Source organism: Alligator mississippiensis, chromosome 4 (genome assembly GCF_030867095.1).
Source record: "Alligator mississippiensis isolate rAllMis1 chromosome 4, rAllMis1, whole genome shotgun sequence".
NCBI lineage: Eukaryota > Metazoa > Chordata > Crocodylia > Alligatoridae > Alligator > Alligator mississippiensis.
In genome coordinates, this window is record NC_081827.1 from 129,739,329 (window position 1) to 130,027,686 (window position 288,358).

The 288,358-nt window shown below is 45.4% G+C and overlaps 4 protein-coding genes and 1 long non-coding RNA gene across 14 annotated transcripts; 2 read left to right on the forward strand and 3 right to left on the reverse strand.

Annotated features, from left to right (window-relative positions):
- The first annotated feature begins 3,048 nt into the window (after nucleotides 1–3,048).
- PPFIBP1 (PPFIA binding protein 1) lies at nucleotides 3,049–188,715 on the forward strand. 10 transcript variants are annotated; one of them, XM_059726613.1, is made up of 30 exons: nucleotides 3,052–3,157; nucleotides 21,345–21,563; nucleotides 55,878–55,953; nucleotides 91,316–91,414; nucleotides 95,201–95,406; nucleotides 104,295–104,381; nucleotides 106,577–106,690; nucleotides 107,520–107,651; nucleotides 124,174–124,266; nucleotides 127,329–127,443; nucleotides 137,530–137,562; nucleotides 139,850–139,911; nucleotides 143,104–143,188; nucleotides 148,698–148,855; nucleotides 149,429–149,559; nucleotides 154,740–154,800; nucleotides 160,282–160,311; nucleotides 161,802–161,973; nucleotides 164,173–164,205; nucleotides 166,983–167,124; nucleotides 167,556–167,684; nucleotides 168,455–168,605; nucleotides 170,007–170,118; nucleotides 170,303–170,391; nucleotides 175,862–175,984; nucleotides 177,650–177,775; nucleotides 184,311–184,499; nucleotides 185,724–185,903; nucleotides 186,254–186,319; nucleotides 187,057–188,715. In XM_059726613.1, the coding sequence occupies exons 2-30, from the start codon at nucleotides 21,387–21,389 to the stop codon at nucleotides 187,141–187,143; spliced, it is 3,258 nt and encodes a 1,085-aa protein (XP_059582596.1). In that variant the 5' UTR covers nucleotides 3,052–3,157; nucleotides 21,345–21,386; the 3' UTR covers nucleotides 187,144–188,715. The 10 variants fall into 10 exon arrangements, with proteins under 10 accessions (XP_014462814.1, XP_059582596.1, XP_059582597.1 ...); XM_059726614.1 differs by having other exon boundaries at nucleotides 143,104–143,179; XM_014607328.3 differs by lacking the exon at nucleotides 21,345–21,563 and having other exon boundaries at nucleotides 3,049–3,157.
- LOC109285898 (uncharacterized) lies at nucleotides 58,036–71,241 on the reverse strand. The gene is made up of 3 exons (XR_002093794.2): nucleotides 71,171–71,241; nucleotides 70,969–71,073; nucleotides 58,036–58,238 (listed from the first exon to the last, which is right to left on the reverse strand). It is a non-coding gene; the product is annotated as an uncharacterized LOC109285898 (long non-coding RNA).
- A 107-nt stretch (nucleotides 188,716–188,822) lies between the features above and the next one.
- Nucleotides 188,823–194,323, forward strand: REP15 (RAB15 effector protein). Its single transcript, XM_019498363.2, is given in 5 exon segments — nucleotides 188,823–191,112; nucleotides 191,115–191,208; nucleotides 191,210–191,275; nucleotides 191,277–191,593; nucleotides 191,596–194,323. Coding segments are annotated over 5 exon segments (708 nt in total). The 5' UTR covers nucleotides 188,823–190,997; the 3' UTR covers nucleotides 191,712–194,323.
- On the reverse strand, nucleotides 193,155–225,096 carry LOC102568029 (NADH-cytochrome b5 reductase 3). The gene is made up of 9 exons (XM_019498362.2): nucleotides 224,990–225,096; nucleotides 218,948–219,079; nucleotides 208,074–208,146; nucleotides 204,659–204,765; nucleotides 202,441–202,570; nucleotides 200,875–200,958; nucleotides 200,693–200,778; nucleotides 196,824–196,923; nucleotides 193,155–195,310 (listed from the first exon to the last, which is right to left on the reverse strand). Exons 1-9 carry the CDS (start codon nucleotides 225,008–225,010, stop codon nucleotides 195,138–195,140), a joined length of 906 nt encoding a protein of 301 aa, XP_019353907.1. The 5' UTR covers nucleotides 225,011–225,096; the 3' UTR covers nucleotides 193,155–195,137.
- A 42,970-nt stretch (nucleotides 225,097–268,066) lies between these two features.
- Nucleotides 268,067–269,276, reverse strand: A4GALT (alpha 1,4-galactosyltransferase (P blood group)). Its single transcript, XM_006271870.3, has one exon. The coding sequence runs from the start codon at nucleotides 269,232–269,234 to the stop codon at nucleotides 268,167–268,169; it is 1,068 nt and encodes a 355-aa protein (XP_006271932.1). The 5' UTR covers nucleotides 269,235–269,276; the 3' UTR covers nucleotides 268,067–268,166.
- Between the last annotated feature and the right edge of the window lie 19,082 nt (nucleotides 269,277–288,358).

Here is a 288,358-nt window from a genome sequence, read left to right on the forward strand (position 1 = left end):
TTAGTCCCAGCCTTGGTCAGCGACACCGTGGAAAACACTCACAATATTCCCCAGGTTTCTATATTCCTTAATCTAGACTTTTCCTTTTACTCTTTTAATTGTAAACCAGTTTCATACAAACCCTTTAGAGTGTCTGACAAGTTTGTATTTCAAAAGTTCGGATGGTGTAAGCTCGAACTGGTTTCTCCGACCTGTACGGGCAGTCCTCCACCAAAAACCCCCTTAGAGATTTCAAAAGGTCTCTTAACTTGATTTGGCACCTGGGGTTTCAGAGGGGAACGGTCCACAAGCCTGTCGGTACTCACAGCTGGGCGTTGCCACCCGAGTCACGGCACCAAGAATTGTGGAAGAAACAGGGTTCACTCTATTGTTTGGTCACGAAGTTGTCAGAGACCTTTATTTACAAGCAGCTGCTGGGGAGACCACCGGACAGACAGAACTTCCTCTTATCAGTCCCGTGTGCCACCCAGACAATTGAAGCAAGCCTTTTATGTGTTTCAATTCAGGTCACATGACACAAGATATACCAAGTCAAAGAAAAACTGGTTTGAACCAGAAACTTGCAAGAGAGTATAGACTGTGACCTCATAGGTCTACTCAGCTCAACAAGGGAAAAAGGGCGGGAGAAAGAGCAGATTGCAAAATAGACGAGGAAAAAGCAATCATTAGCAAATAGTGCACTAACTCAACAAGTCAGTAGAAATTAAGGCCTGGGGTTTTCTTCTTCCACGCTATCCAGCTTTAATTTGCACATGTAGCAAGGTCTCCCCTGCAGCTGAGGGCATTTGTACACATGCTCTGGGATGTACTGGGTGCTTTAATTAGCGAGCTGTGCTAATTAAAAGCGCCCATGTGTCATGTATCAGCATCTCTGCACTGCAAAAATAAGCAGCATGGCACTTTGAACTAATGCTCATTGAATGTGTTTTATTTCCAAGCATCCTGCTGTCAGTTTTTCAGCGCAGGGACACTGATGCACGTGATGCAGAAAGCAGCCAGAGCACATCAATTTCCATGGCCCAGCAGAATTGTCTCTGATGTGCTGGATTTCCATTGCTTTGGAAAAGGCTCCCCACATGTCTATAGGAGCTCTGAGAGCCCTGTCAGCTCTCAGCTACAGGGGTGCAACACGCCCAGTGCAGGGGTTTGCAACCCCTTGCATGTGTGCCAGAGCATGGCATGTGAGGCGATTTTGCTAGGCACACCACAGCTAGCCTGGACTCTGGGCAGTTGCCACCAGCCATAGAGCCCAGGCTACTGGCTGCAGGCAGCCTGGAGACAGCAAGCCCTGCTGCCAGCAGCTTTGGCTTTGTGGCTGGCAGCAGCTGTCCAGAGCCAGGCTGGCTGCAGCCAGGAGGGTGCAACCAGCTGCACTAGGCTTTGGTGTCCTGGCTGTAGGTGCACTAGGCTTTGGTGTCCCTATGGCAGCAGTGGCTGCATGCACACCTGCGAGCAGTGCAACCCTGGCCCCTCCCCTGCAATCCTGCTGGAGGTGTGCATGCATCTACCACCAGCAGTGGTAGATGCATGCACACCACCCTTATAGCTCCCCCGTGGTCATCCCCTGGCACTCCAAGTCCAAGTGGGGAAGGTGATGGGTCAGGGTTGGGGTGTTTTTGGCACTCTGGCCAAAAACATTGCCGAACCCTGGCTCAGCGTGAAACTCCCAAGCCTGGAGGATCGCAGTAGTTGTGATCCCCCAGGCTGGGGGTTTCACCCCCAGGCATGGGGATTGTTGCTGGCATGATCCCACAGCACTGGGGGGGGGGGTGTCCTCTGGCTGGGAGCCCCTCAGACTGGGGCGTGTAGGGCTCTCAGCCACAGGAGCCTGCTTCTTGCCCCGATCCTAGGTAATAAGGTGCGATGAGATCTAATGTGTGATCCCACAATCATGCCTCCTGCTATGCACATGGCATGGCAGGAGGCACGATTGTCTTGATTGCGCATTAGATTCCATTGCACTTTTGTCCGCATGTGTAGTGGGAGCTTTAGATCCTCAGGCTGAACATAGCAATTAGTCATGATTTCAGTAAGGGATCTACCAGGAACAGCAAGGGGACTCATGAAACAACACCAGAGACTTCAGAATGAAGCAAGAGGCAAGGATTTATTCAGGTAATACCTTTTAATAGGACCAGCTGCATAGTTGGAATGGAGTTAGATAAGCTTTGGAGGGCAAGACGCTCATTGCTGGCACTGAGCAGCATTAGGATCAGAAGTGGAGCCATTCTCCCACAGGCAGTGAAGTAGCTAGTTTAATTGATCTTCCAGAGGAGCTCTGACTAGAAGTGGGCAAACTGTGGGCTGAATAGTGAATAGGCTGCAGATGTAGTTTGGAATCAACTTGAACTCTTCATACATGCTGCTAGAGATGGTGAACGGTGTTAGCCAGAAACATCCTCCCCCCTTTAGGGGAGGAAACTGATCTGTGCCTAGTACGTGTTTTGTGTCCGAGCGGGCAGGGCTGCCGGGAGAGAGCTGCTGCCAGCCTCCTTGATAATAACTGCGCCACTGGGGAGGCCCATAGGGATAAGATGAGGGGACAGAGCACGGCCCAAGCCCCTCATAGCCCTTTCCAAAGGTGCCTTGTGTGGAGGCACCTTCTTGCAGGGCACCGGGGTCTGTCTGGAGCAACAGAGGTGGGGGAAGTGGGGAAGTTGATGCCGTCGGGTCCGGGGAGGTGGTAGCTTATGATCTGCGTGTGTGTATGTGTGGCCGGGGGAGGAAGTGCTGCCGTGTGTGTGCGTGCAAGTTGATGCTGTGTATGGGGGGGGGGGGGGAGATGTGCCCCGTGTGTGCAAGTTGATACTGCGTGTGGGGGGGAGGTGTAGGGGGAAGCTGCGGCTTCGCGTGTGGCGGTTGCCGGCTGCCCCACCGTCCCCGCTCCCCCAACGCTGAGGCTGCAGCTGGCCGCAAGCTCACCCCAGCCACAGCTACCGGGACGAAGCCCCAGGCTCTGTCCCCCGCCCTGAGAGACTCCCGCCCAATCCGCGAGAACCCTGCCCCCCGTGAGGGAGGTACTTGGGCCGAGGCCTGACGTCAGCGCCCGCCCTGTGCCTGCCTGGCTCTCGGGCGCGGCGCGGACGCCAGGGCTGGGCGGCGGCGGCAGCGGCAGATAGAAGTAAAAGTAGAAGTTCCGCCGCAGCTCCGCGCGCAGGTAAGCGGCTCTGGGGGGTGCCCCCTTCCCAGCCTGCGGGCCCCAGCTGCGCCCGCCCCCTCGGTGCAAAGTGTCCCCCGCACCTCCAGCCCGGGCTTTGTCTCCCTGGGGTTTAAAAACCTTAAGGGCTGCAGATCCCGACTACTCGGTTTCCATATACGCCCAGGAGGTGCTGAGGAGAGCTGTACTTCCCCCTCCCCCCCCGGTAGCGGAGCCAGCTCCTCTCCTGCCGGAGAAATTTTTCCTGCCTCCGACTTCCTCCGCGGCTCCTTCTTGCACTGAGTCCCCCGCGCCTGGTAGCCCGGAGGGGGCTGCTTGTCCTTGGCCTGGGGCGGGAGGGGATGGCAGCAGCGCAGATAGCTCTCAGGACGGTGGCTACTGCTTAGTGGTGGAAGCGGGGAGGCTCCACCCTCTGACACCACCCCCCAAAAATGGGGATGTGGTTTTTCTGCCTGGTGCAGGCTGGCGGGGAGTGAGCCTTTTCCAGCCTTGTGAAACACCTGCACATATTCCTCTGGGCTTGGCTTTTACCTCTTTGGAGATGGATCCTCTTGGAGATTTACCTGTTTGGAGGTGGTGAAGTCCTAGAGAAGCAGGGCTAGCAGGGACCTCCAGGGATGTTGAGGGGGATGAAGCAAGTGCTGGTGTGTTGGGAGTGTGAGGGCCGGATGGCTAGTTATAGAGTGGTCTGTGGCAATAAGACCGTGGGCGCCTGAAGGTAAGGATGTTCATAGCTTGAGCACTGCTGCTGCAGCCAGTGTCATTGGAAAGGCCCCAAGAGCACAGGTTTGCCTTAAATTGTCTAACGCTCATTCTGAGATGGCTAAGAAACATCCAGGCCCTGCCTGGAGGTCACCTAGGGCAGTGGTTCTCGACCTCTTTTGTAGCAGGACCCATTTGTAAACATCTATGGCCAGTTCTGACCCAGTGCCCCTCACTCCTGACCCGCTGCTCCCAGGCCCCAGCTCCCCAGTGTGTGGGGCAGGTGGGGGCCCCAAGCAACCCCTCACAGGCTGGAACTCTGCCAGCCTGAAAGGAATACCCACAGTTTCCCACATTTTCCTCCTTTAAAGGAAAATCCATTTTTAAAGTTTCTTGGCGACCCTTTCATATATTCTTGTGACCCACTTTTGGGTTGCTACCCACAGGTTGAGAAATGCTGATCTAGTGCAACCCTGTGCCTGAGGCAGGATCAGCCCTATCCAAAATGTCTCATACAATCCGTAACAAGACTACTGTCAACCCTGGTACAATGTAGATCAAACACCCTAACCAGACACAGGTAAAGCAGAGGGAACATGGCAGCCCATGTCCTGCTTCTATTAAATGTTGGTTTCAGTATACACTCAACAGGCACAGCTATGCCCCCTGCTACAGAGGAAGGCAAGAACCCCCCAGTCTGTAGTAATCTGGCCATGGAGGTAAAATTCCTTTCTGACTCCAGATGTGGCAGTCAGTCTGACCCTGAGCAGAGGCAAGACCCTCTAGCTAGAACCTCTGGCTTCAGTCCCAGCAGGAGTATTACACCCCAGGCAAAGTTCCCAGACTTGGTTGTAGCCAACACCCAATGCCTCTGGGAAGGCTTAAAAACACCCTGACACATTAAACAGTCAGTTTTTGTGAAAGGCTGTTGTATGTGTATTTGCAGGCCATTCCTTCCCCATCAGCCTTAGTTTGAGCACAGTTCCATGAATTACATTTCCAATGCCAGTTGCTTGTTCTTAAAGGAAAGTAACTCCCTATTGTCTCTGCTTCTGCCAGTTCCATGAGGGAGCTGGAATCTGTTTTGCCATGAATAAGTCCCGAGTTGGCCCCCAGATTCCTGGCACCAATGTGGTGTATATAGAATGGTTCCTTCCCTAGCAGTCAGGAATGAAAATGAGATGCGATTTATTTTCAGTTCAGCATGCTCCGGATGAGCAGGGGAGGAAGGCAAACAGGTGATGACAACATTTAGATGTCGCCAACTCTGTTTGCTAACTGACTGCTTCTTTTAATAGGCTTTAAGTCTGAAGTTGATTAGAAAGGGCTAATTATAAGTGTGCCATACATCTTTTGCTAGAAGATGATTAACTGCCTTATGACTGGAGGGATGAGTGTGGATCTGTATTTAAAAGACTGCCAGGCTGTGGGCACCAGCATGTATTTTTAGAAAGTCACAAGCTGGGGTATTGCACAGCTTTTAGGAAGGGGGTGGGAAGTCAGCTTGGGTTAAGCTCTCTTGTATTTTCAGGATTCAGTAGGACTCCCCAAGTTAGAGGCATCATGAAATTAAAATATTCAGTGCCCCTTGAGTTGTTTCTTTATGATCATGTTTGCACTGGCATAGTTAATTTGGTAATTTGGCTCTATTTATTTTTTTTCTGAAATAGTTTTACTAGTGTGTATGCTTGCCCAGGGTATACACAGTATAGTTCAAATGGTACAGCTCTTGTGCAAAGGCACATATCTGTGTTCAAGAGTCATGGCCCAGTTATCTAGGGAGCCTTCAAAGATTTTGCTGGTTCTTTTTGTTTTATACCAAATCATGATTTCAGAAGTAAAACGTGAATTATCTGTCATGGCATGCACTGAACTGGCAGCAGGGTTGAGCAAAACAAGTGCCTGCATTCCGAAAAAAACGAAACAATAAAAATGGGTCATTCCAAGTGTAAAATTTTTCATGCTTAAATGATCAGATAGCTGACAGTAAGATGTCTTGGTGTGCCAGACCCAGATTTATTGCTTCTATTACAGGCAACAGTCATAGCTTAAGGATGTACGTTTTGGAAGGACAAATAACACTTCTATTTTATTTATTTTTTGGTAACATCATGGGTGTAGAGTTCAGCAAAACCAACACATGCAATGAGGCAGCACTGGATTTGGAACCAGGAGAGCTGGGTTCTCTTTCCTGCTCCTGACTTGACTTAAACTCACTGCCTCCTTTCTCTGTCTCTGGACTGTAGATGATAATGCTTCATGTGCGTGTCGCAGGGCTCAGTCTCTATAGAAATATGCTTAAACATACTTTTCTAAAAAAGCTCTATAGCAAGGGTGACATTATCAGTTAATCAGCTTAATAAAAAAAAATGGGTTCATTTAGCTCGGGGATGGGCAAAATACGGCCCACAGTCTGGACCTGGTCTGCTGACTGATGGGATCTAGGGCTGTGTGAAGTTTTGGTCCCTGATTTGATTTGGCAGAGATTTGGTCCAATTTGGTGGCGATTCTTTGAATCCGAATCGAATCGGAGGGCCCTTTAATCTCTCTGAATTGAATCAATTCAGAGGGTTCTGATTCGGAGATTCGGACATAGACACAGCTTTAAAATGTTTTTTCTACATACCTCTAGGTAACAGGGACTCGTGAGTGCTGTGATGGTGGGGTGCACTCGGCAGCAGACCTGGAAGTGGACCAGAAGCACTTCCGATCCACTTCCAGATCCTTCGGAGAGTACATGGGAGTGCCCTCCCAGCTTGGTGACTGGTGCCTACTGGGTCTGGGGGGGCACCCGGGGTCCCTCTGCGGCTGATTGCTGAGCTGGAGGGGGCGGGCAGCGTGCTCCCTGGCAGCCCCAGAAGTGGACTAGAATTACTTCAAGTCCACTTCTGGGTTTGTCGCTGAGCAAGCTCTTGCATCTAGTGGCTCCTCCTCTTCCTGCCCCTGCTGTCCAGCTCTAGGCAGCAGGTAGTGCAGAGAAGCTGTGGGGACAGGCACTGGGCAGCAGATGCCCAGCCAGGTGGAGGAGAAACTGCAGCTGGGTGACTCCCGTTCCAGCATGTGGGGCTCCAGCTGCAGCTCCCAGCTGCCTTTCATGCAATTCACCTTACTGGTGTGATGAGCAGCCATCTGCAGGCAGTTGAGTGGGTGGAAGGTATCTGGGAGCTGAAGCCCCATGTGCTGGAGCAGGAGCTGCCTTGCTGCAGCTTCCTTACTTGTCTGGCTGGGCATCTGCTGCCTGGTGCGCCTCCCCATGGCTTCCCTCTGTTGCGCTGGAGGCTGGGGGACCTGAGTAGTACCTGGGTGACTGCGGCAGTAGTCCTGCCAGGAAGCTGTGCATGCTGACCGGGGCCAGGACAGGAGCATGGCTCAAGCCATCCCAAGTGGCAGTGGATAGGGCTCTACTCCAAAAGGAATGCTGTGGGGTGCAGCCACAGGCTGGGGCAGAACATATCTGCACCTTGGCCAGACAAGCTCTGCTGCATGTTCCCCTGCCCCTCCTTCCTCCCTTCCTTTGCCAGCTCCCAGGACCTAGCACATGCATAGCCCCCAGACACACATGCACCCCTCCCCCTATCACCACAATACATAAGAGTAAGACTTCCATTTTGAGCTATTATGCAGTTGCCTCTATCATTGGCGACGCATAGGAGGTGCATGTGCACACCCTGAGGTTGGCGGTGCACCCCTGAGAAAAGCACTGCTGATGCTGCCGGCGGTGCCTGCGGATGATTGCTGCTGGCTGCTGCTGATGCTGCCAGTGGCGTCTGCGGGTGGTTGCCGACTGCGAGTTGGCGCTCGCCACCCCGCCCCTGCTGCTGACACCATTGTGGCTGCCTGTGGGAGCTCCCCACTTGCTGCCACCATGTCCGTGCCGCTGCCACCTGCAGGTGGTCGCTGTGCCCTGCCAGCCTCTGGGGGCATGCGTTGTTCATGACCTCTATACATACACTACTCAAACCCCCCCCCCCCCCCCAAAAAAAAAAAAAAAACAACACAAAAAACCCCCAAAAAACCCAACCAAAATCAGGATAATCTTTTTTTAAAAATAAAAATATATTATAGTAGACATTTGATTTTTTGGTATGTAATTTGTTTTTTTTAATCTATAAATTTATTAAAATGGTATCTTCTGTAAGATTGTGTATGTGGCCCTCAACAGCTCACTAAAACTCATTAAGTGGCCCGCCAACCAAAATATTTGCCCACTCCTGAGTTAATTGGCTGTGCATGGTATTGCTCATCAACAGGGATCCTGGCTTTCTGTGATTAAAAAAAAAAAATGCAAATTCTCTCATTAAAACTCCCCAAATCTGTGATTAAAATTAAAGGGCCCTCGCAGCCCCCCCCCCAGCCCTGCTGGTGCCCCTCACTTCCCCCCCACAGCTTCCCCAGCCCTACTGGTGCCTCTCTTTGCCCCCACAACAGCCCCCTTGCTCCCAGAGGGGGCCCCAGCTGCCAGGGCTATGGGACCAGGGACCCAGGTCCACAACTCCCTGCTTTCAACAGAAGGCAGCTGCAGCAGGAGCATGCAGCTGGCTCCCCCATTGCTGCTGCCTGCTGCTGTCTGGGCCAGGGCTGGCTCCCAGCGGCTGTGCTCACTCCTGGGGAGCAGGGGGGACCTGTGCCCCCAGATCTGTGTGGGGGGCAGGCTGTGGGCTTGAGGTCCCTCCCTGCTTTCCTCCCATGGGGCCACAGTAGCTCCACAGGCAAGAACTGGCAAGGCTGGGAACAGCGGGACTGCGCCAGGATCTCCTTGCCCCCCTGCCGCTCCTCCTGTGCCTGCAACTGCTTTGAGTGGTGGAGCCCTGTGCTGCTTCCCTCAGTGCAGCCCCACGTGCAGGAGGCATATCACCTGGGGCAGCACGGAGCAAGCAGCCACTAGGAGGTCCCCATGTGGCTCGTCTGTCCCCAGCCACACCAGATAGCATGGAGGGGAGCAGGGCAGCAGGGATCTGCCAGCAGGGATCTTTCATTGATTCTCTAGTTTCAATGACATTGCTTCAGCTTTAGAAGCATTCTTCCTGTGAAGAAGGCAGTTTTATGCATTAACTCTCATAGGAATGTCAGAGCCACAGCGGTAGAATCCAGAGCCGAACACTTTCCCAATTTTGATGCATGTCCATCTGGGTTTGTGTTTTGTTGCCATTGCTAACAATCATTGAACTTCAGTTCTGCTTAAAACTCTTGAACGTCCATTACCTGCTGACCCTCAGGAGTTTAAACAAATGTTTTGCAGATAACCCATCTCAGATTTAACATGGAGACCCCAAGTTCTTTGTGGCATGAACTGTATCCCATTAGGTGACCTTCATTGCAGAGCTGGGTCAGAAGAACTGAGCTTGTCTGCAAGCATCCACCCTGCAGAACTGCACTTATGCAAGTAATTGTGTCCACACTAGTACTGCTGTTATTTAGGTGAGATGCTGGAAGTTTTGGAGACTTTTCTCATGGTTCTTTCTCCCTTGCAAAACTGAACCACTCTAGAAATAGTTTCCTGGTGTATTGTGGGACAGCGTGTCTTCCCCCTTCCAACTCCTTTTGTGGAAGTGCCCTTAACCCCCTGACAGCAAACTAAAGCATTTCTGGCTATAAAACATGCTGCACACTTCTGCCCTTTTCAGTCGCTATCAACCTTGGATCTGGCATGGCACAGTGACTTTTTTTTTTTTTGCTTTTGGCTGCACCATTACTGCAACAGAGTGCAGTTATGAGACATGATGGAGGACATGTGTTGGCAGCACTTTGCAGCTCTTAAAAGGCAGGAGTGGTAGGTGGTGGTCAGATTGGAGGCTGGCTGGTCAGTGGCACAGGGGAGAAGGGTAATGCTTATTGTGATAGGTGCAGATTCCAACCAATGTTGACCAGTGCAGGTCCAAAAGCATGAAGTGATGGGGTCATGTGTAGGCAGGTCATGTGCAAGGTGACCAGGAGTGACTCGGGGATTTTTACCACCACCTTCAGGGAGCAGTCTGAGAAACTGGCCTCAGCCCTCCATTGCTATGGCACATTGTTGAGAGAGGCTACCCAAGTTCTGGAATGGGTTGCTGTTGTCATCTGGAAACTGGCTAGCCCAGAGCGCTTTGGTCTTTGCCTAACCCATTTAGTGTTGACAAGTCAGGTGTTGGCATGGTGGTGGTTGTGTGCCACACATGGGTAAACTATGACAACCATTGTTAATGTTCTGAAAGCAACCTGGCTTTGAGAGGGGGGTAAGGGCTAAGGGTTTTTTCTAGGAATGTGGTCAAGAGCAAGCCTGCTATGAGGCTGAAGTTGGTTCCTTATTCCCGGTTCCTTATTCCTCATTCCTGGTTCCCGGTTCCTTTTTTCAAAGCTAATTGTGACCCAATAAAAACTTATTAACAAATTGCACATCCTAAAGAGACAGAATGTACTAACTAATATGTAAAATAATATCCCACACCAAGTACAGAGCCCTAAATGAAGGCCAGATTAGGATGGGATTATGGGACAAAATAATTCTTGGGCCACCCCAAATTTTGTGGTGATGCCACTGGGGGATGGTCCTAAGGACTGTGGCTGTCCCTGACCACAGTCCTGCCCAGCCGAAAGCATGGTTTGGCCGTGCCAGGCCGCCAACTGACAGCACCCAAGCCACTGTGCTAAGTACATGGACCTGAATAAGGGACTGGATTTTGGGCTGGGATTACAGCCACAAATCCTTCTTGGGCCGCCCCATGCCATGCTTCTGTGGCAGACTGTCCTGGACATTTCTGACAAGAGACTTGCCCAGTCCAAAGTGCGGTTTTGCTGTTCCAGGCTGGCAACAGGCAGCACCCCAGCCACTATGCCAAGTATCTGGACTCAAATAAGGAACTGGATTTTGGGCTGGTATTATACTCACAAATCCTTCTTGGGCCACCCAAGACCACATCTCTGAACAGAGACATGCCTGGCCCAAAGTGCGGTTTGGCCGTACCAGGCTGCCATACAACAGTACCCAAGCCACTGTGATAGCTCTTCCAGCAACTGTACTGAGGACAGTGACTTGAATAGGGAACTCTTTTTGGCCTGGGATTAGAAATGGAAATCCTTCTTGGCCACCCCACACTTTCACTCTGTGGCACCGGTGCACTTCCCTGGACATCCCTGACCAGAGTTCCTTATTGGGGTCCATACACTTAGCACAGTGGCTGGGGTGTTGTCTGTTGGCAGCCTGGCATGGCCAAGCTGCACTTTGGGCCAGGCAAGTCTCTGGTTACAGATGTCCAGGACAGTCCCTCGGTGGCACAGAGGTATTCTGATGGTTGGCCCAAGGAGAATTTCTAGCCATAATCACAGCCCGAAAGCCAATTTCTTATTCAAGCCATTATACTTAATATAGTGGCATGGGGGCTGTTAGCTGGCACCCTGGAACGGCCAAACTGTGCTTTGGGCCAGGTGGAATTGTGGTCAGGGTTCTTTGGGGCAGTCCCCCAGTGGCATCGCCATGAAATTTGGGGTGGCCCAAGAAGTATTTTGCCCCATAATCCCATCCTAATCCCATTTAGGTCCCATTTAGGGCTGTGTACTTGATGTGGGATATTATTCTACATATTAATTCATACATATGCACAGCTAATGAAATTCTCTCTCTTTAGGATGTGCACTTCATTAATAACAAATTTTTATTGGGTCTAGATTAGCTTTGAAAAAGGAACTGGGAATAAGGAATAGGGAACCAGGAATAAGAAACCAATTTCACCCTCATAAACCTGCTTCAGGCAACCAAAGTACATCGCTGACTCTGCAGACCAAGACCCAAGAGAAACAAAGGAAAATAAGCATCTAGTGTAGTGAGCCCACAGTCGTGTTTGGGACATGGGGTTGTTCTCACAAAAGCAGTAGTGATAGTCAGGTTGTGACAGGCTGTGTAATGGCTAACTGGACACCCTGTGAAAACTCACGTGGCTTGGACACAGTAAAGCTGCCAGCTATGTGCCTCCCTACTGAGTCTTCGTGCTTTTAGTTTAAAAAGCTCCCTGTAACCAGGGCCACAGCACATAGATCTCCTGACAGTGGTATGCATATCAGCAGGATAGTATATTCAAGACAACTTCAAAAGTTTTGACTGACTGCTACAATTACAGTGTTTCCATGTGGGAGAATTTCCAGGAGAGACTTGATTATATTGTAGTCTCGTAAATACAAACTGACAAAAACCCCTGGTAACTTTACATACTTCAGCTGAACACTGATCTACCTAAATAGCAGGAACTCGCTACTACTAGTTACTTCAAAAGTGGGCTTGCTCTGGAGTTGGTTGTGACACTTCAGCAAGATAGCGCTCCCTTGTCTTGAAGTGCTAACAGTCTATGGCCCACAGGGCCATTCTATCTGGCCCATGGCGGCGCTGGCGAGGAGTTGCGGCAGCGGAGCGGCGGGGCAGTGGCGAGGCGGGCAGGGCTGGCCCGCGGGCCCCAGGCGGTGGGGAGGGGAGCTGTTTACCCCTGTGGGGCCCAGCTCTTCAGTGAGCCGGGTCCTGCTGCCCTGAGGGTTGTGCAAAGTGCGGCTGCCCCAGCCGTGCCTGATTGGACGAGCTGGGGATGGGTTCCGCCCCTTGCCCCCGGCACATGGCCGGGGGACCTGTAGCATAGCCTGTGCCCTGCCCGCATGCGTGGTGGACGGAGGCACGGGGTCAGTTCCTGTGCGGAGCTGGGGGTTCCTCGGGGCCAGGTTGGGGCTGCGTGTGTGCGTGCGTGCGTGTATGTGCATGTGTGTGTGCTTCCCAGCACATCCCAATAGCTGCTTTTGCTCTGTCTGCTGCAACACGTGTGCACGTTTCCAGACGCATTTCATTGTCACTTCCTGCAACTTCATTGGTGTCAAAGGTCACGTGACATTGCTTCCTGATGTGATGTCACTTCCTCTGAGGTCTTTGAATATGGCTCGCCGGCCCACTGGGTGATTAAAAAGTTTGTGATCCAGCCCCACGTTCAAAAAGGACACCCCTGGTCTATGGAGAGATTTTTCAAAGGCCAAATCAGAGTTAGATGTCTAATTAAGTGAGTAAGGAAGTGTCATCCCATCTGTTTTTTTTCTTAATCTATTTTGTAGAGCTGGCTAATGCTACTGGTTATGTTGCATCATCCCTTTTTCACAACATTTTTGATCCCTGTGCTCCTTCCACATCAGCTGATTTGTCAGTAGGTGATCACATAACCATTGCTAACTCTGTTGACCTTAGTGGAAATTGGGAATAAGTCCCCTGGGTGAGTTGTGAATTAGACTCCACTGATATGAAACCACTAAGCAAGACTTGAAAACAGAGACGAACCTGCTTAGAGATGGCCAAAGGCAATTTCAGAAATTGGTGTTAATATATAGAATTTATACTGCACTTCTATTTTTAATCTTAGTATACCAGGAGAGGTAAAATATTATCCCTGAAAGATCATGTCTCTTGCCCAGTGTTCCAGAGAAGGTCAATATCAAAATCAAAATGAGGGCGTGGTCCTTCTTTTAGATCAGTGGTTCCCAAACTGGGTTGCAACCCCAAATAGGGTTGCAACATCAGTGGATGGCACTCTTTCCCATGCCAGGTCAGGGAAGGGCAGCAGGGCAGGGAGCCCCAAGCTCACAGTGGGCAACCCACATTTCCACACCGCCCCTCTCTCTTCCATGGGCTCCACTTTGGCTGTGCCACCTGCAGGGTGGGTGAGGAGCAGGACTCCTGTGTTCTGGCCTCAGCAGCTGCTGCCTCCTGCAGGCGGCAGCTGGTGCTCAGGTGCTGCTGAGGTGGGGGGCAGGGGGCTGCAGGGCTTGGCCCTGGGACATCTGGGGAGAATGGAGGGCTGTGGGTCAGGAGTGAGGGGCACCTGGGAGGCATGGGGGGCTGCAAGTTGGGAGTGAGGGGCCATGCTGAGGAAATTGGGTCATAAATGGGGTCGTGCTGAGGAAGAGTTTGGGAAGCACTGTTTTAGATCATATAAGCATTTCTCTGTCCTCTAGGTTACCCACAACTGTGACTCCCTAATGACTGTTGCATATGTCTGTATGGCTAAGTACAGACAGCCTGAGGTTGAATTGATTCAATCTTTGCAGGTTAGTCTAAGCTGCATAGACTGAACCAAGAAGCAGGTGAACAGACATTCACTTTTGATTTGGGAAATGTAGCCACATGCCTGCGGTAGCCCATGCCAGAAGCCGGGAGTCGCTAAAGCATGCCTCCCATTTTGGCTAGATCAGACAGTTTGGGCCAGGGCTAGCCTGCCCACCCTGTGAGGGAGGGTGTGGGAGGGGCACAGATTTATGGCAGAGGTGCAAAGCATCCTGGGATGCTGTGAGTCAACTTGAATCTGGAGGGGATCTGGGGCAGTTCAGTAAACCGATATAACCTAAATCAGTTCAGTCTGATACTATATCCATCCAGGTTGATCTTAAATCAGTTTAATCCATTTTGAAAGCAGTTTGTGCACTGAAATTCTGTTGTGTTACAGATTTGAACTAATTTCCAATCACTCTTACTGGTTTATGTGTAATTTACACATCCCTAGCCGATGTGTCTAACTCCAGAGTTTTTGCACAGTTAGGTGTTCAAAAGACGGGTACTTCAGATGAGGAAGCATAATAATTATTTCAGTGGGATTTTGTTCATTCAGTTGTTTTTCCTGGAGGTTGGGCTCATCTGATTGTTAATAAACAAACATCCAGCAAAGGGATTCAGCTCTGAACACATTTAAGGGTGCTGTGAATTATGCAGGGTGTTTTCTGACTGAACTGTATTTTGGTTCAGATCAAGCTAAGGATAGTGGTTTTCTGTTATTTTTCTAATTGTAGGGAACAAAGTGTTCCTTGCCAGCATAGTGTTTTTATTTTTGTTAAAGGTTGGATTTTTCCATTAATAATTCAGTCATCAAAGTAGATGATTGTTGCTTGACCATGATGTGTATTGTCCTTGCTGCGGGCATGTATGATTGCTCTCTGTTTGTAGCTTTCAGAATATGTTATTCCTTTGTAACTTTGAAGATAAGAAAAGTTTGGTGGCTAAAAGCTTATTTTCCATAAAACGCCATCTTGCATTTGTCCAAATGCCAAGCTAAACCAACACTGAAGTAAAGTTGATTGTGCTGAATGAAAATGTTTAAGTAATACACTTAAAACAAATGATAGCTCCTCTCTTTCCTAGTTCTTCTTACCCTTTCCCTGCTGCATGAAAAAAATTGTGAAGGAACATTTACCAAAAACTTAGATGGGATTTCTGGGTTCTGGTAAGGTCAGAGGCCAAGCTGCATAGATTCTTAAACTGTTGGGAAATTGTGACTCAGGTGCGAGAGAGTTTCAGAAAATGTGCTCCTTCTCTATGCTTGTCTCATGGGGGAGGTGTACCTTTGCAATGGCAAAGAACTCTGGCCTTGTATACCATCCTGCTGTTGGGCACAACTCTAAGCTCATTTCTGTGAAAAGGAAATTCAGTTCCTAAATATTTTTCTAGACTTACAGTAGAAAAATGACTTATGTGAAAAATGCCTAGTTTTCTAGGCAGCTCTTTCATTGTTATCTTTCATAAACCATAGAAGTAAAATCTAAAACGCATGCATTTATGGTCATTATTTTAATGACAAGTGTAAAGGGTGGCACATTTTGTTGATCTTCTGACAGCTTTACACATAGCAGCTGATGTGTTCTCTGCTATGTGCAAAGTCATATGAATTTTAATTCTGTCTTGATTAAATGATTCAGCTACTGTTGGGCTAAATGACTGTAATCTATCCCAGTGTTAATAGCAGGGGAATTCAACACAGGTTCCAGAATTCAGATGGAATGCTGACTTTGCTCCCTTAATTCATTCTGATATTCCCTTTTTTCCTCCCTGCAAAGGAAACCCATTCAACAACATGCATTGGAGATGCTGGAGCAGTTCTGTCTTTGTTTACACCCATGAAAGCAGCAGAATTTGGCAGAAACTTCTGAGCCGGATCCCATCCCTGAAATAGGAAGGAGAAGTTGAAGTCCATGAGCATTTTAAGCATTTTTGCTTCAGGGATGACTTGACCTTTTATTTATTTGTGTTAAAGCAGCAGTTGGAAACCTCAACAGGTGAGGTGCAGCACAAACATACTGGCTGTAGCTTTAAAAACAATGACTCTAAGACAAGACTGTAGACAGTGGATGAGTGGGAAAAGAGGGACTGTGAGGCAAAGTCACACAGATGTCAGGGGCCGAGCAGAGAGCAGATTAAGAGCAAAACTATTTAGATTCTTCGGGGTAGGCAAAATTGACAAGTAAAGATATTATTAGGGCTAAATTAAGATCCCACAATGTATTGTGGGATCAAAAACAGGATGCTAGTAATGATGTTCACACTTCCCCTAAGGAGTCTTCATTGTTTGGAACACAGAGCAAAACTTCCAACTGGAGATATGTTTAACTAGGGGTGTCAAACTTGTCCTGGGCGAGATCCAGACCATGGGGCTCCTCCTGGGCTGGATCCTCAGGGCACAGCAGCTGCAATGGTGGCCGAAGTCTGTGAGTGGTGAGGCCAAGTGGCAGCTGGTTTGTATCACAGCCCTGGGCTCAATCCCCTGCTGCTGGTGGTTGTGTCCAGTGGGGCCCTGGACCCTGAATTCTATGGCACACCATGCCCCTGATGTCTGATAGCTCACTGGGAGCCCCTGGGCTAGATGGAACAGCTCTGTGAGCTGGAGCTGGCCTACTGGCCATGTCTGACACCCCTGCATTAAACTGAAGAGAAGCGTCTCATGGCAGGAAACACTGAAAATCATGTTAGTCAAAGCACTGTGCCCGTGGAATAAAGCCTGAGAGCGTAATATAGAGCTTCATTGGCTTAGTCTTTAAAGTCCAACTGGGCTTCTGTAGAAGTGACTCAAACAGCTCATGGGGTTCAGCAGAGAATTCCTTTCCTGTTACACAATTTTGTAGGCAGGTATCAAGCGTTCAGGAGAAAGGTGGTTATTCCGTATTAAATGCAGTCGGGAGAAATTTTTCATAAATGTCGCTGCAGAAAACAAATGTACATTGGCAGGTTTCCCCAAGGTGTGTGTTCGGGGTGCCAGTGGTCGGCTTAGAGTTTTTAGTTTTAATCACTTTATGGAAGTCTGATCCTTCACATCTCAGCCTTCTCCACCAGGTAAAAGTATCTCCTCTGAACAGAGTTATGACACTGGCACAGGGAAGCTCTGTTGTAGCTGAATTTGTGACTGTCATTAACCTTGCTATCTGGATGTTTCATGATCTTTGCTGCATTCATCCTCATAACATTCCTGAGAAGCTGGAAAGCACCATTGTCCTTGCTGTCCCCAGATGTATTGGGTTCAGGGAGCTGATCCCAGGTTACCATCCTAATGGCAGGATTATTTCCTGAGTAAAGCTAAAGAAAAGCAGATGTGTTCACTCTCTGTGCAGGAATCCTGTCCAGTATGAACAGCTGTGCAAGTTGGCTGCTCAGCTGCTGTGGTGAGAAATGAACTGTAAGACCCTGAATAGAAAACAACAGGGTGGCTGAAGCACTGTGGTAGTTTCTTGTCTTCCTTTCTGTTGCTGTGCCTAGTCATGGCAAGGGACTGTTGAGTCAGAGGTCAGTGTACGAGAAGCTTGCATTTAATGTGCAGGAAGGTGGAATGCTACCTAGAAAAGCCCTTTTCTGATGTAGTTCGATCCTAGCTTCACTTAGTCAGTCTTTGGCTCATTTTGAAACTGGGATGAAGGAATCTTTTTGAACTCTTAAATTTAAGTCTCTGGGATGCCAGTTTTGATTTTCATCAAGCCCTGAGAAGCCTGCCACTTGAATTTCAAAACCCTGCAGCAGTTCTCTCATTCAACTGAAATTTGTTTAACTTGTCACAATGCTTTAATTTATGTATTTTTTTTTTTTTTTTTAAAGAAATGTCAAGGAAGGTTCAGAAATGCATGTTTTTGTTCCTTGGCTAAGCCTCAGAAGCTTTTAGGAGTGTGTCTCAATTAAATATTTCAGTAAGGGGGCATTGGTCATCCTGTGCAAGTCTTTCTTGTTGTGTCCAAGGCCAAAAGAGACATTTCCTGCTGAGTATGTCCTAGAGCAGCAGTAGGCAGCTCCCAGCACATGTGCTAGAGCATGGCACATGAAGACATTTTGCTTGGCATGTGCACCTCAGGGTAGATGGCAGGGGAGCCATGAAGGGACTGATCCCTGTGGCAGTGCAGCCCTGGCCCCTTCCCTGCTGTCTGCTGTGAGGCATGTTTGCACCTGCTGCCAAGCAACAAGCTGGGCTGGGGCTCTGCAGACCCTGGTGAAGCTGCTTGCAGCCTCCTTGCCTCATGCTGTGAACAGCCTGGGCCCTGTGACAGGCAACAGGGGCCTGCCCAGACCCTGGGCCAGCTGTGGCAGGAAGCCAGGATGCTTCAGACAGCTGCACCAGGGTCCACAGAGCCCTGACCTGGCTCATTGTTGGCAGTGGGTGCACACATGCCTCGAGGTGGCTGGTGGGGAAGGGGCCTGGGCTGCACTGCTGCAACAAGGATCAGGCCCCTCGCAGCTCCCCTGCTGTCCACCCCTGACACACCAACATATTACAGGTCAAGGTTGCAGGTGTTTTTGGCGCTCTGCCCTAAAACATTGTCTACCCTTGTTTTAGAGGCAGGAACTTAAGTGGCAGGGGGAGAGGTCTTGCCATCTCTACTTCTTGATGACATTTTTTCTTTGGATCTATATCTCCTTTGGTCATTACATGCACAGCACTATAGCTTTTAGTTAAAGCATCCTCTGGGATTACATATGCATTGGTCATATTAGCAAGAGAAGCTATAATGAAATTGTTTCTGAAACTGTTCCATGTAATTTTGTTCTCAGCACAGTGATAAAAATGTGTGCGTCTTGTCCACACAAGAGCCTCATCAGTGACTAGTTCTGTGCCTGGCATGTCATAGCCTGAACATGCACTAAGGCTCTAATGCTCTGCCAGGCCATGTGCTAGGGCAGCTTAAGACTGATCCTGTCTCCCTTCTGAGCCTAGATGAAATAACATTGATTTTCAAGGTTTTCAAGATTGTTTCTGTTATGCAAAAAAAAGTGCTTTATAAGTCAGTTTGTACCTTCATAATGCAAAAGTTTGTGCAAAAGTAATGTCTTGTTCACTAGTCCATTGTCAGTAGACTGCTTGGCTTTGCTTTAGATGGTTCATTCATGTGAGCTGACATGAGACTTGTCATGGGACTTAGAAATAAGAACAGCATAATTTTGTTTTGGGGTGGTCCTGGTAAACTTCCTAGTTGTTTAAGTGATTTGTACAACAGAATTCTGCAGCATTGGTCCGGTTGTGATTCGTGGATCTAAAGTAACTTTTAAAAAATGTTTTGTTAAAAGGGCAGTCTATGGCTGCTTTTATTTTTGAAAAACTAAATTTCTAGCCTTTTTGTGTGTGTGTGTTCCTACTTTAGTATCTGGGTGCTCTGAATCCCAGAGTGTTTGCATAGCTCTGTCCTTGTGGTATGCTATTTTACATGTCCATAATTTTATAATTGCTTGTCATGCTGATTGGCTTCAAAAGCTTTAAAACAAGTGTTTGATCATAAAGATATACATGTGGCAAGAGACGGTCTTCCAGGGGGATTTCAAACAACACTGTAAAATGGATAGCTGAAGGTCAGTGTGGCATAGTCTGGTTAAAAAAAAACAACAAAAAACTACAATTCTGCTGTTCAAAAGGAGGGTTAAGTACAGTCACTTGGCTTAGCTGATAATCCCTCATTAAGCAGGAACACATGGCAAAATGAGAGATGATTTGAGGGGAAATCTTACCTGGCATACTAAGGTGCATGAACCTGTCACTATTTTCAAGATTATGATCTTAACCATTTGGAGACCATTATGCAATTCACAGGGAGCCTGTTTGCTCTAGGCCAGTGGTTTTCAACCTTTTCTCATTTGTGGACCCCTAAAAAAATGTTGAATGGAGGTGTGGACCCCTTTGAATTGTAAGTATGGGTATTCACATACTCTTGGTTGATCATAGTCATCTTTTGTGGACCTGGCTTAGACATAGTCTGCAGACACCCAGGGGTCTGCAGACCACAGGTTGAAAACCACTGCTCTAGGCCAGTGGTTCTCGAACTTTTTGTATCAGGTCCATGGGCGACTGGTACCTCCTGAGTCTTGTGGGGGCTCAGCACATGTGGGGGGGGTGGGGCTGCACACAGCATACCACTACCCCCCCAGTGCCCCTCCCTGTGCCACCTCCTTGCAAGAGCCCCAGGCTTACCTTTCTCCCAGCAGCAGGAACAGCTCCTCTGCTGGGGGATGGGAGCATGCTCTTTACAGGTAGGGAGGGGGAGGGAGGCGGGGCAGTGCTCTGATTGGCCGGAGTGCTCTTTGATGCTCCAGGCTCCAAAGCGCTGTCAGGGAGGGCGGAGCTGGATAGAGAAGCAGTTTGTGGTCCTTAGCCATACAGTTGGGCCAGTGAGAATCCACTCTGCGCCTGGCCCCGTCCTGAGCAGTGCTGAGTTGGGATGCATCAACAGGCTCCCCAGCAATTTCAGAGGCCAATCTCAGGGTGGGGGGGAGATGCATGTACCCCGCCCCCAGTGCCCCCTACCAGTTGCCTGTGCCAGGACCCATTTCTAAACATTGGTGATCAGTCCCAACCCAGTGCCTCTCACTCCTGACCCACTGCCCCCAGGCCCCTGTCCCCCAGTGTGTGGCACAGGGCGTGGATGTGTGGGGGGCATGGGGGACCCCAAGCAGCCCCTTGCAGTGTGTGAGGGGAAAAGCCCCAGTTTCCTACATTTTCTCCCTTTAAAGGAGAATGCATTTGGAAAGTTTGTTGATCCATTTTTAAAGTTTGTTTGCAACCTTTTCCAATATTCTTGTGATCCACTTTTGGGTGGTGACCCATGGGTTGAGAAACACTGTTCTCGGCAGTAGTCTTTGTAGTGGGAAATCACAGAAAGCTGCTTTGGTGCCTTGTTTTCTGTGCATTCAGACATCAAATGGATTTTTCTTCCTAGCTCTAAGTTCTTAGCACTGTAAGTTGCTTAGGCTAGGGACAGAAGCTGAACATAAATTGGTTTAAGTGATTAGAAACCTGGTTTAAACATGTAACAGAACAGAAGCTTAAGTGCACATAAACCATTTTCAAAATGGTTGAAACTGGTTTAAGATAAACCTGGTTGAATGTAGCATCAGACTTAACTGATTTGGGTCAAACCAGTTTATGAAACTTTTGTCCCTTGAACCTTCCTGGTTTGAGTTAAATCATAGTCTCCCAATATCCCAGCATGTTTTGCAGCTCTGGGCTGGGCTGTGCTGTCTGCCCCTGAGAACAGGGCTGGCTCCACCCCTCTTCTCCTTAGCCAGAGCAATGACAGCTGATTGACAAGTGGGTGTGGGGCCAAGCCTGGCTGGGGATGTAGCTCAGTCTGCAGGGAGGATGGGGACTGCTCCCCTCCCCCCCACCCCTTGCAACCCTGGTTGGGGTCTGGAGTGAGAGGTGGGGGTGGGGGGTTAAACTCCCCTTCCACCTCTCAAACTTACTGCTGGCTGTGACTGTAGACTACAAATCCCAGAGGTGTCTGGAAGCAGGAAGAGGAAGTGATGAGCAACCCTGCAGAGTCCTGCTGCTGTAATTCTGGACTGCAAATCCCAGAGACCTTGGGGCCAGCAAGAAGAAGCAGCAAACACGGCCCATGTTGGCTACGTGCCAGAGAGCTGTCCTTGGCTTCTGGTTTGAGCCACTACAGACATGCATTGGCTGCATTTCCTGAATCACAGGTAAATGTCTCTTCACTTCTGTTTCAATTTAATTGCTGCAGTTTAGACTAACCTGCAAATAATGAATTGATTCAGCGTTGGGGTTTTGACTGTCTGTACTTAACCTTAGTGTATTAAAAGTGACCATAACAATTGGAGTTCCATTATAACAGCTCTTGCAAAGAGCATACTGATCCCCAGAGAACCTCCAATCAGAACTGTGCCTTGACTTCTAAAGTGGCTGGCCTCTGCTCTGTGGACATCCTCTCTTCCTGTACAAGGGCTATGGCACCTAGAAGGATTTTATTCTAGGTACTGTTTGGAAGGCTGGCCCTATTCTGTCTTCGTGTTATACTGTGGTAAGGTTGGGTACAGTCTACATGCCTTGGAGGAGATGAAAGGTGTCTGTACTAGCACCTTAATTGTGTTGATGTGGGAATAGTAGTAGCAGGCTGAGCTGCAGGCTTGCTGCTCCTATGGTTATAAACCCAGCCAAATATATTATGCAAGGGTTTCCCAAGGTACGCGGGTTAGCACCCTGCTGTATAGCAAGATTGGTCTCATGCCCCATCCTACCTTAGTTGCCATCATTGATTTCCCCTTGCTGCTGATTTTCCCCCCAGCGGCCAACTTCCTACCTACCCCAACTGCCTCCAATTTGCTGCCGATTCCAAGGTGGTAACTGGCAGCATGCAAGTAGGTGGGCATGATTTGTGTGCCTGCTCCCTCCTTGCCTTGGGCCTTATGTGCTTCCCCAGGGAGGCTCACCTCATGTTTTGGGAAACACTATATTATGCCATGATCCTTTCATCCACTGCTTGTGGGACTCCCGTTTACTTTCTTCCTAAGTTGTTTGGAAATAAATTAGTTATTCTGTGTAGTTGGGTCCATATTGTTTGCATAGTTGTATAAGAAAGGATTCTAAAATACCATCAATAATTCCATGCATTACTTTACTACAGATTTGAAATTATTTGCATTAGTTAAGCAGTTTTTGCAATTCTGTACAATGAGATACATTCAGTTACTGTAGTAACTTTTGTCCCTTTAACCTAGTAATTCAGAAACATGCCTTGTTACAGATAATGGGTTAATTAATCTGAATTCTTGAGAGATGAACTGTGCCTAATAGATGAAATGGAGATGGATCAATGTGACAGTCTGACATTTCAGCCAGTCTCTGAAAAAAACAGAGCTCTCCATTGTGTCCTTTAACGCGTATAGCCAGGTCCCAGCTAATTTTGCTGTAAACTGATTGAATTATTCCTATTTGAACAGTTCATAGCATGTGAGCTTTAGTACTCTTTAACATGTACCTCATATCATTTGTGTTATTCCCTCCAAGCTGTTCTGAGATGTAAATAAATTCTAAATCAAAACCTCATGCGGATATAAAAAGTTAAGTTGTTCACACTGATTTGTGATTAAATCACCTCAACAGCATACCAAGCCATTAAATTGTGATGGGCACATTTTGAAAATATCCCCCCAAAAATGCATGTGATCCTAATTGGGGCTAATATTTCACTGTTTTGGCCAGCTGTTGCACTCTGAGAAGTCCCTGTGCTTTCAGGGAAATACAGTTCTGAGGTGCAAATGCAAGGCTGACAAAACACAAACTTGGCCTATATTTTGCCCACTTGTGCCTCTGTTTCACTTGGGTTGCATCAGTGCATGGATCCAACTCTTAACTCTGTTTAACATGGAGAGAAGTCCACATTATTGTCAGGTTTGCACAGATTGAAAGAATATATGAGAGAAGGTCTTGGGGAATTCATTTATATTCATTCCTTGTTTATAAGCCACTTTTTTTTAACTGAAGATCAGTGTTCACCAAGTGTAGAAGCTCCTGGCCTTGCCAAATGTCCACGGTGTAGGAAGACTTTGACATTTGGAAAAATTACTAGTTATTGTATAGCTCTGAAACTAGCAAATTACAGAACTGTAGTTTGAAAACCTGTTCCTCTCATGTCTAACCATAAAAGGCTCTACACTACACCCTTGCCGGACACAGTGACACTTCTGCCTACCTCTTTGCCATAGGTTTTTACAGTTCTTCACCAACGAGCTGCTGCAACCTCCTGCAGTAACCCTCACTCCCAAGGTCCTGGGGATCTGACTCTTGTATTTGAACTTTTGAGATTGATAATACCATCTCATTTCACAATACTTTAATCTCAGTTTCTGTACAATGTAAAATATTTTTCAAACCCATGTCATGAGTGTGAAAGAAATGTGTGGCCCAACCCAACTAATTTATTGCCTCTTTTGATATTATAGTCTACATTAGATGCAAAACTACGAAGCAGAGGCTTTCTCTGCCATATCTGCAGTTTCATATTTGCTCATGCCACTGTATAAATATTAAAATGAATAGGCAGGGAGAGGTTCTCCAAGTTCTAGTAAACTGATAGAAACCACTCATTAACTTAATCCAAGCTCCATTATTTATTTCATGACAGATACAAGCACAGGCTCACCACATTGCATAATGTACATGAAAAATGAAGAAGTAGTAATCCTCTTCCAGAAGTTTTGCCAAGTCTGATTAGCCTGGACCAAGTTTTGACACAAGCCAGCTATCTGTGTTTACTGTGTAGGCGTCCTGAGAAAGGAGATCATGTGAGCTGCTTTGCTTCAACTACCTCAGCAACAAAGCAATCCCCTCCTTCTTGTACCCGATTCACTGCTTGAATAAAGTGTTATATAATGTAGGCCTGAACAAAATCCCTGGATGTGAGCACTTCAGCTCCCCCACCCCAAGTTGGTGTAAGTTCAAATTCTGACTTGAACTGAAGGGCTGAATTTGGGTTTAAATGGGCCAAAATAGTAGAGCAGGTCTGCACAAGAGTTCTTCTAATACAGGGCAAATTGAAACTTTTGTAGTCTAAATGTAACCTGTTGGTAGGTGAACCACAGAGCATGTGACTACCATCTAGGACATTATTCCTCTCTTTATGGGCTAGGGTGTTGGAGAATGAGGAAGGACTATGAAAATCAGGATGAGGCTGGGTCCTAGAGAAGTTAGGTGAGAGTCTTGTGCTGTAACTTCTGTTTTAATGCTCAGCAGAGCAAAAAAGGCTGGGTTCTGCCTGTAAGTGGCCAAGAAAGCTGGCTTTTATGCCTCCTTCCTTTCCAGTTGCGGCATTGGGAGCGGGAGTGAGAGTATGCCGGAATTCATATGGGTGTTGCAGATTTGGGCAACCTCAAGGCCAGTCTACTCTCCAACAACTTGTGGCCATTATTCCTTGTTATCCCGGGGGGTGCTAGGGGAAACAAGGTCTCCCCCAAACCCTTCTGGTTCCCCCTAGTGAGTTTATAGATGGTCACAAGGTCCCCCCTCCAGCCTTCTCTTGTGAAGGCTGAACAGGTTCAGGTCCCGTAGCCTCTCATTTTAGGGTCTGCTCTGGTGTCCCCAGATCATACGGGTGGCCCTCCTCTGGACCCTCAATGTTGTCCACATCCCTCTTGAATTGGGGTGCCCAGAACTGGACACAGTACTCCAGCTGTGGCCTGACCAGTGTCACATAGAGGGGGAGGATCACCTCCTTGGCCCCACTTGAGATGCACCTGTGGATGCACGATAGGGTCCGGTTAGCCCTGCCGACCGTGACCTCGCATTGTTGGCCCATGTTCATCTTGGAGTCGATGATGACTCCAAGATCCCTTTCTGCCTCCGTGCTCTCAAGAAGGGAGTTTCCCATCTTATGTGTGTGCTGCCGGTTACTACTGCCCAAGTGCAGCACCCTGCACTTGTCCGTATTGAAACGCATCCTGTTTTTGTTAGCCTACCCTTGCAACCTATCCAGGTCTTTCTGCAGTCTTTCCCTCCCTACTAGTATGCCCACCTCACCCCAAATTTTGGTATCATCAGAAAATTTGAACAGGTTGCTTTACACCCCGTCGTCCAAATCGCTGATAAAGAAATTGAACAGTGCGGGCCCAAGGACCGAGCCCTGGGGGACTCTGCTGCTCACTTCCCCCTAGGTTGAACATGACCCGTCCACCACCACCCTCTGAGTACGACCCTTCAGCCAATTAGCAATCCATTATTAATTGCTTATCTTTTTAAACTACAGAAAATAAACTGCCCCAAAACTTTCTAGTGTAACTCACATCTGTGATGTCAAATACAGATGTACTATGTCAGGCTGTACTGTATGTGATGATGAATGTAGTTCTACTGAATGTATAGAGAGAGAGAGCATGATATTTTGGCTTCTGCAGAGATGGCTTACTAAAAATAGTCAGGAGTACATGAATATTTCAGTTATGAGTGCAGAAGTGGTTGTCTGTAAGTTGTGTCGTGGCTTGTGGCAAATTAGTGCTTTTATTGTTGAAGGAATGTTTATCTAGATATATGCTGCAAAAGTATTTATTTTAATGCCCTTTTAATAACAAACTGTCTACAGTCACGTGAAATAATTTCACTTTGTAGACAGCTCCACAGGTGGACAGAGCCGGGGCTTGATTCCTGCCTCTTCCACTAACTTGATAGAAGACATGGACTTCTTGAGCTGAATTGTGCCATTTAGTATTGAATCATTTGGATTGTGCTGCTGTATATTGTGACAATTTTTGTCTCTGCATAGTAGACCAGATAGGCCACCTTTTCCAAGCCCACCTCAGTTTTCTGCTCCAGGTTCTCTCTTGGAATGTTGCCTAGATAGGCCACATCCCACAACTGGAGTAGTGACATATCGTGGTCCTACGTTCCTTGTCGTTAAAAGTAAACAGGCCTGCTGTAAACTTTTTTTCCTGGGTCTAGGCTGGTGTTTCATGAGACTGTAGAGTCTCTTTGTCATTGATCACTGGACTCTTTTCACATCTGGTATTATAACATGTATGTACTCAGCTAAGCATTTATGACAGCTCCTTTGCTTTCTTTGGATGTCTCTCTCTAGGCATGAAGCTTGTCTTTATTTTTATGATGCCGTCTCCTAAACCAGGGAATCCTCTCTGTGGGACTGTTCGTTTTTCGTGAGTCGCTCTGAGCCTTTTTGGATAAGGTGGGACATAAATCAAACAAGCATGCTAATCTCACTTTACACATGCACTTTGCCCATCACCTGATGGTAGTGAGTAATATATAGTGCTTTTTTCCTTGCAGGGCAATCAGTCATGGAGTAAAAATTATTTTTCTGTCTGTAGCATTCTTCCTGCTGGTGGCTTTCCTGGATTGCCTGCAGTCTCTCTTTGGCTGTGCACAAGTAATGTAGCACTTGATAAACCCAACTCTTGCTCCATAGGGTATATGTGCTGTACTGGGGAAGGAGTGTCCTGCTTAGTGCATCTGAACTTGCTGGTTAGTATCTTATTTTCACCCCAAACTCCTGAACTCCCAATAAAGTGCATAAAGTCACTTTGGTGCACTTGGCAGTGGCTGCTTTCCAGTGCTTTTTAATGCCTTGTGAGCAGATCTATCTGATGCCCGGGGGTGGTGATTGGGATCGCTCAATTCCACTGAGTTTCTGTCTTGGTCTTGGCACTGATTCCTTCGTGTCTCACACTACAGCTCTGTCTGCTCTGTATAGTGGTAGTGCTTTAGGATGGTGCCAGACTTCAAATTTTCTTTATGCTTTCAAAGGCCTGTTCTTGGGTCTCTGACCATTTCCACTCAGCAACACTTGTATGTTAACTATTTCAAGGGTTCACAGACTTCTGAAAGGTGTTTGCTGAATCAGGAAAGATAGCTGGCCATTTTAATAAAGCATACGGCTCTTTTCACATTATTTTATCTGGATGTTTCGCTAATAGCTCTCTGTGTCTGAAGTCAAGAGGCTCCAAACACCTATTTAGAAGGTGGATCACTGTTCCTTGACATTTTTCTTTTACTATCAGGATGTTGTGGGCTATTGCCTTGATGCCTGGGAGTTGCTGTAGTGCAGGTCTGGGCAAAACGGTGGACCTAGCTGGCTGCTGGCCTCCATTTCCCAGAAGCTCCTGCCTGTGTCACTCCAGACAGTCTCTGTGGAGACCCTAGGAGTGACAGGGTCATGACAGCGCAGGGCCACGTTCTCCATGGAGACTGGCCTGAGTGGCGTTGGCAGGGTGTGTGGCTGGGTGGTGGATCGAGGCTCTGCCCTGGCTATCACCGCTGCAAGATCTCAGCCCCAGCCTTGGCCTCAGAGCAGCTCCCTGCCCAGCCACATGCCCTGCCAGTGCTGTTTGTGCTGGTCTCCAGGGAGACTTTGGGAGTGTGGGGAAGTTAGGGCACTGCCACTCATTCCTTTGGGGGGTCTCATTCCTTTGGGGATCACAGTACTCAATGGATATTTTTTTGCCTGTGCAATCTCATTCTTTTCTCATTTGCTTTGTTTTCCTGTTAGTTACACTCCCTTGGTGTCTTGAGTCACACTCCCTGGAACCTCATGCCTAGGTAACAAGAGAAGGACTCTATATTTGTAGTTAGCAGTATAGCTAGGTGTATACAAACTGGCTTTCTGGTGCATTCTCTGAGATCCTCCATCCTGCAGTTTTATAGTTTCATGGTTGGAAGGGGCCTGAGCGGATCATCAAGTCTAACCCCCTGCCATGGGCAGGAAAGAATGCTGGGGTCAAATGACTCCAGCTAGGTGATTGTCTATTCCCCCTTTGGAGATCCCCAGGGTAGGAGCAAGCACCACTTCCTTTGGAAGATGGTTCCAGATCCTAGCCACCCCTAGCCTGAACCTACTCTCAGTCAACTTGTGGCTGTTACTCTTAGTTACTCCTGGTAGTGCTCGGGGAAACAGGGACTCTCTCATTCCCTGCTGGTCCCTCCTGGTAAGTTTATAGATGGACACCAGATCCCCCCTCCGCCTTCTCTTGTGGAGGCTGGACAGGTTCAGGTCCCATAGCCTCTCCTCATATGGCCTGCCCTGCTGCCCCCTGGCCATGTGAGTGGCCCTACCTTTGGACCCTCTCAATGCTGTCTACATCTCTCTTGAAGTGTGGTGCCCAGAACTGGATACAGTACTCTAACTGCGGCCTGACCAATGTCAACTCCTTGGATTTGCTCGCGATGCATCTGTGGACGCATGATAAGGTGCGGTTAGCCTTACTGACCTCGTCCTCACATTGGCGGTCCACATTCATCTTGGAATCAGTAGTGGCTCCAAGATCCTTTTCTGCCTCTGTGCTGACGAGAAGGGAGTTCCCCAACCTGTAGGTATGCTGCTGGTTCTTCCTCCCCAGGTTCAGTGCCTTGCACTTGTCAGTATTGAAACCCATCCTATTCTCATCCACCCACCCTTGTAACCTGTAGAGGTCTAGCTGTAGCCTGTGCCCACCTCTCCCCATATCTTAGTGTCATCTGTGAATTTGAACAACACACTTGTCACCTCCTCGTCCAAGTCGCTGATGAAGATTTTGAACAGTGTGGGCCCGAGGAATGAGCCCTGGGGGACCCCACTGCCCATGTCCCTCCAGGTTGAAAATGACCCAACCACCACCACCACTCTCTGGTTAGGACTCTCCAGCCAATTTGTGACCCATCTGACTGTGTAGGCCTAATTTTTTTATGAGAATGGAGTGAAACACAGTGTTGAAGGCCTTCCTAAAGTCCAAAAAGGCTACGTCCACCGCGACACCTGCATCTAAGGATTTTGTGACCTGGTCGTAGAAGGCAGCCAAGTTGGTCTGACAAGACCTGCCCCTAATGAACCCATGTTGGTTGCCCCTAAGCATAACCTCCCCTGCTGGTCCCTTGCAGATGTGCTCCTGGATAATTTTCTCAAAGAGCTTCCCCAGGACCAAGGTAAGACTAAGGGGCCTATAGTTTTCTGGGTCCTCCTTCCTCCCCTTTTTGAAAATGGGGAGCACACTGGCCCTTTTCCAGTCTTCTGGCACCTCTCCAGAGCACCATGAGCGCTCGTAAAGCCATGCCAGGGGTCCTGCAATGACCTCTGCCAATTCCCTCAGCACCCTGGTGTGGAGATCATCTGGACCTGCTGATTTGAACGTGTTCAGCCCCACCAGAAGTTCCCTAACTAGGTCCTCTCTGACCCTAGGCCTGGCTGCCTCTCCTGAGTCCGTTCAGAATCCTAGTTGCGGGGGATGTCCTGGTCCCTGCGCAGAAAAATGGAGACAAAGAATTTTTAAAGAGGTCAGCTTTATCGTCTGGTGCAACCACCAGATTGCCTAGTGTGTCCTGCAGGGGCCCCACCTTACCCAGTGCTTTCTTTTTACTCCATATGTATTTAAAAAAGGACTTCTTGTTATCTTTGATCCTGGTTGCAAGTCCTAGTTCTGTCTCCGCCTTAGCCTTCCTAACAGCCCCACTATAGTCTCGAGCAATGGAGCTATAATCCTCCTTGGGGATGGCCCCTCCCTTCCATTGGGTGTATGCCTCCTTTTTAGCTTCAGACATTCCTGAATGCCTTTGGTGAGCCATGGGGGCTTTTGAGCACTCTTGCCCGCTTTGACTCGCATTGGGACTGTCACCCTTTTGAGCTCAGAGGATCGTCTCCTTAAGGAACGACAACTCTTCTTGGACTTCCAACTTCCCTACCCTCCAGGACCTCAGTGCCTCCCTGACTAATCGCCTTAACTCATTGAAATCGTCCCTCCTGAAGTCTAGGGCTGCTGCCTTGCTGCAGGCCTTTGACGCCCTGCGCTGGATGGTGAATTCCAGTAGGCGATGATGGCTATCGCGCAGGTGGTCGAGAAGCCACAGTCCCCTCACCAGGTTGTTGCCTGTGGCCAGGACCAGGTCCAGCAAGGCATTTCCCCTGGTGGGACTGTGCACCTCCTGGGTTAGGTGGAGGTACTGTATCTCAGTCAGGAACCTACGTGAGCAGTCACATGTGGCTGACTGCTCCTCCCAGCAGATGTCCAGGTAGTTTAGGTTACCCATGATGACCACGTCCCTTGACTTAACTGCCTCCGCGAGCTGACCCGAGAATTTCCGGTCCAGCTCTTCCCCCTGGTTGGATGGTTGATAATAGACACCCACCGTTAAGTTCCTTTCCCCCTTATCCCCTTGTATTCTGACCCAGAGCACTTCAGTCTGCCCCTCCTCTGACCCTGTGCTGTTTGTTGAGGACGCGTATCGTTCTTTGACGTAGAACACCCCAACCTTTCCTCCCTGTTCTATCCCACCTGAACAGTCTGTAGTCCTTGATGTTTACCATTCAATCATGGGTTGAATTCCACCAGGTTTCAGTGAGCCCTACTACATGAGCCCCACAGTGTCTGCTTCTAACTCCAGATTTCATTCAAACATGCTACAATATGTAAACATGTAGGAAAAGTATAATAAAAATGCTGTTTCTCAAGCCATTTGTTCATTTCTGTACTTGTTTAATTAAAGTAGTTATTTGGTCATCTCCCTCACTGGCAATATGAGACCCTGGTTAGGCTAGCTGCTGTTCCTACCTATTGGTATTTATTGAAATCAGTGGGACTCAATGCAGGCAAAGTTAAAATGTGGTCCTTAGCTACTACAGTAAGGGTGAAGTTGCACATTACACTTAGATCATACTAAGGGCACTTAAAATGTGAGTGTCAGCATGTTAAAGCTTCTTGTTCCGAGTGCTCTCTGAGTGTCTGTTATGCCACTTCAGGAAAGGGTTAACTCTGGGCTGTGCTACCTAGATCATGTTAGGGCAACTTTAGTGTGTTCCACAGAGATAAAATGAGCAATTTGTAGTTCTTCCACATCCCAGAATGCATTCATATCCCCTCCCTTCCTCCTTTCTCCCCACCCCCCACATCCTGGCTCCTAGCCCTGCCGCTGCTCTCCAGCCTATTAGTTCCAAGTCAGAGCTATGCAGGCAAGCAGCTGTATTAACACTATGTGAGAGCTCACAGCATGTTTTAACTTTAATACCACTTAGCATTCCACAGATTTACTGTGCTTTTTAAGTGTAATGTGTAACTTCACCCTTAAGTGTATTTGTGTTATCCAGGGGTTCTGACTAAATTCCAGCTCGAGCAATGTCATTACAAAGTTGTTTCAAAGAGTAGTAACGTGAGCTAGCCTGGGTCAGGTAAGAGTGGCCATGCTAAAACAAAAACATAAATATTTTAAATCTGGCTGGGTATTGGGTCATAAGCTGCTAAGCCTGAGGGATGTATTCTATTTTAGTTCTATAGAAGGCTGAGCTGCTCTCTAAATCTTTTTACAAAGGATTGTGAGAGAATTTCTGTCCTTTCTGAGTTCTTGGGACAAGAATTGTGGGAAGGCATTGGAGGACTAGCACTGCTTGAGTGCTATTAGTTTATATTCAAATTACAAAGAGGATAGCATCTGTGCATATTCAGACTTGGTTTGTTATCCCTTTTGGACTTGTCAACTCAAGGTAAACGTGCCAGGTCCAGTGGAAGGGTTTTTTGTGCGGATGGGACTTAAATTCGGTTCAGTGCTTGACATAACTTTGCAGTGAAGACTAATGCTCAGCTAATGGGCCTGTTTAACACGTTTATCGTTCCATACTTGCTATTATCCTATTGTGTTGATAAAGCTAACCTCTTTAACAAATTTTTTGCCTCCCATATTTCTGAGCAGTGACCGGGACATCCATATCTTCCCCCCCCCCCCCCCCCCCCCCCCGAAATCCTGGATGAACTCAGGAAGGGCACAGCCGGGCCCAGGGTCAGAGAGGACCTGGTCAGGGAACTTCTGGTGGGACTGGATGTCTTCAAATTGGTGGGTCCAGATGATCACCTGAGGGTGCTGAGGGAATTGGCAGAGGACATTGCAGGACCCCTGGCACAGGTCTATAAGCACTCGTGGTGCTCTGGAGAGGTGCGAGAGGATTGGAAAAGGGCCAATGTGGTCCCCATTTTCAAAAAAGGGAGAAAGGAGGACCCAGGAAACCATAGGCCCATTAGTCTTACCTTGGTTCTGGGGAAGCTCTTTGAGAAAATTATCCAGAAGCACATTTGCGAGGGACCAGCAGGAGAGGTTATGCTTAGGGGCAACCAACATGGGTTCATTAGAGGCAGATCCTGTCAGACCAACCTGGTTGCCTTCTACGACCAGGTCACAAAATCAGTGGATGCAGGTGTCACGGTGGACATAGTCTTTCTGGACTTTAGGAAGGCCTTCGACACCTGTCTCTCACCCATTCTCAAAAAAAATATTAGGCGACTGTATCGTCAACGCCTACACAGTCAGATGGGTCTCAAATTGGCTGGAGGGCCTCACCCAGAGAGTGGTGGTGGTTGGGTCATTTTCAACCTGGAGGGACGTGGGCAGTGGGGTCCCCCAGGGCTCGGTCCTCGGGCCCCCACTGTTCAACATCTTCATCAGTGACTTGGATGAGAGGGCGACAAGCATGTTGTTCAAATTCACAGATGACACTAAGATGTGGGGAGAGGTGGGCACTCTCGAAGGGAGGGACAGGCTACAGCTAGACCTGGGCAGGTTACAAGGGTGGGTAGATGAGAATAGGATGGGTTTTAATACTGACAAGTGCAAGGTACGGAACCTGGGGAGGAAGAACCAGTAGCATACCTATAGGCTGGGGGAACTCCCTTCTTGTCAACACAGAGGCAGAAAAGGATCTTGGAGTCATTATTGACTCCAAGATGAACATGGGCTGACAATGTGAGGACGCTGTCAGTAAGGCTAACCGTACCTTGTCATGCATTCATAGATGCATCACAAGCAGGTCCAAGGAGGTGATCCTCCCCCTCTATGCGACATTGGTCAGGCTGCAGTTCTGGGTGCTGCACTTCAGGAGGGATGTGGACAGCATTGAGAGGGTCCAAAGGAGGGCCACTCACATGATCAGGGGGCAGCAGGGCAGACCCTATGAGGAGAGGCTACAGGACCTGAACCTCTTCATCCTCCACAAGAGAAGGCTGAGAGGGGATCTGGTGTCCGTTTATAAATTTACCAAGGGGGACAATCAGGAAACGGGAGAGACCCTGTTCCCCCGAGCACTACCAGGAGTAACTAGGAATAATAGCCATAAGTTGACTGAGAGTAGATTCAGGGTGGATATCAGGAAGCACTACATCACAGTCAGGGCGGCTAGGATCTGGAACCAACTTCCAAGGGAAGTGGTGCTTGCTCCTACCCTGGGGGTCTTCAAAAGGAGGCTAGATAATCACCTTGCCGGGGTCGTTTGATCCCAGCATTCTTTCCTGCCCGTGGCAAGGGGTCAGACTTGATGATCTGCTCAGGTCCCTTCCGACCCTACCAACTATGAAACTATGAAACTGTTTTGCTGTATGCTGTTATAATCTTCCATTCCACTCAAAAGTTTGCTGCATTACAATAAATATAGTGATTTGCGTTCCCTCCTTTCCCCTGTGACACTCACTAGCTTTTCAGGGGTACCCAACCCTTTTTTGCTTTGTGGGCTAGATGGGCAGTACCAGGTCTCTACCTGGGTTTGGATTGCTGGTGAGCTCAATTCTGGTGCATGGGACAGGTGCAGAGGGGGGCTGATCTGGTTGGGTGGCAATTTCCCAGGCCTAATCTGGCTACATGGGACTTAGAAATTTGGCAGTGGGGGAAGCAGCGGAAGTATGAATAGCTACTCCACCACCAAATATCCCAACCCGTAGGAAGCCCTGTTGGGCCAGATGCTGTGGGTCGGTAGGCTGGATTTGGCCTGAGGGTTGAGCACCCTTTGTTTGTTTTAAAATGTCTTCTATCTATAGCTTCTTTTATCATTTAGAAGCACCTTCTGTCCTGAATATGCTAGAATAGTGCTTTCCAAACTGAAGGTCACAATGTTACATGGTGTTGCAGTAGTTCAGAGTGAGGTTGGGAGTCCCTTATGGAGTCCCCAATACTTGCCTTGTGTGGTTGAAATTAACTTCCTTGTCTCATCTGCTCTGTGGTAGTTTTGCCTTGCCTTCAAATACCATGTTTTCTCTCATACAACATGTCCTTTCCCCCCAAAATTGGGGCATGTGCATGAAGTAGGGAAGATTGATTTTTTTTCAGCCTGGGATACCTACCCTGCTTTGATTCCTGCTCTGTAGTACATTAGCTGTGGTATTACTATTCAGGCAGCTAAAGGAGTCCGTGGACCTAATGGATTATAAAAAGGGATTATTTCTCCTTTTTAAGTCTAGTATTACATTAACGTTTCTTAAGATAGTTCTGCTGTCGGCTGTCTGTTTTGGGTCTCTCTTCTATTTCACAGCCCTGAAGACACTTTAGCTCTTTTCACCCACGGAGACCAGTCTTCAGCTGTAACTGGTGCTTCAGCATTAACTAAACAGGAATGGGAGATTGAGTCTGTTGACAATTAGGCTGTGCCCCTGCTCTGTGCAACTATAACTCTGGAAAAATCTTTTTTTTTGTTGTTCTACTTTTCAAAAAACAATGTGCGTTTTATATTCTGGGGTATGTAGTACGTGAGAAAATACAGTATCTCGTGACAAATGAGACATCTTACCCACAGTAAGAATGGTCTCTGCACCTGAAATTAACAGTGGTTGGAAATTTTTTAATTATTTCAGCACCTCCTTTGTAATTGTTTCTGATTCTGTCATCTTTTGCCTGTGATGAGCAAAAGCTGTTTGAGCTGCCCTGGTTTAGCTCTTACTTTAGGGTACTTGCAGACATGGATCAATCTGCTGTGGTACAGAAAGCCCCTGCCCCTTGTTAATTGCTGGCTTACAAACAGCAGTAACGAATAGATGAAGTTCTTATCTGAATGCAAGTGGGATCACCACTGGAAAAAAGTTTGGGAACTGTTGTACTAGAACGTGACTTGTTTTACTGTAAACTTAATTTCCTACACAGAAATATCTAAGAATACTGTATGAAGAAGAGTGAAAGCAAGACCTGCAGAATCTCATTAGTTTTCTTTTTACTTGAGGCTATATAAATATTCCCTCCCTTCTTTTCTATCCCTCTGTCCCTTCCTCCATTCCATACCTGGCTAGTTTGCTCTGCAGTAACTTGCTTGCAAAGATGGTATGCATCATGCTTCCACATAGAGGTTTGATTTTCCTGCCTTGTGCTGACACTGCTTTGCTGATTAGTGGCACTTCACAGTCCCACGACTAGTCATTCAAATGAGATCTTTCAGCCTCTCAGTTGATTCACATGAAATGCATTTCCAAATTCAGTACTCTGGTTCTACTATGCTGCTTACAAAGAATGTGGGTAGAACAAGCTATTCAGATTCAAAGACTTTTTATTTTTTAAACACCCAATGCTATAGGTCACAGGAAGTACAACTCTAGTGCTTGGTGTTTCCTAAATTATTTGAAAATAGCTCCTGGGAATACAGTTGCTCAATGACCCTTTTCTTCTTTGTTTTCTGTTCCCTGTACTAATAATTTTGGCTCCTTGTTCATTTTCTTTTCCCTTTTAAAAGAGACTAGGAAAACAATGATTTCTTTTTTGCATTAAGTTTGCCACAGTATCTTCTAGGACAAGGAAGTCTCACTTTGATTTTTCTTGGCATAGAAGGGTCCTTCATTTGAGGGAAACCATAAGTCTTAAAAAAGAAAAAAAAGGTCAACCTGTAATTTTCTTTTTCTTAGATGGGAAAAAGGGTGATGTGATGAAATGGCTGCCAGAGAATGCTTGTGAGACAAACTGTACTATTTGAGGCCTTTTATTTGTCAGATATACTTATATATCTGACAAATAAAATGTATATCTGTAAAGTCATTTACTTGACTTGAATGTTGCATGTAACATGGTTAACTTTTTTACTTATGGTATAAATAAGTGATTTAATTGACTTTATTCTCAACAAGCCAAAGGAGATGGGAGTGTGTTACAACCCTTAGACTGTGTGCCCAGTAGCCCTGGGAACTGCTCTAACTTCTTCCAGCTGGCTGCCCTTTCTAAGGGGCTAGCTACCAGCTCTGTGTATCTGGGATGCAGCACACTCTTGCTGTAGTGGCTTGGGCAGATTTGTGCATGAGGAGCTGGAATCTGGCTAGGAAAATCTGGCTGCTTTCTGCCTTTTTATGATATCTGTGGGTTACAAGAAGAGCGGAGTGGAGGAGAGAATCTCTTGGTTTCCCATGTTGATTGGAGATGGCCTTTCATCTCTAAAACGGGTATCTATTATTTATATGATTTTGCTTCTATCTGTTTTTGGGCAGGGGTCCTGCTCTGTTCCTCTCCCCACAGTTCTAACTGTTCCTGCTGGAAGTATGAAATCTCTGCTGGTTGAGTGAGGGTTTCCTGTTACTGAATCCTGCAAGTATTTGGGTTGCACTAATGACCCATCATATGACTGCCTCTGCATAGTTCCTGCCATAGAGGGCTGGGGCTGACCTTAAAGATTTCAGAGAAATTTTTCAGGTGGAGGTAGCACAGCCTTGCACCTTCTCTCCGTGTTTCCAGGCAAATGGTACTGGCAGAGTCTGATCTTCTGGGGCTAATTCTGACCTTGATCAGCCGACATAAGCTCATAAATTACAAGGCAGTGAAAACTGGTCAGAAATCAGAATCTGGTCCTTCTACGTTTGAGGCGAAAACATTGTTATTGGCCCTGGTTGGCTGCCTTTCCTATTTCTCTGTTTTGATACTTTATTTTGCTTTCTTGTATTCCTACATCATGGACTTTATTTCCTTGTTGTTCAGTGTGCTTCAAGGCATGCTGTTGCTAGATGCAAAAAGGCAAGCCTCCATCCCTGGTTTGGTGGAAGTCTGGCAAAATACTTTGTTTTAGCTGGGCATGTACATTGTGGGGGTTGATTCAGTTTTGGATTCGGTTGTTTTGGAGGACAGTGATTTGTTTCGGTGTTCTGACCTGGCCCCGCAGGGAGCAGAGATGGGTGCTGGGGTCTCCTTCCTGCTGCTGCCTGCCCCGTGCAGCCCTGGACCTCTGCTCTTTGTGGAGCCAGGTTGTGCGGCAGGGACCAGCACTGCCTTGCTGCTCAACTTGGCTCCGCAGGGAGCAGAGATCTGCGCCGGGGTCTCCTCACCACTGCTGCCTACCCCGTGCAGCCCCACGTCACTGGGGCAGTAGGGGCAGGCAGCAGCGACGAAGACAGACCCCTGGCACAGATTTCTGCTCCCTGCAGGGCAGCATTGTACACCTATTTCCCTGCAAGCCCGGCTCCAAAATTCCGAAATTTTCTGAAACATTTCCAAAAGGTTTCGGATGCTTTGTTTTGTTTTGGAGATGTTTCTGAGCCTTCCACTTTGATTCAGATTCGGTGTTTAGGTCACCAAAATGGCCCGAAACACCTCCGAAATGAAAGAGCTGCTGAAATTTTGCACAGCCCTAATGTATAAACCTGACATCGTGTCTAGGAGCAGAAGAGAATTAGAGAAACAGACAAAGGACCATTTTGTTGGGTTCTGATGTTAGATTATGCTAAATTCACTCTTCCAAAATAGTTCTAGTTTTCACATGTGGTGTTGGTTTTAGTTTCCTTGTTTTAACTGTATATCTGACATGTTTTAAGACTACCTCTACCTGAAAGGTGTATATTAAAACTCATCGCTCATGCTTGGTATATCTATCTTGGGACTAAATAAGAGTATGTAGGCTCTTACTGAGAAGTCATCCTTTGCATATGGAATCAGTATGTTTGGTTGGCCAAGAAACTTTCTGCAACTGTGTAAGCTGCTTGAATAGAACCTTACAATTCAGAAGCCTGCTTCTTAACTTGCTTTTTTGTGTTGCCTGGGGCTTGCAATTGCTACCTGTTCCTTTTTTGTGGGATAAATGGTTGTACACAGTCATGTGACATGTATGTAATTATGTGCATCATGTGCTCCAGGAAAGGGATGAAAGCTTCTTGCTCATGCATATAGACCTTTAGCTGAAAGGGAAGAGTTAGGTCCAAATCATAACCTTCTATTTTGAACACTGCTGACCAGTGGAAAAGAGCTACGTTCTTTGCAGTGGTATGAGAGCATTGTGACTGGAAATCTTCTTGAGTCAAAGCCAGTCCCTTGCCTTGTAGGTAGGTAAAACACATTATAGTGAAGTCCTAGAACTGGAATTATGGGCACCTCCAGGTCCTTTATTTCAACTCTTGCACAGATGCTGGGCATGTTGTTCTTAAATTCCTGTTTGGGTACTCCTAAGCAGTGACACTGCCCACCAGTATTTATTTACTGAGAATACTGTTGAGTAACTTTTGGTTTCCTAATGATCTTGCACTTAAGCATCTCATTTTTGTCATTGGGGAACCTGAGGCAAAATGGTGAAGTGATTTTTCCCAAGTTTGCTGAGTGTGTTTAGTGGCAGAGCTGAGGTTAGAAACCAAGAGTTTGTGGACCCAAGCTTGAATGCAGCACTCTAGTGCACTGCAGGCTAAATACCAGTTAATATCTCAGTGACTCAGAGTTTGAGTGAGCTGGATAAATTGTTTTGCTGTGTGTGGCTACAATCCTATGTAAGAACGGGATTTACAATAGGTCTCACTCTTTTCTTTGTTAGGCCAGTTTTACAGAGTTATACTTTATTTCAGTGAAATTATGCTTGATTTACCACTGGGGCAAGTGGAAAGTTGGCCCTGGTGATGCTCTTTTGTCCAGCTTGTGCCTTGTCTTTTAAGCTTATATATGTGTGGAAAAAATGTAGCTCTAAGTAAAATCAAGGGTGGAAACCTTCCCAAATGATTTTAGTCATTTTTTCCACAAGACTCGCTTCATAAAATATTAACTTTTTACAAGACCTCCTTTTATAATGACCCACTTTATCTGGCTTCACAAAGTGGCATTTTTTTGGAGTTATGGAATAAATTGCTAACAAAACAGTTTTGTTTCTGAGCATTTTCTTGTCTAAGCATATTGTCATGGAAGTGTGTGTGTGTGTGATACTTGTGCCTTAGGCAGAGAACAGAAATATATTCTGACAAACACCATTGCTTCAGTATCTCTGAGGATTGCTATCTTTTAAGGAGCAAGACAATATCCATGATATGTTACATCTTGCATTTCTTGGCTGTTCTCCTCTCCCTCCCTCCACCCTGAAACAACAGATGGTTTAATAGTTTGCAGATTCCCAGCTCCTTTGGAACACTGACTCTGGGGGAAAACCCCCCCCCTCCAAAGTAGTGCACGTTGGCAACTGCTCTCGTAAGAAGAAAACAGCTCTGTTCAGGAAGACAGTAGCAGCTAAAATGGGGTGGCTTTGCAGTCATCAAAGGTTGTTTGAAACAGCTGACTCTGTTTGCAAACCATACATGGATTTGTTCCATTCCACTCAGTCGGTCTCGGTCTGTTCTTACACTCTTATTCACATGGCTCCTTCAGTTTCTCTTTGTGCTGTGCCAGCTGACCGTCTCTCCCTTCTTAAATCTTCACGTTGTGTCCACCATATTCCTTAGGGCTAACTTCAGCTAGGTTTGTTGTTCAAAATGCTGAGCCCCCTCCCTATTGGCTCACCTGGACCAGACACAAACACCATTTTCCCTCCATGTAGGGCACAGTATAGCTGGGTAATACATGAAGAGGTGCTGGGGCTGGAGGGGCACTCTCCTGTTTGGAGCCAAATGGGGATGTGAGGTGGGAGTTTGGTGCTTGTGGAGCTGTCTTGGATGAGATATAACATGGTGTTTCTCATATTGATAAATGTGTCGCAAGACCACTTAATGGAAATTCTAGGCCTTGTGGTTATTTTCAAAAAGGTAATGTTATTCTCTTTGAAATAAAGAAGGAATTTCAGTTCGCTGGGACCAGCAGTCTTTCTTTGCTGTCCAGAGCAGTTTCACGTTGTCACCATTCTCTGTTTTTACTAACTGCATTTTAGTACCAGAATGAAGTCGTTTATATAACTTCTCTGTGCAGACCTACACATTTGGAAGTGGGTGGCCTTTCAGCATGAGAGGAATTATACAACATAAAAGTAAGCACTCATCTGAAAACGTTTCTTCTTTTCTTGGGATCATGACTGGTACAGTCCTTAGTGTTTGGTAGGGCATTGCATTAAAAGTAATTAGATCGGGGTGTCCAACCTTTTTGAATGTGGGGCCAGATCATCATATTCAAAGACCTTGCAGGAAGCAGTATCACATCAGGAAGTGATATCATGTGACCTTTGACATCAATGAAGTTGCAGGAAGTGACAATGAAATGGGTCTAACCAGTTCAAAACTCTCCCTCTATAGCATCCACCTCTGCCACTGTTCAGGACAGGATACTGAGCTAGATGGACCGTTGGGCTGAGCAAGCATGGCACTTTTTATGCTCTTATATTCTTTGGCTGAGCTTCCAAACTATGGCTGAGATTTGCAAAAAGGGGTAGATGGGCATGTTACAAAGTTGTCATAAAAGATTTGGAGCCCTCTAAAGCCCATTCATTTTAATGGAAGTTGGCCTTTTGTCTCAGCTTTGAAAATCTCAGCCCAAGGTGCCAACCAAATAAGTCAAAATATATTTTGCATTTCTATGCAATGCATCTATGTGGGGCTCTCCAAGCATTTTACAAACATGAAATGAACCTCAGGATATCCCTGCTATTCAGAAGAAATGTGGTGGTGAGGACATTCTGGGAACATCTCTCACTCCCTGGGTGTGACCTGCTTGTACTGTCCTTGGACCACTGCCTCATTTCCAGTTCAGAGCAGTTAAAGTGTAAGTGGGTAGGAAGGGCATTTTTTTTGGCAGCAGGTTTCAGTAGCTTGAAGCTAGTGAAGATGTACCCACAATTAGCCACTGACCAGAGTGGGAACACAGTTGTCCTCACTTATTAACATGGCTCCAAGGCCCAGCACTGTCTCTGCCTACGTGTTGCTGTCATGTCCTCTTGCTTTCCTAAATCTCATGAGAGTAGAGGATTCTCATCATGCCTACTGGACTGCCGTCACCAGATAGCTGTCCTGGTTCTAATTTTGTGCTTCTGACTCTTTCATGGCCTCTTTTAGGGTGCACACTTAGAACTCTGGCTTTTCTTTCCCACCCATTTTGCTGAATTGTGATTATTCCCATGGGGCATGAATTTAGTTCAGTGGCTATGATTCTGCTTTCTCATACAGAGGCAATGACTCTCACAAAGTATGGCGTATTTTAGTAGAATAAAAACATTTTGAAGGGCATGCAAAGCAATAAGCAGTTTTTACTCGCATGAGCTTACCGGGTATCAACCACCTGCTACTTGGGTTCCTGGCAGGTACAGACACAAGTTTATTAGCACATTGTTCCAGAGTGAGTCTCTGTGTCATAGCCTACGTCAGGTCTCAGATCTAGGGAGCCTGACCCCTCCCCAGCCATAGGCTTGTCACGTTATACTAATTTGCTGGCCGGTGTAGACCCAGCTGTGCTCCTCCCATCCCCAGAAGCATCTGGGAAGCCAGCTTCAGCTGCATGCCACTTTTACTGGCCGGTGCTGACCTGGCTGGGTCTGTCCCATCCGGAGCAGCATGCAGCTGAATCCAGCTTTTCACGAGTTGCTGGGGATGGGAGGAGGTGGGCTGGAGCGGCAGGGGCTGAGCTGCACTTTCCCCTTACCTGCGCCAGTCAGTCCCGAGTGGCACATGGCTCCACCGCCGCTTCTGCTGGCCGGTGCCGACCTGGCTGGACTTCTGTCCCCAGCAGCACATGGGAATCTGGCTTCAACCGCATGCTGCTCCGGATGGGACAGACCCACCCGGGTCGGCTCCAGCCAGTGAAGCAGCGGCAGAGCCATGTGCCGCTTGGGACTGACAGGCACAGGTAGGGGGAAAGTGCAGCTGAGCCCCTGCTGCTCCGGCTGGGTGCATCCTGTCCTGAGCGACACACCGTGTCGGCAACGTCAAGCTGATGTAGTGCATGTGGGAACCTTGTCCCTTCCCCAGCCCTTCAGCAGCCATTAGGAGTTGGCTGAGGGGGGGGACAAGGGGTGGGAACGAAAGTAAACAGTGTTTACTTTCATTTCCCATTGCAGCACCTAGGGCCTCAGAAAACGGCTTGACATGTTGGACAAGCCTGAATTAGATTGTGCTATAATAAAGGCATTTCCTGCTGCATGAAGTGGGATGGGCCAGGATTAGGGCAGCCTGTTTTCTTCTGCTGCTCCCACCCTGGCTCATAGATCCAGCTGGGTGCAAAGCAGCATGCACCCCCTAGACCTGTGTGGAGGAAGTAAGACCCGTAATCCCTGAGTGCCTTGGGTTTGACTGTAACTGGTCTTTCTATAACAGTGATTCTCAACCTTGATAATTCTTAAAGCACCCCTTGATAGTCTTGAGGCACCCTTGGAAGATGCTAGTTCTCAGCTTTCACTCATTTTTTTTACTACAGAAAAATACTACAGCTGTGGTGCTCAACCTTTCTCCCTGGAGGACTGGATGGGCAGTGCCTGGTCTAACAATGAGTGGTTCTGGTCCAGCACCCAGGGCCAGTGCAGTGGCCACTATCTGGTCACATAGAGTGGGTTAGGGGGCAGCCTGGCCTGAGCCTAACCCTTCAGGGGGAAAGAGGCTTGACCCAGCCCCATGGGGGGGAAAAGGGGGCATGGCCCAGCTTCATGGCTGGGGTGGGGGGAGTAGTTTAGCCTTGCTGGGGGAAGGAGGCATGACCCAGTTCCAACCCAGCCCTGTTGGGACAAGGGGGCGCAGCCTGGCTCTGACCGGGCACATGGGGCTTAGGGTTTGGGAATTTGTTAGGGTGGCTGTATTAATGGCTACCATCTTCCCCATTGCCAACTCTCCTGACCCATGGGGAGCCTTGTAGGCCAGATGCTATGGCTCTGTGGTCCATTTGGTCTGTGGGCTGGAAGTTGAGCACCCCTGGCCTAGAGCAATTCTTCTGTTGCAAAGAACTCAGAAAGATCACAACAGGTCAGAATGGTTTTGATACTGTGGATTCCTATTTGAAATCTCTGGGTGTATCATGTTTGCACACATAATAGTACTAATGTTGTGTGGCAGCCCATGGCACCATTGAAAGGATCTCAGGGCACCTCAAAATGCCATGGCACCTTGGTTGAGAAGCACTACTTTATAATAAGGTGTAAAAGTTCCTTGTACTCTTCCATTTGTAGAAAAGCAAATCAAAATATGGCCCTCAATAGGGATTTTTCCATTAAATTAATTCAATATTCAAGTAGAAACAAAAGTGGCAGGTTTATTCCTACTTAAACACAATCCATTTATTTTTTAACTAGCAAGATAACATCTTTGTTTAGCTGAACTCACCAGGTTTTAGGTCCCTGATCTAATAATAAATCTTGGCCATCTTCATTTAGGAGCCACAGTATTTAATAATAGCTAGTAAGAATTTGAGCACTTACTTTCCCCTCTGGCTGCATAGGAAAAGCGACACTTCTAAATGAAAATAGTATAATTATCATGTACCCTTAGTAGGTATGCCATGTTTACTGGCCTCTGGGATCCAGCAAAATATGTCTGTGTGTGTAAGGGGAGGAGGGGGTTGAGGTTTAGGTTTAGTTTAGGTTTAGCTGTAAAAGACTATATAGTATTCAGTAAATGAGTTTCTAATTAGCTACTGTATCTTGGTTTGGTTTGCTTGCTTTTTCATGAGTTGGAAAACTTGGCAGACGATACAAAAGAATTAATTGAACTAACCTCCTTGCAAGCTTCATAAATAAATGTACAGTTTTTGTTGTCAACTAGTGGCACCGTTCTGTTTGTTTCAGCTGGAATACATTGATCATTCATGGTGAAAGCACTTGAGCAGTTTGGGCCTGGTGGCTCATCTTTTAATTGACTTGTTATTTTAGCTTTTGTGACTTTGTCTCTTTTTTTCCTTTGCTCCCCCCTGCCTGTCTTGCCCTAAACAACTTGCAGTCTTTTCATTTATATGTTTGTACAGTACTTGGCATGATGCAGTCCCAGCTTCTAGATGCTGTCGTAATACTAATAACGTTCTTAGTAATTGTGATGAGGACCAGACTGGCATCTCTGGAGAGAGTCTCTATCTGCAGGACAGGTCTGGCATAGGCAGCAGTAATTCAGGCTTCCCTCTGTTGCCTTGCCATTGTCAGCTGATTCTTATAGTCTAATCATAGGCTACTTTTTCTCCAGACAACATTTTTTTGGTTTGAAACGTTTTGGTTTTTACACACAGTGTGTCATTGGTATTGTCCCCTAGAGAAAAAACAAAATCCTGTGTTGCAAGAGGCTGACCTGTTTAAAGAATATAGATCATCTGAAAGCTAACAAAGTTTTTTTTTTTTTCTTTAAGAATAATGCACTCTAATTGTCAGTGAAACTGGGGTATTCGGTGCTACTGGCTGCACTTTTACTTACTGCTTCAGTAGAATGTTGTAATGGGTATAAGGAAAGTTCTTGGGTAAAATCAAATAGACTAAAAGGTTTGTAGGAGCTGATAGGAAGGCTTTCCTTGTGAAGCTGCTTATTTATAAAGTAATCCCAGATAAAACTCAGCGCTGTTTTATCTGCTAGCTGTAAATATAGACCTTCCTCAGCCTGGTAGCTGTCTATATGAGTAGTATAGTCTAGGGACTGGAATGAGAGAGTGTAGGTTTGACTCTGCTCCTTCTTATGATTTGACTGGGCCTGATTCTGCAAGGTGCTGTGTTTTCAAGCCCCTGCTTTTCCCCACAGTCCTTCACCCACTCCTTGGCACCTCCCCCCACAAACTGTCAAAGCTTCTTTGGAGGAGAGGGTGTTGCTGCTTAAAAAGCACACTGCCCCTTTCACTTTTTGGGAACAGTGGGGGGCGACTGGTGCTTCCAGAGTCTGGGGGGGCACAAGCAGCCGATCACTGATTTGGGTGGGGTCCCAGCAGCCGATCACAACGCCAGTGGCAAAACCAGAAGTGCTGTCAGCAAAACTAGAAGTGCCACTGGCACTTTTTCTCAGTGCTGGTCAGCACCAATCTCGGGGAGCACTGGCCGTGGCTTCACTTGGTGCCCCCACTCCATGGCCAGTGAGGGCCAATCTCGGGGGGGGTGTAGGGGACATGTCTACATGTGTATTTACACGCACCTAAACTTAATGCACCTTAAACAAAGGCACATTTAGGCAATTTAGGCGTGCATCTACACATGGACGTGCTAAGGTGCATTAAACCTAGGCATGAATAGCTAAATCGCATTAGCCATGTGCACAGGCACTAATACAATATGTATCCATTGACGCTTACCGCGTTAAAATGCATTAGTGTGTCTACACATACCCTAATGAGACTTAGCTATTTGTGCCTAAATTTGATATCTGCTTTATGCAGGTATCAAATTTAGGCTCACATAGCCTTAAATCACCGTTTTAAGGTGCATTAAGAGTGTGCATATGTAGGCACGCACCCTTAATGTGCCTTAAAAATGGCGATTTTAGGCTAAGCCTGCATAAGAGGCACCTGTAGACACTCCTACAGTGGTGGAGTATTTGACTACCCCTATCACCTGAGGGGCTGGATGAGGTGGACTCCCTTTAGTCCACAGCCCTTGGCTGTGTCCATGCTACTGCTGCTGCCTTTCCTAGCTATGTCCATATCATATTGGCGCTGATAAAAGGATAATTTATTAACAGCATTTGACTTTTTTTTGGCTGATGTGCCCGATGTCACAGATAAATACCTCATCCAGGCACACAGCTGCAGTATGCACGTGACCAGAAATGCAGCCAGGCAGCTTGGAGAACAGGGTCTGGCTGGTAAGTCTGGTGGGGAAAGGGGTGTGGGGGAGGGAAGGTGTGTGGGGGAGGCAGATCAAGGCCCCCACAGTGAGGTAGAGGGTGGGGTTGGAGCAGGGGCTGGGGCAGGCACTGTCCAGCCAAGGCAGGGCAAAGGATGGAGCCAAAGGTTCCTGCTGCTGCGTGGTCCCCTGCAATAGGCATGGAGGGCATGTGCCCCCTGGATTTATGCAGGGAGTGAGGATGGCCTTGAGGCTGGGGGCTGTGCTGGCCTCTTCCCAGCAGGGTGGGCTGCACTTGGGGCAGGGCAGGTGGTGGTGCTGGAAGGGGGGCTATGGGGTGGCTACAGTGAATTTTGGGGTGATTGTGGCCCACCCATAACCTTCCCAGCCCCACCACCCCTCACCCTGCCCTTGCCTACCTGCCCTGAGCACAGCCCTGGCCCAGCCCCCCCACTGGGAAGAGGCCACTGGGCAGCCCACCCTCACCTTGTGCACAGGGCCAGGGGGCACATGCTCCACATACCTCCCCTGGAGTATGTGCAGCGCCAGGAGCTCACCCCCTCTCTGCCCCTTCCCCTTCCCCTATCCCAGGTGAGCTTCCCATGGCTCTGTCTTGTATCCTGCCCTTCCCAGGCTGTGCAGTGCCTGCCCTTGTCCCTGCCCCAGCCCCACTCCCTTCCTTACCATGGGGGCCTCGATCTGCGCCCTCCCCCCTTCGCAGACTTACTGGCCGGGCGCTGCTCTTCAGGCTGCCCGGCTGCATATCGGCAATCGGATCAGTATCAGCAAATATGGCTGGTTAATAATTAGCCGTCGGTATAGGCCAAAAAAATCTTTATTGGTTCACCCTTAGATGTTACACTCAAAATTACTTGTGGGTGCAAAATGAACTTAAAAAAAACTCTAGTTACTTTGGAATGAGATATTGTGTATATGAATCCAACATACTTTGCTGTTTTTTATGTTGTTAACTGCCAGGGTTTCCCCCATATGCTGCAAACTTGCTCCTTTTAATAACAACAACGATAACAAATGTTTCCCAACAAGTGCTTTGATGCTGCATTCAAGGAGGTGGAGTATTATCTCACTTATGTTTCCTACAGCTAAAAATGCGGTATTAATTTCTTGGCCATATGTATATTAGGCCTTCCATTAACTCATTTTAGTATGGTGAATTTGAAATGCACTGCAAGAATTTACAATAATGGAAACAAGCTCTTTTCAATCTGGAGCATATATGGCAAAAGTACGATCCTTTAGACTGGAAAAGTACAAAATTTTATTGCAGTGTCTGGAACAGTGAGGGCCAACCTTTTTGGTAGGTGCGCCACAAATTAGCCTCACACTCTTCCTTAGTGCCACCCTAATCCTTTTCACCTGCATGCTCTGTTGCTCTGCTTTATGCTTCCTGCCCTATCTAACATCGTGATGCCTGTGTACTCTCTCCAGCTGGCTTCGTGCCATGTTCACAGGCTGTCCATGCCACATATTGAGCATCCCTGATGTAGAATATCCATCAGTGTTGGGGAAAAATGGGTATATTATCTTGAAACTGTTAATGAGTGTCCCAAACCTAATATCCCCTTTCCCTTCCACTTCCCCCTTTAAATGAAGGTATTTGTGTAGCTTTTGCAAATAAGAAAGGTAATTTACGTAGCATATCTGGCCTTTGGATCTACCTGGAGGAAGCATAAAGTAGCAGAGTAGAAGTCCTTAAAGATGTTATTTTGGCTGTTGTTTCCTAGTACTGAAAAATAATGTTCCATTGTGATCCCTAAAGTTATCTGAGAACAACCTCCATCCAAGGATCTTCTGTGGATTAAGTTCACATGGTGAAAACATGCAGGAGGCCGTTCTCAGTAATACCTCTGCTCTAGAACTCCCTCCTCTTTTCAGGGCTGCCAGAGACTGATCCTGGTCATAATTTCCACACATTGTTAAAACCTTTTTATTTAGGCAGGCACAAGCAAGGTTAACCTTAACAAGCAAGGTTAAGGTGAGGTATTGTTTGGAGTGTTTTTCTTATATAACTTATTTTATCTGCTCTCTCATAGGGGTGCTTCAAGACTATCTGCTCTTTTATAAATTATTTTCTAATTTCTTGTAAGCTGCCTTGAGCCTTTTTTGGAAAGGACAGCGCACACATCTAATCAATAAATAAAAGGCATGAGGGCATTCAGGAAGCTGGTGGATCATCTCTGTATCGGGGATGAATTCAGCCCAATAGGCCCCCAAGTAACAGACAAAAAAAGAATGAAGAGTGATTCTTCTTAAATTTGTAACATTTGTAAAAAGAATGAGCTCAAACTGGAGTCAGAAGGGATAAGATTTGCATGGTTGCATCCTCATATCAGTATGGCAGTTCCTTTTCTTTGGTACAGTAATCATCATGGGGCTTGATCATAATAGAGGTTAATTGTGTAGTTCTTTTTTTAAAAGAAAATCCCCATTAGCACTCTAGTAGATTGGAGATCAGGTAAGATTTTAATAGGCCCCTGGAATTAAAACCAGGACAGGAATGACTTGCTGTGCGTATTACTGTCTATTCTGCAGGCCTTGACATGCATCTTACTTGTCATATGATTAACTATGTCTGTATATTTAGATGAAATGATACCAGCTAACATGGCTAAACTGAGAGGCAGACAAGGCAAATGGTTTTCAGTTTTTTAGCGTAATGCATACTAGAGAGGAAGGTCTTTTTGTGTAGAAAGGAGATGGAGTTCTTTTGGATATCTAATTTGACAAGACTAATTATCACTTTATTTCTATTAGCAAAAGAGACTGGAGACATGAGATTTTTTTAGTCAACTTTATGCTGACCTTTTCAGTGGGATGGACATTTGAAGGATTTTAATTTTAATAATCTCTCACCCATCATTCATTCTTCATTACCAGAAAAAGCATTATGAGCTAAAGCTAAGCAGCCTGACTTGGCATTTATGTTGTAAAATGAAGTGAAAACAATTTTTACTTGGGATCACAGTTTTTTTTGTAATTCTGGATTTCAGTAAGGTCTAACAGAATTTGTACAGAATAAGCTTTAATTTTAAGGCTGATTCAATCAATGATTAATATAGAAATTAGTCATAGATCCAGAATTTTTCCCTGGATAGATCATGTCTGGTTTCTGTTGTAAATTACAAACAAACAGTCAGTAATGTAACTTTATTTAAAGTCTGCAATTATCATTTAATACTAATGTTTATACCAGACAAAACAATTCACGCTATAGCAGTATTTTGAATCGGCCAGAAAAAATGATTTGTAAAAGGTCAATTAGTATATTTTATGCAGTTTTCTTAGGTTAATATCCAAAAATGATGTTATGAATTGAGGACAACAAATTCACTATTTTTCATATAGATAAAAAATGCAAAATGAACAAAAAACCACCCAATGCTAGTAAAGATGGGTAGAAGGGAAGTTGGAACTAGGATCACATTTTGCATCCTTAAACAAATGGATCTACAATTCGTTGTCTGCATTTCATCATCTGTAAAGTATGGATAATACCTCCTATATCATAAAGGAGGCTTTATGATATAAAGGCTTGGTTAGCTTTGGTGAGGTGCTAGGAGATCATTTTATAAAGTTCTTGATGCACTAATCTGTAGGTTTCTTGGCTCTTAGTTTTAAGGGGAGTTCTGTGTTGTGTAAGAGTATTTTAAAGGTGGAGTTTCAGCTATAATCAAACTGTTTTGATGTTCTCCATTTGGTTTTGCAATTTATATTTTTTTTAAATTTTCTGTAGGTTGCATGTGACTTGTACTGTAACCAGTTATTGAACAAAATGGTGCATTGAATGGCAGGGAGCCAAATATGAATGTAATTGATATTTTTTTTAAATGTACACAACATATTTCCTTGGAATCATTTGCAGAAGCAGTCAGACATGTTGTCTGTATCCCACAATATGAACATGTGACTTTAACGCCTGGGTTACTTTTGTATTTTAGTTTAAACTCAGAATTTGTAGTGCTAGGTAGTAGTACATGAAATACCAGTAATTTTGGTTTCGGGGATTCATGCATGCATGATATGAGGAAAGGGTGACAGGTATATGTAGTGGGATTTCGTTTTGATAATGGAAAAATGTGGATTTTGGCTTACTTTTTTTAATCTGAAAATTGGGTGTTTTTTTGTTTTGTTTTGTTTTTTAATCGGAGAAAACCAGGATCCCTGGTGACTACCTCAGGGAGCACAAGGCCTTTCACTGGCTCTTTTAAAACTCTTTTCCAGGCCCTCATTTGGGCAGACCTCAGAGCTCCAGCTTCTCTTTCTGAAGTCACAGCAGGTTGTGTTTCTTCCCTCACTTTCTTCCTTACTTTTGGAGTGGGGGAGGAACGGGCCTCTTCGATGCAGACCTTGCAGCAATACAGGGGTCCTATTTCCCTTGTCAGACCTGGGCACTGCATTTTTCCTTCCCTTCTTGAATGTCATCAGTAGTAGGACAGTGCCAGGTTTGCAATCTGCCTTCAAGGGCCAGAACACCCTCTTAAATTTAAAATGTAGTAGTTGCCTCCATATTGTCATTCTCTGCCAAGTCATTGCCTTGAAAACAGTGGGATGGTTATTTTTTTTTCTTACTTGTTACTTCTGTGTTATGAAATTTACCTTATTTACCCATAAATTGTGTGACTGCTTGCAGTTTAAGGCTCTAGACTTCATAGGTTCTTTGGGAAGTTCTTGTCATGGTAGGGGGTCAGCTAACTCCTGTGTTGGAGGGGGAAAAGTGGTGCTCAAGGGTTCTCCCTTGGGGCCCTCTCATTATGTGGTCAATCCATATTGGCTTGATAAAGACCAAGATTTGGAAACATGCAGGGACAGTCTTCAAATTTTGGATTTTGAGGCTTAAACCTAAAAAAAAACAGCTGCAAAAGGTGATGTAAGAGGTCATTTTCTAAAACCACTGGTCCTAAGACTAGAAGTTTTTAGGAATATGGAGAAGTTCATTAGTAAAATTGAACATGCGCTTAAACAAGAAGCTATTTTGAAGATCACTTCAGGCAAATCATACAACAGCTGTGTGAAATAAAGCTGAAATGCTTTTCTTACTCTGTGGTAACATCCCCTGAAGTAGTGTTTATTGTACTCAGCTTCTTTCAGTGGGATACACTTTTAGTTTTTTTCCCAGCTCTCTAAAGTAAGGATGATCATTGTGGTTGCTAGAGGTGTGGACTTCATAGGCATAACTGTGATTCTTGTGGAGAAGAAATGACTAAAGCCTCTTGTTTTCTGTCAAATCAAAGTAACAAAGAAAATGACTCAAAAGTAACTCTTTTTAAATGGGTGGTGCATGCACTCTACTGTTAGAAGCAGAAATTAATCAAAGGTCTATGTTTAGGGTCAGGGCAGATTTCCTTTTTAAAATGAAATAAATACAGTATACACAGAAAAAAACCCCTTCAGTCTAAAGAGCTGATGTACGCTTCTTGTGGTGATACATTTTATTATTCTTTCCCTTAAAGACAGGTCTCCATTAAAGTTTGCATGAGATGAGGGGCAGGCTGGGTTTGGTCTAGTTAGTATTAGTCAAGCTGAAGTTGTGGCTGAGAGTGGGGGGGGGGGGGGGGGTGATTGGCAGCACCCAGACAAGCAGTGCTTATCCCTATTTACCTCATATAGCAGGGAAAAATCCTTCTTTCTGGGCTACTCCTTCCTCTCTTTCCCCGGCTCTGATTCTTTTCCCCCAGCCTCTTCCCATTAGCCCCAACCCCTGAACAGTTGTCTTCCTCCCACAGCTGAATCTTTGATCTCCCTGCCAAAAGAGACTGTCTAGCTCAGGCTTGTTCAACATGCGGCCCGCCAAGGCATTTTCTGTGGCCTGCGGTGCTGCGACAGGAAACAGTTCCCACCCCTTGTCCCTCCCCCAGCCCCTCAGCAGCTTCCTAATGGCTGCTGAAGGGCTTGGGAAGGGACAAAGTTCCCACATGCACTGCATCAGCTTGATGTTGCTGATGCGGTGCGTGTGGGAAGAGGAGTAGCTACGTGCCGCTCAGGACAGGATGAGCCCAGCCAGAGCAGGAGGGGCTCAGCTGCACTTTCCCCCTACCTGCGCTGGTCAGTCCCCGAGCGGCACACGGATCAACTGCCGCCTCTGCTGGCTGGTGTCGACCCAGGTGGATCTGTCTTATCTGGAGCACCATGCAGCTGAAGCCAGATTCCCACGTGCTGCTGGGGATGGGAGGAGGTCAGCCAGGTCGGCACCAGCCAGCAGAAGCGGCAGCGGAGCCATGTGCCGCTCGGGACTGACCGGTGCAGGCAGGGGGAAAATCCAGCTGAGCCCCTGCCGCTCCGGCCGGGCTCGTCCCGTCCTGAGCGGCGTGTGACTCTGCTGCCGCTTCTGCTGGCCAGTGCAGACCTGGTCCGCCTCCTCTCATCCCCAGCAGCACGTGGGAAGCCGGCTTCAGCCGAATGCTGCTTCAGATGGGACGGACCCAGGTGGGTCAGCACCGGCCAGGAAAAGTGGCATGCAGCTGAAGCCAGCTTCCCACATGCAGGAGAAGCAGCGGCAGAGCCATGTGCCACTCAGGACTGCCAGCCAGGTGCAGGCAGGGGGAAATGCAGCTAAGCCCCTGCTGCTCTGGCTGGGCTCGTCCTGTCCCGAGCGGCACACGGCTCCGCCGCTGCTTCTGCTGGCAGGCGTAGACCCGGCCGGGCTCCTCCTTTGTGCAGGATTGGGGGTTCAACTTATTAAAGATGTGTTACTAACAAGTTATTAATTCAATAAAAGTAAATCTTCTTGAAGATTATTCTAAAAAATGCCCACATTTTGTTGCTTTGATTAGTTTCCACTCTGGCTGATACCTTTTCCACATTTGATCTGTCGACTTGCATTATGTTTCTTTCATTCATTGACAAATGAGTAGAAGCGAAAGCGTTTATTTTAGTCAAGTGTTTGGTATTATTTCAGTCTTGCTTTTGTATTGTTTTTATTTTGGATTTTAAACCACGTTTCCAGACCCATTGCATTGTTACTTCCTCCAACTTCATTGGTGTCAAAAGTCACATGACATCACTTTGTGATGTGATACCGCTACCTGTGAGGTCTTTGATGGCTCGCCGGCCCACTGGGTGATAAAAAGCTCATGATCCGGCCCCACATTCAAAAAGGCTGGACACCCCTGGTCTAGCTGCATCTTTGGCACTATTCTGCAGCACACATAAATCATTGCCTATTTCTGCACACTCTGTTTTGCTGCCATGTCTGGATCTCCTCAGACTTTGGAGCCTGAATCCTGCCAATTAGCAAGTCTTGAACAACATATATGGGTAGGGACAAAAATTACGCATAAACTGGTATAAGTGATTGGAAACTGGTTTAAATCTACAGCATAACAGAAGTTCAGTGCACATAAACCACTTTCAAAATAGCCAAAACTGGTTTAAGATAAACCTGGATGGATATATTATCAGATTAAATCAGTTTATTGAACTTCTGTCCCAGATCCCCTTCAGAGCAGGGAGGCATGCTCTAGCATCCCTTGGTTTCTGGCCTGGACTATTGCAGGCATGTGGCTGCATTTCTAGAATCAAAAGTGAATGTCTGTTCACTTGCTTCTCGGTTCAATCTACACGGGTTAAACAACCTGCGAAGATTTGAATCGATTCAGCCTTGAGCTTTTTTAACTGCCTATACTTAGCCTATGAGGCTTAATCTGTAGGCAGAAGACGAAAGAAAAAGTGGAACTCCTTTTTTATTATATGTTTTCCATTTGAGCCCCTTGTATTATACTAGTCAATTTTAAAATAACTCTATCCAGCAACTTTTTCTCTGACTCTGTGGCTTTGTATGCTACGTTCACTACCTTGTTTAGAAACTTCAAATATTTTTTCCTGCCTACCAGGTTTTGTCCTTTTTCCATGTGGCAAACGATTTTTCCCTGAATGTGTTGAATAGAGCTCACAACACAATTACTTATTCAGTAACTCCCCCCTTCCCCCCCACTACATTCTTGCTGAAGGATCTTGAAGAAACCTTTGTGCCCATGTAAAACCTGCTCAGTTGACCATAAGGGGACGTAGGTATGACCCTCTGCAAGTTTGGGGCCTGAGTCTGCGTTACATTCTTGATAACCTGTTGGTAACAGCCTTCATGGCTACTGGAACTCCAAAGTTGAGCTACAGAGCAGTAGAACATGAACAATACATGCCCCTGGAGGCTGGGGGGGGGGCACAGTGGATGACCACCTGCAGGCAGCAACGGTGGGGGTGGGGGCGTGGTGATGGCAAACTGGAAGAGAGCAAATTTAGATTAGACATCAGGAAAAAATTCTTTACAGTGGGGGTTGCTAAAATATGGAATAGGCTTCCAAGGGAGGGTTGTGCTGTCCCCTTCCTTGGAGGTGTTTAAAAGGAGATTGGACAAATGCCTGGCAGGGGGGTTGGACTCAATGACCTGATAGGTCCCTTCCAACCCTAACAACTATGAAACTATGGCGAGTGGGGAGCTCCCGCAGACGGCCGCGGCGGTGTTGGCAGCAGGTGGGGGGTGGGGTGGTGAGCACTGACTGGTGGTAGGTGACCACCTGCAGATGCTGCCAGCGGTATTAGCGGCAAGGGGGGAGTGGTGAGCAGCAACTGCCTGCAAGCGTCCCCAGCAGCACTTCTTTCAGGGGGTGCACCACCAATCTCCCTATGCATCGCCAATGCAGTAGAACATGTGTTCTCTTCAGATGTGGGGGAGTAGATTCATTAGCTGACTCTTGAACACACAGGTGCTGCTTTTATTTTATTGAAAAAAAAAAATTGATTTGTGTGTATGTAATAGCATTCTTGCCTTCAAGTTATCAAAAACAGAGAGGGCTAGCTTGGAAAAGACACTGAGGGTTTTCAGTCTCCGCACTTGCCAAAGCAGGATTTCTTCCTCCAAGTATGTTCTTGGCAAGTTTGTCCAGGCAAGTTTTAACAGAACATGTTTTAGCACCAACAAACTTTCACCACTCACCTTGGGAGACTATTCCACAGTCCGCATGTCACTGTCCATTTTTCTTTGCTGTTCAGTCTAAGTCTCCCTTCTTCAACTTTAATATACCCTTTGTTTGCACTTCCATATTTTCCATTATAGTTTTTCTCTCTCCCTGATGGTTATTTCCTTTGAACCCTGATATGCTGTTTGTCATTTTATCCTTGGGCATTACTAAGTCAGTCGAGCTGTGAATATTTAATGCTTGTAATTTTCTTTCCGAAGGTATGGTTTTGACAGTCATTTATAGAAGGATAATTTATTACAGCCCAGATGGCATGAACCTTTTTAGTAGCCATATCTTACTGCAAATTCGTGTGCAAGTTACTGTTTCCTGCGTTACATTTTTGTGGAACTTGTGCAATTTATTTTTATCTGTCTAGATTCTTATCTCCCTGAATTTGGCTTTTTATGTTTCTGAAAGGCAGCATTTAAAAAAAAAAAAAAATTGGATGGAATTTACCAGATTTTTTTGGCTTTCACTTTGATCCCAACAGGTTGTGATGGGCCGGGGTGAGAGTTGTAATGTTGGATTAAGCAACATTTTACCTGCCGTTTGGTGCTGTAGGAGTGTACTGCCAGCTTGCTTTCACCTTCTCACCTCTGGCTTCCTAACTTTATGTGCAAGCACCCAGGTTTAGAGGAAGGCCATTTGCAAAGCTTCCTATGGCATCTCCAACTTAATTCTATGTGCTGTTGATTATCACGGGAAACAGAGACGTAGCAGCATGCAGCAGAAGTATCGGGAACTAACTGTATCAGGAATAGTTGAAACTTGTTTGCAGCCTGCATTTCCTGCCTCTCTACTTGTCCCTTTTGATGCCCTGTATTCCTAATATTCACTGGTTGTCCTTCATCCTGCATCATTTTATGATGAAGTTTCTGTGAGCTGCTATTAATGCAAGTCATCTCATTTTGTGCTGATTAATAACTTAGATTTTTTTTTTATTTTAGTGTCAAAAGTTTATATGGCTTAGTTGCACAGTTTCGAGAGCTTCAGTGAAAATCTGCATAAAGACTCCTTTCCAGTGTAAGTAATTTCAGTTCTCTGATTCTTTCTTCATTATTGACATCTTTGATCACTGCAATCTTTGTTGTCTTCATAGCTTAAAACCTTTCTTATATGCTTCCAAAACAAAGGAAAGATTCACTCTATCCAGCTCATGAAAGAGACTGTAAATTAATGTTTGCTTTAGTACTAATGCCCATTCCTTTGAATAACTTTGGCACATCCTTTTGTTTGTTGTTTTTGGAGGGTCAGATCCCTTGTAACTTACTCAAGCAAAACTTCCACCCACATTGGTAGAGGTTTTCCTTATTTTAAGAGTGTAGGATGAGGACCAGGATGTCTTGTGACTTACTGCTAAGCTGTATATTTTGCAGCAGACTTCTACATGCATGTTTCCAAAGACTAAATCTAAAAGCCCACGAGCTCTTCTATTCTGGTAGAAACCCAGATGGAAAAAAATAATTAGGCAATAGAATATCTATCTTCTATTTGTAATTGCATGCAAAAATGTAGATTTTACAGGTATTTGAACTGGACCACTTTTTGGCTAGACCCTGAATAACTGAGTTTCAGAGTTTGCAGTCTGGCTTTGAGAACCATTAACCTTTATCTGAATCATTTCATGTACTTGCTTGACATGTAATAACATGGAAAGACTCTGTTTCTAAATCTAAACTGGCCCTTTAGAAATCTCTCTAGAGAACCTTTCCTTCCTGCATCATGGGCATTTCCACGCAAATTTTGAGGAGGTTGCCACGTCTATCCTTCCAACAAATGTTATTGTTGCTGCATGTTTTGTGCAAGCATTTGCTGGCTTGCTGGCTGGAGCTGCAGGCTGGTATATAGCCCCTCTAGTACATATCCTGTGTAACCCTTCTGCTGGGACCTGGTGGCAAAACAAGGGCTAAGTCCAAATTTGGGGAGTTTTGGCTTGAACCCCTCACCCAGAAACCTGGGACAATTTCATCTTTTACTGAGGGTCCTAAAAGAGCATCTTTCCCGCTTGCAAGCAGTGCAGATACCAACAATATATATAAGTTTATTAATAGGAAAGAAAATAACTAGACTGTATCGAACAGAACAACTATGGAAAGCCCCAACTATTAAATACTCCCAAAATACGAAATAACTCCCCAGACAAATAACATCCCAAACAACAGAAGAAAATCTGCAAATAACAAACAGCTCCAAAGAACAAGCCCCTTGGGTCTTCTGGTGCACCTCTCTCCTTGAGAACTTTTTCCACCTGGGAGGTTACCACCTCACCCAGCAAAAAGGAGTAGAAGAGCTGCTCCTTAGTTCACTGGGGAAGATCATCCCAACCCGCCAGCCTGTGCTTGAGATTGCCGCTGCTGGGACTGGTGCTGAAGTGTGCTGCAGCAAGCCCAGAGGTGTGCTGCCTTATGCTGCTGCTCTGGGGAGCACTGCAACATTCTGCCTACCACCTTTTGGAGTCACTGCTCTGCTGCTGCTTGCCATCCAGTTCCTCTTGCTGTTCTCTCAGCACTGCTGTGGGCAGCTGAGGTATGCTGCCTGCTGCTCATGGTCACTGCTGGTGATATTTACTTTTGGGTTCGTGCTTTCTGTTTCTCACCAGTGAGGGCCTACCAGCCTCTGTGAGGATGCTAACAAAGGGGCATGCCATTCTGGAGTCCCGTTGGGCTCTCCAGTCATAGGTCTGAAGGTTTTTTCCTTGGCCCCGCTCCCAGTTGTCATGCAGCTGTTCCAGAACTGTCTCGCCCTGCATATCAAATGAGAGCATGCAAATCCAGTGGAGCAGAGCCCTAGTATATGATCAAAAACATCTTTTTTATTTATGCAAATTAAGCAGTCACAACTGTTGGACTACATGGTCTTTCAAGGGTGCTGATTTTTGAGTCAGTCTCCCACTTCTAGTGACCTGTTATTGCTTTTTCCTTTGTTCCCCTGGGTGATGTGTTGTAGGTACTCTGTACTGTTCATACTCCTCATTTCTCTTGACTTTCTGTCTTCAGGCTGGCTAATGGTTGAAGCTTTTCCTGTCCTTCTGTCTTGTGTATGGCCATGTATGGCTGGATGTGCAGGCTTTTGGCTGCCACTTTGCACCCATGTTTGTTTTTAGTCCATTTCTTTAGCTACCTCATGACCTTGTTGCAGGCTGGATTTCTTATTTTTGTATTTTGCCATTGCTTTGCATGGCTGCTCAATGGTTGGTTCCCCTCTCCACATGAAGTCTCCAACTCCTTTTTTTGTGGACTGCCTGTGTGAGGCTTGGTTTTCTCTCTTCTGCTTTTGTGCCCCAGTCGTCATTTCTCCAGCAGACTGCCCTGCATGATAGGAAGCAGTGTCTTTGTATTATTTTTTTCCTTACGCAATAATTGCTATGCCAGGCTGCTTTCTAGTTTTGGGGAGGATTGTTGACACCCCAGGAGGATTTGGGGAACCACAAAAGGTTCAAAGAGCCAGTGGCACCAAAATTAAATACTCACAAACATAAATGTAGATAAAGTTTAACAGCAAATCTTAATAATGAAATACAGATGAAATATAATTGACCAAACAGCATAATTAAGGTATATCAAGCAAGTGATCAAAATTTGTATAAATCTAAAAAAAATACCAATCTTGTTAATATTTGAGAGAATTTAAAATTACTTTCCCAAGTCCTAAAGTCTTAAGCCTCTAACAAGTGGCCAGCTGGTTAGGGAAAAGGACTTCTCACCTAGGTTTCAGATTAAGTTTTAAAAGAATGCTAAGCTTGGTTTATCTGCAGATAGGCTATTTTTTAGCAAGAATCATAGTCCAAGGCTGAAGAGCAAAAAGTCTGAGATGAACCTAGATTTTGCACTAAATAAGGCTGCTTTTTTAATGTTCCGAATAGGTTCTACTCTAATCATATGCCTATTTTTATTCCCCATTTAAGCCATCTGTCTTAAACTAGATCGAACTGGCATAAAACCACGAAATCTACTCTAAGCAACCTTTAGTCTACTTCTGTTAACCCGTCTTGCCTACTCCGACATTCTTTTGCTTACTTATTACCCAATCTTTGGTCAAACAAATGCTATTCTATGTTGCTATTAAGCAGTTTAGGGCCTACTATAGTCTATAGCAGGTGTGTTCAAACCCTGGTCCATTGGTCAGATCCAGCCCATGAAGCTGTCATCTGGCCTGCAGGGCTTCCCATTGGTCTAAATTTGGCTGTGGGGGAACAGTGGTTGCTCCCCTAGCTGCCAAATGTCTGGACCTGTGGGAGAGCCTTGAAGGCAGATTGCATGGCCAGGTGTGTGGGACAGTATGGCACGGGGCCCAATTCAGGCAGTGCAGGATCCAGCCCATGGACCAGCCCCATGCCAGTCACCTGGCCCATGGAACTGAAAGGTTGAGTGCCACTGGTCTGTAGGATGAAGCATAGTGGTCCAAAATTGCCTTGCAGGGATCCCTTCCTCTCTGTTTTGACTTATCAGTTTCTTGGCTGTCTGTACTGTCAACACTTGCTTTCCTTGATGTCTCCTTCTCTGATCAGCATGTCATCGACTGTAGTCTCAATACCTGGGAGCCCCTCCAGTACCTTGTGCAGCATGCATTTGAACAGCTCTGGGGCTGGGCTGATGCTGGTCATCATTCAACTGGCATGTGTGTAAACTTGGGTTATGCTTGTCTGATAACTGGACTGCTGCTCTAGCTCAATATGCCAGAACTCATCTTTGATGTGTGATATCAGTGAACACTTTTTTCCTTGGGTAAATTATTTAGCATGTGCTTATTCACTTGTAAAAAGTAGCAACTTCTTTTCAATGTCCTGTGCAGGAGGTTGTAGTCAGTGCACTTCCTCAGTTTACCTGCATTCTTTTACTTCCACAATGAGGCTTTTAACTAATGCTTGCTTCCTTATTTAACTTAAGGAAGCCACCTCTTTCCAGGCTTGCCTGTTCTTTCTTCAGTGGTTCTGCCAGGGCCAAGAGAGTTTTGGTAGTCTCACTGGATGCATAATTGTAAATTTGACAGTGAAATAGCTGGTTAGCCTCCTTCTGCAGTGCATGTGTATATTGAGAGTTTTTGGACCTGTTAATGTCACGCTTCTAATGTTTATAGGAAGATTGTATATCATCAATTCATACATGCATTGGTACTTTTGTCTTTCTAAGTTTGCAGCAGCATAATGGCAAAGGGAACTTGTTTCTTGCACTGCTGCCCTTAGGATGGGCATATTTCTTCTGCTTCTTGTGTTTCCCACAGAGTGTACCATGGTTTTTACTTCCATCCCTATTTCTTGGCTCTTTCAGTTTGAGGACTGTGTTCTTGTTTTTCTGGAGAATTCTTGCTATGTGGAGGTGTTTTGCTAGCAATAGATCTGTTTTTTCTCAAGCTTTCCTGTAAGCTGAAATCTATTCCTGCTGCTGCTTGTAGAAAAAAAGTGTTGTATGCATTCTACTTTCATAAATGAACTATGAAACATGTCAAAGAGCCAAGGTTAATTTGGTAAATAAGCATCATATTAAATATTGGATCATGGATGTATGAAACAAATTACAAATCTAAAGTTAGCTGGTATACCTTTTTGTGTGTATTTCATGCAAAGAGGAGAAAATGGCTCATTGTCTTTTCTATTGAGCCATAGAACTGGTAGTTTGGGCAATCTTGACTCAATTTTCTGGAGTTTCTGACATCCTGTTTTTAGTCTCCAATGTTTTCAAGAAGTCATTCAAACCACTGGAGGGAAGGGAGTCTATCACCTTCTCCCTAACTAAAGTTGTTAATTAAGTTTTAAGGGTTTAGACGGACATACTAAGGTTTGCGGGAATATAATATTTTAAGAAAATGTGTGCGTGTATGTATGTATGCATATTTGTGCGTGCAGAAGAACTTTTTGTGCCCATGGATGGGCATCAATTCTACTGAAATAGAAAAAAAGGTTTAGTGATACAGAAAACACTGTTCAGGCAAAACAATTGTGTGTTAAATGCTATAGTGGTTACTAATCAAAGAGGATCATGGTTGGATTTGGTTCACTTTTCTCAATTCAGTGAGACCATAATTTCAATAATTTCACAGTCAATAAGACCATATAATTTTTTTCTCATGCCTAGTTTTGCTTGGATAAATCCTAACAGATGCATTGCTAAATAGATTTGTCATATTATGAATTAATTCAGCTTTTGAATTTGAAAGAATGAGGAAGAGGAATGGTTAAGTTCAAAGAAGATTCAAAAGCATTGTGAGTTTGCTGCCAATTCCACAGAGGCAAAATTCCAGCACATCTTGTAAAGAAGAGTCTCACTTCTGTACAGCCTTGATTATGTGCAACTAGAGCATAGTAGACTCATTTAAGAGTGGTAGTGTGGTCCTGCCCAGTCATGTGCACTGTTTCATTCATGTGCACTCTTCCATTCTTTTCTTACTGATGGCAAAGGGGATGACAGGATATAGAAAGTATTTATTTTTTTTTATATTGGAATTTGGTGTTTTTTAAGGAAGGAAAGCTACTGTTTGTTCAACAAATGGTGCATTCTGTTTTTTTTTAACACAAAAATGTCTGTTGTGGACCAGGGCATAGAAATGCTTTGCTTTGTACTCTATTCACCCAAAATGCTGACTGGGAGTGCATAAATATTTAGTGCACTGCCCTGTTTATCCAGTAGGTAACCTGTCTACTTTTATTTTTTTTAGGAAATTTTTTCTTTTCCTCTCCAGTCGTTTTTATTTAGTTGACTTCTACTGTCCTGTAAGTCGCTTTACATTTAGAAATTTTAAATTCAACACAAGTTTTCACTAATGATTTCCTTTTTTCCCCACTTCTTTGATATTTTTTTTTTCTCTCTAAGACTGAGGGAGACTTTTGTGATTATTTAGACAAGCTTAATCTGTCAGCAGAAACCCAGTCGAGTGATATTGTTCTTCTCTTGAATGCATAAGCCAGTAAGGTTTATGTGCTTGGAATAATCTTTCTGAGCTGGAAAAAGATTGTGCAGTCTGTTTTTAAAATGCCCCACTTTTTGAAAATCATCTCATTTCTATTAGAAATATGGTAGTCTGTGTAGAGCTCCTGAAATAATTTGAGGGAACAAAAATATTATTGCATCATCTAGTAGTAATACTTGGCACTTTTATGTGGCTCTGAGCATCTTCAAAGATTAATAAGCTGTTACAAGAAAATTGGGTAGTCATTTCTAATAATAATTATTTGCCCTGCCTTACAGATGGGGAAACTGAGTGAGATGAGGTTAAACGACTTCCCTGGGCTGTGAGGTGGGTTGGGAGGTAAGGAGAGTGGCATCATTGTCCAAATGAAATCAGGGTTTGACGGTTATGTGCTCTCAATTCTGTATTAGGACTGGGCCCTTTCTTAAATTTCAGATATTCTTTCCTAAAGAAAAGCTTATTTTAAAGAAAGATCAGATTTCCCTTTTAAGATCTGTCACAATCTTGCTTCTGTTCACTTGCATAGTAAAAAGTAGGGGTGCACTGATTAGAGATTTTGGGGGCTAATAGCCGATTTTGAAGGAAGCATATTGGCTGATCTGATCTGATTACTGATGCAGCTGCCTCCAGCTCGTAAGTCTGTTATGGTGGATGGGGAGGGGGGAGGGAACAGGTGTGGGGGGCCAGATCAAGGCCCCTGCAGTTAGGGAGGAGTGTGGCACTGGTTGGGGCAGGCACTGCCCAGCCAGGGCGGGGAGGGCGCAGGATGGAGGTACAATTTGCCCAGGGGGCATGGGGGTTCCTGCCACTGAGTGCATTCCAAGAGGGCACAGGGGGGCGGGGGGCATGTGCCCTTGGATCTGCATGGGTGGGAGGGGGGACTGCAGCTGCGGACGGAGCCGGGGCCACGCTGGGCTCTTCCTTACACGTGGGGGAAGGGGTTGGGCCAGGGCTGAGCTCATGTTTGGGTAGCAGTAGTGCTGGGAGGGGGCTGCAGTGGGGGGCTGCAGCCACCCCAGATTTTGCTGTAGCCCTCCTCCCAGTGCTGCCACAGCCCTCACGTGCTGGGAACACAGCCCCAAATATGGCCTTGCAGCCCTGAGTGCATCCCCCCACACACCAGGAAGAGCCCAGCACAGCCCCGGCCTCAGCTGCAGCCCCTTCCTGCCCCCCGCCCCCCATGCAGATCTGGGGGCAACCCCCATTCCCTCCCAGGGTGTGTGCAACAGCACCCCTTGGACAAGCTGCAGCTCTGTTCTGTGCCTTGTCCTGCCCTGGCTGTGCAATGCTAGCCCCAGCCCCACTCCCTCCCTCGCTGCAGAGGGCATTGATCTGCTCCCCATGCCCCTTCCCTCCCCGCTCCCCTTCTACCACAACAGACTTAGCAGCTGCATGCAGCTTTCCAAGCTGCCAGGCTGTGCTTTTCACTGCCTTCATGCATGTTGCAGCTGTGCACGTGCACGAGCATTTATTGGCCACATTATCAGTCATACCAGGCCAATTTCTGATGCAATCAATTTTCTTTATATCAGTGCCAATCTGATATCAGACCAACGTATCGGTGCGCCTCTAGTGAAAAGTTTTTTACAGGTTATGGAAAGCTGGCCCCTGCTGCAAGAAGCTAACAACTTGGGGCCACTGTTCTGCATTTGTATCGAGGGCTCCACTTGTTGTGCATCTCGCTGCATTCGGATCAGATTTAAAGGAATCTAAGTCTATGAAGACCACCTATGCATGAGGTGGTATGAGGTGTTGTTGAGGCAAGTGATCACACAGTGAAAAGTTGTAGCTGCACAAGGTGATAAAATAATCATAGAATCATAGATACTAGGACTGAAAGGCGGACATTGCTGGGTGTCCTGGACACTGACCAGCTATGAAATATCTAAGGGGCAGAGGGTTGTTAAGTCTCCTCAGACAGCCAGGGCCTTTGGTGTGTTATCTCTGTTAGGGGTGGATTTTGGGGTCATGGATATACATAGAGCTACACCCCGCTCTTATACTGTATAAATACACAGAGACTCCAATGAAGTTCAAAAGAATATTATAAACTCACAATCACAGGAAAAACAAGATTAACGTTAGGAAACATACGTAACACCAAGCATTAACTATATACACTGGTTAACTACAATACACCATAAACAGACAGCGAAGTGCAGCATCAGGGCCTTCACAGGCCCACTGAGCTGGAGTGACAGTCGGGCCCTCAGTCTTTTTCCTCAAAGGGTACTCAGACCGAGAGTGAGGGAAGGGTGATAATTACTAATCCAATGAATGATCAAGGTCCCGATCCAGTAACGCTTTTACAGGTAAGTATCCAATTATAATCCAGTCCAATAGGTCACCCCTTTCTCACTGCTACAGTCACTGCTCATATGCCTCAGACACGCAGGTATATGGTCACCAACCAAGTAAGCTTGCACATCATTCAAACCTCAAGTACTCTCAAGCATCCATATTCCATGGAATATTGAATCCTGTCAAAGCAGGTTTTCACGAGCCTTAAAATTAGCACAAATATGTCAGAAAATGCTACACTATATCATGGTATGCTTCCTCTTATAACTGATCCCTAGGTTTAAAAAATATGGATGATGTTTAAGTAGTTCAGTCTTGCCACTGTTTTTTCTAGCTTTTCTTTCAACTGCAATAGTTTTAAATGCAAAGGTTTCAAAAAATCATTCTGCTTTTTCTCAAAGCTTGTAATTAGTTGACATTATGTACAATATTTTGCACAGCAATGTAGCCTTCATTTCTTATAGCATCATATTTTTCCTAAAGCAAATTTAAAAAGAAATTTTTTTTTTAAAAATCCTACCAAACTGGCTGCACAAAGACACGTCAAGAGTGCTAAATCATATTTCCTCTGAAAGCTACTCTAAGATTATCTTGTTAAAAAGGCAAATTTTGCCTTCAATTTTATTAAGAGACTGCATGATGACTGAATGCACTTCTCATTTATTAAATTTCTGAGAGAAACAGAAGTTTGCTAATTGGAACTGTCAAAATTATTTCTTAAAAAAACCTCTTGATTTAGAAATAAATCATTCAAAGTTCAAAATCTTGGCAGTAACTATTATGAGATGTGTTCCCTTTTTATCTTTTTTCTAGGGGGAATAGTAGCATTTTGCAAAATGCATTTTTTTTTTTTTTTTTTTCCAAACCTGGATATTATGATTATGATCTTCAGCATGTAAACTGGTATGTAGAAAACCTGCTAGAGTGGTTGCTGCTACTTTTTTTTTATTAGATTTATCTGCAAGTTCTTTAAAAGGCATTACAGGAAACCATGCAAGGCTCGGAAACTCTCAGCATTTTTCACAAACGTCAGTAGTATTGATATTGGGCATTGAACTCTTTTGATTTTGGGTTTCTTTGTGGTTAGGCTTTTTAAGGAGGTGTGTTGTTAGTGTGTTGTTTTGTTTTGTATTTTTAAGTGAGTTTGGCCTTTTATAGACTTCCTTTTTTCCCCTGACTAGTAGAATTGGGCTTTTGGAGAGGTTTCTTTTTACTTGTCTTTAAGAAATGCAGATCCAATAATAAATCCATAATATTACATGGGAACAGCTAATAAATTCCAGTTGTATATGCAAGTAAACATGTAACTTAAAATTACTTGCGGTACTTGGTGAATTTAACATTTTGATTAGTATTTCCTTTCTGGTTATATTGTAATAATTCCTACATTGAGAAAATAGAGAAAAAGACCACACTTTGTATTACAATTCTTAAGTTGCTTAATAGTTAATTTTTAATATAAAGCTTTGAATGTAAAATACTCAAAATATATTCATAACTGAACATGCAATTAAAATACTGTATAGAATATTTGGAATGGGTCCAGCTGACTCCTAAAAACATTGACTTTGCACTGTGTTCCATGCAGGACCATCCACATCATCTCTGTGGTATCCCATTAGCTGTGTTGGATCAAAACTCTGGTGCTCACAGATCTAATTGCAGGATCTGGTGTGAGTTTTTTGTGGGCATTTCAAGAGCAGATAAAAAAGAGATTTCATAGATGTAAAACTTGTGACTTGTGATTATGTCTGCAACACTAATAAAATTTTGTCCCTGAGGATTTCATATGTTAATGCTTGTTTTAAAAGTGAATGTAAAGGGCCTCATGGGTCATTTAGTCCAGCCCTGTGCTATGGTAGGCAGCACATCATAATATTCATTCAATAAATGTATCAATATCCAGAGTAACTCTGATGTTTTGCTTGTTGTCTACAAAATCCATTACCTCCCCCAAGAAAGATGAGTTAGTTTGGTAAGAACTACTTTGGGGAAATCTAGGTGGCATTTCATCTCATTTTACATTATTTCCAGGTCCTGAATTATTCTTTCTTTCAAATTTGTTCCAAAGCCTTATTTGTTGTTGAGGTTAGTCTAAGTGGTCTGTTGCTGCTTAAATTATTTTTCCCTTCTTCAGTATAGATACTGCTTTTGCTGTTCTCTAATTGTATAACACCATGCCAGATTTAATATATTTTTTAGAAATACTTGCTAGTGGGTTTGCAATTTCATACATCAGTTCTTTCTGCTTTCTGGGCTAGAGATTTATCTGTTCTGACCCAGAACTGAGTTATTTATTGATTTATTTATTTATTTATTTTTATTTATTTCTCCTACCTTGGTTGTGGTAACTTCCTTTCCCATACCTTCCCTTGTATTAGCCATCATTGTCCCCATAGCCAACATCATAATTCTTAACGAAACTTTGAGGAAAATAATTCACTTAGGTCTTGGGTTACACCTAAATTATTGTTAATCCCCATCCTCACCCTATAGTGGCTCCACTTCTGATTCTCTCTGTATATGGCTGAAGAGCCTTTTGCCATTTGCTTTAACTTCCTCCGTGAAGTCTAGCTCATCTCAGCCTTTGACAATTCTCACTTTAGACTGTGGCTCCTTGCTCCCTACAATATAGCTTTTCTTGTTTAGCAGTCTTTTTTTTTCAGTTTGCATAGGTGATCTCCTTATTTCCAATATCTTTGAGATGTTTGTTTTTCCAGTTAAGTCTGAACCCACTTCCTGAGTTTTAACGGTTTCAATACAGAGAAAACCCTTGACCAAATGTAGTTAAATCTACAAGCAAACAAGCAAAATTTTAAGCATAAATCAGACCTACATACACTTTGAGCCAGATGCTGTCAACTATATTCATGCGTAATGTTACTTTTATGTAGAATAAGGCTTACTCTACAGTAGCCTGCTTAACACCATTGATAATTATCATTAGCTTGTAAGTTAATTTAAAGGCATAATTTGGAAGAGCTCTGTCATTTCAGAATGTAAAGCATCAGTTCATTTGTAATGGATAAAAGGCAAGGATTTTTAGGGTGAAATTTTTATTAGACTGACTGCATAGTTGGGATAGAGTTAGACAAGCTTTTGAATGCAAGACCTTCTTTATCAGGTCCGTTTGTAATGGACAGAAATTCTGACCTCATCCAGAATATATTTAGAGAAAACGTACGTGCATTTGATGGAGGTTCAAACTTTTGCTTGTATTGACAGACAAGGTTCCTTGGGTGAATTTGATATCTTTTATTAGACCAACCCAAATGGTTGGAGAATGGTTATTAAGCAAGCTTTCGGGTTCAAAAACCCTTCATCAGGCTAAGGAAGCTTCAGCAGTTGGTGTGTGTGCTCTTCCTGGATGGAATGAAAAGTAAGCAAGCCAGGGGCTGGGCTGGGGAGTCAGTTGTCAGGCAGATTATAATGTATCAAAAATCCAATGTCTATGTTTAGTCCATGATCTCTAGTATCCAGCAGGTTGATGAAATGGAGCTCATAGGCTTATCTCTGGGAAGTGTTGTGTAAGTTTCCCTTGAGGATCAGGACTGAGAGATTGGAGAGAGAGTGGCCCTCCTGTGAGAAATGTGCCCCCACTGGTAATTGAGTGTTTCTGTCTTTGATAGATTTCCGGTGTGCATTCATTCTGGTGCGCAGTTCTTGTTTGGTCTCTCCTACATATCTTCCATCAGGGCATTTGGTACATTGGATGAGGTATATTACATTTCTGGAGGTGCAGCTGTAAGATCCAGGGATGCTGCTGGCTCTGTTGTGGGGTGTAGTAATAGTGGGGGTGGTGGAGATGTGTTGGCAGGTTTTGCATTTCTTGTCATGGCACAGTCTGGATCCTTTTGGTGTGTTCTGGCCTTGAGGAAGTTTGCTTCTGGTGACGAGGTTGGCGAGGTTCGGTGCTTGTTTGAAGGCTAGGATGGGTGGCTCTGGGAAGATCTTTTTAAGAATAGGGTCTCTTTCTAATATGGGTTGCAATTTTTTGAAGATTTTCCGTACAGGTTCAAGGGATGGGTGATACGTCATAACCAGCGGTGTGCGATTTGTGGGTGTTTTTCTTCTGTACTGCAGCAGTTCTTCACGTGGTATCCAGGTGGCTCTTTCAAACATGCGATCTACCTCTCTGGAGGAGTGGCCTTGCTGGGTGAAAGCCTTTTTAAGATTGGTGAGGTGGCGATCCCGGGTGTTCTCTTCAGTACAAATGCGGTGGTATCTGAGGGCTTGGCTGTATATCACAGCTTTTTTGGTGTGTTTAGGGTGATTGCTGGTTCTGTGCAGGTACGTATGTTGGTCTGTGGGTTTCTTGTATGCTGTGGTCTGTATTTTACCCTTCTGGATACTGATCGTTGTGCCTAAAAAGGAGATGTTGGTGCTGGAGTATTCTAAAGAAAGTCGGATGGAGGGATGGTCATTGTTGAATTTCTGATGGAACTCAATCGGAGATTGCAGGTTTTCAGTCCAAATGATGAAGATGTCATCGATATATCTTAAGTATAGCAAGGGTTTGATGGTGCAGTTCTTAAGGAAGTCTTCTTCCAGGTGGCTCATAAAAAGGTTGGCATACTGTGGGGCCATTTTAGTGCCCATAGCTGTTCCCATCATTTGGAGTAAGTGTTGATTATTAAAAGTGAAATTGTTGTGTGTGAGGATGAAGTGTATAAGCTCAGTAATATTTTTGGGTCTGTATTCTGGGTTGTAATCTTGTTCCTGTAGGCAGGCTTGGATGCCATCCTGGTGTGGGATGTTGGTATATAGGCTGGTAACGTCCATGGTGGCTAGGAGTGTGTTGCTGGGAAGGTGGTCTATGTTTTTAAGTTTCCGTAGAAAGTCTGTAGTGTCTTGTACAAAACTTGCTCTGTGGGTGACAAGCGGTTTTAGGATTGATTCAATGAAACCTGATATTTCCTCAGTTAGGGTCCCATGGTTGGATATGTTAGGTCTGCCAGGGTTCCCTTGTTTGTGGATTTTAGGGAGCATGTAAAAAGTCCCCTGGTTAGGTAGCGGGGGGATCAAGGTCTGTAGTTTTTCTTGTAGTCTTGATGGAAATGATTTGATGGTATTGTTGAGTTTTTTGGTGAAAAGGGGAGTAGGATCTTCTTGTACTTCTTTGTAGTAGGTGGTGTCAGAGAGCTGTCTCTTGGCTTCCTTTATGTAATCATCACGGTTTAGGATGACTATGGCTCCTTCTTTATCTGCTGGTTTTATTACTATTTGGTGGTTAGATCTTAGAGATTCTATGGCCTTTTTCTCTGGTAGAGAGAGGTTGTTGTGGTGGCGTGTGTTGCTGATTATTTCATTGTTCATTCTTTCCCTGAAGCAGTCAATGTAGCGGTCAAGGTTAGGGTCTTGTCCACTGCGAGGTGTCCAATCTGACTTTTTTGGGGGGCTTTTTGGCATTGATCCTTTCCTGAATGTTGTCAGAGGATGAGTTGTTGTTGGGAGTGGGTTCAGTTTGGTCGTGGAAATATTCCTTGATTCTTAATAACTATTCTCCAACCATTTGGGTTGGTCTAATAAAAGATATCAAATTCACCCAAGGAACCTTGTCTGCCTATGTCCTTAGACCAACACGGCTACAACCCAAACCCCTGCTTGTATTGAGTCACTTTTCCCTTGAATATGGCTAGAATTTCATTGAGTTGAGTCCTCACCATGACTGGTGGCTTCCCTGTCTTCTGGGGACTTAAAATTTATAGCATTGGTCTCCAGTGTTTCTAGGTCGGAGATCACTTCTGGCATTTTAAAAGGAACCGAAGCTCTACCCCCCCCTCCCCTCCCTCAGCAGGTAATTCTGTTTCTGGTAATTCTGTTCTGGGAGGAGAGGAGGGAGAGGAAAGAACTGTGGTGGGGGTGGGGCAGATTGAGGCCCCAGCCCTAGCCCCACTCCCTCTCTCACCACTGGGGCCTCAATCTTCCTCTCTCCCTCTCACCCCCCCAAGGTGGTGAGGGAGGGGCAAGTCCTGCAGAGCCAGGGTAGGGCAGGAGACAGCCATGGGCAACTTGTCTGGGGGGCATGGGGATGGGGGGACACGCAGCCCAGGAGGGCACAGGGTGGGTGGGGGGGGGCACATGCCTGGATCTGCCTGCGGTGCAGGGTAGGCTGCAACGTTGGGAGTGAAACCACAGGGTGCGGGGGTGTAGCTCCCCCCAGCCCCTGCTCCCAGTGCCACCGCTGAGCGTAGTATGGACCAGGCCCGGTGGCAACAGCCCGGTGCAGCCTTCCAGCCTGCAGCTGCAGCCCGCCCACCCCTGTGCCCATGTGCCCACAAGTCCCCGGGCCCCATGTCCTTGGGGGAGGGGAAGGCTGTGCTGGGCTGTTCCCGCCAGGCCTGGCCCATGCTGTGCTCAGTGGTGGTGCTGGGGGTGGTGCTTGGAAGGGGCTATCGCCCCACCCTGTGACCCTGCACCCAGTGCCACCACCACAGCTGTGCAGCCTGAGCCAGGCTAGGAAGAACCCGGTGCTGCCCCAGCCCACCCACCCTGCGTGCAGATCTGGGGGTGCGCACCCCCTGTGTCCTCCCAGGCTGTGTAACCCCCCCCCCCTCCCTGTGCCCCCCGGACGAGCTGCTCATGGCTCTGTTTCCTGCTCTGCTCTGGCTATGTAGGGCCTGCTTCTACCCTAGACCTACTACCTACCTCAGAGCTGCTGCAGCCACTGGTGCTGCTCTGCATTTGAGGGGAGCACATGCCCCCTGATCTCTGCACCTCAGACTGGGCTTTGTGCCCCGTGCCCCAAGCCCCGTTGCACATGCCCCCCAGGCCTCCAACCCTTCCCTCCCCCACCAAACGACCTGCTTGGGGGGGGGGGGCATGCACACTTACCCATTCAGCCCCTACAGCTCAGGACTGACTTCGAGAGGCTCCGTTATCCACTGATTGATCTTGATTGACCGGTTGGTGACCACTGATTTGTAGCATGCTTTCTTCCTGCAATAGAGTTAGGAGGGTCGTGTCATAACTTTAGCTCTGGAAACAGAATCCAAAGCGCTTCTGAACAAAATATAAATAATTCTGAAAACAATACTTCTATTTTTAAGGTGACTGCTGAGCCAGCCTTAGAGTCAGCCCCAATGAAAGGAATTTTAGTAAGGAAAGTCTCTCTATCTTCCTCTTTCTCTTAAAGAAAAAAACATAACCTTTTAATAAATGCTTTATGCACGAAGCCAGAATTAATATTTAACAACTTGCCTTAAGTGCCTGAATGGGAGCCAGATTTATCTCTAGGGTATTTCCATTGACTTCATTTATGCCAGAGATGTCTGGCATAAATGAAAGGTGTTTTCATTCAAAACACCTTTTCAGTTAAAAGGCTTTAGGCAAACACTAGTCTCTAGGGGTGTACCAATGAAGATTTTTTTTGGCCGATACCAGTGTCCGATTATTAACCAGCCATGTCAGCGGATACTGATCTGATAGCTGACATGCAGCCCGGCAGCTTGGAGAGCAGCTCCCTCCCAGTAAGTCTGTGTAAGGGAAGTGGCCGGGGGGGGGGCAGATTAAGGCCCCCACGGTGAGGAAGGGAGTGGAGCAGGTGATGCTCTGCCAGGGCAATGAATGCAACTCTGCCAGGAGTGGAATGGGCCCGTGGGCTGCTCATCAGGGAGGGGGTGGAGAGGTGAGGGCAGCTCCCTGCCACTGCGCATACCCTTAGGGGAGGCATGGGGGGCATGTGCTCCCTGGATTTGTGTGCAGGGTGAGGACAGGCTGCCCTCTGTGGGCTTGGGGCTGAGGGCTGCGCTGGCCTCTTCCCAGTGGGAGGGATATGGGGTGGTGCAGCAATGCTGGGAGGGATGACTATGGGGAATTTTGGAGTGGCTGTAGCCCCCCCCCGCCCCCCCCGCCCCCAAAACCACCATCCCAGTGCCACTGCCGCCCTGCCCACACTTGCCCACCCTCAGCGGAGCCCTGGCCCAGCTCCCCTACCGGGAAGAGGCCAGCACAGCCTCCGAGCCCGTAGCAAGCAGCCTGCCCTTGCCCTGCGCACAGATCTGGGGGGCACAAGTCCCCCATGCCTCCCCTGGGGTGCGTGCAGCGGTGGGGAGCAGCCTCCCGCAACCCCCAGACAAGCAGTCCGTAGCTCCATCCCATTCCCCACAGGGTCGCATTCACTGTCCTGGCTGGGCAGCGTCTGCCTCAGCCCCTGCCCCACTCCCTCCACCGCTGTGGGGGCCTTGATCTGCTGCCCCCACACCCTTTCCTTCGCCACCCTGCCCCCAGACTTACTGGCTGGACACTGTTCTCCAAGCTGCCAGGCTGCATTCCTGGCCACATGCATGTTACGACTACACAGATGCACGCAAAATTTACTAGTGATACTATTGGCTACGCTGGCCAAAAAAGTCGATTACCGACGATGTTAATTTTCCTTTTATCGGTACCGATCTGGTATGGACCAATATATTTATGCACCTCTACTAGTCTCAGTTTAGGCATCCCAAATCATTTGTCACTTCTTAAAATCTTTTTAGAATTATAATCCCAGTTTTTTTTCTCAAATATTATTGTGCTGAGTTTCAGAAGTCAAATAATAAGTAAGCAATAATAAAAAGCCAAGGAGAGGAAATGGAAGGTTAATGATTGATTATAATATGATTATCTAGTTCTCCAATTTAAAAATATTACATGTCTAGTGAATCTGTTAAACATGCATATATTTTTGGTCAAAGTGGATCATGAGCTTGGGAGGGTTGATTACCCATAAAACTTTTATCTGCTTTCTTGCATCAGACATATGGTAAACTAGATTTTCCATAGTGAACAAAGGATATAAAAAGGAAATAAGTTTGCAAAGCTGCACTGACAGTAGAACTGGGCATGAAGTGGGAAAGAGAAGGCATTTTCAGACACTGACGTTGTGTGGGGGATGAATGTATCTTCACTTTTGGCAAACATTAATATGAATAAAATTTTTGGATGGAAGTTTATAAAAAGGATAGGTCATCCACTGAATGAACAGAAACAGTACCATGTGTCTTGGATGCCCGGTTGTACTGTCTCCTAATAGGGAACTGTGAATCTGGATTATGTGAATAGTACTTGCAAGCAGCAATTTGCAAATAATTCAAAATCTGAAAGCTGTTTCTCTAGGTTGTTTTGCAGACCTTTTCAAGTACCAAACAAATTAATATGTGACAGTTTTGCAAACAACAAAAAGCCACTATTTACTAGATAAATTGTTCCAAGCTAATAATTAAACTAGTTATAATTTGTAGCAGTCACTTTTAAATAATACAGTATTCTGAAATATAGAAAGGATTGTGTTACACCTGCAGGCCAGTGAAGGGTGTGGTCCCATTGCAACCTCTCCTTCATAAACAACTGGAATCCTGAGGAAGTTTGGATTTGGATTCAAACTTTTTGTAGTCGGTTATGTTGCAGGAAGAGGCACCTAATTCAATAACTGCCTAAATGTCCCGATACTGCTTTTTTTTCCTTGACAAATAGGGATTTGTAAATGCAAGTATAATTGTATGAGGTATAGCAACGTGAGTGAGTGCGCCGTCCGTCCGTCCGTCCGTCCGTTGGAAGGTCTTTAAAATACTATCTTTAGGTTGAAGGAGTGTGTAAATAGATTTTATTTTCTTAAAAATGTTAAACTCAACCATCTTTTTTCCAAAAGAATATGGAAAAAAGATAATCCTCCAACCATTGACACTGCATATTGAGATTAGTGAGCAGTTTACAAAGCCTTTCTTGGTCTACCCAGTAGACATTTTGTACTTTACCCTAATGGGCCACTTTCCTTTTTATTAGTATGCCAAAGTGTACGGAGTGAAATCATTGCAACCGTGTGAATAGTGATTGCTTCGTCTACCAAATAAGACAGCTTCAGACATAAACATTATATTTGAGTTTGTGGCAGTTTAGATTTTGATGATACATGTACTCTAAAAATCTGACACCTATAAGAGTAAGTTTTAGATAAAGAGGCCAAGGTTGTCTTTCATTAATGAGGGTTCCAGCATAGAAGTTCCTCGCTTTTATAAGGCTACATGCAGAGCCACATCTTGAAATATTAAGAAAGACAATGCAAAATGCACATTTGCTTACTTCGATCTTTTTTAGGATCACTTCTCCTTGGCTGTGTTAGCTCCAGGCTCAGTTTCTGCAGTACACACCAAATGAATGATAGACAGGTACTAGTTCTTGTTCTTGTTTTCATTGTCATCAGTTTCTGACCTAACTACCAAACCAGTTATGGTGGATTCCTCAGAAGTAAATCAGAGGTGCCATAAAGCCTTTACCAGCCCCACCTTCTTAGGACTTGCAAAGTAAAATTTTATAAAGGTAAATTCACTTTCAAAGATAGGGGCATTTTTGACATCCAGAATATTAGCTTCAAAGGCGTGGCTCATACAGTGCACAACAACCCTTGTCTAAATTTGACCTGTGCACAATTGGAATGAACCAATGTTCGCTGCTGAATCACTTAAATATGCAATACTCCCACACTGTCAGGATGCTCAAGGCTAGATTTTGTTTTATGAATCTGAATAAGGGATGTACATTAAACTATAATGACCAAATGACTAATGAGAAAATATCTTTTGACAACTTTGACTATTTTTGACTAATTTATGATTTTTTAAACTTTATATATAGTCTACAAAATTAGTGCACTTTCTAAGAGTTATATTTGTTCTTGCTTTGATCTTAAACTGAATAAGAGATTGCTAGCTCCTCACTATATTAGACAAACTTATACTTCCTCTTTAGCTGGAGAAAACTGTGTTGTGTTATATGCGATGATGTGCCACACCATCTGGACCCCATTTTTCAAAATTCTAGATCCACCCATATCTGGCCTGTCTTCTTATTTGACTACCCTTTTCAGGGCCAGTTTTCCCCCTCAGTACCAGAATATAATTGAACTGTTTTCCTTAACTTTTACATTACTGTTTATTTTCTTCCTTCAGGGCTTATTTTCCACCTCCAGGGCTGTAGCCCAGATTTATCACTGGCTTTAATTATTCCAAGTTGTGATGAACTGGATTCAAATACCCTTTTCCCTCAAACATTGTAGACAGGCAGGAAGGGCTTGTGGTGCTTTACTTTTTCTCACAGTAGCCAAGAATCTTGTAGGGAGGATTCTGGGACCCGTGTGACATTCTCCTTTACCCACCATGTTGCTGCTGGGAAAGGAAGGACTGGAGGAGCTGAACAGGGTAAAGCAGGCAGAACAGCTCTAGGAACTGCTCAGGCAGGGACCTCCTGATGCTGCGTATGTCACTAGAGACTTACTTTTGACTGGGTGTTATTTCCCCTGTGCTCACTAGCTGTTGGCTCCTACTCTGTCCTTTCTTTTTCTTTATATCATTATCACCTCACCTTACATATTACTTATTCCTTCTTCTTTTTCCTTTAGGGACCCATCTCATTCTCTTGTGTTTATTTTGCTTTTCACCTCCCAGCTAATCACACACGAAATAAAACCTCCAGGAACTAGCTGATGTACCACCATCATACTGTTCACTTTGCTTCTGTGCTATGCTACTTTTCCTGACATTCTTTCTGTCTGGTCTTCTGCTGTAAGCTAGGGGGCTCAACCTCTGGTCTGTGGGTTGAATCCAGCCCATGGAATGTTGGAATCCAGCCTGTGGGGCTCCCCATGGTTTGAGAAATTTGATGGTGGGGAAGCAGTGGCAGTATTACTACCCCTCCCTGCTGCCAAAATTTCAAGCCCTGCAGGGTGGGTCGGAGCTGGGCCACCACCCTCCTCCCACACAACCAGATAAGAGCCAGGCCATGCCCCTTTCATCCACCTGGTCAGGGCCAGCCCATGCCCCCATACCTCTGCATGGCCAAGTTGGGGCCAGGCCATGCCCCCTTCATCCACAGGGTTGGACTGAGGATGGGCCACACCACCTCCCCTCATGAGGCTGGGTCTGAACTGGGTCACAGCCTCTTCTCCCTGCAGAGCCAGGTTGGAGCTGGACTAAACCCCCTTCTACTGTGCTGCTGGGCTGTCTCCCTCCCCACTCTGCATGGTTGGATGGGGCCCCACCAGATCAGGCACTGCTCATCCTTCCCACCAGCCAAAAAGGTTGAGCCCCACTGCTGTATGCTTTTTGGTGTGGGGACTGTCCTCTGGTCTACTTAGACAGGGTACAATGGGACCTGACTCTCATGGTCCCATATTACTGTACTAAGCAAGTGTATACTATAAGCATGATTAATAATCATGCATCCACCTTTTTTCATTTGAGTTCTTCACTGACCTTCACAAATCCTACAGCTGGTTTTATTCCCTTGGCTGTCCCAGATGCCAAGTCTACTGTATCAAGAATGAAGATTTAATATTAGCTGTCCAGTACAGAACTGATATAAAGAGACTTTTGGCTACACACTTTCAGTAGATCTGTTGGCAAATGAATAAACACTGACAACATTTCTACTTGTCTTGTGTTTCTGGGCAGACTGATTTTTCTCAGTCTGCTAAACATGCCTGAATGATCTACCAGTGTGTTTTCATGAAGGAAGCTTAACGGAGCTGTAAGTAAGAGAACAGGTTTGATATTTTCCAACAGCATGCCTGCCTAAAGCTAGGCAGTGCAGGCAGTCTCGTCTGTCCTTACCAAATGTGAATTACATCAAGGAAAACGGTAGAAAACTTGGTTAAACATAGTGTTTAGTACAGTTGTGGCTTCAATTTTGACAGACCCATAATGATATATGTGAATACATGTGAAAAACAGTTCTAAAATAGCCCTCAGAATGAGAAACCAAGATAGTCTTGTAGCTTAGACTTCTATGGCACCATTGACTCAGCCCTGTAATGTCTAGGCATTACAGCACTTTTGGTCCTCTATCAAAGCAACTTATAGCTTGGACAATATTTAAAACCAAAATGGGGTTCTTTACAATTGTACAATTATGACAAGAGTGTGTTTGCTACCCACTAGTCAGAACATATTGAGGATGGTTTTTCGGTAGTGCAGTGTGTTTTTTACAGTTAACATTTTGCCAGAGGGACATTATGGATGGCACTCAGTTCTCTGAATTGCTGTTGAATTCCATAGGACTGATATCTCGCTCCCAACTGAAAGCAGTTGGTGTTTTACCATTGATTTTTTTAGTGGACCAGGGTCATGGAGCTAAAGGAGCTCGGTGTTTGCATTTTGTTTGAATCAAAAGTCAAAACAGTGGTATAAAAAAGATGCCCCCAACATTATTTATATCCCTTGCTTCCCTGCCACCCTCCATAATTATAAAATGAGCAGGAAAAGGACCATCTTGTTCTGTGTTTTGCATTGTTCATAGCATAATGGGGCTCCACAGACCATTACAATACCATATTTACTTAAATCTAAGATGACCCTGAATTTAAGTTGCCCCTTGAATAATTAGATTTTATATATGGAAAATGGAAAATTACAACCAATTTATACAAGTATACAATCTAAGTATCAAAGGGTTGTCTTGAATTCCTCCTCTTGCCCACTACAGCAGGGAAAGCAGTGACTGGTGGGGGGTCAGGTGGAAGTGCAGCCCCTGCTGGCTGTGCAGTAGTGTCAGCACTGCTGATTGGCTTGGCAGGGGATGGAGTTTCCTTGTGCTCTGTGCCCATGAAGGCATTCAGCCTGAGCTGTAGCAGAGCTGTGCCTGACAGCAAAGGGGAGGGAAAGGGAACAAAGGGGGAGGGCAGAAGCTGCAGAGTCAAAGGTGAGAAGGGGGCAGGTAGCTGCTGTGGGTTGGCTCTGGCCTTGACCTGGGCTCAGGGCCAGAATCGGAGATACAGCAGCTGCCCACTCCCCCCACCCCCTTTGTATGTGAATCTAAGACCAGGCAGACAAGGTTCTTTGTCTGAATCTGATATCTTTTATTAAACCAACTTAAATAGTTGGAAAAAATTATTTAGCAAGCTTTCGGTTTTAAAATCCCTTCGTCAGATTGAGGAAGTCTCTGCAGTTAGTGTGTGCTCCTCCTGAATGGACTAAATAGTAAGGAAGCCAGAAGCTGGTATGCATGCAAGACAGGCAGTCAGTGAAGGTGTAAATTGAGGAGTCGGTGGGTGAGAGACAGGCTGGGTGTGTGGGGGGAGAAGGGAGATGAATGGATCAGTTAAATAGTGGAGAGGTACCTGGGGAGTCGGATGTCAGGCAGGTTATAATGTGCCATAAATCCAATGTCTGTATTTAGTCCACTAGCCAATTGCCCATCAGGAATGATGGGGGTGGGGAGTGGGTGGGGATGAAGCCCCATGCCTTCCTTATCTGGGCCCATTCCCCCTTTCCCTCCTGCTGCTTGGGGTCTGGGCCTTCTCCCCACCCCCCCAGCTGCAGTAGCGGGGGCAGGGGAGGAGCAGGCTCGGGGCCGATGTGGGTGGGGGGGAGAAGTGGGACTGGACCCGAGTCGGGGAGGAGGCCTGCTACTCCCCTCCCCCAGTTGCTGCCACACTGGGCCGGGCCCGCTGCTCCCGCCCCACCGCTGCGGCAGGTTGGCTTCTCCCTCGACTGGGGCTCTCAGTCAGCACTGGCCAGGAAAAGTGGCATGCAGCTGAAGCTGGCTTCCCATATGCTGCTGGGGATGGGAGGAACCCAGCTGGGTCTACACCAGCCAGCAGAAGCGGCGGCGGAGCCGTGTGCCTCTCAGGACGGGACGAGCCTGGCCAGAGTGGCAGGGGCTCAGCTGCATTTCCCCCTGCCTGCACCGGTCAGTCCTGAGCGGCACATGGCTCCGCCGCTGCTTCTGCTGTATTTGGGAAGCTGGCTTCAGCTGCATGCTGCTTTTCCTGCCCGGTGCTGACCCGGCTAGGCCCATCCCATCCAGGGCAGCATGTGGCTGAAGCTGGCTTTCCACGTGCTGCTGGGGATGCCCAGCTGGGTCGGCACTGGCCAGCAGCAGTGGCAGTGAAGCCTCCTGCCTTTTGGGACCAGCTGGCACAGGTAGGGGGAAAGTGCAGCAGCACATGGGGAAGCCACGCTTGATAGGGAATGGGATGGGCTGGCTGGGCTGCACCACGGAGGGAAAGCTGTGGCTGAGCCCCCTGCAGCTGTGCTGTATGCTCCTTTAAGATTGAACAATATGCTCAAGAGTATAGCATGAACGATCTGGGCTCCAACGTAAATTTGGAGCAGGTAAAAATCTTTGTAAAAATACTGTCCAGTGTTTGGATTGTGTTTGTTTCTGTTTCTCTTTGTGCAGGATTGGGGGTTCAGCTTGTTACTACTTGTTAGTAACACATCTTTAACAAGTTATTAATTCAATAAAAGTAAATCTTCTTGAAGATTATTCTCAAAAATGCCCATATTTTGTTGCTTTGATTAGTTTCCACTCTGGCTGATATCTTTTCCACATTTCATCTGTTGACTTGCATTATGCTTCTTTCATTCATTGAGAAGTGAGTAGAAGCAAAAGTGTTTTATTTTAGTCAAGTGTTTGGTATTATTTCATTCTTCCTTTTTGTATTGTTTTTATTTTGGATTTTAAACCACATTTCCAGACCCATTTCATTGTCAGTTCCTCCAACTTCATTGGTGTCAAAGGTCACGCGACATCACTTCCTGATGTGATACCGCTTCCTGTGAGGTCTTTGAATATGGCTCGCCGGCCCACTGGGTGATGAAAAGCTCATGATTTGGCCCCACATTCAAAAAGGCTGGACACCCCTGGTCTATGCAGTATTTTTTTGGAACACTTTAATAAAAAATAGGGGAGGACGGAGAAGCAACAAAAAATTTTCAGAACTGCAGAGCAATATAGATAAAGAGTATGTGTGTGATTATTAGTGTCGGCCCGAAACCATAAACCTTGGATTTCAGAGTTTGGGATGTTTTGAGATCCTAGTTTTTATTTATATAGTCTGTTTGTCAAGGTATTTATGCTGTGCTAATCTCTTTGTGGATCCAAGTGGTAAATCTTAGTCCCAGCCCTATTTTTAATACATGAAACTAATTGTTATGCAGAGTACAGGGAAATATGTAAGGAAGCCAGAGAATGTGCTGTCTGGCTGGAAAATTGTTGCATATTTTAGAGACCAGGAGTAGAAAATTGAGCAAATATTTCCTGGTTTTATATACATATATAATTTGATAGTATTTTATAAATATTACCATACTCTGAGTACTAAAATGTTGTCTTTGAATATAGCATTTTTTACTCTGAGAATCTCAAAACACCATGCATCTTTTCAGCCAGACTCTTCTCACATAAAGGGACACAGTTCAGTGAAGATCCTTCCATTTTCATCAGTGAAAGTATTTGTTCCCATATTACAAATTCTGTTTTAGCTACCATAGCCAAAATTTTGTGGTGAAACTCATGGAATGAATAAAGACTCTGTAGAATTTTAGGCTGGTTTTCTTGTGTTCTTGAAAATTTGTGCAAGAATTGTTTGGATGTCAGTAAGTGATCCTGGGAAATACAGGAAAAAGTAGGACGTGTCTTGAGAATAAATGCCAATGTTTATTTCAGCTTTGTTATTCATGCCTCATTTTTCCTTCTTTGATTATTTGTGAATGTTTGGGTAAATTTTTATTCATAAGAATATTTGCACAAAGCAGCCACATCTTAAGTAATTGCATAATAATATTCTCATGTTGGTATTTAGAATCAATTTGAAAAGGGTTATTTTTATTCACAAAAGTCAGAAATGTCTCACTAGTATGTACATTGGTATAAAACTGAGACCGTTAGCAGAGGGAGATGTTGTGTGCTTGAAATTATTGTGATCCAGTTGTGGTGCAAATACATTGTCATGTGACCAACGTGACTGGACATAGGACAAAAATGGGAAATCAGTCACTGACAACTCATACAAGTTGATTCAAGTCTCCTACTTTTTAAAATGATATTGCATTGCAAAACTTGGGGGTTTTCAGAAAAGGGTAACAAGATGGTTCAAGGACCTAAAATGTGTTACATATGAATAGGGACCTACTGAAATCATGATTTTGTGACTTTTCATGGAAACCATGATTTTTGGGCAGGCCCTGCAAGATAGCTCAGGCTCCATGAAAAAGCATGGGGTCTGCACTTTTGGAGGGCTCCCTGGAACCCCCCCAAAAAAAACCAAACAAACAAACCTATAAAAATTTTCAAAAATAAAATGCTGGCTCCCTCTGTGGAGCAAGTAGTACTTGTGGCTGCTGCAACCTGGCTGTACAGCCCGCTGAGGGGGAAGGGAGCTGCCTGCACAGGAAGATGGCTGCTGCCTCCACCCCTCGTCACTGATTGGCTGTGAGGGCTCTGTGTCATATGGCCTGGCCCCTCATCAACTGGTGCCGTGGGGGTGGGGCTGCATGATGGACTTCTCTCTCAGCCAATTAGTGGCGAGGAGTGGGCCACATGACAAACAGCCCTCATAGCCAGTCAGGAGTGAGGGGCAGGGGTGTATGACAGATAGCCCTTGTGGCCAACCAGTAATGAGGGGCAGGTCCATTGGGGCCCCTGGGTCAGAGGCATGGGAGGTGTAGCAAGCCATCTGATTCAAAACGGGCTCAAATCAGTCCTTGAACCTTTGAATTAACCCCCAGGTCCAGATTACCTGGTCCATGCTGCAGTCTCTCTCTGGGCTTCACAACACAGACAGTAATGTCCTGGGTTCTTCTGCACAACAGAAAACAAACGGTCCAAACCAAGTTTAAGCCGCTGGGGTGAACCACACCACAGAGCACAGCATAAAGTGCCAGCAGTCTACCATGAACACCCAGCAGCCTGGGTTAGTTCTCACCCTATACTTTCTTTTCCTCCTTGTGGGCAGTTCCCCCTCCAGGTCCTCTCTCTCACTTCTTCTTTTTCCTGTTTGCTTTTATTTCTGGGTCAGCTAGTCAACTTCTCATTTACTAATTGGCTGAGCCAGCTGCAGCCCCCTTAGGCAGGCAGCCTGCTAGCCAGCTGGCTAATTGCTCGAGTTAGAGGAGGGCTTACCAAGCTCTGCCTGCAAAAATGGCTTCCAACCCCACGATCTGCTTGTGAAATTGGCCAGCAGCTGTCTTGACTTCAGTAGACCCCTATATATGAAGAGAGGCTGAAAAGATTGGGGTAATTAGTCTTGGACAGAAGATGAATAAGGTGGGGGATGTGGGTAAGTTTTTATATAAAGTAGTGAATGACATAGAAATGGTAAATCAGGAGATTTTCCTTGTCTCATAACATCCACCTCCTTTCCTGTTGCATGTTCAGTTAATTAAAACATGACACATTAAAAATTGATAAGAAAAAATCATCAGCTAGTAGTTAGATTGCCACAGGAATCCAGTAATAACTTAAAAAAAAGTGAATGGGCACTTATGGATATTAAGAAAATACAGAGTTATTATTTAATGATAACTTTTGGAAGGGATAATTAACCTCTGGCTACGGACCTCTAGCTATTGGTGATCAGGAGGAGACAGTAGAGTGGACTCTGTCCACTATAGAGTTCTTGCATCCTGTTCTGAATCGCATGGTATTAGTCACTGTCAGAGACATAATACTGGACTAGGGCACATTGAAGTGGCATTCAGTAGGGTAAAAAACTGTTCCTGATAGATCTAGGTATCATTGCATCTACATGTGAAATTAAAGTTGCAGTTCACACTGGAGTTTATTGCTCCTGGGTGCATCATTTATACTTGTGTCTAGGACTGCAGCACATTGAGTCTGGGTGTGCATCCCCAGCTGGCAGAGGGCCCTGGGGGTCATCCTGCCATCCCAGGGCTACTCTGACCTGACTCAATATACTGTGGAGGGGCTGGCTGGGGCATGAGGGTGCTTCAAAGTGGGGCTAGTCAACAGGCAGCCCCCACACTGAAGCACCCTCGTGCCCCAGCCACCCCTGTTAGCATCTACACGTGGAGTGCTGTGGAGTAAATAAATCCACCATAGAATAATACTTGTTTCTTGCAGTACTATCCTACGATGGAGTTAATTAGTTTACTCTGTCTTAATAGCACCACATGTATAGATGGTGATGTTTTACTGCAGAGCTAATTTGTCAACTCTGCAGTAAACATCCTGTTTACTACACATCCTATATAGATGTGCCCACACATACCATGAAAAACCCCCTAAAATCAGAATTTATTAAGCCACTGCCATTGTCAGGAGGAATTGGGGTTCATGTATTGGTCTGAGTTTATCTCCTAACACAGAGGTGTCAAAAATCGGGTCTGCAGAGCCCCTTTATCTGGCTCCATGGGTCTCCTAGGTGACCCATGTGGTGTGTGCCACACTGATCCTGCATGTGGGGTCTGGGATGCACACTGCATTGCGTGCAGCATTCATCATGGACTTGCTGGGGTGGGCACCACCTGCAGCCTGCTTTCTGGATCAGCTGTAAGTGGACACCGCATGTGGCGTGCGATCTGCGTTGGCTGGAATGGGTGCCATGTGAAGCGCGGGTTGTGGAGCTGCTGTTGTGAGCACTGGATCCAGCATGCCAGGGGTGGCGTCCTGAAAGGGCCCTTGGTTTGAGCCAGTGCCGCTCACCCAGTCCACAGGGCCAGATGAGTTTGACACCACTGTCCTAACACTAAGTTTAATAGGTCACTACATTCCAGTGATCTGTAACTGTTGCAAGTCAATGTTTGAAAGACCCTGACACTCGCAACACTGCTGATGCGAGCTGTTCTGACCTTTTCCTAAATTCATAGATTGTAGAGTTGGAAGGGACCCCAAAGGATCATCGTGACAGACCCCCCCACCCCAGGTAGGAAAAGGACCGAGGTCAGACGACCCAGCCAGGTGCCTATCTAGCCTCCTCTTGAAGACCTCCAGTTAGGTGATAGTACCACCACTCTTGGCAGCCTGTTCCAGATTCTGGCCACTCTTACTATGAAAAATTTCTTCCTAATGTCTAACCTGAATCTATTCTCCACTAATCTGTAATCATTGTTCCTAGTTACTCCTAGGGGTGCCCTGGTAAATCATGCATCTCCAGCTCTCTGTTGTCTTCCCTTGATAAACATAGCCTGCTACAAGGTCTCCCCTCAGATGTCTCTTGTGAAGGCTGAAGAGATCCAGATCCCTCAACCTCCCCTCGTAGGGTTTTGCATGGAGGCCACTAATCATACAAGTGTCCCTCCTCTGGACCCTCTCCAGATTCTCCGCATCCCTCTTCGAGTGCAGCGTCCAGAACTGGACACAATACTTCAACTGTGGCCTCACCGGTGCCGCATAGAAGCCTCACCTCCCTCGATCTGTTGGTCATGCATTTGCTAATGCATGTTAAGGTGTGATTGGCTTTGTTGATAGCTTTGTTACACCGCTGGCTCATGTTCATCTTGGAGTTAACTATGACTCCGAGATTCCTTTCAGCCGCTGAGCTGCTGAGGAGGTCGTACCCCAAGCAGTAGGTATGCTGGGGATTCCTCCTCCCTAGGTGGAGTACCTTGCATATGTCTTGGTTGAATTGCACCCTGTTTCATTCTGCCCGTTGATCCAACTGTCCAGATCAGCCCGTATCTGCTCCCTGCCCTCTGGTGTGTGAACTTTGCCCCATAACTTGGTACCATCTGCGAACTTGAACAGGGTGCTCTCCACACACTCATCCAAATTGTTGAAGGTATTAAATGTCCATCTTTCTTTCATTGCTCTACAATGGTCTTTAATTGTGTACTTCCTTTCACTGTGAGGCCAGGCTTGTTCCTGGCATTTGAGATGTTTTTGTCTCTGGGATGACATAATCTGCATCACCTTTGCCAAGCAGCAAAACTCTCTTTCATACAGACTACCAATCAGATTCAATCTACCTGTTCCCACACTCTTAAGCCTCCTAACCAACATGTGTAATCTTCCTTTTCTTGTTTCCTTTTGACAAGCTTGCTTGCATTTAACTGAGTAGGCTTCTGTTTCTGTTTCTTCTCTCTACCTTGTTACAGAGTGAAAATGTTCTTTAATTGCTGGACTCGGGGAGTGTCAGATTCCCCTGCTCACTTTAGGTGTTACAAATTGCAGTTTGATTCTGGCTACAGTTCATATTATGTTGTAGGCAAATGTCTTCCATCATCATTTTCATCACCTATTTGTTTGTTTGCCTAAGGCACAGGTTCTAACATGCAGCTTAGATTTGAACATACAGCTCAAAACATGTCTTGAGATAAATTTGGAACCTAAGCCCTTGCCTTGAAAAAGATGTTTGTAATTCATTTCTATTAAGTTACTGCCTTGCCAGTATTTATTTTATTTTACTTTAAAGCACTCCTCCTTGGAGCTCCAGAGAGAGCCATTTGGACACCAACTGACTGTTTTTTCAGGCCTGACAACTACCTGGATTTGCATCTAATACTAATGTCTATCAAAGTAATTTAAAGTCAGTTGTGAAATGCTTATATACATATCATTCTAACCTGCCCCCACCCTATACTACACCCTATAAGCACAGATATGTTCTTAAAGAAGTTAATGATGAATTGAAAAATAAATACTACTACGATTGGCCAAAGAAGATGCACAATGAACAATAAGGTCTTCTTTCAGAGGGGATCATTTCTTTACTCAAAGCGTTATCTTTCCTTTATCAAATCTGTATTCCATGCATTTAAACATTTGCAGCATTGTGGTGTAATTCTGGGAACGAATCGCAATCATCCAGTTTGGTATGGTTTAAGAATAAACCTGGCTATTTACTTTGTGCACAAATCCCTTTACAAACATCCTAGAGGATGTGTGTCCAGTAGATTAGGCCTTGTATATTATAGCTAATTTTTTTGCATAATTGAAATTTGTTTTAAAATGTGTGTGTTAAGTGTGTGTTCCATGTTTGCTTTGGCTCCTAAGAGATAGCAAAAATATATGCCTGTATATCTGCACTGACATTTATGTATGTGAAGTAAAGCTTCACGTAGCAACACTCATCTACTTGAGGATATGATGTTTTCCTGATTTTAAAATGAAACAAAACTGCATGCACTCTTGTCACTTTGTATTTGTGGGGTTTCTAACTCATTTGCTGAGTTTGTGACCAAACTGGTGAAAAATTCAGTCTTTATTTATTGTAGCATATCTTCCTCCTTCTGAAATAGAAATATTGGTTGCGTTTGGTTTTTGAGTTAAACTTACAGGATGCAGGCACACACATGCATTTACTGCACAGTAACTGAAATTACTGTGCAGTACAGCACATGTGCATGCCTGTACCGCACAGTAAATATGGTGACTTAGTCTGACTTAGGCCTGAATTAAGCCTGAAACCTAATACCTGCATCATGCAGGTATTAGGTTTACATCTGATTAGTTACTGTGTAGTAAAGCGCCTTACTGTGCAGTAACACTGTGCGTGTGGACTGACTTTGGACTTACTTTAGTCCTGAGTCAGTCCACACACAGCATTAATTCACTTTAATGGCTGCATGTGTAGATGCTGGCCTGTTCCTGCTTACGGTGCAGTAATTTACTGCACAATAAATTTAAGCCGGTTTAGACACACTCACAGGGTAATAATCTTTTGATCAGTTGCTACTCCTGTCCCAGAAATTGACCTCCCTGTACGAGAAACATAAAATAGAATAAAAATTTTGTGAGAACTTGTGTATCATGTTTTTGTCTTTTGTTTTGCTTTTTTTAAATGTCACAATGAACATGGGAACACGCCATTTTCCTGTCTTACCAGTATTTATACTGTGTTTTACAGTGATGTTACCTACAGTCTCCAACTGTCTAATTTCTCAAAAGTTTTCTCACCCCAGGCCTGCTTTAGTTTCATAGCAGATGTTGGAGACACGGTGAACAGATTTTTTTGGTTTTTACTTGGGCTATGAGGGTCAGTTACATTGCTTTCTCTTGCTTCACTAGAATTTTTGTCTTAAAAAAAAAATCCCATTTCTGGTACCAGTGGTGGAGAATTTGTTTCATGGTAGTAAAGGTGGGAGCTTTAGTACAGACCAGCTGCCGGATTCACATCACCAAACCATCCTACCACATTTAATCAAGCTAGATAGGTGGTTAACATACTGCTGTCTACCCAGGCCTTGTCTGTTGCAGTTCTCACATTCGTTGCTACTAGCAGAGCTGTATAGATGGTGGGGAGAAAGCAGAGTGTAAGAGCAAGGTGATTCTACTACTTATCAGAGTGGTAACTGGCATTTTGGCTGTCTTAATTTTTTTTTCTCTCTCTCTCTCTGTGGTAGTGGCCTGACCACACTGTAATTTGGGCCCAATGATGCAGCTGTGCAGGACACCTTTCAGTTTCCATTAAAATACTGTTTTTCCTTGTGTATAGTATGCACCTTCCCCCCAAATTAGCCTCCCCTCTAAGTTTGGGTGCATGTATTAAGCAGGGAAGCTGATTTTCTGCCAGGGATGGAAGCACCCTGCTTTGATTTCCGCTCCACAGTGCAGCAGCTGTGGCAGTCGATTGACCTAATGGCTCCTTGTTCTAATGATTGTCTGGCCTTTCTTTTAACGTTACTGAAGTTGTACTAATCAAGCTAACCTTTCTTAAGGCACGTTTTCTGTCTGCTACAGGCTACTGGTCTCATTCCTCGTATTTCTCAGCCCGGAAGACTCCCTTTAGCTCTTTTCAAAATCATAGGTCCGCCCATAGAGATGAGTCTTCAGCAGCCATTAGGGTTTCAGCTTTTAGTTGCACAGGAAAGGGAAGGTGAGTCAGCTGAAGGGCTCTGTCCCTTCTCTGTATAGTCATAACTCTAGAAAAATCCTTTTTTCTTCATTCTGCCTTTCAAAAGCAATGTGTGAATTATTCCTGGGTATGCTGGTTGCAAGAAAATGTGGTAAATGGCAGTGAAAGGTAGCAGGTGCTTTGCAGTATAGTCTGTAGTATAGACAGCAGTATGTAATCAGCACTTTGCCAGAACAGTTGTTGCTCTTAGTCTTTCACTTACTCTTTCTGCCTTAGAGGCATCCAGGGGGAAGTCTGTATGTGAGCATTCATATTGTTCATTCATGAGGACCTTAATACTAGATTTCAGCATAACCATAGATTGTCATTGGATCTGGGAAATTTTGTAATGAAAGACTTGAAGCATTCAAGATTGTTTAGATCAAGAGTGCTAGACCATTGTCTGGGCAGGGGCAGCGCAGTGCACCTGGAGCCTGATCCTGCCCAGGTGAAGGCAGTACAGGGGCCCCGAGCCCAATCCCAGCCAGTGGTAGGGGGAGGGGAGCACCATGGGGCTCCCAGAACCCTATCTTGGCTGGCTGAAGTGGGGCAGGAGCATGGGTGGTGTGAGCTGGCCCTGTGCCTCTCATGTGGCTTGCAGGGCCACACCCAAGGGCACTACTGGTTTAGATTAATTTATGAGGAAAAAGGGATTTTCTTCTTTTCTATCTCAAATGTATGAACCGTTGACCCATATTAGGAAGGTTTACCAGTATATTATGTTAAGTATTGTATTGCTTTATCTGATTTGCTTATATTTTGCTAAAAACCTGAAGCTACCTCAAGGAAATTCTAATACTTTGATATAGCTCTTCCTTTCTAACATGCCCATATCAATACACTTGTTTCCTTCTCAAAAATATGTCAGCTGACCAAACTTTGGTAACAAAGGGCACATATATACGTGCCAGACGTCTGCTCTAATGCGTGCTACTTAGCATGTGTCAGAGCAGACTTAATTAATCAAGTCTGCTGGAGCATGCTAATTAGCATTCTTCAGCAGACTCCATATCGTGTATTCAGCATCCTGTACTTCAAAGTGGTGGTGGGGGCACTTTAACTAAAGCTCAACAAACAAGCTTTAGTTAAGCTCCCCTGCCGCCATTTTGAAGTGTGGGATGCTTTGGGCACTTCAATTAGAGTGGCTCTCGGACCTGCTCCAATTAAAATGTCCCTCTCTCCACCCCGGAGCATGTGTAAAGATGCCCTAAAGTAGTAAAATAAGTGCAGCAGTCCTTGAGCCATTGTTCAGAGATGATCCTTAGGGCTCAGATTCACATCTTGCTGATTTGTTACCATGGAAGCTTTGGTGTAAAACCGAGGTGCCAAACTCGTCTCTCCCTCCCCCACCTCCATATGCTAGATCCACAGCATGTGCTGCTGCATTTTGGGATCAATGCTGCACAAGATGCCACCAGCTGGTCCAGGACTATGCTGGCCCTGGTGCCTACTCCAGCACTGGTCCTGGACCAGCTGGAGCAGGTGCTGTATGCAGTGTGTTTTTCAGATTTTCAGGGGCTGAGGGGAGGGTATGGTCTGTGGTGCAGATGCCAGTGCTGCCAGAAAGGGCACCATATGCTGTACATGTCCCAGGCCCTGCCTGTGAAGCTGAGCCCTGTATGGGTCACCTTAAACCCCGGGCCAACATTGGAGGCTGGATGACGGGGCTCCATGGGCCATATTTTAACACCCTTAATGTAAAAGACAAGATGCTCCATTGGCTTTTTCAGTGTACTGTTTCAGTCCGCAGAGTGGGCAAACTAGAATAAGTTACCAAGCAGATGGGTTATGCCAAAAAGGAGATACTTTAAGGAAATTGTGGTTCAGAACCGTTTGCTTTTTCAGGGTCTTTGTGTTGTATTCACAGCAAAGATTATATGAATAACTTTTAACTTTATCTTTGGTTTGAATGTCAGCCGTGAAGTGCTGGAAAATATTTGACCTTGTTGAGAAACCAAGTTTTTTTTTTTTTTTCTCGGATTCTTTTTGTTTACCTTTATTGTATCTGTATTTATAGTAGCTGTGTTCTCTCACACAGACTAGCAGGCCAAAATGACCCAGCTCACGTCCAAATCAGATCAGTGCTAGGACCTGGCTACCTGCACTTCTCCCAGTTGCTGTTTTTCTCTGCTGCCGAGCTGTGGGGAGACAAGTGCGAAGAGCCCGGATGTGAGATGATACAGTGTGGTGTGGGTAAAACCCCTCTGCTGCCAAAGCTCCTGCACTGTAGGCTGCTGACTTCTGATCTAGAGTATCTCAGTTACTCACCTCTCCACTGTGCTGAAATGGAAAATACAGTATCTCTCTGACCTCTGTGACTGTGATTCAACAGAGTACTTAAGCACATGCTTAACTTGAAACCTGCTTTCTTCTTTAAATCACCTACTGAAATTAAACTGACTGTTCATCCCTTGGTTAGTGAATTTAGCATGTTAACTTTTCCAGTATCTGTCTGAGAATCCTCCTATAATATAGCCCTGCTTTTCAGCTATCCTGCTGAGAATTTAGCTACACACTGAATATGAAAAATAAATAAATAAGTAAAAATCTAACAAAACTCTCCTGTCATACAAGAACCTATTAAATTGTAAACTTCCTCTCTCTTATGTGAACAATGGCATTCCTTTTATCTATCCCCATTTTGTCACCTTGTTTCTATGGACATGGTCACAACAATGAGCAAAGTGTGTTCAGAAGATTCAGAAAAAGCTTAAAACAACACACAGATTGTTTCTTTTGGGTCTGTACCCCAATTTTTCTAACACTTGAAGCCGACATTTTCTGAAATCAGGTTCTTCCCTTCACATGTAAGAGGGATCTTGGTATGCTGCTTGGTTTCCCCCAGGAAGCTGTTTTTCACTGATGTAATGTTACCAAACACAGAAACTGTAGGCTGTTGGGAGCAGCTGTAAAGTGGATTCAGGCATTTGTCAGAACTGATGCTTTCTTTTCAGTTCAATTTTTTGGGCAAATTTTAGCCAGCAAATAGAGGTGCTGTTTTTCTTATGTAAACCATCCAAAGCTTCACATGTGCTGCCTGCTGGACATATCATTTGCAAAACAGGTGATCTGCACACATCAGTGGAGCTGTAAACAGAGCTTTCCAAGGTAGGAACCAGCACACTGGGGAAACTTCCTAGCATCTGTCTACACCTGGGTAATAGGTACCCCGAGAATAATACCAGGGGCCACAGCTACATTCATTCCCCTTCCCCTCTCCACCTCGCCACCTGTCTCTCACTTATTGACTACCTCAGTTCACATTTTAACTGACTAGCTTTCTTGCATACTTACTAGCTGCTTTACTACTTTACTACTCCAGCTAGGAAGAGCACAGACAAACTGCAGATGTTTCTTCTGCCTTATGAAGGGTATTTGTACCCCAAAGCTTGCAAAGAAGAATTTTTCCAACTATTTGAGTTGGTCTAATAAAAGATACAGTATCAGATTTACCCAAAGAACCTTGTCTGCTTAGGGGCCGGGAAGGAACTCTACTGTCTAGCTGGCCTTGTGATTGCATCTAAGTTTAGAGCATGCTGAAGGAAGTGAAATTCACTTGCAGAATGATTAATAGTGGAGTTGTTTGAAATCTTAACATTCCTGTAACACCAGTCTTTCCATTGTTTTTAGGGTTTAGCAGTGACTGTTTTTTGAGAAGCAAGAAAATGATGAGTGATGCAAGTGACATGCTGGCTGCAGCTTTGGAACAGATGGATGGCATCATTGCAGGTAAAGCCTTAGATAATTTGTTTAGCTGCTTCCATCTTCCTTTTGTGTCTGGAGTTCTAATTTAAACAGAAGATTAATAGAACTAGCCTTGATGACTTTCTGTCTAGCTAGTTATGAAACTTAAAAGTGAAAACAGTTTGGACAAGTGTTGCACGAACCCCTGCAAGCAGATCATGCCCAGTTTGTGGCTTTTCTCCTGTCATCAATAAACCGTCCACAAACATGGAGTATTACTGTTCAGCAGGTCCAACCATGTGTTGAAAGCCAAGGATGGGAATAGATAGGAATCTTTCAAATCAGGGTCCGAATGTGCTTAAAGAGTGAGCACCAAGGGGGCAGGAGGAGAAGCTTGTCTATTTATTTCATGTTTCACTCAACTCTACCGTTATTAATTATGAATGGACCTGAATAGCAGACTTCAAATCAGAGGCTGGATTTTGATTTCTTCAAAATTGAGGTCCAGAGTTTTGCTTTGGGTTTATCTTTAACATTAATGTTGTTATTTTGCCAAAGTATAAATAATTTATTTCTGAATGTTAACTGGGCAAAAAATGTACTACAGCAGAACCTGGATACTTTGCAGGGTTCCCCCTTGTGAAGATGAGGGTTTGTGAAGTATCAGGCTACAGAGCCACAGTAAACAGTGGCATGGGATAGCTGGGGTGTTTCGGCTGTTTGCTGTGGCTTTTATTTCAAATGATTAATTCTAGCTGCTCCAGGCAGTGCCCTTTGAAGTCAAAGCCACCGCAAAAAACTAAGAGGCACCTCCTTAATTTGGCACCATGATATGAATTAAGCTAGTTGCAAACCACTTGTTTACAACAGATCCTCTATCAGACCACCTTCATTGTGTTCGGTGAGTAGTAAAAGAATGAAACACTATAGGACAGGGAGACAAAGCAGGCAGAAGTCCTTTGTTTGATCCCATTGCAGCAGAGCCACGTAAGCAGCTATTCAGACTTAAGAGTATGGTGTACGAAGTCCACGGACAGTAATTTTCATTAAATACTAGTTCGGTGAAGTGCCTGCTTTGTCTGAACAACGGTTCTTCTCTGAAATGCTGTATTCCTAAAGACGTTTAGCGCACACAGGAGACCTATGCTTGCAGCAGGTACAGTGGACTCAAATGATCTAAAATAGATGCAGTCTGTCACTATAAAGAAGAAAAAAAAAAAGTAAGTAGATCTTTGCATATAGTTTAGATCAGGTGTTTCTTATTGTCATGGCGTGGGGTCCTGCGGGACGGCCGTGATCTCCCTAAGGCCCCCTTCCTGTGCCAAGTTGGCCCAAAGGGCACCCTCACTTCTTGCCCGCCACGTCTTTGATGGAGTATAAATATATGGAAGGCTGCTTTACGTCCTCTGGGACACGGTCTGTTGCAATATCTGACCCCGTGGACTCCCGGACCCCTTGTGGGTCCCACTCTACAATGGGTGCTTCAGGGGCACCCTAGCCTTATGGGCTATGCGTGGCTCCAACCACCCCTGTACCACGCCCCAAGCCTCACAGCTGGAGTAGACTTTCAGTCTAGGTTTACACACTCTCTGGCGCTTGGGCTCTCCACGGCCCTGTCTCACTCCGTGCCCCTTCTCTGGGGCTTCTCACAACCCGCACTGGGGCTTCTCATCAACACTGCCCCCTTCCCTGGGGCTTCTCAAGTGCTGCCCCTGCTCCTGGGGCTCACCATACCTGCACTGGGGCTTCTCACCAATGCCCCCTCTCTGGGGCTTCTCAACTGCCCCTTTTCTGGGGCTGGGGTCAGTGCACCCCTAATGCTGTGTCCTCACTGGCACTAGGGTCCCCATGCTAATGTGGGTCCCCTATGAGGCCTCCTCCAACCCCTAATAGCCTCACCCAAACCACCAGTAAGAAATAGCAAACAAAATGCAAGCCCCTTGGCTATAACATAAATGGACGCTGCCCAGCTATATCCCTGTTCAAGCCTAACGGGGGTACTTCATCCCGCAGCAGTGTCAGACGCTGCTCCTGCATTCAGGCTTTTCCTCTCTTTCCTGAGAGAGAGCTCCTTCCTCCTTGGCTGCTGGCAGGGAACTGCTAACCTGGCCTCAGCCCCTGGGCTTTATAAGGGAGCCAGGCCCTGCCCCTTCCGGCCAGCTGACCTGACCTCCTCTGGTTGCCCTGGCAACCTGCAGCTGGGCTCATCCCTCACTGCTAGGGCTCCTTCCCTAGCAGTTTTTTCCTTCTTAGGAGCAGTGTACCTAAGTGCTCTGCGACACTTATGAAGGGCCCATGCAGGCCTTTGCAGTAGTGGGTATAGTTATCACCAAGTTTAGGTCACAAAAGGCTGACTTGCATGTCTTTACAGATGTTTTCAATAATACTGCAGAGAAATTGGTAAATTATATCCCTATCAACTCTTAACAATTCTGTGAAGGATTTTTCTCTCTAATTCTTTCAAACAGAATGTACAGGTTGAACACTTCTACTTTTCAGAATGCCAAACAAAAGCAGGCTTAGGAAGAAATGCATATACTGAACATGTATGCAATATTGAAACAGGTTGATACTCTGTTATTAATATGTGTTGTTGTAGGTAAGAATTACAGTATTTAGGTCACATATCAGTAGGTTGCAATAACGGGGCAGAATGCTGATTCAGGTTAGTTTAACTAATTCACTGACAACCTGAATTTTCCCCCTTTTTTTACTTAGCTTTAATAGCCTTCAACTTAGAATGAACATATTTTATATTAGTGAAAACTTTTACTTATTAATACCCATGTCAATACCTTACTATCCTGTTTGCTTAGATATAGTTGACCCTTTTTTTTCTTTTCAATTTTAGGGGCAGTCAGTCTACATTTCCCTTCTTTCCCTGTTCTTGGTTCTTTTAAAAGCTTCCAAGGCTTTGCTTTGGTGTAGACTTTCTTTCCGAGAGAAAAATGTTGAATACAGTTCACGCTGAAAGCTGTCAGGGTCACTTAGGCTATGTAATCACCATAAAACAATACAAGGTACTGCAGAGGTTGAGCGTATTTCTTACAAAGTGTTCTCAGCCTTTGATATCCTTCAGGGGAGATGATCAGTTTTTGCCTAGAACTCCTGTATGCTCTATATTGGTATATGTATCTGTTACAAGGCTGTCAGATCAGCCTGCATATGTTTTGTTGAATTTACTGTGGGTTAAAATTGTAGAAAACATGCAAGTAAAAGGACACTTTTACACATGCTGTGTGTGTGGGGGGGAGGTGGTGCTTTAATTAAATTGAGAGCTGCTCTAATTAAACTGCCATAGCATCTTGTGTATTAGCATACCTGTGCTTCAAAATGGTGATGGGGATGCTTGAGCTAAAGCTCATTGAATGAGCTTTAGTTTAAGCACCGCAGCTGCCATTTTGTAGCGTGGGGATGCTGATGCACAAGATGCGGAGGCTGGCTGGAGCGCCGTAATTACCATGCTCCAGCAGATTCAATTAATCGAATCTGCTCTGATACCCTGTAATTACAGTGCATTGGAGCAGCCTCCATGCTTGTGTATGAGCATACAATGGATGTCCTAATGGTAAGTTTACACGTCAGCCAAAAACCTTCTATGGTTACTTTCTAATGTGAAAATAATCATACATCCAAAAACTCTTGAAATGTGGGGTTTTAAAGTTCAGGTTCAAGTCTTTGTTCTGCTGAAAACAAAAACTTGGCACTAAGAAACCACCTACGAGTTTAATCTCCCAGTTGCATTATAGCAGTTCAGATTGGTTCCTTTCTTGGTTTTCTTTTGTTGTTTATCTAATGTAATTGTTGTCCCTTTAACTTGCCTTACCCTAGGCTCCAAGGCTTTGGAGTTTTCCAATGGCATATTTGATTGTCAGTCTCCTACGTCCCCATTCATGGGGAGCCTGCGAGCACTGCACCTTGTGGAGGATTTGCGTGGCTTATTGGAGATGATGGAAGCAGATGAAAGAGAAGGGTTGCGATGTCAAGTCCCAGATTCAACAGCAGAAACACTGATTGAATGGCTTCAGAGTCAAATGGTACAGTATTATCTTGATGTTCTTATGATGCATCTTTTACTTATTCAGTGGGGCTGAGCTACCTTTCCCATGATGCTCTACTGGATGCTACAGACTTTCTTCTAGATCAGAAAAACTTTTTAGTAAATATGATTTTTTTTTTTTAATTTGAAAAAGGAAATATACATTAGGAAGCAGTTCTTATTCTTAATATAAATCTTTTAGATGAAAAAAATTAAAAGCAATTTTGATAGAAAATACTTGCCTGGCCCTAATTAGTGCTAATAATCTCTTAGGAAAACTCAGAATGGCAACATCTGTCATAGACTTTCTGAAATTGGTTTAGGATAAGAGGAAATAGATTGTTTAGTTTTTGTCATTTGAGATTTACATCAGGTGTACCTAGTAGTTGCCGTCCCCATACCTTGTGATTGCCATGGTTGAGAAGCTAGCATTATTCAGTAGAGGAGTTTCACTTGGGAAAATGCCAAGAAAATAATCGTTCAGTTTATATAAAAATATAATTTAGGACAATGTTTTTGAAGAGGCTTCAACCTGGTCACTAATTTTGCATACCTGATATCTTGCGTTCAAAATATAAAGGGGGACTTCAGAAGGATTCCCCTGGTTTATGGGAACAACTTGTGCTGGCCTTGTTTACAAGAAGGCAACAAGTCTCAGAGAAGCCTTGTTGACAGAAGGTAAAAAGTCTTTTTATGAAGAATTGTGCTTTCAACATTTCAGTCAATTTCTAATTATTAGAGTGCAGGATGACACTTAGTGATGGCGGCAGATTAGTTGAGAGGTTTTGGCCAGGGCCGGCCCACAATTTTTTGAGGTTCCCTGCAAGAAATAGTTTTGGGGCTCCCTGCCCCAAAGAAGCCAGTGGTTTGGGGGGGGGGGTGGTAATGGCAAGCGGCTGAAGAAGCTGTCGACGGCAGTGGGGGGAGGGTGGCAAGTGGCCGGACACAGGGGTCCCCTGTGGCCGCAGATTTCACAGCATAGGGCCGGCCCTGGTTTTGACGGCTTCCTCTGAAGCATCTGGTACAGGCCACTGTCAGACACAACTGGGTGAGGCTCTGTTCCCCTGGGCACCACCAGGGGTTGCTAGGAATAATGGCCACAAATTGTTAGAGAGAAGGTTCAGGCTGGACATCAGGAGGCATTACTTTACAGTTAGGACTGCCAGGCTCTGGAATGGACTCCTAAGGGAGGTGGTGCTCTCTCTTACCTTGGGGGTCTTCAAGAGGAGGCTGGATAGATGTTTGGCTGGGGTATTATGACCCCAGCACTCGTTCCTGCTTGGGGCAGGGGGTTGGACCTGATGATCTGTTCAGGTCCCTTCCGACCCTAACCACTATGAAACAGAGTAGCTGAACTTCAGGTCTGATCTAGCATGGCAGTTCCAGTGTACCTCAGACTATATCCACAACTCTACGTGCTACCGTCTATGGGTGCAAAAAATAGACACTGTTTTTGGATTTTTTTCCCTGAAGAATGTCAGGCTTTTCTTGATTGGATTTGCTTCTGTTTTGACTTCAGATGCCACCTAGTGGTGCATACATCTCTATGCCATCTCTCCATGGATGTCATGGAATAGTTTGGAATGACTGAACTTTTCTTTTACTGAAGGTTCCTAGAGGAGAGCTATGTTTTTGAGGTAGCTTTTGCTTTCATATACTTCTCAAGCTACCAGGCCCTGATCACAAAGCCCAAAGCAGTGCATAATGGTGGGAGAAGAACCATAGAAATGATGTGGGATTCAGTTCTTTGAAGTATATAATTTGGTGTATAACTAGCTTTTCTGAGGTCTGTTATGTACAATAACAAGCATATCTATTATGGGAGCTCAGTGTCAGCTTTGGAAATACGAGGTCAGCCCTGCTGGTGTCCTTCACACCTCTCAGTGCCTCCCACAGCCCTGCTGGTGCCCCTCACTGCCCCCACAACAGCCCCTCCACCCTACTCGTGCCTTTTGTCCCCCGGTCTTGCCCCGAGCTGTCAGGGCTATGGGGCCAGGGACCAACAGCAGGCAGTTGCAGCAGAAGCAGCATGGAGCTGGCTCCCCCACTGCTCTGCCTGCTTGGGTGGGGCCAGGGCTGGCTTCTGACTCCTCCCAGCCCAGGCCCCGCTTGACTTGATGGTATCTGTTGTAACTAGATACATAAACACGGGGCATGTTTACTTGCTCTCCATATGGTATGTTTGGGAAAAAAAAATGTTTTTGTTTTTTTTTTAAAAAGCAAAAAATTAAATTCTCTGCAGATAATGCATGGGCAACAGCAGGACAAGTATAGTCAAACAGGTCTGCCAGAATACATTATCCTTTCACTGGAAGGGCCATCTGTATAGGACAGGCGATAGTTCAGTCCACATTGCTCCATTCAGTCTTTAGTGTATCTTTATCATTAAAGAAGCCAGTGAGTGCTATTGGTGATGGCAGGTTTCTGCTGTAGACATACCCTCCTGCAAGGAACTGAAATGAAATCACTAACCCCATTTTACATAGAGTCCCCCCTCACAGGGTGGGCAGGCTAGCATTGACCCAACCTGTCTGCTTCAGTCAAGTAGGCTGGTATGCTCTAGCACCTCCCAGTTTCTGACTTGGGCCACTGCAGGCATGTGGTTCCTTCCAGCCCACAGAGCCCCTTCAAAACCCACGTAATAGCGGCTGCCTCTCTAAAAGCTTCCGGCGGCACCAGCTGCCGGCTGCAGAACCTCAGGCTGTTTCCTTGGGTTCTGCTTGGGAGGCAACCAACCCTGACCTCAGCCTGACCCAGCTAGCCTTGCCCCGCCTCTGGCTCAGGCCACATTTGCAGCTTGAGAGGGGTGGGGGAGCTGGGCTGGAACCTGTGGTGCCGGTGAGGGGCAACAGTGTCTGGGCCGGGTTCTGCTTTGCTGCACGGGACTGGAAAAGGCCCTGCCCTGCAGGTTGGCCCAGGAAAGTGACTGTTGGGCAGACTTTCCCCGTGCTGTGCCATGCTGTGTCGCTCGGACTGTGTGGGGTCGGGCTGTGCTGGCACTGGGGAGGGGAAGCAGCAGCTGGGCCACAGCTTTGGCCCAGTCAGCACCAGGGAGAAGTAGCGGCGAGCCGTGTGCTGCACGGGACAGGAGGAGCCAGCCGGAGCGGCAGGGGCTCAGCTGCATTTTCCCCCTACCCGCGCTGGTCAGTTCTGAGTGGCACATGGCTCCACTGCCACTTCTGCTGGCCGGTGCAGACCCAGCTGGGCTCGCCCCGTCCGACCAGCAGCACGTGGGAAGCCAGCTTCAGCCGCATGTTGCTCCAGGTGGGACGGACCCAGCCGGGTCTGCACTGTCCTGGAAATGTGTGAAGATAACTTGGTGTGAAGATAACTTTTAGGCTGCCTAGAGCAAGCCAGAATTACCAGACTCTCAGTTCTTCCTACTTAACCATCATAGATTGTCTCTTGAATAAGTTGTTTTCTAAATGTATGCTATTGTTATACACCATTTAAATACTTGCCGCAGTCTGTCCTAGAGGAGGCGGCATTTCTCTGACCAAAACATTTCCAACAGAATTGTACATTTTGTTATTTCTCCATTGCCTCCACCAGAGGCTCCATCATCGCTGCATGTTATCCCTCTCTAGTGAAGGACTCCTTACCCAATGCCAGGGCATCTGTGTACCCCACATTTCATTAGTCTCCCATTCTTGCCTGCCAATGGGTTTGTTGTAGCAGAGGCTTGTCCAGATTCCCCATGCTTCTCTCATATGAGGGGTCCTGTGTATGCCCTGTTCCCTTCTACCCCAACTTTTTTTTTATTTCTTTTCTTTCTGCTGTAATCAGTGATTAGAGCACTAATACAGGAGTTAGGAGGCCGGGGCTCAAGTCCCTGCTTTGGCCAGAACTTTGTAAGTGACCCCAGGTGGGTCATGGAGCTTCACTCTGCCATGTGAAGAGGGGTAGTGTTAAGACATATGCATTAAAGATTGTGCAGATATTCAGGTTATTGTAGTAATGGGCTCCATATTATTACCAGAGGCAGCTAGAACTTCAAATGGAAATAAACCAATTAGAGCAAACTAAACGGCGAGAAATTTTAGGGACCGTTATTGTTATTCTTTAAAGTCAGGGTATGCAAATCTACTCTTCGTATTATCTGTACAATATAGAAAATGTTATAATTTAAAACAAAGTGTCAAACACAGCCTGTGGACCAGATCTGCCTGTAGAACCCCATCACTTAGTCCGTGGTGCTTTCTCTTGGTTAGATCAGACCCTCATGGGACGTGGTGTGTTCCTGTGGTGTGGGGCTAGCCCATGGGCTGAATCAGGCCCACAGACCCCTTTCCCTCTTTCTCCCTCAGCATACCTGATCCAGAGTCCACTCCAGCTGGTTTGGGACTTGCGCTGTGTGGCACAGATCCCAGAGTGGCTGGAGAATAGGCACTGCATGTGGTACAGGGGGGCCAGAGCATGTAGCACGACTGCCACTCCAAGCAAAGTATGCTGGGACCAGATGAGTTTGACACCTGTGACCTGAAAGGAAATCCTTCAATTTAGCAGTTAACTAGAATTTACTTTGGCAACCCTTAACACTTGTTTTGCCAAGTTTTTTTATATCTACCTCTGTGCTTAAAATCCTGATCGTCTTCAGCTCATTTCCAGGCGATGCTAGCGCACAGACTAAGGCTAAATCTTGGAACCCAGCCCAGTCAGTGGGAGAATTGGTATTGGCAGGTTATTCCTGAATTCTTTGGGCACAGGGCATCATGATACACTGCTGTAATGTACTATGGAGCAGGGGTAACACGTAGGGGGTGCACATGGGCGCATGTGCACCCCCCCGAGTGTGGCAGTGCACCACTGACACTGCCGGTGGCATCTGCAGGCAGTCCGCGATCGCTGCTGGCCACCGTCGACACTGCTGGTGGCGTCTGCGGGTGGTCACCAACCCTTGGTCGGTGCTCACCACTTCCCTTCCCCCCGCCACCGACCGGTGTCGGTGGTGTCTGCAGGAGCTCCCGCTTACCACTATTGAGCTCCTGCCACAGCCGTGTCCCGTCCCGTCCCGTCGTTCCCCCCCAGCCGCCGGGGGCACACATTGTTCATGCTATGGAGCATGGTTTTCTGGCCCTTATTACTGATTTAAGGGTTAGACTGGCAAGGGTTCTTGCCTCCTTGTGAATGTGATAGATGCTGCTATGGTAATCTGGCATCCCACAGAAGAATTCTGCATGGCAAGAAGGGGCAGGCTGCCTGCCACTGTACACTAATCTAGCAAAGCTGGTAGTATTTAGCGTGACTTTTCTAAGGCATGACCAAACAGCTTTGCTTTTTCTTTGCTTTTCAGTTAACATGTCTATGAGACTGCTTCAGGTTGCCTTCTATTTTAGACGGAAGGCATTATAGACACTAACTGATTCAGAGAGGCATAAACTTTTGTAGGGGACATTCTACTTTGTCAGATGCTATGAAACAGCTATGAGGTAGGTTGTCCCCTATGAAAGCTTATGCCTTTCTAAACCAGTTAGCTTCTAAGGTGCCCCTGACCTGCCTTCTGTCTGACTTCAGACTAACGCAGCTACTTATCTCTTCCTGTTTTAGATGAAGTGGTTTGCATTGCATGTCTTCGTGATTTACTGTGGTATGCAAGATTCTCAAAACATGGCTCCAGGTTATACGTATTCTGCTAACAGTTAGGGCTGTGTGAAGCTTCGGTCTCTGTTTCAATTCAGCAGAGATTTGGTGGCTGAATCTCCGAATCCGAATAGAATCAGGAGACCCATTAATCTCTCCGAATCAAATTGGAAGCCTCTGATTAGATTCAGAGAGATTCAATGATCTGAACATAGACACAGCTTAATTTGTGTGTTTTTTTTTTTTTTTTTTTTGTTTTTTTTTTTTTGTTTTTTTTTTCTATGTACCTCAAGGTACCAGGCAGCTCATGAACACTGAGATGGTGGGGCGGATGGAGTGTCCCATGGGAGCGTCGCGGAGTCCCCAGCATGTTCAGCGGCAGACCTAGAAGTGGACCAGAAGCACTTCCGGTCCGATTCCAGGTCTGTCATGGAGTGTGTGGGGGGCCCTGCCCTCGCCTTGGCAACTGGTGCCTCCTAGGTCTGGGAGGGCACCTGGGGTGCCCCTGCGGCCGATTGCTGAGCCAGGGGAATGCAGGAGAGAGGCTCTCCCATGTGCTCGGTGGCAGACCAGTGGACCAGAAGTACTTCCGGGTCTGCCACCAAGCATGCGGGGGGGGGCCCCCCTACGCTCCTGTGGGATGTTCCATCTGCCCCACCATCTCGGCGTTCATGAGCTGCGCCTGCTACCTCCAGATATGTACAAAAAACATGTAAAGTTATGTCTGGCTGAATCGCTGATTCTCCGAATCAGAATCAAATCTTCATATTCAGATTTGGCTGAATCGAATTGGGACAGTGATCTGAATCAACTAATCAAATCACTGTCCTCTGAAATTGAGCCGAACCCTAATCGAATATGGCCCGTTTCACACACCCGTAGTAGTAGTTCTGTGAGCCTTCTCCCTTAAATATTAAGAATCAACACAAGAACTGGTTTTCTGTTGACTGTACTCAGTTTTGGATCAGGTTCTCTAAATTTTCCAAATGCTTTATGTGATGATGGGAAGAATGCTTGCTTCATAAATTACTTTGGGATTACTTTGAGGATGACCAAAGCTAAATTTTGCTCTCAGTTTTGGATAGTTTGTTTTTCTTTCGCAATCATTACAGTAGATTGGTCTGTCATATAGCTCATTTTCCTGCTGTGTTTGCAGTTTCATCGCAACACATTTAATCTTTTTTTTCCCCCCCCCCCTTGGTCTGAGAGGCCAGAAACAGACGTCACCTTTTTGCCATCATAACATTTTTATTGTGCTACAAAGGCCAAGCAACAGATATCCGTGCACTTTGTCATGGCACAAATGCCCAAACTTGTGACCACACCAATAGGTAGTTAACATTTGTGCTGTTTTTTTTTTTTTTTTTCCAGTAGACATCTGTTTGCTTTATGGTGGGAGAGTTCAAGCACCTCTGAGCTACCCACACTCTCTAGTCTACCTGCCAGGTGCTGCCATGCTTTTGAGGGCCTAACCCTGTGTGGTCCATGAATTCTCCTGCAGGGGTATTATGACTGGGCCCCTATAGCCCTGGGATTGCCTGCCCTGGTTTCCCCTCTGGGAGGGGATTCCCCAGGCAGATGTATTGTGCTGCCATGCCCCAATTTGTGGGGTGTGCCTCTGCAATTGAGGGAACCCTGAGGACATTTATAATTCCCGCCATAAACTTTTAGTTTAACCTTGCAAACTCTGCCATTCAGCAGCAACTGACAGAGGTCGTCTTGAAACAATTGGTGGCAAACAGAACCATTGATAACTCTCTTCAGTTGACCTCCATGTCTCCAAGATTATGGATTCTCTCCTTTGCAGAGCTACACTCCAAGTCAGTTTCCTCATTTGTGGTTGTCCTGCAGTATTGGCCCTTTGAAGCCCCAGAAGCGGCAGGGGCCCAACCCTGTGGGACGGTGGGAAATGTCTGTGTTGCCAAGTTGATCGTCTGTGCTAGGACACATCCTGGCACAACTGATCCTGCTCTAAGGACGATGTCTGTTTATAGCCGGACAGAAGCAGTTTAAAGGGGCGTGTTTAGATTGCATAGGTTTGATAAGGCATAGTAGAATGCATCTGACAAGTAGGGGTATATTTTATTTGTTGTTTTTTTGTTTGTTTTACCATACAATACATTGTTCAGAAATGGAGAGACTACACAAAAGAAACAAATAATTTATCTAAAATATTTTTCCCCATATGGTGAAGTTTTTTGTTTTTGTTGGGATATTCTTCTCTTTGTAGGTATGCCTTAGCATGGTACTGTGAGTAGGGTTCTACCTAAATTGTGCTGGAAGTGCACTGTGCAGCAGCTCCTTCAATCTTGTTTTAAATATGCCGCTATTTTTGCCTCCTGCTGCTGATTGGTGGAGGGGCCCTGGTGGCCCTGCCACTTGCTGATTAGGCAGGAGGCAAAAACAGTGGCATATTTAAAACCACAGTTTTTGCCTCCCAACCAATCAGAAGAATGGCTGAGGCCCCTCCACCAATCAGCAGCAGGTGGGGGTGCACAGCAAAAAAAACAAGGATAAAGGAGCCACTGCACAGTGTGCTTCCAGTACGATTTAGGTAGATCCCTACCCATGAAGCATGCAGGCTTAAAAATGCCTTATGTGCAGTAAACAAATTTGAGGAATTTAGTTACAGAAGACCAATTTCAACCTTCCCTTCTTTTAATCCCGTCCCAGTATTTTCTTGTCCTGATCTGTGACGTTCTTTTCTTGTTTGTTTCTTTATATGGTAACCCTCATTGTGGCTGGAAAGTGTTAGAGCAAAATATGTTTTTTAACTGTGCAAATTAACACAGCTATGTAATTTTGTTTCTAATAAATATATGGGCAAGTGTATACCTAGGTATTCTTAAAGGTTGCCTAATGAAATGAACCTCAAAGATGAGTAAATATAAGGTTCTTTCATATTGCTACAGAAATGTAGAGCCTATGTATTTGCTATTTTTTTTTTTTTCCTTTTTTCATTAATATATTTCTCCATATGTCATTAAAATGCCCATGTATCCCCAGTGGGCCAAATGTTCTGTCATAACTTGAAATCAATGGATTTTCAGCAACAACAACAAAAATTTGAATCGGTGCAGCCAGATTCTCAGATGATGCAAGTCAGCCTAGTTCCTCTGACTTCACTTTACCTCAGTTTACAGAGCTGAGCACCTAGCCCATAACTATTATATTTTAGCTGTCTTTCTTGTGGTGACTAGTAATATTGTATTTAGCTAGAGATCCTGGGGCACAGTTTTTTAAAATTATGTCAGCAAACAATGCTTACTACAATAGGAGATAAACTTGATGTTCTCTTTTTTTCAGACTAATGGACATATATCTGGTAGTGGTGATGTATATCAAGAAAGGCTAGCACGGTTGGAAAATGATAAGGAATCTCTTGTTTTGCAAGTAAGCATTCTCTTGTTTACAGGTTGGTTGCTTTAAATGGTTAAAGAATTGAATATTTGCTTGGAGTCATACCATCTTGGCTTGTGGTCGTAGAGCTTGTTTTTTGAGAAAGTTGAACTAGGTTAACATAGAGTGTGACTTTAAATTTCAGTAAGATTGAGTGTCCACTCCATGTGTAGACAAGCCTATATTTAATTGTTACCTGACCTTATCCATGAGGCCACTATGTTTCTTTCATATTCCTTAAGAACCTCTTCTTTATTGACTACTAAAACATTACACAAGTGGGCCCTATTTGCTTATCTATACTGTAATGCTAGCTCAAGGATTGGGAGCAGTCTGGCCCATGGAGTACCAGTGATTTATTCCGCATAATCTTCATGATGATTAATGGTCTTCCATTCCTTAACCTCCCCTTTGTTTCTATTATCCTCATATGATACATCTGTCAGAAAATTGTCAGCTCTTCAGAGTGGACATCATGGTCATATATAGACATTCAGTTTCTCCTGGGAGAGTTGCTGCTCTCCTAGGAGAAACCACAAGTGTACAGAAGATGTTTGCGACTTTTCTTCCAGGACAAAAACCACTCTGGAAGAAAAATAACCCAGGAACAATCAGGTTTAAATGGCTCCCAGGAGAGTTTCTCCTGGGAAAGCAGATGTCTGAGAGAAGCCACAACAGTCATTCAGCATCCCAGAGTGCTTTGCTCCTGGCTCCTCCGCCATGGAACACAGCGTGTCGTTTGGGCTGGACTCTACTGCTCCAGCTGAGGAGGAAGCAAAACATACCCCCTTCATGATTCCCACATTGTACTGTAGGTAGACACCGGTTGATCCTGAGCCAGCTGGATCAGCTAATTAGGGCTTCTTTGTACATTTCTGTCTCTAGACAGACTGAGGGAGACACCAGAGCACTCAGAGATGTGTGCACAAGAGGCCCCTGGCTGTGCCACATCAATTGTTAGCTTTGCTCCTCAGGGGCTTAACCTTCAAATGTCTGTTCAGACATCTCCAGGTAATATTTTTACTAGAAAAGCAAACCTGGAAGAATTGCCCCAGATTATTTGAACATGTGTACACAACCCATATTGACCTTGCTTACGGTGGGATGCGTGAGGCATAATTATGGGCTTTCTATTATTTATTTAGTTTACAAGCATAGAAAATTAGGGTTGGAAGAGACCTCAGGAGGTCATCTAGTTCAACCCCCTGCTCGAGCAAGACTGCTCCCTGTTCCCAAGTATATCATCCCAGCCAGGGCTTTGTCTAGCTAGGTTTTAAAAACCTCCGAGAATGAAGATTCCACAACTTCTCTGGGTAACCTGTTCCAGTGCTTTACTACTCTTCTAGTGAGAGAGAGTTTTTCCTAATATCCAACCTAAACTTCCCTTGCTGTAACTTGAGACCATTGCTCCTTGTTGTGTCATCGGGCACCACTGCAAACAGTCTAACTCCATCCTCTTTGTAACCCCAGTTTAGGTAGTTGAAGGCTGCTATTAAATCCCACACCCAGTCTTCTCTTCTCCAGACTAAATAAGCCCAGTTCCCTCAGCCTCTCCTCAGAAGTCATGTGCCTGAACCCCCTAGCCATTTTTTGTCCTCTGCTGGACTCTCTCCTATTTGTCTACGTCCTTTCTGTAGTGGGGAGCCCAAAATTGGACATAGTACTCCAGATGTGGCCTCTCCCATGCTGAATAGAGGGGTATAACCACTTTTCTTGATGTGCTGACAGCACTCCTGCTAATGCAGCTGAGTGTGCCATTAATCTTCTTTGCAACAAGGGCACTCTTGGTTCATAACTAAGCCTTATTTGATACTGATGCAATGGGAGTACCTGATTCTCAAAGTTTTTTCATGCAGCTTTCCAGACAATATTATAAAGCGAGAACTTAGTCACTGTGCACATCTAAGATCCCACTGCTATTGAAATTACTATTTCAGAAGAGGAGTTCAATCCTAGCTAAATTACAAGCTTTGGGCCAGGGGAACTTGCCTACCAAAAATTGTTCTGAAATTGTAGTGGGCAAATGTAGATATTGTCTACGTTTCTGAAACTTCCCATGCTGTGGACTGCTCGTGTTGTAATTGAACTGTGGATGAGAGCCCCATGTTGTTTATATGCGAGCCTTCAGGTCCTTAGGAATGATGTAAATTTGCAGTAGTTATGTATGTCCATATGTCACTACTGTACAGGTAAGCGTGCTTACTGATCAAGTGGAGGCTCAGGGAGAAAAGATTCGAGATTTGGAGTTCTGTCTAGAGGAACACAGGGAGAAGCTGAATGCCACAGAAGAGATGCTACAACAGGTATTGTGAGGAAGCAAGAGCAATTGCATTTCTTTCTGCTTATTAGATGTGTTGTGGTACTAAATTGTATAGTTTGGTCTGCTTTAGTTAGACTGGTATAATTTAGTACAAGATCTTGAAATCTTCCGCATGGCACGGCAGTGATAGCTCCTTTGTTTACCTTCCCACTTTATTTGTTAAAAATGCTCTAATTCTTAGTTACATCAGCCCTATTCTGCAGAACAGAATTTAGTAAAACTCTTACTGGAGTTCTGTTAATGACTTCCATGGGAGTTGAATTGAAGCCTTAGCTAGCTCTTTTGGGGCTCCTATTTATTATAAATGGCATGCTTTGCTGCTCTCTATAATGGGAATAGGCCTTTTGGATGGGGCATTCCTGGCCTGGCAGCAAGACAGCAAGAGCAATCCATAATCTTGGACACATCCAGGTGGATTTGAAGAGAGTCACCTATAGTTCTACTTGCCATAAGTTGTTCCAAGATCATCTCTTTCAGTTGCTACTGACTGGCAGAGTTTGCAAGACTAAACTAAAAGAGTTTGTTGGGAACTATGGATGTCCATTGTTCACAGCTTTTCCTGAGGGGTAGAATTGGGCCTTCCTGGTCATCCTTAGGTGACCCAGTATTACAGGTAGAGACTTCTGTCTGAGGTGTGAGAGGCTGGCTGGATGAAAGATTGAGTTGGCTGGGGTGAGTATCCTGGGTAAAGGATTTTCTTGATTTATTATCTAAAAGACCTCTTTCTGTTTCTGGGATCTACCTTTGTATTCTGCTAACATGTAATTAAAAAAAAATGATGAATTATTCTGTTCCTCTTAATTCTGAATCAGGAGCTATTGAGCAGAACATCCCTTGAAACACAGAAACTGGATCTTATGGCAGAAATTTCCAATTTGAAGCTAAAGCTAACCTCTGTAGAGAAGGACAGATCAGACTATGAAGTTAGATTCAGAGACACAGAGGTGAGTAAAGCAGTTGAATTGATCCTTTAAGCCTGCATGTGGCTTCATGTTTCCTGAAACAAGCAGCAGGACTTTTTTTACAGGTAATGGGAGGAGTTAATCTTTAATGTTCACGTGTTTTCTTTTTAAGGAAAAAAAGTTCCTTTTGCTTGGGGAAACTCTGTTTTGGAAAGAGAACTTCCAAAGTCAGGTTCTAAGCACGTGGTTCTTAAGCTGAAAAGCTTGATGGTCTGATTCAGTGAGAGACAGATGTATCATGTATAGTATCTCGCTGAGAGTTCTTTGCTCTTTTAAAGAGCAGGATCAGGGAGAATCGCAGCCCTTGGCTCTGCTTTCTCTAGATCACTGGTCTGTTGCATAATAACTCCTGTGATCAGATGGTGCCAACATACACAGGTGGTAACAACTTTCTGGTAATTGCATAAGGTAAAGAAGAGAATGTTAGGCTCTCCTTTTTTTATAAAAGAAAACTTGAGTTTTTGCTCCTTAAGATTGCAAAGAAAAATTCCAAATGTGAATTAATCTGCAGGAAGAAAGGGTAACAATAATGCCATTCAAGGAAGTAAGTCTCACTTAAATGTTGGGCTGATTCTAAAGGCTTTTTATGACCCTTGCAGTAGTTGGTGTTGTGAAGTGTAGCTCCTTTATTCTAATATAAACATATCTGGAGCTGTGAACAGAGTTTACATCAAGTTCTATTACCTTATCCCCTCCAGTCTGATCCCAGTTATCTGAATGATTATTACTGCCTTAACAACAACTTACCAGCTCAGACAAGCATCAGACACACCACTGTTGTAGAAATGAGATTTGCCAGGTGGCAAACATAGATGGAATTCTTCAAGATAGCTTTAGTGCTGTAGAGGCTTAGCCAAATTGTAACTAGCTGTTATTTTGGACTCCCAGACAGAAACATTTTTTTAATTCAATGAAGTGATGGTAAAATGTGAAATCCATTACCTAATGAAAAAGCATAACACCATAAGATAAGCTCTGATCCTTACAGCATCACACCCTCACTGAGCAGTTTAAGCGATGGGTTAAAATGTAAGCATCAACAGCAAATGCGAATTTCATTACGTGTCTGCCTCTAAGCATCACTTGGTCTCTTAAATGAAGGTTTTCCAAAACCAATAACAAAATCAATTATTCAGTAGTCTCGTCATCTCTTTATGTGATTGTAGTCTTCCCAATATTTGCTGTTATCCCATCTTTCATTGTGCTACAGTCACGCCATGACACAATAGCTCAACTCAGGCAACAGATGAATAAAGTGGAGGTGGAACTAGTACTGTTTCAGGAAAAGAGGTTACAGTATAGGGATCAAGAGGTGATTTTTGCACATCATTAACTCTAATTGTAGGCTCTGTGCATAAAGCTTTCCTGCATGGTAGCTGTGAATAACCTGATTTTTTTTTTTTTTTTAAATGTCTCCAAATATGCCTAATATGTTTTTATGACAATGAAGTTACTTAGATTGCATTTAAATGCAATCTTATTAATTGCAGTAACTAAGACTACAACAGTTTTACTTATAAGACCTTTTTTACCAGAACTAATAAACTATTACTAAAATATTCTTTCCTTTAAGAAAAAAAGAAAAGGCAATGTAGAACTACTGCTGAGTTAATAAAATGTTTTTATTTCATGATCCACCTGTTCCTGGTCATAAAGTTTGAGCCCATATTCTGAAAGATGTTCAGATGTCTGACTCTCACTGAAATCAATATGATATTCAAAAGGTCAGTGCTGGCCTAATTCATTCATTAATTAATGATTGGCTAACTGTAGTGAGAGCAGAGTTTCGCCAACGTTGAAAGCTTTTGAGAAATCCTATCCTAAAACTTTTTGTGCTGTAACTATTCATGTGCAAACACATAGCAAAACCAGGGAAACGTGGAGAGAATATGTGAATGTGGAGAAGAAAAAAAGCCACAGATGATACAAAGTCCATGGACACAGGAACAGGGCAATCATTGGTAGGAAGTGAGGCCCCCAGCTGTCTATCCTATTGCTTATTTTGAAGCGGTGTTGCCAGATCTTAAATATTAAATTATCATATTGGAAGCTCAAAATTATTGTATTTGCTGAAAAACTATCATACACTGGAAAATATGCAAATAAGCCTTCGTATTTACTTTACTTTATATTGCTCACTGTATTTGGCAGTTAGTGAGTGAGAACTGAGTTGTCAGTTAAAGTATTTCTTTATTTTAGGCAAGCAGTCATAAGCAAGTGCTGACAGCAAGCCCAAAAATCAGTTAAAACTCCTTGAGAATGACTTGGGTTTTTGCATATATTGCATCATTTAGCTGCCTCAAAAATTGTTGTACATTTTGAGCACTTTTACTGTTACTGATTATACATCATACAAGGATTGAGTTAATTGTACACCTGGCAACACTGCTTTGAAGAAGTAGAGCGTCTTAATTTCTGTCCCATTAAGAGAACAATTGGCTGCTGCAGTTATTACCAAATGTCTAACATATAAACTCCTAAAACCAACTGGCTGTGGGGAGGAGGTGGTATGTAGCTTATCCTTTTGTAGATTGCAGCCTGGATATATAAACAATATTATTTTCTAATAGTTGAAGAGAAATGGTAATTCTTTTGGCTAAAAATCATGTTATTATCTGTCTCATGGTAAAAGAGTTGTCTCGGAATAATGAAACATTTTATTCTTAAATCTTTTTAAGTCTGGCTCTGTTAGAACTATGATAAAAACAGAGCAAGGATTTTTTTGGTGGTCAGTTAATGGATTTAAATAAAATCCTCATTATTGAGAGTGTTATTTCTGTGAGACCCATTGTGTAGGGCATCTTTGTTTGTCAATTTTGTATCAATAGAATTCAATATAAATCATATGCTTCCAGGTGTGATTTTTTTTTTTTTTAAATCACAGTTTAATATCTTGTTTGCTGTTAATTTGAAAAAACGAGCTTCAACAAAACGTTGGCTGTTCTCAAAATACAGACTGAATTAAATCCCACACAAGCATACAGTTTTCCAGTTTTTACTTAAATATATGACTTCTCCTTGCCCCCATTTGGAAGCTGTTTTCTCATATTCATGAATCTCCCTCTTTCTGCCTGTGGATACCTCCTTTTAATAGTTCTGTGTAGACTTTATTTCCACAATTAAGGGCATTTTTACACATGTACATGTCACAGCGCTGGGTGCTTTGAAAAGCATTCGGTGCTGCACATCAGTGTGGAGAAAATAGCGGCAGCGCACTTTTGCACTAAAACAGCTTGGAGGTGCTTTAGTTCAACTGCACCACCCCCATTTTCTGCACGCTGATGCACGTTTTGCCACTTATACAACTGCATGCTGCACAGCGCAGTTTCCCTCAGCTTGCTTGTGGAGCAGGCGAAGCAGCGGGTCTCCAGTGCATCACTGGAAAAAATTATATATGTATAAATGTGCTAAACTTCTAATCCTTCAGTCTTCTCTATCCAGTGATGTCAAATTAGGACTGAATTATTATTTTTTCTTTATTAAATAATTTAGTCTGGTCATAGTTTTGGCATACAAGCATCTCACCATTTGTATCCCTCTTTATCATCATTTTGGCTCTATACTGTATTCTCTTCCAACATGACTGTATTTTTGTTGGAAGTTGTCCAAAATTGCTTCAGAATGTGGTCTTTTCAACAACGAGAGAAATTTACCTCAGTGCTTGCATTATACAAAATACTAGAGAGTTTGGGAAAGGAGTTCACAGCCAGACCATCTGTGGAGCCACAGCTAAAAGGTAAAACTGCCCTCCCCAGGTGAGATCTTCAGGGTTCAAACACTATCACATTTTTCTGTGGTAGTCGGGCAGAAGGTAGGGCCGGGTGACACCTTGGGGCATTTATACACCTACTTTTTTTTCCTGGGATGTACCAGAGAGCTGCCACTTCGGAACAGACTCAGTTCATGAAGTCTGCTTCGCACGCAACCTCAGGTGAACTGCACTGCGCCGTGTACAGTTCTATAAGTGGCAAAATGTATGTCAGCACACAGAAAATTACAGCAGTGCACTTTTGAACTAAAGCACCTCCAAGGTATTTTAGTTCCAAAACCCACTGCTGCCATTTCCTGTGGTGATGCGAATTTCACTGCTTATACAACTGCATGCGTCTCAGCACTGCGCACTTTTCAAACCACCTGGCGCCGCGACACATACATCTGTAAAAATGCCTGTGGAGACTAATTGGTTCAGAGAGGCAGGAGCTTTTGTAGGCAACAGTCAGATGCTGTCCCTACAGAAGCTCATGCCTCTCTGAAGCAAATAATTAAGGTGCCACCCTGCCCTTCCTTCTGCCTAACTTGACTAACGGCTAACCACAATGCTACAGTTCTGATAGTGTGTCCTAAAGCACTGTAATGGTTGGTTCTCATGAGTGTAGTTTACATCACTAGCCGGGGAAATGTGCGTGCCAGCCTGAAAATACCCCAACAGCAACCCATTCCAGTAGCTCTTAGTAGAATCATGATTAAAACGAGCTGGGGAAGGAATGCAGAAGAATGGAGAGATAGGAGGTTCTGTAGTGAAATTAATAGACACCCCTTTCCCTCCCCCCACTGTCACAACCCAAAGTTGTGATTTTTTGTTCGTGTGCGTGCTTCGGCACCGCTAAATTATTTCCCGCCAATTTGTCGCTTTCTTTGCACGGTAGAGTTCTCTGCTGCTAGAGAGAACTCTGGTGCAACGGGGGATTTCCCGCCAGATTACAGCTTCTTTGCAGTGTGCATCTCTTTCTTGCATTGTAGTGATGCACGTTGTAAAGAAGTTCCCGCCATTTGTATTAGGATCCGCGCCATGTTATTGGCCCATTCCTAATATAGGCACACGTGGCAGCTAGCGATTGGCTTGCTAGCCGTACATAAGGCTTGGGTCGTTTCCGCCCAAGCCGGAGGAGGGAGGACGAGAGAGATTCTGTGTGAAGATCTCCAAGTGCTGCGGACCCGACGCGCCTCCCATAAGTAGGCAATAGAGGCAATAGAACCGAGTCTACGGAGCTTTCGCTTCTCGCCTCTCCCCGTCGCTGAGTGCAATCCTAGGCGTATCCCTTTCCTGTAACTTCGGACCCGCGGAGCCTAGCAAACTCCGGGGAAAACTTATCAGACCCGCGGAGCCTGAATAACTCCGGGGAAACTTTTCGAACCCAACTTAACTGGACCCGCGGAGCCTAGCAAACTCCGTGGGAGCAGTCGATTTGTCAGAGTCCTCCAGCAAGGGTTCAAGTGGGAGCTGTGCCTGGAAACCTGTCCAGCCTACACCAATACCATCTTTGGGTGTAAGTAAACAATCTTTTCAATCAACCATTACGCCTCCGTAAGTAATTCTAACTCGCGTACGCTAAACCGCCCCGCGGTTCTCTCCCGCCCTGCGTGCCCGGGCTGCTGGCCACAGCCCGTGTGCACCGAAGACGGGTCCGGTACGACCCCGGTTTGCTCCCGGCTCGCCCATGGTGGCCAGAATGGGATCGGAATCACCGCTGCACATGGCGACGAGGGCGGGATCAGGGCCCGGCCCGCACACCCACCACCACCCCAGCTTAGAAACCTGTTGTGTAGCTCACTGTACAGGAAAAGTCACTGAATGTGAATGCCATAGGTTTTGAAGGGCGGCAGAGTTGCACTTTGTGCTGATATCCCTCTTTCTCTTTAGAAAGTGTTTGTACTCAAGACCAAAGGCTACAGCATTTTAACTCTTCTATGCGTGTAAGAGGAGGAGTGATTAGATAGAAGTGGAGCAGGTTTTGCAAGAAAACAGTCATTCATTGGTATTTCACTGTTCGTGAGGAGCCTGACTGAAATCCCCCTGAAACCAGTCAGTCTGTCATTGATCTTGTGTGAGAAGCAAGGTGTGTTTGTTTGTTTGTTTGTTTGTTTGGGTTTTTTTTGTGTGTGATATATCTTTATTGGGTCCACTGAATAATTGAGAGTGATGTTAGACAAGTGTTTGGACACAAAGCACCCTTCTTCAGTCTGGGAAGGAAGCAGAGGCAACCTAAACTACAGCAATTATTTTTGTTTGATTCCATTATGTAAATAATAATAGAGGACTCTTAAACTGTAAAGAGAAGTTATCAAAAGTAGCTACAAAACAAGTGAAGGACAGTCGAACCTAGGTAACTCAATTATAAAAGAATAAGGCTATTCCAAAGGGAAGAGGGTCATTATTACCTTTGGTGTACAGAGATTACAGAGATGTGGAGGAGATTGTAATGAGCCACAAAAACCCTGGCCTGTGTTTCGTCCATAGGTTTTAGTGTCTGGTTAAGTTAAGAATTTTTATTCCCTGGCATGTCTTTTTGAAAGTGTTTTATAGACTTCTCTTGAGTACAGGCAGTCCTTGGACTTATGACACAATTGGTTCCTGAAAACTGTGTCTTAAGTCGAATTGTTGTAACTCAGAACCAATTTTCTCATAAGAAACAATGTTATAAATGGGGGATTGGTTCCTGAACCAAGGCCCGATACTCTATTTTCATCAAAAATACCCCAGAATTTTGTACTTAATTATAGAAGAGTAATATAGCTACATTAATGTATTTATATTATAAATAGCAATCGTATTGATTTGGAAGGACTTCTTTGAAGCGACTTTGCTGGACTTTTTGAAGGGCTCTTGGTTAGATTTTTTTGAAGGGTTCCTGGCTGGAGTCTTCTCAGGAGTCTTGGCTGCAGGTTCTTCTGGAGTCTTGTCTGCTTTCTTAAAGAAAGTGTCCAAGGAAGGTTGGACAGATGTTCTCCAGGGAGACGAGTGATGTAGCAAAGTTGTTCGCTGGTGTGGCGTCACATTGGGATCAAGTGTTGTAAGTCGAAACTGATTTTCTAAAGTTGAAACGGTGTCAATTTATAAACGTAAGTGCAAAATGTTGTAACTCGAAACGTAAGTCGAAGACTGCCTGTACAAGGATTTTGAGATCAGAAATGGAGTGGGAGGGGGAGGAGGGGTCTCTGAAATATTTTCTCCCTCTGATGATTGGGTGTTTCTGTCCTTTTTATTATTTTTTCTGTGAGTTCATCCTGGAGCATGTTGGTTGTTTAACATTTGAGGCTCCAAGGACACTGATTATCATGGTATCCCAAAGATTACAAAAGTGTGGGTGCAGTTGCAAAGAGCATGAATATCTTTCCCTGAGAAGTATCCTGACTACAGACTTTTTTGTTTATTTATAGTAGAGCAGTGACTTGTGCCCTTGACAAATCCTGGGACCTCCTCATGCTGACATTTGTCCTAACCTTTTGGAAAAGACAGTCCCTGCTCTGAAAGACCTGTAATCCAAGTTTAAAATGGACAAAGGGAAGGTGAGAAGGAAAAATGTGTACAAACAGAACATAAGGAAATGAAGTAAAGAAAGCTTACAACTAGGAATTTCAAAGGAAATGGAAGGTGCCTTCAAAACTATGAGCCCAAGACTGTGCTTAGGGTTGACCTGAAGGCTGTCTCTGAGCCCATACCCACTAACCATCTATACTGTAAACAACCATCTACTGTAAACATCCAACAGATTAGATTTCATAGACATTAGGGCTGTAAGGGACCTTGAAGATCATCAAGTCCAGCCTCCTGCCCCAGGGGGAGGAAATCCACTAGGGTCAAAGGATCCCAGAAAGATAAGCATCCAAACGTTTCTTGAATGAGTCCAGAGTAGGTGCCTGCACCACTTTTGGAGGGAATCTATTCCAGGCCCTGGGGGCTCGGACAGTAAAGAAGTTTTTCCTTATGTCCTGCCTAAAATGGTCATGGTTTATGACCATTGGTCCTTGTTATCCCTTGGGGCGCTCTGGTGAACAGACATTTCCCCCAGATCCTGATGCATACCCCCTATGTACTTACAGGCAGCCACCAGGTCACCCCTGAGCCTGCGCTTTTCCAGGCAGAAGAGTCCCATGGCTCTCAGCCTCTCATCATAAGGCCTATTCTCTTGCCCTCTGATCATGCATGTGAATCTCCTCTGGACGCTCTCAAGCTTCTTGACATCCTTCTTGAATTGCAGAGCCCAGAACTGGATGCAGTACTCGAGCTGCGGCCTCACCAAGGCCGAGTACAGCAGAAGGATGACATCCTGAGATTTACTTGAGAAGCATCTATGGATGCAAGCCAGAGTTCTGTTCACTTTACCAGCTGTGACATCACATTGGTGGCTCATGTTCATCTTGTGGTCAATCATGACCCCCAAGTCTCTTTCAGCTGTGGTGCTAGCGAGCGTGGCACAGCCGAGCCTATAAGCATGCTGTGGGTTTTTTCCCACTTGAGGTGGAGTACCTTGCATTTTGCGGTATTGAACATCATCAGGTTTATATCCACCCACTTACTAAGCTTATCCAAGTCGGCCTGGATCCCTAGCCTATCCTCAGGTGTGGACGCTATGCCCCATAGTTCAGTATCATCGGCGAACTTGGCCAGTCTGCTTCTGACACCAATGGCCACGTTGTTGAGAAAGATGTTAAGGAGAACCGGTCCAAGGGCAGAGCCTTGGGGGACACAGCTAGTCACGGGGCGCCATAATGTTTCGCATCCATCGACTATTACTCTCTGGGTCTGACCTCTGATCCAATTTTCCAGCCATTGGACTGCGGTGTAGCCAAGGCCACAGTTGGCCAGTTTTTCCATGGGGAGATCATGGGACACCAGATCAAAGGCTTGTTTAAAGTCTAGATATATGATGTCAATCTCTTCTCCCTTGTCCAGGTGATATGTCACTTGGTCATAGAAGGAGATGAGATTGGTCAGGCAAGACCTACCCACGACAAACCCATGCTGGCTGTCCCTCAGGATGTTGCCATCAGCCAGCTTATCACGGAGGGTCTCTTTGATAATTTTCTCCAGAATCTTACCAGGGATTGAGGTTAAACTGATTGGCCTGTAATTCCCAGGATCTACTTTCTGCCCTTTCTTGAAGATGGCCTTCACATTGGCCTTCTTCCAGTCTTCAGGTACTTCACCTGAGTGCCATGAGTTTTCTCACTCAATTTGCCAGTGGTTGGGCTATGACACCTGCCAGTTCCGTGAGTACTCTAGGGTGTAATCTGGCAGGACCAGCCAACTTGAAGAGGTCCATCCTCTTGAGGTGTTCCTTTGCAAGGTCTACACTGATGCTGGGTATAAGTACACCCTCACTCTGGTTGTCTTGCATCATGCTAGGCAGGACGGTCCCTTTGGGCTGATGAAAGACTGATGCAAAGTACCCATTAAGCAGGTTGGCTTTTTCCTGGGTGTCGGTTATGAGCTTCTCTGCTGAATTTCAGAGCGTAGGATTAGTTTTGCTTCTGCATGTCTCTTTTCTGCTGTGTCTCCTTTCTGGATATTATGCTGGATATTAGACCCTGCTGCAGGCCTTGAGCACAGGAAGTATGCCAGCAGCAATCCCACAGTTTCCTGACTTCTAGCCCCTCTGCAACACACTTTGCATGGGGATCTGGGAGACTTCTTAGGGAGAGAGAGCCATGTTAAGTCTAAAGTCAGGCAGAAGGCAGGATAGATTTGTACATCAGAGATGCATAAGTTTTCATAAGAATTAGCTAACTTCATCAGATGATTTGTAGGACCAGACTTAAGAAAAAAGCATGCTCAGGTGCAGAGCTGACCCGAGCAGGGTGCGGGGCCCTGTCCCCGCTCTGATCTGGGCCCTGGACCCGAAGAAGCTGCCGCCGATATCAGGAGGAGGTGGGTGGTAGCTCTGGCAGGCCAGTAGCGGGTACTCCTGCGTTGAGCCACCCACCTCACTGCGCCTGACCACCTTCCAGGCTCCAAGTGCCTCCCTGGGGGTGCCTCATGTCTGGCCGATCCCCTTCCTGGAGCACACCCGCTAACCTGGGGGTAAACACTGCCACCACCCAGGGATGGGCTTGATTCTGGCTCTGTGCCCCCTGGGAAACACAGGCCTAGTAGCCCTTGAGGGTACTTGATTCACTTCAAGAACTTGGGATGCTTCCCTCAGTCGGAAGCACCAGTAGTGGTCTCCCTTAGTCAGCCGAACCAAGGGGATCCCAAGGCATAATCTAGACCCATGCCCACGCTAGGTACAAAGGAGAACTTTATTGGTTACAAGGGTAGGGTTGCAATAGGGTACAGGGTAGAGCAATATCGGAGAAATCCCATAGAGCAAACTGGCATGGCTGGGTAGCCTTTGATCATGCATCTGAGTTACTGCAAACTATATATCTAGTTAGATCTCGGGTAGCTTACTCACAGGTATCATCCAGAGGCAGGCAGTTCCTTGATCATGAGTTTTGAGAGAGAGCAAGTTTCAGATGTTCCAGCTCTTCTTTCTCTCTGAGTCTTTGTCATGGCTGCTGCCTCCTCCTCCTCCTGGGCAGTACTTAACTTATTATAGCCCTTATGACCTCATTTACCTGGTCCAATGGAAGCCAGCACCTGTTGGCTGTCAGCCAACCAGTTGGAAATGCATCACTAGTTGCTGGGCAAACTGGCAGTTCTTAGCTCCCCAGGGAGCCCAATCCCCTCACCCAGGTATGTGATGACAGTCGCATAGGCAGAGGGAGCAGGTTTTCCCCCCTCCCTCAGGAATGTATCCAGCTCAGGTTACCTAAAGAAAGAGGGTAAGGTGTGTACTCTCTGCAGGGCCCATCTTAGCCAAATTGTCACAGAGCAGAGTTTTTGGGGAGAAACAGAGGTGGCCTTCTGCCACAGTAGCGCGTGGCTGGATGTGGAGCTGCTGCTCCGCCTGGCTCTATGCTGCTGCTGCTGCTCCACCCCGCTCCATAGGGCCCCCCAAAGCATGGGGCCTGGGGTGGTCACCCCAATACAGCCCCCCACTAGGGGCGGCCCTGCTCAGGTGCTTGTACACATAATGAAAATTTATCTTTGTGTGGCTTAATGGTGTCACACATTACATGTACACAAGTTTGCAGGGTTTTAAATGAGTTTGCATTGCTGCAAACTGAACTACATCCCAGTGCAGTTTAGTTTGCAACATTGCAACTTGAAATGTGGCAGCTATTTGTCAGTTCTCCCCTTGGCCATGGGAGGCGGGCAGGCTGTGCAGGAAAAAAGGGATTGGGCCTCTCACTGCTCCTGCCTTCAGCAGGCTCCTGCAGCTGGCAGGATGCCTGGTGCCAACCGGGAGTGGGCTGGCTTGCTCCTAGGGCAGGGTGGAGAGGCAGCTGGAGGGTGGCTGGGTGTGCTGGTGGCCAGAGAAGGAGGTGGGGATGATGCATGGGGTGTGGGGCCACCCGGGCAGGTTGCTAGGTTCCCCAAGCCCAGGAAGGAGACCGTAAGGTCAACTCTAAATATCAGCTTCAATGTACATTAAGTGACTTGTCAGTATCCAACAGGGAGTAAATGACAGATTTGAATCTGAGCACCTGTCCACAGTAGTGACCACACCACCCTCCTTTTTTTCTGCTACTAACACAACAATAATTACTGTCCTCAATGCTAATAGCAAATCACTGTGTAGTGCAGATGAGGGGAGCAGAACTAACGAGTGCAAAACCCCAGGATTGTAGCTCGCCCTGTATAAGGCAAATGACAGCAAAGAGAGAGAGAGTTGCTTACGCTCATTTCATCCTTCTGTGTTCAGAGATGTGATCTGGCCCTTGGCTGGTGATGGCAGGTCTTATATAAACGTAGTGGACTTTTGACAAAGTTGCCAACCGAATAAAGCTTGCAGCTTGCCAGTAACAAAAAATGTTCTTGATATCCAGACTTTTTTTGCTGACGCGTGCTTTTACTGATGTTTTACATAATGTAAATATAACTCTTCTGCCAGGCCCTGCCCTGTTGCCAGGTCCCAGTTAGAAGGGCTGAATTTAACATCAACCACAGTCTAAAAAAAGGTAACAAAATTGTGGTTGTCAGTAAAAAGTTTTCAATAATAAAAATTCTTGGGTTGCAACCCTGTTTGACTGCAGTGATGGTTTTAAGCTGTGCTGTCCCCTTCCCCCTCCTTGCCAGGGTCCCCACTTCTCACTCCTACACCCTGATGTTCCCTGGCTGCACTTTGCACCATGCTTCTTCTCCCCCCCCAGTCTTATTCCCATCAGCTCTGCTCCTCCACACCCCAGCACAGACCCTCCAAAGAAGCTTTCTTGCCAGTAATATTACAGGCAGCCTGGGATGCAGCAGCCCATGGCTGAGAGACTGCTTCTTGAAGTTTGCTGTGCTCCCACTCAAAAACTAGGTGGCATACTATGCTCTAGCTATTAGAGCTTCAGTCAAGTTGTGGCTGCTTAGTGTTTTTACTGACAGCTAAAATTTTACAGACTTTACTGATTGGCATTTTTAGCCTATTTTTTTCTTAGAGTAAATTTACTGACAATTAGCAACCTTGACATCTATGCCAGAAAAAAGCTGTGTGTGGAATGTCATTTGCAGTATAATAATGTACATAACACACTTTGGCAGGAGATAAATAGGAAGTTTGTCAAGCAAAGCCTTCACAGTATGTTTTTGAAATATGGTTAAAGATGCCCTTTAATTCTCTTTAGCCCTGGGGCAGTAGTTGTATAGTGTTTTTAATGACTATGATACTAATTTATACAGCCCCCAAATATGTGCAGTGCACTTAATTGAATAAAAGACAAAGACATGGTTCTTAGCCTAAGGAGTTTCAAGACTAATTTTAGATATGCCTCAACAAGGCAGAGTCGCTAACAATTGGAGGGGATGGGCAGAGAAAATGTTTGGGTTACAGTAATAAAATCTCTCTATTAGTCAGTGTTAGCAGTACCATTAAAGTGTATTCTTTTCATCAACTCCTTTTTTGTTAGGAAGAAGTGTTTGTTTGTTTTTTTCCACACGAGATTTTATATAAGAGCTGGTGTTCTTGCTTCCCCCCCACATTGTGCGCATGCCCACAATTTTCATTTACAAATGGTTTAAGTGATAAAATGGTAGGATAACATCACAGCAAAATATAAATGTGATGCCTGTGAGCAAGGATTTTTAAAAAGATCCTTAACGTTTATCATCGGCAACATACAGCTTCATGCATTTTAATTCCAGACATTGACATCCCTCAACATGCTCTTTCATGTCCCCCACAGTCTCTAGTTAGATCAATGAGGAAGTGCCAGCTGTGACCAAGCCATAGAGGTGTGCATCAGTATTCAATATCATTAGTAGAATTTTTCCTTTTAATTTATCTTTGTAGATGTACTTGAACATGCATGGAGCGCAGCTAAGGATACTGGTCATTAAATCAACTATACCTTTTTGGAAGTAAATGAAGGGAGATTGAAGGCTGTTTTGTATGACAAGTTTTCTGGAAGACTTCTCAGTCCCAATTGCATAAATAAGTACGAGTTCTTGCTTAGCAGGAAGATGGCATGTTCCATTGTCTTTGAAATGAAGCTAGGTAAAGGGTTCATGTAGTTCCTAGAACCTAGAAACTGAACCAACTGAGGTCCCTTTTTATTTATATTTAATTTGTCCTCCGGTTGCTAAGAGAATCCAGTGACCAGCAGGATGGCCTCAGTTCATTTGCAGTGCTGGTATGGGGTAAGAAAAATTGAGAAGACTCCGTCAACATCTCCCCTACCTCCACCCCTGCCCTTTTTGATGTATTTGAAATACTTCCTACTTCTTAATAGACTGGGAATAGCATGAAAATGGCTTTTTTCATCATATCCAAGCACTTTTGGTCTCGGCAGCCATTTTATTGCTGTATTGTGGTCTTCATGATCATCAGACACCTGCTCCAGTACAGGGCAGTGACCTGGGTAGGCAGGGAGTCAAGAGCAAGACTGGCCTGGAGAATGTCTCCAGCCGTGTGTTAATGGCCCTAGAATGCCCAGGCTGGCTGGTTCCAGATCTCAGAATTGATTGGCCTCTTATTGCATGTATGTTTGTGCCATTGGTTGGTATGGGTAAAAGTAGATTATAGTACCTTTGTATGCAGACTGGTAAAACTGAGCATTATATTACCGTACCAGGGCTTAAAAGATGATTCCTCCTTTTGTGTGTTTTCTTCCAGGCTGCATAAAAACTGAAGGCACTGTTTTTGAACAGTTCTCAAATGAAACAGTATTACCATAGTGGCAGTGGATCTTTTAGATTCACTTTTTGCCAAAATGTAACGCCAAGTTGGGGATCAGCATGTCAACTACAGATTATACTCATCATGTATAATTTATTACATTTCATTTGGATTTGTGAGAAAACCACATCCCCCTGGTAAATTTTCCCCTGCCAAGCAGGAATTTCAGTGCTTTTTATTGTTCTTCAGTAAACCATGCTGCACTTACTGTAACAGGAGAAACATTCTGTTTGTGGTGTGGGTTCTGTATCAGGGAAGCCAAGGAATCCAAATATGTGCTCTTCATTTCTCTTCCATGCCCCTTGACTTGGTTTTCCTATTGTAGTATATTTTTTATAAACCAGTAGAGATTGCAGATTTACTTTCTTGTCAATTAGTGAGATGGCAGGCCAGTTGGATGCTCATCTGAGCAGGATAGTCTTGTGATTCAGAGTGGACTGGATTCAGGATCCTTGCATTCACATTCTGGCTCTGCCACACAATTTCTGCCTGACCTTGGACAGGTCCCTTTCTCTTCATCTCAGCCGTACTTCCCTATCAGTAAAATGGAGATGTTTTAATGGTGGTTATACTACCTTGAAACTTCGTTCTGAAGTATGTGGGAAGTCAGCGGAAGTTCATAAAGCATAAAGTGGACAGGATTTCCAACTTGCTTTTTAAAAAACTTCCGAAATACACAGCACTAAGCTTTGGAATCCTTTGTCTTTTGGTGGTAGTTGCCTTGTAGAGTCAGTTGCAATGTTGTCTAACTTGAAAGTCCTTGTAGCTTGAAACCACATTGTACAGTCTTTTTCTTGTTATATGCTGATAATGGTTTTACTTTATTGTATTATATAGTCCCAGTTAAATGTAATTTGCTTGTATGTTCGCATTTATGAGGTCAGCATGTGATTTTTTTTGTATAGTTTGCTGACTGATGAATATTGTACCATCTATAAATTAGATGTAGACATGTATGTATTAGACACATTAGACCTGAGAAACGAGATCTAATTTCACAGAGATATTAATACTGAACCTGGGAGAGGTTGCCCACTTCTTTGTTTTTCATCTCTGTAAAAAATGGACATAAAATACCAAGGTGACTGTTAATGTTTTACATGCATGTTCAGTCACTTTTGTCATGACCCAAAGGTCTGATTTTTTTTTTTTTTGATTTTTTTTTTGTGTGTGCTTTGGCACTAAGAATTATCCCCGTGGGTATACAGCTTCGTTGCACGGAGGAGTTCTGCTGTGCAGAGAACCCGCGTGCAGGAAAGTGTTCCCGCCACTTTGCAGCGATCTTTGCAGGGTGCATTTCCTTTGCAGCACAGAAATGCACGGTGCAAAGGTTTCCCGCTCGTCATATGCAAATTTGTGCCCCGCAATTGGCTAGTTCTAAATTATTCACACGTGGCGGCTAGCGATTGGCCTGCTAGCCGTATAAGAGGCTTGAGCAGTTTCTGCCCAAGCCGAAGAGGACTCCGCATCCATCTCGTGGGGACTCTGGGTGTGCGCGGCAGGGTAATAGAAACCCTGTGTGTCGCTCAGAGGAGCTTGGCAGCCTGATCCACCGCCCACCTCTTCCCGTCTTCGAACGGAGCTTATTATAAGACGTAACGACGAGTTTAATGCGCGCTTGTCCTGGACATCCGGAGTTTGTCTGCGTGGAGCCTAGCAACCTCCACGTGATTGTTCGTGTTCTGTCTGCATGGAGCTTTGCAACCTCCACGTGTGTTCGTGTTTTTTGTTGTAACCGCAACTCAAGCAAGTTCTCAGCCTACACCACGACCATCTCGGTGTAAGTAAAACAATGTTAAAATCAACCGTTACGTGTCTGTGCCTAATTCTAGCTCGGCGCCCGCCCTCTCCGACCCGGCCTGCCCGGGCTGCTGGCCACAGCCCGCGTGCAGAGCGACGTAAGTGACCCGGGGTCAGACCTGGCGCACACAACTTTGTGTGGCTATATGAGATTATGGAAGGTGCAAGACACTGGAGAATCCACCCTGCTGCCTGATTTTAGAGGTTGATAAATTACCTAATTGTGACCTGCATGCCTTTTTGTGTTTTTTAAGGAGGAAACTCTGGGAAGTCCATGGATTTTGCTTCTCGCTTCTCAATTCTCAGATCTTGGCAGCTGGCTAAATGTGTGGGATTGGGCTACATGTCTTCTTGCCAGCTTCTAGGTGGTGGCAAAAGCCTTGCCCCGCTCAGCAAAGAAAGGAGGGTTGTGTCCCAACATGTAGGAAGCACAATTGTGGCTTAAAGCTTCCTTTCCTTCTTCTGCATGCAGTTCAGGAAGAGAAAAATTGAGAATTGGGGCCCATGGATATCCATTAAACTCTGAGATGCTTTGAATGTTTGACCTGACCTAATCTTTACTTTGGGTAAAAAGTCTACTTGGGCAGACCGGGTATGGGGTTCTTTTTCTTGCTCTGGTTTTACTTTCCTAGTGCTACATGGCTTTTTAGCAGTCGCTCTGCATTGCTTGTTTAATTTCTCAGTTTTTTTTTTTTTTTCTTTTTTTCCCTTTTACTCAGGGTTTGATTCAAGAAATCCATGAATTACAATTAAAAGTGGGAGAAATGGACAATGAACGGCTTCAGTATGAGAAAAAGCTTAAAACTACTAAGGTAAGTGGCACTGAGGGAATAGGGAAAAAGGTGGGCATCTGCCAGAAACTTTGGTTTTGGATTTAATTTTCAACCTCTCTGAAGTCGTGAGGACATTTATATTCAGGGACTTCATAATGCCCATTAAAAGGCAAATAGGGAATGCCTACAAATCTTATACTGGATTTTGATTTCAAACCGCAAGACAGTTTAGGTCTGGTGCACCTGATCCCTGATTTAGTTCAGCGGAGATTCATCCTGTTTCGGTGGCTGAATCTCTGAATCCGAATCGAATCAGAGGACTATTTAATCTCTCTGGATCTAATCGGAGCTCTCTGAATTGATTCGGAGATTCAGACATAGACACAGCTTCAAATGTTTTTCCTACATACCTCTAGGTAGCAGGGGCTCGTCAGTGCTGTGATGCTGGGACACATGGAGTATCCCACAGAAGCATGGGGGGCTCCCTAGTGTGCTCAGCAGCAGATGGGGAAGTGGATCAGAACCACATCTGGTCTGCTTCTGGGTCCGCCGTGGAGTGCATGGGGGGCCCACACTTCCCTAGCTCGGTGACTGGTGCCTCCTGGGTTGGGGGTGGGGGCACCTGGGGTCCCTCTGCAGCTGATTACTGAGCTGGGGAGGCACAGGGCCCCCTCCCTCCCCCCCCCCCCCCCCCGGTGTGCTCCCTGGCAGACCCAGAAGTGGACCAGAAGTATGTGCAGTCCACTTCCGGGCTTGCCGCCAAGCACATGGAGGGCTCCCCTGCACTCCTGTGGGATGCTCCACGTGCCCCAGCATTGCAGTGATCACGAGCCGCGCTGGTACCTCAAGGTATGTAGAAAAAACTTTTAAAGCTGTGTCTATGTCCAAATCTCTGATTCTCTGAATCAGCATCAAATCTTTGGATTCGGCTGAATCGAGTCAGGGACAGCGATCCAATGAATTGAATCACTGTCCCTGATTCGGGCCGAATCCGAATTGAATAGGGCCCGCTTTGCATACTCTAGTGCACAGTATTTTTGAGCGCCTATTTCTGAGAGCCCAATTTCCCATTAGTTAACTAGCTGTTACTGGACAGTTGCCCTTTTTAAGTTATATTTACATCTTGTACTTGTGTGCAAGAGGAAAGGAGTGAACTGTGGGTGGGACTGCAACAGCATTTATTTTCTCCTAAATATGCTGCAAATCATCCAGTTCTATCCTGAGGAGACAGTAGTAAAAGGCAGAGCAATTATAGCAGTCTGTTTCTCTAAGTGTCTAACTACTACTTGCCATTTAGCCTTGTCTCTTTTCTATCTTTAGTTTTCTCTCACTGCTCTATCTCTGTTGCCAGTCTTTAATGGCCAAACTTTCTAGCATGAAAATCAAAGTGGGTCAGATGCAGTATGAAAAGCAGCGGATGGAGCAAAAATGCCACATGTTAAAGGTGTAGTAGATTGTGGGTAATATTGGGCCTTTCTATAACACCACTTTGTGGTCTCTTCTGCATCTTGCTGTCGTGCTGTCTTGTTTGCTTTTTTAAATTACTTTCTGTTGACTTGCAGTATATTGTTTTACTTGCTGAAAAAGTTTCTATCACTTGTCAATTTTTAAATTAAGAGTGGCTGCTCCTCTGCAGCCACTACTCATCTAATTTTAACAAGCATTGATTTGGAGAAGTCTTGTGACCTGCATTGTACAGGAACCTGATGACTGCAGAGGTCCCTTATGGCTTTATGAATCTATTCAGTGAAGCTCAGAAACGTGTTTAAACCAGGATGTTATAGCTGGGCTAAAAAGTTTAAGGACTGAATAGAACAGTCAAAAGGCGAGTGTGCAACTTTTAAAGAGGAAAGCTGAGATGAAGACATTTTGAATATAAAACATGTCTGCAAAAAGAGTCTTGTCTTGCCATAGCTTATCATGTGAGGATCTTACTGAAGCCAAAGGAACCTGTTGAACAGAAACGCAGTTCTTGGGACCACAGTTTAATACCAAGTCAATGACCATGGGGAATAAATACAGAAAAAAGCTGGAAGTGTTTCTGTGACCACTTCCCCAAACCACCTTCAGTTTTGAGTGCTCCAGTGAGTTATGAATCAATTCCAAGTGTTCTTTAGTTTTGGTTGTGCAAATAGTGGCAGTGGCCTTTGATTACTGTGTCAGTGGTTTGGCCCATCCACAACATATGATGTAGGGAAACTAACAAAGACCCTCTTATGTTGTCAGAATGGAAAAATATGCTTACATGGACTATCTAGTCCATGAGATTTGGTTTTGTTTGCTTCCTTAGTGCCTCACCACTAAAAATTGCTTGCAGTTTATTTTCTTTAATTTTGTCTGAATTTCTTTTCGGCGTGTGTTGCTTTTATTGTATTCTGACTGATTTTCTTTCATAGCTAGCAGTGTGCATTGATAAAACTGTTGTTCATGGCTTGTTTCAAAGAGAGAGAAATCTGCATTTACAAATCATTGAGCATATGCAATAAGCATCTGCATCCCGCGTGTTCAGCTATTGCCTGTCAAGGTACCAGGCCTCAAATTTAGCATGTTTTATTTGTTGTACAATTGTTTTTCTTTCAGAACTTTGAATGTACAAAGTGCTCTGGAAGTGCCAAGTGTGATTGTTTGTGACATTAAGTATTTAGTCTCATTATCTTTTTATTTTACTATTTATGCAAACTGAAAAATAGTTTCCTTCCCAGAGCTATTTTAAATTTGGACAAAGATTACAGCCATACATTTAAACTGGAGATGAGACCCAATATATGAAATTTGACCTGAATCCAAACTGTTTCAATGTTTGGAGCTCTTTGGTTCTTGGGGGATGTGTTTGTCCTCTTGCAGAAATAGCATTTTTCTGCCAAACTCCCATTCGCCATTCTAGTGACAGATCATCACTTGCTATAAATGGTCCCATGCCCATAGATTTGAACAGGTCTGTGATAATTTCCATAGACTGGATATTAGCCCACTGGACTCTTTCATTGTGATGTTTTCTTTGGGAACCATCTCTGACTTAAATGGCAAAGTTTTATTTAAAAACCCTCTTCAGAACTGAAACCCAGCTTTTCTTATAGATAAGTGTTTATGTACCTTTTCAGGATGAACTGGCATCTTTGAAAGAGCAATTGGAACAGAAGGAGGAAGAGGTAAAAAATCTACAGGAGAAACTGGTTTGCAAGATGAAAGGAGAAGGAGTTGATTTAATTGACAGAGGTAAGGAGGGAGGCACTGTGTTCATTGGAGCTGTGCAGAGAGACATCTCTTGCATAACAGGGCTGTCTCACCTAGTCTGAAGATAATGTTTAAGAACATAAGAATTGCCATTTACTGGGTCAAACCATAGGTCCATCTTGCCCAGTGTGTCACACAGTGGCAGAGAGTGGATGCTGAAAGGGAGAGCGAACTGGGTATGACCAGGGTGTTTTCCCCCTGTTGTTTCTCTCTCACTTGCTGCCTCCAGCATTTAGGATCTAGGAAGTTCTTGTGCCAGACCAGTTTCCCTAACTCTATTGTTCAATAGCTACCGATGCCCCTTTCCTCCAAGAATTTGTCCAATCCGTTTTTGAATCCAGGTAAACTGTCAGCTTCCACAACATCTGGTGGAAATGGGTTCCACACTTAAAGTACATGCTGTGTGAAAAAGAACTTCCTTTTGTTAGTTTTAAATTTATTACCTTCTAGTTTAATTTTGTGAACACTAGTTCTTGTATTGAGAGAGAGTAAATAAATCTCTATATAATTTCCCTTCACCATTTAGTATTTTGTAAACTCTTATCATGTCACCCCTCAAGCATCTCCTTCTACACTGAAGAGGCTCTCCTCATATGGAAGCCCTTCCATACTGCTAACCATCCTTGCTGCACTTCACTGTACCTTCTCTAGTTCTTCTATATCCTCTTTGAAGTGTGGGGATCAGAACTGGGCACAGTATTCAAGTTGTGGCCACACTATGGATTTATAAAAGGGCATGATGGTACTTTCTGTTTTGTTCACAATTCCCTTTTTAAGAATCCCTAATCGTTTTTTTCCCTCTTTGATGGTTGCTGAGCACCGAGCTGATGTTTTTAGCAAACTATCCACATTGACTCCCAGATTTCTTTTTAGTGTGGTAATAGCTAATGTAGGGCCCTTAGTGTAGATACAGTCTGGGTTATTTTTGCCCATGTGCATCACTTTACACTTACTTACATTGAATTTTATCTGCCATTTAGTTGCCCATTCACTCCTATAGCAAAATACTTCTGTAGTTCCTCAAGGTTTGCCTTGGTCTTGATCACTTTGAATAATTTTTTGTCATTTGCAAATTTGGCCATCTCACTACTCACCTTCTTTTCCACATCATTTATGTGTTAAACAGTACTGGTCCCAACACAGATCCCTGGAGGACCCACTGTTTATTTCTTTCTGTCCTGAAAACTGACCATTTTTCCTGACACTTTGCTTTCTATCTTGGAGCCAGTTTCTAATCCACAAGTGGACGTTCCCTGAAATCCCATGACTTAGTTGACTTAGTTAAGAGCCTCTGATGGGGAGCCTTGTCAAAGGCTTTTTGGATGTTCAAATATACTGTGCTAGCTTTCTTTTGGTCCACTTTCCATTTTTTTTTTTCCCATGCTGCCTACAAGTTCCTTGCCTCTTTAGGGGCCCCTTGTAACTTTCTCGTTTTTGTGTTGTCTCCCTTTTCAAAGTTAAAGGCTGCTGTGGTAGATTTTCTTGTCTCCCTTTCTATGTGGATATTGGACCCAGTTGCATTATGGTCGCTATTGCAGAGCAGCTCAGTAACACTTACCCCTTGAGCCAAATCCTATGCATTACTTAAGTTTAGGTCAAGAATGGCCTTTCCTTTTGTGGATTGCAGGACTAACTGCTCCAAGAAGTAGTCTTTTATAAAATCAAGAAATCTGGTTTCTACGTACCAGCCATCAGGTAAGTTGGATTGACTTAGTCTATTTGTGGGCAGGTTCAAGTCCCCCATGATTACTTAGTTTTCTACTATTGCAGCTTCTCTCAACTTCTTTAGCATTTATAGCTTACTGCTGCCATCCTGGTCTGGGGCTTGATAATAACATACTTGCTCATAGTATCATAGTACTTAGGGTCGGAAGGGACCTAAACAGATCATCAGGTCCGACCCTCTGCCCTGGGCAGCAACAGGTGCCGGGGTCATATCATCCCAGCCAAGTATCTGTCCAGCCTCCTCTTGCAGACCCCCAAGGTAGGAGAGAGTACCACCTCACTTGGGAGCCCATTCCAGAGCCTGGCAGCTCTAACTGTAAAGTACAGGCAGTCCTTGGACTTACGACACAATTGGTTCCTGAAAATGTTTCGACTTAAGACACAGTTGTAACTCAGAACCAATTTTCTCATAAGAAACAATGTTATAAATGGGGGATTGGTTCCTGAACCAAGACCTGATACCCTATTTTCACCAAAAATACCCCAGAATTTTGTACTCGATCAATTATAGAAGAGTAATATAGCTACATTAATGTATTTATATTGTAAATAGCAATCATATTGATTTGGAAAGACTTCTTTGAGGTGACTTTGCTGGACTTTTTGAAGGGCTCTTGGTTAGACTTTTTGAAGGGATCCTGGCTGGAGTCTTCTCAGGAGTCTTGGCTGCAGGTTCTTCTGCAGTCTTGTCTGCTTTCTTAAAGAAAGTGTCCAAGGAAGGTTGGACAGATGTTCTCCAGGGAGACGAGTGACATAGTGAACTTGTTTGCTGGTGTGGTGTTGAATCAGATCAAGCGTTGTAAGTTGAAACTGATGTCATAAAGTTGAAACAGGGTGTCAGTTTATAAATGTAAGTGCGAAACGTTGCAACTCGAAACGTTGTAAGTCGAGGACTGCCTCTAATGTCTCCTGATGTCCAGCCTGAACCTTCTGTCTTACAATTTGTGGCTGTTATTCCTAGTAATCCCAGGTGGTGACTGGGGGAACAGAGTCTCCCCCAGTTCCTTCTGGTCCCCCCTGGTGAGTTTGTAGATGGCCACCAGATCCCCTCTCAGCCTTCTCTTGTGGAGGCTGAAGAGGTTCAGGCCCTTTAGTCTCTCCCTGTAGGGCCTGCCCCGCTGACCCTTGATCATGTGAGTGGCCCTCCACTGGACCCTCTCAATGCTGTCCACATCCCTCTTGAAGTGCAGCGCCTAGAACTGGATGTGGTACTCCAACTGTGGCCCTACCAATGCCGCATAGAGGGGAAGGATCACCTCCCTGGACCTGCTTGTGATGCATCTGTAGATGCATGACAAAGTGCGGTTAGCCTTACTGACCGCTTGCTTCCATTGGTGGCTCATGTTCATCCTGGAGTCAGCAATGATTCCAAGATCCCTTTCTGCCACTGTGTTGACAACAAGGGTGTTTCCCAGACTATAGGTGTGTTGCTGGTTCCTTCTCCCTAGATGCAGTACCTTGCACTTGTCTGCGTTGAATTCCATCCTATTCTCATCTGCCCACCTCTGTAACCTGTCTAGGTCTAGCTGGATTCTGTCCCGCCCCTCCAGCATGCCCACCTTGGCCCACAGCTTGCTGTTGTCAGCGAATTTGGACAGCGTGCATTCCACACCCACTTCCAGATCGCTTATACTCAAATATAAGAAGACCCTGATTAGAAAATGACCCCTCAATAACTAGATTCTGTGTATGGAAAATGTATAAATTTATTATTTTCCAGACATAGAATCTAATTATTGGAGGTGTACCTTGCATTTGCCCCCCTCCCACTGCTATACCAAGGAAAATAAATCTTGGTGATGGGGTGTCAGGTGGCCCACTTGTCCTCTGCCCCCACAATTTCTTTCCCCTGCAGCCTCTTCCTATCAGCCTCTCCCTAGCACATGGAAACGAGGGACACATTTTGAAAACACTGACTTTGAAATAGATACACTTGAAGTAATTTGCATCTTATTAAGATTACCCATAGACTTGGTTCATCTAGAATTGATGCATTTTACCTTTTCTGAAACTGCTGCAAGTTTTAGCGTAGGTATTCCATGAACACACTTTTAAGCAGATAGAGTATAAAGTATGCATGATATAAGTCCAAAGCCAAAAGCGTTATGATTTATTATACAGTTCATTGGGCTGGGCCCTAGCACAGTCAACAGCATGTCAAGCCATGGTAACCCCATAGCTCAGAACTGCTCAGTATGTGTATGTGTACTCCAAATACCCACCACAAAGGATCCATGTGCTAATTGGCCTCTACTCATGACTGGAACTGAGTGTTCTTGTCACGAGTCCTGGGATCCTCCAAAAATTTATATGCAGATTAGGCACATAGGAGTCTTGTCTGCCTCTACCTCATGGAGGGTGGGAACACAGTAATCATATGTGACAGGCTGAAAAGAGGGGCCAACAAAGGCATTCTGAGTGAAATTTTTGGTGCCCTGTTGGTGATGTTTGCCAGGCACTGAAGGTTGGTGAAGAAACAGGAGTCACTGGAAAATGGAAAGAAAGCCACAGCTCAGCTGTGGGAGTGAAGAGGAAGTAAAATGTACTCTGTGTAGTGGCTCACCATGACTTGAAATCTCAAGAGTCAGCACTGTGGGGGGGATGGCTACATATATTATTCAGATGGTCTACGTTAACATAGCCTTCTGGTAGGTTGCTATCAGTATGAAGCCCCAGGTGGGGTGGAGGAAGTTTGCCGGTAGTAGGGCCACTTAGGGTTCTTGACTGGCTCACGGATTTGGGATTGATTTGGCTGATTTGGATTGGAACACGAAAAATTCTCTTAGCTATCAGTATGTTTGTTTAATATGGGCCATGTGTTTTATAGTCCTGTTCAATGTTGCTTGCATTTAATCAACTTAATAGCTGGCTTCCATTACTGAGCACATGCTGCTTTTCTTAGCAGTTTAATGATAGTGTATTTAATAAGGTTTCCTTATATGTGAATATAGGACAAGGAGTTTTTTTCTCTATGCTCGTTGCGGGGAGGGGGTGTATTTGAGTGAATAAGGTATATCCCATGATCTACTGTTTTTCCTTTTGAAACCTGGGAATTCTATCCGCAAAGCTTCTATGGTGCCTTGCTTATCAGTTGAAAATCTACCCTGTTTGATTTGATGCAGTTTTTGATGTAGAGTGCCACTTCCCCACCAGAATGACCTACTGTCATTCCTGTATAATTTGTATCCTGGTATTAAAGCATCCCCTGATTTCCCCCTCCCCCCACCCTCATTCCACCATGTTTTAGAGATATCTATTATGTCATTATCATCATTTACTGCTAAGTATTCAAGTTCTCCCAACTTTGGTCTTAGACTTCTAGGATTAGTATAAAAGCATGTATATTTTTTATTAGAGGTGCACTGATACATCGGTCCTATGTCGGATTGACACCAATATGAAGAAAATCGTCTGTATTGGAAATTGGTCCAATGCAGCTGATAACTTATCCAATAAATGCGTGTGTGCGCACCCAGCTGCAGCACAACAGGTAGGTGGCAAGGAGCTCAGCCGGCAGGGTGGAGAGTTGTGTGCAGCTAGTAAGTCTGTTGTGGTAGAAGGGGAGGGGGAAGGGAATGGGTGTGGGGGGGCAGATCAAGGCCCCTGCAGTGAAGGAGGGAGTGAGGCTGGGGCTGATGTCCGGCGGGGCATGGGAAGGGAGGGGGGGTGGCTCCTGCTGCTGCACGCAGCTCGTCCGGTGCTCATCTTGTGGCTTTAGCCACTGCTCCCGCTGCTCGTCCAGGAGGGCATGGGTGGAGGGGGAATGTGTCCCCAAATCTGCCCAGGCAGGAAGAGCCTTGGCACAGCCCTGGCTTGAGCCTGCCCTGTGCACCCCTCCCGCCCCCCATGCCCTTCTGGACAAGTGGTGGGAGCCACCAGACAAGCACTGGCACGCAGCAGTGAGAGCTGTGCCGCTCCCCCCCAGATGAGCTGCAGCACCATCCTGCATCCGCCCTGGCCCCAGCCTGCCCTGTGTCATGCAGATTTGGGGGGGTACACGCCACCCCCTCCCCACCCCTGCTGCGCAATGCCTGCCCTAGCCCAGGGCCCCATTCCCTCCCTCACCATGGGGGCCTTGATCTGCCCCCCCCCCCCACCTCAACCCCTTCTCTCCCCACCTCCTCTTCCACCACAACAAACTTACCAGCTGGACACTTACCGGCCGGGCTGTGTATCAGAAATCAGATTGGTATCCTTAAAAATCAGCTATCAGTATTGGCCCGCAAAATCTCTGTTGGTGTACCCCTACTTTTTATTGTTGCCTGGTTGATTACTTCTGTGTGACAATTGACTCATTAAATGTATTTGCTTGTGCTTGTCTACACCCTGTTTCTTATCCCCATTTTTTATGGTTTTGCCCCATAGGATGTATCAGTCAGAATTGTGTGCTATTCTGCACTTGTCAGCTTTCTGTCCATTTTTAGTTTAAAAGCTGCTCTGCCATCTTTTTAATGTTATGTGGAGTTTGGTGCTATTTTGGCTTAGATGGAGAACCATCCCTTCTGTACAAGGTCTCCCTGTTCTGAAAGGTTCCCCAGTCCTAAACCCTTCCTCCCTATTTCTGTGAGTTGTCATAGGGGGCCATAAATCTCAGCACTGTCGCATGTGTTGCGAGTGTTAAAATCAGTCATAAAACCTACAGCAGTAGGTGGTTGATCAGCTTTGAGCTAAAATGCTTTAAACTTGGGCCCCTTCTACATGTTACAGGTGTTGTGCAATTAGCTGATTAATTGCACAATTACCTTGAGCCCAGCTACATGTGGGGAAAGTATTTATCACACCATAAAAAAGCTCCAGCCATCTATAAAGTTAGACCTAGAAAAATGTGTAGTAACTTTTATAGTTGGTTCCTATCATGCTTTAAGTTGCATTTGTAACAGGGTTTCACTTGCAGCTGTTGGCACTCCCAGCTGAAGGGATGCATCATGCCCAGTTAGGGCTAGGAGTCCCACAAGTGACAGGATGCTCAATCCCAGCAGCTGTGGATTTTGAGTCCTGACAGCATCCTGCCACTGCTGGGACCTAGAGATGCTGGGTCCCTGCAGCATGCCTCCTGGTGCGAGAGACCCAGCTGGGTCCCAACAGCCATGGGACTGTGCTCAGGGGATGCTTCAAAACCCTAGACCTGGATGAAACCCTCGGTGGTGAGAGATTGTGACAATATATATAAACTGCGCAATCATGGATGACTGGTGCCTTCTGAGTCGGGGGGGAGGGGAACACACACCAGATTGCTGACGGGGGGGGGGAGGTCCCCCAGCAGCCGATTGCTGAGTCAGTGGTGGAACCGGAAGTGCACTTTCGATGGCGCTTCCGGTTTTGCAGCTGGTGCTTCTAGGGAGTGCACGGCTGATCTCGGGGGGGGGGGGGGGGGGTGCATGTGCATCCATGTGCACCCCCTATGCGTTGCCAATGTGCGCAATTGCGTGGATCATACGTTGGATCCCATTGTACCTTTATCTGCATGTACAGAGGGGGCCTTGCTCCTATATACAAGAAGGGCTGAACCAGCAGCTCCCCCTAGTGAAAATGTAACTCTCGCTAGCAAAAGAATCTTAAATCTTCATAAATCTGTTTGCAGAATGGAACAAGCTGTATCAAAAGGCCTTTTCGCTGGTATACCTGCATCTGCGTTAGGGTTTTTGCAACCATTGTGATTTCAGTTAGGGACAGAAAAAAATCATGCTCCTAAAAAATATGCTTATTTTGGTAAAATTTGTAAGCGCAATCAGCCCTGGGCTAATTGGATGAAACTCAGGAGCAGCTGAAGGCCCATTCACCATTTAAACTCTACGCCCATGTCCAGACATGCGTGGATGTTTGGTTCCCTGGGGACAACTAGCAGCGGTGCACCTTGTGCCACTGCTAGTTGTCCCTGGGGAACGCAAGTTGCCTTGGCTGGGGTAGGGGAGGCTGGGGCCAGCACTGGGCTGGCCCTAGCAGTCTTACTTGAGGTCTTGGGGGCTCCCAGGGCTGCAGCAGCAGCAATCCTCTGCTTTTTTTCTCCATGGGTTTCTGGATATCCAGAGGCCAAAAAACCCACTGTGTTGCTCCCTTGCAGCATGGAGAACAATGGAATATGTGGTCTGTGGTGCCACATACCACATGGCCATGCTTATCTGAATGTGGCCTAGTTGAGCTTTATTTAAGCCTGAGTTCTCACAAAAAAAATTCATTCTGATCAAAATGGTCAGTTTGACTAAGAAAAACTCTATTTATTAGTGTTAGGAATATGAAAAAAATGGTTTGGGGTTTTTTTCAGGGAGCTGATAAAAGGGAAGAATTCATAGGAATCTCAAGGTTATTTTGTTGTTGTTGTTTTGTTTTGTTTTTAATTTCCTACAGAAAAAATATTTTTTGGCCATCTATAGCTTCACCTTTCAACAGTGAAGTGCTTGTGATAAAGCTGTATTGTTATTTTACAAAATGTGTATCATGCAATTATAAAAATATAGGCCTGGAGATCATCTAGTTCAGTCCCATGCTTTGAGGCAAAATCAAGAATCTGAGGGGTTATAATGCACCTCAAGTTGAATCTGAATCAACAGCATGTTTCTATGGCAAAACCAAAAAAGCCGATAGATACTGGAGTCATTCTTCCATTATTCAGCACTGCTGTGGCTTTACCTAGGGCAGGGGTCTTCAACCAGGGGTATACATACCCCTTGGGGTACTTGGGATGGCCTTAGGGGGCACTCAGGGGACTCCTGCCTTCTTGACTGGCTGCTGGGGTACACTGACCCAAAAAGGTTGAAAACCCCTGACCTAGGGTTTTGGTTACTGCATCCAGTTTTGGTCACTGTATTTCAAGAAAGACACGAAGAAAAGAGTCCAAAGAGGACACCAACGATTAGAGGTCTAGGAAACGTGTATGAGAAAAGATTGGAAGAGCGGGGAATATTTAGTCTGGAGAGGACCGAGTGGGGATTTGATAATAGCATTCAAATACCTGAAAGATGGTTATACAGAGGATGGTGATAGGCCATTCTCTGTGGCTGCGGGACACAGGACAAGAAATAATGGTCTTAAATTGCAAGACAGGAAATTTAGGCTGGATATGAGAGAGAACTTTCTCATTATGAGTGTGGTTTAAGTATTGGAACAGATTACCTAGGGAGACTGTGGAATTGTCATTGTTGGAAATTTTTCAGAGCAGCTTAGACAAAACACTTGGCTATGATGATGTAGAGCAGAGGTGGCCAATCCGTGGCATGTGTGGCATAAGTGACATGGGCAGCCTGTGTGTGTATGTGGGGGAGGGGGTACACAGCAGACCAGGGAGGGGTAGGGAGCACAATAGCAGATAGGGCAGGGAGCAGAAAGCAGAGCATCAGATTAGGCAGGGAGCCCAGGGCAGGAAGTAGAAAGCAGAGCAGCTGATTGGGCAGGGGAAGGAGATTGGAGAAGAACTCAGGGAGGTGTGGGGCTAATTTGTGGCATACATGCCAAAAAGGTTGGCCCTTGATATTTTAGAACAGGGGTGATCCTGCATTGATTACTAAGTAGGGCTAAATAACCTTCTGAGGCCCTTACCACCCTATTATTCTATGTATACCTACACCATCCCTGAAAGATTTGCGTAATTTGCTCTTGAAAGCACTACACTGGCTAGAGTAGTATGACAACAATTGCCAAGACTGCATTTCTCCCTGTACAGGCTCTTTGTCTACCTGCTATTTTTTTAACATTTTCATTATGTGTATTACTCATATTGAACTTTTTCTAGGAAGGTGCTTTGCTTTGCTGTCACTGATATGTAGCACTCAATCCTATTTTACAAAGTTAATTAATGAACGGGGGGTTGGCATTTCTGCCATAGTGAGCCAAGGCTCTGCTACATTTGAACAATGTGAAATAAAGCATTTTGCAGGTCAGGCAGTTTTAAATATTTGCTGATTTTTTTTTAATTTTTTTTTCTATAAAATTACCAGACGTATGTTTAATTAAATAGATATACTCTGTCATAAATAATTACTATTCCAAACCTGTCATGTCTAACCTTGGGTTATGAGTAATCTCTTGGGAGGATTGTTCATGTGAGAAGATATATGTGAAAATAATGCTGAGAATCTGGTATGTTTTCATGCCAGTAATCCTTAGACTGGTGATTCTATTTTATTTTTCCAAAGTTAGTCAGATGAGCAGGGTGCGTGTGTGTGTGTGGGTGTGAGAGAGAGAGTGTTCAGGTTTTATATGTGTAAAAATAGTTTGTTTCACTCTGGTTTGTAACATTATATGGAATTATTTATTAATGGTGTAAAAAATAGCAGTACATGATGTTAACATTTTTATTTAATGTCATAACCTACTTGCTAATTCCAAATAATGCATTTTCCTGCACAGATGAAAACTGTAAAAAGAAGCTCAAAGATAAAAGTAAGGTTTCTGATGTCTTTCCACAAGCATTTATTCTTCAGACATGCTTTCCAGTATAGCTTTCTGCATGTGTTTTTGAAATTCCTTTAACAAAAGCTGTTAGGTTGCATCATCTATAACCCTTGGTTACATTTTTATTAGAAATGGAGAGACACTGAAAAATATTATGGCTATTAATGTAAATTTGTCTATAGAAAAAGCTATTAAGCAAAGCCTTTTGTTTCCAGGAGTAGCCTAACAGAGGCTTGAAGTACCTGTTCAGGGCTGGGCACCTACACTGCAGGCAAGATAAACCTCTTCTTAGGTTGTCCTGAAAGAGATTAAATTGATCCTTGTAGAAGCCAGATTTACAAATGGTTGAATACATAGATGTTATAGTAAGCAATACATTTATAAATAAAAAGTTCCCTCCATAAAAAAAAAAATGGTAACCACAATGTTACTAAGCCAAATTCCCTGTTGGACGTAACTCCATTGAAATGAATGCAGTTGTACCAGGAGATAATTTGTTCTAGCATATCTAACTTGAAGCTTCATTTATCCAGAAAGCCAGTGATGCATAGAGCGCTATATATAAACTTGTAACTTTCCTTGTTCTTGTATTTTGCTTAGGAAGATTTTTTTTGCCTCTCAGTCCCATTGTTACTAGTCAGTAATTAGTGATATTTTAAAGCAGAGTTTTTGCTTGCGTCGTGCTTGTCACTTTTTTGCATCTGTAACAAATGAAAAAATGTCTTTGATCGTTCAGGCAAGTTCTAACAAAGAATATCCCCATTCTCTTATATTCAGATTAACACACAATGAAAAAAACGCAAACCTCTTTGATTGCTTAAGTGTTTAAGTAGAATTGGGGTTTTTTTCTTTGTAAATGAGGATTATAGATGAAGCACAGTTTGTACTGACTTCTGTTTTTTAAAGACTTTCCAAAGCTAAACTCCAGTGTGTATTTTAGCATGACTGCTCATCACAGTGAAATACGCGCATCATTCCATCATGCTGTTCTCATCTCTACATCCGTTCTGGGTTATGACTAAGCATCGTTACACAAAGCTTTTCTCACCATGTTCACACTCCCTTGCTTCATTCATTGCTCTGTATTGCTGGGTTTGAGATGCCCTGTGGAATGTTTGGCTGTTGTCACAATGAAGAACTATTTTATTGTGCTCCTGCTGTAATGTTTTTATATTGAAGCTTTTATTTATAAGTGTTTAAATAAGCAAATAATGGAGGTCAAGCATAATTTAGTTACCTTTGACTCTGCAGTTTTCTTGTGATATTTTTTAATGGTGTGCAGACTTGGTATATTCATTCCCTTTTTTTAATCTTAAAATGGCTGAAGAGCTTTTTGAATGTTTCTTTTTTTTATTAGAAGTAGTGAGCACTGCGAAGGGCTGTGCGAAGCTTTGGTCCCTGATTTGATTCGGTGGAGATTTGGCCCAATTTGGTGGCTGAATCTCTGAATCCGAATCACATCAGAGGACCCTTTAATCTCTCCAAATCAAATTGGAACCCTCCAAGTCGATTCGGAGAGATTTGGAAATGTTTAGCGATTCAGACACAGACACAGCTTTAAATGGTTTTTCTACATACCTCTAGGGGCAGCTTGTGAATGCTGCAATGCTGGGGTGCATGGAGTATCCCACAGAAGTGTGGGGTGCTCCCCAGGGCACTCAGCAGCGCACCTGGAAGTGGACCAGGAGCACTTCTGGTCCACTTCCGGGTCTGCTGGGGGAGCGTGCAGGGGGGCCCCCTCCACATCCCCTGCGGCTTGGCAATTGGGTTGGGGGGGCACCCAGATTCCCCTTCCCCCCCCCCCCCACACACACACACACAATTGCTGAGCTGTGGAGGCGTGGGGATGGGGGCCCCTGCACAATCCCATCAGAACCAGAAGTGGCCCAGAAGTGTTCGCTGCCAAACATGTTGAGGGCCCCCCTACACTCCTGTGGGATGCTCCATGTGCCCCAGCATCACAGTGTCCACAAGCTGTGCTGGTACTTCAAGATATGTAGAAAAAACGTTTAAAGTTGTGTCTGTGTCCAAATTGCTGATTCTCCGAATCAGCATCGAATCTTCAGATTTGGCTGAATCGAATCAGACACAGTGATCTGAAACAAGTTGCTGTCCCTGATTCAGGCTGAATCCAAATTGAATGTGGCTTGCTTCGCACATCCCTACTGGTTTGTATTTTTGTTCTTGTTACTTGTAACATCCTCAGAATTTGTCAATGTTTTCCTTTTATTTAGTAGCTTCTTTAAACTGACTTATGTAAATTGTGTATTTTTAGATATGGAGGTGCAGAAAATGAAGAAGGCTGTGGAATCTCTAATGGCAGCAAATGAAGAAAAGGTAGTAAAACCGTCATTCAGATGGCATTCATTTGTTGTGAGAGGTGCCCCTCTGTTAGCACTGGCTGTTAGGAGCTTGGATATAAATTGTCCCACTTTGCCATGGAAATTAAATTAGTAAAGGCCAAGGCTTCTTCCCAGTGAAGTCAAATCCTATTTTGCAATTGATTTAAATGGGAATACAAGACAGTCTTTATGAGTTCTGTCTGGCACATCCTTGCCTGTACAAGTAGTTTGAAAATTTGGCCTTGGTTGTATAAAACAATATTCTAAATATCCCTTTCTTCATGAATGACAATATATTTAGCTAGTGTTTCAGTTTGCTATTAGAGATGAGGTGAAGCTGAGATCCCTCTTAAAACATAGTCTATTTGGACACAGTATTTTGCTTACATGTAGGTATCTACCAAAATTGGAAGGGGACTTACCAATTTTTGTGAACTGATCATGGTGTAAAGTTCTAATTCTGTGGTCATTTTGCAGCAGCCTCATCCCTTTGCACTGACTGGTAGAAAGGCCCCACCCCCTGTGCTGATTGGCTAAGAGGCCCCAGGGAAAGGAGGGACAAGGGGCCAGCCACCATCTTGATTTCTGGCTGTCCTTCATGTGGCCCCACCCCTCAGTGTTGTTTGGTAGGGAGGCCCTGGAGGAGGACAAGGGGCCAGCTGCCATCTTGTGTCTGCTGCCCTTCATGCTGCCCCATCAGCTGGCACCTTCCCCTCCCAGCAGTGAGGACTGCTGGCACCCACTGGGGAGCCAACATTTTATTGTGTTTTTTGTTGGATTTATGGATTTTGTGGACAATCTCGGATTTTGCAATTCTGCAAAATCTGTGAAGCTGCGAATTAATTACATTCCTATTGATGTGCATAATAAAGATATCAGTTTTTGCCAAATGTAGATCCAGATTTAGATTTTCAACACCCTTGCAGTTCTGAGTTTCCATCTATGTAAATGTCTTAGACCAGGAGCGGGCAGTTATTTCAGGTGGAGGACCGCTTACCGAGTTTTGGCAAGCTGTTGAAGGCCGCATGGGTAGCCCTGCCCTTGACAGATGCCCCGCCCCCTGGTTGCCATCTTGGCACTGGAAGTCCTGCCCCTGACCTCTGACCCTTGCCACTGGAAGTACCCTCCCCTTGCCCCTGGAAGTACTCCTTTGGGGAAGAGGGTTTGCCATCTTAGCGAAAAAACAAATTGCATACTAAAAATCAAACACCTATAATAATAGATTTTAAGTTAATTAAAACAAATACTTTGGTCCTGATTTGTGTGTGCTTGTGGTGTATATGAAGAAGTGATCGCATAAGGGGTTTGTGTAGGGGGTGTGTGTGTGTGTGTGTGTGTGTGTGTGTGTGTGTGTGTGTGGATGTGGGTATGGGAGCCATGTAGTGCAGAGTAGCTGGCCAGTGGGCGGGCAGGAAAGTAAGGAAAGTGGTGGTGGGGAATGGAAGCGAGCGGGAGTGTGGGGCCTGCACCAGTGTCCTGGGGCCAGTGCCGGTGGGACCAAGAGTGGGGCAGTAGGAATGTGGGGTGTGGCCTGGCAGGGGTCTGTGGAGCCGGGCTGGGCTGCACCAGCAGGGAAGGGGGGAGTTGACCTGGCTTCATAGCTGGGACCCCGTGCCCCAGCTGCCCTGCTCTGAGCCCCGCAGGCGCTGGCCCTGGCCCTGGGACAGCAGCGCGGGCCCTGTGCTCCCGCCCAGCTGCCGTTGGCTTCTGCATGCCCGCTCACTCCCAGTGCCCCAGCCCTACAGTATAGGCAGTGTGCAGCACGCAGCCCTGACTCTGCACACCCCACGCTCACCCTCAGGGAACGAGCTGGTACTCGGGGCAGGGGAAGAGTGGCCCTCCCCTCCCCTCCCTGTAGCTGGTGCCTCATGCTGCAGCTGCTTGCAGTCCCATGTGGGGCTGTCCTGCCTGTCCATCACGTCACTGCCACTGCATGGGGCAGCGGTGGCAACAGAGTAGGCACAGACAGTCCCACACAGGCTTTGAGCAGCTGCAGCATGGGGCACTGGCCATGGGGAGGGGGAGTGGCTGCTTTTTCCCCTGTGCTGAGTACCAGTTTGTTCCCCAAAAAGTGTTGCTTAGTGTGGAGGACAGCACCCAGCCCCACTTGCTGCCGCTGAGCACTGTTTGCTGTGGCTGCCCGCCCAGAGCTCGCACCACGCTAGGCTACGGTGCGGCAGCTTCACCACCACCTCTGTGCTGCCCTGTGGGGGCTCAACATGGCCGCTGCTGCCACATTGGGCAGTACAGAGGCAGCAGTGAAGCTGCTTCATTGCAGGCAGCTGCGGCCACTTTCCTCCATACTGAGCAGCAGTTTCTGGGGAGCCAACTGGTGCTCAGCGCGGGGGAAAAGTGGCCGCTTCCCCTTCCCATGGTTGGCACCCTGTGCTGCAGCCACTCGGAGCCTGCAGGGCGGTGGTGACGCAACAGAGAGGCAGCACAGCCCCATGCAGGTTGCAAGTGGCTGCAGCACAGGGCACTGGCTATGGGGAGGGGAGGGCCACTTTTCCATCGCGCTGAGCAGCAGCTCATTCCCTGTGGGTGAGCGCTGAACACGCGGGGTCGGGGCTGTGTGCTGCTCCCTGCCTGTACCATGGGGCTGGGGCGGGGACACTGGAAGTGAGCAGGCACATGGGAGCCAGTGGCAGCCTGGCAGGAGCACAGGGCCAGTGCCAGTGGGGCCCAGAGCAGGGCGGCAGGAGTGTGAGGTCCCAGTCAGCAAGGGCTCTATGGAGCCGGGTCAGCTCCCCCCTCTCCCTGCTGGTGCAACCCAACCCGGCTCCACAGACCCCTGCCAGCCCACGCTCCATGCTCCTACCACCCTGATCTGGGCCCTGCTGGCGCTGGTCCTGGGGCACTGGCACAGGCCCTGTGCTCCCACACACCACTCGCTTCCACCGGGCTGGGGCCGGATTGGCCCTACTGTTGCTGGAGCCTGCTGGGGCTTCCCCTGGGTCCTACTGCTCCTGTCATCTTTGACAGGAGTGAGGGGCACATAAATATTAATTTTCTAAATTTTTTAGGGGCCCTGCAGGCCGGATAGAACGGCCTGGTGGACTGGATCTGGCCCATGGGCCGTATTTTGCTCACCCCTGTCTTAGGCAATTTAAGGTCAGAGATTTAATTTTTTTATTTCCAACTCTTCACAAAGAAATCACTCTTACCAGACAGGCACTCTTTGTTTTAGGATCGGAAGATAGAAGAACTTCGACAATCCCTCAATCGGTATAAAAAAGTGCAAGACATGGTCATACTGGCTCAAGGTAAAAAAGGTACAGTGCAAGTCTGAAGATTTTTGCACTTTATTTTGCACGCACCTTGTCATAGTATTAGATTGATTCCCATACTTTGAATCTGGCCTTGATTATTTAACAGGTGGTTGCTAATGTCTCCTATTGTCTAATTTGCCTCTTGTATTTCATCAATTTTTTTTCTAATTCCCTTTAAAGCTTTTATATCTCCATGGTTTGCAGGTAGGCCTTTTTAAGGTCAGCAAGGGAAAGGCCTTTGAGCTGTAGAAGTCTCTTTCTTTATTTTGTTAAATTCCATCTGGACTTAGCTGACTTAAAACTGTTAAGAATTGCAATTCCCCCACTCTTGCTTCTGCTTTCCCCCGGGGGGGGAATTGGTAACCTGCCAAAATAATAGCTGAACTTCCAGAGCACCTGTAAAAGATCCAGGTTAACTGTTTTTGCCCCCGGTGTGGTGTTATCCCCTGTTTGTATCCCTTACCCCCTAGGGATGCCACTTGGAACAAAAGCCCCATTTTCTGTGGTAGGTGGGAAGAGAACAAACACGGTTGGACCAGGCTTCCCCAGGCCACCCTTAGAAATTAGCAGTCTGATACCAGTTGTCTTTTCCTCTCTGGGAAGACTGCTTTCTCCACGTAATCCTGTGTTAGAATAGTGGGCTGCAGTGCTAAAGTTTCAGCATTTTGATGATGATGTACTCTGGTGGTGGGGAGGCTGTTAAAATTTAATGTGTAGGAATGTCTGTAAATCACAGAGGAAGTAGCCCCCGCAGTGACTCCTTCAATTTTTTTTTCATTTCACCACTTGCTCCACCTGTCCCTGATTGGCGGAGGGGGCCAGCTGGCTAGGCCATTTGCCGCTGATTGCCAGTGAAGCAAAAACTGTGTTGTTTGCCTCCCCACCACTGATTGGCAGAGGGGCCCTGGTGGCTTGACTGCTTGCTGTGGACCAGTGGGGAGGCAAAAACCATGACATATTTAAAACTGTGTTTTTCATTTCCCCAACAATCAGTAGCAAACATCCTGACCAGAGGGGCCCACCCCTCTGCCAATCGGGAGGGAGGGGTCAGCAGTGAAATAAAAAAAATTAAAGGAGTTGCTGCAGGGGGCACTTCTGGCATGATTACAGAGATCCCTACTCATGAGAGAGAATTTATTTTACATTTTTCCTTTTTTAAAAAGCCTACCTAGCATCATTAATTGCATTACAAAGAGTTATTTGATTTAGAAATCTAAATCACTCAAAAGTTAGAAAAGACCGGGTTTCTAGTGGTCTGTGCAGTCTTACCTTGAACCCAAGGGTGCGTGCATGCACACATGCATTGATGTACTCTTTCAAGAATTGCGTGGTTTTTATTCTGCAATTCTTTATGCTGTGTATAAATTTTATATCACAGTTGTTGTATTCCTATTAGATTTGCCCCAAACAGTAACTGCTAAAATGCACTGTGGTATTTTGCTAGCTAGAAGGCTACCTAATATTTTTACAGCAGAATTTGATAGTATTCCGAATATTAACCTTCCATGGTCACGCACCGTTCAACAGAGGAAGCATAGTGGCTTATAGTATTGAGTTATCTTGCACTTGGAGACGGAGTTTTTTCAGATTGACCTACCTCAAACCTCCACAAACAACCAGCATCTGACAAAATAGGTTGTTGCTTACAAAAGCTTGTGCCTCTCTGAACCAGTCTCTAAAGTGCCACCCAGCCCTACCTACTGACAAACCTTAGAGTTCGCTTTTATCCTTGATGAGGTTGATTGGCTTTTACAGGGAAGGGGCTGATGAGGTTATATTCAAGCTACAGGGAAAACCCAATGAAAATCTTAAAGATCACAAAGAAACTTACCTGGGGAGTAGTAAGTTTTCCCAGGTCATTGGTGGGTGGGACATAAAAGGCTCTAGGGTGAAGATAGGCTGTATTGAGAAGGCAGTATACTCAATTAATTTTTGTGGTGAAGAGTTTGGATGTTTTGGTCCATCAGCCCTTCTGTATTGGTCCTGGAATGCAAAGTGTGGAGAGGAGGTTCATTACTTCCTACAAGTCTCTTTGCAAGGCCTGCAAGGAGGAGGATGTGGAAAGAAGCATCTTCCTCTCCCACCAACTCCATTTTGCAGGCCTGTGAGGCACTGTAACTGCAGGTGTTAGAAAGCCATTAGGAAACAGAGAAGGAAGTCTTGCTGCATGAACTGCCAGTGCTCTGTGGGGGAGGAGTGTTAATATTGAGGACCTACACAAAGGGATGGATCTAAGGAGGTCAACACAGAATGGTAGGGTCAGTGAATCGTAGGGGATTTTGGGGGCTTTTCCATATCCCCCAGTGACTTGTGGCACTTGCAATTTTCCTAGGATTTATAGGGGTAAAGTTCTTCTCCAGCCTTATTCCTAGGACCGTTGTTAAAGAAGAGAAGGGAAAGATTCCTCCAATAAAAACTTTAAGATGGTCTGGCCATGTGTTTGTGGCTTGAGCTTGCTTGACCTTTGCAAACAGTACTGTTAAAAACCACAAATAAAAATGCAGGTATCCTGAGAACCATTAAACAGTGTGAAAATACAGCTTTTCAAGCAAGCTACCCAAACACCCTGGCACTTGAAAGAATTTGTCTGGTCTGTAATCTACTACACATGTATTTTTACGGTTATTTAAAACCATGAATTAGATTTCAACTGTTTTGGATAAAATAGTAGTATTTCTAGTTTAATTATGAATATGTAGAAATTCTGTATAATATTTCTGATATAAAAAATATTTTAAAAAATGCCCACCTCACATTGCCTTAGCCACCCAATAGCAGTTTCATTATATCCTTGATTGCCAAAATGCCCTAATATCATATGAATAGTATGTTTTCTACCTTATCCCTTCCATAAAGCTATACATAGAAGCATTTTACAAATTCCTGATTAAACAAGTGATATGCTGAAGCCACTCCTTCCCTCCCCATAAAGAGCCTAATCTCATATCTGTTCATGTCAGTGATAGTTATTCTGTTGACTGTAGTGGTTTTTGGATCAAGTTGTAGCTCTTCATGACTGGTAATTTATTTACCAGGGTCATGAGGTACATAGTTTGTGGGCCTCATATGCAAACCTCATGTGACTAAGTAATGAATGAGAACCCTTGCATGACATGGTGAAGGTTGCTAGGATTACAAACGCACCTATTTAATATTGGGAAGAGCAGCGGGGGAGAGAGTGAGAAATTGCTTAACATGTAAAAAAGGGAGGCTCGTAAAATAATTTTTGTTCTCTCAGGTTCTCTCTCTCTTTTACACTTCACAGAACAGACCAAATTTTAGTTTGGGAAAAGCAAGCAGTAAGATTTAAATTCAGATACAAAAATGCTTTGACAATTAATTACAGACTCATACTAGGAATGCCTCTGTACCTTTTCTTGTGAATATCAGTTATGTAGCATGCTGGTATTGATCAGCAGGGTAGAAATCCACATATTTCAATATTACTGCACTAGTTAGGGAATGAGAGTGTGGTACAGTGAAAGAGAAATACAGTTTTCCCTTGCTTTATGCTGTACATGCATTCTTGGAAAATGGCATTTGTTTACAATGTAACAAATAGGGATATGTTCCAACACCTCAACTGTACTGACTCCTAAAATTATTTCTACCACTTTTAAAAGACAATTTTGATACTCGCCAACAGCAGACTACACACAAGCACAGGGCACTATCATAAAGGGGATGGCAACTACAGAAACACTTGTTGCAGACAATGAGTGAGGATCCACACAGGAGACTATTTTGCTGCACGTCACTCCCACAATGCACCGCACAAAGCAGCTGACTGTGGGGTTTCACAACACCGATTGCATAAGAGTGAATTTACCTTGCATTGTTGGTATAAAAAGGGTCATTGCATAAGAGCGAATTTGCACATACAGAACCCTTATAAAGTGAGGAAACCTGTATGCAAACTATAAACTAGTAGAATGAGATGCAATTGATTTGTAGTATTGTGCAAAATGGTGATTTCCCCCTCTTTTTTTCCCCCCCCCCCTTATTTAAAGCTAGCATAGAAATTGATTCCCTGTGTTTGTTTTTTTTTATGTTGTTTTCTTCTTTGCTTTGTACCCCATTTTCCCTATGGATAACTGAGCTGGCATAATGGAGATTTTGGTTTTTCATTTAAATTTCAGACTGACACATTTGTCTGCTCCATTTTGGTTCAGTCAAGATGGGAAAAGAAATATATATGCCCCAGAGTTTCAGTGTTTAACATTATAATAAGGACAAAGATGTTCAGTGTATTGAAAATGCTCCCACTGAAATGCTTGTGTGCAGAGTTTGGGTTTCAGGTATGATAACAGAAATAAAATTGCAAGGGTGAGAAAACTACTTAAGTTGTGGACTCTTTACACTGCTGTGGTTCAGTCTCCTTGCCGTTCAGTTTTTGCATAAGGCAGCTTTTGCTGCTCTCCAAGGACCCCTCCATGAGCCTCACTTAATGGGCTTCTCCAGGGTGAGTCAGAGAGTAAAAGAAACTTGTCCAATATAAGAGGGACTGTGCTTCTGGTGCAAAGCATTATGGGAATGCCAGCTGATGCTGTTATCTGGAGATAGACTGCTGTAATTTAGTCATGCTAATTCCTGCAGTAGTCCAGAACTGGCAAGGCATGTTGGTGGCAGTGGAGTTACACTCTAGTCCAGGGACGGGCAAATATTTCAGGCAGAGGGCTGCTTACTGAGTTTTGGCAAGCCATTGAGGGCTGCATGACAGGCAGCCAGGGGCAGATAAATATTAATTTTCTAAATTTTCTGGCCCACCTCTGCTATAGTCTCATATCTCTAGTCTCCATCTCTTAGCATGGCACTTCAGAATATTTCACCCCAGGTGTTAGTCAGGGTCCCACTTCCAATTTCCACAAGCACTTGGCACTTGAAATAATTTGTTTGGTCTGGACTCCACTACACACATGATTTTAGGACATTCATTTAAAACCATGAGTTAAAATTCATCTGTTGGATTAAATAAATAAAAAGTTCTTGTTGAATCTCGTCTGCCACAGTTCTGTGTAATATTACTGGTATCACATTCTACAAAATAGGGATTTTACAAAGCTAAATCCTCAAGTAGCGAAAGCTGATGTAGTTCGACTAAAGTCAGTGGAGCTTATCCCATGTTATACCATTAAAGGGTGTGGCTCATAGTGTGAGAATGTATTCATCTTATTGGATATTGGCACTGCAACTGCAACAATCCTATAGATCCCTAAGGGTCATTGATACTTGGTCCTGCTGAAATTAGAATGTCTACTGTTAAGTGCTGATGTGATTGTTTTCATTAGGGGAGGGGGTTTTTAAAGCTGTGTTGGGAAGTCACGACTTCTGGCAGGAAAGGATTAAAAAAGCAACTCGCCCTACTCTTACACTTTTCTTCCATCACCATTACCATCCTCCAGGCACCTACCCTCAGTCCTTAAACAAGAATCATGCTTTGCTCTTCATGAAAACAGACCCTATCTTGTATGCAGCAATAAAGCCCACAGGATTTCCCTTTCTCTTCTATTAGGCAAAGAAGGTGAATATGAAGAGTTTGTGAATTCAGGATCTGTTTCAGCAGTTTTATTGGATGCACAGAATCTAGTTGATCCAGAAAAGAGCCTGTCCCTGACTCCAGTAATTGGCTCTCCAGGTTGCGAAGAGTATAGTGTGAGCTTCCTCGAAGAGGTATCTGTCTTTTTCTCTCAATATATCACTACTTGAAAGGTTACTCCTGGTGGTGTTGTATTATACAAGCCAAGACTAAGTTTTGGTGAGCCTTCTGGGTTTTGGGAAGTTTCCTTAAATCTTCCATTGTTGTGTGTGTGTGTGTTGTTTTTTTTTTTTTGTTTTTTTTTGTGTGTGTGGAGAGTACAGATTTTGTGGGAATACTGCCAACTATATAAGAATTAGTTATTTTTTCCCATCTAATTAAAATTATTTTAGGTTTTTTAATTTTTTCTGCTGTAATTCTGGACTGAATTCAAATACATTACATGGGTGTAGGACTATATATTATATATCCATTTCTTGCTTATGAAGGTCTAAATGCTGATTATAGTGATGCAAGCCCTTAATCTCCAGTGCCACCTGGCCTATTTTACAAGCATTAAAATTAAGTTGATATGGGAATATGTTGGTTTATTATACCCTGGAGATGCAGTATTTCATACATCTGTTTCTATTTTATTCTTACTGTCATTCAATAGTTATATAGTTTTAACCCATAGCAATGTAACAATCTATTCTTTCTTCTTTTAGAATTCCCTCCAGGTCCACACCAGCATCTTGCAGGTCTCAATCCCTTCTTTTTCATCAACACCAAAAAGCTCCAAAGCAGGTGCAGAAAAAGTAAAAGCACAGCTGAACCCAGAAATTACAAGTGAAACAAGGTATGGCCACTTCTGTTTCTAAGTGGCATATGTATCCAAAAAATACCACGAGAGTATTAATTAAAATTGAGTTTGTTAGTGACACGTGGATAATTGGAATGTTAAGTCAGTTTCGGGAAACTAGCACGGATATATTAGCATGTGAACAGGGGCCAGATTGTTTGCTTACCAAATGCAATGGGTTTTGTTGGTTTTAAAATCTAAAAAGTATTTCTTTGTTGTTCATGGAGCACCAACAATGTGGCCTCAGTGTGTTGCAAGAAAAAAAGACATTGACATGGATGGAATGAGCAGAAAGGTGATCTAATGCTGTGGACCAGGGGTTTTCAACCTTTTTTAGCAAGTGTACCCTTTCTGGTGGTGGCGGCTGGATGCTGGGTGGGGGTTGCTTGCACGTGGCGGCCACTGCTGCCACCCACTGCCATCGCCACTGCACCCCACTTTCCCACAGCTGGTTGCACGTGAGGCTCTGCAAGCTGCTGATGGGCCTTGCACCCAGACAATCACGCATTGCCTGTCAGCAGCCCGTGGAGCTGCACTTGCAACCAACCGTGGGAAAGCGGTGCAGGGTGGTGGTGGTGGTGACTGCCACATGTGACCCTGCCCCCAGTTGAGCCAGGCAGCGTCTGTGTGGCCCACAGAGGGGCGCTGCTGCCCTTGCACCCCCTACCTCCTGGCCCTGCTCCTGGGAGCTGGCATAGAAACACACTTAACCCATCCTCCCCCACCATTGAGACCCTGGCAGCCAATCAAGAGAGCAAGCTGGGGTGGAGGTGGAGAGGCACTGTGGTGTGCTGCATGGGGCCGGCAGTGCCTGGTGCAGCCTTCCCACAGGTAAGAGGTGAACGTGTTGGGGGAGACACTGCAGTGCCCTGGGGCATGCTCTGTGCCTGCCTACCTGCCCACGTGTACCCCCAAAGACCTTTCTAAGTACCCCTGGGGGTACGTGTACCCCTGGTTGACAACCCCTGCTTTGGAGAATTGTTTGGACTTCATATAAACAGCTTAGTTATAGACACAACAGCATCATTTGCATTAAGGCAAATTTGCAGTAAGTGTAGATTTTTCCATAGCTACTAAAATTTACAGCAAGGTGTTACCAAAGGTGTTACCAAAGTAGTCCGCTAGCAGCAATGTAACCAAAGAGTAAGATTAAAGGAGCTGATTGGTGATGAAGGCTTTGGCTTCTTTGACAGTGAGTGGAGCTGGAAGCTGCAGCTTGTGAAAAGAACTACAATCTGATTGGTATCACTAAGACCTGGTGGGATAGCTCTTATGACTGCAATGGGAACCTTGAGGGTAGCACTGTTATGGAAGGCCAGGGTTGGGAGGAAGGGTGGTGGTATTGTCTTGTAAGTCAGAAACACATACACTTGTTCCTTGGTTCAGGAGGAAGAAGATGGTAAAGCAGAATGCATTTGGGTGAAATTGAAAGGTGAAAGATGTGTCAGCAATGTAATGGTGGGGATTTATTATAGGCCACCTAATCAGGAAGAGAAGGTGGATGAGGTACTCTTCAAGCAGGTGACAAATCTATCCAAAAGCTATGGGATGGTATCTGCTGGAAAAGCAATGCAGTAAAACAAAATGTCATGCTGGTTCCTAACCTGTATGGAGGATAATTTTATCTTCCAGAAAGTGGAGAATACAATTAGGGGATCATCTGTCTTGGATCTTGTCCTGACCAACAGGGAAGAACTGGTGGAAGATATGAAGGAGTTGGGTAACTTGGGAGGAAGCTATCACAATACGTTAGATTTTTGCAATGGTGAAAGCATGAGGTCAGCAAAATTAGGATGCTAGAATTCAAGAAGGTGGATTTCATCCAAATCAGGGAGTTAACAGGCATGATAGGAGGGCTGGGAGCTTCTAAGAGGCACAGTATTGGAAGTCCAGCAAGAAAATCTCCCCCAGCACAATGGAAGCACAAGAAGAATGGCAAGAGACCAATGTCACTGCACAAGCAGCTTCTAAAATGCTTGACATGCAAAAGGAAAACATACAGGCAATGGAAGAACAGGCAGATCACCTAGGACACATACCAGGGAATAGCAAGAACCTACAGGGACAAAATTAGGAAGGCAAACATAAAGAATAAACTGCACCTGGCACAAAGGAGGCTAAGGACAACAAGAAGAGGTTCTATAAGTAAGTTGGCCAGAAAAGAAGGATGAAGGAAGCTGTGAATTCTCTGTTAACGAGTCAGGGGGAACTTCTAAATCAGAATACAAAGAAGGCAGAGCTACTCAACAGCTACTTTGCCTCAGTCGTCACAAAAAAATTCAGCTGCCAACGGCTAACAGGTATTATTTGGATAAGCAAGCTGAGGGAGGAGATGACAAGAGAGATGGTGAGAGAGCTTTTGTTGGGTCTTAATGAATTCAAGTCAGCAGAGCCAGATGAGCTTCATCCCCAGGTCCTGAAGGAACTGATGGAGGATATCTTGGAGCCCTTGGCAATGATTTTTGTGAAGGTGTGGGAGACAGGACAGATACTAGAGGACTGGAAAAGGGCCAACATGGTGCTCCTCTTTAAAAAAGGCAAGAAGGGAGGACCTGGGGAACTACAGGCAGGTTAGCCTCACCTCAGTACCTGGGAAGTTCCTGGGGTATATCCTAAGCAAGATCACCTGCAAGCATCTGGAGGAGGAAGGGTTGACTGCAAGCAACCAGCATTGATTTATGAAAAACAAGTCATGTCAAACATACCTGATTGCCTTCTTTGACAAAGTAACTGTTTGGGTTGATGAAGGGAATGCTGTGGATATAATGTATGTGGACTTCAGCAAATCTTTTGTCCAGGTCCCACATGACCGTCTCATAAACAAATTGGAGAAATGTGGGCTGAATAAAACTACTACAAAGTGGCTCAATAACCGGCTGAATGGCTGCAGGCAAAGGGTAATTATTCATGGGTCCATGTCAGAATGGCAGAAGGTTTTGAGTAGCGCCCATAGGGGTCTGTCCTTGGTCTAGTGCTGTTCAATGTGTTTGTTAACTATTTGGTTGCTGGCATAGAAATCTTCTTGAGTGAGGATGATGTGGAACTGGGAAGGGCTGTGAACACGCTGAAGGATGTGAGTGCAATTCAGAAGGATCTTGACATTGGAAAGTTGGGCTAGAGCTAAAAGGATGAAGTTCAATGCGAACAAATGCAAGGTGCTACACTTCATGAGGAATAATCAAAAACACAAATACAAAATGGGGGACACCTGGCTGAATAGCAGCTCTGTGAAAAAAGACTTGGGAGTCTTGGTAGATCACAGACTTATGAGTCTGCAGTGATATAGCCACACAACCGGTGAATGCCGTTTTGGAATGCATCAATAGAAGCATTAGATGCAAGACACAGGAGGTGATAGTGCCTCTCTACTCAGCACTGGTTAGGCCTCATCTGGATTACTATGTGCATTTCTGGGCTCCACATCTTAAGAAAGACATGGAGAAGTTTGAGAGGGTCCAGAGGCAGGCAACAAAGATGGTCAAGGACTTGGCAGGCAAGTTGTATGAGAGGCTGAAGGAGCTATGCATATGGAAAAGGTTCAGCTTGTGGAAAAGGTGTTTAAGAGGGGACATGATAGCAGCCTTCAAATATTTTGAAGGCTGCCATACAGAAGAGGTAAAGCACCTTTTCGTTCTTGCTACAGAGAGGAGGACACAGACTAATAGTCTGAAGTTGCAGCAAAGTAAATTTAGACTGGATATCTGGAAAAACTTCTTCACTGTGAGGCAGTGGAACAGACTGCCTAGGGAAGTTGTGGGCTCTCCATCACTGCAGGTGTTCAAAGAGGTTGGACAGCCCCTGATCAGGGATGATCTAGGCATAGCTATGCCTATTTTCTACCATGGGTATTTCCCATGCTTTTGGCTTTGCAGGTTGCTCCTGTTCTCCCCCTTTGCCCCTTTTTTCTGATATGCATGTCAGGGTGATTTTTAAACCTCCCCAGAGGCATTAGGTATTTGCTACAGCTAAGGTTGGGGACTTCAACTGGGGTGTGCTGATTCTTCTACTAGGAGTGAAGCCAGAGGTTTCTAGCTAGAAGGTCTTGTCCCTCTGCTCGGGGTCAGACCAATTACCATATTTGGGGTCAGGAGGGAATTTTAACCCATGGTCATATTGGTATGGGCTTTTTGGATTTTTGCCTTCCTCTGTAGTGGGGGTGGGGGAGCATGGCCCTCTACCTGGAACCTCTTGAGTGCATATTGACAACATTTTATAGAAGCAGGACATTGGCTGCTGTGGTTCCCATTTTACCTATGGATGTCAGGGTTGAGGATAGTATTATGTGGAATTTAGATTATGGTTGGATGGGATGGTTTGGATAGGGATGATTCTGCCTCAGTCAGGAGGTTGGACTAGATGACCTCTGGTGGTCCCTTTCAGCTCTACTTCTTTATCACTTTATGACCTATGCTGCTAAGTATCAATAGGATTTATGGTAATATATGCCAAAGCACTTGCATGACTCGGCCTACATTTTTTTAAACTGCAATTAGGTAATATTTATTGGCAAAGATGTTAAAATTAAATCAGATCAGTGTTTTTCTAATGTTTAATGTGGTCTTAAATTGGCTCTAATCCTGAAGTAGGTTGGCTTTTTCCAGCCCCTCTGTTTTTGATACAGTCCCAAAATAGGTAACTTTTCCCTTCTTTTAAAATAGTTGTATTTATGCTTTACAAATACATATTTTTTAAAGTATTATTTCAGCTTGGGAGAATCTTTAATGCCCCCTTATGCCATTCATGAAGCCTATATACAAAACGGGCATTGTTGCTGTATACACATAGGAAGATTAAACACTGAAAACAGCAAATTATGCATGCTGTTTCCCCAGTTTGGTTCATGTAAACCCATTTCAGTTAACATTTTTTAAATATTATTTGAGCTGAGAAGCAAAGAATTTGGGAGCTAAGTATCCTGTCAGTACAATATTGGCTCTTCCTCTTTCTTTCAAACACAGCAATTATGACATGGAAGATCTATCTCATTGCAATGCTTAACTGAAGTACAGGAGTTTTGAGCAATGCAGCGATTGCCTCAACTTTGCTTTGACCATTTTAAATGATATTGTAACAAACTATGTAGGTTTTTACTTTATAATACACTCAACGTTGAAGCACAGTTCATAGCAGGGCTAGCCTTGGGTGACGCAACATTTTAATGTCTTATGTTGTTTTAGAACTTCAGCCCTGCAGAAATCCAGCAGTCTGGACAATTTGAAGAAAGAGACATCACAAGTGGTTGGTTTTGTTTTTATTGCGTTTCCCCTTGAGGTTGGAAACCAGCTTTTCTTGTTACTCTTTGTAGTCCTTTTGACTGCCTCAGGACTAAAATCTGGCTGAGAATACCAAAGGGATGGGAAAAATACCTGAGATGGTATAATGCCATTGGTACTGCTCTGTCCCACTTGTAAAATCCTCTGCATATTAGTGAAGGAGAAAATCTGTCCCAGACTATTTAGGCATCTGTCTTTTTTGTGCAGTGAGAATTTACAAGAGACAATCTCCTGCACACCCAAAGTGTGTCTTCACTGGATGAGAAGGAATGTTCTTAACTTGAAAAAACCCAGAGAAAAAGCCTAATGGAAACAAGGCAATCTGTTGTTTTCACCCAAGTTGTCAGATCACTTAAGACCAGGGATGGGCAAAATACAGCCCACCAGCTGGAGGGACCATGAGGCTGTTCCCGCCTGTGCCGGGGCAGGAAGCTCAGGTAAGGGGGGGGGGGGGGGGCACACTGGTCCCTGTCTGGCCATGGGGCTGGGGCAGGGGGCTGGGAGTGATGGGATGCACGAGAGCCAGCACTGGTGGGGCCCATAGTGGGGTGGCTCCCCTTTCTCCCTGCTGAGGCAGCCTGGCCCGGCTCCATAGAGCCCAGGCAGCTGCGCCCCAGGCTCCTGCCACCCTGCTCTAGGTCCTGTTGGCACTGTCCCTGGGACACTGCCTGGCTGTCGCTGGCTCCCAACCCCCCTGTGTGGCCTTGGCAGCACGGGGGCTGCTGAGGGCGGCATGACCTCGTGGGGATGAGGCTTGGGGCAGCAGTGGCCTGGCTGCCCCCCCAACAGGAGGCTCTGGTGGGTGCTGCCACCCTGGAAGGAGGGTCTGGGTCCCCACCCCATAAAGGAGCCCAGCGGCAGCTCGCTCCCTAGCCCCAGGACGGGCGGGGAGGCTGCGACAGGAGCAGGAGTGGAGCCGTGGCCACTTTTCTGCTCCAGAAGTTCCTGCGGCCGCGAGGAGCCCAGGGGCCCTGGGGAAGCTCCTGGTCAGCCGTGGGGGCAGCACGGGAAGCTTGGGGAGGCTGCTGGGGGTGGCATGACCTGACAGGGCCCCAACCCAGAGCATGGGAAGCTTGGGGAGGCTGCTAGAGCTTTCAGAGGAAAAAAGCAGCCATGGCTCCGCTCCAGCTCCTGGCGCAGCCTCCCTGCTTGTTCTGGGGCTGGGGGGGGTGAGCTGCTGCCAGGCCACTGAGGCCCTGTGGGGTGGGGGGGGGCTGGGCCATCCCCCCAGGGTGGTGGCAACACCTGGGCTGCCTGTGTTGGGGGCAGCCAGGCCTTTGCTGCCCCAAGCCTCAGGCACGCAATGCAAGTTCTGTACCACCTCCTTGGGCTTCCTGCATCCACATCCCCACTGACTTGTGCCACCCCTAGTGGCTCCAGGAGACCCCCACACTGCTGCCTCAAGCCTGACAGGCCCTTCCCTGGCAGCCCTCCGCCTCCTGGTGGCAGCAGGAGTCGCCGGACTGCAAACGCATCCATGAGGCTTCGGACAGCAAGGGCCCAGCTGACTCCCCCCTTGCAAACCCACAGCCACACCCTCCTCCAGACACAATCACACATCCCGCAAATACCACCTCCCCCCACGCGCACACACATCCACATCTCCCCACAAACCCCACATCCACCCACCCATACCCCCAGCACCCCTGCATACCCCACATACTATACAAAAGTAAGACTACGTTTTGAGCTATTATGCAATCTCTTCTACATTATAAACCACAAACACACAGGTATCAGGACAAAAATATATTTTTAATTGAATTAAAATATAATATTATGGATATTTGATTTTTAGTACATAATTTGTTTTTTTCTGGTTCTAAAATAGCAGATCCTCTTCTCCCAAGGAGTACTCGTAGGGGCAAGGAGAGGGACTTCTGGTGGCAAGGGTCAGAGGTCAAGGGTGGGACTTCCAGTCCCAAGATGGTGACCAGGGCAGGGCACCTGTCAAGGGGCTTTGTTACCCATGTGGCCCTCGACATCTTGTCAAAACTCGCTAAGCAGTCCTCCACCCAAAATAATTGCCCACCCCGGGTTAAGACTACGGAGAAACCTAATGTTTAACTCAACCTGTTGACTAGTGGAAAAACTGCAAGCTGCCTTGTCTCTGCTAGGATTTTACTTTGAGTTTTTTTTATATCAAGCACATACTTTTCTTTCCAAGTGAAGGAAAGGCCCAGGTGGACAAGAGGGCTACTAATATTTCTGTTTGCCCTCAGGACACACAATTTTCATTATAAACATTGACAATGAGAAGACTGGAAGTCTGGGGGTTGGCAATAGGATAATGAGCTTTTCAACTTCAGGTTCCAGTTCTGTTCCCTTCCTTGTTAGTGGCCAAAAGGAATTTCCTTCTGTGGGGACTTTACCAGGGTTGGATTTTTCCTGTTCTTTGACAGTCGAATGACACCAAAACTCCAGTCTAGAAATACTATTCCTCACAGCCTGCCAGACAAGAGGTTGAATGGTGCTCAGAAATCCTGGTTCACCATATCCAGCTATAGCAGTGGCTCTCATCTTTTTACCTCAAAGCACCCCATGATAACTTTCGGCAATTTAATGATACCACATTTAAAGACTGATTCATTTTTCACATTGCTTACATCCTTGCACCTTGCAGGCCCCGTAAAGGGATCTTACAGGGTGGCAGGGGAGGAGAGTAAAGCAGGGGTAGGCAAGATACGGCCTGCGGGCTGAATCTGACTCACCAGGCCATTCTGTCTGGCCTGCGGGGCCCCTAGAAATTTTTAAAAAATTAATATTAATTTGTCTCTGGCTCCTGTCAAAGGTGACAGGAGCCAGGGGCAGTAGGACCCAGGGGAAGCCACAGCAGGCTCCTGGAAGAGCAGGGCCTGCCTTGGCGTGCAGCAGCAGCCCAGCTGCCCCCACAAAGGGAGGCTCTGGTGGGTGCTGCCACCCCAGGGGGAAGGTCTGGCTCCCCTCCCCCCCCGCAGGGGCCCAGCAGCAGCTCACTCCCCAGCCCCAGGACGGGTGGGGAGGCTGCAACAGGAGCAGAAGCGGAGCTGTGGCTTCTTTTCTGCTCCAGAAGTTCCTGCAGCTGTGAGGAGCCCAGGGGCCCTGGGGAAGCTCCTGGCCAGCCCTGGGGGCAGCACGGGTTGCCTCCCAAGGCTGCGGGGGGTGGCACGACCTGGCAGGGTCCTGGCCTAGGGCAAGGGAAGCTTGGGGAGGCTGCAGGAGCTTTCAGAGAAAAAAAGGAGCCGTGGCTCCAGCTCCTGGCGCAGCCTCCCTGCCCGTTGTGGGGCTGGGGGAGTGAGCTGCTGCCAGGCCACTGGGCCCCTGTGAGGGGGGGGGGACTGGGCAATCCCCCCAGGGTGGTGTTAACCCCCAGGTCACCTGTGGTGGGGGCAGGCAGGCCTTTGCTGCTCCAAGCCTCAGGCACGTGATGCAAGTTCTGCACCATCTCTTTAGGCTTGCCGCATCCCGGGCCACATCCCCACTGATTCGTGCCACCCCCAGTGGCTCTAGGAGCCCCCTGCACTGCCCCTCAAGCCTGACAGGCCCTTCCCTGACAGCCGGCAGCAGGAGCCGCACCCCCCCCCACACCTACCCACCCCCCAACGCTGCTGCACACCCCACATACTATACAAGAGTAAGACTACGTTTTGAGCTATTATGCAATCTCTTCTACATATAAACAAACACACAGGTATCAAGACAAAAATATTATGGGTATTTGATTTCTAGTACATATTTTTTTGTTTTTCTGGTTCTAAGATAGCAAACCCTCTTCTCCCAAGGAGTACTTCCAGGGGCAAGGGGAGGGACTTCTGGTGGCAAGGGTCAGAGGTTGGGGCTGGACTTCCAGTCCCACGATGGTGACCAGGGGGCAGGGCACCTGTCAAGGGGCAGGGTTACACATGCGGCCCTTGACAGCTTGCCAAAACTTGCTAAGCGGCCCTCTGCCCAAAATAATTGCCCACCTCTGCAGTAAAGGGTGGTGCGTGGTACTCAGTGCTGGCAGGGGCTGCTTGATGGGGCAGATTGGAGAGCCTGTTAGACCTCTGTGGGAGGCAGTTGTCCCTGCAGGGGTTTAAAGGGGGTGACAATGTCCACTGGTGCAGAAGCTGGTGCCATGTGAGGGCAGCAGTGATGTGACTCTTCCATGCCCTGTTCTTTCCTCTGTCTGTTGCCTCCTTGCCCCCCAGTCTGTACCAGAACAGGAGAGTGCAACCCCTGCCACTGTAGCTACTCCTCCAGGGACTTGAATGCTGGACCCTCCCATCAGTTCCAAGAGCCAGGCTGAAAAAGTGCAGGCCCACATTTGCCTGCCTGCCTGCCCGCCCACCCACCCACAACAGAGCATACCTCCTGGAGCGTAAGGGTGGGCAGCACAGGTCTTACCAGGGACAGGGGCAGCACTTTTCAGCGCAACTCATTCCCTTTGTCCCCCCATGTTTGTGAAGCTGGTGAGAGGGACTGTAGGGCATACTGCTGGGGTGTTGGGGCAGGCACAGTGCCAGGCATGTGGAGAGGCTAGTGCTTGCCTCCTCTCACAGGGGCTGGATGCCATAGCACCCCTTAAAGGATCTGGTGGTACCTGGCATCCTAGTTGAGAATCACTGAGCTAGAGACTGAAAAGTAATGGTTTGAGCCTGTTTCGTTGGGCACACAACCCAAAGAGCAGAGGAGTGGATATTTTATCTACACGGCTGCCGCTCTGCCGCATTCCTGCCCTGGGTCGGCTCACACCACTCTACCCCTTGCTGCACTCAGGAGAGTTCATGTGACTAATTATATCATTTTGAAAATAAACAGGCTCAGCCAAATTTCCTTGTCAAGTAAAGAAACTTGTTCTGCAAACAGGCTGTGAACAGTTTGCCTAAAAACTCCTGCAGTGGGCTCCTCATGAAGGCTAGTTTCCACTCTTCTACTTGAGGAAGACAGGTGCAAGTCAACCAAAGCTCCATTGCAACAAAAGCCAAAGGCAGAACAGTCCTGCAAACTAAACTCTCATTTAACCCGAGAAAGGTCTCCCTCACAAGAGATTAGAAGTGTCCCAGTGATAGACAGTGAAAAATATTTATCTTTTGTAACTGAAACTAGATGGGTGGGTCAGATTAGGGTTACGCTCTACTCACTTCCCCAAGATTCAGATAAAATGGTTCTGGTTTTGATAATGCTGTTTGACAGAGCAGCAAAAAGGGAAAATATCTCATAAACTATTGTTGCATTTCAGTGCCAAATAAGAACTATATTATGAAGCCCCTGGGGGATGGTGTGTGTGTGTGTGTGTGTGTGTATATAAAGGTGAGGGGGGGAATAAAGAAGGGAGTTGATTGATTGGTAAGAAATACTGTCCCTGAGAGGTGTTTTTTGTTTGTTGGTTTTGTTTTGCTTAGAACTCAGCTACTTGTAACTCTAATGAATTAGAGATGCCTATTGTAACTAAGGTTTTAAACTTTCTTCAATCTTTCCCAAACAGGACATAGAACCGGTGCAGAAGCCAGAAGAGGTAATTTGTGTGCATCTTCATAAAGTCATGCAGAAGGTGGAATGTGTGTGTTTTTTTCAGTAGCTTAGCTTCGTTAACCATTCGGTATCAACATTTGTAAGAGGGAGGAGCAGACCTGCAAATAAGGTGGTGGAGTGTGATTTAAAGAATATATTATTTTCTCCTCCATTTGTTCTGTGAGGTTTATTTTTTTTTCTCCCACTTCTTTTTGTCTCTTCACATGTGTCCCGTTTTTTCTGCCTGCCTGAGAATGATTAAAGTTACTTACTAATTACTGTTTTTCCCCAAGAGCTCCTGCTTTTAAAATATTGGCAAAGCTGGCCCTCCAATTTTATTGGTAGCTTTGTATTTTGAATTTTGTATCTTAGCAACCTTTCAAGTTCAAAGTATTGCAGTAAAGTGGTGCACTGGTGGCTGCCTACAAACTCATCAGGGGAGATCAACAGCAAATAGGTAGAGCCCATTTCTCCCCAGCACCACCTGGGGTGACAAGGAACAATGGTAATAAGCTGATGGAGAATAGGTTTAAGTGAGAGATCAGAAGGCAATATTTTACAGTTAGGGTGGCCAAAATCTGGAACCAGCTTCCTAGGGAAGTGGTCCTCTCCCCTACCTTGGGCAAATTCAAGAGGAGGTTGGATGATCACCTGTCTGGGGTCTTGTGAGCCCAGGATTCATTCCTGCCTGTGGCAGGGGGTCAGGCTAGATGATCTGTTCAGGTCCCTCCTGACTCTAGCTACTATGAAACTATGAAGTGGCTAATTTTTTTTTATGGTGGGTGCTATTAAGGAGTCAGCATTTGTGAGCAATTACTATGCAGTGATAGCTAACATGTGGCAGCTATTCACTGTTCTCTAATGAGGAAAGAATCATAGGTGCTACTTTTTGATGATGACTATGTCCTGTTAGTAAAAAAGGAATTGTCTGTGTCTGAGATGGATTTACCTCAGTCATCAGTCAGATGGCTAGAGAGAATGAAGTTAAAATCGCATATGGCTAAAAACTCAGAAAACAGAAAAGCTAACATCCTGATTAGTGTTACTCTACATTTTTAAAAATATCTGGTAGAGTTGGAGTGGTGTTGTAGTTGTGATGGTCCAGGAAATACAAAAGAAACAAGTATCAAAACAGAAAGACTTTCTAATTTCTTGCTTCGCAGTGCTTCTACAGGCATCCATAGAAACTGAAAGCTAACGGGATGAGAGAGCTTGGAATCTGAAGACTGTGTGAAGATGTTTTTGTGTATTACCATATCTTACAGTGCCACCTTTATTACCTCAGAAATTTTGTAGCGGATGCATTTTACTCTTGTAAGGGCAGTCTAAATCATTCTAAATCCTGATCATATTCAACTGAATATCTTTTTCTATTTTTAATCCCACTGCCCTATTCTCACAGTGGACAAGCTGCCACATGGCTTTTCAGCATTCAGTGTTCTTTTTTGGAGCACTAATGCTGAGTCCTCAAGACTTGTTTCCCTGTCTGTTCAGAATAAAGCTCCGGCAGGTGGTGGTAAATTTGGAAACCTCCCTCCAAAATCCCCGACTCAAGGTAGCATCGGAGAGGAGGACAGTTTTGGCACACGTAAAGCCAGATCTTCATTTGGCCGCGGCTTTTTCAAGATAAAAAACAACAAGAGGACAGCAAGCGCCCCCAATTTGGGTAGGTACCATACACCTGAGTACCTTTCCAGGGTATTTTCAATAAGCGTCTTTTTTCCTAATTAGAAAGATTATCCATTGCAAATGCTAGTGGGCCAACCACAGTCCGATTCAAAGATATTTTTCCAAGTAGAAGTGCATTTCAAATAATGCAGAAACCAATAGCCACACCACAGCAGTGCAGGTACGGGTAGTCCCGCATTACCGTCTCAGACCAGTGGGTCCTGACCTTTCTGCAGTACTGGAATGTGCTGATTCCAAGTGTTAGTTTACGTTACAAAAATGCAACAATCAACCTGCATATTTCTTTCTCCTGTTTTACCTTTATCTTAGAGTTAATGAGGCTCTTAGATGTTTGAGTAGAGAGAGAGTAATACAACTACCTTGCATACACATGCACACTGTATTTTAATGTATGTTTTTATGGATTGTTTGAATACTAATGATTGGGACTGGATTGAGGAAGGATACCCTTCTTGAAATTTCCATTTGTTTCTGTCACTTGGTAATACTTCCATATTGAAATGAAACAAGTAATACCTTAGACATATTGCAAGGAGAACTTAGGCAGCTTAGGGCACCTATCCACATGCCCAATGCCTGCTCCAACGCATTCTAATTACAATGTGTTGGAGCAGACTTGATTAATCGAGTCTGCTGGACAGTGCTAATTAACACACTCCAAAAGTCTCAGCATCACATGTATTCAGTGTTCCCATGCTTCAAAATGGTGGTGGGGGTGCTTTATCTTGTTAAGTGAGCTTTAGTTAAAGCACCCCCGCCTCCATTTTGAAGCACAGGGTGCTGAATACATGAGATGCTGTGGGTGCTTTAATTAGTGGCTTCCAAGAGCAGCTCTAATTAAAGCTCCCCATCCCCCTCCAACACTGGAACAGCTGTAAAGACGCCTATAGAGACATACCTGCAGTAGCACCTGTCCAAGAGCAGTCTTTCTATCCTTTTAATAAAAACACCAGCAAAATTTGTGCATCTGAAAGGCATCTACCCACGTAGAAGTTTAATTTCAACTTGAGAAGGGAGAGTATCTTCATCCTTCAGCTTAACTGAGTTTTATTTGTCACCATTTGGAGCAGAATAGACATTTGCTTTTATTACACAGAGATCATACCAGACCTTTGCTCATTGGAGATTATCCATGGGAGCAAATTATCAGGGGGAGAGGGCTGGGTTGTGTTGTCTCCATCATTGTCTGACCTGCACTTAGAAACTATCAAAGATGTTCCTTAAAAGAGGAGGGACAATAGCGACAGCTGGACCAAGACTGGACTGGTCTTGAGACCTTGGGCAGTCTCACAAGGAAGATGAACTATGCTGTGCTGAACCCAAATGAGCAGTGTCACCCTATTTTGGTTTGCCTTCATAGATAGGCACGTGTTTTACTGCTGTGTTAAGAAGACTCTTACCAGGCAAAACTTGTGTTACAGCAGCAGTGACAGATATGATCCGGCATCAAGTAATGGAGTTGTGTTACATGAACTCTTGAGGTCCCTTCCAGCTGTGTTTTCAATGATTCATTGATCCACAGCCATATTTTTTCTTTCTCCCCCATATAATATAGAAATGTATTGGTCTGCCTGGAACAGATTTAGTGTCCATTTGGATGGTTAGACCAAACTGTCTCATCTCTAGTTGTAATCACTTCTTTGTCTGATCTCTGCAATGGAACAAAAAAATGCAGTTGTTAAATAAGCCTTGCAAACTGAAAGTGGTGGAGTCTCGTGGTTCCAGCAGAAGACAGAATGATGGGGTTTCTGGTCATGTGTTTACTGTATGAATTGAGGAAAGTCCCTTATTTTGTTTGTTTCATTGGATCTATCCGTATAACTGATGTCATGATATTTGCCTCCCCTCACTGGTGTTTTGTGTGGAACAAGCGCAATGTATTATTAATAGAGATGCAGTATATTATTCTTTGTATGAGGACTGGAATCATCTGGATGTTTTCACCCTTCTTCAACATAACTTTTTCTGTTACTTTTTGGTGGTGGTGGGGAATGCATTGGTGATGCTAATCTCTGTGGATTCAGTGCCATGTGTGATGCATGTGTCTATCATACTGCTCTTCCCTTGTCTTGTATTTTTGGTAATGTGAGTTTTGATATGTGTTTTACTTTGTCACTCTGCGTGTTCTCTCCCATTGTGCTGCTTGTGGTTATGTGCATTATTTGGATATCTGAAGATCGCAGTCGAAGTGCAAGCGCGCCTACCTTAGGTATAGTAGTCTTGCATGTCTGCCTGTACAAGTGCTACATAGTGATTGCTGCTAACAGCTGGTTTTGACCATGCACTCCTAAAGCAGAGCTAGAAACAATATCCATCACTAAAATAATTTTTTTCATGTAACATCTGCCCACTACTAAAAGTCTGCTGCGCTGTTCCATGATAAACTTCTACTAATAAGATTTTGCAGGTAAAAGATTACCTGTAAAGATTAACTTGCCTCTGAACACAAGTATACCCACTGACCCAAACAAGAAGTTAGGGAATGAAAGGTAGTGGTTTAAGTTTACCTACATTTACAGAGGTAGCTATCCATTCTACTGTCTGTTGTAGTAACTTCATGGTTTTTAAGGTCAATGTATCTGTCTTGTCATCCAATTTGGAGAGTCTGAAATGCAGTTTGAATCTTGAAAATACTGACCAGACTTTCCTTAAGCTAACAAGCACTGTGGGGAAAGATACATAGTTTTTTTTTCTTTCTTGCTGAAATAATTAAGGAAGAAATGGATGTAACAAACTTAAGAGAGTTTTTGCAGAAAGAAAGGGAGACTGATCAGTTTAATCAGGTCATTAAATGCCCTTCTGGAAGGTGCTCAGATACTGTGCTGATGATTGGGGTAGAGCAACTGAAATGGAATGGAGCATTCTACCTTCATGTATGCACAAGTGACCTGACACCAGTTGGAGTAATTGAAAGCAGATGTGACTCTAGCAGATGACAGGAGAAGTGGTCTCTCTTCCCTGTCCCAACCCCATTTGCATCCATAATGTCGCTTCCATAAGACATCTATTCCAAAGTCTAGTGTGGTTTCTCCTCCCTGTCTTGACCCTATTGGTGTCCATAATGTCACTTCCATAAAGCTTCTGTTCCAAAGTGTAGTGTCAATGCTTGAAGAAGAACAAATGCAAGGAGCACTCATTCTAGAACCATACAATCCCTGCAAATTCATTCATCATTGTCTTGATAGTCACTCAAGAATACTGTTGAAATGTACAAGTTCTTTTCTCAGGCCATTTCTTTAAGAAGTGCTCACAAAGTAGCGCTGTCCTCTTGCGACAGACTGTCCCATCTGGCTTTCAGTAAAGCTCGAAGTGCTCAGAAAACATGCACAAAAACAAAGGATATACCTTTGGCTGAGGCATCTAAACTTTGCCCAGCCAAGTGTCATGCTGGCTAGTTTTTAGGAATCATGGGACTGTCTGACATTAATTGGAGCCAGTGCAGCCACCTTCATCATTAGCTCTGAAGTGTAAGGGCACAGATACTTGCATAACATACTCCATTTTGACCCAAGTAACTTGAACATGCTGTATTGTGGTGGTGAGATTTATATCCCACCCTCTCCAGAGAGCCTCAGGGTGACTATCAATAAATGACAACCCACAAAGAAAAAAACCCAGTAGAGTCCCCAAATGGCACCCCAGAACTTGAAAACTCCATGCTTGCACTCCTACTTCCTTTGAAGAGGTCTATTTAAAAAAGAATGTATTTAAAAAAATGGGGCCTGTAGGTTTACACCTAAGTGAAAGGTAAGGAAAGTATCTACAAGCTGCACCTATTATAGGTCTCCATTTGGCTGCATTTCAGTCATGGCTGTTTCACCTAGACAAACTCACGCAGTAAGTTTATGCTTGTTACTTGCTCTTTTGTTGTAAGCTTCCTTTTAGCAAATATGTGACAGTAAACAAACTCCTGCTGATTTTCTTTGCTCTGGCACTTGCTAGTGCATCTCCGCTTAAGTAGAATGTTAGATTCTTCAGTTATGTGTCTTTTTAAACTGTCTTTTTTTGTTTTTGTTTTTTTTTCATTTTTATAATTGTCAACTACATTCTTGAGACAGCATCCTTTCTGTTTGCCCTGACTGTTTGCTCTATCCCTTAAGAGGGATAGAGAATCTTTTTATTTTTAAAGACCTAACATGATAATTATGGATGGAGTAGTATCCTGAAGCAGGGAAAGATACTGGATACATTCATCCTGTGACTTAAACAATGGTTTTTAGTCTGAACAAAGCCCAAAAGATTGTGGTGCATGCTTGTAAAAAGAGCAGAATGTTCCACCATATGCAGAAGAATAAATGCTGTCTTTTCCCATTAACATTCTTGAGACGGAAGGAGTTGGTGGTTAGAATTTACTAGATGGACATCTAATGAGATGCTGCATTTTGTGACAAAGGGATGTCGGTAAGAAAGATTTCTGTAGTGCTTAGGGCACCCTGTAGCTTACTCTGCCATGCTATTGACCTGCTGCAGAGCTAGCTTCCTGTGCCTCAGCATAGCCAAGCAAAATGGCTATAGTAACAATTCTTGAACAGGTGCTTAAAGAACATGAAGTATACATTTTGTATATTGCCAGTTTGTAAGTACAAGGTGTAGGCAGGAACATGGGCAACTGGTGCCTCCCGTGTCGGGGGGGGACACCAGATTGCTGACCAAGGGGGCCCCCCAGCAGCAGATCACCAAGTGCGGAACCACCAGTGGCAAAACCGAAAGTACACTTCTGCCGACACTTCAGGTTTTGCAGCTGGCACTTCCAGGGGATGCATGGCCAATCTTAGGGGATACATATGCACCCATGTGCACCCCCTACACATCACCAGTGGACAGGAACATGTTTTTAGGTGTTGTCTCTTTTGGACCCCCTCTACTTTTTAAATTGATGGTTTACTTCAATTCTGGCGAGAGTTGGATTCAGCAGTGTGTTCATAGAGTGTAATGCAGGCAAAGTACTGCAAAGGTGAAGTGTTACTGGCATTTGTTTTCTAATAGCTGAAACAGAGAAGGGATCTGCAGATCACTTGGATCTGGCTGGTTTGTCCCCTCAGCCAAAAGAAACCGATAGTGTGCAACTGTCTCCACCTTCACCTGACTCCAAAAAGAAGGCCAGAGGAATCAAGAAATTATTTGGAAAGTAAGTAAACTATGAGAGGTGATCATCCTTGATGGCTGCATCACTAGAGGGATTGTCAGGAGGACACAGACACCAGAAACCCAGCTCAAGCTGGATATGGGCAAAGTGGTTGCCATTTGAAAGCTGCTGAGTGAAATGAGCTGCTGGTCTCCGTGTAGCAACTAGTGAATAGTTGTCCTTCTTGTAGTCTCCCCAAGGCTTAGCATGTTTTTGGTGCTTTCTGGTTCTCACTCATCCTTTCTGCACCCTTCCCCTCCTACCCCCCAGTCTAGTAGCTGTAGTGTAGTGTGACCAGTGTGTGGGCAAAACGGCGAAAAATGGTTTAGTTCATGGTTTGTCAGTATATTCTGTGGTTGCGATAATAGAGGAATTGGTTTTGCTGTTATCATGTGTGCTACGGTGTTAAATAGTGCTTTCCCTCCTTTGTTTAGACTCAGAAGAAGTCAGTCTACCACATTTAACCCAGAAGATATATCTGAGTCAGAGTTCAAAAGAGGAGGGACAAGAGCGACAGCTGGACCAAGACTGGGCTGGTCTCGAGACCTTGGACAGTCTCGCAAGTAAGATGAACTATGCTGTGCTGAACCCAAATTTGCCGTGCCACCCTATTTTGGTTTGCCTTTATAGAAAGGCATGTATTTTACCACTGTGTTAAGATGACTCTCACCAGGCAAATCTTTTGTTATAACAGCAATCATACTGGTAGTCAATAGGCACACCCAGATTCTAGGGATGTTGCCCTTTTGGAGAGCGGGGCCAGGAATTTAAGTGTGGCCCCAGCAGTGAAGTTCATGTGGGTATGCTGTGTGCCTGTACCTGAGGGGTAGCCTCAGTAGTGGAAGTTTGGTGTACATGCATTCAGGGAGAGAGACAAAGGGAACTGTTCATGAGTGTCAGCCCACATGCATTTCAAGCAATGCTTCATTCATTGTCATTAAACCAAAGCTTGCTATGGTTCCCTTTCCTTATCTTCTAGTACACTGGAATATCTGTGGGGATTGTGAAGCTACTACTATGATATACAGAATATTTTAGTAATATTTTAAAGATTAAGCCATCCTGAAGCATGAGGCTGCTTCTGCAGCATGGTTGTCATTGGGCCTACGGATTGGCCAATCTTAGGGTCCCATTTTGCTAGGTGTGGTGTGTAATAAATGTATGTAATACATAGTCCGTGGCCCAAAGGGCTTACAAGACCAAAAAAAAAAAAAGAAAAAAAGAAGCACAGATGCAGACTCTCCCAGCTATGGTCGTAGCTCTTAAACCCCTTTGAATTTGTAATATTTTATTTTTCTAATAACATTTTGAAAGCAGTTGTCCCCTGCTTTAGTGACCTGGATATGCCATTTGCTAAATGGACAAAGGAGAAAGTTTGCAACTGGCTTCAGGACCAAGGTTTGGGTTCATACATAAATAATGGCAAACACTGGATACTCTCTGGGCAAACCCTTTTGCAAGCTTCTCAGCAAGATCTGGAAAAGGTAAGAAGTTAAAAGAAATATTTATATTGAAGCAAAAGTAAGCTTTGCATTTGTGTATCTAAATTAGGGCTATTCAGTGCAAAAATAAAAAGATGGAAATATAAAATAGATTTGTCCTTACTACTGAAAAAAATCAGTTTTACACTCCTGATTTATTATTAATATTTGGTGGCAAGTTAAAAAATGTGCCCTTGAGGTTAATTAAATGTGTGGTCTAACAGCAGTAGTCTGTTGGCACATCAACCCATTTTCCATACCAGACATTTAATCACTTTGTTAGAATAGAGATTATGGTCTTGGCTCTCCTGTTATAAATAACTGTGTAAGGTGGGTGTAAAAGGCAGTTATGATGATTTGGTAGCAGTTTGTCTTCACTCAGCTCAGGTGAGAATGACAGTGTAAGTGCAATGCCCTAGAATCAGATTCTCATTGTGTATAATTATGAAGTTAACTGTGCCTCAGCTTTTAAACTCTGTAGTGGAGGGTGAGGACCTTGTTATTTGTTAGAGTTTATTTCGATCCAAAATGAAGCAGTGTTGAATAGTTAGTAATTTTGGTTGTCAACAAACAAGAAAAGCAAGCCTGGTGTCGGCATCCTCAGGAGATATAAAATGTTGAATTAGCCCACTAGTTATACCAAACTGACATTAGAAAGCATTGGTGTGGACCTTAAGGTGTCAGTGAAGCATTCTGTTTCAGGTGTCAGTGAAAGTCCTATATTTGCAAAGGTCCTGTGACAGCTGCACTTGCAGTAAAACTGGGCATGGGAAGTAGTTATTTTTTTTTTTAATGATTTAATACATTTGATAAATAACACCAATAGAACACTTTGTTTTTCAGAGCACATTATGGCTATTAACTAGTTAGGCAAAGAAAACTGTGAGAATTAACTGCAAGGTATGCAATTAAATGCATTGAACCTTAAAATATTATGTTGACTTTTATAATTTAGTATGATTTAGCATGCTTTCCTTATACCGTGTAAGATTACTGGAACTAAATTAAAGTATCATAATGCACTAAACCCTAAATAAGTGGCCCGGTTTTCAGAAGGGTTGGGCACCGGCTTTCTGTTGACATCCAAAGGCATAATGGGTACTCTGCAAACATTAGACTACGCTCTTTTAGGTACTTCATTATGGATTTAGGTTTCTAACTGTAGATACAGATTTAAGACCAAATTCTGTCCTCTGATACATGTGCTCGTTACTTATCCAAGGACAAGCTTTTGTCTTGTATTGTTAGGATTGAAGTACTGATTTATGTATGTATGTGTGTATGTATTTATTTATTTTTGAAATGGTAAAATGTTTTCCAGCTATTCTTACTGTTTTGATTCTCAGCAAATCATTGTGCAATTAAACTGGAAATTAAGGGGTTGATGATTCTTTATCTTTGCAGGAACTCGGGATAAAGCATCCACTCCATCGAAAAAAACTTCAGCTTGCTCTTCAGGCACTCGGGTCTGAAGAAGAAAACAATCATGGAAAACTGGATTATCATTGGGTCACCAGTAAGATTTTATTCCATCCTAAAATATTAGTATCCCAAGACAATGGCTGGGGGCTTAGAACAGAAGGGGACTTGGGAGTTTTGTGAACACCTGAGAGTAAAAAATAACATGGAGAGTATTGATTAACTACATAACTGCCCTTAGTCCAGAGATGGTTTGACATAGTAAAATGTTTGTTTTGTAGGGTGGTTGGATGATATTGGACTTCCCCAGTATAAGACTCAGTTTGATGAAGGGAAGGTGGATGGTCGAATGCTGCATTACATGAGTGTAGTAAGTAAATAGCATTTTTTTCTGGCATCTTTTTTTTTTTAATTATTTTTTTTAAATGCACAAATGACAGTTCAGAGCGGCTCATCAGAGACTAAACAATTATGTGGTAACTATTTGAGCTTAAATTGTATCCCTGTGCAGGGATGTCTATGCCTGCCCGAAGTCATGCTTGGAAGATTTCAGGTCAGATGTAAATACCTTGTGGTGGTTCTGTATATGAATGACTTTCACATCATGTGACCAGAATTGTAATATGGAGGATAACCATTATGAAAAACTTGGAGGATGAATTCCATTTGCTTTTACAAAACTGAGAATGATAAAAATAACATTGTGCATGAAATCCTGTTTAATAGAAAGCTTTCTGTTTGTCTTCTGTAAGTTCAAGTTGGTTGAATTTTCTATAACCCATTCCACATATCTGATAAATAACAGCAGGGTAGAGCTTAATAGAGGTCAAGCTGTCATGGTATAAAATCAGATACTCCTGTATTTGTCTGTATCCTCTGATAGTGATGTGTGTTGCTCCTCTTCAATGGAATATGTGCAGTATTATGCTGACCATAGCAGCTGTGCTAGATAAATGCTAATAGTACTTCACATGTGTGTGTTAAGGATGCCATACGTCCAGGTTTTCCTGGGCATGACCTCTTTTTGGGTCCTCCCATTTCTGTCTGGGTGTTTTTTAAAATATGAACAAATGTGCAGGATTTCGCTCTGCTCAGTAATGAAGTTTTTCCCAGCACCTGCGTGTGGCAGGGATGTGCGGAGAGGATGGGTGTGAGAGTTGGTTGGGGAGGAGGGGGGCTGGGCACAGGGGTTGCAGCAACACAGGGGAGGCACCTGCCCTTCCAGTGGGGGAAGGGGGTGATGGCCCTTCAGGGGCAGTAGGGAGCTGTGTGGCTGGGCCTGTGGCACTGGGGCTGGTGCCTGTGCTCACAGGGGTGGGGCAGCTGGGAGATGTAGGGATTGCCCACCCCTCCCCCACCCCCATCCCCTGCCTGGCAGGATCTGGTGATTGTGGGGCTTTTTTTTTTTGTGCTGGGACTCTGGGGCCGCATGGGGCAGCCATTGATGGGACTAGGAGAGTGGGTGGGGGATGGGGCCTGTTCAATTCAGCCGAATTGATTCAGGATAGTGATTCAAATCACCATCCCCCAAATTGGCTGAATCCAAATCAGAAGCGAATACTAGCCACTTCGGACAGGCCTACTAGGCAACTAACTCACATAGGCATGTTTATATGCTCCACTTGGCAATGAATAGGTGTGTATCTGTCTTTGCCATGGGTGTGTTTTTCTTCACAGTGAATTAGCTGTCTGATGCCTTAGTTGCATTTGGAAGAATATACTAAATGCTTGGGGTTTTTATATTTGTCCCTTTTTTTTTTTTGTATTTGGGCTATCATAGATTATTTGCTCCTGCTATTTAAGCTGGTCTTAAAGGAATAGGGCTAACAGGGTCCCAGGGAAAGCTATGTTAAATTCTGGAGGAGCTTAATAATGGTGTAAATTGCATGAGGGGCCAAAGCTAATCAGTAGATATAGGTTGCAGAATGGTATAATTTGCATTGTTTGGCAGTCAGTGGAGGTTTGGGAAAAATCTTATTTCACAGACCAGGTAAAGAAAGCAGAGCTCTATAACGGAAACCATTCCTTTCTAATAATCGCTTTTCTAGATACATCTTTTGCTATAACAAGGATGATCAGGACTATGGAGCAGCTGCCATGTTAGAGGAGATTGATAAGATGGAGTATTCAGTACGGAAAGGAGAAGGTTGAGGGGGAACAATAGAGCTGTATAAGAGTGTGATTGAGGAACTGTCATTCACTGACTCCCAAAATATATGAACTAGGAGGTGACTATTGAAAGTATCAGGACATAGGTTTACAACAAACAGGAGGAAGTACTTTTATGCAGCATGTAGTTAACTTGTGGAAGCTTACTGGATCCTTTAGCATGGTGAGGACTGTCTTAAAAACCACGATAAAACTAAAATTAAAGGGGAACATAGTATGTGTCATACTGGGTCAAACCAATGATTCATCTAGCCCAATATGTTGTCTCCAACAGTGGAAAGTAGTAACTGCTTTAGAGGGACAGCATATGATGGGGCATATCTAGAACAATTCATTCTCTGTCGTGCTGGCATCAACCATTGATTTACATGGAATATAAGAGAATACATTCCTGACTATCCAATTTAATAGCTTCCAATGGACATGCCCTAAATTAAATTTTTCTAATCTTCTTTTTAACCAAATAAATTTTGAACAGATAAGTTTTGTGATTTTTTTTTTCCCCCAAGTTCATTTGAACTTCAGATTCACAATCAAACATTTCTGGAATGTTCTTGTTTTTAAACCCTACGCGCCCCCCCCCCCCCCCCCCCAACCCATTATTTGAAATCAAACAGCAGGCTTAGGCTTCTATGAAAAAACAAAGCTTTCTATAGAGATTTCTGTGATCCATTAATATACAGGTGGCTAGTGGCTAGAACATTGTCTGTATAACTAAAATATACATAGGTGTTGGGAAATATATGAACTCAGTTTGACTACTGGCATAAATATGTGCAACTCCACCCAAATCAGTGAAGTTGCACATATTTCTACCAGCAGTTAATTTAGCTTTAAGATCTAAACTGAACACACACGTTTCATAGCCCAGTTATGGGTTGAATATGCAGCCCTATGCTAGATGGCTTCTGATTTTGACTGCTTAAATTTTTAATAATGCACAAGCATTATGATTCTAATAAAAAATACCCATTATAGGCATGGTTTTCTGTTTGGAAATTCAGTAGCTGTGTGTGAGTTATAAAGCCTGGCTAAGCATAATGCATACAGCCCTAGAGTTTAATAAGCATCCCATTTGTAGGGTGTGAGTGAAAGAGCATAATTATTGTTCTGTTCTTAATGTGTGAAAATTCTGAGGGTAGATGTTGAAATGAATGCAGATATAGAAAAGGCAAGTGCGATTTTTCACACTCTGCAGATTACGAACTTGTAAGTAGATCAGGGTCTGACACTGCGTAAGAGTGAAAAACGCTCACCCCTGAAAAATGGATTTAGAATTCTGTACCTCATGTTCCATCATCTGGTGTTTATGCTTGGACAAGTGAAATGTTTTAATTCCTTTCCTCTGGAAGTTGCAAAGAAAAGCCTTGTCTGCTCCCTCATAATTGTAAGCAGGTTTAAACAATTTTAAACTCAAAATACTCCAGGGAAAACTTTCATGGAGTCCAAGCAAAATCATAGACAAAGCTACCTTCTGCAGTCTCAAAGTGACTTGAATTGGTTACTGAGGTTCAAATCCACAACAGAACTATAGAGGAAGTACGCTTTAGAGCAGGGGCAGGCAGTTATTTCAGGTGGAGGGTCACTTACTGAGTTTTGGCATGCTGTTGAGGGCCACGTGGGTAGCCCCACCCCTTGACAGGTGCCCTGCCCCCTGGTCACCATCTTGTGACTGGAAGTCCCGCCTCCTAACCCTTGACCTTTGCCACCAGAAGTCCTTCCCTTGCACCCGGAAGTATTCCTTTTAGCTAGGGGGTTTGTAATCTTGGAATCAGAAAAATACTAAATTATATTCTAAAAAGCGATCATCTACAAGATTCATTAATTTGATTTCAAAAAATATTTTTTGTCCTGGTTTACATGTGTTTGTATGTTGTACGTAGAGGTGATTGCACAGCAGCTTAAAATGAAGTCTTACTCTTTTATATTGTGGGGGAAGCTTGAGCGGGTGGGTATTGGTTTGTAAGGAGCTGTGAGTGTGTAAGTATGTGGGGTATGGGTGTGTCTGTGGGGGGTGGATAGGTGTGGGGGTGTGGGATGAGGGCGCATGTGGGTGTGTATGTCGATATGTGGGGTGTGGATAGGTATGGGGCTTGTGGGTGTGTATGGGGGGAGGGTGGCTGGGGTGTATGAGTGGGTGTGGATGTGGGAGTCTGCATGCATGGCAGTGTGAGGGAGGGTGTGGGTACATGTGTCTGGTGGGATGTGCATGTGGGGCTCATCCCATGAACACACGCACTCACACTGTCTCTCCCTCCCTGCATGCTCGCGCTTGCTCACTCTCTCTGTCCCTCCCTGTGTGTGTGTGCACATGCACACTCTCCCACTCCTAGCCCTGGGGCACTGGCGCAGACCCTGTGCTTCTGATGTCCAGTGATACAGCTGGTATTACTGTTAGGTGTGCAAGCATGAGTCGCAAGATAAACCCAGAGGTTTCAACTACAAATCCATAATGTTAAAAACATTCTGACTGGTTGTGATTTTTCGGAGTTCTTTGCAATAAAAGAATTTGTTCTATTGTTTTCTGAAGTCAGAAATAGAGTGAAAAGTAAGAGCTGACATTTTCCTAAGGCTGCCTTGACTCTACTGAGGGGTACCTTGAGCCTATCAAAGGGTGCCCTAAATCTAAAAAGTTGGGAACTGCTGCTTTAAAGAAAGTGCAAGGTCCTTTGATATCACCAGTTCTCCTTGTGCAAGGAGCATTGCTCTTTCATTTTACTTGAAAGGAATTCAGCTGTCATTTTTTAATCACCTTTCTGATGTGTTGCTCACATCTAAAGCATTTTCTGAAGTGTGAATTCAGACTTGCAGAATTTAGTCCTCTTTTTAGCCATCAAACAGCTGTTACATGGTGGGGAGATCATTGTTCAGAGGTGAGAGAACAGCTCAGCCTTCATCTGGTTCACTAGTTTGCTTATCTAAGGGACTGACAGCAGCCTACCCTTTTTAGGCTACTAAAATAAATTAAACTGAGTTAAGTTAAACTGAACTAAGACCACTAAATGACTTCACATACACTTTCAACAACCTATTCAAATAGCTGCTTCTTTTCCTCATTGAGCTAGAGGTGAGTGCCCATTGCCACTCTTCTGAACCATCCTGTTTCTCACTAAAAGTATTTGGAACATATTTCTCAGGTGGTTTGAGGCATGAGGGATTTTTAGTGATCAAAGTTCATCTTTCTTCTCATGGAGAACTCATTTTTCACCAAAGCAGTGTGGGTGGATTTTTTTTTTTTTTTTTTTTTTTTTTTAACGTGAACAAGCTTGATTGGATTGGATTAAAATTCAGTATGATCTTGATACTATTCTATGCTCAGAAATCTAGATATTCTCAGGTTGGATTGATGATAGCAAGGTGTCACACCTGCTCTTTTCTGATGTTTCCCAGAATCCTTTGAGCTGACATCACTATTTTGAAGGAAGTTGCAAAGCAGCTGGCACAAACCATCCTGGGAATTTTTTGGGGGGAGAAATATAGAACTCTCATTATCAGGTGAAATTTTTATATTTAAAAATGAATACAGAGAGGAGCTATCCCTGCATTTCTTTGATGTAGCACCTTAGTCAGACACTGAAAACCACCTTCTCAGAAGGAGTTTTAGTATAAATATCAGTAATTAATGCTGTGTATGGGGATTAATTTTTTAAAACACTTTTCACTGTTCACAGGATGATTTGCTGTCCTTGAAAGTTGTTAGTGTTCTCCATCACCTTAGCATCAAAAGAGCCATTCAGGTCCTGAGGATAAACAACTTTGAACCCAACTGTCTGCGCAGAAGGCCGTCGGATGAGGTACCTCTTTTAAGGGAAAGCTAAATCATGAAGAGCAATCCTCTGATTTTTTTTCAGACACGTTATTCTGACTCTACCACCCCACCAGTCTTAACCACAGCTATCTATCTATGCCTTTTCTTATCTACACCATTTTCTTTTCAATTTCATGTTCTGCCTTCCACATCTAGAATACTGGCTTCTTTTCTCCTCCTTCCACAAGTTATAGAATCACTTTCTATTGCCAGATCTCCCATTTCTCTTTCTAGTTTACAACTGACTTTTTCTAGAACATAGTATCTGATGCACTGTTTTAAGAAAAGTAGTGCCACCTGTGATCTAATTGCCTTGAGCTTTGGTGTACACTTCCTTACTTTAACCTCTGGCCTGTGAGCTAGTTCCACAAGGCCATGTTGTCTGGCCTGTGGGTCTTCTCACAGGTCCAAAAATTTGGCAGCGTGGAAGTGGTAGCAGTGCTAGTTGTCTCTCCCCTGCTGCAAAATTTCTGGTTCTGACTCTCAAACCAAAGCCAAATGTGGCATCTGGCCTGCAGACGTGCTCTGCACCATTCATCTGACCTGTGGACCCAAAAGGTGGAGCATCACTGCCCTAGAGTAAGTGTCAGCAGCCTATGGATCCTTGGACGTGGGCTGTGGGCGCTCTCTCTGTCCTGCTGTGGTGAGAAGCATTGGCTGCAGCTGCTCTTGAGCACCTGCCTCTGACCTGAGGTGGGTCATTTTGGCCCACAGTTAGAAAAAAAATTGCTTACTGCTACCCTAGGACTTTATGAAATTTTAATATATAATTTTCTTGGGTTCAACACTATAATCAGATGTTATCTTGGGCTACTGCTATAGGATTGTTTGCTTTAGAGGTAGCTTGCTCTCAAAATAGAATTAGGACCCTATTGTAAGGCCATTGGAGCTCAAGGTTCATATTCATCATGTCTTTGCAGTAGATACATATAGCAGCAATAGATACATATAGCAGCTCTCCTGAGATACCAGATTCATCATGCTGTGGTGAATCACAACTAATTCCACTGGAAGTGATAGCAGTATATACCTATGTAAGAGATTGTGCTCAGAAACATAGTGCCATGTTACTTTACAGCACTTGAGGTGTGTTAAATGGAGCGGGGAGTGTGTTATCCTCTAGCTAGTCAGCTCTGTGTGCATTGAGCAGCTCAGTGCTGTTCTAGAATTCATGCAGCAGTATAAGCATTCCAAACTTTTATCTGATGTCCTGATCTAAATTGGTTGATTTCACACTGCCTTGCAGGATTCACTGCCTTGTAGGAAGCTTCTGGTTAATTTCCCATCACACTAACACGATAATCAGCTGGCTTTTATGATCTGTGTATTTCAGTAGCGATGCTAGAATGTGTAAATAATGCTAAGATGTTGATGATTAGTCAGAAGGAGTCAGCAGCTAAGGAGGGTGGAGAAAGAGCATTTAAACATATCAGGAATCTTGCTGGCTACTGCCTAATACTGCATCTCGATGAAGATCTAGACTCAGAGATTTCACAGAGTTTGAGGAGGCAGTTGAAGTTTGATCTAGGCACATTTGAATGTGCCTTTGAGGACAGAAGGTTTGCTAAAGCAGAGGACAGGGGTGGGGAAGGGTTTGAATTAAAGACAGGATAAAAAAGTCTTCATAAGTGCAATCTCTTCCTGTCCACAGAATAACATCACGCCATCTGAAGTAACTCAATGGACAAATCATCGTGTGATGGAGTGGTTACGTTCAGTTGACCTCGCAGAATATGCCCCTAATCTGAGAGGGAGCGGTGTGCATGGTGGACTGATGGTAATAATTTTAGTGTTTCATTTTGTAAATTAAAAAAAAAAAAAATCTGAACTCTAAGGCCCCAGTATACTTTACATTTATTGTGCCTGTAACCAGTTACGGGCACAATAAATTTAGACATGCTACACATACAAAATAATTACTGCAAAATAAAAATGGCCAGGCAGCAACAAAAATGGCCAGCCAGCTATAAAGATGTTGCTTGAAAAATGTAGTACATTTTTAAAGCTGATTTCTACTAAGCTTTAATTTGAATACGTGGCATGTCACACATCATGTGATAGGTCTTAACTGGGTCCTCCAGCATCTCAAGGTACTCTGCTCTATCCCCCACCTCATTGTGAGCCACCTCTCTGCTGATGATTAACTCATTGTCAGTGTCAGCATGAGGAGGGAGGTCAACATTAGGACTGTGACAGCCTCAGTCCTGATACCAAAACGGGGGGTAGGAAGAGCAGATTGCAAGATTCCCTGGTGAGGGAAGCCGAGGAGTTCTTCAAGCTAGAAACCTGGAAATGTCTGAGCTGAACATCTTTTCCTGCCTTGCCTCAGAGCCCTCCAAGAGATGTGGTGTAAGGCATTTTAAAATGTAGGGGTTCCAGGGAGCCAGGCTGAACAAGTGCTTTTTAGATGCCCTGGGGACAGGGATGCGAAGATGAGGGACCAGGACCTCGATCCTCGAGCCCTGGGACTTTTAAAACCTGGACATGCAGCTGGGCAGTTCCAGGCCTCTTAGCTGATTGTTAGACAAAGAATCTGGAGTCTCAAACCTACCCTGCACCCTGGTCTGACAATCGGCTGATTGTCAGACCTGAACCTGGCCAGGGTGGACCGTTTTAAACCCAGGTGATTTAAATCATGATTCAAATCACCAAGAGAGAACCCTGATTTAAATAATTGATTTAAAGCTTCCCACTATTTCTTCACATATTTCTTAAACAGTAGTGCAAATCTGATCACTAAAACATGTTAATTTACAACTCAATACAGCATTTTACAACATCTGTCCTTAAACTCTTTTTTTTTTAAATTTTCAAATATTGTCTAACGGACGAGTCATCACAACACTAAACTTCCCCTTTCCTTAAAACTTCTACAACTAGATCTCATCTTTCCCATGCCCATTGTCATTTTTATTCATAGACTGAAACAGAAATATGAGTTTTCCTGCTTTTTCAACTACCAGTTTCTTAGCTTTGAGTGAATAATACCAAACAATGAAAATATTCTCTCTGTGCCTGCAGAAGAAGCTATTGCTGTGAAAAGTCGGCTTAGCAACAAGGAATTCTGTTTCAAGGTGCCTGGCTAATGATTTCTACCAATTCAGGAGAGTGACTTTGTTCAAAACAACATGTATTGTTTAAATAGTTCCCCTCCAGCCCTGAAATTTATTATGACTGGCATAACTGAGGAGTGATTTTGAGATGCTCATGCCATGGCAGCAGCATCTTTTTCAGAAGTTAGGCATTTACCTTTAAATCTGGGGTTGAGAATGTTCACAAGAAAATGTGGTGAAGTTAGTGCTTGATCTATTCACTTCTTTATTGCCTGCAGTTTAACTTTCTGGTTAGGTATTTCTTTCTTCAAGAGATATTGAAGTGCCTTCCAAATTTCGACAGCATCAGCAATGCAGCAACAATCTCTCTGAAGTTGTGGATATAGGCTTCAGTATATTGAGCATATCCTCTACATTCCTCTTTAATCCAAAGTTAGATACTTTGGATGAGATGCTTCCACCTATTTTATCACTGTTTTCTTCACAAATTTTATGAGAATAGGCCAGTTCTTAATAAATTCTTCAAAGCAATCAACCACAGAATTCCATAGAACATCTTGAGGCAGAATTAGTTTGGATCCTCCTGCTCTCTTCAGTGAAGCAAAATGGTTGTTATGGAAGTATTTTGCAACATCAACAACATTTTCTTTTATTCCTGGAGAAGTACTTAAGTCTTTGGCTAAAAGATGCATTAAATGGGCACTGCAGCCATATGTTATTAAGGAGCATCCTTCCATTTCTTCTTCTAAGTATCTTCTCATCTTTGCCACATTTGCAGCATTGTGGCAAAACTGTGCACGTGACAGATGAATTTTTGTTCAGTTTATTACAGCTTTTCACTGCCACTTTTTAAAAAATATTCTGCTGTGTGGGCAATTCCTGATGTATCTGTTGTTTCTGAAAGCTACGCAGTCCCATCTTCACACGGGCACACATTACTGGATCATTGTGTACATTGCTCCACCCATCAAGGCAAATTTCCCCTCAGTATTTCTTGCACACACTTCAAGTTCCTTCTCATATGCTGTATCTAGCAACCTTCCACTAATGTCTGCTCTACCAGGTGGAGTGTAGCCTGGTTGTAGGGACTCAACCATGTTAATGAAGTGTTTATTGTTAACAATGTGAAAAGGAGAATTTGTGGCATAAATGAACCAAGCAATCTTTCATCTACGGTGTCTTGGTATTTGCTGGTCCTTACTACAAACCCACCCATGGTGGTGGTTTTACTGGATGATTGAAATCTTTTGCCTGCTACTTGACACTGTTGTCTGAAATACATTTAGTTTAGTTGCAGCATTGCTGCTAAAAGTTCCAACGGATGACTCTGAAGTTGTGGCAGATAGACAGTCAAAGTCTCTTATGCTTAAATGGGATCCTGAAACAAAAATGATTTTTGAGTAGTTATTCTTTTCAGTTCTTCTCACTCTATTATTCAGTTAATCATTTACATTTTTTTCAGCAAGGATGCAGATCCGATTCCAAATTACCAAAAAAGCTAAGACTGACAGCACTTAGAGTGCACTTAATTTTGGAGTAAGCCCCATTGAACTCACTGACACTTCTGTTTTTTGAGACAACAAGTATAGGATGTGGTTCCTTTGGGAAAGCTTGAGTTATGCTGAAATAAAATAGGGAATAGGCTTATGGCATCACCATTATGGTCTGGGGCCATGATGTTCCAAAATAAGGCTCATGTATTATGTAATATAAAATAAGAAACTGACACCCAGTGGCAACTAGCAAACTCTAGATTTTTCTTACTGCAGCTTTCTGTATGTGTAAACTTGGGCAATAGATTCTAAACCTAGTTAACTAATTAAACAAGTCATAAGGATTAGCTAAGCTAACTTTTTTTCTAGCAACATCCAACATAGCAAACAGCTTGGGAATTTGTGTGTTAAATCACACTTACACTAAAAGGCACAGAGAGCGCCTTGAAGAATGATGCAGTGCAAAGTGAATTATTTAATTTACTAACCAGTTGATCCACATTGTTTTTCAGACCTATCCACTTCATTTTCTCCGAATAAGCAGTTTTCATTATGATGTTTCATTCTTGCAACTAGGCCCTGCATTTCCTTCTTGCACTGCTTACACTTGACACGTTTTCCTTTTTTACCCAGGGAAGGAATTTTTCAAAATGTTCCTAGATAGATAGGGTCTCTTATGCCCAGAAGCCATGACAGTTTTTCTGTGGCAAAAGTGTGGGGGAATATAGGAAGCTATGTGTGTACTACTGAATAATGTCTTCCCTTTTTCTTTCCAGTCCATTCCACTGTTCCTTTCTTCTCTGCCTCCATCCTTTCCTATATTGTCTCTCTGTCTTTAAGACATTGCCTTAACTAACTCCTCTACCTTGCTTGGCCCAGCTCCACTACCACAGAACAAGAGCAATCCTATCCAGTCTGTGTCTTTGCACATGTGACTTTAGTTTGCTGAAAAACAAACTGAAAGCCCAGAAATTTCAAGAAGCAAGAGCTGGTAGTTAAGCTGGACAGACTAGAGCCTTTTTCAAGAGATGACAAACTGAAATGAATGCCCATGTTTGATTGGTAGGTAACTTAATGTGTGCGAGTGTGCCAGAGCCATTAATTCATTTTTATGAGACTTAAGTATAGGTTTAGCATGTTGGTGATAAGATGTAATTGTAACTTGTATTTTTGAAACGAGAGAAATTTAGTATTTTATTGATGATTAAAAAAAAAATGGATTTTTTTATATTAAAAAAAAAAAAAAAATCATTGATTTTTATCCACCCTGACCCAGGCCAGTCCAGGATCTCAGATCTGCTCTAGGTTCCATCCAGGGCTGGATCTGACAATCAGCTGACTTATTTTTGCACCTGGCTCCAGAAAACCCAGGGTCTCAAACTTGCTAGAGGCTGAGGGCAGTCCTGGGTCCAAGGCAGAGCTGCCCCCTGCCCAATCTGTAGGATCAGGCTGGGGGCACCTCCATCTGGCATGGAAGAAGGCATGATGTTTGGGATGGGGCATAAAATTCCTCTGATCCTAATTAAGCTGTTGTTTTAACATCTCTCAGAAGCCAAGATTCACCATTTTTGCCAGCATGTCCAATAGGCTCTGATGAAGAACTGGCTTGTTATTATTAGGAATCTTTGTAAATACTAATATCTTGGTCAAAAATACTTTAACTACATATCTGAATACTTGTAGTCTCCTTCTGCATTTTCGTGCAGATAAGACATTCTCAACTTCTTGCCCTGAACTCTTGCAACTATTATTATGTGCTATTAGACAGCTGTAGGGGTGTAGGTTGTAGCTGTGTTGGTCTAAGGACATAGGCAGACAAGGTTCCTTGGGTGAATCTGATATCTTTTATTAGACCAACCCAAATAGTTGGAGAATGGTTATTAAGCAAGCTTTCGGGTTCAAAAACCCTTTGTCAGGCGAAGGAAGTTTCAGCAGTTGATGTGTGCTCTTCCTGGATGGAATGAAAAGTAAAGAAGCCAGAGGCTGGGTTGGGGAGTCAGATGTCAGGCAGATTATAATGTGTCAAAAATCCAATGTCTATATTTAGTCCATGATTTTTAGTATCCAGGAGGTTGATGAAATGGAGTTCATAGGCTCATCTCTGGGAAGTGTTTTGTAAGCTTCCTTTGAGGATCAGGACTGAGAGATTGGAGAGAGAGTGGTTTTCTTGTGAGAAATGTGCCCTCACCGGTAATTGGGTATTTTTGTCTTTGATAGATTTCCGGTGTGCGTTCATTCTGGTGTGCAGTTGTTGTTTGTCTCTCCTACATATTTTCCATCAGGGCATTTGGTGCATTGGATGAGGTATATTACATTTCTGGAGGTGCAGCTGTAAGATCCAGGAATGCTGATGACTCTGTTGTGGGGTGTAGTAATAGTGGGGGTGGTGGAGATGTGTTGGCATGTTTTGCATTTCTTGTCATGGCACGGTCTGGATCCTTTTGGTGTGTTCTGGGCTTGAGGAAGTTTGCTTCTGGTGATGAGGTTAGCGAGGTTTGGTGCTTGTTTGAAGGCTAGGATGGGTGATTCTGGGAAGATCTTTTTAAAAATAGGGTCTCTTTCTAGTATGGGTTGCAGTTGTTTGAGGATTTTTCGTACAGGTTCAAGGGAGGAGTTGGTCTAATAAAAGATATCAGATTCACCCAAGGAACCTTGTCTGCCTATTAGACAGCTGCTAAATTCCTTCGTACACCTTGTGGTAGGAGTGAGTGGTAGGAAAATGCCTGCTTCCTTTTGTGTAATTTGTAAATCCATTTGTGTTCCATTTGGGTGTCAGGCAGTCATAAGTAGAAGTCATCTTTATATTTTGATGTTGTGATACTAATCCCTGCCAGCCCAAGTTCCAAGGGGAATTTAGAATCATAGGGTGGAAAGGCACCATGAGGGATTATCTGGTCCAGTCCCTGCAAGAATGTCTGTCCAGTGCTTATCCAGCCCCCTGTTGAAAGCCTCCAGTGAAGGAGATCCAAAACGTCACTGAGCAGTCTAGTCTACTACCTCGCTATTCTAACAGTAAGGAACATTTTCCTGGTATTTAAGACCACTTTGCTTCAGTTTGAAACAGTTGCTTTATGCCCTGTTCTCTGTGACAAGAGAGAGAACATTTGTTCTCCCTCTTCCTTATGGCACCCCATCAGATATTTGAAAGCTGCAGTCATATTCCCCGCACCATAGTCTCTTTTCTCTAAGCTAAACATATACCTAGTTCTCTAAAGTGCCTTCAAACCCCTTTATCATTCTTGTTGCCTGCCTCTTGTAAGTAACTTCACCGGTAGATTGGCTTCGTAAAATCTGAATGCATAATGGAGAAATTGGTGGGTTGTGTGAGGGGAAAATACCTTACTTTTGTTGAATACCAGTCAGTTTTCCAATAATCTCATTAAGCAAGTTTTCCAATATTCAAACCAAAATAAAAATTACATGCTAGATTATTGGGTCAGTTATAAGAAGTTCTTTTAAGTTTTATATTACTGTTCTTCCTGCCAGAGGACTATTTTTAAAAGAGGTTAGTAAATAAATCTTTCATGACAAATGAATGCATGTTTCTAATGTGATGATAAGTTACTCTCCTCTTCTCTTGATTGCTGGTCTGTCTCCCTTTGGATAGAACACTGTAAAAAGAAAGGAATTTTCTAAACCAAATAAATAGCGAACACTTTTTCCTTCCTGTTTTTCTCCAAATCAAAAAAGCCTGGCATGATGACCAGGGTCTTCAAAAACTAGTCAAAGGTAATTGATTTCATTTTGATTCTCTATGGTTTAATAGGTCTTGGAGCCCCGTTTCAATGTTGAAACAATGGCTCAGTTGTTAAACATCCCACCAAACAAGACATTGCTGAGACGTCATTTGGCAACCCACTTCAATCTACTTATTGGCCAGGAGGCCCAACTGCAAAAGCGTGAAACCATGGAATCTCCAGACTATGTCCTTTTAACTGCTACTGCCAAAGTGAAGGTAGGCCAGTGGTTGTACATTCCTGTGTATACGTGTTGGATTGAGCAATGTTTGACTGCTGTTCAGTAAGGTTTTTTGGAGGAAAAAGAGAGCAAAGAGATCTATGGAAAGAGGCTGAGAGCATGGCACACAAACAAGCTACTTGAGCAGTCAGGGTTTTAATGCATTTCAGCTGCTCTGCAGTAGTTGCCTCTATGCCTACCCTTATCCAGTGAGCAAAAACTAGCCCATTGCAGCTCCCCTCTCTCTTCACTGAGGTAAGAATATGTGTGTGCAGCTGGCATACTGCAAAACCCTGCTCCCTTTCTACTTCATAGTAACTTGTTTGTGTGTCCTTACCCCTCATTGACGAACAAGGGATTCAAGCCCTTGTTCAGATCCAAGAGTAGCGAGGACCCTAGACTGACTCAGGAAATTTGAGTTCAAATCTTGGCTCTACTACAGACTATCTATGAGACCTTGGTTAAATCATTTAATATCACAGCCCTGATATCGTTTATCTTGTCCAGGTATGTGTATGCAGTTAATATATTTCTCCCACCTTTTGTCCTGTACATTTGTATTACAAGACAATTGAGAGAGAAGCTGTGTATGTTTGGTGTTTAACATGGGGTGTATCTACACCTGCTTTTTACTGCGGAGTAGGTTAATTAATTTCACAGTAAAGCGTCACCATCTACATGTGCAGTAAAAAAGTATTAGGGTTCAGTAAACAAATTAACTCCACTGTAAGATAGTACTGTCAGAGGCAGTACAATCTTGTGGTGGATTGACTTGCTGTGCTAAAACACACGTGTAGATTCTGACTGTGGATGTGCATTGTGCCTAGTCAGCCCAGCCAGCTGAGGGCCTGCTCTGCACTGGTTCGAATTGCTGCTCTCCCATGTGCACATGTAGATCCTACACTCGGGAGCAGTTTACTCCGGCTCGAACTGCTCTGGATTTTATTGCGTTGCATTAATTGCATGTGTAGATGCACCCACAGTGAGGCTATTACTATACAAATAAACCAGCAATGGGAAGGGCATTGATTTTTGTCAGGCTGTGGTTGTAGTTAGCTGAGAAATATTCCATGGACACTTGTTTTTACGAGAACTGCGTGATTTCATTCTTCCAAATTTGCTTTCAGTTAAACATCTGATGCAAGAAATAAAGGTGGCATTGAGACTTGATTCTGAAAATTATGGAATTCCTGACTAATAAATTTTCACTTTAATTTTTAAGCCAAAGAAACTTGCCTTCAGCAATTTTGGAAGTCTGAGAAAAAAGAAGCAAGATGATGTGGAAGAGTATGCGTGTCCGATGGAGTTGGGACAGGCATCAGGAAGTGGAGCCAAGAAGGGGTTTAAACCTGGTTTGGATATCCGAGTGTATGATGACGATGATTTGGATCGGCTAGAGCAGGTGAACCAGCATTTGATATTCAGATTCTGTGGCAGAACAGTTGGATTTGAATGGCTTCCTCTGCCTCCCTTGGGGCTCTCTAAATAGATGGTGTAATTCTGTCACTAGCAGTCATGGAACATCACAGAATTGCCAACAATGTTTCCTGGCACAAGTCAATAGAAACTGCATATGCATTGATTTTGGGACCTTTAACTTTGTATAATTAGCCTTTCCTACAGTACCAGAACTCATGCCCTCATTTCATCCCATGCACAGCATAATATAGCACCTATATTGCTTAATGCATTTACTTACTCACCACCATGTGTTAGTGTACATTTATTTTTCTTATTATCTGTTCCCTATAGATGGAAGATTCAGAAGGGACTGTGAGGCAGATAGGAGCATTCTCTGAAGGCATCAACAACTTGACGGTAAGCCCTAAAAATGTTGCTGATAGAGCTTAAATGTCTGTGTTTTGAATATGCCCTCACCAAGAATGTCAAACTCCTCTGGCCCCATGTGCCAGATGAATGGCCTGAGGCTGGTCTGTGCATGCCAAATCCACAGCCTGTTCTGGGACCCATGCTCCATGCAGTGCCCATTCCAGCCAGTTAGGGGGGTGCACTACACATGGCATTCACCCCTGCTGATCTGGAACTGCTGCACGCGGTGCCTATTCTGGCTCGTCCAGGACAGTTTGGATCCTGGATGGGCTGGAGCAGGCACTGCATGCGGCATGCATCCCGGGCCCTGTGTGCAGAGCCAGTCTGGTGCAAACTGTATTGGTCAACTATGAGACCCACTGGGGGCAACTATGGGACCCACTGGGTGCTGGATAAGGGAGCTCAGCAGGCTAGATCCAGCGGGCAGCTGTATCTTTGACACCTCTGCCTTAGGCAGTCCCTTGTAGGAAATGGTCCCAAATGTCCTCATCCATACTGAGTGCAACCACCCTTCACAGTTATTAGCAGACTGCCTCTGGGGCTGTTGTAGACTTGTACCAGGGTCCAAAATGTCCTTGGAATGGGGAAACGCTCAGTTAACTCCCACTGTCCTCTCCAGCGACTCTTCTCCATAGTGATCACATTTAAGTTTCCTGAAATTATGCAGTTTTTAATTCTTCATTTTGAGTATTTATGTTCATTTTTCCCTTTGATCCTTTTTTTAGCACATGCTGAAGGAGGATGAAATGTTTAAAGACTTTTCCACCCTCTCCCCTAGTGCCAGTATAACGGATGAAGATTCAAATGTGTGACGATTACTACCAGACACTGATAAAGAGTTCTGTGATGGGCAGCAGAACATGTACATTACATTGCTCTTGCTTCTGTTTGTTAGAAGTGACATTTTTTGGGTGGTTAGGGAGAAAAGGTGCCTATTCTAAAGTTGCCGTAAGAAAACCACAAGACCCTGGTGAATGGCAGTATCATTGTTTTACTATATCTAATGTCCAAACCTGTGACATATTTCAAAGTATTGCATTTAAAAATAGTATGTTACCATAATGCTACTTTATTCTTATTCATGTCACCTTTGTACTGTTTCAGAATAACATAGGTTATTAAGTAGAGAGAGAATCCAATTTGTAGATATTCTGCCTCAGCCTTTACTGCAACTTTCAGCTGACAAAAAAAAAAGGTATCACTGGTGTCCTATTTAAACGGATTTGCCCAAAGGAAATGCCATTTTTTCCCCCTGTAGTATCTACCATGGGCCTTGAGTCATGATTCCCTGCACAATTTCCCAGGTAAATCTTGACTGTTGCTGACTTATTTTTATACTGTTTTTTACACACACACACACACGAAAGCAGAATTTTTATTTTGTGACATAAGGTGATGAAAATTGAATGTGGGGGGGGGGGGGGTTTGTAAAGAGATGATCCAAGTTTGAAAGCCAGCTAGTTACTGGAAAAGTCAGACTGACCTTTAAACTGTTTGTTTTCTTTCCTTTTTCCCCTTTCTTTTTGCTAACCATTTTTAGCTTATGTTTCTACATTTGGGATGAAACTGTTATGAAATGTATTTCTCCTTGCATCACTTTTCTAATCTGCAATATCTTATTTTTTTCCTAACAGCAGCAGCAATAAGATTTTAATAGTTTTAGGTTTTTAAAAATATTCTTGAAAGTTTCAGCTTGAAATTGAGCACTGTCATATGCATATGGGAAGGGATGTTTCCATGCTGTGAACATAACAAAAAGCTTATATAAATAAATGTATCAGAAATATATTGTTGCACAGTAGCCTAAGGTGGGGTTTTTCCTCAAAAAAGTGAAAAAACCAAAACACACACGTTGCCTAATATTTATGCCTATTAAAAGCACAACTCCTTTCCACTTCGAAATAAATTTCTAACTAGCCAGTGAAAATCTTTTGTCAGACTTTCTACAGACCACAATGTTTTAGCCACAAAAACAAAGGTAACTCTGTTAAAATTATTGTTATGGTGTATGAATGTTGCAGGCATTTTAGCAAAATGGCATGAAATGTCATTGTTTGCCAAGGGAAAACTTCAGCTAGATTTTTTTACTTGCAGTGTTTCACATTAACAAAGTATTTGATCATTCATTTCATCACAGTTCTTGTTGCAAACATTGGAAAAGACAAAAAGGACCCTGTTTTAGGGATGCTTATACAATGTAATACATGTCAGATTTATGACTTGTGCTTGTGCCACAGAAGTTGGGAAAGCAGTAAAGACTTTTACAGCAGTTTTAAATGATTTCTACTTCTTACCAGTTGTTGGGATAGATTTGAGACTGACATTTATCAGTGTAACCCAATGTCAATATTTATTTACAACTATAATAAAGTTGATAAAAACCAGTGTTGTATTAAACTCTGCCATTCCATTCTTAATAAAGGCCAGGCCAGGTAAATAATCCATAATGAATAATTTGTTCAGAAAAGAATGCTCTTCTGCACCACCTGCCAGCTGTCCACAAAAAATCAGGACTTATTCCTTATTCAAAGTTACTTACACCTGACGGAATAATATCTGCTTAATAGTTGTGGGTCTATTGCTTGCTTACCAGACATTTGTTGCGACTAATTGAAATTTGAGCTGTTCTGATGGGATAGATAAATGCTAAACTTCTCTTCCTTGGTTGGCTAAGAATAATGCTTAGAACCAGGTTTTCAGTGTGAACTCTTGTAATTATGAATTCAAAGTTTGCTTTCTGTGAATGTTGTGCAGTGTAATATGTACTGAATGGTGACCCACCTGGCCTACTCACAGCCTGGACTGTTACACAATGCATTATAAAAACCCAGTAAAACTTGATTCCTGGCCCTTGTACCAATATTTACTTAAAAATCAGTTGTTGCAAACACTTCCCAGTGAAAACAGTTGCTATAAAATGATCAACAGAAAGACAACAAAAGACATGCAAGCTTTGCCTATTTAGATATTCACAGATTTATTTTTTTAACTCAACCCTATGAATACACACATCAACTATTTTAGGCATGTTTCTTTTGAATGTAAATAAAATTCTGCTCCAAAAGCATCCTTTTTTCCATCAGTATGCTGGCTTTCTAGGTAATATGGATGCTGTTACAACCATGCTTTCTAGGTTGCCTGCAGACCTTTAGGGCCCTGCTCTAATACCTGGCACTTTACATAAAGCACCATGAGTTAGAATGCTCCTGCCCCAAAAGAGGTTCATCTGTTGGGATGGGGGTGGGGTGGGGTGGGGAGGCCCCCTAGAGCCTGCCTGCACCTGCCCTGCCAGCAGGTGTGGGCACTCCAGCAGCCTCCAGGGAGGCTGCCAAGCTGCCCCTCTCCCCAGCCCTGCCCCACCCACCCCCAGTTATGGGGCTGTCAGTGGGGGAGGGAAAGGGAGCAGCGTGGAGCTGCCAGCTGCTTTCCCTGGCCAGAGCTGGAGGGGAGGTGGCAGGTGGAATGGACCCTCCTTGCCTCAGGCTCCCCACCCCCAGCTACCCCAGCTGAGGTATTGAAGGGAGTTGGACCAGGCCTGTGTGGTGAGGGGAGGGGGGGGTCTCCCTTCCCACGACACCTACCTGGGCCTCTTGACAGTGGCAGCATGGAGCTGCCAGCTACTTTGCATATAGTAAAGTATATGCAAAGTATACTCCCCAACCTCCAAGGCAAAGGGGGCTTTATTCCACCCTGCTGTCCCTGCTCCAGCTCTGGCCAGGCAGAGCAGCCGGCAGCTCTGTGCTCCTTCTTTCTCCATTGATAACTCTGCAAAGCAGGAAAAATTTAACCCTGGAGGGAACACATGTTCACTTCTATGCGTGAAGAGGGGAACATAAACTAATGTGTATTGCTATGTAAAAAGCAAATAAAATCTGTTGTAAAATGCCATATGTTTCTGGGCTTCTGTATTTTAAAGACTGGCTTAAATGTTTTTCTTAGTAGTATCAGCAGACTGTACCATACATTACATGGCTCCTGTAGGTACCAGTCAAGGAACTGGCTCGCAGGGAGTGAGTGGCAGGGCAGTCCTGCTAAAGATCCCCATCTGCCAGTCTTCAGAGCGTCCCTCTGGGGCTTGTGGATAGTTGAGCCTGCAGTATACATTTGTATTTCAGCTTTTTTGCTGGCTGCCAGTTAGTGTTAGTAGAATCTAGGACATGGATTAATGTCTGCTAAGAAGGGACCACCAAGGAAACCCACAGGAAGAGGTATTGGATGGCTTTTGGACTCAGTTGTCCAGGATTGATTTTGGACCTGTATTCTAGAAGCTGTGTAACCTCTTTGGACCATCCAGTCACTGGAATAGCTCCCTCTTAGTTGCCTTCAAATAGAAAAAGATAAGGTACATTAAACAAATAGTACTGGTGTAATGTGTGACATGTGTGCAAAAATTGATGCTTTGTGTGAAAGCCACCCAACCTGTTCAGCTGGTTTCTGGTAAATGAGCTAGCCAGTGAGCATGCCCAGAACTTTATCTGCTGTGCATTATTGAGACCTGATTACATGGCATAACTCTGCCATTGGTGTGCCTTTCATCTGGGAGGTAGTGAGTGCACCTTGTATGTATTTAACAGGCATAACTTAACCCAGGGACCATACTGCTTTCACTGAGAAAAGCTGCACCCTGGACATTCTGCATGTGGGGAGTGTCTTTGCTGCAGAGAAAATGGGGCAGAAGGTATCACTGGATAACAACCAGAACAAGGCTGACATTCTAGTTTTATGTGACTTATTCAGCCAAGTTCTTGTCCATGCATCTCAAAAGCTGAAAGATTATCTTGGGTTGAAGATCCTCAGAGCAAACTCCACCCAGCTACAAATACATTTGATGAGATCTTTTTAATCAACCTCATCAGCTTCTGTGTTGAAAAAGGAGTGCATCACAACCAGCAAAATGACCAAGCAGCAGTTCTGGCTCTTTGGGGTTGACTGGATCTGGACACTTAAGAGCTGACAAGCAAATCAAGCTTCAGATTGCTGTTCAGTCTTTGCAGGTGGTGGAACTCCTTCACAATAAAGACAGCTCCAGTGAACTGTGTGGCCTCTGCAAGGAAGCCATGTTAGCAGACGAGCTCTTTTCAAACCTGCTTTTGTTTTTAAAGCTGGAAAAATTCTGCTTGCTGGTGGGACAAGACTGTCTGGGCCTCTTTATAGCATTTGGTATGCCTGGGAAGCCAAAAGATGTTAGAGGAGTCATGCTAGACAGCATCAACAGGGAGAAGCAGAACCAGCACCTCTCAGGCACAAAAGCTTTGAGACAGTTTGTTTGAGCACAGAGAGATTCCTTGCTACAAAAGAAATGCTAGAAAACTGCCTCGGTAATAGAAATGGGCGGAGGCAGGTAGACAAGGTTTACATTAACTTTTCAAATTGTAAATAGCTAATAGTAGAAAAGTTGGGACCCAGTTCTCAAAAAAAAAATAAAAAATCTAGGACTACACGCACAGTTCAGTGCAGCTGTTTAGACTGAGCACTTGATTTTATAGGAACCGAGTCTCTTCTATTTTTAAATCTAAAAAGTTTAATAAAGAGGGACTGAATTTTAAGAACATTTTTGTTCTCTGGGTAGTAATCCTTTTCTAAAATATTCAACTGGACAAAAAGCTTATCACCCAAACCTTTGAGAAGATTTGTAAAAGAGTTTGTCTTTGTTTAGAGTGGGCATAAAGACTGTAGATGGTTCTTAACTTGAACACTTGACCTTATAAAGATGTGCTCTCATTCCAACTAATAATACAAGGCACCAATAGCAGGATTTTATAATTCTGGACTGTAAATTCTAGATTCTTGAGTAATTGTAGGGAATCTGGCCTAGCAAGGAAAAAGACCAGACTGTAGCTAAGATCTTTCTCATTTAAACCTTAACAAGTATAAAAAAAAATAACTTCAAGAGTTATAAGAGGAAGAAAGAAGCCCCAGCTGATACTGGATTCCCATTTTACAGTGTATAGCAAAAGTGCTTGTCCCTACCCAAAACCTAGGTGAGAGTTTTCCTTTGAGCCAAAATTGCACCTTAGGTCTTGTGGTTGAACTTAAATCCCTTATGCTATATGCTTTCTCTCTCTTTAAGAACAAGGGCTGCTTCCTGATGTTAAAAAAAAAAAAGCAGCAGCAAAACACGGCACTTTACTGTAAGCTCAATGCGTTGTCAGAACAATTCAGAATGTTAAAATTTATAATGAAAAAACTTAAGAGTATTGTATGTTTTACTCAATAAAAGGATTCTATGGAATGTTACATGTCATAAGTAGATACAGTTCTCTTAGGTTAGCTAGGCCAATATACTGCTACATTATGGAGAAGTGTGCGGTTTTATAGAAGACTTTAACATGTTTCAGTGTAGAAGTCATTAGTAAATGTAGCAAAAAAGCACTTACTTTAATTTTTAGGCTTAACTCTTCCTAGTGGAATATATGGCTGAATTGCACCTTTAAAAATAAGATCCACTGAAGCCAAATGTATAAAGTGCATTTGAAATATCCCATTCCTTCTAGGGACACTAGATGGCTGAAGGCCAATCTCCCATTTCACAACCCTGAACATTCTGGAGTTGGGAAGAAAATGCAGAACTTGAAGACAGATTCCTTTCAGGTGAGGTAAAAGCAGAGTAGAGAGATGCAGTCAGTCTTCTGTTATCCAAATATTCTGGAAAGCACCTTAAGTGCTTTCCAGAATAAAAACTGTGGTAATTTCAGAGGGCAAGAAAAGGATTAGAGTCAGATAAATGGAATCTTTTCTTTTCTTTTTTGCTTCTCACCAGGTAGCAGATTTTGCAAAGTCACCTGGTGTTAGAAAGTAACATACACAAGATCTGTTGAATAACTCCACTGTAAAATATTTTATTTCTTGCACAAACATTTTGAAAAAAGCCCAGTAGCTAGATATGCAGGATAAGGAATACAAAACAGCTTACAATTGACCAGCTGAAGTTACTCATCAAAATTAAGTGTTAATACAGTTATGACAAGGTCTTTGGGTATGTTTTCCCCCACATGGATATGAATGAATGATCACTGTTTAAATTTTCACTGGTTACTTGTTACAAAGACAGATTTAAACTTGTAGAGGAAATTATTGGTATATAATATACGGTTGTTTGAAAGAACAAATTTCAGACTACAAGAAGCACATAAGTCAAGAGGTCCCAGGCAGAGGCCTGGCTAATAAAATTAAGTTAATAGAATTATTTGTCACAGGTTTAGCTTTTCCTCACTGAAGTCAAACCAGAAATTAGCCTTAAGTAGAGAAAGCCAAGCTTGTACGTAGGCACAGAGGACATGGCAAATTATCTCAGATAGTGACTTGTATCTCTGTACAATGAAAATTAGAGATCACTCAACAACAGAAGCAGCCTTTAACTAGTACTTTGCAGGCAAGTAAATGCTTCCAGCCTTCATCATTTTATTTATCAGAACAAGATCTTATTACTTAAGTTTGGCCTGCGGATCACTTTCAGACGTGGGAGTATCTCTACCTCTTGAAGGTAGAAAATTTTGGTTATGAGATGCATTAATATTAGGTACAAGCTGCTTAACTCTCAGCTACATCAAACTACTGTCCTTAAGAAGCACTTTTGGATTCAGAGAGACATTTTAAAGTTGCTGTCAGTTTGACTTAAGTTTGAGCTGACAACAGCTTTTCCAGGCAGACTTCTACTTGAGTTTTGCTTGAGCAAAGCATGTAGGGTGGAGGCCCTGATTTTTTTTTTTTTTTTTTTTTTTTTTTTTTTTTTTTACGGTATAGGTAGGAGGAGTAATTGTATACAAGGACAACAGACTATGTGGTTAAACACAGCACAGTGAAGAACTGCCTTCTGTGCAGTCATTGCTGAGCACAGTAGCGGAGAAAGGTCAGAAGGGAAGTCCTAGAGAAAAGGGACTCACCTGTCAGATCTATATAGATAGATTTCCTGCAGAGGGAACACGCACAACTGTTCTTTTTCCACAACAGCACCATCAGCTCTTCCGAGTAAAAAAAAAAAAAAAAAAACAACCCCGAGACACCCCTCCACCCCCAATTCTTCAAAGAATTAGTGCACAAAGCCTTCTGCCTTTTAAGACCTCATTTCAGTGCCATGGGATGGGAATGGTTACAACAGGTGGCTAGCTGGAAAAGGTTTACTCTTCATACTTTTTTAAAAATCTGAAACACAGAAAACTGGAAGTAAACTCTTCTGTTCTTCATACTGCTGTGTGTTAAAGTGATGCCTTGCACTTCTATTGCAACCAGTTAACTGCCAACCTTCAACCAAAAGTTAGCCTGAAGCTTTTGCTGCTGTAAGGAGCGCTGGATGATGCAGGTGCTCTTGGCCCTCCTACTATAAAAGCGTTGTGAGGATTATGATTTGGTATAGCAAGGTACATAAACATGCACTCTCAACCTCGTGAAATACCAGATGTACAGTGTTGGTAAGTAATTAGTTACTCCTGATTATAGCATTAAGTCAACATAATAGTTCTTCTCCAAGAAACTTTTACTATTGGCTGGGAGACTGAATATAATTCAGTGGTCTTTCTGTCAGATGCAAGTGGTATGTGCACTGTAAAAGAGTACCACACACCACTGTCCAACTACAATATGGTGACATTCATGCTGTACCAAGTTTTGGTACAGCATGAAACATAATATATTCTAACACTTTAAGTCTGCTAAGCCACGAAGACATAAGCATTTATAATTGAAATGGAACTTCCCAGCACTGTAGCACCCACCCTTGTGTGTATTTTGTCTTGTTCCCCATTAAATGCTTTTCCTTCCATGATCTCTCTCTCTCCACCCTACTGCATAACTATACCCTCAGTCATCTTTAGTAGGAGAACACCATGTCCTTGATGTACCCCAGCTTGTCCAAGTTGGGGGTGCAAGCATACTGGATCATTGGAGGAGGACCACACATTAGGATCAGAACGTCGTCTTGAGGTGGAGGCATGTGGTCTCTGATCATATCTTGATTCACATACCCCTGGCTATACTCCCAATCTGAATGCAGGAGGAGAAAGAGAGACAGACACAGACAGAGATGGTTAGAGTTTCTGGACAGATCATCATCCTCCTTTTAAAAGATGAGAATTGAGAGAGCTGGCAAACATGAGTGGGTGTGTGTAAAAGTCAGACTTTAAAGAGGGAGTTAGGCACCCTAAGGCAGGTGCCTAACTCTTGTACACTTTCTCATACACGAGCTCTGAGGCTGCTCCAATGAGCTGGAATTCCAGCGCATCGGAGCAGACTCAATCAAATCTACTGGAGCGTGGTAACTGATGTGCTCCTGCATCTCATGCATCAGTCTTCCCATGATTAAAAAGGGTGGTGGGGGTGCCTGAACTAAAGCTTGTGAAGCTCTCCTTCCCTTGCCCTGAGCACGTGTAAAAGTGCCCCCAGTGATTCCTTAATTCATAAGTGTTTTTTGGCAGAACTCTGAATAGAATTCAAACTTCTTGTGCCTGATCTCATGGAACAAGACCATTGTTCCTCCACAGTCCACTAGCATGCCTCTAGGTAAAGGCAGTCCTCAACTTGCAATGTTTTGAGTTACAATGTTTCGCACTTACATCATAAATTGTGATATCAATTGACACCGTTTCAACTTTGACACCAGTTTTGACTTTACAACACTTGATCCAACACCACGCCATGCCAGCAAACAAGTTTGCTGCATCGCCTATCTCCCTGGAGAACATCTGTCCAAACTTCCTTGGACATTTTCTTTAAGAAAGCAGATAATCTTCAGCCAAGACTCCAGCCAAGAACACTTCAAAAAGTCCAGCAGTCCCCTCAAAGAAGTCCTTCCAAATCAGTATAATTGATACTTACAATATAAAAACATTAATATAGCTATATTACTCATCTATAATTGATTGAGTACAAAATTCTGGGGTATTTCTGGTGAAAATAAGGTACTGGGCCTTGGTTAAGGAACCAGCCCCCCATTTATAACATTGTTTCCTATGGGGGAATTGGTTCCAAGTTACAATGTTTTAACTTAAGTTGTAGTTTTCAGGAACCAATTGTGTCGTAAGTCCAAGGACTGCCTGTATATAGCCACCAGAGTAGGAAACATTGTCAGAAGAGAGCATTCCTTAACCTGCCATTTGTACTCAGCATGCAAAACTGCTGATGTAAACATGAAGGTGCAATTGGCTTTGTTTTCCCTCAATTACTGGTATCTTCTAACTGATTCTTGCTTTAATAAGTTATTGAAACTAAAATCCTCCCAATGGTCCTTACTATAATCAGTTTTGTCCGTGCAAGTTCATATTTACTGTCAATGCTGAACATGTCAAAAGGTGGAAAAAGTAGCCACATATACTCACGTAAATGCACGCTAGCTTTTACCAAAACAGAGTTCCATAGCTTTGGAGGTATTAGTGAAAAACAGCTTTCTTCACATAACACAAACTTGTGCACAGCTCAGAATGCAGCCAGTGACATTAAAAGGTAGATTGAGCTACTACTGATTTGAAGCTAAGAACAAAGGGAACATGTAAATTCTTACTCTCTGGTGCTCTATCCAATGTGTACCAAAGGTTAAAGCGGTCCGGATATTCAACCCGGACTTCCTCTAGTTCTGGGCGCAACAGGATATCCTTTTCAGTCTGCAAAAAGAAAGTTTTTTTATGTTACATTTCCACAAAGATCTTCATCTGGACTCTAACGTTATCAAATTAAACCTCTGAGATCTCGTACGCATAAGGTGGCCATATGTCACAGTTTGGCTGGGATGGTCCTATGTTTTGTAGGCTGGTCCCAGCTGGTTGGTGAAACTTGAAACAGAAGTCCTAGGGATGCAGGGTGCAGTCCACAGTGGGGGTGGGGGGGGGGGGTGGAGCAGTATGGTGTGCCAGACAGGCTCTGCCTCTCCACTGAACTGCACCCCATGCTTCTGCCTCCAGCAGTGCCACTGACTTGGGAGGGTGGGCACTAGGGCTGTGTGAAGCTTTGGTTGCCGATTCGATTCAGAGGAGATTTGGCCTGATTCAGCGGCCGAATCTCTGAACTGAATCGGGAGACCAATAAAAAGGTCCGAATTGATCTGAAAATTCAGAGGAGATTCAGGCAGTCCCTGCTTGCGGCCTAAGGGAGCTGGACCCGGACTCCTGCTTGTAAGTAGGGGGCGGGGAAGGGCTGAAGGAGGGGGGAGGGGACCATGGAGGGGAACCCCCACCAGGCACCCTGAGCACTCCCCAACCCCCACCTGCTCTCCCAGCCCTGTTGGTGCCTGCCCTGTCAACACGTGCCCTGCCTGACCCCAGCATCCCGGCACGCTTTTTTTTTCCCCAAAGCCCTGCACTCACCAGCTGCTGCCAGGCACCAGGGGGGGGGGGGGGGGGGTGATCCCTGCTGCCCCCTACTGCATGGTGGGGGCTCTGCCATGAGCCCCCCCCATCCCTTGCCCGCTCTACCAGCCCAGTCAATGGCTTCCCCGCCCAGCCCCAGCGTCCTGGCACTTTAAAAAAATGCCCCACACTCGCTGCTGCAGCTGCAGTCAGGGCCTTTGGTGGCTCATGGTAGAGCCCCCCCACCCAGCATGGGGCACCAGGGGTCATCCTACCTCAATATCACTTCAATTTTAAACATGGAAGATAGAAACAAGATTTAAAGTAACTTGCAAAAGTTACTAATGCAATTGTTATTCCTGGTCTTGGTACTTCCACAACACTGAGCTTCCCTTTAAAGGGACAGAATAAAAATGTGCCTGATCTTTAACCAGACTGCACTGTAATGGGTTATCAGTCATATTACTACATAAAGTGAAAAGCTCTTTCAGCATCTTCAGTAGCAACTAACTCAACTTTCATAATAAAACCTAGAAAATGCCTCCCCCTACAGCTCAGAGCTCTGCTCTACATATTTGATGATCCCTAATCTTCTCTAATACAAATCCATTAACCAAAGCCAACACATCTTATTCCCACAGCAGCAGCAGCGCTACAGGAGAGCAAGCATAAAAGACATTGATACTCTAGCCAAAGTGATTTGGCACCAGAGAAAAAGAAATATTTGGGAATGCAGAGGTGGACAGAATGTGCCAGCACCTGCTGTTGAAATGGCACCTATTTCTGAGTTTGACAAACATGAAAGAGCATCCATTACAAGAATGCTATTTCTGGATCTGACTGACTTGAAACAGACATCTAAATGAAAGCCATTTTAGTGAGGCAGAAGTCACAAACAGTACGTTAGCCACAGAAGTAATTATTAAATGTAGGTATGTTAAACTCCAAGGAGGACATGAAAACAATTCAGTAAGGCCGTAATAAGCAAAACAAGGGAGAAGGTAAATTAGGTTTTATTTGAGATAATACAGGACACATTTATAATCCTGAACACATATTTAGTTGGGGATAGAATCTGAAAAAGAGAAGATAAAGAACATCTTAGAGGAAATGGCAGACAAACAATTCTGTATTATAGTATGATGATCAGTTACTTGCCTGTCACACAAATTGGGAAAATGCTGTCCCTTTGTCTAAAACTCTGCTGAAGCTACTATATTTTTAAACAAAAGGTTGGAGATTTTGATCTTTTTTCCCACAAACCTAAAATGATAGTAATCTTTTCAAATATTAAAAAAAAAGTGTGCCGAATTGATGGTGCACAGAAATTCAGCATGAATTTTAATAACAGGGAGACAGGATGAGAGCAGCTGGTTTGAAAGGCAGACAGATGTCTACATTATTTAGGCTAAAGGCACTTGAAATTGAGACCAAGTCCTAGAAACTTGTTAGTGACTGAAACTTTGGCATGTCTGAAAATTCTCATGGTAATCTGAAATAATTAACTACTTTTTTGGTTAAGCCTCTTTTCAGTAAGTGATCCGATTGTAAATATGAAACAAACTTAGGTCAAAGCATATACCCAAAGACAACAAAAGTTTGTTTTATTTAAAAAACAACATATGTTATACGCTTTTTGTAGGTTTATGTACAAAGATTCCGGTTACCATTCTAATGCTGCTGCTGCTGACGTATAAGCAAGCAGTAAATGAGCAACATTATTCCATTTCTAGACTTACTAAAAACCATAGAAAGATTTTGAAACTACTGAAGTTACATAGTTGCTCAAATATACAATTATACCATAGTCTCACTGGCAGCCAATCTAAGGCATTTAGTTGCAACGCTGTATTTAAAGTTTATATTAAATCATGAAAATGCAGCTTTTAAAGTAAGTGAAGTATTAACGAAAAAGTAGATTTAAATCAATCAGTCTCAGGTCTTTGATAATTTTGATCTCTGGTGATACTTAAATTTTTAGAAGCAAAACCATGACTATATAATCGAAATATATTAGTTTAGTGTTCAAAAATACCAGTATTTAAAATATTAATATTTGTGTATTTATGTACATTACCATAATATCAACCTTATAAGTTTTACACATAGTTGATATGTTTAAGACATTCTATGTAAAATTTATTAAAATACCAACTTTTGAGATTGACCATATATAAAGCAGAAAAGGCTGTTTAACATAAAGGATAAAAAAAACTGTTTAACTGCAGGATAAAAAAAACTTGATTTGTTGATGAAATTGCTTTCAAACCAATATACTGTAAAACAAAATCACCAACTGTGGTTAAAAAAAAAATATAAAAAAAAATAGATAAGTTATATATAGCAATCAACTTTGCTTTTACTATTTTGGTATACTTTATGGCTTATGTCCAAAAATTAAAATACTAGGAGGTTGTAGCAAAGCATCACCTTTTTACAATTTTTATATATATTGTGAACATACCAAAATAACATTTTACTTAAAATTGCCAGTGGTAAAAGTTTCTTTCTGCAAAATATTCAAAATTGAGCTAGATTTGCTTATGTGTTTAACAAAGTGAAAATAGTTCTTCCTGTAAATAATACTCATCACAATAATAATTTTGTATTAAACAAAAAGTCAACTTTTAAGTAAGATCACTGGTAAACTATGAAAAGCTGATTATCAACTTTTTTTAATGAAACAAACCTAGTGTCTAGCAACTTTTTTCCAAGTGCCATTCTTTTTCAAATAGCAACTATTACAAGTAAATATGCTCATATCGAATAACAGTTGCTAATTTATTAATTTCATAAAAACCTGTGTGCACGATTTTTTTTCAATAAAACAATCATTAAAAACTTAAGACTCACACTGTCAACCTTTTAAGTTTTGTAAGAGTACAGGTAGCATTGTCTCACGGCACAACGGAGCAGCTCTGAAAAGTCACAATTTGAGCATGGGGCTCAAGTGCAATATGACTACCAGTAAATGCTTAATTTGGGGTTTTATAGTTCTGAGTGGTATGGGTGCACTGTGCGTGTCCTTGGGAAATTTTTATTTTAAAGGAAAACATTCACACCTTGCAATAACAAGGGCAAGAGTTACCTGATTAGCAAACAGAAGATTGCAAACAGTGGGATCATCTTTATCCTTCATGATGGCTCGTATAAGTTGTAGCATGGGTGTTATCCCTGAAAGAGGAATGCAATTAAAAAAACCCACACACACACCACACAGACGGTCACCTCTGTTTGTGAACGATAGAATGAAAATGCATTCTTACATACCAGTTCCACCTGCAATCATTCCAACATATTTCACTGTTCTTGTAACAGGTTCAGATTTCTTGTCAGGACGAATAGCAAACTTGCCTGGAAAAGAAAGAGAGAGAGAGAACGAACATGAGGTGAAATAACTGAGGGAGGCTGTGAAACAAATTTAAAACACACAGGTCTTGTGATTCTCAGTCCTTGGATCTAATTCCAATTTTCACTGATTTGTTCCCAGCCCTGGAGCATGTCACTTAACCTCTGCCTCAATTTTCCCCATCTGTAAAATAGGGCTATATAAACTCCTCTCTCTCAAAAAAACTGCTGTAAAGAAAACATGTTGAAAATAATTAATAGATAGCACTTTGCAGAGACAAAACAAGGGATTCTAATGTCTCATAACTAAATGGGACTATTAACCCTTTATTTTGCATTGAACCTATTTACATTTGAGTAATGTCCAACAGTTTCCACCACGGATCAAAAAGACTTGGTGCCAGAAATTGTTTGCACAAAGAGAATATAAGCTCTCTAAAAAAGGACAATCTACTGCTTTTTCTGTACATAAAGATTGTTTTCATGAGAAATCTCAATTGTTCAGGGAGAGAAACAGCTCATACAGAATGTGAACACTATTTAACATGCACAAAAAAAACTTAAAAAGAAACACAGGCCATACCAATTACTACATGAACCTGACTTTTGAGGATATTGCTGAATGGCATAAGGATCAGATGTAGAGAAAAGCTTACACATTTATGGTTTTCTCTTCGCTGTGTTTTTTCTTTTTTTTTTTTTTTAAAGAGAGAGTTAATTTCCTGCCAATTCCCTTTAACCATTGTGATGTGTCATGGCAGTTGTGGGCTACACACAGAGGCTACAAACAACTGTACTTTTTATCCTAGGGATCAGAACTAGCTTAGGTTAAGCCCATTTCTTTATTTCTATTGTATATTCCTGCATCACAGCAGCCTGGCTATAGGAAGTAAGATTTAACTCTTTTGTTTCTGTGTTGCAGATGGCACTGTGTGTGTAATGGCCAGAAACTGAAGTGGGATTTTCTTCAGCCTAGTCTACACACACCATTTTCATAGTGACAGAACTGTTGGTTTAAGATTGGAATTTTCTGTTGACATTGTAGTGGGATAAACCAACATAATTATAGTGATATAAAAAAGGTACCTATACTCAGGCAAAGTCTATGCTATACAAACAAAATGTCCATCGGGCATCATGTTTTTATATCAGAAAAAGCCCCATTTTAGATATAATTATACTGGCATCCATTTTTTTTCTGTGGGCATAGTTTATTTCACTAAAGAAAAATCTAGAAAGACACTTATGCCAAAAAAAGAAAAGGTCTGGTCTTCATAAGTTGGATATATTGTAGGCTCCCCATCTCCTATGGGATAGACTACTCATGTTATACCAACATACTTAAAGCAGTACAGTTCTTGGGCTGAAATGAGGCTTTAATCTCATTAGGGTAAAGAGTTAATTTGAACAGCAGAGTGAACATTTATCAGTTTTATAAAAATGTCTGTGCCTTGTACTCTGGATACAGTATTTCAAACTCAGTCTTGCCTTTTCCTTGGTAGACAAGTAAGCCACTGGGTCCCCTAAAGTCAATGGTATCTCCTATTTTGAGGCTGTCTAAGTACTGAGACATCTTTCCTCCATCAGGGAACTTTGGATGGACCCCTCTAAAGTAAATCTGTAAAAGAAAAAGGATTGAAGGGAAGAGAGTTGGGTTGAGTTAGAGTTACGGGTAAACAGGAGGAACAAAGCTAAAAACAAGCTTCCATAATACAACAGAAAACATGGCATGCCTAAACTCCTCAGTCAAGACAATGTATTACTTAAGAGGAAATGCTAAAGGAATACACCAGACTGATGCATTCAAGTTTTACCAGTTAGTTACCCCAAAAATTAAGGTAAGGAAAAGGGTTTAAACTGAACCAAGATGAGCTCCTCTTGTGTTGGTGCAGGTGTCCAGGGCTAGAGGGACTTGCTTTGGTAAATGGTGAAACTTTCCCATGTGGAAATAGTAAAAACCCACAGAGCTGCCTGTGATAGCCAGAACCAGAGGGGTTAATAAGCAATAATATGTGCTTCTCGGAGGCATTTGGTATTTTGCCTAAATAGGTAATATTAGTTAATATAAGCTTGTAAGTTTGTAAACTGCAAATGTAACTTGTCTGTCATAAGTTTAACCAAACTGATAAATTAACTGTTCATGGAACTGACTGGGCCCCAGAGGTAAAGCTGTAGCTGTGAGATTAGCTGGCCTAACGTTTTTTTGCTCAGGGTTCATCTTTAGCGATAAAAACTGGATCTAACTACTAGGCACACCCAAACACATTCCAGGAAAGCGTATCCCAAGAAAGCATATTCAACTGAAGCCTAAAAAGGGTTGGGATTTAGGTGGAGCGATGTCAATTTGAAACCTAAAGGTGCTGCATCATAATTTGCTTATTGGATAAACCTGAGTCTGGGTAGTAACCTTTTATGATAATTTTAACACCTTTCAATCCCATAGGGTAACAGCTATAGGGCAATACTGTGAGTGGCCCTGAGGCCAACAGATTAGCATAAAACTAGGTATAAAAAACACATGCATCAGATGACCAGTAGGAAGGAGGGAACAGAATGGTCATTTCTGTCCCACGCCCAGACCCCAGACTCCCGGTGTGAGTGAGGATCGGATCCTGAGCGAGGGATCTTCCCCGGTAATCCCTCTGACAGCGTCGATCATCAGGGACGCCTGACTTTGCTGGAATCACTTGGCGTGCACCTGGCATTGAGGGACTATCGATAAGTTGTCAACCCATGTCTGTCTATTTGTTGTTTTGAACAGCCCAGTGTAGCTAATACCCTCACAGTGCCCAGTTGGCCTGTGACAGATCTATCTATCTATCTATCTATCTATCTATCTGTTATTATTATCTGTTGTTATTATTTTACTATTAGCTCTTTTATACTGCCTTATCTGCTTAATTGCATTTATCTTTCTGTTAACTGTTGTGTGTGTGTGTAAGCTATAATAAATTTGCCTTTATTCCACTCCCAACTTTTGCCTCCTCAATCCGAAACTGAATCAAACAGCCCAGTTGGCCTGTGATAAAATTGACACACTCACAGTGCCCAGCTGGCCTGTGACAGCTGCCCACAAAAGGGAAATGGCTAACAGAAGAGCATTGAATTTATAAAAAAAAAAATCTTACTCGGAAAGTGAAACAACTTGGAAGAAGAACTGCAAAAAGAGTGCAAGAGTTTAAAAATAAGTTCTAGCAGCTTTAGAAAGCTTTCCTGAATAACTCAGCCTAACTGCCAAGAGACAAAGATTCAGAACTTCAGCAGATCTAAACTCACTACTGAGCCAGCGAGAATGGTTGTGTGGTGCTGGGCATCCTATCTTATCAGATTCCATACTTAATAATTCCCCTACATTCATGCTTATGGTACTATATTATTCATGAATAAGACCAGAGAAGATCCAACAAGTCTGAAAGCTTCTTAAATGCTAAAGAACTGTGTGAACTTCTGCAGATTGGGTGTCTTTTAGTAATAAACTCTGGGAACTTGCACAGAAGTTGTATTAATACCTCTGTATTAACCAAAAGTCACTTTTTCCTCAACCACTACTTATAATGGATCAGTGTGTTGGGACTGAATGGAATCTAACAAGCTTCGATATGATTATAATGTCCAACTTCACACACACACCTTTTTATAAGATCATATTTTCTACTTTAACCCTAAGGGCACAAAGTAGCCAGGTACAGCACGCTAACAGCCTTACCTTCACAACAAGATCCACAAAGCCTTTGTCATCATCACTGGACACAGGTGTGTAGGGTCTGATGACCAGATTCCCATCAATCCGAGTAGACAAGTAGATGTGCTGTCCTAAATGCAGAAGGGGGAGGGGGGTGAATAGTTTACTTTTGAGGGGCCATTTGAGACAGTCCATAGCATGACATGGTAGAACTACAAGCAAGGCGATAAAGTTCCTTTACCCCTTTGTTCCAGGGGCAGCAATTTTTCCCTTACCATCTGGTACTTCCATATCACTTTGCCATATTTCCTCCTCCAGCATGCATAAAGTCAAGCAGGTACAGATGGTGGTTCAGCTTTTACAGCTGCTTTATCCTCCTTTTCAGGGAGTGAGGGACAGCAGAGATTTGTTATTTACTATAACAGCCATAACTAAGTTAGATTTTATGGATGGTATTAATATATTCCACCAATACAGATGTGCAAAAAAGATACACAAGAACAACTCTTTTAGACACATCATTAGCACTTCATCATCAGTCCATAACAAACAGTTTATATCTGAAAGTACTATTGTGAAGATGCTTGGGGAAGCAGTTGATGGAAGCAGGAGGTCCATGCTTCAAGTTGCATTGAGGTTTAAAATTAAAATCCTGTTTTAAATGTATTTCCTAAAGCCCTGACTTCACCCTTCAAGTTTTAACCCTTCGTGGGCTAACAAACTCTTTCCTTCGGGCAAAAAATCTAATTTTTCTCAGTCAATTTAGTAAAAGTTTGGGTTTTTCCCCCCCACTCCCCTAAATTTCTTCCTAAGGTTTTAATACCTGGAACGTTATGGCTAGGGAATAGGGGGGGGGGGGGGAGGGGCAGAAAGCAGACTTCCTAGACATTTTCACTGTATCTGAAGGATAAGACACCTTCACTTTATTAATGCTTTAGCTTTAAATGACTATTTTGGCTTATTTCAGCTCTATAAAGATAGGCTAGATGAAAGGGTCCAATTCTGCCAGCTGCTGATCTCTAATGGTACATGAGTTTGTATGCCAAGCTAGGATGAAGTTGAATCCAAATGGTAAAATGTGTGTGGATGAGATATTGGTGTTTTCCTGAATTTGTAGCGACTTGGAATGCAACCCTACATTAAAGCTGCATGGGAATATGTAGCACCACCAGAATGCGAGGGAGTTAAAGTATTTCTGACATTATACTCAAAGTACTTTTCTACTGAGTCAGTCAAGGAATGAGGCAGTATATGCACATGAGAGAACTTATATATCAAGTTGTTTCATTTTTTGTCAAGGAACATCGTATCAAATTACCTCCCCTCTCTTCCAAGACAAGTTTTGCAGTAAGTTCATTTAACTAGCTACAGCTGTAGATGCAGAAAGCAAATCCTGCCAGATAAAATCATTGTCAGGGCAAGTCATTCAGGAGGTATCTATTCCCCTCTGACAGAAGGTCTTCCAGAGGGAAGGGGCAATTCTTCTCTGAGTTTCACCTTTCTCCACAGGTAGGACAGCAGATGCTGAGAAAATCCCTTTGTAGCCTCACAGACCCTCTTCCCTTAGAACTCTACAGAAAAAGTAAGTCCTCCCAATTTGTAAAAAATCAGAACCAAGTATTGGGCCAAGACTGTGTATCTCACATGAGTGTCACAGCTGTGAAGGGTGACCTTCATCACCCTTTTGTTCTACTGTAACACCTCCTCTATTCCCCACACCATTTTGTTAACAAGTCCCAGCCATTTTGGGCAACACACTGAAGTAGTGTATTGATTTGCTCTTGTCCTTTATGACAATCTTGGCTTAAAACCATGACAACTATTAGGCCACCAAACTGACCATGGAAAGTATCCACTTAACTAAGCATGTGTGCTGAGTGACATTACAAAGTAATACAGCTACATAAAAGATTTATACAAGGACACAGCTGTAGTTTCATGTAATGGCAATATACAAAAACCCAGTGTGCACATGTGTGGGTGCACATGGAAAGAGAGTAACGGATAAAATGTATACTCATGCTGGAAAGGTTTGAATGCCTATAGAGTAGACATGCCTGACAGCAACCTATCACAGGCCTGGTTAAAGCAGATACTTACGATAAGTATCTTTCCTTTAGGCTAAACAGAAAGGCAATCAAATGCACTGTTATCTGCCAAGATTTCTGGAAACAACAGAAGCTGTGTAAGGCTGTATGTAGGTTGCATAGCAAACCCTGTGCAAGAAATTGAGATTAAAACCTAAGGGGCTGTGATTTGCATGTGTCAAACAGCTGTGTCCTGAGATGGGCCATGCTGCTTTGCAAGAGCCATCTCCTGAGCCAGAAACAGTATAGCTGTGTTCTGTTTCCCTCTGCTGCAGACAGGCTAGTTGCCACTGCCCCTCAGCTGCGCTAATCAGCCAAACTCTAGTGCTGCGCTACCATTCTACACTACTTTGAATTTAAGGGATAGCTCTAATAGAGTACCCCTGAGAGAGTGCTGCTGCCTGCTATAAGTCTCCCACATATATATGCCCCAAGAACAGTTTTCACCCTGACCAGTTATAAATGCAGGGGGCGGGAGGGGTAGAGGACTATCTGACAAACTACCTTATAGGAGAAAGCAAGAGAAGCAGCTGAGTGCTGCTTTGAAAGCAGAGGGAAACAAAACTTCCTAGGAACAATAGGCACTTACATACATGCAGGGAGCCTGTTCTGACACGCTGGAAATCCAGTAAGTCAGACCAGAATTGACAAATCAAGTCTGCTGGAGCATGTAAATTGACACACTAGCAACCTTGCACGTCATGTGCATCAACAGTGCAGCGTGCCTCCATGTTGAGAAAATAGCAGTGGTGCGCTTTGAATTAAAACACATTTGATGTGCTTCAGTTCAAAGGGCACTGCCACCATTTTCTCAGCAAGGAGGCATGCTGTGGATACATGTGACACATGGGTGCTTTTAATTAGCATGGCTTGCTAATTAAAAGCACCTGGCACCGCATCAGGAACATGTATAAAAATGCCCAGTGTCTGTTGGTAAGGCAGGCTTGAAGACTGAGCAATGAACTAACTATTGGCTTTTTTTCCTACAGTGGTCAAGGAAGTAGCATGTACATTGTTTGGAAACAAACAGCACTGCACCAAAAATATATGCAACTTGTATTATCAGTTTTTTCTCTTAAAAGAAACAGCCAATGGTTTGGTCTTAGAGTTATTTGCTCAGGCAAAACTGGCAGCAATATTTAAACCATAAAGTTTAGCAATTCCACACAAAAATATTTTTTGTCAACTGAAATATATTAATGACATTTTAGGGGAAATTATAATTTTAGTAAAATTGAATGTGTTCTTTAAAGTAGTTCTTAAGAGACCACTTAAAATTCTGCAGTCAGAATAATTAACAAATTTGCTGATTCATTATGAAGAAAAACCAGGCTACCAATGTGAATACGTACCTATAGGGAGACCCAGAATGTGCTCTCGAGTTGGAAGGGCAAAACGAAATCTCCTTGTATCATGGCTAACTTCCTGAAAGACAAAGAAGTAAATCCCATTGTTGGTAGTTTACGATAGACATGTCAAAGCTATTTTCATAAGTTTGTTTTCCTCTAATCCTGGAGTGTTCAACTCCCAGCACACTGACCAAATCCAGCCTGCAGAGCCATGGCATCCAGCCCACAGGGTTCCCTACAGGTCAATAAGTTTGGCTGCAGGAGAGCAGTGACAATTAACACAGACACTCCACCCTTACTGCCAAATATCCAAGCACTGCATGGCCTGATCAGGCACTGCCCATACAGCCCAAGGGGTGAAAAGGTACCCAGCACTAATCCATGCAAAATGTTTCAATGGCATGTGCACTCTAAGGATCAAGAGAATTTATTCAGCCCTCTTACCCTGCTATGTCAAAAATCACTTTCCACTCAAATTCCTTATAAGCCCTACTATTTTCCAAATCATAAACATCTGACACCATATAACAGAAATATTAGACTAACTTTGAATATAAGCAAGATGCATACAATACATACGTACATGTGCCCCTGACTGAGCATTTGGTACTGTGCAGTTATTTAGTACTTCCTAGGATGCACCACAAAAGATTTTCTTGGTGATACCAATAGCCGATTATTAACCAGCTATATTGGCCGATACTGATCCATTAGATGATTTACAGGAACGCAGCTTGAAGAGCAGCCTCTTGCCAGTAAGTCTGTGGGGAGGAAGGTGTGTGGGGGGGGGGGTGCAGCAGGCAGATAGAGGCCCCCACAGCAAGGGAGGGAGTGGGGCAGGAGCAGGTGCTGCCTATTCAGGTCAATGAATGCGACCCTGGGGCTGGGAGTGGGATGCAGCCGCAGGCAGCTCATCCATGGGGTGTGTGGGGTGGCTCTCCATCACTGAGCACACCCCTGGGTGAGGCATGGGGGGCATGTGCCCCCCTAGATTTGTGCATGGGGTGACAGTGGGTTGCCTGTGGGCTTGGGGCCAGGGGCTGTGCCAGGCTCTTCCCAGCAAGGGTCTGGGCTGGGGGTAGGCACAGCTCAGCTGTGTGGGGTGGGCAGTGGTAGCAGCGCTGGGAGAGGTGGCTATAGCCGTCCCCCCTCCCCCCCGCTTGGGGCACTCTGATCTGCTGCCTTTTCCTTGGAAGCCCTTGTGTCATGAGCAGGGGTGGTGCTGGGGTGGGGGAGGAACTTGGGGGGTGATAGCCACCCCAAAATTCCCTGTAGCCCTCCCCACCCCATAGCCACCCCTCCCAGCACCGCCACCGGTCCTGAGGCTGCAGCCCACTCTTGTCGCTCGCACAAATTCAGGGCGGCATGTGCCCCCCATTCCTCTCCCAGAGGTGCATGCAGTGGCAGGGAGTCACCCACCTCCTCACCCCCCTGGGACAAGCTGCCTGTGGCTCTGTCCTGCTCCCAGCCCTGGGGTCCTATTAACCGCCATGGCTGGGCAGCCCCTACCCCTCTTCCTCTCTCACTGTGGGGGCCTCAATCTGCACACCCCACGCCCCTTTCCTCCACAGACTTGCCAGCAGGATTCTGCTCTTAAAGCTCCTAGGCTTCATTCTTGGCTGTGTGCGTGCCGCAGCTGTGCATATGCATGCAACATTTATTGGTGACATTATCACCCAAAACAAGGTGGTTGCCGATAATGTTAATTTTCCTGTTATCAGTGCCCCATCCAATATGCGACTAATATATTGGTGCACCTCTAGAACTGCTTTAGCCAGTACTAAATGATTATGCAGTACCTACTGGTACTATGCAGTAGGCCTGTGCGAGTAGGTAGGTATTCAATCTGGCTTCGGATCCGGCTGCTTCAGATGTCAGCGATCCAATCTGATCCGGCTGAAGCAACTCCGAAGCTTTGGAGCCGCCTCAGAGATCTGGCCGTAGGCTATAATGGGGGGATCAATTAAATATCTATAACTTTGTTGTTCTGCCTCCCATTTGGGTGAAACTTACAGGGGTAGTAGCCCCTGGTGAGGCCACGAAGCATGCCAAGTTTCAAGAAGATAGGTGCAGAGGTTTGGGGAACTGCACCTCAAGCTGCTGACAGGTAAAACTCGTGATGTAGGTGGGTGCTTGGGCGACTGTCTGTCTTGGGGCACACAGGCCCCATAGGCCCAGCTCTGAAAAGTGGTTTGTACATTCAAACAAGCACCTAATCTCATCACCAGAACCGAAGCCAACTTCCTACAGCTCAAAACACAAAACCTGCCGACTATCTCCAGTACCCCCACAAACTGCACACCAGAATCTATCAAAGACAACAAAATCAAACTACCTGTGGGGGCACATTCCTCACTAAAAAAACACTCTGCCTCCAGACTCTCAGGCCTGATCCTGAGAGGGAACAAATTACAATGCAAACCACTTTTCAGAGCTGGGCCTATGAACTGCACTTCATCAGCCTCCTAGGTAATAGGTACAGAAACTCATGGACTCAATATACACAGTGGCATTCTGGCACAGTGCAACCTGCCAGACATCTGACACCACAGGCACCTCCGCACTTTTACCTGCACTGTTACATCCCCCTTTCCACCCTACCCTCCTACCCCAGCCTGTCCCTCAACCCCTGACGCCTCCATTTCCATTTTCACAGACTGGCTTTCTTGCCTGCATTGCGGGCCAGGCCAGCCTCTGGCTTCTTTACTATTCCTTTCATCCAGGACCAACCGCAGGTACTTCCTCAGCTCGACAAAGGGGTTTTCAACCCTAAAGCTGGCATCCCGGGCAGCTAAGCTGAGTTCACCGGGAACCTCACAATTGCACTGCAACCAGCAAGCGTCAGGCCTGTCAAAGACTTGACGGGTCTGGGCATTCCCAGCCAGGACTCTGTGCGTGCGTGTGTTAGCTGGAGGTTATGGCGCCTCCTACCCACCTTTCACCAGGGGATCATTGGTCCTGACATTTATGGGGCTGCTGTGCCACCAGCAGTCCCACCAGGCCTCCCTACCCTGGTAGGCTGCAGTTTTAATGGTCATGCCCAGGACCTGGGGCCTCCTCCTTCCCCATAGCCCCAATCCCATACCTCCAAGTTCATCCTGGCAGGGGAATGAGCTCAGCAGGGACATGTTCTTCTCCTGCTGGCTGGTGATGCGGTTAGCGCCCCCTTAAGCTGACAGCGGGGCATTACTCGGCTTTTAAAAAACTCAAGAAAGGAAATTGGTGCAGACAGAGTGAGGGTGGCACTCAGTCCATCTGCAGGTGAAGCTAGGGGAACCCCAGCAGCGGGAGGTTCACCTTTAGGAACACCAGCTTCTCCACCAAAGCAGGATCCAAGCAGGTGTGGTGGGGTGTCACAACATCCCCAGTAATACTGAACATCCCCTCACTTGGAACACTGGTTGGTGGACAGCTGTTGCCAGGCAACTGTGGCCAGATCCTGCCACATCTGGCTGCGGTTTGCCCAGTAGGCCAAGGCGTTGCAGTCCAGTGGCTCCACATCCTCAGTGAGATAGGTAGCCACTGAAACCTCGGCACTACCTGCCCAAGGCTGGGGTCTGGTGTGTTTAGACCCCAGCATTGAAGCCATTCCCATGGCCCACATTGGCAGTGGCTGGCGTGGAGGAGACTGGCTGGTGCCAGTGCTGGGAGTGCTGGCACTGGAAAGTGGATCCCCCTCTTCCACATCCCCTCGCCTCTGCACTTCGGCCTCCCTGACTGTTCACCAGCACCTGTGTCCAGTGATCGAGGGTTTTGGGGCTGCCATTGCACATGCGCCCCTTCACCCTTGGGTCGCACATGCCCACTATCATGTGGACCATACTGGACCGCAAGGGATCCAGCCGTCTCCTGATGCCGTCCTTCAGTTGCTTCACCAGTGTCTGCACATCTGGTGACAGCGGCCTGCCCCAGCCAGGAACACTGATCCCCTGGAAGTTCTCCATTTGGTTCTCCAGTTCCCTCACTAGGGGGAATCACCTGGCTGAGGAGGGCATCACCAGTGCTATGGGTCTTGGTGGTCTCAAGGAAGGGCTTGAGGACCACCAAGATCTGGGAGATGGTACCCCACTCAGGTCTGTTCAGGGGGCTGCTGATCCCAATCTCCCCAAGCAAGGCCATCTCATGGATGGCCTTCTGTTGCTCCACCAACCTTTGGAGCATCAGGTATGTTGAGTTCCACCGAGTCTCCACATTCTGCACGATTTTGTGCTGTGGGATGCTCAGCTCTGCCTGTTTCTCCCACAGCATCTTGCCCCCCTTGATGCTGCGGTGGAAGTAGCCCGCCACCTTCCTGCATTTCAAAATCAGCTGGCTTGTAGCAATAGTGGTGGCGGCACCGTCACCGGCAGCCCTGTTCCCCTCCAAGGCATCCCTCACTATTAGGTGCAGGCTGTGCACCACACAGAGGATGCCAACAAAGTTGGCATCATGGACAGCCTTTACCATATTGGCCCCGTTGTCAGTGACCATGAACCCGCGGGTGAGTTCGGCTTGCCCAACGAGCCAACCCTGCACCATGCGGTTCATAGCCCCCACGATCTCCCTCCTTGCAGCTCTAGCTTTCCCCCTACCCTCTTTCCCTTCCCTGCCAAAAGACCTGGCACCTGCCTTTCCAGCACGCTTCATATTGATCTTTCCTGTGCTGCAAAAGGTCTGTGTGTGTGTGTGTGTGTGTGTGTGTGTCAGTCCCTTTTGTATTGTGTGTTTTATTCCCTCTGTTGCATGCACGCACTGGTCTCTTCTTTGATTGTTTGCTTCAGTGTTAAGAGTTATGTAAAAATTGTGTGCTGTCTGTCTCCTATGAATATCTGATTTTCCTTTATAGTGTGCGTGTGTGTGTGAGCATGTGTGCATGCAATCTGTGTGCCTCCCTGCAGAGTGATGGATCATTTTTTTTTTTTTTTTTTGGAAACTGAAAAAGATCAACTATACATTCAAAGAAATGAATTGAATAGTAACAATAATTGAATAGAATAGCTAAGATAAGCTAAATCCTATTCAATCCTTTCTAACAAGAAAAAGGAGCAGGCAAGTTCAACTACTGAGTACAGCAAGCAAGCTGAAATGCTTGAGTCTGAGGGTTCCTTTCTCTCACAGTTCCTGACAAGGAACAAGCTAGGAAAAGGCACAGCATACCTCCAAACAGAGCCTTTTATGCTGTTTCTAGTCCCTCCCCACAGACGCTGTCATTTGAAAGGCAGTCAGAGAGGAATCCTCCTCCCCGACCACCTACACATGTCAGTCTTCCCCCCGCCCTCCCACTCTCCCTCCTTCCGCCTCCCTCTTCTAACTTTCAGTTTCAGTGTCTGAAGCATCCAAAGCACTTCCGAAGCTCCGAACTGCTCCAAACAGCTTAACTGAGCCCGTGCTTGGATCTGGGCATGCTGCTTCGGATGCCAACACGTCCGAAGCAGCCCCAGATCCGAAGTGCTATCCAAAGCCTCATGTAGCCCTACTATGCAGTCCCAGTGGTGTACGGTTGTTTTTAGATGCTACGTTGCATCACAGTTTGTGCCCATTGATGCTATGTCGCTGAGGCAATGAGCTATATTGTAGCTCATCGCTATGGCAACATAGCATGTCGTGTAGACGCACGCACAGAGAAGCTATTTAAGACCTCTGAGATTTAAGTTTAACACATTAACAGCAAAGCTAAATGAAGAATTATTTGCAAATTAGATTGCGCAGTAACTTTGTAATATTCTACCTTTTGGAATGTTTGGCGTAAGAACAATCTAAACAGTTCATTTGTATTTTTTAAATTAGATAAAAGGGAGAACAGGACACCAGAAGTCTCAGAAATAATCACAATCAGTAGATTAATTAGTTAATTCTAATTTAGAAGATGATTGATGGGGATATACCAGTAGACATATGAAAAAGGATTAGGGAATATCAAATTGGTCTCCTTTGTCAGCTCAGTGGTTTTAAAGATATTGTAGGAAGAAGTTCCCTTAATTGCAATATGAAAGAGCTGTAAAAGGAAAAAAACCCCCAAAACAACACATTAAAACTGTTGCTAGCTTCAGATCTTTGCAGTGACTTCAGAGTAACTTTTCAAGGGAACGGCGTACTTTTAAGCGATTTTTTCTATTCAAGTTGTCATCTTAACGAAGTGTTCTTTGCAGAAAGAAAGTAAGAGTCATTTCTTGTACTGCTTAAAGTTACTGTCATAAATTGGATCAAGTCAGTAATTTGGAAAAGGTGTAAAACAGGAAAAAACAGTAGCACTAAAGAGACACTGAACTCTAAGGCTATCAATTACTTTGTAGCCCTTACACAAACAGTCCATATTTAGTACTTATAATTTCCACATATAGTTCTTCACCCCATTTAAGATACTGTGTGCAGTTCTGGTCTCCAATGTTAAAAAAAAAACAACCTTAAACTGAAACAAATTCAAAGAAAATGTCTCTAAAATGGGATCAATGAATGGAGGCCTTTTCTTATGAAAGAAGATTAAAGAAGCTTGACATATTTAGCTTAGCAAAATGGAGACTGGGAGAGGATACCGTCACCCCTTATAGGTACATTCATGGGGTGAATGTAAAAAAAAAAAAAGAGGGCACTTTTTTAGGCTCAAAAACAAATACTGGTTTGTGCCAGTATAGATCAAATGGCTATAATGTCACTACAGGTAAATTCAGGTGGATAACTTGAAGATACTGAACTATCAGAGAAGAAAGGTTTTGGAATGATGTTCAGAGCCAAGCAGTGGGAGCAAAGAATACAAACTGCCTCTAGACTGAACTGGGTAAATCTATGGAAATGGCTGGTATGATGAGATGGCGTTCTGGCTCAACAACCTGTAGGTGAAATTTGTGGAGTCACATATATGCAGTTCTTATGCTGGGCTACAGAAGCAACTCTTTTGTTGAGTGGTAGGTGTCTAGTAATCCCATGATTCAGGGCTTTTGCTGGTTGTCAGTATGGACCAGGAAGGAATCTCCCTCCCCCATTTAAAAGTGCTACTGGCCACTTATGGGCAGGAGAGGGAAAAGATTCATTTTCCTCTGAAGGACTGGGATACTGGCTACAGTAAGAGCTGGTGGGGGTGGGGAAAGAAAGAGGGTTCAGACTGGGGTATGCTCATGCTCCTGGAGGTACTTAGAAAACAATAGTTCCTGGTTATAGTGTTTTGCTCTTCCATTAAGGGTCATACTAGTTGACCAATCTGGGCTCTAGGGCCATGTCCAGCTAAGCACAGCTGTGCAGTATGTGGTCTGCAGCACCACACAACACACATTCAGGTGTTCTCCATGCTGCTACCTTGTAGCGCAGAGGTCTTTTTTGACCCTGGGAGATCCTGGGGTCAAAAAAGCCTGCATGGGAAAAAAAAGTGAGGCGGCACATGTGGCGGCAGCATATACCACCCAAAACCAGAGCCTGGCTGGTTGGAGCCACACTCCAGCTGCCAGCAGACTCCCAGCTGCAGCTTGCTTAACCCCCAGGACCCTGGGTAAGGCTGTAGGGGCCAGAAAAGGTGCTGACTCCAGCCTCCCCTGCCCTACCCGGGGTAACCTGCTGCGTGCCAGAGTGCATGTGAGACAGGCGTTCCCAGGGGAACAAGTAGCAGCAGCACAACTTCCCTGTTGCTTCAGTGGCAGGACACCGGTAGTGCCCTCATCTCCCCTGCTTTGAACTGCGATGCAAACATAGAGTGTTCTGGGTATTGTGTTTTGTGTAAGGGATTGAAGTGGCAATTTGGACGTTCAATGGGTAAATAATGACTTGCAAGGAAGGGAAATTGGACTTGATAGTCCAGGAGGCCCCTTGCAACATTCCTATGACTAACTTGAGGATCCATTTGAGGAAATCCGATAATTGCAGAGTAAGAAACTGATTCTTACAAGAGATGAGTCCCAGGAAGCGATCTAGCCAAAAACAGGGCTTGTCTACACATACAGCTACTCAAGAATATTTGCAGTACATGACTGTTAATTCTAATCAAGAAGCGTAGCCAAATTACTCACTGTTGATTTAGTAGGAAAGTTCTAGCAACAGAATATCAGGGGTGTAGTTCATAAGTGCTAAGGATTTACAAACTGCTTAGCCAGATTTTAAATGGTGTGAAACTTTAAGATCAGTTTTTCAGGGCTTCCAGAAAGAATGAAAGTCAACATAATATGTTACTTAAGTTGCCTTTTCTCCACACACCTACCTCCAGGACTGTCCTGGGGGGGGGAGGAACAGGGGTGTGTGAATTGGGGCAACTGCCCCAGGCCCCATGCTTTGGGGGACCCCGTGGAGCCAGGCTGGCTTCATGTCTGGCCGCTTGCCACCCCTCCCCTGCACCCCCTCGCCCCCGCTTCCTGACCCTACACAGGCTGATTTGCCTCAGGCCCTGCACCCTGCTACGGTCATCTCTGCCTACCTCCACTGGATGAAAGGTCAAAGGATGTCCAAATAAGATAATTTTAATACATCATAAAAGGTTGCTTCCAAAGACACTAAAAGGGTCCAAGAATTCTAAATGCATAATACTATGCCTGGGCCTGGCTCTACAAATTGAATGATTGAGCCTGGGTGCTGTCAAGTTGTTAAGACTTGGCTATAACATAGCTTGTTTCAGCTACCCATTTAGTCTGCGTCCTTCACTGATAGCATTGCTAGCAAGATCTACCATTTTGTAGTGCTGACAAGGCCTGGGTTTTTCACTCTTCCACCATCACAGAGTTCTACTTCAAGTTGTAGGTAATAAGGTATATAACAAAAGCATGTGCACAACGTCCTCCTGAAAGTGATGCACCTACAAAACTGGAGCCCCCTGCCCCTTTTATTTTCCCTGAAGCCCTGCATGCAACAACTTCGTTTGTTGGTGCCATTGCAATGCACCATGTTATCTACCCATGTCATCCAAAAACATTATACATATTCTCAGCCCCAGGGTTGTTTATTTTTTAATAAAGCAGAAGATGCTTATAGCTAGTTGCCTAGCTTGCTTAATGGAATATTGGCAGCTTCTTTTGCTGTCAGACACTGGAAAGCAGATTTGGGGCTTTTACATTCCCTGCACAATAATGTTAAAGCACGTCAGACAAGATCTGGGAACTAGTGCTTGCTAATTTACCTGACAACACAATCAGGTAGCATTACCAGCTTTTACTTCAGCCAGAAAATACCTCCCATTGTGACAGTAACCATGGTAGCATGGGCTGAGATGCAGGACAGAGGGCAGGGCAAAAAGATGCATCATCTTGCATGAGCTGGTATTTCTCCATTAGGGCTGACTCACACACAAACTCGCAGTAAAAAAAAAACCAATACCCATACCATCTCTAGGCTGTGTGTTTACAAAGAACTTTCTAAATGTGAATGGAATGTACACAAATGCAGTGGTGTCTGTGGGCAGCCTAAAACCTCAGCTCTAGGGCACTGGTATTTACTGCCATTTTTTGCTTCAAGGGAGTGGAAACAGTGAAGCCAATTATGACAACAATAGCAATTTCATTAACAAATTTTAGAGAGCTAAAAAGGAGAGAGATTCTCAAATTGTGAACATCTGCATCTAATACGACTAGCCACTTATTTAGGCCAGGCTGTGTTGTGGGTGGAGTTGGGAGTTTGATCTCTGAGAGGACAGTAGTGATGATGAATGTGCATGCAGAGATCTTTCTAGCCAGTTTTCTCCCACCAGGACATAAGCTTTAAGAACCAACATTTCTAACAGAATGAGCCGCATCTACTAACTAATAAAAGGCCAACTGTAATCCAGGTGATTGAAATGTTTACAGATGATGATGGATATTTTTAGTCTAAAACCTTAAGTTCTCACTCACTGTAATTTTTAATACATTTTAATATAACTGTTTAATGTTAAAAAAAAGGGGCGGGGGCGGGGGTTTGGCAACACTGGAGAGTAAATACGAATATCACTCTTCAATAAACTGATTCTTGCTAAAATGAGTTTAAAGCCAGTGTGTTTTCCAAAGTATCTTTTGCTTCCAAACATGTTTCTTGAGAAATATTTGACACTCCCAGCTTCAAAAATAGGATCTGTACTGTGACTAAAGAGCTGCTCATAAGGCATCTCTCCATGGAAAGTTTAACTCCTCACCAAAACTTTGGTGTGAGGCAATGCTTCACAACAGCTGCATGATTGCAGTGTCATGGGACATAAATCCTGCTGTAGGCCTGTAATGACAATACCCATGAGGCATTTTGAAACCAACACGTCCAGGTTTTCAAATGTTCAGTTCCCAAAGAAGTAATGTGTTTTCCTTTTAAGGTTTGATCCTGTGAAAGCCTGGGATAAGCTACTCCCAAGAGGTGCTGAGCACCATCCATGTTTACCAAGATGAATGGAAAAGACTTCAGCACCGTGTGGGATCACAACACTCAACAAACACCTCTCCATAATGCATTCAAGCGTGGATATCCAACAGCAGTGATGGCCAGCAATAACCCTTTCTGCAGCTCCTACATAGCAGGTTATGCATAAGCAGCTGCACTAGCATACTTTATTCGGTCCGTTTTGTAACCATTTCTAATCCTGCGGATTTTAGGAATTCAGGGACATGCTTCACAGTATGGCCCACCAGTGACAAATGACTACTGTAAGTTATTCACATATAAACAAGTGTTTCCCACTGTAACACACCATAGGTGAAAATAAAGTAGTAAAGAATAGAATTTAGAAAAGGTGGCATCATGTTTACAAGAATGTGCTTCATAACCCTCAGCTAACCTACCTGAAGAGTATTTACAAGCTTTGCTTAATTTAAGTATCAGCATTCACAGCTTTCTGCAAGAACTTAACTTCTACAATTTCCCAATAGGACATGATATTCTTATGACATTATGCAACTTTTAGAATGATATGACTATTAGATGCTATATGGAGAACTGTCAAGGTCCTCAGTGTTGCATTTACTTACCTCCTTGTCAATCAGTCTTAATGCATATTTCACTTCAGGGTCTTGCAAGGTAATTGCTGGATGGGGTTTCCTGAAGAGCCGCATGATGAAGGTGTAAACTAGCCATACTGGATAAATCACAATACCTCCCAGCTGCAACAACATAGGAAGATGGTCAACACTATTGTTTGGTTAAAAGTGAAGTAATACTATGGTGAGGGCCATATCAAATAATCCATGGGAAAAAAAATAATTTTTTGCATACTTACAGCATCAGCATACAGAAAATGTGCATACTTTGCAGTTGTTGTAAATGCCCAGATGGTAGACTCAGCACACAAATAACATGGCATTCATTGTTTGGACATACAATACAGTAAAACCTCATCATAACACAGCCCTGCAAGACTGTGAGAATAGTTTTGTTAAGAGGGGGCATTTGTTTTAATAGGGTTAGTCAAGTCTGCTGCATCATAATAATAAAAAAAAATTGGTTCCTGCTGATGGGGTTACGGATGGGGTTTATTATAATGAGGTTGTACTATATTTTGCTTTCTTCATACTAGCGTGCTAGTAATTATTCAAATATAGACACCTGGGTAGATGAACATACTCTGCCTCTTATTTCAATGCTATCATTTAGTCATGTCAGGGGTGGCATATACCTCTGCAGAGTACTTTTGCAGGTCCACACATGTATGACATATGCCTCTTAAACCTTTTATAAGCCTTCTGGACAGCAGTAAGTTCCACGTATAGAATTGAATTATATCTTCTGTAAGGTCTTTGAGGGACAGAAATAACATGGAGCTCTCCTTGTGAAATTTCCTAGACTTTCTTCCCCTGAGGAAGAAAGCAGAAACAAGAGCTCCAAAAGTAAGACTTTTTCTTTAGTTTTACATATTGCATTTCCACACTCCTACTCACTGAGAGCATTCAAGACAGGACTGGTCATTTCCCATTTTCACTTTATTAAAGAATGATGTGATCGCCTCTTTAAGAACCATACTCCTTTAAACATGATACAGCTACTGGATAGCACAGCAACCTGTCAGAAGGTAACTGGACCTGCCACCACACACTACTATTGATATTAGATCAGGGGTGTCCAGCCTTTTTGAATGTGGGGCCAGATCACCAACTTTTTATTACCCAGTGGCCAGCGAGCCATATTCAAAGACCTCACAGGAAGTGGTATCACATTAGGAAGTGATGTCATGTGACCCTTGACACCAATGAAGTTGCAGGAAGTGACAATGAAATGGGTCTAGCCAGTTCAAAACTCTCCCTCTACAGCATCCACCTCTGCCACTGTTCAGGACAGGATACTGAGCTAGATGGACCATGGGGTTGACCAAGCAAGCATGGCACTTTTTATGCTCTTACGTTCAGAAGCTCTTATGTTCTTTGGCTGAGCTTCCAAACTATGGCTGAGATTTGCAAAAAGGGGTAGATAGGCATGTTACAAAGTTGTCATAAAGGATTTGGAGCCCTCTAAATCTCATTCATTTTAATGGAAGTTGGCCTTTTGACTCAGCTTTGAAAATCTCAGCCCAAGGTGCCAAGTCAAAATATGTAAGTCAAAATATATTTTGCATTTCTACGCAGTGCATCTATGTGGGGCTCTCCAAGCATTTTACAAACATGAAATGAACCTCAGGATGAGCCCAGCCGGAGCAGCAGGGGCTCAGCTGCACTTTCCCCCTACCTGTGCTGGTCAGTCCCAAGCAGCACACGGCTCTGCCGCCGCCTCTGCTGGCTGGTGCTGACCCGAGCGGGTCTGTCCCATCCGGAGCAGCATGCAGCTGAAGCTGGCTTCCCACATGCTACTGGGGATGGGAGGAGCCCAGCCGGGTCAGCATCAGCCAGCAGAAGCGGCAGTGGAGCCATGTACGCTCGGGACTGACCGCTGCAGGCAGGGGGAAAATGCAGGTCAGCTTCTGCCGCTCCGGCCGGGTTTGTCCCGTCCCGTCCCAAACGGCACACGGCTCCACCGCCTCTTCTGCTGGCCGGCACAGACCTAGCTGGGCTCCTCCCGTCCCCAGTAGCATGTGGGAAGCCCGCTTCAGCTGCATACCACTTTTCCTGGCTGGTGCTGACCCGGCTGGGTCCGTCCCATTCGGAGCAGCATGCGGCTGAAGCCGGGTTCCCATGAGCTGCTGGGGACTGGAAAAGCCCAGCCGGGTCTGCACCGGCCAGCAGAAGCGGCAGCGGAGCTGTGCGCCACCCGGGATGGGATGAGACGAGCCCGGCTGGAGCGGCAGGGGCTCAGCTGCATTTTCCCCTGCCTGTACTGGTCAGTCCTGAGCGGCACACGGCTTCGCCGCCACTTCTGCTGGCCGGTGCAGACCCGGCCAGGCTCCTCCCGTCCCCAGCAGCACGTGGGAATCCGGCTTCAGCTGCGTGCTGCTCCGGATGGGACAGACCTGCCTGGGTCGGCACCAGCCAGCAGAGGCGGCAGCAGAGCTGTGTGCCACTCGGGACTGACCAGCGCAGGTAGGGGGAAAGTGCAGCTGAGCCCCTGCTGCTCTGGCTGGCTTCATCCTGTGGTGAACGGCACACGGCTCTCCTCTTCCCACACGCACCGCGTTGGCAACATCAAGCTGACGCGGTGCGTGTGGGAACCTTGTCCCTTCCCGAGCCCTTCAGCAGCCATTAGTAAGCTGCTGAGGGGCTGGGGGAGGGAACGAAAGTAAACGGTGTTTACTTTAGTTTACTGTCGCAGCACCACAGGCCACAGAGAATGCCTTGGTGGGCCGTATGTTGGACAAGCCTGTACTAGATCATTTCAAGTGTGCTGACATTTCTGTTAACAAAATGGGAGGGAGGGGGGAAAGCAGTTTTATCCTTTTCTTTCTAAAATGTTTCTCTACAGAATTAAAATACATTAACACCTTTATTTGAATGTCCCACACATATCTGTTTCTGGTAGAACTGAAGATAAGACTAAATTGTTGCTACAATACAGTTAGAATTCAACAGCTCCAGGAAGAACACTGAATAACTGTAAATGTGATAAAAGATAGGGGGTTGTTGGGGGGGGTGGGGGTGGAAAGAGGGGGAATAAAGCAAGCTAAAGAGAAATGGGTCAAGTTTAGTTTTTTCTTTTAATTTCTGGTGACAAGGTGATCAGATTACTAACTAGAACTCCTGAAAGTGATAAAAAGAATGTTAAGATAGATGACGTTTTAGGCTTGAAATAAAAGAGTGACCTTTAAAGATGTAGTTGCCTTAAATCTGCAAAGCAGATCTGGGCTTTATTCCCAACTGTTCAAGCAGGGTGAAAGGAAAATCATTATTTAGATATGTTCCAATTAGGCAGCTGGACTCAGCAGAGGTACTCTCCCTCCCCAAAGTAATCTATCCTCCTTACTGAGACAAGATTATAAACATACTAGCAGGACAAAAAATGTTATTCTATGTGCTCTTTTCATAGGGCATTAAGATAGCTTCACTGAAGTCAAGGAGACTACATCAGTGTATAGCAGTTAAGTGTTCAAGAGAAGGCAAAACTCTCTCTCTAGCTTTGGTGAATCATAGTCTCCAATCATGCACAGCCCTGAAACAGGATAAGGTCACAACAAAATAAGGGCTTTTATTAGCAAAGTCAGATGCCATTTTGGAAAAAATAAGAAAACATTAATGAAAGCCCTAGTTTATTATGGCACCTGGATTCTCAGCAATTGCATGAGGGGGTAGCCAGAGGAAGGCAATGAAAATGTTCAGATTTACAACCTTTGCAAAGCACAAGTTCAGCCAGCAGTTACTGCGGCCCTAGGGTTATCTGAGGAGGCAATAATTGAAGGGAGTGCATCTACTAGCCATATTCTGAAATTTGGTATAATACTTTATTGTGGCAAAATACTCTGTCATGGAGCTGTAGCATAAATATACACAAGGAACAAGCTTTTTAGTACAATATCCCCAGGGTGATCAGCTGCTACTTCGTCCCCACACCTCAGAAAATACCCGTCATTCATGTTACCAGGAGAGGCTTTTTTTCATTAGTTTTTGGGAGGAAAGGAGGGTGGGGGAGGGTATATCTGTCACTATGCCTTTATCTTTCATGCATCTGTGCCTTGCCCTCTACTAGCAGCAGCAGCTGAAGTTACATACTTCACAGCTGCCCCCAGCCAGTTCCTCCAGGTCCTCCTCAAACACCCACAGAGTTTGAAATAGTTAAACAGGTGCACTGGAGGATGGGAAAGGGATACAATAAACCAGGCAGCTGTTGGAAAAGGTATTGCTGCATGCCAATGACTGCTAGCACTCCAACACAAACCCATCTCTCAGCAAGCCACATGACTGCAAAAGATCTCTGCCATGAGTCATAACTGCAAGGCCACTGTTTTGAAAACCTTAGGGCCCAACAGGCATATAAATAAATCAGAGATAAGTTACAAGAATCAAGAACTCTATTATTCCTCATCCATTCAGAGTTCATATTAGCACTTCCGTATGTATCGTGCACATGTGTATCTAGAATGTCACAGAATAATCTTTTTATGAGGGCTTAATGACTCGTCAGATAACTTAATATTTTCTTGCTTTCTAGATCATCAGCACACAAGGATTTATTATCTCTGGAATATATCTGCATTACTTTATTTATAAAGGCATGAATGGTGACCTTAAAAATTCAAAGTAAGGCAGAGAAGCCCATCAGAAAAAGTTGCACAGGCCAAAATAAATACTCTGAACATACATGGAACACAACCAGTCTCTAGATGTACTTATTTTTAAGAACTTTAAGTAGCCAGATACAGCTAAAATGCTGTATTGGTTTTCTACATGTTAAAGCTTTAGCATGCAAGCACATTGGTACTTCAGTTCTGCACGAGATAGACAAGAGTTAATTTTCAGCTACAAAAAAAATCAGCTCCCTGGACAACTATAGCAGTACCATACACAACTGTGGCACCCAAGACTCTTCATTTGCTAGTTTTATTGCTTCTACACATCAAACCTCCAAAAAGAAAATGACTTTTATAAAATAGGCTACTTTTCTGTCAGAGAGCTGATTCTCCACTTCAAAAGTTAAGGTGAAAGCATATTCCTGTATTTAAGGGTAGTGTACTTACTCCTAGGGGAGCCCAAAATGGTCCTTGTCTCCACCTCTTAAGGGGCCTTTGCTTACCTTTCTGAATTACACTTGAATTCGAGATATGATTCCTTGACCACACGCAGAGTATTTGCTGTATCTGTGTATTTTTAACAACACTGTCCAACTGCTTTCCCACCATAAGAAGAGCATTAAGCAAGATTTATCCTGATGCCTGTGTGCTGCATTATAGCTTTTCTTAAACCTGATTTTCAAGCAGGGCAGAGCTGCAGCATCTCTCTCAAAGATATTGAACTAACTGAAGGCACAGAGCTTCCCCAGGAACTTTCCTACAACATTACCAGGCCCCCACTTCTCTCCTGGGTGCAACTCGACTGGGTGTCTAATGACACAGGTGACTGATTCTGCAACTTCCGCACCTCCGCCAGGAAAGCATGGCTTGAGCCTTACAAAGTGGGCATGACATGAAGAGGAGGACCAGGGGAGGGTCAAAGGAAGCTGTCTCTTGAAGGCAGGATTTATCTCCTATGATGTCTTCGCTGTGCAGAGGTGCTTCTTAATGGGTCAGATGGCAGGATCTTGCCTACACAAGCCAGGGAGTGTCTCTGAGCGCCCCTCCCCCCAGCAAGATACAGACCACTGCGGTTGTGGCGCTGCCATTTGCTGGCCGGGCCGGGGCGGAGCGCCAGGAAAAGGCGACTCGGAGCCGGTCCCGTCAAGGGCTTTGAGTCAGCCGCTCCCCAGCCCGTCGCCTGGGCCAGCGCTTTGTGGCGCCGCGGGTGGGGAGCGGCCCGACACGCTGCCCCCGGAGCCCGGCAGCCGCCCGCCCCGCTGCCAATGTAGAGCGGTGCGATGCAAATGTAGAGCCACACTAATGCAGTGCCAGGCACGCTGCTCTGCACCGGCCATTGCAAGGCAGGGCCCCGCGCTGCAAGACCCACTGGAGGGGGAAGGAGCCCCGCGCCCGAGCTAGGGACTCCCAGGGCGGCCGCGTCGCTTACCGTGCTAAGCTGCGCCCCCATAGCTGCCCCCCACAGTTCCGGCCAGCAGCAGACGGAAGCGGCGCTGCCTGACGTCGCTACACTAGACCTTGCCCCACCCCGCCAGGTCTCCAATAAGCAGGTCAGCCTGCTGCGCTTGCTTGGGCAGAGGCGGCCCTCGGGGGGCGTGGTTCAGCCATAAGCTCCTTGAAACTGCGGCGGCGCGTGCTAGAACTGGCTGTAGAACGTTGAACGCTTTGGAAGCGCTCTGGGGATTCTGAGGCGCGGCAACGGCCTACAGGGCCAGGAGAGCCTTGCAGGGTGCAGCGGAAGCCCCATTCTCCGACACCGAGAGGCCCGAGATAAGGCCCAGATGGGAAGCAGAAGGTGTCAGTGGGAGGCGTTGCGTAGCGGCTGAGCTGAGCAAGCAGATAGATAAAGTGTTTTGTAAAAGCTGCGGTATTGCCAGTGGGAGTTGGGGGAAGAGTGGATAGAGAGGGAGGGAGGGAGGGAGGGAGGGTGGGTGATGACTTCCTTTTCTTTTTAATGGCTTGTATGTTCTTGTATAGGTGACTGCACTGTCTACACCCTCTTCCCTTCTCCCCCCCCTTTCAAAATTCTAGATCTGCCTATGGGCATGGGTAGTACTAGGATTTTGGAAAGGGGGTGGGAGGGCACATGGTGAGGTGCATCATCACACACAACATAATGTCCTAGCCACCTGCAGAGGGTTCGGGATTGAGAGTATGGTCGGGGGTAGGAAGGTAAGAAAGATTTATTGACTTAAAAACAAAACCAAGCGGAGTAACAAAACAAACAATGGCAGACAAAAGCAATTCGCTCTGGCAACTTATCAGCATTCCCCTCTGATGCCTGATACACAGCAAGCTTCTCTTTCCACGAAGTTCAGCGGTCCAGGCATCCCTTAACAGCACTGTCAGAAGGGTACCGGGAAGGACCCTGGAATGCAGTCCTTGGGCTCCTCAAGGTCCACGGGCCCACTGATCCAGGCAACAGCTAACTAATCCTTTTCAAAGAGCTGTATCTTCCTTCTGAATGGTTTCCAGATATTCCAGCTAATTTATAGCTTCTGAATGGTTTTGATAACGATTCCTTTTACTTCAACTGTCTTTAGACTGACCAATTAGCAGTACAAGCCTTGCATTCCTTTGATAAGGTAATTTTAACTACGCCACAGGGCCTTACTACTTCAAGGTTTTGCTAAATGTATTAGGCCTTACTTTTATACAAGGCCTCACTACATCTTAGACTTTAATTAGGCTTTTAGCAACAACATATAGCTTAATTTCTAAACAAATACAGAAAAACACTTGGTCTAATCTTCATAGAGCCTTCAGAAACCACCTTTATCACACAGGCACACTTTTCAGCTGTCACACATAACATGTTGTTTTCTCCAAATGAAAAGAAATACAGGTTTCCCTTGCTTTCTGCTGTACGTGTTCCTGGAAAATGGCACATAACTCAACTTTGCGTAAAGGGAACCCACTTTGCAATGTAACAAATAGGGATACGTTCTAAGACCTTGACTGTACTGACCCCCTTGACTGTACTGTCATGGCGTTGCACCACTCCCGGGGCAGCTGCAGCTCCAGAAGCACAGGCACCAGCTGCCCTAAGTGGCGGCTGTGGATGCTGTTGTAGAGTGCCTTCGTGGCTCACAGCTCCCTGGGTGCTGTACTGACGGGGTTGGGCTGGGCTGCGGCAGCTGGCGCTGCAGCCTGGCCAGAGCACCATCACCCAGCTCAGCACCTCCCCCCCCAATAATTTTTTTTCTTCCTCTGTCTATGGTGTCACTCCCACAATGCACCGCACAAAGCAGCTGACTGTGGGCTTCCACTACACCGATTGCATAAGAGTGAATTTACCTTGCATATAACAATTTTTTGGTATAAAAAGGGTCATTGCATAAGAGCAAATTCACACATACAGAACCTGTGTAATGCGAGGGAAACCTGTAGCTTTAGTAGTAAGCCAGGGGCCTAGGGCTGTATTATGCAGTTTGAGATTGATGCAGAAACAAGTAGAACTTCATTGGGATGAGTTAAAACCAGTCTTTAAGGCTGTGAAATAGGAGCTTTGTCACCAGGAGCAGAGAGCAGACAGCAGAACTGCAGAAGAAAGGTTTGTGTGGTGGGTGGAACATCAAGACCATTAACACCCATGGGATGAAGAGTTTAGCTGGGATCAGGTATATTTTAAAGAGCTATGAAGTCAGTTGACTCCCTCACTACTACCTAGCTAGAAATTCTGTTGCCACTGCCAGGCAGTTGGTTTTAAATTCTGGATGGAGCAGGAATCCGAGGGGAGGGGGGTGCAGCTGTCCCAGTGCACGCCCCTCCCCCCCTTGCGGGCATGCCTGGTGTGGGTGTGCTTATGTATATAAGGTTTAAGGAAAATGCCCAATAGTAAGAAATCAATTATATAAGTCTGTAAGTAGCCAGTAGTAGTAAGAATAATGGTAAAAATAATATGTAGAAAACAAAAGGTATAAAAACAGCTGGGGAACTATTGGACTATTGGATTACTAAACTACTGAACTACTGGATTACACCCCTGAATGTCTCAGACCCTGAACTGTCTGATCAACAGGATAGGGAGCAAGACTCACTTGCAAGGTAACCAGTATATTTATTAGTATAAGAGGGTATACTGCCTGCTAAATATGACTCACTGAGTACACCCTAACGGGCAGATTCAGGGGAGCTGCAATGGTGCAGCTGGACCCCCTCTTCCCCCCCTTTGATTCCTGCTCCACCCCATCTTTAAAACGAATTGCCTGGGAGAGGCAGTAGTATTTCTATTCAGGCAGCAGCGAGGGAGTCTGTTGATTTTGTGGCTCATTGTCACCTCCTGCCAATCTCTCCACTCCACAGCTGTTAAGGAACCTTCCTTCTTATTAAAGGTCTTGACTCTCTGCTATTCAAAAAATCCTTCTGCATTTTTGCTGTCTGTTAGCCACTCCTGGTAATGTCTTTTTTCTATTTCATAGCCCTGCAGACTGTTTTTAGCTCCATCAACAAATGTTAACTCAGGTCTGGTAATGTTAACTCTGGTATAAAAATGACTGACAGTAAAGGACTGGGGGCACTGTCAAGATGTTCAAAAAGGTTAGATTTTGTTTTATGAATCTGAATAAGAGACCTACATTTAACTGTAATGACTACAGGACAGATATTGACCTTTTGACTATTTTGACTAATTTTTTCTAGTTTGTTGTGCTTTTTTAGAGTTTACATATAATCTAGATCCCAGGCAGTGGGTAGATATGGAGCTGTTGCAGGACCAACAGAGAAACCTGTCTACGTTGACCCTGACTTCCTTCTGCTTTGGAAGCAGACCCTGATATCGTTCTCCATAATGTAATTTTATACAGTCATTAGTACCTCAGTGTTAAGGCATCCTGGCTTCTTTGATTGAATCAAGATGCTTCTTTGCCTTTGAGTGAGCTTGGGAGCTACCAGGCACATGAATATTTTTAGGGCCTAGATCATGGAGTCTCACTCAGCCATGACATGCAGGAAATTTTGGATGTGCTTTGGAACAAGCTTGGGAGAGGGGGAAATGGCATCCATGATTGTATGCTGTGTGCCAATGATCCCTCTCCTGCCCCACAAGATTCCCACTGCCCAGCTGGTTTCTCTTATTTAATCCTTTGTGATGTTTGCAATCTGTAGCTTCTGAATCCTAAAGCAAAAATGCTGTGTGACTAGGCCAGTGATTGAGGGGGAGGGAGGTTAGTGAACTACAAGTCACAGGCAAATATTAGTTCTGAGAATCCAAATCAGGAATAAGGTTGGAGAGGTAACAATGGAGGGTGGTGAGGAGAGGTAAGGCAGTCATGGGTTATAAATTCAACTCAGCTGGCATAGAGTAAAATGGTGTAGAGTTCCACTGGTCAGCTACCGCCCGCCTTAAGTTGGCCAGTCCCCATCCAGTAAATTGCTGACCTGCCATCGTGTGCCTGCCTCACTTTGTGCGTGGGGTGGGCAGAATGGTGGATCCAGCCGGCAGCTGGACTCCATTTCTCAGCAACCCCTGCCTGTGTGGCTGGGTCCAGTTTCCATGGAGACCCCAGTAGCAGCTGTGCTATGATAGTGCGAGGCCAGGGTTTTCATGGAGACGGGCCCCAGCAGTGCTGGCAGGGCACGTGGCAGGGTGCGAACCTGCTTCGGAGCTGGGCTGGGATTTTGTGATGATGACATTGTAGTCCAGAGCCAGGGCAGATCAGCGATCTGAAGCTTGCATGCCTCAGGTAGGGACGTGCAGGCAGCGGATCGCGGCTCTGCCCTGGATCCTTGCAGCGGTGATAGTGTGGTTCAGAGCCAGGACAGAGCTGAAATCCGCTTCCTGCATGCCCCTGCCTGGAGTATGCAGGCTGCAGATCACAGCTGTGCCTTGGCTCTGGATCACACTATCACTGCTGCAAGACTTTGGAGCAGCTCCCTGCCCTGCTGCGTGCCCTGCCAGCAAGGGCGGTGCTTGGGGGAGGCTGTAGCCACTCCAAAATTCCCCATAGCCACCTGTCCCAGCAGTGCTGCCACTGTTGCCCACCCCACACAGGCAGCAGCAGCTGAACCCACCCCACTGCAGCCTGCAACAGAGCCCCCCACCAGGAAGAGGCTGGTGCTGCTGCTGCCTGCCAGTGCTGCTGGGGCTGGTCTCCATGGAAACCCTAGCCCTGTACTTTCACAAGGCAGCTGCTGCTGGGGTCTCCATGGAAACCGGACCCAGCCATGTGGGCAGGGGCTGCTGGGAAATGGAAACTACTGCTGGCCAGATCTGGCCTGCAGGCCAGATTTTGCCTGCCACTGGGATAGACCAAAAGTTGATAAACAGACTGCAAATCAAGTACCAGGCAGCAAGAAAAGAAATCTTAAAACCTACCAGCTGGGAAGCTGGACCGTCAGGACGTGTGTCCTGGGATGAATAACAATTTACAGATGATGGACAGGTCCAGAAGGCCTCATTGATTGATCAAGAGCTGCAAAAACTAACGCAAGTGTTGCAGCCTTGCAAGAGACCAGATTGGTAAACTTGGCCTCCATTTGTGAGGCTACCTACCCTTTTTTATGGGAAGGCAGGAGCGCAGAAGATACTCCACCTACATGTGGTTGGATATGCAGTTTACACCAGGTTGGTCAAAATCACTGAGACCCTCACTGGAACTTCAGATTGCATCATCTCACTCCAGCTACAGCAGGGGTGGACAAAATACAGCCCACAGGCTGGATCTGTCTTGCCAGGCACTTTCATTTGGCCCACAGAGCCCCTCCAAAATGCAGGTAGAGGCTGCAGGATGCCTGAAAGCCGAGGAGGCAGCCAGCAGCAGGAGCCTCCAGCTGCTTGTTTGAGCTCTGGTTGCGAGGCAACCAACCCTGACTCCAACTTGACCCAGTTAGCCTCGCTCTGCCCCTAGCTTAGGCCAGGTCTGCAGTGTGAGGGGGGTACGATGGGCTGGGCCAGATCATCTGGCACCAGAGAGGGGAAGGGAGCCTGGGAGGCGTCTGCCTTGCTGCGTGGAACTGGACAGGCTGGGCCAGATCCTGCTGTGCAGGTGAGGGGAAGTGGAGGCTGGGCCAGCTTCTGTTACGCCACCCGGGACAGGAAGGACTAGGATGGACCCTGCCATGTGGGATGGGCCTGGCTGGGCTGGCACAGGTGAGGGGAAGTGGCAGCTGGGCCAGCTTTTGCCACACCATGCGGGTCGGGTCAGCACCAGTGAGAGAGAGGGAGGGCTGGGCAGACTTCTGCCGTGCCATGTCACATGGAATGGGATGGGCCGGGCTGGCATCAGTGGAGGGGAGCTGAGCTGGGCTGGCTTCTGCTGTGCCATGCTGTGTAGGACGGGCTGGGCCAGGTCCTGCAGCACCAAATGGGCTGAACCAGTGCCGGTGAGGTGAACCTGGGGCTGGGCCAGCTTCTGCTACTCCACACAGGGCAGGACAGGCTGGGCTGGACTGGGTCCAGCTGTGTGGGATGGGCCAGGCTGGTGCTGGTGAGGGGAACTGTCAGGAACCGCTTGTAATGAGCAACCTGGAGTGGGCTGGGCCCTGGTAGGTACATAGGCAACAGCAATGCTGTATCCCCACAGGAGGGCCAGTGTTCCAGCTGCAGTTACCTACCCCTGGTGGCATGTTGCCTGCAATTTCCAGGCCTGTTGCTATGTGCTGGATAGCAGATCCCTTCTGGTTACTTGGTTAAGTTCCCCCAATCACCTGGGCAGCTGTTACAACAAAGACATCTACGTGACTGATAAGGGCACAGGCCAGGGCAAGGGCAATGTCCTGAGATGTTATGGTTAAATGATGAACTTAGAAAAATGTCAATGGATATTTTTTTTAAAATGATGCTTACATCCCTAATATCACAACCCCACAGAAGAAAAAAGATTTGGATATGAGCACATCAAAGAAGAGGAAGGTAGACACTGAATGCTGAATATTCAACAAAGAATGGACATCTAAATATTTTTTTTACTGAAGTGGGTGGAAAAGCTGTTTGCTTAATTTGCAAAGAGTGTGTGGCTGTATTCAAAAAATAGTTTGAATTGGCATTTTGAAACCAAGCGTGTGTCCAAATATGAGAAATTGTCTGCCCAAGAACAAGCAAAGAAAGCTGAGGAGATAGTTCCTGCAATGCAGAAAGAATGAAGTTGTTCTTTGTTGTTGTTTTTTTAACAAAAGCAATGGCAGCACAGGATGGAATTACAAGAACAAGTTATGTGATTGCACACAATCACCAAGAACAGCAAACCATTCTCTGAAGAAGAATTTGTAAAGGAATGTATGATCAAGTCTGCTGTGATTTTGTGTCCAGACAAGAAAAAGCAGTTTGAGAACGTTAGCTTGTCAAGGTGAAGTATTGAGAGTCGCGTTGAAGATATTTCTGAGAACCTGCACCAGCAAATGAAAAGTAAGGTAAATGATTTCTCATATTTTGCATTGGCACTCAACGACAGTTGTGAAGTCAAAGACGCAGCCCAGTTGTTGATTTTTTTTGTTCGAGGGCTCACTGAAAATTTTGAGCTCACAGAAGAATTGGCATTGATGCAGTCAGTGAAAGACACAACAACTGGAAAATATTTCTTGGAGGCAGTAAATCCATGCATGTCAAAATTGAGAATGGACTAGAAAACATTGGTGAGTGTGATCACCGATGGAAGCCCAAACCTGACAGGTGAACATGTTGGATTGCTGAAAAGAATTCAAGACCAAGTCAAAGAAATAAATCTAGAACAGAAAATTATTTTTGTACACTTTATTATTCATCAAGAGGTCCTCTGTAAAAGTATTTGAAACTAAGCACTGTCATGGACACTGTTATCGGGATTGCGTAATACCACCCGTTTCCTCTGGTTCTCGTCTGCCACGGCTTTGATCTTACGAGGGGAGGAAAGAGATTGATATGATGTTATTGGTACTTGCAGAATAACTTCTCCCGACACGTTAAGTCACTCCAGGTATTTTTATTCTCTTTTCTTTTACAGTGGCTGGGGTTGCAGGCGGCAGCCCACTCAACTTGCTCCTTGAATCACTCATCAGCTCTGGAGGGGGGATCCCCGCCTTTGGAAACCTCAAGGTAAGTTCCCGCCGGTGCTCCATGGCGCTAATTACCTCATTAGCTAGCGCGGTTTCAGTCTCTTTTCCCTCTTGCTGGTGCAAAGCTCTGGGCAACCCTTTTTCACAGTTACCCTACCAGGACTAGCTGGGGCTGGGCAGTATCGCTGGTGCTCAGTCTCCACCCCACGTTACCGAAGCTTTCCCTCATCTTTCTTTTCTTCTTTTCCTGCGCCACTGCTCCCTGCTGATAATTGATTGGCTTTGCGGCTGTGCTTGTTAAAGCCTGCTTCCTGGTTCTCTCCTCAGGAGTGAGAGCATCTCTGGCTGTTGCTTGCAGCCAAGCTCCGCCTTTCCTAAGCTGGGACCCTCCTTATCTTCACTGGATTCCCCCCTCTGTTCGTGGTGAGGGGGCCTCAGCCCCCTTGAACTCACCGCTGCAGTTCTGTGTCTGGGTGAGAGTCCGACCCATGTCGTGTTGCCGACCTTCACATGCCCGAAGGCGTTCTTTCCAGGTCCTCCCTCTACTTTTATCCCCGGAAGCTACATCCAATAGACCAATCTTGAGCAAAGTGGGGAATTCTCCCCCACCTGGCTGGGTGTCATAATTAACAGCCCCCAGGTGTTTCTCCAAGTAACAGGGCTCCCGACAGAGACCGTGTTACAGACACAATTACAAAAGTGCTCAACTACATTTGAGCAAGAGGATTAAACCACAGGCAATTTGTAACTCTGCTTGAGGAGTCTGAATCTGAGTACACAGCTGTTCTGTATCATACCAGTGTAAGATGGCTTAGTTTGGGTAATGTTTTGAAAGAGTCATTTTGAGAGCCAAGATTGATTTATTTTTGAACATGAAAGGAAAAGAATTGGATTGCCCACAGCTGAATGATGCAGATTGGCTCTCTGTTGCATTTGCCATTGATATCATGGGCTACATGAATGATCTGAATTCACAACTGCAAGATGAGACAGTCCCTAGGCAGATTATTCCATCAAGTTATGGCAGATGAGACCACTGGTGGGTGTGAGCCAGGGAAGGAACGGGGTGCCCAACTGCAAGAGGTTTGAGAGGTGTACTACATCGCACCTAAACGTGAGGCAGTGTACAGCATACAAGAGTAAAACTTTATTTTGAGCTATTATTCAATTGTCTCTACTCAAATTATTTTTTAAAATAAAATCTGTTATAGTAGATGTTTGATTTTTGGAATATGATACTTTACACTTTGTTAAAGTGATTTGTACTGAAAGATTTTGTGTGTGCCGTCCTTGACTCAGTTGGTTTGGCTCCATTCTCGGGGAGGTCTGATGCCCTAGAAACCTCACCGATTGGTTGAGGTTGATGGGGCAGGATGTTAGAGGGGTCACAACCCCTGTGCCTTGTGGGCTAGAGGGCAGACGTCCTGGGGCCCCAGGAGCAGGGCATGCACTGTGAGGGTGAGCCCTGTGGAGGGACAGTGTTTCCCAGTCAAGGGGTAGACCTTCTGATGTCATGGATCATGTGATGGGGGCAGGGAACTTTGGGACTGACATGGCGAGTGGGGCAAGGCTTGGTGTTAGGTGGCTGGGCCTTATGACACAGACCATGTGACAGGGTGTAACTTCCAGTTCCAAAGCCACGTCCCCCCAAAAGGAGTACTTCTGGGTGCAAGGGGAGGGACTTCTGGGGGCAAAGGTCAGGAGTTAGGGGGTGGGACTTCTGGTTCCAATGTGGTGACCAGGGGCAGGGCACATGTTAAAGGGCAGGGCTACCCATGCAGCCCTTGACAGCTCACCAAAATTAAGTGGCCCTCCGGCCGAAATAATTGCCTGCCCCTGACTTGTATAAACAAGTACTAAATAAATGTACAGTAACCCAAATTACTGCATAGTAGCACCAGCAAACGCATTTTTTGTGATGTTGCTGTGCAGTAGCCTAATACTAAGCGTAGTAATTTTGTGGAATGGTTTGTGCCACGTGATGCTACTGCACAGTAATATCAGGCTACTATGCAGTCAGCGTCTTGTATAGCTGCTCATCCTCTCACTAAAACCAGAGCTCAGTTAAGAATTTCCTCACATAATAGGGCTCATGGGCCACATGTGGCCCGCAAGGGGTAAATGTGTGGCCCCATGGACTTACCCAGCCACTGCTCCCCTATCAGTTTGGCAGCTGCTACAGCTGGGGTCTCTAGGATTTCCCTCCAACCCTTGCTTTTTACTTCCTGCTCCTGTTCTGCAGCCAGGGAGCAGCACAGCCTATGCCGCAAGGGGTGCCCACATCACAGTGCAGCAAGGAAGCTGAAGTGGGGGCCACTCCTGTGCATGTGTACGTGGTGAAGGGGGTATGGCATAATGGCTGCTTATGCATGTTGTGCAGTGAGGGGAGAGGTGCTGCCTGTGTATGAGGTGCAGCAGTGTGGGGGTGGGGGCTGTCCACATGTGTGGTGTAGCAGGGTTGGATATTGTAGCCTGTGAGTCAATGGTTTGCACTAGTGCGATCCGCAGGGCATGCAGCCCCTCCTGATGCCCTTTCTAAGTGCTCCTGACCACTTAGAAATAGGACAGCCCTCCGTTACAGCATCACCTGTTCTTGGGGATTGTGGCTTTTGGGGAAGTGTGAATCCAGATCTCAGTTTAGTAGCTCAGATTCATCAAGTTTTGATGTCAGCCAGCTGACTATAACAAGAGACGGGACTAAAACCTGCTCCAGTGGATTGAAGGAAGGATGATGTGGACCCTAGTAACTAGAGGTTCACCGATGCATTGATCCAGTATCAGATTGGTACCGATATAAAGAAAACTGGTTGCATCAGGTATTGGCCCAACGGGGCTGATAATTGGGCAGATAACTGCCCGTGCTGCATGCAGCCACAGTGCAGCACTTGGGCAGCAAGGAGCACAGCCAGCAGCGTGGAGAGCTGCCTTCAGCTGGTAAGCCCAGTGTGGTGGGAGGGGAGGGGGAAGGAAGGGGTATGTGGGGGAAATGCAAATCAACACCCTCTGGTGAGGGAGGGGGAGGGGGCAGGGGCTGGAGCCGCGGCCGATGAGGGGGGTGGAGGTGGCTCCCACTGCTGCTTGCACCCTGGGAGGGCAAGGGGGGCAGCGTGGGCCCTCTGGATATGCGCAGGGCAGGGTGGGCTGCAGCCAGGGCTGTTTGGGGCTCTTCTCGGTGGGGGCTGGGCTTGGAGCAGGCACTGGCAGCACTGGGAGGATGCTGCATCCACCCCAGATTTCACTGCCACTCTGCTCCCAGCGCTGCCAGCTGCAGCCCTGGCTCTTCCCGGCGCGTGGGTGGAGGTGGGATGTTGAGCCGGGGAGTGGAGCAGTGGCAAAATTTGGGGTGGATGCAGCATCCTTCCAGCACCTCCGGTGCCCGTTCCAAGCTCAGTCCCCGCTGAGAAGAGCCCCACACAGCCCTGGCTGCAGCCCGCCCTGCGCAGACTTGGGGGGCACCCCCATGCCCTCCTGGGGTGCAATTAGTGGTGGGAGCCACCTCCCCCTGTGAGTCATAGCTCCGCCCCCCCACCCGCCTGGGCAGTGCCTGCCCCTGCCCCACTGCAGGGGGTCATTGATCTGCCCCCCACACGCCTTCCCTCCCCTTACACTGGACTTACCAGCTGGAGGCAGCTGGTATCAGAAATCGGATTGGTATCAGCTGATATGCCTCCTTAAATATCAGCTATTGGTATCAGCCCCAAAAATCTCTATTGGTGAACCCCTGCTTATAACTACGTTTCAGAGTGTTCAAGGGAGTGATCCTGGGTGGATGAAATTGCAGAATACAGTTCTCTTGAATAAAGAGAAAACTGTTTCCTCTTTTTATTGAAGCAGGGGAATAGAAAGGGGAGTTTTAGAAAAGCCTTTCTAGTTTGTTGATGAGACAGAGAGTGTCTGTCACAGAATCCAGTGGAAAACATTGGGGTAAAGTGAGCCATCTGCCAAGAAAAAGTCCTCGGGGTTTTGTCGCAGGGCAGGGGAAAGGAAGAGCCTCTCCATTTTGGCATGCTGGCTATGAAGCCCAGGGAAAGGCAGCAAATGGTGCAAGCAATTAATCAGGAAATGAACTCGGATATAAGGACCAGCTAGTTCCTCCTATTTGCAACTCTGCAGCGATATGAAAGTAAGACTCCAACACTTCAGCTCCCCTGGGCTGTACTCGGAACCCAGGGAATGGGAAAACTCAGGAGCTGGAATGAGAGACAGCAAAAATGTGCTTTAAAGATGACCAAAAAGGCAGGAGATGGGAAGCGGGTGGCAGGGGAGAGGGAAGGCAGAGCAGCCCACAGACCACAGAAAGTAGGAACCTCAGGATTCCCTTCTTCCAGATTCCTATGGTTCCCTTTTGCTCTCTCTGGTTTGTGTATTCCAGTGCTGCAGCCCACATTGTGACTTGTTTTTGGAGGCAGTGCCTGTGTGCAATTTATATTCTTCATGGGATATCTCCTGTTCCAGGGGGAGCTGTAAAATGCTGACATTGATGCTGTTTCCATCTCAGAGAGACTGAAGTGCAAACCCATCCTGTCCCATTGATGTGGATCCTGCTGTGGGAAAGGACAGAGTCTCCTTCCATTCCTGCTTCTTTTTTTCTCTTGTTGTGGGTGCCAGGGTCCACATCCCACCAGGATTTGCTCCTGACACCTTGGGAATGCTGGGGTCCCTTTTGTTGCTATCTCTGCATTGGTATCAGTGAGGTATTGAGGCTGTGAAGGGGGAAATCCTGTTGTCACCTGGGCTTGTGTTTTGGAGACCCAGCCCTGCACATATGCCATGGAGGAAGAAGAAAGGTCCTTCCACCTGTGGGGAGCTAAACGTCCTGTGTGTGTGGCAGGGAGGAGTCTGAGATGATGCTTGAGAGAGGCCCAAAGAAGGTCTGGTGGTAGAGATATTAAACAGCTCAGTCTCCCCCCTAGCCAGGCCTAGCCTGCCACCTACTTGCCGCCGCCTCCTCTGCAGACTTTGATACTAGCTATTTGCCTGCCCTCCCCTGTTCAACCTCTCCCGTGTCCCATCCCTTTCCCACCCCTCCTGCCCAATCTGTGATCCTTTTCCTCTTCAGTGACATGACACGAGGGCTGCCACAGCTACCTCTCTGCCCAGTGATTTGCCATTAGCCCCCTCAGGTTCTTTTGTCCTGTGGGTGTGTCTACACATGCAGCTGATGCAGGATCAGTTAACTTGCGAGTAAACTACTCAAAAGTAAATGCTCTCAGGCAGGTGTTTGCACATGCAGGAAAATGGGAGCAGATTTGCTTGTAATAGCAGCAGACTGCTCCCACTTCCTGGGGTCCTGCAATGGGCCAATGCTGCCACTAGGGCGAGCTCTAGACTCCCCCTGGGTGCTAGCCCAGGGGCTGGCAGGGAGTACTGGGCCAGGAGACGGCTGTCTTCTGGCCAGGGCTGGGACATTGCATCCTTTTCTCCGGGGCGCTGCCTGACTGGGACAATGCCCAGCCCCTGCTCCATGATTGCAGGACAGGGGCTGGAGAGCCTGTTCCCTGTGCAGCTCTGGAAGCATGGAGCTGGGCAGGGAATAGGCTAGGGAGTCTTTTCCTCCCAGTTTCATGCTTATGGAGCTGAGCAGGGAATACTCTAACCTGTTCCCCACCTAGCTCCATAATCACAGAGCTGGCAAGGGAACAGGCTCCCCAGCCCCTGCTGGCAGAGAGCTCCCAGTGCCAGTTCTGCGACTATGGGACGGGCGCTGGGAGATACTTATATCTCCCATCCCCAGCTCTGTGGTCTCAGGGCTCAGGCTGGGAGACCCTTATCTTACGTAACAGGGGCGGGCAATTATTTTGGGTGGAGGGCTGCTTAACAAGTTTTGCCAAGCTGTCGAGGACTGCATGGGTAACCCTGCCCCTTGACAGGTGCCCTGCCCCTGGTCACCATCTTGGGACTGGAAGTCCCACCCCGACCTCTGACCCTTGCCACTGGAAGTCCCTCCCCCTGCCCCGGAAGTACTTCTTTGGAGAAGAGGGTTTTTGCTATCTTAGAACTGGGAAAAAAAACAAGTTATGTACTAAAAAATCAAATACCCATAATATTATATTTTAATTCAATTAAAAATATATATTTTTGTCATGATACCTGTGTGTTTGTGCTTTATATGTAGAAGTGATTGCATAATAGCTCAAAATGTAGTCTTACTCTTGTATAGTGTGTGGGGTGTGCAGCAGTGTTGGGGAGTATGGGTGGGTGGGTGGGTGGATGTGGTGTTTGTGGGGAGCTGTGGATGTGTGTGTGATATATGTGGGATGTGGGATTGTGTCTGGAGGAGGGCATGGCTGTGGGGTTTGCAGGAACGGTTGCAAGGGGGGGAGCCAGCTGAGCACTTGCTGCCCCAAGCCTCATGGCTGCGTTTGCGTTCCAGCAGCTTGTGCTGCCGCCAGGAGGCTGGGTGCTGTCAGGGAAGGGCCTGTCAGGCTTGGGGGGCAGTGCGGGGGGCTCCTGGAGCCACTTGGGGTGGCACAAGTCAGTGGGGACATGGCCTGGGACATAGGAAGCCCAAGGAAGTGGTGCAGAACTTGCATCGCACACCTGAGGCTTGGGGTAGCAAAGGCTTGGCTACCCCACCCCCACAGGTGGCCTGGGAGTTGCCACTACCCCAGGGGATGGCCCAGCCCCCTCCCTCCCCCCCCCCCCCCCACCCTGCCGGGGTTCAGTGGCCTGACAGCAGCTTGCCCCCTGGCCCTGGGACAGGCGGGGAGGCTGTGCCAGGAGGGAGAGCAGAACAGTGGCTGTTTTTCTGCTTTAGAAGCTCCTGCAGCTTCCAGGAGGCCGGGGGCCCTGGGGAAGCCCCTGTCCGGCCCTGGGGACAGTGCGGGGGCCACCTGAGGCCACTGGTAGCAGCATGTGCCCCAGGGCAGGGGAAGTCCAGGGAAGTGGTGCAGAAGTTGCATCTTGCACCTGAGGGTTGGGATGGCAACAGGCTGGCTGCCCCCAGCCACAGGCATCCCCAGCAGGTGCCGCCACCCTGGGGGGAAGGTCAGGTCCCCCCTACCCCACAGAGGCCCAGCAGCCTGGCAGCAGGTCACCCCTTCCAGCCTCAGGACAGGCGGGAGGCTGTGCTAGGAGCCAGATCGGAGCCATGGCTGCTTTTTTCCTCTGAAAGCTCCTGCAGCCTCCCCGAGTTTCCCACACCCTGGGTCAGGACCCTGTCAGGTCATGCCACCCCCAGCAGCCTCGGGAGGTGACCGTGCTGCCCCTGGGGCTGGCCAGGAGCTTCCCCATGGCCCCTGGGCTCCTTGCGGCCACAGGAACTTGTGGAGCAGAAAAGCAGTCATGGCTTCACTCCCGCTCCTGGCGCAGCCTCCCCACCTGTCCTGGGGTCAGGGAGTGAGCTGCCACTGGGCCCCTGGGGGGCCCGGGCCTCCCCCCTGGGGCGGCAGCACCTAACGGAGCCTCCCGTGGGGGGCAGCCAGGCTGTTGCTGCCCCGAGCCTCAGGCGCAGGATGGAAGTTCCCCACCGGCTCTCCAGGCCACGTCCCCGCCAGGTCATGCTGCCCCCAGGCGGCCCCTGTGCTGCCCCCAGGGCCAGACAGGGGTTGGGAGCCAGCGACAGCCAGGCAGTGCCTCAGGGCCGGTGCCGGTGGGGCCCAGAGCAGGCTGGGGTCTCTGGAGCCGGGCCAGGCTGCCCCAGCAGGGAGAGAGGGGAGCCACCCTACTCTGGGCCCTGCCAGTACTGGCTCCCACGCGCCCCCTCACTTCCAGCCCTGTGGCCAGGCAGGGACCAGTGTGGCCCCTGACACACTCTTACCTGAGCTTCCCACTCCTGCAGGGAGCCAGGTCCCTGGCTGGGGGGGCGGGGTGGGGCAGGCCCTGCTCTTCCAGGGGCCTGGCTTCTGCTGTGTCCTAATGCCCCTGGCTCCCGTCACTTTTGACTGAAGCCAGAGGAAAATAAATACTAATTTTTAAAAAATGTCTTGGGGTCCCACGGGCCGGACAGAATGGCCTTGTGGGCCGAATCTGGCTTGTAGGCCGTATTTTTGCCCACCCCTGTTATATAACTGGCCTTGGGACCATGCTGAGGGATAAGGATCAATCTTCCCGCCCCTTCCTCCTCCCCGGTAGCTGGCTGACTAAGAGCAGATTTGCTCCCAGTCAGGCATCTATGTAAGTGCTACTGTGCCATTACTAATTGTGAATAAATTTGCTACTTGCATTTTCAGGTAGCAAATTTACTCATGATTAGCAAGGTTTACTGCTCAGTAAGCATGTGCACATGCTTACTGCACAGTATACTACGCTACTTTGCAGTAAAGCGTCTTGTGTATATGAGCCCTGTGTGTCAGAACAGCCCCTCAGTGTCAGGACCCCTGCCTCTAGTCTAGTCCCAGCATTAGCATGCTGGTCTGCCTTACACCTCTCCCCTGGGGAAATCTCTGCAGCTGGGGAGATGTGAGACCTGGCTCCCTCCTCCAGTTTAACATCATCACTGCTGCTCCAACTTCTAGGACAGGGATAGGTAATGTTTTTTGGCCGGAGTTCTGAAAAAACCACGTCTACCTTGGAAGGTGCTGGAGTGCCGACATGTCGGAGCCCAGATCAGCTCTTTGCAGCTAGCCGATGGAGCCCAGTCTGCTTACAGCAGGGCTTGCAGCCTCCCAGCTGCCTGCTGGGAGCAGCCTGGGCTCTGTGGCTGGCAGCAGCTGCTTAGAGCCCAGGTTGGCAGTTGCGTGTCAAGCAAAATGGCCTTGCGTGCCATGCTCAGCGCACATGCTGGGGGTTGCTGACCCCTGCTCTAGGTTAAGACCTCGCTGCTCCTTTCACCGAATCCTGGCTCTCTCTTTCACTTGAAGATCCTTACCCGTTCCCTACATGCCCCTGTATTGCTCTCAAGCTGCAAGGGTGCTCAGAAGAGGGAGCAGATGCATGACAAATAGAACCATGGCATGTCATGCATTTGTCATGCATCTGCTCCCTGAAAGAACACTCCAAGGCTGAGATACCAGCTTTGACAACCAAAATGACCTCAGGGTGAGTTAAGCTGAAGATGGATGAAGAACAACTGCAAAAACAGGAGCTGGGTATGGAAAAACCCCAAAGTGCTGAAAAAAAGGATGCCAGTCCCTATAAAAGAAGACTTAAAAAATGCAAAGTTGGGTGAGTCTCTCTCAACTGCTGTTTCGTCAGAGCACACTGGTGGGCCAGTGTGGGGGGGGGAGCTCCTGCGTTGAGCCTCCCACCTCAGTACCCCTGTCCACCTGCCGGACTCCACGTGTCTCCCCAGGGGCACCTAAGCATTGGTAGACCCCCTTTCGAGACCCACCACAGAGCCCGGGGGTAATGTGCTGCTACTACCCCGAGAGGGGACCTTCTGAGTTCTGTGTCCTTGGGAAACACAGGCCTAATAGTCCTATGGGTACTCGACCCTATACAAGCACTTGGGGCTCCTCCCCAAGTCGGGGGCCAAAAAAGATAGTCTCCCTTAGTCCGCAGACCTAAGGGGCCTCCTATGCATAATTAAGCCCACCCTTCAATAAGTCTCCTACACCAGCCATAAAGGAGAACTTTATTGGTTACAAAGGGTAGGGTTAGAATAGGGTAAGAAGTGCACTATCAAGGGATTACCATTGAGCAAAACAGTCTGGCTGAGGTAGCTGTTTGATATGCAAATGCTTCACTGTGAGCTGACTAGCTCTTTAGAAACACTTGCAAGTGTCATCCAGAAGATGGTAGAGATCTGGCTCAGAGATTGCCAGAGAGAGTGCTTTTCAGTCGGATCAGACTCTCTCCCTGGGTCCTGATGCTTATGCCATGCTGGTAAAATGGCTTCTCTCCCTTCTTCTTGGACCAGGTCCTTTATATAGCTTTTCTGACCTCAGCAGCCCAGTCCAATAGAAGCCAGCAGTGTTGGCAAGTAGCCAACCAATTTAAAAATTGGTTACCAGGGCATGAGGAGAAGGGGCTTTTCCCTCCCCCCACTCAGGTGACCTGAGGGACCACACCCTAGGCACCAGGCTTTTGTCAGGTAGGCAGGGAGGAAAATCCCCTCTCCCTTAGCAGTTCGACCCCAGTGTCCGAAGCTGACCGGGACAGATTTCTGGAGAGAGAGACAGATGGTGGCATTTCTGCTACACACATGTCTGTCCATGCCACTCCAAGCTGCGATCTCTAAGATCTCTTTCTTTCAGTAAGGCCTGGGCTGGCCACCCAGTGCCATTATTGAGTAACTGCTGCTGGTAACTATAATGTCTGAATAGAATGGTTATGTTGTGTATGATATGTATGATGATTTGTGCATGTCTGTGTAAGTGGTGTGTCCGAACCTCTATGTCTAATTCATGTAATCAATAAACATGGCATTTTACCTTATCCCCCTTTATAAGGTCTTGCTCTTGATTTGGCAATTGGAATTTAAAGTAACACTCTCCCCTGCCTTCGGGGTCTTTAAGAGAAAGCTGGATAGGCATCTGGCTGGGGTCATCTGACCCCAGCACTTGTTCCTGCCTAGGCATGGGGTCGGACTCGATAATCTGAGGTCCCTTCCGACCCTTGCATCTATGAATCTATGAAATCCCATTGTATATGCAATATCCATAAAAGTATCTGTATACAGGCAGTGCTGGCATAAAGCTGCGGTAGTTGGGAGAATATGTGTACATTTAATGAATTGTGTTTGCAGGGGTAGATCTAGCGGGGGTGCAGTGGTATAGATGCACCCTCCCCCTTTCAGTTGACCACACTGTGAGAACAGCAGCTGCAGACTTTTTTAAGTCCCCAAAGCAGATAATCCCCCCTCTCTTCCCTTCCCTTCCATGCTCAGTGGCATGTTTGCTCCTCTTCCCCTGCCTGGGGGGGGCAGGGGCAAGGAGAGACTCCAGAGCTGCTCTTGTCCCTCCATCCAGGCTCTGGGTAGAGCTGGACTCAGCTAGGGGCAGTAGGAGCAACAGCAGCAGCTGGGTCCCTGCTCCTTGCCCAGTCCCCCTCTCCCCCTTTATGGTCACTGCCACCCTAGAAGCAGTCACAGGGGAGGGAAACCCATCTGCTGCCACCGCTGCAACTGCTCTCTAGCTGAGCCTGGGTCCATGTGCTGCCCAGCTCCAGGAGCAGCTCTGGAGCTCCCCCGTGGCTCAACTGGGGGCAGCAACAGCAGTGGATGGGGAGAAGGGAATTGAAGGGAGGGGAAGGGACAGAATGTATGGAGGGATTGGAAAGCGAGAGGGAAGATTGAGGGACTTAAAAAAAGAAAAAAGTTGCTCAGCTGCGATGCAGTCTGCCTGCCCTAGTGTGGGGTGGAGGCTGGGAGCCAGGGTGCAGCCAACTCTGGCACAGGTCACTGCTCCTGCAACCCCCTTCCCGGAATCCTGGATCCACCCATGTGTGTTTAAATTCTATATACGGGATCTATTTCACATGGCACGTTCCATTTTTCATGGGCAGCTCAAGTTTGTCTTCTGTCTTTTACCTCCATCCTGGACTACACCTCTACCTTGGGTGGCTGGCTATTAGCCACAGTTGGAGTGTCTGACTTTAACCCGGAAACGGATTAGTTCTCAGCTCCAGCAGACCTCAATAAGAGGAGCAGCTAACAGAAGATTCTTGGTGGCTCAGCACTTCAAGATATATTTGGTCTTTGCTCACAAGCAGTTTTGCAGCACCTGCCCTTGTCCTACCTTCCTCCTGTTCTTGCCTATGCTTCTCTCAGCCCCCAGCTGGCTCCTAGTGCCCGCTGTGCTCCTGCCTGATTTCCTCTTACTTGGCATCCTGGATTACTTGATCTCCTTCCTACCTCTGTAATGTCTCCATGAGGCTGAAGTTGGTTCCTTATTCCCGGTTCCTTATTCCTGGTTCCCTATTCCTTATTACCAGTTCCTTATTCCTTTTTCAAAGCTAATTTAGACCCAATAAAAACTTGTTATTGATAAATTCCACATCCTAAACAGTGAGAATTTCATTAACTATGCATATGTACTAATTAACATGTAAAGTAATATTCCACATCAAGTACAGAGCTTTAAATGAAGGTCAGACTAGGATGGGATTATGGGGCAAAATACTTCTTGGGCCACTCCAAATTTCATGGCGATGCCACTAGGGGACTGCCCCAAAGAACCCTGACCACAGTCCCGCCTGACCCAAAGCACAGTTTGGCTGCGCCAGGCTGCCAACTAACAGCTCCCATGCCTATTATACTGGCTTGAATAAGGAACTGGCTTTCAGCCTCAGATTAGGGCTAGAAATTCTGCTTGGGCCACCCATAAAAATACCTCTGTGCCACTGGGGGACTGTCATGGACATCTGTGACCAGAGACTTGCCCAACCCAAAGTATGGTTTCGCCGTGCCAATATGCCAACAGATAGCACCCCAGCCACTGTGCTAAGTGTACGGACCTGAATAAGGAACTTGATTTTGGGCTGGAATTATACCCAGAAACCCTTCTTGGACCACCCCAGACCCCACCTCTGTGGCACTAGCGGACTGTCCTGGACATCTCTGATGAGAGATTTGCCCGGCCCAAAGGGCCGTTTGGCCGTGCCAGGCTGACAACAAGACAGCACCCCAGACGCTGTGCTAAATACATGGAACTGAATAACGAACTGGATTTTAGATTGGGATTACAACAAGAAATCCTTCTTGGGCCACCCAAGACCATGTCTCTGTGCCACCAGGGGACGCTTCTGGATATCTCTGACTAGAGATTTGCCCAGCCTAAAATGCAGTTTGGCTGTGCCAGGCTGCCAACAGACAGGACCCAAACCACTGTGCTAAGTATATGGAACCGAATAAGGAACTGGATTATGGCCTGTGATTATACCCAGACACCCTTCTTAAGGCCACCCCAGACCACACCTGTGTGGCACTGGGGGACTCTCCTGGACATCTCTGACCAGAGACTTGCCCAGCCCAAAGCACGGTTTAGCTGCGCTAGGATGCCAAAAGACAGCATCCCATCTACCGTTATAGATTAATGGGCCTGAATAAAGTATTGGAGTTTGGGCAGGGATTATACCCAGAAATCCTTCTTGGGGCACCCCAGACCATACCTCTGTGGCACTAGGGGGACACTCCTGGACATCTCTGACCAGAGATTTGCCCGGGCCAAAGTGCCGTTTGGCTGTGCCAGGATGCGAAATGACAGCACCCCAGCCACTGTGCTAAATTAATGGACCCGAATAATCAAATGGAATTTGGGCTGGGAATATGCCCAGAAATCCTGTTTCAGCCACCCCAGAACACACCTCTGTGCTATCAGGGGACTCTGCTGGACATCTCTGACCAGAGACTTGCCCGGCCCAAAGTGCGGTTCAGCTGCACCAGGGTACCAACTGACACCACCCCCCAGACACTGTGCTAAGTATATGGAACCGAATAAGGAAATGGATTATGGGATTATAATCAGAAATCCTTTTTGGGCCACCCCAAACCATGTCTCTGTGGCACCGGTGGGCTCTCCCAGACATCTGTGACCAGAGACTTGCCTGGCTCAAAATGCGTTTGGCCGTGCCAGGGTGCCAAAAGACAGCACCCTGGCCACTGTGCTAGATTAATGGAACTGAATAAGGAACAGGCTTTTGGTCTAGGATTACAGCTAGAAATCCTTCTTTGGCCACCCCATGGCATAGCTCTGTGCCCCCAGAGGACTCTCGTGGACATCTTTGACCAGAGACTTGCCCGGCCCAAAAGGTGGTTTGGCTGCGCCTGACTGCTATCTGACATCCCCCCAGCCACTGTTCTAAGTATAATGGCTCGAATAAGGAACTGTTTTTTGGGCTGGGATTAGAGATGGAAGTCCTTGTTGGGCCACCCCACTCTACGACCAGAGTATTGTCTGGCCTAAAGTGTGGTTTGGCTCTGCCACGCTGTCAACTCAGAGCACATACCCCCACCCCCAGCGACTGTACTAAGGACAATGGCCTGAATAGGGAACTCTTTGGGCTCGGTTTAGAAATAGAAATCCTTCTTGGCCACCCCATACCATGCCTATGTGGCACTGGGGGACTCTTTGGGACACCCCGACCAGAGTCTTGCATGACCCAGAGCGTGGTTTCTTCGTGTCATGCCCACTGCACTAAGTATACTGGCTCGAATAAGGAATTTCTTTTTTAACTGCAAGTGGTAGAGTCCCTGGATGGCAGCCGTGGGTGAGACTCTCTTCCCCAGGGACTTGGCTAGGAGGGAGCTCCCCAGGTTGGTTTACTTCTGACTGTGACTGTGATCCATTTTGAGCTACAGTTAAGGTTTTGCTTAGGGAGTACCACTGTTCCCCCTTTCCCTTGTAATAAACTTGTTTTAATTTAACATTTGCTAGTGAGTGAGCAGGTTCCTTCAAATTACAACACCCAGCTTTTAGTTATTTTACCAAGTTTCTGGGTAGCGGTTGGATGTAAATTTGAAATGCTGTTGAAAAATCCCTAGGGGCCTCTATACACATGCTCTGGGGTGGGGAGAAGGGTGCTTTAAATAGAACGGTTCTGAGAGCCACTCTAATTAGAGCACCCACAGTGTCACGTGTATTCAGTGTCCGCTTCAAAATGGTAGTGGAGGTGCTTTAACAAAGCTGGTTTGAAGATCTTTAGTTAAAGCGCTGCTGCTGCCATTTTGAAACACAGGCACAGTGAATACACATGATGCAGAGGCTGCTGGAGTGTGCTAATTAGCACACTTCAGCAGACTGGCAGCAAGCTTGATTCATCGAGTCTGCTCTGACACATGCTAAATACCACGTGTTGGAGCAGAGGTCTGTCACTGGTGCCCTATATTTGCATGCAGCCATTCGTTCTGCCATCCAGTGCCTCATGGAACAGCAACATAAAGGTTTTAAAGGTTGGGTGTCAGCTGGCAGGCTTACACTCAAAAAGCTAACATTGCGTTGAGCAGGGACATGCCCAGATTTCTTCAGGAGGCTCCTTGGTGTAGTGGGGACATGTTCTGGGATGATTCCATGAGGGTTTTGTACCATGAACCCAGCAGAAAGGCAATTTCCTTATTGGTAGCAATGTAAACAGCATATGTGGATGGCGAGTAAATTGATGCCTGGCATGGCCAAAGCATTCTTTGGACCAGACAAAAACATGGTCAAGGGTATCCAAAAGAGTCCCCCCAGTGCCACAGAGGCATGGTGTGGGGTAGCCCAAAAAGGATTTGCAATCATAATCTCAAGTCAAAACCTAGTTCCTTAATCAAGCCAATATACTTAGTACTAGCAAACTGTCCGTCAGGAATGTCCTGTCTCTGCCGGTTGTCTGGGGGGCATCCAGGACAGGTGGCGACCGTGATACCCCATTAGCCCTCAGGTAGGAAGGTGGGGGGCAGCCGGGCTGCTCAGACAGCTGGGACACGTTTCCCACCGCCAAAATTCCTCAGCAGCGGTGCAAACTTGGGCCCATGCAGTGTGTGTCCCCCAGCCAATCGCCGCCCGCCCTCTCGGGGGTGCATGCGAAGCATTTCCATCTCTAATCCCACCAACTAATTCCTAATTCAGGACAATATACTAAGAACAGTGGCTGGGGTGCTGTCTATTGGCAACCTGGTCCGGCCAAACTGCACTTTGGGCCAAGCAAGTCTCTATTCAAAGATGTCCAGAACCATCCTCCTGGTGGCAGAGAGACATGTTCCAGGGTGGCCTAAGAAGGATTTGTGGGTATAATCCTAGCCCATAATCCAGTTCCTTATTTGGTTCTGTATACTTAGCACAGTGGCTGGGATGCTGTCTGTTGGCAGTCTGGCACGGCCAAACTCTGCTTTGGGCCAGGCAAGTCTCCAGTCACAGATGTCTGGAAGAGTCCCCCAGTGGCACAGAGACATGTTCTGGGGTGGCTCAAGAAGGACTTCTGGGTAGAATCCCAGGCCATAATCCAGTTCCTTATTCAGGTCCAGATAGTTAGCACAGTGTCTGGGGAGTGGTGACAGTTGGCAACCTGGCACGGCCAAACTACCTTTTTGGCCAGGCAAGTCTCTAGTCAGAGATGTCCAGAAGCACCCCCTGGTTGCACTGAGGTGTGTTCTGGGGTGGCTCAAGAAAGATTGTTGGGTATAATTCCAGCCCAAAATTCAGTTCCTTGTTAGGGTCCACGTATTTAGCACAGTGGCTGTGGTGCTGTCTGTTGGCAGCCTGGCAGGGCCAAACCGCACCTTGGGCTGAGGAAGTCTGTGGTCACAGATGTCCAGGAGAGTCCCCCGGTGCCAGAGAGATGTGTTCTGGGGTGGCCCAAGGAGGATTTCTGGGTATAATCCCAGGCCATAATCTAGTTCCTTATTCGGTTCCATATACTTAGCACAGTGGCTTGGGTGCTGTCTGTTGGCAGCCTGGCACCATGCTTTGGGTCTGGCAAGTCTTTCATCAGAGATGTCCAGGCAGTCCCCTGGTGTCACAGAGGCATGGCGTGGAATGGCCCAAGAAGGATTTGTAGCTATTATCCCAGCCAAAATCCAGTTCTTTATTCAGGTCTATATACTTAGAACATCTTTGGGGGGGTGCTATCATTTGGCAGTCTGGCATGGCCAAACCGTGCTTTGGGCCAGGTACGTCTCTGGTCTCAGATGTCCAGCACAGTCCCCTGGTGTCACAGAGACATGATGTGGGGTGGCCCAAGAAGGATTTCTAAGTATAACCCCAGCCCAAATTCCAGTTCCTTATTCGGTTCCATGTACTTAGCATAGCGGCTGGGGTGATGGCTGTTGTCAGCCTGTCACGGCCACGGCCCAACTTTGGGCTGGGCAAGTCTCTGGTCAGGGATGTGCAGGGGAGTCCTCTGGTGCCACAGAGATGTGGTCTGGGGTGGCCTTAAGAAGGATGTCTGGGTATAATCCCATCCTAAATTCCAGTTCCTTATTCAAATCCATATACTTAGTGCAGTGGCTGGGGTGCTGTCAGTTGGCAAGGTTTTATCTGATTTAATTTTTTTTCTCTCCCAATTTTCAGTTAAAAAAGGTAACCCCAAATCCACATTTTCCCATGATTTAAAATGAAATGCCACTAATATCTATCTATCTATCTATCTATCTATCTATCTATCTATCTATCTATCTATCTATCTATCTATCTATCTATCTATCTATCTATCTATCTATCTATCTATCTATCTATCTATCATTTTAAATCATGGGAAAATGTGGATTTGGGGTTACTTGTTTTTAACCAAAAATTGAGGATTTTTTTAAAATCAGAGAAAACTAGGATCCCTGGTCATAAATACAGTGGAAATTCACAGTGAGCAGAGCAGCCGGCTGCTGACATTGCAGGGATCAGGCCATTATGTAAACAGCTCGCAACCACCCAGTGCAGAATAGATTCCCTATTGGTTCAAACAGGAAGGTTCTGGTAGGTTTAGCTTCAGAGGGAGAGGAACTGAACATCAGCACAAGCAGGGAGGGTGGGCATCATGAGGGTGGAAAATAGTGCAGCACCCACAGAAAAATAACCCATAAATACTAGGGTGGTCCAAGGTGGGATGAATCCCTGAAAAGTGCTGTACCAAAACAAGATTGCATGACTGGCTTGAAAGAAAGGAAGCCTTAAAGGAAAAAAAATCGTTTTAGTTTTCCCTGAATGTTAGGTAGAAAGAAGAGAATCTCATTACTGCCCTTCTCAGCTGAGATATTACTATGCACAGTTCCAGCATCTGTTCCAGAAAGGCCTGGTTCTGGAGACCTTATACCCATCTACCTCCCACTGAAAGTTCTTTTTGTGGTGTTGTGTATGTAATGAGTAATTCAATACTGAATCTGACAGCTAAGCTTATCTACCTAACAAATGAGATACATAACACATGTGACATTTATTTCAGGGGCAAAGGTGGTCCTATATCCAATGCACAGGACTGGAAGCTAACATGTATTAACTAATACCATCATAAATTTGAGCACAAAATTGACAAATGCTTGTTCCAGGATGCACATTCCTTGCTAGTTATGTTTAAATATAGCAATGTATGTATGTCTAAAACTACTAAAATTCCCTGAAAGACTGAAGACCTGGAAAGATCAGGGCTTACTCAAGGGACCTGAGTGAACAGAACAAAGACTTTGTACTTGGAACAAAGGAAAAATAGTACAGTACTGAAACATGCTGATACTGAAATGAAAAACACGTGCAGCTTAGTACAAACCAAGATGACCTGGGAATGTATTTATTTGAAATGCAGATGTGTGCTTTTTTTTATTAAGCCTACATAGTTTAATATGACTAAATCATGCTGTTGATGATGAATGGATAAAAGATATAAATACCTCATTAGCATGAACAGGCTTTGGTATAAATATGTCTGCCTTGTTCTTCATTGCCAGCAAATTCAGCAGTTGTCCAATAGAGACTAAACGCAACAAGCTCATGACCTGTGTGTGTTCAGACTAGTGGATAAGAGACTACACTTGCTGCAACATTCAGTGTGTGTTCTTTCACTCATGTTAAAACGCAGAAGATAGAAATGGCAGCACAGCCCTTTAGGTTTTGAATGGCTCATGTCTTGATAGGAACTAAGTGCTTGGGACTAGATTTGAATTATGCCTCCTTTTAGTAGTGCAACAGCCTGAATTTAGGCACTTAACCCTGACTGTTGGGATCACCCTCCTGTTGCCAGAAGAGCAAGAGGGAGGCAGTAGACCAGAGATGAGGGCACTTCCCAGGGAAAGATGGGTCAAGGAGGAGAGTCTTGGGTTCCTGTCCCTGCTGTGGGGACTGTGCAGGTGTAGACACTTTTTAGTTAAAAAAACAGACTCTGCATATGTCAGACACTCATTAGTTAAAACAGAAATAACCCTGGCAGTGGGACCAGAGCCCATGTATTCCACACTCCCCCTTTTAGGGACTGCCCTCCTCACTGGGTTATAATGAAACGCTCACTCTTGCTTGCTGTCCTGTTCAGTGACTTTTATTCTTGACTGTTCTGTGGTCCATCTTCTACAGAAAGGCCTGTGCAGGTGGTTAGGTCAGGCCTGTGCAGGTGGTTAGGTCACTTTGAAGAGGTGGAAGATGTGGGTTTTGAGTCCCCTCAGGTTGAAAAGTATCTGTAGCTCCAGCTTTCCACTACCTTGGTGAGTTTGCTGGCTCTGTAGCCAGTGGAGAAATGATGGGTGGCCTCAGGGTCATTCTGCTCTGCTTTGTGCTGTTGATGTCAGTCAGGTATCGGATAAATGCCTTACAGCTCAGGGACTTGGGAGGAGTTAGATGCATTCTGCATCAATCTGGATAGTTGGGCAGGAGAGATACACCCAGGTGTTTGATCTGGATTGCTGCTTACCCTGAGAACAAGCCTATAAAGAAATGTCTAAGAACTTTTCAGGCTTAAATGGAAGAAGTGCCTAAGGATTCTGGCTACTCCAGTGGTTTTTGTGGCCACTGGAAGCAGGGTCAGTCTGGATTACTTATTGTGAGCTAGCAGGACTTTCGTACTTCATACGCATTTTGCTCCCCATTGGCACAATTTAAATCTTGTCCTTAGACAAGATTTAATTCTCTGCCAAACCAGGGTGGTAATATTCATATCTCCCTGGAGTCCTGTGAGGTTGGTATTTTTAAAACACGCTGGGATTCTCAGCTGAAAGGCTTTATTTTAACATATGGAAAGACTTATGATAATGATAATATTTGAATCATAACAAGTGCTAGTACCTTATCATTGGCATGTGTCTTACCTTTAAGTCTGACCTAAAAATCTGCTTTATGTTAATATGAACATTTCCCTTCCCCAGTCTCCCATATCTTTTCCCCTTTCTCCCAATCCACACTGAAATCTCAAACAAAGTGCAGATTTGATTCTGCTAAATTTAATTTGCCTTCATATCTCTATTTCTTGAAGCCTTTGTGTTTGGGGAGGGAATCTTCAGCAAAATGAAAAGAAAAGGAGGATACACTCGTAGGAAGAGGAGCAACATCAGGCCAGGGAGATAACTTATGATAGCTCTGTATATCCAGGTCCCTCATTAAGTCTTCAGGTCCCAAGGGGAGGCACTGAGAATAGGTAACAACCCACCAGCTGGTGCTGTTTTGAGGGGTGAGAAGGAAGTGTCAGCAATGGAAGGCAGGTTTCAAATGCAGCTAAGAAGGAACACAGGAGATGGCCAGTTTGTAACACTGAATGACTAGCATGATGGAAGCACTGAGGGTTTCCATTGCATTCCTGTGGATATATATGGTAGGGTAGCTTGGTAGAGTGTATAAAGTATATCCAAATGCAGTGGCATTTTGGAATGAAAAGGGTTCATTTGATTTGCAGGTCCAACCTGCTGCAAAAAGGGAATCGTGTCACAAATACTCAATGTTAAACATCCCAGGGCCTTCTGTTGAGATGATTTTGTAATGTGTTTTAGGAAAGAATGAGAGAATGGGTTCAGTTTCCAGTTCTGGGACCAAGCTTACTCTGCTGTAAAAGCACATAACTCCATTGTCAGCGTTAGTCATGGATTTTGCCCTTAGCCCCGCTGTTTTCAGGTGGAAGTGCAAAGAGGCCCTACTTCCTAAAAGCAGCAAGAACAGACTGACAAGTTTATTTTGACTAATGAAAGAAGCATTTTGTGACTGCTCTTTGGCCGCAGTAGGTGTCCTCACCAGGTGTTCATGGTTAAATGAGATGGGAACAGGGGTGACTGGTGCCTCCTGATTCGGGGGGGGGCACAATTTGTGGGCAGGCCCGGGGGCAGGCCAAAAGCCCCATATCCACTCCTATACTTCTGTGCCCTGGCTTAGTGCCCCCCTCTCCCCAACACGCCGCCAGTCCACATGGCAAAAAAACCTGCCCCATCCTGAGTGGTACAGAGTTGGAGGCCAATCTCAGGGGGGCACATGCCCCTCCGTGCCCTCCCCACCAGTCACCCGTGTCTGCGGATACAGAGAGGTCTGGATTTTGTAGCAAATGAAATGCTAGGAAAAAATTGAGCTGGGTAAGTGAGAAGAAATCCACAGGGCTGTTGCTACAGAGTCCCTTTTTCCCTTTCTGTTACGTATAATCAAACTTACCATAGTTGTGTTAACTGCAGTTTAGTGTTTTTGCATATAAATATCTTTGCTTTAGAAAATATGGAGTAACAAATATTGTTCCTGTAGGGGACTTGAGCCTCTAAGAAGTTCCCATTACAACAGGATTAGCAAAGAGTGCAATATGGTGCTGATAGCTGTTGTCTCCCTCACACAATTCACAAGCAAAGAAACATTTTTAATGAGCAAACAATCTGTTTCCAATCTATCTTAAGTAATTGGCCATTGTATGCAGAGACAGCTGGGCAATTTTGGACAGAGGCAGCAGAAGTGGCTGCTGTTTTTTCTCACACCCACCTGTTCCAAGTTGGCACTCAGGGCTCACTTCCTGCTTACCAATCCTTTCCTTTAGCTACTGATTGTATGGTGAGCTATAAAAATAGATGGGTTTGATTTTGGCTGGTAGAATTTGAATATACATATTTACCTGTCACTTCCTCAAATGTTTTTTTCCTTCTTTGCATGCAATTTATAAAGCCAACAGAAAATGTTCTCTTTATTTGCATGCAGTTTCTCTGCCTCTACCACATATTGCGATGGGCTAGAGTGTTGGAGGATTCATTTTTAAAACATTCGCTCAAGCCTTGAAAACTAAAAATATCTAAAAATATTGAATAGATAGATATGCATACAAAAACCCCATTCCCTGTTCTCTGCTACTTGTATTTATTTTTAGCTTAGTATTTAAATAGTAAATAGATGTACATTGCAAAGGGTACTTCCTGTTCTTTCATCTTCATTTATTTTTAGCTGTATATTTAAATATTAGGATACCAAAATCTGCTTTCAAATGCACACAGTTTGAAGTCAGTTGAGACCTTGCACAAACACATGCCAAACACTATTTTTACCTATAGCATTTAGCTTAGATTTTAGCTGTTGAATTGCACCTGGGTGTTAGGGGTGTGTGAAACAGGCTGTATTTGATTTGGACTCGGCCTGAATCGGGCACAGCAATTTGATTCATTGATCCGGATTACTGTACCCAATTCGATTTGGCCGAATCTGAAGATTCAGTGTTGCTTCAGAAAATCAGCATTTCGGCCATAGACGCAGCTTTAAATGTTTTTTTTACATACCTCAAGGTACCAGGTGCAGCTCATGAATGCTGCGATGGTAGGCCGGATGGAGTGTCCCACAGGAGCGCAGCAGGGCTCCCCCCCTCCCCACATGCTTGGCAGCGAACCTGGAAGTACTTCTGGTCCACTTCCAGGTCCACCACTGAGGGCACTGGGGGACCCCCTGCGCCCACAGCTTGGCGATTGGCTGCAGGGGACCCTGGGTGCCCCCCAAGACCCAGGAGGCACCAGTCACTGCAAGATGACGGGGGGCCCCAGCGCACTCCCTGGTGGACCTGGAAGTGGACCAGAAGTGCCAAGTGCGCTGGAGACCCCCCCCCACCCTGTGCTCCTGTGGGATGCTCCATCCACACTACCTTTACAGCATTTACAACCTGCCTTCTACCTTGAGGTGTGTAGAAAAAACTAAAGCTGTGTCTATATCCAAATTGCCAAATCTTTCCAAATTGATTCTGAGGGTTCCGATTTAATTCAGGGAGATTAAGGGTCTCCTGATTTGATTTGGATTTGGAGATTTGGCCACCGAATTAGGCCAAATCTCCACCGAATTGAATCAAGGACCAAAGCTTCATGCAGCTCTACTGGCTGTTTGTTTCCTTCGTGTTTTGTGGCACTGTTTGTATTTTGCTGTTCTTGACCATTGTACATGAAGGCTGCCACAAACATCTACTGAAAAATGCCTTTTGGTCATGTATGCAGTAAGCAGAAACATCTACACAGAATGTGAATGTCTGTCACTTCCCTTCTGTTCCTAGCCAATTTACTAAAGTCAATTGTAGTTTTGCCTGAGTTAATAGCAGCACAACCTAGTTCTTATTCTACTCCACTACCCACCAAAAACCAGTAGACATTTTTCGGTGTCAGAAATTATGCTTATTTATTTGGCGAAATCTTCTTTTGTGTGGCAACACTCACCAAAATTATGTTTTCTTTAAGGAGAGCTTTTCACTAAGCTTATTTTCTACTTCTTCACAAGTGTTTCTTACAGGGATGCAGATAAGTCTCACTATGACTCTTCCAAAGCATCCTATTGCCTTTTATCCTTTTGCTTTGGTTATTTGTCACCCAGTGGCAAAAAGAGGGAATGCATGCCTGCATGGGTTCCTAGCCTGTCTTTCCCGGCTTTTTGGTGTTCCATCCACAGGAAGAGACCAGGCTGCTGTCTCTGACCTGGCTGCATGCACTTTCTGCTCCTCTCCTGGTTTTGTTGCCCTCAGACCTCAATCTGTTACTCATTTGTCCTGTGTCCTAGGTGACCACACGTAAAACTCAGCAGTCCAGATGAAGTGGAGGGAAAGTATAGATACCAGTTATCAGGCAGCAAGTTAATGCTAAGAGCAGCCAGATGCCACCTGGCTTCTCCAAGCCTTCTTGGTGACTAGAGCTCCCTGATGGCTATGTACTTCTAGTTCCAAGTGAGAAGAGTCTATAAAAATATGGAGTAGCCAACATGGTAGGTAGCCTTCTAATTATTGGCTGAAGTAGAATTTCAGGCCTCATTAAAATGAATGAAAAGGATTAAGTGAGAAGGATTCCCCAAAAGATTCAGAAATCACCAAAGGAAATTAAGCCAATACAACAATAGGCCTTATACTTTAGTACAAAACAAAACCTTGGTAGAGAAGAAGATAGCACTGGCATGTGCTTGTTTTAAAATTATGACCTTGCTCTCTGGACAAAACAAGATAACACTGGGATGTGTTTATGTAAAGGAAGGAACATGAATAATCAGTATTCAGTTATGCATGTGTGTGGTTTTGATACACTTGGACATGTAAATAATAAGATGGAATGAATAAATACTTAATAAGAGCCCTGCTGCGTGTTACACTTGGGACACGTTTTATTTAAGCCATAATAAGCATTGCTACAAGTTAGAAAGTTTTCTGAGAAGTTGCATGGTAATGCTTACTGTACAATTTAAATGAAACACTTCCTAGGCACCGGAGCCACCAAAGACTCGTGTGCATGCTGTGGGGGCTGGGACCAAGAAACAGCTATTTGTCAGTCCCAGGTCCCCCCCCCCCCCCCCCCATTGCCTCCATGAAGCTCCATGCATGTTTGATAATACAATCTAGAGCTAGTCCTTTCTGGAAAAGTCCTAATTTTGCTATGCTACAATAGTATTTTTCATGTGTTGTACTGCTTCAGTGCTTGGAGGCAAGTGCAGTTAAGTGTAAAGCAGGGGTGGGCAATTATTTCGGCTGGACAGCTATTTAATGAGTTTTGGTGAGTTGTTGAGGGCTGCAAGGGTAGCCCTGCCCCTTGATAGGTGCCCTGCTCCCTGGTCGCCATCTTGGGACCAGAAGTCCTGCCCCTAACCACCTGACTGGAAGTCCTTCCCCTTGCCATGTACTCCTTTTGGGGGAGGGGGATTGTCATCTTGAAACTAGAAAAAAATCCCCAAATCATATACTAAAAAAATCAAACATCTAGTATAACTTATTTTAATTTTATTTAAAAATATATTTTTTGTCCTGATTTATGGTTTGCATAGTGTATCTTGAGGCGATTGCATAATAGCTCAAAATAGTCTTACTCTTTTATATTGTGGCAGGGGGGTAAAGGGGTGTGTGTGGTGTGGGTATGGTGGATGGGGTATGTGGGAGAGCGTGGAGGAGTGGGTGTGGAGGGGTATGGGGTATGTGGTTGAGGTGGGTGTGGGTGTGGTGGGGGTTGAGGGTGTGTGGGAGGGTGATGGAGGGGGTGTGGGGTTATGGTGGGAGACTGTGGGAAGTATGTGTGTGTAGAGGAGGAGGGTTCTTTAGAGTCCCCAGAGTGTGCGAGTCCCTAGATCTGCATGTGGTGGCAGTGAGCGGGGCCAGCCCCACCTGGCCTCATAATGCACAGCTCCCATGTTCCTACCTGAGTCCCTGACCACAGATGGTGGCAGTGTGGATGACCAGCCCCACCTGGCTGTGTAACACACAGCTCCCACCCAAGTCCCCAGCCACATGTGGTGGCAGCTTGTGGGGCCAGCCCCACCCAGCCCCATAGTGTGCAGCTTTCATCCTAGTCCCCGGCCGCATGTAGTGGCAGCATGCGGACCCAGCCCCATAAGGCACAGCTCCTGCAGCATGTGGGGTCAGCCCAGCCCAGCCCCATAGCATGCGACTCTCTGCACCCCTGCCCCTTTTCTCCCACCAGGAGTCCCTGGCCCCAGCCTGGTGGAACCTGTACCTGCACTATCTCTGCTTGGGGGGGAGGGCTGGGAATAGCGCATCCTAGGATGCTGAAGGACTGCAAATTGTTTGATTTATCTCTGTAGGCAGACTGAAGTTACTCTAACATGAGCTAGGTTTAATGGCCCAGAGGTAACCCTTGCTTGGGACTTGGGGTCCTGCCCCACTGCTCCTTACACAGTCAAAGTCTGCCTCAGCTCTTTGGAACAGAGCCCCTACAGAGAAGCAATGCCTGGACCTCCTGTTATAAACATGCAGGCCACTATCATTATTTTTCCATTGCAATGGCTTTTTCTGTTGCTGTCAGTGTCTGAGCGTCCCTTGTCCCCCTGATAGCACTGATTTTTTTTTCATCAGGGAGGCAGGAGATCTAGATTTTCCTGATTTTGACAGTGGCTCTTTGACTCAGATTTTGGGCACAACTCTGAGTTGGTTTTATGCCTAACTCCCAGATCTCCCTCTGTCTGCCTAATAAAATTTTTCATGCACATTTGCAGAGGATTTCAGTGAGGCTAGCAGTTGCAGGCTGTTTGCCTTTGGACACAGCTTGGTGCACAGAAAGGAAGCACCACCTGAGGCTGTATCCTCTCTTCTTGCCCTCACCCCACCCTACTTCAACTAAGTAACTGAAATAGAGAAAGAAAGGGTGTAAGTATCTGTAGTAAAGAAGCCTCTTCAAATACAGCCCTCAACTAAAATGCCTAAGGCTTCTGCAACTAGCCTTTCTCCTGGTCTCAACACTAGCTATCCAGCTCTGGGTTTCATTGGGCATGTCTACACGTTGCCATATGGAGATGTTAGTACTGTGCCACTAAAACATGGCACAGTAGTTGCCCATACTGCAGCATACAGGCAGCGCATGGTTAGATTCACCGGCTACATTGCTGTTACAGCACACTATAGCTGGGGATCACGTGTAGACCCCTGTAACCACTATGTCACTGTAGTGCACTGTATAGTGATATATTGCATTGCTACATCATCGTAGGGCGACGTGTAGACACTCCCAGGCAGTATTTCATCAAGAGACACTACCTTTTCACCAGCCTTCCGCTTTATCGGTTTTAATAAGGCATCAGCCCCAGGTAGACTCAGGTCACAGTAGTAGTATTGCCTGCGCTGCCTGGCTTTTTCTGGGAAAACGTTTTTGACCTTCTTTAGGCCACACGCTGTCTGGGACTGTTTACCTGCAGCAGCTGGTTATGAACTATTATAATCCAGTGCAAACAACAACCTTATCATATAGTCCATTTGTGCGTTACCAAGAAGCTATGCCTCTCCTTTCCAAGTTAAAATATTTACTTGATGAGACAGAGCTTTGCTTGTTACTTTATATGGCACCCAGGGTTTTTGATGGTGTTATGTAGCATCTACACAGGCTTGAATCCTGTCTGCTCAGCTGGGCCCCATGTAAGTGATTTGCAACTCCTAGGACAAATTCCATTTGCAGTATTTTTGCATATGAGTATGTTCCAATGGCTTTGATGTAGGGTGACTACCTGTACCTAATTTGGTGGGAGAGTCCCAGAATGGAAACATTAGTCCCAAGCTGTAGGGTCAGATGAGTCTGACGCCCCTTGTTTTGACCATATTCATTACTTTGTTATCCAGGCAGTTTTGTAAAAAAGTTCCCTACCCTATCCAGACAGAAGAAGCCCGTGAAGTTTGGTAGGCCCAATTTATTTAACCCTTCTTGTCTGCACAAACTCATATTACACCTGAGTTTCTCCTATTGTTCTCCCCTAGTTTTGCAATCAAATTATTCCCTTACGCAGAGCTTCTCTCCACTGTTTGTAGGCTATAACCCCTGTGCTGTCCAAATTATGTAGCTGGTGGCTTAATTCCACTCTGCTTACCTAAGAATTTTAACCTCTTATCTTGTCTTGTAATTATACAACCAAGATACTACAGAGACGCTCTGTATATTGACCTACTACAGGGGTGGGCAATTATTTTGGGTGGAGGGCCACTTACTGAGTTTTGGCAAGCCATCGAGGGCCAGCCAGGGGCAGATAAATATCAATTTTCTAAATTTTTTAGGGGCCCCACAGGCCAGATAGAATGGCCTGGTGGGCTGCATCTGGCCCCCGGGCCTCATTTTGCCCGCCCCTGATCTACTATGTGTGTCTCCTAAATGTAGTCATACATCAAATGGTTATCTAGAAAAGAAATAATGGATCAACTTTTAATGATCTATTATGATAACATTTCAGGGGGGAGGGACAGAAAAACATTCCTTGAAGATTCCATATTATGTTTAGTTTTAAGGAACTGGGAATTCTAGTGCCATCAGCGAACAATGAGCATAGAAAAGTAGGGCTGGAATGGACCTCATGTGGTCATTTAGCCCAGTCCCTCCCTACTTAAGGCAAAAGTCTCCTTGACTAAACCATCCCAACCAAGTGTCTGTCCAACCTGCTCTTCCAAGGATATAACTCCATAAATTCTCTAGGTAGTTCTCTAGGCTTGACCACCCTTATAATCAGAAAGCTCCTCCTGATCTCCAGCCTAAATTTCACCTGCTGCAGCTTCAGTCCATTGCTCCTAATCCTGTTGTAGGGGCCTCTGATTAGTCAAGCCGTGCTGGGCCAAGGTCTTGAGCTTCCACACCTGACCTTGATCCTGGGCCAGTACAACTGCTCTAGTTCTCTGTAACTGGATTGGCTGCTGAGAGCACCAGTCAGCCCTTTTAAACATATACCTGCAGTCTCAGGCTGCAGGCATGCTTTGACAAATCCCATTAGACTGCTTTGGCAAGCTTTGTGTTTACTGCTCTCTTTGGTTCTTCACGCTCCTGACTTGGCTTCAGCTTCCCCTGACCCTGCTCTTGGATTTTCCCTGCAACTTGGCATCCAACTCTCTGACTCTCCTGGCTTCTAATCTTGGCTTGCCCCATGGACTAGGTCTCTTTGATCTCCCTCTCAGCCCTCCTAGGATCTGCCTCTGCATTCTCTGCTCTGCTGATCCAGGCCCTGACCTGATGACCTGGTAACCTGTACCTACTTAGCTGACCTTCTGGTTGCCCTTCAGGGAGTAACCACAGGTCTGGCCACCTATGTCCTGGCTGAACCCTCATACCTGTTCCCTATGGCCAGATAGAAAAGCCCATTTCTGTCCTCTGTCATCACTCTTCAGGTTATTTAACTATTGTTATCAAACCCCACCTCAGTCTTCTCTTCTCCAGACAGAATAACTCCAGTTCTTTCAGCCTGTCCTTATAAGTCTTGCTTCCCAGGCCCCTAAACATTTTTCTTGCTCTACACTAGACTCTTTTCAAACTGTCCACATCCTTTTTGAAGTGTGGGGACTAAAACTGGATGCAGTACTCCAGGTGAGATCTCACTAATGCTGAACCAAGTGGAAGAATCACTTCCCTTGATTTGCAAGTGACACTCTGCTAATACAATCCAGGATGCTATTGGTTTTCTTTGTTTTTTGCAATAAGATTGATGAATCTCATTGATTCAGCATTTTAAAGTTTACTTTAGGTTCACTTGACTAGGAGAACAGTTGCATCCCATTCCACCAAACAAGTAAAGAGGATTTGTAATATGAACACTTGCCCTGGATTCTCTTTTTCTTACAGATCGCTCTTGACCTCAGCCTCTTCTTGATAAAAACTGACCAGTGTATAAAAGCAGAACTACAAGCCCTTAGTCAAAGAATCAAAAATTGTTCACCACCACCCACCTTCCATGATTCAGAGTTAACAATTAGAAGAACAACATTAATATTTAGATATAAAACAAAATGTTTAATAATTATACGTTATAGTGCAATCTGTTCCCCTCATTCTCGGTTCAAAGGGGGTGACAATTGAATTTCATCCATTCTGCTAGTAACTGATGTGATTTGAACATACTGTTTTATATTGATATACATTGGCAGAACAACAGACTAGATTCAACCTCGCGTTGCAAAGGCAAATAAATACGAGTTAATATTTAATAATTTAAAAATTGTTATCAGGCATTGCTATATTTCCACAGGGTGAATATTTATAAATCTACTTATCTGAATGCTACACAAGCTATGAGATCTGGGAACTGTAATATAGCTTTTATAGTAAGTCAGTCTATTATGGAAATCATCCGTCCAGGTACGTGAGGTCTTACCTTCATCTAGGACCTTTTTCAAAGCCCAGTTGAAAGGCTCCCTTGGAATTCAGTAGGCTTTGGAATAGGTCAAAATATAAGTAAAACAAGGGCAGTGGAAGCAAGAATCTGCCACTTCTAATAAAATTAAATAAGACAAGCTAATAAAATATTTATAGTTTTTTGGGCTTAATCCAATAGCCATTGAAAGTTACAATGTAATTACTTGGGATGTGGCTCTCCATTTTTGAACCCTAACCATATATTACATAGATCTGCAATTACCTATTATGCCTGCTCAAAATGAGTCTACAAGAGAGAGTAGTACATTAATATTCTGCATTGCCAGTCCCCTAATGCATATAACCATTGTCACTTCATCTTTATTTTAAAGTTTGTTTATATTCAGTTTATCCAGGTTGTTTCAACGCACCTCAGTTTATCCAGTTGTTTGTAGAGACAACATGAATATTCTTTTCTTGGCTATGACTAATGGAAATTGCTTAAGGATTAACCTTCCCAGCACTTGCTGACAGACCAAAATGAAACATTTTTGTAGAGATGTGAAAGGAAAGGTAAAAGTTACATTTATTCTTTACCAAAAATCATGGCAAAGAAGGGAAGAGATCAAGCCTGCTTTCATTTGATCTTCTAATAAGGCACAGATAATCTGAAGGAGGAAAAAAACTTTCAGTAGGGCATTAAATGGCAGACAACAGCTTAACTTTATAATGCGCCAGCAATTCTTAGGACCTGTCATTAAAATGGTACCTGTCCTCCCATACAGCTATCTCCCTAAAAATTGTTGTTTTTTTTTCCCCTCCAGGAATTACTTTGTTTAGAAACTGAAATCTGAACTCTGTCCTCTTATGAAGAGAGTGCCATAAAAATGGTGAGAAGAGATCATAGCAGGCTTTTAATCCCTTTAGTTTCCATTGTCGGTGTGAGCCCACCTATGTTTTGAAGATACCCCTTTACTATGTTCCATTTCTCAGCATATTTGCTGGGGGAAAGCCATGTGTTAGTTAATCTGTCTCATAAAAGGGTGCAGTGGATCTCTTCAAGAATATTCTGAACTCAATTTGCTTGTTACAGCCATCTCTCTTTCTTCTTTCCTTTCTTTATACTGATTCTTCCATATGCAGCTCTCAGTGGCTGTAAACACAGGTCTCATCTGAGGTGGTCCTGATTAATCCCTGTGACAACCCAGGGCAAAAGAGGAGTGACACAGCCCTTTACACACCTAGCCTTTCCCAGCTGCATTGCCTCTACCAGTAGGTAGCCAAGGACAGCACACAGCCTGATAGACTTGTCCCTGGAATGACTGGCAATTAACTTGAATGAGTCGTATTTGACTGACAAATGCACACAGCAAAGAGCTATCTGCAGGATGGTAGAGTTCCAGCCTGAAAGAGCTTCTTGGAAAAAGGATGGCAAACCCTAAGCCCTGCCCCGAGAGGGCGGGAGAGGGGGAAGGGGCAGGGTCTGAGACTCTCAAGTGAGCCAGGGCTTGAATCAGGCTCACTTTTCCTCCTGGAGGGGTGGGGGATGCGGGTTGGGGGCAGCAGGCCTGGGGGCGCCCTGTGGGTTGGATGCAGGTGTAGGTGACTACCAGGGCTGGCAGGGGGGTCGGGGGCTGTGGGAAGAGCCAGCATGGGAGGCAAGGTGGAGGTGTTTGGGTTGGGGCTGAGGGAACAGGGAGCTGTCTGCAAGCGCTCTCAAGCCAGCATGGAAGAACCCAGGCAGCATCCCTGCACCCCATCAGGTGGGAATAGGTGGGCAGGTACCTAGCAGTGTTGAGAGGCACCTGCCCTGCCACCTGCTGCCATGAGGCGGAGGCAGTGGCCATGGCACAGTGCTGCAGCTCAGGGGATGCTGCAGTGCACCCAAGGCCAAGGCGGGTGCTGAGCTGCTGCTGCCATCCATGTGCCATTGGGCCGGGCTGGGCAGCTCTGTGCCTCCATGTTGGGCTTCCAGCACTCCAGTGGAAACCATGTGCAAAGGCAAGCAGGAGCCCAACTGGCCGGATGGTGCGTTGGCTCTGTGCCTCCATTTAGAGCTTCCCACTGGAGGGCTGAGAGCCCCACATGGAGGGCCGACCTGGCCAAACGGCGTGTGGACTGGGAGCCGTGTGCCATCAGACCAGGTAGGAAGCCATACATGGAGGCACGGTATTGCGCACCGTTGGGTTGCATGGACTCCCGCTTCCACATGTGGCTTCCTGCTGGAGTGCTTGCTGGAAGCCTTACTTGGAGGCACGGAGCTTGCCTGGCCCAGTGGTTCATGGCTGCCTGTTCATGCGCCATCAGGCTGGGCTGGCCAGTTCCGTGCCTCCACAGAGGTTTCACATGGGCAGGGGAAGAGCACCAGCATGTCAGGGCTACTCAATGCCACAAAGCAGCAGAGGGGACAGCTGCAGTTGAACCCATGTCCTGGTGGATGGAGGGAGATGCTTCCAAGAGGGAGTGAATAGGGGATAGGCAGGGAATGAGGGGCACTGGCAGGGCTGGGGGGCCTGTGGCTTGGGAATGAGGGGAAACAGTATATCAGGGCTGATCAGCACCACAAAGCAGTGGGAGGGGGGACAGCCACAGCTGGACCCTCATCCTGGTGGGTGAGGGGGTAGGAAGAGCTCTGCTTTTCCATGATAAAAAATCCAAAATCAAATGCCAACATTTATAGACATTTAGAATTAATTCTATTATAGTGATTGAGACACTGATAGGCTTCCAAATTGCTTTAAAACTGTAAATATATCAATAAAACATTGTGTTCAGCTGATACTACTATATGTGTATATATATATATATATGTGTGTGTGTGTGTGTGTGTGTGTGTGTGTGTGTGTGTATATATATATATTTCATTTTAATCACGGATTTTGGGTTTTTAAATTAGAAAACTTGTGATTTCTTTTTTTTAAATCAGAGACTTTGTAATTTTTAAACAGAGAACCAGTAATTGTGAGGGGGGAGGTCTTCCTAAGCCTAAGTGCTGTTCTTACTCTTTACCTTCTTCTTCACTATTTAGAAGCATTTGACTGTCTTCTAGGTGTCTAACCTTGTCTATCTGGCTCCTCTTTCAAAGGTGAGGCACCTATCTTTGAAGCACTGAAGGCCTAAGTGGAGGCTCCTAGGTGATCATTTTGCATCTGACCCTTAGTACCTGTAGGCCTTGGTTCCCTATGTTTATATTCCTTGCTTCATAGGACTACTGTGAGAACAAGTAGTCAGTATCTACAGTGATGGAGGGGAGAAGGACACACACTAGGCACTGAATAGAATGTCTATATGTATATGTTCACTCGCACATACTCATGGACAACTCCAGTCAGACAAACTGGCATTTCTCTGCTTTCACATTACAGGAGAGATAAGACTTCACTTGGAAAATTCTATGGCCTGTGTCTTCATAGAACATTAATTCCAGCCATCTTTTAATATAAACTGAAACAACTTAACCGAACTTAGCTTAACTGAAACAACTTTGGCCAAATCCTGAAATCCTTACTTATCCAGAAATCACTCTATAATCAACGGCATTTACCCAAGATAGCCAGCAGCATTTAGTAAGAGCTGACATCAGCATTTGATGAGAAAGGACACCCTTTAGTTCCCTGTTTACATTGAACAGTTTTTACTGTTGGTAAAAAAACAAAACAAAACAACCCCCCCCCCCCCTCCAAACCTGGAACATGTGAAAGTTAATTTATCACCTGGTTTCTAGGAGGAGAGATAATCATCAAAAGAAGGACTAGAAGAGACCTGTAAGATCATCAAGTCCAGTCCCCTGCCATGGGCAGGAGATAATTGGGCTCAAATGAGGTATTTGTCCAGCCTCCTCTTACCACCTGTACCATCTCTGCCGGAAGTGTCTTCCAGATTATAATTACCCGTATGGAAAAGGAGTTTTTCCTTATGTCCAGCTGAAACTTTTCCTCGAGTAGCTTGTGTCCGTTGGTCCGCGTCTTCCTGGAGGGGGCTTTTCTGAAAGGTTCTTCTCCTAGATCCTGGTGTTCTCCCTTGACGTCTTTGTAGATAGCTATCAAATAATTGCCCACCAGGGTTCCTTGACCAATCAGTGGTGGGGAGAGAGGAAGGAGGGTGCTTGTAGCGAAAATACCAAGATTAAAGAAGCTGCTGTGCAGCACACATATTTCTAGGTGGCTATCAAGATAATTAAAGAAAATTGCCCTTTCCTCTTCTCTCTTTTCTGTGTTTCCCTTCTCTTACCAGCTCTTTGACCCTCCTTTGAGTTCTGTCTTCAATTCATTTTCCCTGTTCTCTTCTCCCTGCTTTAGCCCTCACTTGTTTTTGAGAATTCACGAAAATTAAGCAGGAACCCTGAGGCCAAAGTCATTTTTATACTAACGGCCCTTTAAACCATTATGATTAGGGATTAGCCTAAATCGTACACTTAGCAGCGGCTCCTTTAATCTTGCTCTTCTCACTGCGCACCACCCACCCCCACTGATTTGCAGAGGGACCCTGGTTGCCGCGGCGGCTACAGTGCTTGCTCCTGATCCCCTGGGAAGCAAAAGCTGCAGCGGATCAGGAGCAAGTGGCAAGCGGTTGGGCCACCCAGGTCCCTTGGCCAGTCAGTGGTGGAGCGCAGGAAGGATGTGGCACATAGTGAAAATAGCAAAATTAAAGGATCTGCCATGTAGCACACTTCTGGTATGATTTAGATGGTAAAATGAGACCTTACTCTTATTGTATGGATTCTCTACACTGTTGGAGTGATACAATGTTTATTCCCAGCTTGAGGCCCCTATAGAAGCATAATGTGATGTCTTGGCACCCTGGATGCAGTTATGCATGAGTGGGGCAGTGTCACTGACTGTGTTGTGGGCAGTGTGGCAGCAGCCAGTCCAGCAGATCAGCCACTTCTGTTTTTTGCCATTTCCCCCCCCCCCCCCCCCACTATGGTTGGTGCCTAGGACTAGGACAAGTGCCCCAGTTGGCCCCCTTTGTTATGCTACTGAGTCCCTTTATGTAACCAGAGCAGTGGAAAGGGACCTTAGAACAGAATTCAGGACCTTTGTAACAGGGAATTCTTACCCTGTTATGGGGGAATGGAATGGGCTCTTTAAGGGAAGAATTTTTGTGAACCAGACAAAGGGAGCTAGCAAGGCAGGAGTTAATAAATAGCCCTGCATTCAGAAAAGCTATTATGGCACTAACTGGAAGGGCGTGGAGCTTGGGAGGCATAAAAGTCTTGAGCCAAGAGGGGAGTCTGTCCCAGGAGGCTGAAAGGTGAAGAGCTCTGCAACCAGAAGGCCATGGCAGCCTGAAGGCCTGGAATATTGCTGCCATGGGGGGCTACAGGCAAGGAATCCATGTGGGGAGCCAGGATGCAGAATAGAGAGTTTGGTATGGCCAGTGAGCACAGGGTTTTGTTGCAGCCAAGAGGCTTATATTTTGATTCAGACCAGTATACTGGATGGGACTAGAAAGGGGAGAGATGGAGGTCCCATTGGTACCCGAGGTGTACATGACTGCTTTGAGCACTGCCAAGGGTCAGGCTCAAGGTGCTGACAGGACCAGAGCTCCTGGGGTGCCAGGGAAGCACCAAGCTTGGACCTACTGGGGGCAGGGTGCGAGCTGTCTCTGCCTTTCTTGGGCTACAACAAGGGCCAGGGGCCAAGGACCTGAGAGGGCAAGATCAAGTCTGGGGGTTCAACATAGTGACCTAAGCTGGGAGGCACCCATATAGATGAGAGCGGTTGGAGCTGGAAAGCAGACACCCCAACAAGGATACATTGGCCTTGAAGTGGCCTAATGAGGTGATAATGGGTAGCAGCTGCAAGGCATGGGCATGGCTAAAGGGGTGGAAGGAGCTCACAAATTTAGCCTTTGAGGCAACAGAGACCTTAAGGTCTGGATGGGCCTGGAAGGCTTGCTTAGCTCTTGAGAAGTATGCTTGGAAACTGCAGGGTCCAAGAGGGGTGAGCCATCTGAAAGAAGGGCAAGAGCATAACCTGGGACCACCTTCCTTTTCATATGAGAGTTGATGACATCAAGGTTTGGCAGGTAAAAGAAAAAGAAGAGTATCCAGGGAGCCTGAGTAGGTAGGAGCCACTTGGCCACTGGTAGACAACATGGCCACCCCTGGGCGCATGATTCTGTTACAACCTCAAAGAGTCAAGTAAGGAAAACAAGCTCAGTGCTGCTCAGAGCTTCCCCAGTGTTCAACCTACATTCAGCCTGTCCTGTATGCATCTTTAACCTTCTTTGTACCACACAACTTAGTGACAGATTTCATTGAGGCACTAGTCCTTTCAAAAACACATTTTTGCTAGGAAGGACAAATGTTTCTAGCTGCTGCTCTTGGGTGGTCATGTGACCATCAGGTGAATGTCTTTCACAAATAAGTCTTCATCATCCAATATGTAGAAGGGCAATAGCGTGAGTGCAGCTGAGCCAGCAGAGCTTTGGAGGTGACCTCAAACCTGGTCCCCTGACTCTTTTTATTCCAAATATGTGCTGCATAGCTGTTTTGGAAGAGTTTCTGAAACTCTGAAGAACTGACTTCTTCAAAATACTTCTTCCAGTCCTGCCAGTGAATAGGATAAAAGGCTTCTTGAGGAAGGGTGCTGACACCTTTGCAGCCTTTACTGCTCTGGAGACTCCTGATGGAACACCACTTCTTGAAAACACGGGAAAGAAGCTGTGGTCCCTGGTGCCCCCATATCCAGCTATTGTAATGGTCCACATAGTCCTTCATGCAGAGCTCTATGAACTTGTGGTTGGGTTCAAAGGAAAGGAAGGCTCCATTCAGTATATATTTGGACTGGATGCCAAATACATTAGTGAGGTTACCTAAGTTTTTAAGGACTATTAAGTCTGTGTCTAAGTAGATACCGCCAAATTTCCACATAATTGCAATTCTACAGGCATCAGAAAGGACGGCTAAGAAATAAGGTTCCCACCTGTGTTGGGCCTGTGAGTACCAGTCAGCCAGAGGTGTACCTGAAAACAGATCATCTAAGTCCAATGGCCGAATTTCCACATTGGGGAAGCAGCTCAGTAGGGATAACCCCCAGTGTTTTGGTTGGGAACATTTTTTATCTGCTAAGCCCTTCATAAGGATGACAACTTTGGTGTCAGGGTGAGCCCTGGCTGCTGATTCAACAGAGCACACAAAAAGAAAATGTGGGTTGATACGTTCTGAGGTCTCCACGAAGAATATATTCCCTGGTGTTGGAGATGGACTGACAGAAACAGATGGAGGAGAAGGTACAAAGTGATGGCAGTTCACTTCCAGAATTAAGTCATACAGCTGACTCTTGTTGGTATCCTCAGTGATTCTCCAGTAGAACATTATGTAGACAAAACACAGGAACTGAAAGGTGATAATGAACACAGCCCACAATTTGTGATGTGTCACCACCTTGGTGAGTTTTGGCATGCAGGCAGGCATTTTAGGCATTTTGTCTTTACCTCAGAGCCTTGTTTTTCCAATAAAAATAAGGAGACCTGAAAAAATATTAAAACCATACAATAAAAAATTAACTATGATAAATTAAGAACAATATAAACAGTGATAATAGGTTTACACAAAAACTTATGTTTTCCTTATGCAATTATTTTCTCTCTTTCCTTTCAAAATACAGTGGCTTACTTAATTATCATTATTCTATTTGTGTGGTGGTAGTACCTCAGGGACCCATTAGAGATCTTGGCTGACTGCTTAATCTCACTGTTTGCAATAACAAGAGGATGATCCCTGCCCACTGTAATACCACAGCACCAAATTCTGTCCTCTGTTACAGCTTCACAACTGTGTGCATTCTAGTGGGGAAACAGAAGTATAGAAAGGGCAAAATTCATCTTATTATTAGATTTTCCTATCATTTCCACTTGTAGCCTTCACCAGACTGATCTAGTAATAATTCTAGAGAGCTGGTAATTGGGAGCTGCTGCCTTCATAATTCTGCCATAATAATAATGCTGGACCCCTCAGAATAGGCACTTTGTGGAAAAGCAGCAATTGTTAGGTCAGGATATATGTGCTTTAGGAAGGAGAAGAACAGTCCTTTCTTTCCCAGTACTCAGTGCTAATGTGAGAAAAGCAGTTTTCATGGAGGATGCTGGTGCATGATTTCTTTTATCATAGAGAAGCTGCTGCACATCAGCTTCCACATAGTTCTTGACAGAACGCAACCTTAAACCAAGACAATTGGAGATGTACCATCAATGCTGCCTGTGGAAGATGCTTTGAATCCAGCGTGAAGATAGAAACACCAACATTAGCATCGTCTCACAAGCAAACACCACAAGCTTTGAGGTGATGATCATTTGACATCAACTTCACAGGGCTGGACCCATCATCCAGATGTCCAACTTCAGACTCCTAAAGCAAGTTTTATTCTCCCAGCTCAGTCAAGACCCATGCTGAGGAGCAGGGCAGAGAAAGCACTTATAAGGATGTTCTCAAGACCATCTTGAAAAAAAAAAAATGCAACATTGACATCAGTTTTTGAAAGCCTGTTGCCCGGGATTGCCCAAAATGGAGGAAGAGTCTGCTGCAAAGATCTTGCTACTTTGAAGCCTTAAGACAACAACAGAAGATGGAAATGTGGGAATGACAGAAACAGTGTTTTGTGGACCAAATCAAGAATCCAGAGCCACCAACCTTGCACAAAAACATGTGCCTGAGTTGCAATAGTGTGTTGATTCCAGATCAGCCTCAGCAGCCATCTTCTGACCCACAGGTAAGACAATGATCCTTGACTGCAAGAGATTGCTGCAAAGAAGGTAGTGCACGATCCCCCTCTGCTGCCACTTGTTCTTGCGCTAGGATATTTGCTACACTTAGCACGTTTTTCCATTTACTTGATGACAATCCACTACCTTGCCTTGGTTACATAGTCCAGAGTGAGAGCTTTTTCTGTGGTGCTTTTACCTTTCCAGCTTTGTTCTATTCTGCTCCCCTTCCTGACTTACTATTTATACCTTTACAGTCAAGATACTTAAATTTGAGTGGCATCATGAAACAGGTTGATGCCCCATGACCTTCAGCTTACCTGAAATCACCAGTTAGCAAGGAAGATGAAGCATGACAACTGATGACCTTTTACACCTCCAGTACTTTGGTGCTTGAGGAGACCTCGGGCACCACTTTCCTTTCCCTTCTGTCCATCAAATAGATGCTTTGCTCCTCTGCATTATTTTTAAATGTAAAGGAAACCTACCTATCCTTATCCCATATGATCAGATCAGGATATATTGTTCCCAGTTTTCCCTATGTAATGAGCATAATATGAGAGTCCGGGCAAGCTGCCTAGTAGGGGTGTGCAAAGTGGGCAGTAATCAATTTGGATTCAGCCCAAATTGGGGGACAGTGATTAGATTTGTTGATTCGGATCACTGTCCTGATTAGATCTGGCTGAATCCGAATCTGAAGATTCAATGCTGATTTGGGTAATCAGCAATTTGGCCATAGACACAGCTTTAAATGTTTTTTCTACATACCATGAGGTACCAGGCACGTCTCATGAACGCTGTGATGGTGTGACAGATGGAACGTCCCACAGGAGCGCAGGGGGGCCCCCTGTGTGCTAAGTGGCGGGCCTGGAAGTACTTTCGGTCCACTTCCAAGTGTGCAGGGGACCCCGGCTCGGCGATTGGCCGCAGAGGAACGAACCCTAGGTGCCTCCCCCAGACCCAGAAGGCACGAGTCACTGAGTTGGAAAGGAGGGCCCCCTGCCAAGCGCTTTGGGGACCCCCCGTGCTCCTGTGGAACACTCCATCTGCCCCACCATTTCAGCATTCATGAGCCACCTGGTACCTTGAGGTATGTAGAAAAAAACATTTAAAGCTGTGTCTGAATCATCAGATCTCTGAATCGATTCGGAGGGTTCCGATTTGATGTGGAGAGATTAAAGGGTCTCCTGATTCAGTTTGGATTCAGAGATTTGGTCGACGAATCGAATCAGCAACCGAAGCTTCGCACAGCCCTACTGCTTAGCTTAGTTCTCTGAAGTCCAAATGCTAGAGTTACCATAAAACAGATGTGTCCCTGACTCCTAGGGATGGACAAACAAGACTGAATTTAATTCCAAAACTATTCAAATACAATGTAAAGGGCAGAAACAATATACACCAGGACTTCACTTTGCAATGTATATACTAATTAAAATGAGCTAGAACCAGAGCGTCTCTCAGAGCTTGAATGGAATCTTTACTGTTGCCATCTTCTCTCTTATAAGCTGCATAAGGAATAGGTGTTTTAACCAAATCAATATTAAATATTAAATTGTTTAATTTAATTACATATAAAGGCATATGAGAGAGATTTATTTCCCCATTTCTCGCTTCCTTTCTGGTAAAATTCTTCAGTGTGTAATAAAAGTTAAGTCAATAGGGCTCTAAGTAATTTAAAAGGGTTTTATCACAGTTAAGCTACAAGTCTAAGATGTAATAGAGAATCATATATTGCCATTACAGATTTCTACAGAATGACTAAATAATTCCATCAAATACAGACTATTCTTTTCAATGGTATTTTCCAATTCAGGTCATTGCGTCTTTGCTGAGAGTGACCATCTTTAAATCATCTCGCTGTTTTCCCCCTTGTATTTATTTTTAGTGCTTCCCAAAGGTCCCAGTTTAATAGTCCTGCAGTACTGTGCTTTTTCATAGAGTGAGGAAAAGCTTATTTTCTCATCTCCAGCCAGTATACCTCAGCCTACCATGAAGGGATCGCCTCAGAGTAACCCTCAAAGAAAGAAGGGTAAGCTTCTAGGACTTACTACCCATTTACCACAAGGTAAGAGCATGCACACAGACAACTGTCACAGAGCAATTGGTGTGCGGTAAGGCCCCACCCCCTCCTAACACTGTCATGTGTGAACCCTTAGAGAAGGGGTTAAAATTTCAGTCCCATCTGCACTAGGTGCATTCTGCTGGTATAGCTATACCCATGCTAGTATACTGCACTGGCAAAACACAGCCAGCATAACCTATTCCAAACTTGCCCCCAAGTAAAATAAGCTAATTTTCATGAAAGTTGCAAGGCTTCTGCCAGCATAGTTGTCAGTCAAAAAAAAAAAAAAAAAAAATCACAGCTCTTCACCCAATTCACCAATACAAGAGATGTGATACCCTAGCCCAATGTTCTGAATCTCACAGTGGCACAAAGCAAATGCTAAAGGGAAGAGTATTTATGCAGAGCCTAGCCAAACTGATTTGCACTCTTCCCCTTTTCCTCTTAAAGCTTCCAGCACTTAGAGGTCTAAGCAGTCCTAGTTCACAGGATGAAGATATACTATCATGTTTAATACCCAATGAATTTACCTTATACTCTTTTGAACCTGATTAAACTGTTGGCCATTACAACATTATAGTGGGTTAGCCCTGTTAGCCCGACCTAGAGAGCAGCTTCCTTATGAAAGCCAGTTAGGCTTGGTTCCGCTTATTTTACATGTGGAAGCAAACACAGCAAGCAACAACATAAATTAACATGCAAAAAACAAAAAGTAAAACCTCTAGTCCAGGGGTAGGCAACGTTTTTTGGTCGGGCTGTGTGGCTGCCAGCAGCTACCCCAGCTCTGGGTAGCTGCTGGAGCCCAGGCTGCTCCCAGCAGGGCTTGCAGGGTCCCAGCTGCCTGCTGGGAGCAGCCCAGGATCCTACCTGGCAGTAGCTCCCCAGAGCCGGGCCTGGCTGCAGCCGGGAGGCTCCAAACAGCTGTGCCGGGCTCCGGCATCACCTCTGCACCAGTGTGTGCAGGCATGCTTTGGAGTGGGCGGTGGGGGAGGGGCCTGAGGCAGCACAACCCTGGTCTCTCCTCAGCTCCTGGCTCAGTGTGGATGAACCTGGCACAGTTGTTTGTAGCCAGCCTGGGCTCTGGGCAGCTGCAGCAAGCAGCAGGCAGAGCACAAACAGCTGTGCCGGCTTATCACCTCCTTGCTGGGAGCGGGGGAGAGACGGGGGCTGCGCTGTCTCACGTCCCTCCCCCACCGCCTGCTCCGAGGTGCACCTGTACGTGCCGGTGCAGAGCTGATGCTGCAGCCGGCCCCAGCCCTGGGGAGCTGCTGCCAGCCAGGATCCCGGGCTGCTCCCAGCAGGCAGCTGGGACGCTGCAAGCCCTGCTGGGAGCAGCCCGGGCTCCGTCGCTGGCAGCAACTACTTGGAGCTGGGGCTGGCCGTGGCATGTCACACAAAATGGCCTTGCGTCACACGCTCGGCACGCGTGCCAGGGGTTGCCAACCCCTGCTTTAGTCTTTCTTGAGACTTAGAGAGAGGTAACCCAGGCCCTGTGCTTTTCCCTTAGCATATCAGCCTCTCCTCCCCTTCTCTCTCCCTGGTAGCTTTTACCTTCTAAGGACAGCCAGTCATCAATGTCAGCTGGCCCAATGCTCCTAGGCAGGCAAGCTATTCCCCTAACCCCCTGCAGCTGGGCTCAAGCCCTTGAATTATGCACCTTGTTACACATCCTCCCTCCCAATTTCTGTCATAGCATACTTTTGCTTCTGGGGAAGGAGCTTCCTGCTGAGATACAGAATGGGTGTTCTCCCTCCTCAAATTCTCGGGAGATAACTGCTCCTAGGCCTTGCTCCGAGATATGTGTCAGCATTATACATTCTTTTGTTAAGTTCAGGCTGGGCAGGACTGGTGCTGTTTTTCTGCACAGTAGCTATTTTACTGTGTTTCCAATGCTACCTCACATTTGGGTGACCACTGGATCTCTTACAGTGCTCCGTTCCATCACAGGTCAATTAACAGTGCTCCAATGGCAGCAAACTGTGGGATGAATCATCAGCAGTAGCTTGCCACACCCAGGAATGAGTTAACCTGCTTTTTAGTTGTTGGCAATGGTGATTCTACCAAGGCCTTTATTTTGTCAGTTAGGAGTCTGATTTTGCTTTTGCCAAGGATTTATCACGGATATCTAGTCTCCATGTACCCCAGTGACATTTAGCTGGTTTGGCTACAAGACCAGCTGCTTATATCAACCATAGCACCTCTCTCAGCCACTGAAGGTAGTCTGTCCATGTGTTGGCAAATATTACAACGTTACCCAGATATGCCTGGAGTATGCGGAATACTTTGTCTATGTAGCTTGGGAACACCCGGGGAGTGTGCCCTGTCTTCTAATGGCAGTGGTGGTGGTCAGGCAGGGTGCTGAGGAAGGGGTCAGCTACTAGAGTGGCTTCCCTCTCTATAGAGCTAGGCCAAAACCAAATACAATTTATGTACAATTTATTACAAGAATAAATACAGATAATATAAAACAGAATATTTACAAGGCTTAACATATATGCATACTCCATAATTCACATAATACCAAATATAAACCAAATAATTTATAACCTATACAACACAATTAACACATAGGGATATTAACCTATATAACCCAAGTAACTTAACCATAATATTTCTTTAAACCTTCAGTACCAGTAACAATACCAATATACACATTGAGGCATTAAAACACAGAAATCGTAATAAAACCCCTTAAAGAATACCCCTAGCTATATAGCCCTTAACATGACAACCTCAAAATAGGGAGTGCACTCAGCACCTCCCTGAGAGGTTTCCCTGAAGCCCCTCCCCTTTAGGGCCCTGGGATGTGGACACACCCATCCTGCAATGGAGGGTGGAGGTGGCAGACCCTCCTCACCCATGTCAGCTTCCCCTGTGGGGCCCGCTTCCCCATTAACTCACACTTCCTCTCTGGAGAAGTCAAGGCTTATCCCCGGTGGCCAATCCCGCAAGAGCCTCTCCCCAGCGGTGCCTCTGGCTCTCCTTGACAGCCTGGCACCCTCCACTGAGCACCCAGGGCACTCTTGCTGGAGCCAAGCCCTTGCAGGCTCCGATTCCCCGTCTCACACCAGGGGTTTTCCCCTTTCCCGGGCCCTGGTCTGGGAATTGGGACTCTTTTAGTTAAAGGTGGAGCCACACTGCGGGGCTCCGATCACTCAGCCTTGGGCTGGGGCTAACATGAGCAGCCGTGAGCTGCTTCCAAGGCAGTTCTCCATATGCTGATCTGCACACCGTGCGGGGCCTGAGCAACCATGAGCTGCTCCCAGGGCCAGCTCTCAGTCTGTGCTGATCTGCACACCGACTGCTCAGCCACTTGCTGGGTTCACAGGCTCAAACTGCCTCGAGCGGCTCCTAGAGCCTGATCCCCATGTGCCAATTTGCGCACCGCTGAAGCTCAAGCACGGTCCCGAAGACGGCTGTCTCTGGAGCTCCTCCCTCCTCACCATCCCTCGTCGTCTCTCTCCAGCCTGCTGAGCACACTCCCCCTTTATACTCTTCAGGGGCTCCATCCCGTAAGTTCTCCAGACCTGGCTAGTGCAGTTCCAATTCAGGTCCAGCTGCTTCTTGCCCCCTTCCTTCGGAAAAGGGTGGAGCATTGCTTCCCTTGTGCTGCCTCTGGATTGGTGAATGGGCTCCATCAATCAAACAGCAAACTGGGACTCAACCCAAGCTTCAAAAAAGTAAGCATGCTACATCTGTTAGACACTTGAAGGTTGCCAGGACTCCTTGTAGACCAAAAGGTAGAGTTCTGAAGTAGTAGAGTCCCCAGGGCATTACAAAGGCTGCGATTTCAAGAGGACTAACACGCCCTGGGGCTGCCTCCCATACACCAATTCAAAGGGCGAAAAGCCCATGGAGGAATGTGGAAACTCTTGAATGGTGAGCAACAAGTATGGTAATAATTGGTCCCAATTTCAAAGCTTCTCTGATACACGTTTCAGTGTTTGATTAAAACTTTAGACTAATCCATCCAAGGGAGATGCATAAAATGCCCCGCCATGACGTTCTACTTGCGCTTCAAGTCCTGGAATATGCATCGTATCACACCTCCAGTCCACCCTCTGCCTGCACTGTTCCCTGCCAGGCCTTGTTGTTATTGAGGAGTTCTTGAATTAGAGGCAGCTGCAGACAGCTGGTTCTTCCTCTACGTTGCTGCCGTGTCCCACTTACAGGCTCTCCCATTCCCCTTGTTCCACTTTCCTTTGTTTTGACTGGCAACCTGTATTCCCCTGGCCGTTCAGTCCTGGAGTAACTGATTTTTATATGTTTAATGCTAGAGTTGGCTGAGACACCAGTGTTAGCCATTTACCCAGTCTCCTATTGCAACCTGTGATTTAACAGTTCATTAGTCCCACGCTTTGACAAGGATATTGTGTCTTTAACAGTCTCTCACCCTGTCTTGAAGTCTTCCTGTTCTACTCACATTCTTCCCCTTTTGGCTGCTCTCAGGCTCTCACCAACAAGCAGCTTCTCTGGCTCAGTCTGCAACGACTTTTCAAATTTTTCTCCGTCTTATCATTGCAGGATGCAATCATCCAAGTGCTGGGCCGGTCTCCTCTGCACAGCTGGTCTGCTGCATCTTCAGAAGTTTGGAATATATGGAACCCCTCTCTTACTCCTCACAAGCTTCTACCCCTCCTGTTGCTTCTTGCTCCCCTTTTATTTTCACTGGCTGCTACCTAGATCTTAATCACCTCCCTCCCCTGGAGGCTCCTATCCTTAGCAGTCCTTGGTTCTTCCTGGCTCCAGTGACTCTTAAAGGGGCTCTAGCCCCATTTTCTTGGCAACTTTCTCTTCATTCTACTCCCTGACCAGTAAAAAGGCTTGTGTTCCCTGTTACAGAATGGTATACTGAAGTCTTTCCTGATTGGACTTTAAATAAGCCCAAGACCTCTTGCAGTAACTGGGACATGAAGGCTGTGCCCTGGTCTGTTAAAACCCCTCTAAGAATGCCCACCTGAAAGAATATACATAGTAGCTCAGAGACTACTGTTTGTGCTGAAACCGAGTGGATCACTGGTAGTGCATGGTAAAGTAGGTCAGGAATAGGATGAACTTGGATCCCCTTGAACTGGGCTTCAGCAGTTCTACAAGTCCACACTGACCCAAAGTATGGTGACCAATTGGATGGGTACCAGTGGGGCCTTACAAATGAGCTGGGAAGCAACCAGCAGCACTCAGAGCAGGATGCACAATAGCCCTTGATTTTTCTGGTATACCTCAGGTCAAAAAAAACTCAAAACAAACCTCACTAACACTCTACCCAAAGTATTTTGCACCCCCACATTCTCCCCCCCCCCAATGGTACATTATGTACCAGCTTCAAAACCCGGTTGCGGTACGGCTTTGGGACTAATAGTTGGGACTGCCAGGCCCCTGTGATCTTATCTTTGGACACCATCCTCAAGTGGTCTCCCTACAACTCAAAATGGGGGTCCTGGGCTGTTAAGCTTGCATCCGCTACGGCTCCCATTGGCCTGACTCAGTTGTCCATTGAAGGGCATATACTGGGTCTTCCCTTTGGTCATGAATGAAATCCTGGCCTTCTGCTACCTGATCCAGTCCACTTGCCTGAGGTTCCCTAACCCTCTGCATCCTTTGGAGGGGGGTCCAGATTATATTGAACTCTGACCCCTTTCCCTGACCATTTCCTCTCACTGGTGAGGGCCTCCTGCCTGACTTGCGAGTGCTCTTGGCATGACCTGGGTCGAGGTCCAAAGAGCTCAGGATCTGAAAAGGGAAGTATCTCCCTTAGTTCTGGTTCTCTGAGATTGGGGTCAGCCTGACTTGTATCCACTCTTCAGGCCAACTGTATCAACTTGGCCATCAAGTCCCAATCTCACCTCACCACCACAGGGCTGGCCACCACAACTCGCATTACCTTCCTGTCCCCCAATGGTCAGTCTTAGGCAGATTATAGGGTAGGGTTGAGTATCCCCATGAATGCACATGACATACACACATTGACCTACTGGGATGTCTGCTGGATTCACAAATTGCTCATGGACAAAAGGCCTGTCCAGATCCTGAGTCAGCCCCACTATATGGAGATTCTCTACTTTAAGGGGATCACATATCCCCTTAGGTCTGGGCTCTCCTGCCTTGCCTCCAAGACAAAAGCATGAATATAACCACCCACAGATGGATTGTGGGTCTGATATCAATGGCCCTTCTCTCCACATTGAAAACAAGTAATGTGAGCCTCACTTTCTCCTCCTGGGCTGTGGGGTTGTCTCAGGTTGCTTTCTTCTCTGGAGGGGTCACTCAAGGACCCTCCCCCGGCTCAGGTCTCAGAGGAGATGGAGGCAATGCCCTACCAGAGACCTTAGAGACCCAGCCTGTTTTCCCTGTAGTCTTGGCTTCCTCAGGTTTGTAAGTGGCTGGCTTCCTCAGGGATCCTGACAGTCTACTTCTACCCCCATGAAGTCCTCTATTTTCCAGGTGTCTTCCTCTAAGCTGGCTACCCCATGGTGATGCACCCACCTCTGGGCTTCTACTGGGAAGATGGCATAGAACTGTTCTAGGGTCACCAGTTTTATGATCTCTGTAGCTGATTTGGAGTCCAGATTTAGTCAGCAGGTGCACAAGTCATTTAACTTCTGGGTGATAGCTCAGGGCCATGCTCTGGTCCAGTGTGGCTGCTTTGAAGGATCTTGTAATCCTGAGTTCAGTCTGCTTCTAGGGCCTGGTCATGGCCTGTGCCTCCCCAGTTAGCAGCAGGGCTACCCTTACAGTCCACACATGTCCTGTGACCACTAGATGGTCCAGATGGTCTCTGCCATCTGTTCAAAAGTTGTTAGGAAAGCCTCTGGGTCATCACCAGGTCCCATCTTGGTGAGGACTCTACCATCTATCTTTTGAGAACCAGGTGACTCACCAACTTGGGTGGGGGTCTGTCTTGACTGCAAATGCTGTTTCAGGAACTCCTGCCATTGCTACTGCTTCCTTGGAATTGCTGCTGCTAGAGTTAGAGATGCTGAAACAGCTGCTGTGGTTGCTTCTGCAGCCCCTTCAGCCGTTTTAGCAGGGCTCCTGTCTCCATGGCTGGAGCTAGATTTAGTTTGCATGTGTTCTCCACCACAATACTCCACTACACTACTTTGGTCATGTGAGCTATCCCACCAAGTCTCTGCTATTCTAATCACATCATAGTTCAACAACTGTGAGAGGACTTCCAATTCTTCTTGCTATTTCCCAGGCTCTGTGCATTTATGTATAGACACCTGAGGTAACTAGCCAATTGCCCTACTTTCTCAGGAAGAATGAGAAGGTCTTCCCTGTTGTCCCCTCCTGCTTGTGCTTCCTCCAGGTCATTTGCTTCCCCACTTACTTCAGGGTTTTGGTCTCTATCCCCTAGAAACGCTAGTTTAAAAAAGCCTCTTCACTAGTTCTGCAAAGATGCCCTTCCATCTGTCAGGTAGATTCCATCTCTTCCTAACAATTCCTTTTGATCTGCTCAGGGTCACCCTGGCAGTACCACTGGGGCTTACATGGATGCACAGCATGGGGTGGTAGTCTGAGGGCCAGATGAGTCTTGGTAATCCTTCCATGACATCTTGGATCCAGGCTCTGGGCAACTAGCAGACCTTCTGAGACAACAGGTCAGGCTGGCAGATGGATGCTTAGCAAACTGTCTTGTAAGGTAGCCTGTTTTTGCTCCTTGTTCTCAAAAGGTTCCCTAGTCCCTGATTCCTTTCACCAAGCTTACAATGAAGCAAAGTAAGAGAGATTCCAGACAAACTCCCTAGTGAACTCTGCCTCGCTCAGGACTCTATTTAAGCAAGGGGCATAAGGGGTCAAACTGTTGAGTTTTATCTACTTACACTAAATATTTGTGAGTTACATATTTTTATTAAAGAAAGAGCTTACGTTAAAGGCTCACCTTCAAAGAGGGAGGTGACAAATTGACCTGGGAACTGCTTGCAAACTGCCCTGTTTGCTCACTTGGGGAGTCTCCTTTTATACCCACCTGGTCCTGAACTGGTTCTGCCCCCTTGTTGGGGCTTTTGTCAGGCACAAGCTGAGATCAGATCACCCAGTAATGACCAGTGATCCTGGTTTTCTCTGTTAAAAAAAAAAATCAAAGTTCTCTGATTAAATCCCAAAACCCCACATTTTTCCATGATTAAAATGAAGTGCCACTATATATCAGTTGAACACAGTGTTTTATTGATATATTTACCATTTTAAAGCAATTGGGAAACCTACCAGTGCCTCAGTTATTATAATAAAACCAATTCTGAATACATATATATTTTGGTGTTTGATTTTGGCTTTTTTATCATGGAAAATCAGAGCTCCCCCTGCCCCCTTTGCCCACCAGGATGCAGGTTCAGCGGATCCTTTGATATAAATGCCTGAGGTCACTGTTAAGGGTTTGCATTAGAGAAGAAAAATGCCATAAAGGTAAGGGCTTTCTTGGCACTTTTTAGAGACTTTGGACAAAAGAACCTTGTGGACCACTGGAGTGTTGCAGGCAATATGAATGTGCAAAAGAACATAAGATAATAAAGGGAAGAGCTTTTATTTCCATGCTATTGGAGTTTGAGGTGTGGATTGAGTGCACCCTGCAACCACACACACTTCCAGTCAATGTAGCTGTTGTGCGCTAGGATGCTAAGAAAGTAGTGGCAGGGGTGGTCAGGGTTGGGGCTGGTGTGTGAGACTCATAGGATATCAAATGAGAGCCATGTGGGTACATGTTTATTTGGGTGGAGGAGAGCAAACTCCTTGAGTGTGTGTTTTGGGATCTCTGTGTGTATGAGGCAGGGGGACCTGAGGAGTGTGTAGCGGGGGAGAGTGGGGTATAGGGTGGGGCAGGTGCCCCTGAGGGGAATGTGTAGGGGGCTCTAAGATTGTGTATGTGTACAGGAGGAGGGCAGGGGGCCATGAGGGGGTGTGGGGAGGCCATGAGAGGAGGTGTAGGGGTGTGCGTGTAGGGAAGGAAAGGAAGAGGGCTATGAGGGGGTGTGTGGGGTGGGGCAGAGGGCCCTGAGGGGTGTGTGAAGGGCCCTGAGGCTGGAGGGGGGGCAGAGGCCCCTAAAGGGGTGTGGGAGGGCAGGGCCCCCCATCCCCTCTGCCCTACTTTCCCTCCTGCAAGCTTTGGGGTAAGGGCCCTCTGAACCACCCCTGGCTGACTCAGATTCTCAGGGTCCACTGCCTCCCCCTTGGGCAGCGCTTAGGATTTTCCACCCTTTTTACAATCAGCTCTTACAGACCGGAACTCTGTCAGCCTGCAGAGAGCTGTTTGCAGAAGGGCAAACCTGTGGTTTCCTTTTTCAAAAGGGAAAACCTGTGTTTTTCCTCAGGAAACAGAAAACTGGATTTCTGGTAATGACTCAGCTAGCAGCATGCCGAGTTGTTCAGAGCACATGCCTAAACACACAGCCCACTAAGCAAGCAGTCATGAACCCTAACACACAGACAGCCCTGGCTCGCTTACCTTCCCAGAGCAGGATCTGATACCTGGTGCCCGGCTCCTCTTCCCCTTCCCCTTCCTCCTCTTATTCGCAGCAAACTGCCTTGTTTGCTGTCCCTGTTCACTCATTCCTGGGTTGTTCCCAGAGCCTCCTTTTATACCCTGATGGGCCTGGACTGGCTCTGCCCCCTCATTAGGGCTTTTGTCAGACACAGGCAGCAATCACCGAGCCATGACTCAGATAGCACTCTCAGCTGCTCAGAGCACACGCCCATGTTCCTGTTTTTGTGGATTTCAATTCTGTTAAAAGAAATTTTGTTCATATTGTGTCACTGGTTATAGTAATATGATTTTGTTTCTACATGCTGCCTTCTATATGTTTTTAGTCATTCGAAATGTATTGTAAATGGAAGTCATTCTAAGTGTGGTGTTCAGATAAGATGGACAACACAATGCTTTTCTTTCTAAACATCTCTTTCTCTGTGTAAGGGCTAGTTGTATGAGCTTTGCAAACCTAGTGGGAAGTAATGGATTTTTTTTTTAATTGAAATTATCCAACAGGTCAATGTCAGATCCCAGGCTGAGATCATCTAGGAATTTCCAACACCTAGGAAAAAGCCAATCTGCTTAATGATTACTTTGTGTTGGTTTTTCACTAGCCCAAATGGACCACCCTGCCTAACATGATGTGGGATGACCAGGGTGAGGGTGAATATATGCCCACCATTGGCATAGATCTTGTGAGGGAGCATCTTGAGAGGCTGGATTCCCACAAATCAGCTGGTCCGGATAGATTGCACCCAAGAATGCTAAAGGAACTGGCAGACATCATAGCGCAGCCACTGGCAAAGATATTCAAGAACTTGTGGTGCTCAGGCAAATTACCTGAAGATTGGAAGAGGGCCTATGTGGTGTCTATCTTCAAGAAAGGAAGGAAAGAAGACCCAGGAAACTACAGGCCAGTCAGTCTGACCTCAGTCCCTGGGAAGATCTTGGAAAAAATTATCAAAGAGACCATTTTTGTCAAGCTAAGAGAAGGCAACATTCTGAGGGATAGCCAGCACGGGTTTGTTGCAGGTAGGTCTTGCCTGACCAATCTCATTTCCTTCTATGACCAGGTGATGTATCACCTGGACAAAAGGGAAGAAGTTTATATCATAATTTTGGACTTTTAAAAAGCCTTTGACCTGGTGTCTCATGATGTCCTCATGGAAACATTGGGCAGCTGTGGCCTCAACTACTCCACAATTTGAAAGCTGGGGAACTGGCTCCAGGGTTGAACCAGAGAGTGGTAGTTGACAGAAATGAATCACCATGATACTCAGTGACCAGTGGTGTCCCCCAAGGCTCCATTCTCAAACCTGTACTCTTTAATGTCTTTATAAATGATCTGGACTCTGGTGTCAGAAGCAGGCTGGCTAAGTTCGCTGACAATGCCAAACTTCGGGAAAGAGCATCCACACATGAGGATAGGCTGGTGATCCAGGCTGACCTTGATAGGCTTGCAAGGTAGGCAGATGAAAACCTGATGGCATTCAATATGGAGAAATGCAAGGTGCTTCACCTCGGGGGCTGGAAACCTGCATTACACTTACAGGCTCAGCAAGGCTACGCTTGCTAGCTCCATGACCAAAAGAGACTTTGGGGTCATGATTGACCACAAGATGAACATGAGCCACCAATGTGATACCACAGCTGGCAAAGTGAACAAAACTGGCCTGTATCTTGAGCAAGGCCTGGGATGTCATCCTCCTGCTGTACTCAGCCTTGGTGAGGCTGCAGCTGGAGTACTGCATCCAATTCTGGGCTCCACAGTTCAGGAAGGACTTGAAAAAGCTGTAAAGAGTCCAGAGGAGAGCCACGCACATGATCAGAGGGCAAGAGAACAGGCCTTATGAAGACAGGCTGTGAGCTATGGGGCTCTTCAGCCAGGAGAAGCACAGGCTCAGGGGTGACTTGATGGCAGCCTATAAGTACATAAGGGCTATGCATCAGAATATGTGGGAATGCCTGTTCACCAGAGCACCCCAAGGGATGACAAAGTTACAAACTTTTGCAAGACCATTTTAGGCTGGACATAAGGAAAAACTGTTTTACTGTCCGAGCCCCCAAGGCCTGGAACAGACTCCCCGCAGAGGTGATGCATGCACCTACTCTGGACAGCTTTAAGAAACACTTGGATGCTTATTTTGCAGGGATCCTTTGACCCTAGCTGATTTTCTGTCCCTTGGGCAGAGGGCTGGATCCAATGATCTTACAAGGTCCCTTCCAGCCATAATGTCTATGAAATCTATCATCTAGTGCAAGGGTAGGCAAAATGTGGCCCATGGGCCAATCCAGCCTGCCAGGTGACTGGATCAAGCCTGCGGCTGCCCCTCACAGTACTCAGTATTGGGCCAAGCCCTGTCTGCTTATGTTAGAGCAGCCTGTGTCCGTCTCCCACTGGCACCCATAGCCTGACTCCAGCCAGTTTGCACAGCGTCTGGCATGACTATAGCTGTGTGCTGCTCTGAGACCCCTACCTTCAGCAGTGGCTCCTGCTTATCTTCAGCTCTGCCACACCGTGCTGTGCCACTGCAGGTGAGTGGGTGAGCAGCTTCAGCCAGGTGGCTCCTGCCTCAGTGCGTGGGGCTCTGACAGCAGCTCCTGGCTGTCTTCCATCTGAAGACAGAGCCCTGGATGGTGGGGGAGGACCTGCTCAGCTGAAGTTGCCTGCCTGCCAGGAGTGGCACAGCATGCTGCAGCAGGACAGGAGCAGGAACCACTGCTGGAGGTGGGGATTTAGAGCAGCACCTGGCTGGCTGCAGCCTAACTAGGAACAGCCTCTTGGAAGCTGCTTCTGCTCCTGCTGTGCCATGATGTGCCACTCTGGGTGAGCAGGTTCAGCCAAGCTGGGGCTCTGGCTTCAGCTCCTGGCTGCTTTCCTGGGAGCTGGAGCCCCATGTTGTGGGGCAGGAGCTGCCTGGATGAAGCTTCCCACCCATCCAGAGTGGCACAGCAGGGGCAAGATAAGGAGCAAGAGCTGCTGCTGGAGGCAGGGGGAGCAGAACAAACACGACAGAAGTGGGGTGTGGGTGTTGGTGGGGGCACAGCATGGCCTGCCCCGTGCAAGGAGGCAGGGCTCGTGGCAGTGAGGACTGCAGTGCTTGGACGAACTCTGCAGCACATGCCACCTGCCCGCCCCCCCCAGCAGGCTCCTGGGACCTATCGCCCAGACAGCGCCCCCCCACATGCACATGTCCCCCCCCATACTTCCTGGTAATGCGGCTCCATGATTCCAGGCTCACCTGCCCCTTGCACTCCTAAACACCACTCTGCCTGCCCGCAGCCCCATAGGGAGTTTTGGTGAATTGTTGCAGTTAATGGTGGGGAGAAGGGGGATTTTTAGCACCCTGTGACAGCTCGTCAAAATTTCCCATGTGCACTTCAGGCCCAAATAATTGCCCACCCCTGATCTAGCGCTTATAAAACTGGGCTAAAACATAAATATATTGTCTTTAGAATTTCTCAGTATGGATTTTCAGCCTCCGCTAACTGGTAAGGCAGTATCGTCACTTGATTTAGCTGGGGAGCCAGCATTTCATTTTTAAGTTTGTTTTTTTTTGGTGATTTGCAGATTTCGTGGACAATCCTGGATTTTGCAGTTTCTGAAATCAATGAAACCGTGAATTAAGTAGGTCCCTAGCTCTGGGATGTGGATGTTAACCATTTTGTGCCTGGGAAAGTTTATATGCTTGAATTACAGGTAATATGACTAGCAAATAGTGCAAAGTTTGAAGGAAGCAGGATGCTGTTATGGGTGTGACTAGAACACTGTTCCTGCCACCCTGGAAACTCCCTGCTGCATTTCTAAATCTAGCCATCCCTGCCCTCAGGCAGACATGAGTCCCAGCTCTGTCAATCCAGCTGTGTAGGCTGTGAGTATGCTGGAGCCTCACAACCCCCAGTCACTTTCTCTGTGAAAAAACACAATTCTTCTGTGGTTTTCCTCACTCACCTGGAACAACTCACGGCTGGACAGGAAAAATTCAGCAAGACAGGAGCTTTTATTGGATTTCTGGAACCTCCCCCTTCTCCCACACCCACAAACTTCTCCAGCCAGCGATGACTTTGCCAGGAAAGATGCCATTTCAAAATCATTGGTGTCTGGGGGAGAATCCAGCACCTCTTGCTCTTATAATTTGGAGACCAGGACTCTGGTGGAGGCTGTCAGGAGCCTAGGCCTGGGCCCTAGCTCTTACTACCCATTTTTAGCCATTTACCCCAGGTCTGGAGTTAGGGTAAAGTAAGAGAATCATACTGCCAGAGAACACCCCAAACAGTTTATTTTGGGAAAGGATTTACTCCAACACCTTGCACCTCTAATCTTTCCTTTTGTATGATTCCCAGGGCCCTCAGCTAGCACATTACATCGTCTAAATCCAGTTTATTCTGGTTGCGGAGCATGGCAGTGGAATTTGGCAGGCAGGGCATGTTCAGCAGCCACAGAACAGAGAAGTCTTCTTTCTCCCTCACTCCTGCTTGTATTGAAGGTCTGAAAGAAGCTATCAACCCTTTGTTCCTGTGGACACCACAGACAGAGATCCCCTTGCCCCTGCCCCTAAGCTTACAGTGATCCCCAAGGAGCACAAAAGCAGTTGGTGATGCTGCATTCCTAAACATAAGAACCACCATGCCTCTGGCATGTAGAATATCATGCTAGACTGCTCCGGACAGATTTCCGAGTCTGTCTCTTGCAGATTTCATAACACTTTCATCCACCAGCTCCCTCCAGCAGGGTGGGATAAAGCAAATGTTTTTCAGCTTCTTGTTCTTTCTTGCTGGACACAACAAATATTTAGAGCTGCATGTTTTATGATCACATAAGGTTCACAGGAATTGTATGGGGCTTTGGGCAGAAGTAGTTTTTACCTTTTAAGATTAAATCCTTTTGACAAAGGAAATCTAAAGTGTTAACAACAAGGACTTGATTCTCACTGAGAAGAAATCCCTAGCAGGGAGTGTCAAATTCATTGGGCCCTGCAGGCTGGACCCAGACCACAAGAGCTTCCCGTGGGCCAGATTTGGTCTGCAAGGCTTTCCATGGATTGGACGACCTGGGAAGGGCCATGCTGGTGTTTAACCTCTGTGGTTCCTCCTTCAGCGCATCCCTGGAACCCAGGTTGTTAATGCCACTGTTGCTTATTTTCATTTTTTCCCTGCTGCCAATTTGAGTCTCTAGGGGTGACTAAAAACTCCAATTGATCAGTGACATGTGAGGCGAGGAAGGGAGGTAAGTAGTGTGAACTCCCTGGGTTCTGAAGTTAGGTTGAAACAGCAGGGATGAATGTCACCTCTGCAGGATCTGGTATCCATGTCATTGAGTCCCAGAGATTGAATCTGGACCACAGAGTTGGGTGGTCCATTTAACAAGAAGGCCTGTGGCCTGGATGACTGAATTCCACATGCTGGATCTGGTTTGCAGGCTGTATATTTAACACCCCTGATCCAGGTCATTACTTCCTTCCCCCTTAGGCCTGTCACAGCCCAAGCATGGACATCTTCCAGAAGCATTTTAAGCTGTTCTTATTTGAGCAAGTGTTTAGCAGGTGATGTTAAGTTTGGAGATACTGTTTGGGGAACTCTTTTCTCATTCACTGTTGTACTTAAATATGTTATCTGTTCTTATGACTGATCTTGTTCTTCCTGTAAGCTACCCTGAGACTTTTTGGGGGATGGCAGCATAGAAATAAAAAAAATGAATAAATAAAGGTGGACATCAGTTCACTCACATTAAAGGCCTCCTTTTATTATGCTGTTGTAAAAAAAGCCTTTGTGTGAATGCAAGACCAGCTTCAGTAGTTCAGAATTACAAGGAAACCCAGGATTAGCACTGTGTTTCTTTATATGAGGAAAACTAGGGAGTTGTCCATGGTGAGTTAACTTTCTCAGTATGTAGGTGTAACCCTTGTTAACCTTAAGTAGTATTGGCCTGTATGTATATGTACACACATCTGTGTTTGAATATATATGGACATATGTAGAATCATAGAAAATTAGGGTTGGAAGGGACCTCAGGAGGTCATCTAGTCCATCCCTCTGCTCAAAGCGTCTGCTCCAAACTCCAAGCTAGCACCATTAAGGGCCATGTTACACTGATGCTGTGAGCCACTCAAATGCTGTTCACTGTTAGTGCTAGCTTGGAGTTTGTAGCAGTTACAACTGTGCTCTAGGAACATTCCCTGACTGTCCCTCACCTGCACAGCTGTGACTTGGACACTAGAGGCCTAGTGGGCAGGGCAGGCTAGACTAGGAGCTGTAGCTGTGAGTTGCCACTACCGGGTTGGTAAACCAGGATAGGCTTCTATCTCTGCTTTATGGGTGGGGT

Excerpts from the sequence above, each read along its gene's own strand:
- LOC102568029 (XM_019498362.2), bottom strand. The coding sequence starts at position 225,010 with ATGGGGGCGCAGCTTAGCACG. Across the intron at positions 208,147-218,947 it reads TAAGACTGATTGACAAGGAG|GAAGTTAGCCATGATACAAG; the intron begins GTAAGTAAATGC and ends TTTGTCTTTCAG. Across the intron at positions 196,924-200,692 it reads ATCTTCTGTTTGCTAATCAG|ACTGAAAAGGATATCCTGTT; the intron begins GTAACTCTTGCC and ends TTCTTTTTGCAG.
- A4GALT (XM_006271870.3), bottom strand. The coding sequence starts at position 269,234 with ATGCCTAAAATGCCTGCCTGCATGCCAAAACTCACCAAGGTGGTGACA.
- PPFIBP1 (XM_059726613.1), top strand. The coding sequence starts at position 21,387 with ATGAGCAACCCTGCAGAGTCCTGCTGCTGTAATTCTGGACTGCAAATC. Across the intron at positions 91,415-95,200 it reads GATGGATGGCATCATTGCAG|GCTCCAAGGCTTTGGAGTTT; the intron begins GTAAAGCCTTAG and ends GCCTTACCCTAG. Across the intron at positions 186,320-187,056 it reads AAGGCATCAACAACTTGACG|CACATGCTGAAGGAGGATGA; the intron begins GTAAGCCCTAAA and ends TCCTTTTTTTAG.